Genomic DNA, 288358 nt, shown 5'->3' on the forward strand with positions numbered 1-288358 from the left:
TAATGACAGGGTAGCGCAAATGGAGGAATCAGGAGATTGGGCCAGTGATTACAGGCAGGGAGGATGAGGAAAGGTAGGGGGAGGAGTTTGGAGAGGATGAAGTTCTTAAAGAGGGTTTGTGAGAAAGAGAAAGATTCTAGGAAAACAGCAGCCTAATGGAACTTCAAGGAGATAAATAGGAAAGCACAACTTTTAGTATGTTTTCTTTGTGTCAATTTATTTCCACTGTCTGAAGTCTTCAGAAAAGATCCAGTCAAAACTGCCATTGGCCACTGGAACAGCAGGAGGTGGCCCAGTTTGATATGTGTACGATCACTTATTTCACGTTATACGAAGTGTTTCTGGCACTCATCTTTCAAGCTTCCAGATTAGTTACTGAAAAGTTTCTTGAAATTATTCCTTGGTCTTGCTCAGCTATTAGGCAGAAAGTGCTGTAGTTTAGTGAAGGTCCAAGAGTGAGCATGTGGTCTGGTAAATTAGACAAGACATAAAAGAACTCTGTTGAAGGATTCTGGAGGAGATGTTTCCCTGGTATAGGGAGAGGATGCTCACAAATAGAAGGTCTCTTTCTGTCCTGGGCACCTTTGATCTAGTTTTTTGATGGTTTTTTGATGACTCATGACCATGAAGTGACTTCCCAGGGGTAAAAGGACAGCCTAGGGATGGCAGGATGGAAGGATGGAAAGACTGGGGTCTTTTATGACTGTTGAACTATTGAACTAGTTTTGTATTGCCTGCCTTTGGGGTACTTGCTCAAGTCTTCTAAGCCAGCTTTCCCCAACCATTTTGGCACCAGGGACCGGTTTTGTGGAAGACAGTTTTTCTGTAGACAGGGGGAGGGGGGATGGTTCAGGCAGGAATGCAAGCTATGGAGGGGGATGGTTCAGGTGGTGATGGGAGCGATGGTTCAGGTGGTAATGCAAAGGAAGGTGAGCGATGAGAGCAGCAGATGAAGCGTCACTGGCTTGCCCACTGCTCACCTCCTGCTGTGCAGCCCGGTTCCTACTAGAGGGTTGCGGACCCCTGTTTTAAGCCACTATTTCTAACTGTATACTTCTCAATATTACTGACTTTTGTTAAAAGTAAATTTCCTTATGATTAAGCCTCTTTTCTTACATGTAACCAAAGGCATTACAAAGGCACATAACACACTTAAAACTTATGCCATTTGTAACCACTTCTTCATAAGGTGAAACCAGACAAAATAGAAACAGATTGGAAGCTGGAACATATAGAAAATTGCGATTAACATCCATACCATCTGATTTCAAATGTCTGTATGTATCAGAACTGTTTGGCCTCATTGATTGACTTTATCATAAGCAAATGTCATAATTGTACTCAAATGCAAATGTTCATGAATAAACGTTTGCAATGTGTCTGTTTTACATATTGGTATTTCAATTAAGACTTCTTTTGAAAGAAGCTAAAATAATTGAAAACTACAGCAAAAGCCAAAGGTAAGATGGTTAAATGTCTGTGTTTATGTGCTTGTACATGTATTAATCACTGCATTTATCTAATCATTTAAGTTTATTAAACCCCCACATGGGATCACTGCTCTGAGGGCTAGAGATACAAAACTGAATTTGATACAGATTCTGACATCTACAAGACTCCAATTCAGTCAATGGTGCCACAAGTTGACCACATGCTGGATGAAAGCCAAGTAGTCATCCTTGAAAGCCATTGCGCATCCTACATGTAACACGTCAGCAAATCATGTTTGCTCCGCCCCCTGGGTCCAAGCCCTTCTTATGCTCCTCATTTCTCCCCTTCGAGCTCAAGCCATCATCATCTCCCACTTGTCCTTCTCTCTGTGGGTTCTTTTCTACATGGTAGCAAGAGTGATTTTTAAAAAGCCTAAAGGAGACCACGATGTTCGCTTCTTTTCAGCTCTTCCATGGCTTTGCATTACTATTAAAAAAATAATCCAAAGTCCTGTTCCTCACATAGAGCTTTCTGATCTAACCCCAGTTACCTTGCCACATAAATTCTACCCTCATTCAATCCGATCCAAGTATTCTGTTCTCCTTGCTGTTGACACACAGCAAATTGTTCCCTTCTCGGTAACCTTGCCCTTATTTTTTCACTTCAATCAGGTCTCTGCTCCGAGTCACCCCAGGGTAGGGCTTCCCCAGACTCCTTTCTATTGTTCTTTACAATCTATTGTGTATCTATTCATTTGTCGTCTTCCTCACTTAAACATCAGCTCCATGAGGGCAGGGACCTGGCCGTTTTAATGAATCCAAATGAATGAAACAATGAATGAACCGTGGATGAGCAGCTCCTTTCTTTCCTGTCCTGATTCTGCCCCGACAGGCAACGTCTTCTGGGCCAGGTTTGTCTACTCTCCGTTTCTCTGTGTTTGCATTTGTGACATGAGGGGAAGTTTCAGGCCTGTTCAGGGTGGGAGATTTGCAAGGGCAGGATGGTTCGCTCCCTCCCCGCACTGCTGCGGCAGCTCCTTCCTCTGGTTATCGTCAGCCTAGCCCGTTGCCTGGAAGGGTAGGAAGCTGGGCTGTGCGAAGGTGCTGACGAATGCAGGCGTCTCTCTCCTAATCCTACAAAGAAGAAAAGCCAGCTCAGGCTGCCCCAGGCAAACAAACACAGGAAGTCAGCCACGCTCTCTTCTGAGTTGGCATCTTTTCTGCACCTTCCTCCCCGTTTCCGCTCCTCCTACCAGTAACTGAATAGGATCCTGATGCCCTGTTTCTCATTCCAAGAGAGTGAATTAGAAAATTTAACCCATCCACAGGTGTGCAGCATATTGTTATTCCTCCTCTATGTGTCTTTGCACTGAGTGGCAAGAAGGTTCTAGAACCATGCACACCTGTGTTCAATTCTGGCTCTTTTCTAGCTGTATGAGCTTGGGCAAGTGTCTCTACCTTTCTGAGCCTCAGTTATTTTGTTGACTACATGGGAACACTAAGACCCACCTCATGTTGTTGACACGACAGTTAATGTCTAGAAGTTACCTAACGTCACAGTAGAAAAGACTGCTGTGAGCAGGTGATGGATGATTCAGTGCTCTTTGGGCCCCCTCTGCCTTTCTAGCAGCCTTTAGATTCACTCTTGATGTCATTTCTGTTCAAATAAATGGCCAGTCTTGTTGACGGGCACGGAACTGGGAACTGTGGGAAACGAGGCTGAGACAAACGGAAAACCATAGTGAACACATGAGTACATTCATAAACTTGGACCCGTTTCAGCAGAAACTGTCGTCTGGACGCTGTTCACAGCATCAGCGCTCTGAGGCTGGAGACGCTGCTGAACTCCACGGTGAGGGTCCTCTCCCCCCACTACCCAATGTGACTTCCCTCCAGGGTGGGTCTGCAGGAGCTGGGTCTGGCCTGGACTGCAGTCTCTAACCTGCAGTCCCAGCCTGGCTCTGGGGGAGGTGGTGTCCTTCCTCCTCCTCCTCCTCACTGCTGACCCCCCACCACTCCCTCCCTGGAGGGTGATGGTGGGGATGGAGCGGGGTGGGTGGAGAGCCCAGCTCGCTCATCAGGCCTATGAGAAGGCGGCCCAATGAGCACCCACCAGCCTGTCTTCCACACAGCTCAGCTCTCCCTTACCCTTCATGTTTCCAGCTCCTTTGTGGGAGGGCAGGGTGTGGTGTGGGAAGCGGGTCTGCTCAGGAACAGGTGGGGTCTTGCCAATACCTCCACTTGATTATGGAGGTATTGGAAAGCCCATGTTGAGAGGCCAGGAGTTTGCAGGACAAAGGGGTTTTGTTTGCCTGGAAGAACTAATCTTAGGGCCCTGGCAATAAAAGTTTTGGGAGCAGGGCTACTCTGAGATGTCTAGTTCAGACTGAGGGCTGGGAAGGCCCTGGATCTATCAGACAGGGAGAGGCTGGCTTCTGGGATAGGATGAGGATTTGGGGTTCTAGCCAAGGGGAGAAAAAGGAGAGAAGTCAAAGGAGAGACATCAAGGAAGTCCTGCCTGACATGTTGAGCTCATTTCCACCTCGGGGCCTTTGCATGTGCTCTCCCTGGAAAATCTGCATGCCTTCTTCCTCACTTCATTCAGGGCTTGTCCAAAAGGCATATAATCTGTGAGGCCTTCCTGCAGCCCCTCTCTCCCAGTATCAAATCCCCCCTCCCCCTCACTATCCACATAGTGTCTGCAAGTGTTTTACTTGGTGTATTCAACACACCCATGAGGTTCTAAGTCAATGTTTGACAAATAGAAGAATGAATTTTATATCAGAAATTCTCCAATGGTTGAATGTATCTACTTTGTAATCAATTTCCAGGCAGAAGACAGCTGTCTGGATTCATAATAACCTATAATAACTAAGCAACTCATTGGCTGAAGATTTCATTTGGCCAAAAGGAATAATACTCAGATAGCCTGACAGGTGTGGCTGGGCTCCTCATGTGAGCGATGCTGTTTATCCTCAGATGTTTTAGGGTTCCCCCTCAAGGCGCATCTGTGGAGCTAAACATGGGCTGTTTTTGCAACATTATTATTAGTCTACTGTAAAAGGGGTCACAGTCATAACTGTCCTTTTACTTGAAACCTCCTTCTCCAAGCAAAATGATGAAGGCCATTATTAGTGGGACAAGATTCACTTTTTAAACCACAGCCATAGAGCAAGCTTAGGTAGAGTGAAAACATTTTGCTTTAACCATCCGTATGTATTTTTAATTAAAGAACTTAAAAAAAGAAATGCTGTAGAAATGTTAATTGCTGTGTCTGTGTGTCTTATCAGGCTTGGTCAATTCCTATCGAATTGGATTGATCACTGTGAAACTATTCCACTAAGTAGAGGAAAGGCAGGCAAACGGGTCACCTCTAGCTCTTTGTGGATCCCAATTATTAAGCTGTGATTGGCTCAACCACAGAGCCAAGCACACAGTAGTTTTCTTCATTTATTCACAGAATATTCACTGATCCTCTTCCATGTGCTGAGCATTTTTCTAGGGGCTGGGCATTCAGCAGTGACAAAAGAGACAAGCGTGTCTGCCCACAGGGAGCTGCCATTCTATTGGGGGAGACAGACAATATCAAAATAAAGTATACACTATGTCAGAAGGTGACCTGCAATGGAAAAAAGACAGAGGAGGGGGATGGAGGATGCGGTATAAAATAGGTTGTCAAGGAAGCGCTCAGGTGAATTTTGGCAAAGATCAAAGGCGGTCAGGGGCATAGCTGGTGGAAGGGTGTGCTGAGAGAGGGAATGGCTGGGGGAGGTTCTATGCATGTTTGAAGAGGAGCAAGAAAGCCAGTGCATCTGGACCACAGTGAGTGGAGTAGGGGAGGAGCCAGAGAGGATAGGGGGTCCTGGCCCTTAGCACCTGCGCCCAGTGGAAGGAGCCTTGTGCTTTATTCTGAGTGAAACACGAAGCCAATCCAGGGTTTTACAGTAGAGCCACGCGATAAGCTCACAGTATAAAAGGACTCCTGAACTGAATTCCTTGACAGCCTGTGTTATTTGGTCAAAACATTCAAATTCAAATAAAGGGCTTACAGGCAGTGTCATCCCTGGGTACAGTGGGGAGCCCTATCCATGCGGCTAATACCTGCCATTCTCTAAAGTCTCTGTGTTTTCCTCCCTGCGGTGCTAAAGGCCAAAGCTAGGGTCAAAAGGGCATGAGCCCTTGAACCATCTTGGCCCCACCCCTCTCCGCCTCTGTTTTGCACCCTTGATTGAAGCATGGAACTGGGAGTGCGACAGGGAAGCCCAGCCTGCGATATTCATGCTGATGTCCTGCTTGCAGATCCCTGGTCACAGCCAACCTCATGCTGGAGATCCTTAGGCTAAGGTTGCCCGAATCACTCTTCTCTTCTAAACTTTTGGTATTGATGCAATTCTCCATTTCATGGCTTGTAATCAGCGATTTCTGTAAAACCTGGGGCACCCTGTTTAATGGGATTTTTGAGCTATTTTAAAGTTTGAGAAGAGGCTGGGAGATGTGGTTTGGATGCAACATGTTAATGTTAGAATCTTTAGGGTTTCAAATTGTCATGGAGACAGTAAGGTAATGAGTCCTGGGCCAGACCTTCCTGACAAGGGAGATGGGGGAGGATGGGGCAGTGAGACAGAGGGACGTGTACAGAGTTTCGGGAGATGGAGAAGCTGGAGCAGATGTATCATACTCAGCTCACCTCCTAACTGTGTCCCCTCAGAGGGTCCAGAGGACACTCCCTTCACTAAGGCTGGTGGAGATGCATTTGTCGGGACGCCCCAGCATCCTTGAGTAGCTTTCTGCTGGCTCTTCTCTGTGGGCCAGAAGTGACGACGTGGACAGCTGCCGCTGATCAGGGCTCCCTGACTTCAGTGGGGATGATGAAACGCAGCAGCAAGAGGTGGTATTTAATTACTAAAGAAAGGTGAGTGTGTTTACTATAAGAGTTTGCAGAACCCAAGTAGTAATCAGAGTAGTATGGCCTGTAGAGCCATTGAATTGTCTAGTTGATGATGATGTTCCTTGAGCAGAAGTAGATGACAGGCTATTAAAGCCTTACTTGATCTGCATAAATGGGAAATCTCTAGATCTGGTGAAGAGAATCACCACAATAGAAAGTAATGATCCCTCAACCAATTCGCAGACTTCAGTCATTTCACAGATGCAGAGGCTCTTAAATGAAGGGGAGGACGAGTCTCCTTGGAAATCCTGCTGCACAGCCAACAGTTTACACTGTAAATCTTCCTTCTGACCATCGCTAAAAGGACCTGTGGCTGTATATTAGGGTGATTGTGCATCAGGGCAAGGGATTAACCAGACTGTTGGAGACGAGTGGACCCTGGAGGCCCAAAGTGCCACTGTAGTCCACCCATCAGGGGACCAATGGTTTCTGGCCTAGTCCATCTCACAGTGGACCCAGGGGGTCCCCAGACCCCCTCTGTGGTTGTTTCTCCAGTTACAAAACTCATAAGTGGAAAAAAAATATTCTAACCACATTGGTTAGAATACTTCAGCATCTCTTCTTTCAAGGCTCCTAAATGCCAAGTGCTCAGAGCACTTCCTGTGCACAGAGGACCACGCACAGATGTTGGTCTTGGGGTGTGTCCGCAGGGTGTGACCACTCTGGCTATTTGGCTGGTTGCTCTTGAGGCCAAGTATGATGTAGTGGACTGTAGCAGGCCGCGAAGGGCAAGGAAGGGAAAACTGGCCCCAGTTCTGCCATTAGCTCCCTGTGTGTTGCTGGACAGACCACACTTTCTGTGTCTCATTTTTCTCAGCTTTAAGAGGAAAGTTCGGATTAGAAGCCAGTGATTCTTAACCTTGGCCACATAGTAGAATCACTCAGGGTGATTTAACTTAAATACTACTTCAGTAATCCCTCAATATCTGTGGAGGATGTGTTCTAAGACCCCCAGTGGGTGCCTAAAACCAGGGAGAGTACCGAATGCCTTACATACAATGGTTTTTCCTATACATACATACCTATGATCAAGTTTAATTTAAAATTAGGCCCAGTAAAGGATTAACAATAGCTAATAATAAAATAGAACAATTATGACAATCTACTATAATAAAAGTTTGGGAATGTAGTCCCCCAGAATATCTTATGGTACTACTGAACTCAGCCTTCTCCTTGTGATGACGTGAGATGATAAAACATCTCTATGATGAGATGAAGTGAGGGGAATGACGTAGGCATTGTGACGTGGCATTAGGCTGTGGACCTTTGGACCACACGTCAGAAGCAGCTCACCTGGAGCAGGGGATCTTGGACCAAGCCATGACAGTGTCGATTGTTGGGGGTCCTGGGCTGTACGGTGCAAGATTTCATCACAGTACTCAGAACAGCGTACAATTTAAAGCCTATGAGTTGTTTATTTCTGGGACTTTCCATTTAATACTTTCCAACTGTAGTTAACTGTGTAACTGAAACTGCGGAAAGCTAAATCACGGATAAGAGGGGACTACCATACCTAGGCCCCACACTAGAGAATTTTATTTAATTGGTCTGGGGTGGAGACATAGAGCTGACATTCTTAACACCTTCTCCGGCAATTCCAAAGTGCATTTAGGATGAGCCCTACAGCATGAATCATCCTGAGGTCCCTTCTCGTTCTGACAGGCTGAGTCTCCACAATGTTCCTCCCCGAGAGAAAGCAACTGACCCATTTGAAGTCAAAGCTCCAAAGTGCCTTTAGCGGAGAAAAGTCTGAAAACCCCTTTTTCCTAAATTAAAATCTGCAATATTTCTCCTTGGAGGGAGACATGTGACTGACCAGACCACAGAGAAGTTGGCTTGGAAAATAGCCCAGACACTTGTTTCAGCCATTTCAGTGACACTTTGGAGGGCTGCTCAGTGGTTTGTCCATGGTGTCTGCCTGTGTCCTAGACACAGGCGAAAACCTGTCCTTGTGTTTACTGTGCACCTTGCCATCTCCCTGTTATCAGTATCTAGATTCAGAGAGAGACCCAGACTTTTGTTACTGATGGACGCTCTCAGTTCTGTGTTTTAGTCCCACCTTCACCTCTGCCCAGCCTTTAAAAAGGGCTCCCATTCTGTGAACAGCAGGATTGGTTCTAACTTTTGAGCCTGACTCAGCCATAAAGTAGCTGCATAACCTTGAAGAGGCACCTTTTCCTCTTTGGGCCTCCATCTTCTCATCTTTTACATGTGTAGCTCCAAAGTGTCTCATAGGTGAAATGCCCTATATTAATGAAATTTTGTGAAACCTTGCTCCTCCATCCAGAATATTAAGCTGAGCTGCTTTTCTGAGGCAAGATGGACTCCAGGCTGTCGCCCACTGATTGTGCTCATTGATAGCGGAGGTGGGTTTGGAGAGACCATCTTTCCAACTTGGTCAACCTCAAAAGAACCGTCAGGCTTTTCCACCCGCCCCGTCGACAGCACACCCAGCTTTGAAGCACTTAGCGCGAGGGCTGCTAGGTGGCGCTGTTCCCTCAGATTTCCAGGGTGTCTACGTTTCAGCAGATGGCTGCCGGAGGAGAATTAACAATTAATGTCCACTGTATCAGCCAGAGCCCGCAGAAAATATGTTAAACTCCAAGCAACTACAGAGAGCTGAGATTGCTCAAAGACGTGCTGCTGCCAGCCTGGTTCTCTGATGGCCAAGAATGTAATCATACACAGCCTGTCCCGCCCACAAATTGGTCCCACAAACAAGTGACATTAATAACAAGGGTAAATAAGGAATATTATAATAAATGATTTGTATGCTTGTTTTCGTAGCCTTATTACATTTTATTTTGGAACTTTTCCCTGTATATAATAGCTAGAAAATAATTGCCACTGGGCAGGAAGGTAAACCAATTCTTATGCGAGCTCACTTTCCAGCAGCTTAAAAACTGAAACCACCAAGTGAGATACATGGCTTTTTCCCTGGATCCATATGGACGCTTATAGGGTATCCCAAACGGGGGCGCAAGGGCTGTGATGGCAGGCCGAAGAGACCTCTTGTGTTTTCCTGACTTTTCCTTTTCTATAAAAAGGCCTTTTGAGTCAAGGACTGAAGCACTGCTGTTATCACTCTCTTGGTCAAAAGCAAAGATGTCCTTCGTCACACAAGGAGCCAGGGAAGGCAGGAAGAGGGAAGGGCAAAGAGGTCGTTTGGCCCACTTTTAGCTCTGTTTCTTGCATTTCTCCCCTTTAATGTTTGTCAACTTCATTATCATTATTTCCAGTGGTGCTTTTCCACTGAAAGGTGAACTCCTCCTGAATAGCAGACTTTGAGGGGATGAGGGTGCCAAAAGTTCTGCTTCCCTGCCTGTCTGTCCCCCGTGACCTTTTTTCTTGTAGAAATGGCCATAGTGAGGGGCAGTGAGAGGCGCAGTGTCCAGGAGGGTTAGGAGAACCACAAGGCAGTTCTGTCTTGCAGGCCAGGGGCATGCTTTGAAATATAAAATATCTGCACCTCCAGAGTGCCCTCCCCCTCCCTCACTGGCTCCTGACCTCTCCCTTTCCCAGAAACAGCAATTCGTCAAAATTAAATCATCGGTGGCCTCACCCTCCCTCTGTCACGCCCTTTGTAGCTCACGTTTGTAGGCTGGGGAGACAGAAAGAATGAAACCCAGGCATTTTCTACATGCTTGCCTTCTAGTTTAATTCTACCTTTCGTGAATTCATGGTGTGCATTGTTTAGATTTAGAAAAATGTTCCCAGTGCCAACTCCTCTGGTGTGCACCTAAAAAGAAAAAGTCATTTTCAATCAACAGCATCAACAACTCAGATTCCGGGCGGGTGGAGCGGATTCTTGGGGCAGGGGCTCCACCACTGGGAAACAGAGCATCTCCCCTCCTGGCAGGGAAAAGCGATGCTCCTTGACCCCAGGCACCAATTACTATTTTAACCATCCTCCCCCACAGCCCCAGAGGCAGCTGGAGAGGAAACCACACGCTGGGACTTCCCACCGCGCCTGGCGGGCTCCCTAAGGCTGCCAGGCATTCGTCCATCTGGTGAGGCCTCCGGAGCAGGGGGCCTAATTAGGCATCATCTGGCCACCTGAGAAGGCCCGGTGGGCCTCCCCTGGCTCCCCTTTCTCCAGGCAGGACTCCACTCTCCCAGCTGTGGATCTCTGGAGCTTGTTTGGTTGAGCAGCTGCCCCGGCTAATTATTGGATAGCAGGGTCCCCAGGTGGCTGCCTCAGATTGGAAGGGGTGGGCAGAGAGAGGGCCGAGGAACATAAAGGGACAGAGAGGGGACAATACGAGGGGTGGTCAGAGAGGGGTCAGAGGGAGAAGAAACAGAGAGCATTAGCTGAGCATCGCAGTTCAAATCTCTAGAGCTGGAAGATGAGCTGAGCTGAACTGCAGCAGGAGAGCGGCTCCCATGGGGGGCCCCACCCATGAGAGAAGCCCCCGTCCCCCTATTCCCACCCCCACCTCCCACCACACCATGATATTCTCTCTTGCTGCCCTTTGCTGCCCTCTTAGCACCGGGGTCTAACCTCTTAGTTCAGGGTCTAACCAATAGTTTTTCACTAGGAGAACATGGCCTTACAGCCCTACTTTGGGGATGAGGCTGTGGAAAGAGGATATTGTTAGGCTCAGAATTATTCTTTGCTCCTGTTGGACTTCTAGGCATGCGGGTGTGTCTATGTTTTAAGATGTTTTACACCCTGGGGTCCCTAAACCATTGCAGGAGTCCGGAGAGTTGGACAGTTGCTGATATGCAGGCCGGGCTCTGTTCATCACTTCTTAGGCATTTTCCCTTTGTCTTCTGGGCAATCATGCCCTCGGGGGAAGACCTATGACGGGTGTCAAGATGACAAAAATATTGGGACAAGCTTAGGGGAAGCAGATGGAAAGTAAAACCACCCATTGTTGTATTGGCAAAAGAGGCAACCTCCAGGTCTCTGACGGCCTGCTGTCAGTTTGAACCCCTGCTTGCTGGAAAGCTGGGCTGAGCCACCAAAACACTTAATTCTATAGTTTTTCTCTCTTGTAATGTAGGATCGTTTGAAGCAATAAGATTCTGTTGAGTTGGGGGAGTATCTGTGGACTAGGTCAAAATGAAGCTTAATTTCTGGTCCTAGTATATCTGGCGTTTTGACCGTGGGTTACTCATGGTGTTTCCTCACTCCCCCAATGTTCCCATTGGAAAATGTAAGAGAGCACTTCTTTTAGTGTGCTAGAAGTTACCATTCTCTGAGTGTATTAGAGGTTAGAACGTTATGTTCCTATATTTGGTTTAGCAGGACTCAAAGGGGAATGGCTTTCTCCCTATCTACCCACCCCTCCCCAAACTGCCACAGTGCGATTTTTTTTAAAAGGATGTCTAACCCATTTCAGAACATTAATTTATTAATTTATCACTTTTTTGGCTGCGTCGGGTCTTAATTGCAGCATGCAGGGTGGTGCATGGGCTCTTTGTTGCAGCTCGCAGGCTTCTCTCTAGTTATGGCACGGGCTTGGTTGCCCTGCAGCATGTGGGATCTTAATTCCCCAACCAGGGATTAAACCGACATCCCTTGCATTGTAGGAGGGACTCTTAACCACTGGACCCCCAGGGAAGTCCCTACAGGGTGATGGAAGGCAGTTTCCCTCTACGGAAGGAAAACTGGTGTATGGAGAACAGCTGTTTCGAGACTTGTGTGCCCCAAACAACAGAAGGGCGGGCTGTACAGATGCACACAAGTTGTTGACAGCTGTAGCAAGAATTGGAAGGGTGGTGGGACTTTCAAGGTGGCAGGAAAATAATCTCAGTAAGATTTTGAAGACTTGTCTGCGTCTCTCAGAAGCGTCTGCACATCCTTGTGAATCTAGGACTGACATGGGACGCCTAAGCCTCGGACATTCAGATCTACCAAAGGAGACTCACAAGGGCGACCAGCTCTTTCCAGAGCACTCAAATCCTTTGATTCCATTAGTTGTGGGCTGTGGTCACCTTTGGCTTCTCCAAAGGGCCTCTGGGCATAAATTGCAGGGACACAGAATGAAACAAGTAGAAGCAGAGAGGGGAGCAAATGAAGGGAATATTCCTACTAATAGGTGTCTGCTTTCAACTGGGTGTGCAATGGTGAGAAGTTGAATTTTTTTCAGTTTTAGACTACGGGTCATTATTTTAAAGTACAATGGAGCCAAGAGAAATCTTAGAGGATAATTGGTACTGTTTTCTGCAGGTCACCAAGTACCGCAGCCGCTTTGTCCTCGAGCTCCGATAGAAAATGACTGAATCTTTAATTAAAGCCTAAAGATTCTGCAGAAGGATTTTTGAGCCTCCAGGGCTGATCTGGCCCAGCATGTCACTGTAGTGGGCACCTCTCCAGTGTCCTGGAGGATGAAAACCAATCCTCTGCTTGACTAACCCCCAACAAAAGTTGCCCAGTGCACCCCATTGTGGGCAGTTCAAGGGCTTAGAGACCTGTTCCTTATTTTGAGCTGAAACCTGCTTTCTTGAAACTTCTGCTCACTAATCCTAGTTCTTCCCACTGGAACTACATGGGATAAATAGAATCCCTTTTTTAGATAAAAGCTCTTCAGATAGTTGAAGTTGGTGATCACATTGCCTAAGTCTTCCTTTGAACAAGATACACATTCCAAGTACCACATGGTATCACCTCCCTCACCCACTGTCCTACTGTGGACGTCATCTGGGCTTTAAGCATTTGTATCAGTCAGACTCCAGAAAGGAAGGTAGAAATACTCTCAATATTTCCAGGAGAGAGAAATTAACATAGCAGCTTTTCACATAGCTGCAGAAGGACAGAGAGGGCAAAAAGGTAAATGTGAGATAATCCAGACATTCGTAACTACAGGAAGAAGCTGCCATTCCTAGAGGTGGAGAATGAAAGAGAGGAAGTGTCCCAGAGCTAGAATCACAGAGGAGGGCCACCCAGGGGGCCATGGCGAAGGTCCCCGGGCCATGCCGGATCCTTTGGAGGGGTATCGTCTTACTGATGCTGGGACCGCCATGGCTGCCTTAGCACTCTTACTGTGCTTGCAGCCAACAAAACCCCTTATTTACATAAACCAGGTGAGGCCAAACCTGTATTTTTGAAAATGAGTGTTTGACTGAAGTCCAGGTCTTTAGTGGGTCTATTTTTTTCTTTCTTTTCCCACACACTGCCCCTTTCTTCTATAACCGTGCCTCTCCTTCTCCCTTGGGGACACTGCTCTCCTCCATCCACATGACCCCAATAGTCCCAGTCACAGGGCGGGGCACATGAGACAAGACTTGAAACTTGGACAGAGACACGAAGGGACAGATGGCCAGTGGAACTGAAGCTATTGATGGCCCTTCCTACAGAAGCTGTGTCTGGGTTTTTTACTGAGATCCCTGGAGCTACTCTGACCATGGGCCTTCCCAAGACCTGATTGTTTGCTTCTTCTGCTGTTGAAAGCAATACCCAGTAGCCTTCCTATAATGTCCTTTCTGGCTTAGTCAGCCAGGGTTTATTTTTATTACTTACAAAGAACCTGGAATGATATGCCGTCTTTACCTGTATTCCCAAAGGCGAGAAGACAACATCTGGCTTGGTGGAGATGTAGCAAATATTGACTCTAAAACCAGCCTCCATCTTTCTGTCCTCACAACATTAGAAGCACAGTGAATTATTGCCAACCTGGAAAGTAAACCTCTCATGGAGAACTGAAGAGATCCATCCTTATTGCTATAGAGTTCCAAAATCTGTGATGCAGATGAATGTATGGAAATCAGGCCTGGAAAAGGATTTTGATGTGACTGCTTTGATTTGGTCATATCAAAATGGGTGCATCAAAATATAAACACATCTTTTTTCATGCCCTAGTAACGTGAATAATGAATGTCGCAAAGCCTCATCTCACCCCTGAATCTGACCTTATTGCCCCTCTAAAATTCACTCAGAAGTGGGATGAAGATCAGGAAGTGAGTATGTATGTAATTATGTTAATTGGCACTTGAGAAAAATTCTTTAAAATTACATTGTTTTACCAGGCTGTCAAAATATCTTTAAAACAGTTGCATCAAATATTATGTAGCTGGTTTCTGTGTATCTATGAGTCATAGAAAATGTACCAAATATATGATTTTTGCAAGAAGAGCCTGCCTCCCACCCCTTACCACACAGTACGATTATTTGGGCAGAATTGAGTTCATCAACAGCATACACATTCAGTCATTCAACTAGTTAAACAGCTTCTTTACTTACCTGACATTCAGTCCATGTTTATCCACATTGTCCATAGGGATAGCTTGACAACGGCATCTTGAAATCTTGACCCAGGAAAGTGTTGACTTACCTTGATGACGTCTCAACCCAGAAACAAGACTTCTTTGGTAAAGCTTGTTTTATAAGAATGATATTGGCACATGTAATTATGTTTAATTATGATCTTTTAAACACTAAAAGATATTTACTCTTTTAAAAATTGGCCAGGTCTTGATTTCCATTAGGGAAGCCATAAAGGGAGGAGTCCCAGGAGGACCACTGACTGACTGCCCTTCTCAGCACCCGAAGCCCTGCCATGCTTGTCCTCCAAGGTAGCCCGACTAGGGCTCTGGCCACATGGTCACCCGCCCCTCAGTTCTGTTCATCTTTTGCTATGGGGGCCCCTGGCAATATGATGGAATGTTCTATGAATTTCATAGTTATTGCCTTAAACCCTCAAAGATAAATGAGTTTCCAGAAAATATTTAGAAAACCATTCATCTTTAGACAGCTCACTCTGATTTGGTTGGATTCTGGAGTGCAAAATCTGGAGGCAGAATGGATAAAGTGTTTCACGTTTGCAAATATGATAATGTTGCTCCTTGAGCTGAAGTTCAGAAAGGCTTGGCCAGGGGCTTCCCTGGTGGCGCATTGGCTAAGAATCTGCCTGCCAATGCAGGGAACACAAATTTGAGCCCTGGTCCAGGAAGATCCCACATGCCGTGGAGCAACTAAGCCCGTGAGCCGCAACTACTGAGCCTACACTCTACAGCCCTCGAGCCACAACTATTGAGCCCACGTGCCAAACTACCGAAGTCCGCATGCCTAGAGCCCGTGCTCCGCAGCAAGAGAAGCCACCACAATGAGAAGCCAGTGCACTGCAACAAAGAGTAGCCGCCGCTCTCCGCAACTAGAGAAAGCCCACATGCAGCAACGAAGACCCAACACAGCCAATAAATAAATAAATAAGTTTATCAAAAAAGAAAAAAAAAGAAAAGCTTGGCCAAAAATAAGGAATGCCAAAACAAGTTCTTACTCCAAATTTGGCTTTCATTGACAAGCAAGAGTTTGAGATTATTTACGGGCTACCATAGTGCAAAATAGAAAAAAAAAAAAAAAACCCAAAGGTGTCTACAAGCCAGTTATTTTCCAGATGAAACCTGGCAGACCAGCTCTGTGGGGTGACGTGTTTAAAATTGCAGTTGATGGACTTCCCTCATGGCACAGTGGTTAAGAATCTGTCTGCCAATGCAGGGGACACGGGTTCGATCCCTGGTCCAGGAAGAGCCCACATGCTGCAGAGCAACTAGGCCCATGCGCCACAACTACTGAGCCCATGTTCTGCAACTACTGAAGCCTGTGTGCCTAGATCCCATGCTCCACAACAAGCGAAGGCAGGGCAATAAGAAGCCCATGCACTGCAACGAAGAGTAGCCCCTGTTTGCAGCAGCTAGAGAAAGCCCACATGCAGCAACAAAGACCCAATGCAGCCAAAAAATAATAAAGTTCTCTTTAAAAAAAATTAAAAAATAAAATGGCGGTTGATGCCCATGTTGGTTTAGGCTACACAAAATTGGTTGGAGTTCTCCACCCAGAACACAGAGCACCCAGCAGAGTTCATGTTCTTTGGTGAAATGAGTGTGCAGATGTTCACGCAGCTGGAGAACACCAGCCTCATGAGGATCTCACACTTCTGGTGACTGGGAAAATGTTAACTACCAAGTGTCACAGCAAAGTATGCTTCTGATTCCTATGTCATTCTTACTGTTGAAATTGTTTTCTGCTGAAATGAGCATTTCATTAACTGCTCTAAGATGTGTCTGGTAAGGGGCTTAGATTCTCTCATAGAGTCTCGCTTTTATTTGAAGGAGGTTGTAAGTTAATTAGCTATGTCCCTTGCATTTCTGAAAGCCACCTCTGTCCTTTGTCACCACCACTTCAAGAGATACTTCTGTTAATTTTCCCCACGGCATTTCAGTATCTGTTATACATTAGAAACAGTTGCCACTACTTCATGATCTTCATTCTGCATGTGTTTCAAAATAGCTCTTATGTATTTTGACAACCCTTTGCTTTATAACATTTTTTATATTCAAATGGTGATACATTTCCATACCTGTGACAATATTTTAACAGTATTTATGCACTATGTCTATCTTTTCGTCATGTCTTTTTTTCTGAGATTTTTTAACAATTTTTTTGGTTCAGTAAAGTTTATTTTGTGATAGCAAATGTGATTCATAAAAATATTACATCAAATATATTTCTTGACTTTGGAAAAGCACAGTATCATGTGTCATCTGTATTAATTATGGTTTTCACATTAATTATTAGTTGCTCTAACTTGGAAAACAATGTGATTAGGTCTCAGTGTTAAAGAACTTCAGAAGACTTGGTTTATATGCTGAATGTGTTTATTTAGAATTAATTTTCCTAATTTGTACTTCATTTTTTTAAAAAATTTTATTTGAATTTAATTTTATTTATTTTTGGCTGCATTGGGTCTTAGTTGCAGCATGTGGGATCTTCACTGAGGCACACAGGCTTCTCTCTTGAGGCTCTCTAGTTGAGGCATGTGAACTCAGTAGTTGTGGCTCTCAGGCTTAGTTGTGCAGTTGCATGTGTGATCTTAGTTCCCTGACCAGGGATACAACCTGCGTCCCCTGAGTTGCAAGGCAGATTCTTTGCCCCTGGACCACTAGGAAGTCCCTTTACTTCATTTTTGATCACTGCTTAACAAAGCTACTTAGGCCATCTATTTGTTTTAAAGAGATATTTATGCCTGTGGAAATGCTTGCCCTAATAAAAGTCTACATATCTGTAAAAAATGTTGCCAGTCTTGATACTTTTTATCTTTCTGTAACCCATCTGTTTCTTGTTTTTAAAAATTGGAGCATGTATCTGTTCTCTAAATCCCCCCAAATCCCCCAGAACTCTCTGCAGCGGGACCTGTGGACTTGAACTCATTTGAGGGGCTTGGTGTTTTCTTATCATCTCCTTGCTTATCTCAGATTTTGATTTCCTATGAACCATATTTGTTCAAGCCTTCTTAGTTTGAAGATCTCTTTCCTTGATAGAGAAAGCAAGATAGAAGCTGAATTGTCCTGTTTTTCTCTGTTAGCTTTCAACATGACACCATCTGTCCCTAAGCATGGGGCCTTTCTATTCCTCATTCTTCTTCCTGCTCTGAACTCAGCCCAAAGCCCCCTTTTGCTGCCCTGACACTGTCATTTTAAGCCTCAGGGCAATTTCAACTCTGTTTTTCCTGGTATCATTAAGACTGGCTAGTATTGCTTGGTTGTAAGTGCTTCTTTTCATATTTCAGGCATTTCTTTTAAAATCTGAGATCATTAGAGAGCTCTCTGCATAGTTTTTGTTAGTTTGCTTTTTTTTTTTTAAGACAACTTTTCTTTTTTCTTCTTGATCAATGCCATTTTTTGTTATGGACTGAATATTTGTGTCCCCTAAAACTCATATAGTGAAATCTAATTCTCAATGTGATGGTATTTGGAGATGGAGCCTTTAAGGGGTGATTAAGTCCTAAGGGTGGAGCCCTCATGAATGGGATTAGTGCCCTTATAAGAAGAGATCAGGGAGGTAAATGACTTTCTTTGTGACATAAGGAGTCGGCAGTCAGCAACTCAAATGAGGGTTCTCACCAGAACCCGACCATGCTGGCACCCTGACCTCTGACTTCCAGCACCGTGAGAAATAAATTTCTGTCATTTATAAGCCTCCAGGTCTATTGTACTTTGTTACCACAGTGCAAACAAACTAAGACATTAGTGATTGTTCTGATAGAATTCTTTTATGTGAACCTTTCTTCTTTTAGCCATTTTAACTTTTCTAGTGTCATCAAGAAGTCATACCTACCTTTTCTCTGAACTTTTACAAATGATTTTTTTCCCGAAAGCCTAGAATTTATGTCTAATTATGGCCAATGCTTCCTTCCCCTCTTGGCTGTTAATAGTTCTCCTGTGATGACGGTCACTTTGTCCAATTGTTCATTTGACTCTGCTAGGCTGATTGTGCCTAGTGGTTGGTAAGAAGGCTGCGTGTCATAGTTGAAAGGGCAGGGCCTCTGAACTTGGCACATCTGGGTTCAAATGTCCACAGATCTGCTGATGATCTTGAACAACCTATTTAACTTGTCTGACTCAGAGGGTTAAAAAATAATGTTTTTGATCTTCTGGGCATCTTTCTTTCTCCAGCATAAGTGCTAATATATGCATGTGAGTTCAGAGTGTAGCGTAAATAAGTTAAAACTACAGTAGGTAACATTATGGTTGAAGTATAGACATGTTGGTGGCAAACAGCATCCTGGTTGAGCACATCGGTTCTGAAGCCAAACTGTATGACTCAGAGTCCTGCTGTGCCACGTGTTAGCTTTGTGATCTTGAGCAAATGGCTGGACCATTCTGCGTTCTCATATCTTTATCTACAGAACAGCCCTAATTCATGCAGTTATTAACAAAGATTTAAATGAGCAAATACACATAATTGCTTAGAACATCACCTGGCACATAGCCAGCACTTAATAATGTTAGCTCTTCTCATTATCATGCTGAGGAAGGCATTGGGTGAACACAGAGCCAGAAGCACCATCATTCTTATGTCAACCAGAGTGTCTGAAGCAAAACTGAGAAACTCTTGGAGATCAACAAGGTCACAGAAATGAACACAAGGAAGTTACTGAAAACTGTTGACAAGAATGCTGAGATTGATGTCATTCCATTGGCAAACATATGGATGCTTTTGGAGGAATGGTTTCAGAGTGATGAGGCTCTAAGAGATTAGCTTCTAAGGGAAGCTGAACCTTGACCATTAATTTTGGGGTGTATCTTTCTGAATCACTAGAGCCCTCATCTTAGTGGGCTCTATAAGTGCCCCTGCCCTCTTAGGAAATGGGAGGTGTGCACCATTCTCTGCGATGGGTTGTCAGTGGACAGGTTGGGTGGGCAGTTATACAGCTTTATAAATCCTTCTCTCCCTTTCTGTTTTTCTTTTTGGCAGTTAGTTCATCCAGCTTTTAAAATATGGGTCCTCATATTGTGAGATTACACTCAGGGAGAGTTGCAAAGAGGAGGGACACTTAAAACAAGGTCAGTGTCCTTCAGGACTATTTCCTAGATTCTAAGGGAACAAAACATTGCTCAGAGTTGGAATAAACATGTTTTCAAGTTTGAGAAACTCTCCTCAGGGAACGGGGTTGTTTGCCAGACAGAAAGAGACAGATAAACAGTTATCCCTCTTCCCTCAATCTCATACTCAGGAGGTTGACTCGAAACCGATAACATAATGCCATTTACTTTCAAAACATGATCACGTATGTACTCAAAGGAATACCAAGTCTTCTGTCACATATGGTCTTTCATCACATATGGTCTTTCCAACTTTTGTCTTCCAATAAAACGGACTCAGCAAATTCCCCAAACCTCCACCTAGGCCAGCTTATTAGTGCAGCTGATGGTTAGAGAGCTCACTGTCACTGATTGTCAGGGTCTAAATCTTGTCTCTACCATTTCCTACCTGGTCCATCTTGGCCAAGCTTATGTCACTTTAAAACTGGGAACAGTAATAATAATACCTCACCCAAAATATTTGGATAAGGATTAAATGAATTAATACCATGACTGGCAGTCGATAAGCACTCAGCAAATTTCGATTTCTCCTTTGAAGGCTATCGAGGAACTGGGCATTACAAACCAAGAAACTTATCTTTGTTCAGGAATTCCTCTTTCTGTCTCCCATAAATATTCTTGTTTATTAAAAGTAATATTTGAGGTGGATTTTGGGGAGATTCTGGTCTGTTTAAACCCAGGTTCTACATAAGGTGGAATGGATTCAAAACTCTATGGACTCTTTAGAGCTGATTCAAAACACTATTTCATTAGCAGCCTCTCCAGTGACTCTGAATTGTACAGTGAGTCCCATTTCTGGTTGCCCACTGCACGTGCAGCCCCAACTTTATATGTTGCCAATGAATTTACATCAGATTTTGTATTTCTCCCTCCTGTTTTATCTGAATAAGTCTTTTGTTCTGAAGTGTATTGCCCAATCACTGGTGGCAACATGTGCTCAGTATTTTTCTCTTGTGTACTCCAAGCTTGGCATATAAAAGGCAGACTGGTGTAATTTTTAAAAATGCACAAGCATTGAGTCAGGTTGCCTGTGTTAAGGCCTGGCTTCTGCTTTATTTTGCTCCATGATGCTATGCAAGTTCCCTCAACCCTCTGAACCTTGACTTCTTCCTTTATAATATGAGAATGATTGGGAGAAAAGAAATGGCGTAAACCACATGCTCAAGTGCCTGGACTGAAGTAGGTGCGGGACAAATGTTGGCTCATAATCAGCATTGGTGGACCCCCTGCTCTCTATCAGTCAGATGACCTTGATCTGCACCTACTCTCTTGGTCCTTAATCAATTGACAGTCAATTAGTGATCAGTTTCTGATTTTTTTTGTATCAGCCTTGGGTTTTGGTTGGACTCCTAAGACCTTTTTTAGGGCCATTCTCAGCTCTCAGGAGTTCTTAATCTATATAATGCATAAATACTACCTGAGTGCTTTTAAATATGTAAATTCCGAAACCCCATCGTGCACGTACCTGATTATTTAATTCTGAGAAGGGTCTTAGGAATCTGCACTTTTGGCAAGAACTAGGTGATGACACCAGGTGACTGTTATGTAAGTGCTGCAGGAACCATCCTTTGAGAAACTGCCAGCAAAGTTATTAAATCTAATAAATAAACTCCTCACCTGTTTCATCCAAAAATGCTTCCTAAGCAGGGGTTCTTGACCTTGGGGGCATACTGCTTCAGGGCCCCTATGAGCTCCCTGAACTTGAAGGCAAGTCATGTATATATGCATTTCTTTGGGGGAGAAGTTTGACCTATAGCTTTCATTTTACGTATGTTCTTGAACGCTCTCTCCCACTGCCCCCCCACCAAAACCAAACCAAAACAAAACAAAAAACTTAAGAACTATATCTCAAAGCTCCAGGCTACTTTCCACTCCAGTCTTCAGGTTCTTTCTCCAGTAACCAACCAGACAGAGCTGTGTCAACAGCTAGCTCTGCCCTCACAGACTGATCTCACCCCAGAATCTTATTGGTTTTTATCATCAACAGATGGTTCTTCCTTGTGGGGCACAGCTGTATTCCATAGACAGGAGCAGACCATGCAGGTGTGCTTATCAGCCTTCTCTTCAGCTGTTCTCCAATCAGCTTGTGCCCCTGCAGAGCACAGGTCTTGGAGAAACCTTGCTATTTTTCCTGTGTGGGCCCTAAAATGTTGCCCAAAGATGGTGGTATATCAAGTCTTCTCCAGGGTGGAAGTTGTTTGCCAAGGTCCACTGTTAGGAGTTCTGTTTTTCACAAGAAGTGCATAGAGTAACTCCACAGGGGCCTAAACCATCTACCCTGGGGAAGGGCAGAGCCCCTCTGTTGGCATGCTTAGTCTCTCTCTGGGAATCTAGCCACACTGCAGCTCCCTTGAGCACTGGGCTTAAATCAAGGTAAGATTTCCCTTTCTCTTTACCAGGGAACATAATGCAAACAAATCAGATTCTGGGGGATGGTGGAGAGCTTATTTGTTGCTTGTACCCTAAATTCCGCTTTCTCTGCTGTAAGCTTGTGGCACGAGACCCAACTGGACCCGTGATTATTTAAGTGCCGTATCTCCTAAGCTCTTCTTTTGATAGATAAATATCAATATCAAAATCACCCCTCTACTACCACCACTACCAACGCCTGATTCTTCACTTATGAGAGTCCTGTTTCGCCTCTAATGAACTTCTACACTGTCCCAGGCTTTGGGACATCTATAAATGGCTCAAGGGTGTTTGCTGACAATGCCTGCAGGCCTGTGTTCTTCCTCTGGGCAGATCTGATTTGTTCCGGTCTTTAGACCTGATTATATCTGGGTTTCATGTTGCAGGGTACTGGGTGGAGGGACATGGAGGGTGGCAATGGGATACTGGTGTGGCCAAGCAGCTCTGCCTGATGGCCCTGGTGCTCTCTGAGCCCATCTAAGTTGCCACCTCTTTAGTCCCTTTTTGTCCTTCATGATGAACGCTTTCCTGGAGAAGTCCAGCATTGATTCCTGTATTGCTAGTGTCTACCCTGCTGGTAAAAATGGTGCACTGAGTCTAGAGATGGGGAAGGGCCTTTTGTATTCACTCACATCCCTTCCATCACTCTGTTTTCTTGCCTAGTGTCTTATTCTGTATGAAGAGCTTAGCAGCAGTGGGCTCTGGAAGCGAGCAGGCAGATATGGTGATATAAAATGCTACAATAGCAGATGGCAGGAAGAGTTTCCTTGAAATTCACACAAGCAGTTGCTTCTCCTGGTGGGTTTTTATTATTAAATTCCTTTCCACCATTTGACTAGATAGGGTCTATCCTCGTGCTCACTTAGCATGTGCTAAAATCATCTTGCTTTTAATATCCGAAACAAGGAGCTGTTCATTATACCAATTCTGAATACAGCCAGATGGTCCCATGTGTCACTGTCAACTCAGTTATGTGGATGTAGCCTTTGTATTTAGGGGGAGGGAATGCTCACCTTCTCCTACAGAAAAGGGTATATTTCTGAGCTTTTAGGCTCCTGCAAATCATTTTCTTGAGGATAAGGTGAACCTTTTGGGGGGACCAAAATTATCAATCCTTTAATTGATTTCAAATACATTATCCTTAGGCCCAGAGGTCCTGGGTCTAATCCTTATTTTACAACTACTGAAACCCAGCACCTTTATGTGAAACCATCTCTGCTCCCTCCCTCTGTGAATTTGTGATTTTTTTTTCTTCATTTCCAACTTTCAATAAAAGGAATCAAAATCATCAAGTTCTTCGGAAATTGAACTCAGATGATTCTTATACCCTCTACTCCCCACCAAAGTAGAAGCTTTCACAGTCACTGTTAGCATCAGCAGGGTCCCCGTGATCACCATCATTGTCCTGCTGAAGGTTATCACCATCGATATTCATTTCATAGGTGGCAGAAATGGTATCATATTATATACTTTTGACTATTTCCAGTCCAGGAATCCTGGAATCATAGAATTCCAATGACACCAATGGATACAAGTCATCTACCCCATCCTCTGCTTTTCAGAAATGTTCAAACCATACAGAAGGACTTCATTTTCAAGTACAATATATATTTGTCTGATGAGATGGCTAGTGAAAGGAAAATGGACATCAACTGGAAGTTGAAATGTTTCCCCTTTTCTCATAGGATCTCTAGTTGGTAATAAAGGACCTTCAGTGCTGGGGGGAAGAACCATCACAGGTAGTATTGTGAATACAGTGATAATCTTTCCATTGATGAGAGATGTGCAGTGAACCTGATTATTTCTCAAAGAACTGTCATTTTCCAAAGAGCTGGCATTTGCAGCCTCTTGAAGAACACCAACGACTGTTATCACAGCTCTAACTTGAGCAATCAATCAGGGGTTTGAAACATTAAACTCGAATATATAATTTCAAAGGGGATAATTTTAGCAAAATTCACCCTGAACGGAAACAGCTTCAGTCAGCCCTTTTCCAACAAGAGGGTCACTGCTCTTCTTGGCATTGACAATTGCATCCCTGTACTCACTCTGTTCTCCTTCTTAGCCAGAGGAAATGAGGTGCCAGGCAATGAATTTATGAGATTCCCTGAAAAGAATACCCAGAAACCTCCCCAAAGAGGCAAATACAGGCTACTTGGGAGAACTCCCAAAAGGAAGAATCGACTGCCTCTTCTTGCATTGCTATGCAAGCTGCAATCCATTGTAGGGAGAATACAAGTGGAAAAGGTGGTCTGAAACTTATCTCTGACCCTATCAGAGATCATAAATGATACAACTTCTGCTTTGGAAACCCAACAAACCAGTTTAAATTTAAATTCATTAGCTACTTTGTCTTGGCTAATCACATAGCCCTTAATTTCTTTTTAGCTAGCCAAGGGGAAACTTATGTTGTAGCAAACACTTTTTGTTGCATCTAAATAGAAGTCTATAATTAGTCCCCATTTGGATCTCAAGAGAACACCATTTGGAACCTGGGACATGTTTTCATTGCTTGGGTTTGGTCATGTAGGTCCCTGTCTTCAGGGTCTATTATGTGAACTAACTACCTTTTTTGTCTCTGTTTCTGGTAATTGCCTGTGTTGCAGTTGGCTGATGTATCCTGTCCAGAGTTATAAATGCTACTGTGCAGTCATTGTCTTGTCAGATGTTAAGCAACTTGTCCTGCCACAAAGGGAAATGCAGTGACAAACCCTAGTCCCACTGTAGACAACATCCTGTTCAACCTCCTAATCAGTAAAAGCTCAGCAGTAATAACAATGGAAATATCCTAGAGGAATGTCCTGCAGCCCAACTTTATCTGTCCTTGACCAACAGGGGTGACTGAGAAAAGAAAGCAGCTCTGACAGCCAGGAACTCACCTGGCCCCATCTGGGTGGCTGTGGTATTGCTGGGAGCTTCCTGTCCTTTATAGCTAAGCTGTGGTTTTCTCCTGCTTGACATAAACAATTTCAAAGAACACCAGCATAGGGCTTCCCTGGTGGCACAGTAGTTAAGAATCCACCTGCCAATGCACAGGACACAGGTTTGACCCCTGAGCCAGGAAGATCCCACACGCCACGGAGCAACTAAGCCCATGTGCCACTATTACTGAACCTGAGCTCTAGAGCCTGTGAGCCACAACTACTGAGCCTATACACCACAACTACTGAAGCCTGCGTGCCTAGAGCCCGTGCTCCACAACAAGAGAAGCCACCTCAATGAGAAACTGGCGCATTGCAATGAAGTAGCCCCTGCTCATCACAACTAGAGAAAGCCTGTGCACAGCAACAAAGACCCAATGCAGCCAAAAATTAAAAAATTAAAAAAATAAATAAATAATAAAATTAAAAAAAAAAAAGAACACCAGCATAAGGTAAGGCCACTGAGACAAGACACAAACAAGATCATTCTGTAATCATGTCTGAACATAGACAAAAACACAATGTCCCTATCATAAAAATGACTAAACATCACCCATCCTGGATAATATAAGCCTGATTTTTCTTTATCAATCACAGGTTTAGCCTCACTCCATCCTGATGGCCTTCTAGGTAAGTATTATGAAGTTACCCAATCACAGAATCACACCTACTTCCTAACAGCACCCAAAGCAGAGCAAAGCCCCTTTGTATACTCCCCAAATCACCTAAGAGAAACCCCAATTCTGTAATATGTCCCTTCTAACACCCTCTCACTGGGGTGCTCTGCAGTTCCCTATTGTGTGTTCTCCCTTGTTAGCACAGCCAACTTTGTTTAATTGCAGGAATGTTTCTGGTGGCTGAAGAGCATGGACCTCCTCTTATACTATTTTACGTCTCAGTCAATGTCAACCTAGTCTCCTTCATTCTATTAAATGTACAGGAATCATGAAAACATACTTGACATCTCCCTCTCAACCTCATACTGCATCAATCACGAAACCTGATGATTTTGCCTCATAAACAGCTCTCTTAACCAGTTCCTCTCTACCTCTTCAAAGCAACTTCTGTAGTCCAAGGGACAAGCCTCTCTCACTTTGTCTGCGCAACAATCTCTCAACTAGTCTTCCTGCAGCTCCCTTGACTTTCTCCAGTGTTTTCCACACTGCAGCCGGAGTAATCCTTTCCAATTAGAAACCTTTAAAAGTCATTCTCATATTGAAAACATGTTAATGCTCTTAAGTGCTCTTAAAATAAAGCCACACTTACTTAGGATGGCTGACAAGGTCATGAGAAGTATGACTAATTCTTGCCTCTTCAGCCTCCTCTCATGTTACTCCCCTTCTCTTTCTGGTCCAGACAGATTGGCCTTCTCTGATTTCCTTGGTTATTACATGTTTCCTGCTACCACAGGGCCTTTGTACATGCCATCTCTCTGGATATTCCCTCCCCTCCTTCACTTAGTAAACTCTCCTTTGCCTTTCAGATCTCAGTCCAATCATGTCTCCAGGTAGGCTCCTTTGACCACCCTGATTAAGTCAGCTCATCTTATTTACATCTCATAGCACATATGTCTGTCTGTGGTCACATTATTATAGTCATAGTTTTATTTGCATTGGTGTGATTCTTTGACTAATACCTGACTCCTCCATAAGACTCCTTACACTTAGCAGGTGTTTGTTTGTTTGTTTGTTTGTTTTTGGGCCTGTGTCAGGTCTTAGTTGAGGTATGCGGGATATTTTGTAGTGGTGCACGGGCTTCTCTCTAGTTGTAGCATGTGGGCTCCAGAGCTCTTTGGCTCTGTAGTTTGTGGCACGTGAGCTCTCTAATTGAGACGTGGGAGCTCAGTAGTTGTGGTACATGGGTGTAGTTGCCCCACGCATGTGGGATCTTAGTTCCCCGACCAGGGATCAAACCTGCATCCCCTGCATTGGAAAGTGGATTCTTTACCACTGGACCACCAGTGAGGTCCCAGTAGGTGTTTAATAAAGAAATATTTGTGCAGTGAGTGATGGGTCCCTGCTCTGTCACTGGTGAGCTGCCTCATTTTGACCATGTCATCTAACTGTATTAACTGTCTTAGTCTCCTTGGGCTGCCATAACAAAGTACTACTGGCTGGGGGGCTTGAACAACAGATATTTATTTTCTAACAGTTCTGGAAGCTAGAAGTCTAAGATCAAGGTGCCATCAGGGTTGGTTTCTGATGAGGGCTCTCTTCCTGGCTTGCAGATGGCCACTTTCTTGCTGTGTCCTCATATGGCCTTCTCTGTGTGTGTGTGTGTGTGTGTGTGTGTGTGGAGAGAGAGAGAGAGGGAGGGAGATCACTGGTGTCTTTTCCTCTTCTAATAAGGATACCAGTCCTTTTGGGTTAGGACCCCATCCTTATGACCTCATTTAACCTTCATTACCTCCCTAAAGGCCCTATCTCCAAATACAATCACATTGGGGGTTAGGGCTTCAACATATGCATTTTGGGAGGACACAATTCAGTCCATAACCTCACCCTTAGATTCCTCACCTGTAACAGGCATAATTATGAGAGTCTGTTCCCTGGAAGATGTTATAAAGACAAAAATGGGACACCATATGTGAAAGCCCCTTGATATATACAAAGTGCTCACCCATTGGAAGTGGTAGGAGTCCCCTCTTTGGTCAAGAATGATTGTTGTTAATACCCTCTCAGTGTATAAATAGTTTATAGATAAGAAAGCTTACATCTTATCTATATAAGGTGGGTGGAGGTTGGAAATGTTTAGTTGAATATCAGAAACATAGTAGGTAGAGTTGAGGTGTTTGATGAAGGGCTCGGCTTTTTGGAAGTTGTGAGTGCTCACTCCCGGGTAGCTTCTACAGCACATTCTACAGAGTGAGAGGCAGGACCAGGAGTCTTCCAAATTCTCTTTGAACTTCAAGCTTGTGCCTTGTACTGTGTCACACATTGCCTTTACTTCCTAAGGGATGGACCCTGAACTAATCTCTGACAGTGTATATTAGAGGTTGACAAACTTCTGGAAAGTGATAGATAGCAAATAAATATTTTAGGCTTTGCAGGCTACGTGGTCTCTTTTGCAACTACTCAGCTCTGTCATTGTAGCAGGAAAGCAGCCATAGATACTGTGTACATGAATACTCATGACTGTATTCCAATAACACTTTACTTATGGGTACTGAAATTCACATTTCATATGATTTTCATGTGTCACGAAATGCTATTCTTTTGATTTTTTTCTCCCATCCATTTAAAAATATAAAGCCCATTCTTCTCTGGTGAGCCTACAAAAACAGGCAGTGGGCTAGATTTGGCCCGTGGGCCATAGTTTGCTGACCTCTGACATACGTCATTGACTCAGAACTTGAAATACCATTAACTTCCTGGCTATCTTTAAACCACCAAACTGCACTGGTTTTCAGCCCTGGTTGAAAACATCTCCTCTTCTCTAACCCACTGGCTAGGCAGAACATTTACTTTATTGTTTCCATAAGTTTCATTTTACTGCTGGCTGTGAAAAAATTATTTATCCATTTGCCAGTTTACAGCAGCTGATGCTAAAGTTCTTAAGCCAAACCTAGACTTTCCCACACTCCCTCTGCTTCCGGGCAGCCTTCGTCCTGCCATATTCTCCAAGCCCCTCAGCTGCTGCCAGTGCCAAGCCCTCAACCTGTAAACCAGCCTCTTCCAATAAGTATTTCCAATCTCTAGATTTTAAAAATGCCCCAATGCCATATTTAGATTCAATTAGAAAGCATACACATGCATGTACAAGAAGAGAAGGGTGAAAAAAGTGACATGTTCCACCAGCAGCTCTTAGGCCACTTGGCAAGAATGTTCCACCTGTGTAAGAACTGGTAAATGACATTGTCACATTTCCCTCAATATCCTCAAATGAGAGAATACAAAGGCTTCTTCAAATGCCCAACCAGACATAATTCTTCCATGGATGTTTTTAGTGTTGGCATATTATTTGGTGATCGAGAGATGTGTGGAATCTTTCTTTTCGATCTGTATTTTATTTTATTTATTTATTTTACAATTTGGTATGTTTTTTCTTGTTAGTAATGTATATATGGCAATCCCAATCTCCCAATTCATGCCACAAGATGTGTGGAATCTTAAGTTTTGAATTTCCTCTTGGCTACTACATGGTTTTACCTGTGCACCAAAGCCTTCCTCTGCTTAATAGATAATGAGGTCAGTTAGGGGGATGTCATAGGTGCCTAGCAGTGTGCACTATGGCTCATGATGTATGCTTTGTTATGGAAAAAAGTGTAGAATTGCTTGTGGCTGGCCAAGGGTGCGTGGATCATTCTGACTACAACTTAGCTTTATAGTTTTAGTCCTGGGGATCTTCTGCAAAAAGCTCATTTATTGATCAAAATTTGTTGATAATTTCCCATGTTCAATGTTCGGCAGAACTCCCAGTCAGATGACTTCACGCCCACATCCTGATTTTAAAGGTGCCAACTTGTTACAAATGTGTTTGTGTGCCCTTCTCGGGTATTACAGTTAACTCTTCCACTTGCGTTTCACGATTCATTCAGTCATGCGTTCCTTCCATCCAGCTTTAATTCTTGCACATTGTATTCATTCTTGCAAGAGATGTTTTGATCATATACTAAGTACGAGAGAAGCATTAGATAATGAACATAAAAAAGATGAACAGATGCAGGCCCTTTTAAAAACTAGTGTGGACATTTAGTTGTGGGGGAGTCAGACATTTTAACAAAATATGTCAATTCAGTGTGAAAGATGGCATAGCAGGGGTGTGGACCAAGTGCCTTAGGACTAGTGAGAAAAGAGCTGAAAGTTTGGAGGCAAGGCAGCTTACGGAAAACTTCAAAGGTGGTTTATGAGTGGGCTATGGAGGGTTAGTAGTGCCTCAAGGAGAAGATAGGAAAGAACATTCTAACAGAGTAGATAGCACAAGCCCCTTACTATCCCAGACTTGCTTTGTTTCTACACCCAATCTCAGTGGTATCACTCATACCCCCACCTCCCTCTGCTTGTTCCCCTTCCTTTGTAAGCCGTTCCTAGCCAGGCTGGTATACAATGAACTTGAGTAATTGGTGGAAGGCAGATGTTGTAATATAGGGAAGAGTTTGAAAGCCAAGCCAGCTGCTTTCACCTTGTGGTCATAGGATGGTTTCTGAGCAGAGAAGTAAGTTGAGGAATATTGTAGAATGCTTTGCATGGCCGTGGTATGTAACATGAATTGGAGGGAAGAGGCTGGGTGTTGGAATGTCACCAGGAAGACTTTGTTGGGGAGGAACTTTCTGCCTCCCGTGGCCCAGTACAGGCCCCAGATTGAGTGAGCGATGGGCCCAGTGATAGGCCGTCCGGGCCCTGGTGGAGAAAGTACATCTGCAGGCTCCACTGCAGCGCCTATAGTGTTTGAGAACAAGGCAGAGCCTTGGAGGAGAGGCTTAAGCTGCAGCTCACTCAGCCCTCTGGGGAAGAGCCTGGAAGCACTTAGCAATCAGGGAAATTTGGCCAACGTGGCAGATGGGCCGGAGCAACACTTGCGCTTGGCCTGAGGTTGAAAATGAGGTATGCTGCCATCGTGCTGAGCAGGGACGGGAAAGCAGAGGCCCACAGGAAGGAGGCGGTGAAAGCGGCCAAGGTGCGTGTCAAGCAAGACTCATAGAGTTCCAGAAGGCTGAGCCAAGAGGAGGAAGTGATAAGTAGATACAAGGTTCCCTGCAGAACCCTGGCAGGTAGAAGAGTGTTATCAGGAAATACCCTCTTCTCACCATAGAAGGGAATTTGTTACTTGCCAGGTCCAGCTATTTCGAAAGCCGCTTCCCTTTAAGGTATAATCAAAATGAAGATGTCAAGTGATGGAAACTGTGCAATACTGCCTTTGAACAGATAAATAGATGGTAAAATTATTTTTAGATCCCTGGGAGACAGTGTGGGGAAGTGGAGGTCAGCAGACCTGGCTCCAGCCCAGCTCAAACCCCCAAATGGCTGTGACCTTGGGCAGGCCATTGAACTGGCCAGACCTCAGTTTCCTAATGTATAAAAGAAGGGGGGGGGGCTTCCATCTCAAACACTGTTTTGCTATTACAATTCAAAACATGATGGTTGTGTGTGCGTAGAGATTTTCAATCATTTTAAGAGATTTTACTATCATTTTAAAGAGATTATCAAATTTAAAATGATGGTAAAATCCAAATCACTGTTGGTGGGTAAAAAAAAAATTAGCACAGCTCATTTGGAAAGCAGTTTGCAATCTATGTCAAGAGCCTTGAAAATGTTCATACCCGTTGACTCAATAATTTGTCTCCTAGAAAACTACTCTAAAAAGTGTTCTGAAATTCAGAAAGAAAAAAAAATGATGTTCGCTGTACTATTATTTTTAATAGTGAAAAATTATCTAGGATTGGGCAGAATGTTTAATTGATAGTCTGTACTCCATATGATAGATTTTTTTTTTAGTCATTAAAAAATGATTATTGAGCATATTAAATGATAATTTTAAGTCACTTAAATGGTAAATAGGGAAATTACTGAAATTACTGAAATAAGCAGAGAAATGTTTATATTACAATACCAAGTTAAAAAAACTAGAATCCCAAGTTATATAAAGACTGTAATCTAAATTATGTAAAAAGGCATAAACACATTGGAAGAAAATATTCATTTTACATGTTTTGAGATTATTGATTTAATTTCCTTTCTCTTTGTTCTTTTCTAACATTCTATAATAAGCTTGCTTTACTCTCATAATGAAACCTGAAATAACTCATTTATGATTATTAGTTGGTGGTATATATTAAGATGCTGTCAGAAAAAATGGAAATAATCACAATTATAGAACTTCAGCTGTTATATAATATGTAATGATGTCCATGGAGCTCAGTGGTACATGGGTTAGTGGAAGGGTCTCTGAACTCACAGTAAAGCTCTGATTCAAATTGTGGTTCTTAGATTTTCTGGCTGTATAGCCTCTAGTGAGAGAGTTCCATCTCTAAATCTCAGAGGTTTTCTTTGTGAAATAGAAATTTAACAAATATTTATCAAATATCTACCATGTGCTAGGTATTTGTGAAATGCAGTAGTGACACAGAACTAAAGAAAGTATGATTCACTCTAATAAAAGAGTCACAAATTAACAGGCATTGTTACTGAGTCTTTAAACTCAAACAATGAGTAACAGTCAAACAGGACATTATAGGTAGAAAGAACAGGAAACCCACTTTCAGGGATCTACCAAAGTGTTTCATGTGGGGAAGTGACCCGCCAGCATGGCAAAACAGAAAGACCACAGTCTTGGCGTCATAGGTCTGTGATCAGATCCTGACTTTGTCTCTTACTTGCTGTGTGGCGTTAGGTTAGTTTCTCAACCTCTCTGTGCCTCAGTTTTCTTCACCTTAAAATAGAGATAACAGTACTTACATCTCATGAGCGCTGTGATATTTGGAGACAACTTTTGTAATGTATGTGACAAAGCAGTGATCTGTCTCTACAAAATATATATTGAATGCCTGGTACATGCCACACATGGGGACAGATTCTGAGAATAAATAATGAGCCAGGCAGACCTTCCCTTGCTCTTTCATCTAGGATGAATGATATTATTATTGCTATTATTAGTATTAATAATATTGATATAATTGTTGGAGAGATGTTCTCAACCTTTTCTGTGTAGCCCCATCAGTTTTCATTACTGCAATGATTTTCAACCTACGGGCACATCAGATCATGCCATCAGACATCATGATATATACTGTTGATCTGTTGGTGGAAAATGTCCCTTCAGGTATTCTATGATGCCCTTCCATCCTTGCTGCCCAAATGAGTCTCCTGGGGGGAGAACAGATGTTGTATAGATGAACCATGATGGGAAGGATAGGATACTGCATCAGCCCCTGGAAATGGGATGCTCCCAACGCCTGGCTAGCCAGGCAGGGCCATCCCCCAGCCCAGAATGGGCGTGATGGAGGAAGCGAAAGAGCCAAGGGCACACTCCTTCCAGAGGGCTCCTTAGAGACACAGGGAGTAATTATGGCAAATGTCTCAGCAATCACAAGGGCAGGAGGAGGCCTGGAGGAGAAAGCCTGGTTAATTATGGAGCAGATGCCCTGTAGCACCTTGGGGTGAATGCATTAAGGCCAGGGAGTTGTCATCTCACTCACCCCCTCACATTTATACACAGACGCCCCCGGCACCCATCTGGGGCTGCTTTAGTGTGGATTTTGGCTCAGTTGGAGAGATCTGCAAGTTCAAAGCCTTCTCCTTCTTTCTAAATGGGATCTCCCTCCTGCATTCTCTCCCTTCCTTCCCACCCCACCTGCCTCCCCACCACGACACCCCACACAGTGTGCCTCCTCACCTGCAAACAACTTGAATTGTTTTGCCAGAACTGGTTTAGAAAGGAGAGCTTCAGACCTTCAGGCGAATGGGAAGAGGGGGTTTCCAGGACTCCTCTGGTACCCCAGCCCACTCCCCCTCCTCTTCTGGACCTGTCCATAGCTGGGCATCAGGTGTACTCAGCAGGCTTGCTGGCAGACAGTGCCCTGAGGGGGAGTCTTCAAAGCTCTGCTCTGGTCCTGCTGTTCCTGGAGAAATGGGATCAGATGGAAACTGACACAAAGACCAGAGGCCCTTAGTGCTGTGTGCCCAACACTGCCATATGCCAGACTCATATTGTGCAGTTGGCACTCTGGTCATGGTGGTTTGGGCCGGAGGCAAAAGGTGGCAGGGCCACGTGGGGATCGAAAAGAATGCAGGGACCCAGGTTGTCTTGGTTCATCTCTTGTATCCTTCATTGTTTTACTCACACACGTCCCAGGCTGCCAAACGGAGATAAAACCTGGAAATCTGAAGAGTGGGATTGAATTTTCACCCTCTGTCCTCCTGCCTGCATTTTCTAATATGACTCACTTCCCCAGGGGCCTGACGCCATCCACCTCTGCTACAAAAAAGGAGTCAAACTCTCCTGGTATCTCTCATCTCTCTTCCTGCTGAATTTGTCCCTAAATTAGCTCTTGCTTTTCTGCTAATATGCAATGATCCTTTCTCTCTCTGGCTAGATTGTCAGTTTCTGGAGAAACTATGCCCACTTCAGAGCCACCCTGAGTTAATCTGGTGAAACAGAGTAGAAACTGTGATCTTTTCATACATTCTATCTCATTCTGCACATGCTAGCCCTGGGGGTAACATTTATGGCCAGTAAAGCAAAATGCCACTAGTTATTAGGCATGTCTGTAACCTCCAGCACAAGCATCCAAAAAATGGATGGACAGATAAGCAGGTCTGGCTTATATTTTACCCACAGTGTGTAATTCAGTAATAATTTTTCCTACATAAATGAGATGATTGAATACTTTGAGTAATTTAAACCAGATAACACAGATGAACTCACTGGAAATGAAGTATTTAATGCACCATTGCCTACATCATTTTTATGCTGTTATTATTCTTATAATTTCAAGATGGGGGTTGTCAATTAGATTCTAAAGCAACCTTTGAAGTCACCTAGTCCAACGTCCTTCTCAAAAGATAGCTCTTCAGCTTAGCAAAAATGGAGGTAAAATGCTGTCAGTTTATAAGGCAGAAACATATGAGTAATGTGAAATTGCTCTGAGACATTTGCCATGCTGTAGAAGAAGCCCAGGGTCTGGATTAATGGGATCTGTCTGGCCCTGCACTCTGAGATCTATAACCTTCCATGACACCATTTAAGGCCGAGGCTGCAGATTGGCTCCTCAAGAGTTGAGTGCCACCTGCTAAGGTGTTTCGTTTGGCCTGTTTGGAATTTATTAGTTTTTTATATAAGTCAACATTAAAAAATCAGAAGAATTCACCTAAAACAAATCAGAATTGCTTACTTTAAATAGTGGAAACTTTGGAAACAATGGCCCTCAGTTACACTTGGAAGCAAATAGCTGGAGATCTGGGCAATCTCCTATAGATCTGGGCAATGTCCTGTAGATCTGGGCCATCTCCTATAGATCTGGGCAATCTCCTGTAGATCTGGGCCATCTCCTATAGATCTGGGTCATCTCCTATAGATCTGGGCAATGTCCTGTAGGTCTGGGCCATCTCCTATAGATCTGGGTCATCTCCTGTAGATCTGGGCGAGCTCTAGTTTACCACAGTCCTCACCACTCCCTATTGCCTCCCTGTTCCTAAGGCCAGGTCCCAGCTGCCAATTACCCTCATGCTTATTTCTATTTTCTCCCTCTTTTCTTTCTTGCTGCCTTTCCTTTTTCTTTCTTTTCTTCTTTCCTTCCTTCTCCCTTCCTTTCAACTCCCTTCTTTTATTCTTTTTCTTCTGGTAAAAACGGGACAACAAAAGATAGATTAATGTTATTTATCATTCAAAATGCTACCCATACATCTTGTGCTTTTCTTCCACAGCGCTTGTACTCATATGACTTATTTCATGCTTACCTTCCCCTCTGAACTCTGAATTCCAAGGAATCAGCAACTACCTGTCTTGCTCACGACTGACTATACTTAGCAGTGTGCCCGATGGTGTCCACATTCAATATATGTTATTGCACTGTTATTAAATTTCTCTTAGTCTTGTCTTACCTATGAGTAGCAAGATAACTCCGCAGCCAAAATTGACAAAAACCTCAGCCATAACAAGATACGTGGGCTGTAAAAGTTCAGTGACATAAAATGTGGGTGACACCATTGGGAGATAGTGAAAACAGCATTTTTCAGTTGGTCTGTACTGTCGCAAGGAGCTGAACAGGGGAAGACTAATGGTCATGAATCAATCACTCCCTCACTCTCTCTCCTGACCAGAACATAAGAAGCCAACCCACTCTCATTTGATAAGGGCTGGCATAGCGTGGGAGCCAACCATCACTCAAGATGTCCAAATACCCGTTATCATAGCAACACTTTCTCGGGACTAACCATTGGGGTTTTAGTGAGTACTGCAGCTCTTGCTGGTAGTCACGCAATAAAACTCTTGTGTCTTGACTGCTAACCAAGGTGTTCATACACATAGCCTAACTAAGACGGTGCAGCCCTCAGTGTCATTTTGTTGTTGTCCCCTTCACTTTTAAGCCTTAGGGGACAGTGCTTTGTCCCCAGCAGAGTGCTGGCTCACAGCATGTGACAGAAACATTCGCTTCCTGGTCCAGTGTGAGCTCTCCAGAGGATGGCTTCTCTCCCTGGCCCTGATCATCAGCTCTGAGCCCTGAGGAGTCTGCCTTTCTCCAAGGGCCTCAAAACACCTCCAGCAGGGAGCTCAAGTAGGGAAGAGAGCCGTCATCCTTCTCTTGGGGTCTGTGTCAAAACTCTGGTATATGTCAGGCAGTCTCGCTCCTCTGTTAGGGATTTGGGGGGGATGTGACTCCTGGGAGGCTTATGTTAGCATCTACTACCATCTACTGTTCCTTTCATCCGGCCCTCGTACTTGCTCACACTGTCCTCCCTTTGGGCTTTGCTGGACTCCTGGGCAGGAAATGTGGCTGGAACACGTGAGGATCCCCCCCAGCACCTGGTCTATCCCAGCACCTGGCTGAGGCTGCTTGCATACTTGCACACGTTTAGGGTCTGCTCGACACCCAGCCCTGTCTCCTTTGTCTGATCACATGTGGCTATTCACCATTGGATCCTCCAATACAGAAAACTGAAGGGAGAGTGACTTCATCTTCTTGGGCTCTCTGCTTTACTATCGTTTTAATTAATTTTTTTCCTTTTGCCTATTCTTTATGCTCTTCTTGACACAGCATCTGGGTGGCATTTAAGCAAGTCGGTGCTGAGGCAGAGGCAGCCATACCCTCGTGGGGGCTGGGGATGGGCTTGTGGGAAGCCACAGCAGTGACTGACAGGGCAAATGCATATAGTTAAGGGGTGATACATGGCTTTAGTGATTCTGATGATTTGACATACTTTTCTTGGGCCAGAAGCAGTGATTGTGCATACAGAGCGTAAATGGACCCATTTTGATCATTCGAGGGACCCAGCAGGCTTCATTGCTTCTACAAGCAGTCAGTAGAAATCCCACCGTGCTAGGCTGTTGGTGGGTTTTTCCTAGGATTCAGAAGTCACCTGGGGGTCATCTCTAACCCTTTCTGATATAGCAGATGCCTTTCACTCCCCCCCTTAGACTCCCCTCTCCCCTCTCCCCCAGATCCTGCCTTGTCTAGAACTGCCTACTTCAATTGTGGGCTTTATCAATGCTCACACTGGTGCATTTCGTACCCTATTCTTGTCAAAACCTCTCACAAAACCACTGCCTCAGCTACCTTGAGTCTGTTCCCACTGAGCACATCCCTTTATTAAAGCCCCATTTCTCTGATGAGATCCCCTGACCCTGCTTTCTTCATCCATTTAATTTGTTTGCTGTGCACTTTGAGTCCTTCCCTTGAAGACACGACATAACACCATCTCTTTCTATTTAAACTGTTATTCAGGACATGTTTGAAATGTGCATTATTCATGTGTTATTCATGGGCATTATTGGAGATCAGTGTGCAAATCAGCTTTATTGGGAACTCCAGAGACTGCAGCAGGATCCTGGGTATTTATATGTTGTATAGTATCAGTTCCTGAAAAGCAGGCTTGCACTGCCTTGTGTGGGGAAAATGACAGTTTCATGCAACTGTCAAGAACAATCAGGTCTTTGAAAGAGATCACGCGGCCATTTTATTTGCCATTTGATGCACGTACTTCAGCTAGGCTGGGGAAGTCCTCAGCCAGGTTTGACTCATATGGTTTTGAAGACTTATTCAGACCCAGACTTTGGCCAGGACCCTGCAGAAGTCATGGGAGAGTTGTGGCTATCAAAAAAATCTTCCATCCTTTTTGCTTAGCAGGGCATGTAAAGGCTATTGTAGAGAATGTCCCCAATCTAAGGACACCCACGAATAGCAAAAGGGACAGGCATGGTTGTGAAGGGAAGACAAGTGTAACTTGAGTGCTCTGCTTCCCTTTCTGAGTCTGTCCTCTCTGTTCAAAGCTCCCTTCATGCTCCCAGGACCTCTTGTCTTGGAGAAAGTGATCTCTGTGCCATGGGTTGTAGAAGCTGACCAAATACTACCCCTCCTAGGAATCCTTGGTGTTAGAAAAGCTAACATGGAATTGCGATTGGGATGTTTCTGTTGGTGAAGATCAAGGGTTGTGGCTTTTAAGTGGGAAGACACTTGGAGGATAAGACAGCTTTCCCAGAGTCTCTCTAAATCCTATTGCATATGTTATTTAGACCCCTTCTAAACTCTGAGAAGGCAGCTTCTTCTCTGGGTAGAACAGGCTCTGTGTCAAAGTGAACTAGACCCTGTGGTCCCATTTTCTCTGCAATAGTATTCCGTATGCTTCAATAGTCCCCAGGGGTAATTTAGGGTTTTTGGAAAACACTCACTCTGTGAGGCTTCTGTACAGGTATATACTAGACAAACTTCTTTACTTTTGAGTAGGGTGGATTCTAAAGACTATTGAAGTTGATTTATTCCTAGAGACCAAAGTGACATCATAAAAGCAGTCACTGATGCCATTGATTGGTGATGGGCAGAGTTCTCACATCTCTGCCATGGATCCTGGCTTTATTTTGTCTCTAGAAGTTCTCATGTGGAAAGTTTTAACTGAAGGACTTTTGTAGAGGGAAAAAAATGAATGACTCTCTTAAAGATGTAAAGGCAAAATTTATTTTTGTATGCATTTAGTTCCTCACAGTAACATCTCAAGTTGTCAGAGCCCACTAAACCTAAAACTTTTGGTTTGTTCATTCATTCATGGAATAAAAAATTGTGAGTGTTTACTCAGTGCCAGCACTATGCTAGGTGCAGGGATAAAGCAAAGTGTGTGTGTGTGTTTGTGTATCGCTCCCCCATCCACACACACGCAAATGAACACACGTGTTACAGGGCATTAGTCCAACAGATACATCTCAGTTAGGAGGATGACTAGGATGCAAGGAAGGTGAGTGTTTTGGGGTGAGAAGAATAAGTGCACCCAACTCAGTGCTGGTGGGCACAGCTGGGGAGACGGGCCGAAGGAACCGATGCTTGAGTTGGGTCATGAAGGATGATGGAGATCTCTGTAGGGAGATGAAAGAGGGTAGTCAAAGCAGGAGAAGCATTTGTAAAAAGGCACAGAAGCAAGAGGGAATGAGGCTGCTTAGGGAAACTGGGACAGGCTCTGCTGCTGGGAGTCTGAAGCATACAGGGATTCTGGCAGGAGAAAAGGTTAGAGAAGAAAATTGGATCACACTGGGAGTTCCAGGCATGCCATGTTGAGGAGTCCTAAAAATGGTGGGAAATTGTTGCAGATTTGAAGCAAGACAGTATGATTTTGTAAGACCACTGTGACGGTAGCAGAGGCTGGATTAGAGGACAGGAGATGAGAATCAGGGGACCATTTTTGATCCTGCGACAGCTGTCCAGGTGGGAAAGGCTCAGCAAAGGTGGTGACAAAGGGGAATGAACCAGAGGGTCACTGAGGAGGAAGAACTGGAAGAACTGGGGGATGATTGAGATACTCAGGGGACAGAGGATGGTTCTCAGTCTTCAGATGTGGTGACTGGATGGTTAGTGGACCATTCCCTGAGATGAGGATCTTGAGAAGGGTCCTCCTTTAGGAGAAAGAATATACATTCCTCAGGCAACTATTAAAAAACAGAATTAGCTTATATTAAGAAGAGGGAATTTTTAAAGATATAAACAGACAGCCCACAACAGTGAGTACAAATTCTAGGCTCAGTGGGGTAGCGCATTTCAGACAATGTCTTTCTCCACAGGGGACAGAGACCAGTGATATTGAGGGCGATGACCTTGAAGCATTGTGAGTCATTATCAAGGCTGAAAAAATCAATTATTTTCCTTAAAGCATGAGAGTGAACTCAAGTATTTGAATTTATTCCAACTCTGCATGCCACCCACCTTGAGACTGTTTACAGATTTAGACTGTTCAAGATAAGATGTTTCCGAGGAAAGCAGGGGGAGTTGGAGTTTCTTAAGCCCTGGAGTTGAGTGGACACCACCATTTGATGATAAAATATTACAAAACCAAGTTTGGAGCTCTTTCTACTGAGGCCCCCAAAAGTGAACTCATTCCTTTTCGATGATATAAAGTCTGTGCCTTCATCGGTTGTAAAAAATATTTCTGCAATAAAACTTAAACAAGACCCATTAATCATTATTTCTAGTATGGTAACAGCAGTCTTGAAGTTATCCAAGATTTTAACGGGGAATATTTGTCTTCATACCGAAGGCCAAAGAATCATCCTTTAAACAATCTCAAAGATTCTCTGTTCTTTTAACTCCATGCCCAGACATCCACCTCTGTGTGCCTGGACCACGGCTGGGCTTCCTCGGGGCCTTGCCCCCATCACTCCCTGTCCTCTTAGACCCTTATTATGTGTACCCCTGTTTGCACATCTATACACAAAAGACACCCTAACCTTGCCAGCCCCCAACCTCCCCAGTGATTCATGCATTTAACGCTCTAATGTTAGATCGACATCACCACAAGGGCATCGTCACCCTAAAGCATCCAAAACCAAACTGTTGGTTTTGTACCCGAAACTTGCTCTTCCTGCAATCTTTCCATCTCAAGGAATAACAATTGCATCCTTCTGGTAGCTTATTTCAGCAATTATGTTATCTCTACCTTCAAAATATGTCCAGATTCTGACTACCTGTCACCACCTCTACCCTACCATTTTGGCAGAAGTTATTGTCATTTATCACCTGGATTGTTCATAAAAGCCTCCTACTTGGTCCCCTGCTTCCATGCCTGACCTGACAGAATGCTCCATGTGGAAGAGCCAGCATGACCCTGTTAATATCTAAGTGTGACTGAGTCCCTCCTCTGCTCCTCTCCTGCAGTTCGCATCACATTCACAGTAAACCTAAAGTCCCTGGTGGCCCTCTTAATCTGGTGTCTGGTCACTTTCCTCGTTTCATTTAGTGCCAGTCTCCCCTTACTGATTGTGTTCTAGCCACACTGTCTACCTTCTTTCCTTAGATTCCAAATCCCATCTTGCTGCAAGCAAGTCCCTGCCCTACTCTCCAGTCTTGGCTCATACTCTTCACTTCTGAGTCCTTTTCCCTTGCCCAATTCTTCCTTACTTCAAAGCTCACCTCAAGCTCACTTCCTCCATGAAGACGCCCTTGACACTCCAGTGAGCTTCCTTTTTTCCAAACCCCAATGTGAGCTTTTTGACTATTGTGTCCATCTCCTCACTCATGGCAAACAGCCTGGCCTTCTTATTTGAGCGATACAGCTGGTTTGATGCTAGCCAGCCAACGGGATGGTAAGTTCCCTGAGGACCATTTCTTTTGTTTCTATCTCCTGAAGACCCTCGCCATGGCATGCCTGTAAATAAATCTCTTTTGGATTCTGTTAGACAGTTTGCATTACTATTGGGTTGGCAAAAAAGTTCATTCAGGTTTTTGTAGCATCTTACAGAAAAAAAACAGAACGAGCTTTTGGGCTATCCCAATATATCAAGCTAGGAAAGAAGGTGCAGGAGAACTGAAGGGTGTGTCCCTTAAAATAGTTCTGATGACTACTTAGCAGTGAAGGGAAATGAACTATTAATGCATGTAACAGCATGGGTGGAGTGTAAAGATTAAATGAAAGAAGTTATACCCCAAAGGATTCATAATATATGATTCTATTGATATGATATTCTGGAAAAGGCAAAACTGCAGTGATGGAGAATGGACCAGTGGTTGCCAAAGGGTCAAGAGTGAGGAAGGCATTACCACAAAGGGACGACAGGAAGGAATCTTGGTGGGGAGGGTGGATCTGTTCTGTATCCATTGTGATGGTGCATCCACAAACAGTGAATTCTGCTCGCCTGCTGAAAATAAATTTAGAAAATACATGAAAAACAGACCACTGATAAACACATTTAGTTGTGTAATAAATGTTTCTATTACTAAAGGTGAAAATAAGCCTGCTTTGTAGAAAATGCGGAACATATCAATGGCAAAACTGTATTTACATATGGAGTATTATCTGGACAAAACATAAAATTGGTTGCAAAAATATTTTTCAGTTTGTGAATATCCAATTGTATTTATGCTTTATAGAGATAACAGACTTTATTTTTCAAATAATGAAAGAAAAATTGTGAGAACATTGCAGGTATGCGCTAATCATTTCAAAGAATACAAATAAAGGTAATGTATTTTTTTAAAAAATGTTCCGATGTCCAAAGAAATACATTGTCATTGTTGTAATGAATGTGTGGGGAAAAGAAGTTTGGAAACACACGCATGCAAATAGCTGTCACCTCGTTTTCCAGATGATGTTTCCAGAGATAACAGCTGTCAAGGGGATTCAGATGGCGTCTCGCTGTGCTAGACACTGACATTTGTGAGTTCTTATAATAATCCCATGAGGAAAGCAATATTATCCCCATGTGATAGATGAAAACTCTGAGACCCAGAAATGTTAAAAGAACAAAGATTACAAGGCCGATTGGTGGCTGAGCCAGGATCCCACTCAGGTCTGTCAGACTCGGTTGCTGCACTTGACACAGAGACCCGCGCGTCTAGCTGAACAGATGGAGGGCAGCCGAGGGCGGCAGCTCACAGGAGCCTCCAGCTTGAACAACATGCCTCTGCTGAGACCTCTGTCTAGCCGAGGGACCTGGAACCCCAACACTCCTGCCCCGTCAGTGACCTCAGTTTGATCAGTATAGCAAAGGAAATCTGTCCCTTTGCAAAGTCACGGGGGCAGGGCCAGGCTCTAAGTCCTATCTCGCTCAGCTGTGGTACCAGCTCAGAAACACACAGCCTCTTAAGGGGCAGTTCTGTCAGGAAGATCAACGCTGCCTCCTCAACTCCCTCACCAAGGAGCTCGTCCGAAGCAGCAGCTGCTGAATGGAAACGCTGTGAAGATCAAACCCAGGAGTCCAGGGCCAGTCTTTCTTGATGTCTTGGCGAGCAAGGCAAACTCACGTGGCAAATTTAAGTCCCTGTCACAGGCTAGGATAGAAAGTAAAACGCGTGACTGATACAACTCTTCCAGAAAGTTGCCAGGACTGAGCACACTGGATTCTCCCTACCTTAGAATCACAGCCACTCATCCCAGGATTTACAAAGTTCATTTACAATGAACTGCAAGGACAAAGGGAAATCCTGAAGGCAATGAAATCATAAGAAGGGAGAGTCTAAAGTCTCCCCCTCTGCAGGCGATCGTGAAGGGTGTCCTGTAGGATCATATGTGTGTGTGTATGGATGTTTATACTGTCCAGCTAAAGGCATCACCCTATCCCTCTCACCAACACTCTCCCTCAGGTCACTGCCCTGCTCATAGCAAGACTCCTGAAAGAGTGGGGGGTATTGGGCAGCTTCCCCAGCTCCCCATGTGCTGGAGAAGTGGCATGAGATCTCAGATGAGATGGGGGTGGGGACAGGAGCAGATGGTCACCACCAGTCTGCATCCCACCTGGCCTCCCGCATTAGAGGAGCCTGTTGCAGTGGCAGATCTCTCCACTAGGTGGCACTCAGAGCTTAGCTTTATTTTTGTTTCTATCCCTGGAAAACTTTGCCCTACTGTGGAGGGGCACGTGACTGACACGTCCCAATTTGTGTACTAATTTCAAGTATTGTCATGTTTTGTCTTCTGTACAATTATAATTTATTCTTTCCCTCTGGGACCTTGGCAAATGTCACAGAAAGGGGATAGCTACTATAACCTGATGGGAAGGGTCATTTCATCATCATCACACACACACACACACACACACACACGCACACACGCACACATAACCCCACACCCCACAACTGTTCCAGGGATAAACCCCACCATGTTTTTCTTTTCCAGTTTTCCTTATCTTCTGCGTCTCTTCCCCTCCCTGTTCCTCTCCAAGGTCAGAATGGTGTGACCAGCTGGCACACTTTGGTTTCCTAGAACCTCTCCCAGGATTAGCTTTTCTATATACATGTCCATTACATGGTGGTCAAGGCCTGGATTAAGCAGCCCCCTCAAAAATGTTCACCCCGGAGCCTTAAAGATCAAAGGCCAGAGAGAAAGAGATGATGGTAGACTTGTCTTTGAGAAAGGACATCAAAATTGTATGTGTCTGAGATGTGACTGGGTTTCATCTGGCTGTTCTCTCTGGGGAAGCAGTACGTAGAGCTGTGCTGACTAAGGATCTTGGAAGCCTCTATTAATATTATTGGACATGATTTAGTTATTAGAGTTTAGGACAAAGGATATGGTCCCTGTCCTCAAAGAATTCAGTCTACCTAGGGAGATAAGAAATGTAGCCATTTGAATAGTATGACTGGAGTAAGGCAATCTCTGCTAAGAGCTTTATGTGAACAAAGTTGCTCTAAGAGTTCATAAAGTCTGTCCCTGAGTCCTGGGAGGCTGGGGGAGTTTGGGGGAAGGATTGGCCTAGGTGGGCCTTGACAGGATTAAGGTGACAGAGGGAGTGGGAGAGGGCATTACCTGGGAAACAGTAAGAATCTTGCAAGAGGCTCAGGTGTAGACCTGTAAAGCCACAGAGAGCTAGATCTCAATTAGCTGGCACCTTCAATGAGAAACGGTTCCTTTAAAAATTCTATTTTATGAGAAGACCAAACCACAGTAAATTCCCAGTCCCCTACCACATGGAATGATGGTGTCCCCACACTAGCAAAATTATTCATCTTTAAAGCAGTATTTATTCCCATTCTTATTAAGCATTGAGAGTGACCTCATTCATTCAACACATATTTATGGAGTATTTTTATTGTGCTGGATATTTTGTGGGAAACCAAGATATATCAGGCAGGATTGTTTTCTCTGGAGCCTTCCTGCTAGGAGAGAACACAAGAAATGTGCATATAATAACTATAAAGTCAGAAAGACAAAGTCTCAGTGGTAAGTATAGAAAAATACTATAGGAGTTGAAGATAAGATGAAAATGATTTTCAGCTCTGGGTTTAGTGGTGGGATAAGTTCATGTAAAGGCGAGAGGAGGGGAAGGGTATTTTCCATGAAGGAAATGACATGCACAAAATAAAGAGGTTGGAAAGAAAGAACTAAATGGAAACACACGTAGAGGAGCAGGGCAGTGAGAAAGGATGTTGAACATTTAGGCTAGGGCCCTGAGCCAGCCAGCCTTGCATGGCAGATTAAAGAATCTGAACTCAGCAGGAAGTTACTGTATATTTTTGAGCAAATGGATAAATTGATCTTTAAAAAGGCCTGTGTTTCAAAAGATTAGCGCCTGACACCAACATATAAGATGGACTGGCTAGGGGAGTGGAAAGAAATGAAGGGCTTCTCAGCTCTGGAAGGAATATGATTTCATAAGTTGACACTTACTCTTATCCTTCTGGAAATTATCAATATGATGAAAGCAAAATTAAAGAAACAAAGCCCTGGAGATTGTTTTTGGTAAAATTAGGAGACACGTATAATTCGCAGATCCCAAAATATGTGTTAAGGTCACCAAAGTGGCTGAGAACAGAGAGAAACGATGCAGGAAGTGAAGAGAAGAGGCGTGGGGAAGGGGAGGTGGTAGCTACCTCGGAAAGCACCAGCACTTCCTGAAGGAGATGGATATACCCTGAATGCAGAAATCACATCCTTTGTTTACAACAGTGGCTGTGGGAACTAGGTGAATCAGAGGTGTGAGCAGAGGCTCTCACAGAAAGGATTCTGCAGAGAATCAGAGGATGGGAGCTTCGTAAAGAACTGAACCAGGACTTCCCTGGCGGTCCAGTGGTGAGGACTTCATACTTCCAGGGCAGGGGGCGCAGGTTCCATCCCTGGCCCAGGAACTAGGATCCTGCATGGTGCAGGGTGCAGCCAAAACACAAAAACAAAAACAAAAACAAAAAAGACCTGAACCAGCAGCCATATTTGCAGGATGTGTCTTCTCTGTGTTGTCATAGATTGTATTGTGAATACCCACCAGCTCTTCCCGTTACCGTGAAAGACATTCCTTCCTCCAGTAAAGTCACTTCCTGCAAATAGCTGGTCCAGGGATTCAGTGATGAGTGAGTACTGGATCAATACAAAGGTACTGTAAGAATACACACACACAAAAGCAAAAGAGCATCAAAACTTACTAACAAATGAAAATCATTTACCAGAAAAATGTTTCCATAAAGTAGAAGAGAATTGTGACCAAATATCTTACTACAGTTGAAGAAAAGAAAAAGAAACCACACAAAGCGATCACCTCTACAAACAAAAATTCAACAAAAATATCAGAACTTGGGAAAGAGATGACCAGATAGTAAGAGAAGACGAAACATGAGGGGTCAGATCTCAGGGGAGAAGTAGGAAACAGACAAACAGTGATGACAGAAATGAAGACAACATTGTAAGAAGCACAACAAAGAACATGCTCACCGAGAATATGATAATGAACACAGAGGAAGAAAGGAGAAAAGTCACAAAAATGGATGCAACTCTAAAAAAGAGATGCGGGTTTAGGCACAGCATTGTAACTAGAGGGGAATGGCAGAAGGGATTGAACACTGGATACATAACTGGAGTCTCTGAAGATGAAAGTAAAAAATGGGAAAAATATTTAAAGCATGTAATTTAATAAAATTTTATTTAAATAAAAAAAGACAAATGCCTAAGTCAAAAGTATACAGCGTGCCATAAGACACATTGACCTAGAGTGGTCAATATTGAGACAGGGTCAAGTACATTTGTTAGATGTAAAGATTTTAAAACATTCTGTGAGTATCCAGGCAAAAAGATCAAAGCAATAAAAGGGAATAAAATTTAGGCAGGCCTCATATGCGGCTAGAGCAAAATGCCATGTCAAAGTATAATGATGCAACACTTAAAAATACCTCAAAGGAAGAATGTATAAGTCAGGAATTTTCTCTGCAGCCAAACTGTCCTTGAAGCATAAAGGTTGCGTACAAAATTATAAACATGCAAAAACTAAGGGAGCATAATTATTATAAGCCCTTTTTGAAGGAACTTCTCTAAGATTAACTTACCTTAGTTAAGAGATAAATAGGAAAATTACAGCAAAAAGCAGAACACATTGAATATATTTCACTGTAGAATTCACGCAAATACACATTTGGAGATGTGCAATGAATCATAATATGAGTCTCATGTTCTGACAACACAGAAGTGTTACAATTCAGAAATATTTAGAGGAAGTTTGAAAGAAGGTGGGCTGTGGAATAGTTTTGATGATTGTCTTACTAAATAATAGTCAATAGTTATTGTTAAAGCTGCCTGTTAGAGAATTGGAATAATCAAGTGTACAAAAGTAAACAAAGGTAAGAAAGATAACATTATTAACTAAAAACACATGGTCAGGGAAGAGGCAATGTGCTACTTTTATCATTTCTCAGAATAAGGAATTAATATGTACTGTAAAGAAACAAAGGACTAAAGGGATTATATACAATTGTAAATAAAATTTTTATATATCAGAATAAATATGACCAAGAATCAAGCAATGAAAATATAACACATAGAGAGAGAAAGAGAGAGAGAGAACGGAAAATACAATGCCAGATCTAAGATAAATGTAGTTCTCACAGTAATGTAAATGGGCTTAAATCACTTACCAAAAGAATTTTAGACTGGATCAGAAAAAAACAAATCAAGCTGTATGGTGTATAGGAAACATGAAAACAAAGTAATTCAGTAAAGATGAAAATGAGAGGTAAGCAGGGGTATAGTAAAGAAATCCCCCCTCACCATAACAAAAAACAAACCCTCCAAAACCAAACAAGAAAAGGAAGTAAACAAGCAAGAGTCATGATCTTAATATTAGAAACTAGAATTCAAGCAAAAACAAAGAACTGAATAAGATAAAGAAAGGCAGTCTTATCCTATACTGTGCAACTCATGAGTTTTTAGCAGTTATGCTTGTCGACACATCAAATGTCATGGCATCAAAATTTATAAAGCAGAAACTACAAGACATGAAAAGGAGAAACATGAATAGTAAGGGAACTTTGCTCACCTCTTTCCATCTTTGATAGAGCAAGTGAACAAAATCATTGAGAAAAACAAAATGATATGATTCACATGTTGATGAGATGGATATAGTTCAAACTCCATACCCTGAAAATAGAGAATACACATTTCTTTTCACTTGCCCTAAACTAAGTCTTAGAGAAAAATCTCTGTACTTTCAAGGAAGTAATAAAGACACATTCCTTCCATCTTGTTGATTTCTTACCTGCTAGACCCACCTGGTCATCTGCCCACTAACTTGCGAAAGGGAAAAGTTCATGGCCAAGACACAACTGTCCTAAATGGCTTGGCCTGGAAGTGACACAACAAATTGATTCACCTTCACATAACCACACCTAGGTATAAGGGTGGCTGGAAAATGTAGTCCTTAACCAGGCAACCACATTTCAGGAGCAACCTTGGAACTATTTTGGTGAACAGCTAGCCACCTTTGACACACTCATATCCTTCAATAGGCAGGCTATACATTTATAAAAACATCAATTCTCCCATGTTCGTTTTTAAATTTAACATAATCAACATTCCAAATGGTTTTTGAAACCGATGAGATGTTTTAAAGCTCATATGGGAAACTGAAAAATAAGTACAGCCAGAAGAACTGAAAAAAGAAGATAAATGGGGTGTAAATAGTTTTGCCATGTATTAAAGCATTTTAAAATCTCAATGATTAAAGTAATGGGATACCAATGCATGAACTGTTGAATCAGCCCGAGGAAAATAATTGAAAGCCCAGAAATAGCTTAAAATGAATAGGAGGAAATAGAGGATACAACATGTCAGGGAAATGATAAGAATACTAGGATAATCTCCAATGGGATCAAAAATGTAAGGATACGAGATGAAACTATAAAAATAAAAAATAAAATGTGGGAACGTTTAAAATCTTAGCTTGGGGAAGATTTTTCTAATTGTAATCCAATACTCGTGAAGTCCTAAAACAGTTTGGTTAATTGGACTACATAAAAATTAAATGAAAAAATTCTGCATGGCATTTTGGATCTCCTGCTGCAATGCCCTTTGTTTCAGACCTAAACAAATTATTCAATTTAATTGCAGTAATGATAGTAGAACATCTATGACCAAGTTCAGAAATGAATAGGCAATGGCAGCTACATTACCCCTTCCACCTGGTTGACAGTTCTACCATTAATTGGAAGAACAGAGATGTAAGTCATTTTTGAAATACGTGTCAATATCAGTGACATATGGTATAATATAAATACTTACATTATTGAAAGTAACACAAGCATCCTATCTACTAGCTCAAATACAAGATGAATAGCTACCTAGTAGTTGATCATTGACGACATACTTAATGGTCTCAAAATATTGCCGTAATGATTTGTGTATCATTCACTGAAAGATTAATTATATTAGTTATCCTGTCTAAAAAGATTATATCAGTAATAAACTTAGCTCTAGATTAAAATTTTCAGAACATTTGTCTTACTCATTTGCTAAACACTAGATGCTTTTATTTGGTGTTTAGTAAAAAAAGAATGAGTGGAGTTACATTTTATTGACTATTTACACTTACACACATACACACCCACACACCCACCCACGTGCATGTACACAACACTCTTTCTCAATTTGTTTCAGGCTGAAAAGGACTAATAATGTCCACAGCAGGGAGGGATAATAAGAGCATATTCATGAATCCGATTTCTGTTTTTAGTTCTATTGTGAAGGGTAATTGTTTGTTACCATAAATAACAGCATATGCCTTGGTTGCAGTTTTCGGTGTGGAGAAATATTAACTGTTTCTATCCCTTCTGTGAAAAACAAGGTCTCCTGATTTAATTCTGAATAAATCTAACACAGTATTACTTAATATCAAGCACTTATTATTTAAATGGACACAGAAGACTTCATTTCACCCAAATAAATAGCAAACACAGTGGCCCAGACCACTGGTTCTGTCACCTGGAATGTCATCTGGCACAATTACAAAAGATCAGCCTATTTGAAAAGTTCCTGTCACCATATCTTTTCAAGATGACTGACCCCTAAATCAAATTTCGGAGTTTTGTTATTGTTTTTTAATGCCCTTTAGGGTTACAAATTTGTCCAAATCTAACAATTCTTTCAAGATTTATTTCGGAATAAACAACTTGTCATGAACAGAATACCAAGCATTTCTGTTGAAACTGTTGCTTGGTCACTGAATAACTGTGTGAATGGTCCCTTTCTGCCATAGATTTTAGTTTGGCTGGAGCTGATAGCTGTAATATTCAGTCTATAGTATCTGATACTAATAACACAGGTCTTCTAGAAGTGGCTTCGAAATACTGATTTTAAAATGGAAACCATCAGAAAGCATACAAAAATCTTCTAAACACTATAGAAGCATTTTTTACAATTTGAGGACTCAAAGAAATCTACACTGAGGGTGGCTGACATCCTCATTGCCTTTGTTTGGGTGCTGGTGGCCTCCTGGTCTGTTGACATGGCCCGATGCTAAAGAGTTAAACCTGTTGGCAAGTTTGTCACAGCCCTGCCTAACGGTCCCTTCAGCAAGTCACAAATCTTCCTTGCTCTGGATGACAGTTAATGAACTGTAAAACTCTTGCACCAATATTTCTACTTCATCTGCAAGCTTGAAGAAGGCAAGTTTGTTTTTCACCCTTGAAAAGAACCAAATGTATTTCTTAGGCAGACAAGGATGATTTGCTTGTGTGGACCTCCTTTTAGTTGGGAGGATATCTTTTAAGCTTGGGAATTTGATTCAGAAAATCACAAGCTTTTAATTATTCTTAAGATGTTTTATGTGCCTGGATGTGTTTTATTAGCCTAACTATATTGCAAGCTGTTCTAGTTGACTCTCCGACCTTGAGTAAGTTACTTATGCTCTCTGAGCCTATTTCCTCTTATGTAAGATGAGAATCCTCATAAAATTTCCTTAAGAGAGTAAATGAGATAGTGATTGTTATGTTTTTTGAAGATCACTTAAAATTACCAGGTTAAACATTATATTAATCACCAAAATGTTTAAATTCTATCAAATTACCAATGGCATTTTTCACAGAACTAGAACAAGAAATTTCACGATTTGTATGGAAACACAAAAGACCCCGAATAGCCAAAGCAATCTTGAGAAGGAAAGACGGAGTTGGTGGAATCAGGTTTCCTGACTTCAGGCTATACTACAAGGCTACAGTGATCAAGACAGTATGATACTGGCACAAAAACAGAAATATAGATCAATGGAACAGGATAGAAAGCCCAGAGATACACTATGGTCAACTAATCTATGACAAAGGAGCCAAGGATATACAATGGAGAAAACGCAGTTTCTTCAATATGTGGTGCTGGGAAAACTGGACAGCTACATGGAAAAGAATGAAATTAGAACACTCCTTAACACCATACACAAAAATGAACTCCAAATGGATTAAAGACCTAAATGTAAGGCCAGACACTATAAAACTCCTAGAGGAAAACATAGGAAGAACATTCTTTGACATCAATCAAAGCAAGACCTTTTTTGACCCACCTCCTGGGGTAATGGAAATAAAAACAAAAATAAATAAGTGGGACCTAATGAAACTTCAAAGCTTCTGCACAGCAAAGGAAAGTATAAGCAAGATGAAAAGACAACCCGCAGGATGGGAGAAAATATTTGCAAACGAGTCAACAGACAAAGGATTAATCTCCAAAATATATAAACAGTTCATCCAGCTCAATATCACAAAAACAACGCAATCAAAAAATGGGCAGAAGACCTAAATAGGCACTTCTCCAAAGAAGACATATGGATGGCCAAGAGGCACATGAAAAGCTAATCAATATCACTAATTATTAGAGAAATGCAAATCAAAAGCACAATGAGGTATCACCTCACACTGGTGAGAACGGGCCTCATCAGAAAATCTACAAACAGTAAATGCTGGAGAGGGTGTGGGGAAAAGGGAACGCTCTTGCACTGTTGGTGGGAATGTAAATTGATATAGCCACTATGGAGAACAGTATGGAGGTTCCTTGAAAAACTGAAAACAGAGTTACCATATGACCCAGCAATCCCACTGCTGGGCATATACCCAGAAAACACCATAATTCAGAAAGACACATGCACTCCAATGTTCACTGCAGCACTTTTACAATAGCCAGGACATGGAAGCAACCTAAATGTCCATCAACAGATGAATGGATAAAAAGATGTGGTACATGTATACAATGGAATATTATTCAGCTGTAAAAAGCAATGAAACTGGGACCTTTGTAGAGACATGGATGGACCTAGAGACTGTCATACAGGGTGAAGTGAGTCAGAAAGAGAAAAACAAATATCGTATATTAACACATATATGCACAATACAGAAAAATGGCACAAATCAACCGGTTTACAAGGCAGAAATAGAGACCCAGATGTAGAGAACACACATATGGACCCCAAGTGGGGAAAGTGGGGAGGGTTGGAGGGGAATGGTTTGGGAGATTGGGATACCAAATTGTACACTCTAAATATATGCAGTTTATTGTCTGTTAACTGTATCTCAATAAAAGTTCTTTAAAAAAATTACCAGGTTAAACATTATATTAATCACCAAAATGTTTAAATCCTATTAGTCATGATGTGCATATATCTGTGCATATACATTTAGATATAAGTATATGTATACTTATATAAAAACATATTCCTCTACCCTTTGAGCAGGTTCTATAAGATATAGCTGTTTTTTAAGATTAAGAAAATGAAACATAGCTTGACATGAGAAAGCAACTGTTTAGAAGTAAAAGTAATAATACATTTTAAGAAGCATCTTTTGCATATTCTGGAATAATTGTTATATGCCTGTCCGTAGTGAAATTATATTTTGCCTTAAATTTTCACCGGAGTCATCTCACAAATTCTCATGTCCTTCTAAATTGTACTTTCAGTTGAGCTCTGTTTAATATTTACCAGAATGGTACCATTTGAAATGCTGGTGTTTATTCCATTTCTAATTTACCCTTTTGAGGCTTTAGAAAAAATTCTGGTCCTTTCAGTTGCTCCTCCGTTTCTCAGCTTGGCATCATCTCTTGTCTTACTCAACTGGGGTTGGGCTGTGCAGTAGTCTTAAATCAGGCGTTCAAGTTGGGTTTTGATGCATTTTCTTAGCTGCTAATCTTTCTCAGGGTCCTACTAATTTTATCAGAAATTTATCCTTGTAAATTCCTGAGTCTCCTTTAAAGCAGATTTAGCTCCACTGTTTTGCTGGAGAATTTGCTCAACACGGATTTTTCAGGTCTTATTGCCAGTCCATATCATATCTTTCAGCTGAGGTAGATCACGGTCCACAACCAAATGGATTTCTGTGCATCTGTTGCAGAGTCCAAAAGAGTTTCTTGTCTGGCAGGATTGCCCACTCCCCGTTGCTGAGTCTGTATCTTTAAAATGTTGATATCAATAAGGCTTTTGTCATTGTCTGTCTCCTCTTCCAAAATTTCTTCATCCACTTTTTAAAAAATTAACTGAAGTCTGTACTTTATTAAGATTTTCCTAGCTTTTTACCAATGTTCTTTTTCTGATCCAGGATCTTGTTTAGGATATCATATTATATTTAAGTGTCATGTCTCTTAGGTGTCTATAGACTAAGACAGCTACTCAGTCTTTCCTTGGTTTTGATGACCTTGATGCTTTTGAGGAGTACTGGTCAGATATTTTGTATAACATCCCTGAATTTGGATTTGTCCATTGTGTTTTTCTCATGATTAGAATGGGAGTATGGGTTTTCCGGAGGAAGACTACAGAGGAAACAGACACTCTCATCACATCATATCAGGGCTTCCACTATCAGTTTGACTTATCATTGTTGATGTTGACCTTGATCACCTGGCTGAGGTAGTACTTGTCAGGTTTTTCTGCTATGAAGTTACTCTCTCTCTTCTCCTCTTTCCGTAGAGTACTCTTTGGAAGGAAGTCCCGAAGCACAGCTCATACTTAAGGAATAGAGAGTTACATGTCATCTCCTTGAGGTGGAGTGTGTACATATATTATATGCAGTTATTTAACAAAGCAGATTTGTCCTTTCTCCCTTACTTATGCATTTATTCAATTTTTTTTATGTCAATCAGCATGGACTCATGGATATTTATTTTACACTTTGGATTATAATCCAAACTTTACTATTTATTTTTGTGTTCAAATTGTTCCAGCTTTGGCCATTGAGAGCTCTTGTAGTTGACTTTTGTGTCCTATTTTCATACATCATTGTTGTGGGTTTGTTGCTGCTGTTGTTGTTGTTGTTGTTTAAACACTTTCTTTCTGGCATTACAAGATGCTTCAGGCTCATCTTCTGTATTTTCCTCAGCAGTCCTAGAATCAACCATTTTCCCAAGGAATCCTGGTTCCTTTTACTGCAGAAGGGTATTAGATACCAAGTTCTGGGCACTAGGTGTACTGGTGGGGTATTGTTCCTTTTAGGCAATCTTAGCTAACAAAGCAAAGAAATATATATTTATATAATAACATGTATTCATACATCTATTTATAAATATTTCAATGTGTAACCCTTTGTATCTGTGTTAAGCTAAGCATGAATTCATACTGATATCTCCAAAACTAATAACCCATTACTGCATGGGTCATTCTAGCTTTTGCTTATTTGTAACTGTCCATTAAAACAGTAAGAAATTAAGCTCCCACCACCTGCCATTCATACTTAGTTGTTCAATCCCTGTACACCTGTGTAGCAGAATCAGAGTCATTAACCTATATTCCTGTGGGAAAAACTTTATCAATTAGAATTCATGCTTATATACAGTTTCTTTTGCCTTTAGTCTTATAGTCTCTGTTCATTTCCAAAGATCCTTTCCCCCACCCCGTTTAGTGGTTATTTCATATACTAGTAATACAGTTAGATTGTTTTTTTTTTTTTTAACACTCTGCATTTCCTCCTGTGATCCCCTGGCCCCCTTACTGATTTTTTGAATTGGTCTTTATTTAATTTTATACTTTAAATACTGTTTGACCTATCAAAATACTGCTAACTTCCTGCACATTTGTATCCTGAGTTTGTTGGCCTTTTCTGGCACAAGTTCATATACAGGTTAATACTGTGTATGAGAATCAAGTACAAGGTATATGCTCTCTGTATTAATCCATGTTCTTAGTTGCAGAGAAGAGAATCTACTCTAGTAGTTTGAGTTGTAATAATAGCAGTATTTAAGAGCAGCAATACCAGTAATACAATAACAAATATTAATATGTTTACTGTGGGTCAGGCTGCATTCTAAATGCTTTATCTATGTTCATTCATTTATACCTCACTACCTGTTTGCTCCATTTTTCAGATAAGGAAACGGATGCCTAAAGCAGTTGGACAACTTGCTTGAAGTCACACAGTAAGTGATAGAGCTGGGATTGGAGCCCAGGCTGCTTTCTCTAACTCCTAGAGTCATTGGAAGGGGTAATTCTTGGAAGCACCCTGCAGAAGTGGCCTGGTAAATGAGCTTCTGCTGCTGACTCAGGACCACACTCCCCCAGCCGCATTGGGAAAGTAGCCTCTGCTGCTACTGTCCCCACTTTCAATCACAGAAACATGTGGCTTCTGCCACCACTCCAGGCTGCAGAATGGAAGTTCCATTCCTGCCCGTTTCCTTGCTTCCAAATCAGAGACTCTGCAGGTGGGTCTGGTTGGAGGTACTTAGATCACATTTCTGAACCTCAGCATACCGGTACGTATATGAGATTCGCATTCATTGTGTTAGGGCCATCTTATTCTTAGTGCTGTTCAAAGGGGCTAATTATCTTTGCAATCAACCAAGCAACAAGAATATAAAACATAATGTGGTTTTAAAAATTAAGACTTTGTTTCTGTAGAGTGGTGTAAGGTTCACAGCAAAACTGAGGGGAAGGTACAGAGATTTCCCAGGTACTCCTGGGCCCCTGCGCATGGGTAGCCTCCCCCATTATTAACATCCCCACCAGAGCAGTACATTGGTTACAGGTGATGAACCTGCCTTGACACGTCATCATCACCCGAAGTCCTTAGTTTACATTGTACGTAACTCATGTATATTCTATGAGTTTGGATAAATACTTAATGTTTCTCTCATTGTGGTAACATACAGAGCATTTTACTGCCCTAAAAATGTTCTGTGTTCCACCTATTTAGCCCTCTCCCACCCAAGACCCTAGCAACCAGTGATCGTTTTACTACCTCCATGGTTTTACCTTTTATAGAGTGTCGTACAGATGGAATCTTGCAGTGTGTAGCCTTTTCAGACTGGCTTCATTCACTTAGCAATATGCATTTAGAGTTCCTCCACGTCTTTTCGTGGTTTGATAGCTCTTCTTTTAAGTGCTGAACAATATTCCACTTTCTAGATGTACCCCAGTTTTTCATCCACTCACCTACTAAAGGACATCTTGGTTGCTTCCAAGTTTTGGCAGTTATGACTAAGACTGCTATAAATATCTGTGCACTACCAAATGTAAAATAGATAGCTAGTGGGAAGCTGCTGCATAACACAGGGAGATCAACTCGATGATGGGTGATGACTTAAAGGATTGGGATAGGGAGGATGGGAGGGAGTCGAGGGAGGGAGGAGATATGGGGATATATGTATAAATACAGCTGACTCACTTTGTTGTACAGCAAAAACTGGCACAATAGTGTAAAGCAATTAAATTCCAATAGAGAGCTTAAAAAAATATCTGTGCAACTTTTTGTGAACCTAAGTTTTCAACTCCTTTAGGTAAATACCAAGGAGCATAATTGCTGGATTGTATGGTGAGAAGATGTTTAGTTTTGCAAGAGATCACCAAATTGTCTTTCAAAGTGTCTGTACCAATTTTCATCCCCACAAGCACTTTAGGAATGTTCCTATTGTACCACATCCTTGTCAGATTTGATGTTGTCGGTGTTCTGGATTTTGGCCTTTCTATACTACTTGCATAGTAGTATCTCATTGCTGTTTTAATTTGCATTTTCATGAGGACATATGATATGAAGCATCTTTTCATATGTTTATTTGCCATCTGTATATCTTCTTTGGTGAGGAATCTGTAGGTCTCTGGCCATTTTGTAATGGGATTGTTTTCATATTGTTGAGTTTTAAGAATTCTTTTAACATTTTGAGTAACAGTCCTTTATTAGATGTGTATTTGCAAAGATTTTCTCCCCATCTGTGCTTGTCCTTTCATTCTCTTGACATGCCTTTTGCAGAACAGACCAATTATTTCTTTCATGGACTATGACTTTGGTATATCTAAAAAGCCATCGCCATGTAAGGTTTTTCATCTAGGTTTTGTCCTTTGTTATCTTCTAGAAGTTTATTTTTTTTTAATTGGGGTAAAATTGCTTTACAATGTTGTGTTAGTTTCTGCTGTACAATGAAGTGAATCAGCTATATATATGCATATATCCCCTCCCTCTTGCACTAGGAGTTTTAAGGTTTTGCATTTAGGTCTATGACATGTTTCGAGTTAATTTTTGTGAAGGGTATAAAGTTTGTGTCAAGATTAATTTTTTGGTATGTGGATGTCCCTTTATTCAAAAAACTATCTTTGCTCCACTGTATTACCCTTGCTCCTTTGCCAAAGATTAGTTGACTCTATTTACGTGGGTCTATTTCTGGGCTCTCTATTCTGTTCAATTGATCTATCTTATCTGTCCATTCTTTCACCAATATTACTGTATCTTGATAACTATAGGTTTATAGTAAGCCTTGAAGTTGGGTAGTGTCAATCCTTCAACTTTGTTCTTCTCCTTCAATATTGTGTTGACCATTCTGGATCTTTTGCCTCTCCATATAAACTTTAGAATCAGTGTGTCAGTATTCACAAAATAGTTTGGGATTTTTACTGGGATTACATTGACTCTATAGATCAAGTTGGGAAAAACTGACATCTTGGCAACATCTAGTCTTCCTACCCATGTACATGGAATATCTCTCCATTTATCTTGTTCCTCTTTGATTTCATTCATCAGAGTTTTATAGTTTTCCTCATATTGAACTTATACCTATTTTGTTAAATTTATATCTAAATATTACATTTTGGGGTGTGCTAATATAAATTGTATTGTGTTTTTTTTAAAAAAACTGTTTTTAATTCTCTGACAACGCTAGTTCTAGGTGAGGAAACTGAGTCACAGAGGGAGGTAAGGTAACTTTTCTAATGTCACACAGCTACTAGTAGAGAAGCCAGGTTTTGAACCTACACAGTCTGTTGTAAGAATTTAAGCTCTTAACCACTCAGCAATCTTGCCTTTTTGAAACTATATGCTTGTATACTTTCTAGATAGTGGGTAATGCAAAATAATGTCTGGAGATGAGAATCAATGTTTTCCTCTTGTACTTATTCCCAATAGCTTAGCTACTTCAGCGAAATCCTGTCTCCCAAACTTGTAAGCCAGCACTAGCTCCCAGACTCAACACTGCCCGAGGCCTGGATGCTGTATCTTCTAAGCTCAAAAGAGTGACCAAGGTCCCTGAGGACAGACAGAAATCATGGAGGGGCACGTTCTTGGCCACAGTGGCTTCTGCTTCTATAGCTCTGGCTACCTTCTATGAAGTGTTTTAAAACTTTCAAAGGGCTTTACAATTGTAAAATGTTATCCCCACTAGCAATAATTTGGGTGGAGGGCAGAGATGGTGTCTCCTTATTACTTTTAGCTCCTGCCTGGTAGTATCTGCACATTTGCAACCAGTAGGTCCTCAATCAGTCCTTAATACATAAGTGAGTAAAACAAGTTGAATTCATAAACTGGGACTGTAATTCACCTGAGTCCTCTCTGGGTCAATCTTGAGTTTGCTTCCTGGGAGGCATAGATGAAGCTACTGCAGAATCACGCATGGAGAAGCAAGTGAATGGTCTCATGAGATTTGCTGTCCCTTAATCCCCGTGTGAGACTTAGAAGTCAGCTGGGAGTACGAGGTTACTCGATTGTCTATTGGCCCACAAATTCACTTAATTTAGCTGGTTTCTACCTAGTGGTCGTTTGCCTTACCTTCTTCCCATCAGCTGCTGTGTGCCTAGGGAACACTAACCGTTCTTCGTATTGATCTCAGTGAAGTGCATTCAGGAAGGAACTTTGCTGCTGGCTGTGAAACTCACAAAAGGCATGAAGCAGCCGAATAGAAATGAATTTTGGATTACCCTGTTTTGGACTATCTGTGCTACTGCACACCCCAATCCTCTCCCTTGCATGAATAACCTGCAAGATAGCTAAAACACTTTGAGGGGGTGACCTCTTTAGTGGACCCTGATGCAAAGCACATTTTATAAAGCCTGCCCTCCTCCATCTGACTCTCCTCTCTCCTCCCTTTGCACTCCTCCACTCCCTTCCAACTCCCAGGGAGGATTCTTCAGAATGTGGCAAAGGTGATATACTCTCACTTCGAGGATAGGGCTAGATTAAAACTTTTATTTTATTAAAATAAACTCCATGGTTGATTATGTTATTGTCCCCAAGTATTTGCTCCCTTCTTCGCTATAAAATAACATACATGCCCGCCCATGGCCACGTGACTTGTAGTTTTCCTGCGGGAGCAGTTTACTGCCCTCCTCTGCTTGGTCCTGTGACATGCTTTGGCCAATGGGATGTGGGTAGGGTGCCATACACCTGTGTTAAGGGAAGTTCTGGAAGAGGCTCTATAGATTTTACTAGTCCCCTTGATCTTTCCCTTCTTCCATAAGTATGGCATGTCCCAAGTAGGGGCTGCTTCTCCAGCCTGGGTCCCAGAAAGAGAAGACATGGGGAGCAGGGCTGGGTAGAACCAGAGCCAGTGACCTATAGCTGCCAACAACTAATATGAGCAAAAAATAAATGCTTGTCATTGTAACTCATTGGAATTTTAGGGTTCTTACTGCAGTAAGACTGAACTGATACTTCCATGTGTAACGCAAAATAAGAACTACACAAAGGGTCAGGGAGCGCCAACACATTGTGATTTCCCTCCTCTGTGATAATTACTTGGATGGTTTATTGGGAATCATCTAGATCAATTTCTTTCCAAAATTTGTTTCTTCATTTTATTATGGTCCTCCTGTGTGGGATACTGCAAGCATGAGCTCTTGAAATAATCGTGAAGAATCTGGAAGAAATCACATTTAAGTGGACAAAAGGAACCCTCCCCAGGAAGTCAGGATACTAAGTGGCTTGTATATTAATCAGCTCTGTGTGACTTGGGGCAAATAATAAAATTTATTACTTAGATGCTTCATCGTTAATAGAAGTAACTTAGACCAAATAACAAGATTTGATTCAGCTATAAAATGTATAAGGTTTGGGGGGAACCAGTAAATAATGCCCCATTTCCCTACCCATGTTTGGAACCTGTTTTAACAGAGCCACATTCTGAAATTCTAGATGATGGAGATCCTACTAGGTTATATTGTGATCAAAGTGCTGCTGGAAGGTCCCACTCTGTGTACAGCTAAGGGACCTGCTAACTCTCCTCTGAATTTGAATTTCCTCCCCACTACCCAAACTATGGACCTCCTCTTGCCACACGGCCAGAGCAGAAGAGAATATGGGCTGCCTGGAGACTCAGCAGATGCCCACAAGAAGCATGGAAGGAACCAAGCTCAGGACGGTCATCGTCTGTTCCTAAACTTTCCAATCTGTTCGATCACCTTCTTAGCCTCCGTTGGGGACAGTGAGTTACTGGTGACAGAGGCAGGGGTGCTACTGTGGTGGGAGATGTCTCCTCACATGGCAACATGCAACCCTGGGAAAGGGGTTTCCTCTCCAAAGAATTCTCTGAGTCTGTGATCCTAAAGCATGTACAGAGCAGTGGAAAGAACACATGGCAAGAAAACCTGTGCTTTCACTAACTTCTGTCATCCCAGGCAGATCTGTTCACCTCTTGGGCTCAGTTTCCCCGCCTTGAAAGATGTGCATAACCAAACCTGCACAAGTCAGTAGACAGAGTGGTTCTGTGAATCCAGTGAGACAACGTGCATGAAAATGTTTTGAAAATAATAAAGCACTATTGTTATAAAGTAAGATAAGGTGGAAGTGGAAAGCATATACTGCGGAATCATGGAAATTACAGATTGTACAGTATTTCTAGCTCCGGTTTAATTTTTACTAATAAGAAAACTGAATTCGAGAGTCCAGGCAGTTTTCAGAATGTCACACTCAGGTTTCTGGACCCTCAATCCGGGGCTATTTCTACTTCACGATCATGTACATGGTCTCCGAGTCATAACCATTCCCAGAAACTAACTCAAATTTCAACAAAATCTCTACCTTGTTTTGATCAACCTGAGTCTACTGTGATCCCACTGAGCTGTGGAGTCTTTTTTCCCCTGGAACAGGGACTTGAGTGTCCTTTTTGGGTGCTCTCTTCTTCCTCAGTGATGTGAGAGGGGGTGACTTTGGCTGGAGTCTCCCTCCAGGAAACGTCAGCAGCAGAACAGCCATCAAGCTCCCCTAGGCTCTGTCTTCACCCAGCACCCCCTGCTGCTCCTGGCATTGCTATCAATTTAGTGTTTTTAAAAGTGTATGGAATATTACTCAGCCATAAAGAGGAATGAAATTGAGCTATTTGTAGTGAGGTGGATGGACCTAGAGTGTCATACAGAGTGAAGTAAATCAGAAAGAGAAAAATAAATACTGTATGCTAATGCATATATATGGAATCTAGAAAAATGGTACTCATGAACCTAGCGGCAGGGCAGAAATAGAGATGCAGACATAGAGAAGAGACTTGAGGACACCAAGGGGAGGGCATAGGAAGGGGAAGCTGGGATGTAGTGAGAGAGTAGCATCAATATATATACACTACCAAATGTAAAATGGATAGCTAGTGGGAAGCTGCTACAGAGCACAAGGAGATCAGCTTGATGCTTTGTGAAGACCTAAAGGGGTGGGATAGGGAGGTTAGGAGGAAGACTCAAGAGGGAGGTTATGTGGGGATATATGTATACATATAGTTGATTTACTTTGTTTTACAGCAGAAACTAGCATAATACTGTAAAGCAATTATACTCCAATAAAGATAAAAAAAAAAGTGTATCCCTCAGGTTGTCAGTTTTTATTTCATTTTTTCTAATTTTTATTGGAGCATCGGTGATTTACAATGTTGTGTTAGTTTCTGCTGTGCAGCAAACTGAATCAGTTATACATATACATATATCACTCTTTTTTAGATTGTTTTCCTATATAGGTTATTACACAGTATTGAGTAGAGTTCCCTGTGCTATGCAGTAGTCCTTATTAGTTGTGTATTTTATATATTGTCAGTTTTTAAAGACAGTCCACACTCAAAAAGTGTCTGTGCTTATATTAGTTTGGAAAACACTGATGTGCCGCCCATGTCCATAAACACAGCCAAAGCCCTAAAACCCCATAGCAAACAAACGCTGTTTATTATTTACTGTTATTTCACCCAGGATTCTCAAAACCTATTTAGCATTGAAATACTTTTTTTTTTTTTTTCTTCAAGGAACAGCTACCAATCCTGGTTACTGGTGAATGAACCTCACCTTCAAACCTCACCCCCTCCTCACCCCCATACTGGAGGTCTGAGATACCTTCTTAATCCTGGCTCTGCATGGAATGCTTTTACTTCAGATACCTAAGCTGCCACCACACCAATTAAATCCACATCTTTGGGGGTGGGTTCCAGGCATCAATGCTTTGTAAAGCTTCCCACCCAAGTGGTCCAATGCAGGGCCAAGGCTGAGCTCTGCTAGGTTAGAGGAAATCACTTTGGCAATGACATTTATTGCCACAGCCTGCCAAGATCAGGTGAGTTAGCCTTTCACGTAATAAAGCCAGGCTTATGATTTCACAAGAAAGAGAAAGAATGTAAAATGTTCATGTTGACTGAGTGGAGACGTCTACAGAAGGAAACTGTTAGCTGCAAATGCTTCAATGGCACATAAGTGTGCATTCCAGACACTTTAAATGTTTAATTCTTGTTAACACTTATCACATTTAATTCTCTAGACAACTTTACGGTTAAACTTTTTTTTTTTTAATTTTTTATTTGTTATTGGCTGTGTTGGGTCTTCGTTGCTGCGCACGGGCTTTCTCTAGTTGTGGTGAGCTGAGACTACTCTTCGTTGCGGTGCATGGGCATTGCGGTGGCTTCTCTTGTTGCAGAGCACGGGCTCTAAGCATGTGGACGTCAATGGTTGCAGTGCTTGGGCTCAGTAGCTGTGGCTCATGGGTTCTAGAGCGCAGGCTCAGTAGTTGTGGTGCACGGGCTTAGTTGCTCAGCGACAAGTGGGATCTTTCCAGACCAGGGCTCGATCCCATGTCCCCTGCATTGGCAGGTGGGTTCTTAACCACTGTGCCACCAGGGAAGTCCCTGGTTAAACATTTTTAATCACCACTTTACAGATGAGGAAACTCAAGCATGGGGGTGGGGTTTAAGCTATTTCATGAAGAACCCACCTACCAATTAAGCGGGAAAGCTGGGATCGGAATTGGAGTGGTCTTACTCTCAAATCCTTAACTAAAGCCATGCTCTCCTCTGTGACTGTCTGGGCGGCAGGATGAGACTGGTCACAGAAACTTTAAGAAACTTTAGGAAAATAGCAGCAGCAGCTCAGATGGGGAGCCTCCACTTACGTCCCCACCCAACTGCCTGTCTTCATTTCCACCCACTGGGCAGAACTCAGGCTCTGTCCCCACACACGAAGCCGGCAAGCATGGAGACCAGAGCTCGGCCTTCTTCTCCCCAGGGGATCAGCAGAACGCCGGGCAGGACGGCAAAGCCCCGGATATTTGGCACCTGCCTGGGGTGAAGTATTTGCAAGATAACTGGAATCAGGGGGTGTGAGAGGACGCAATTAATTTGAGAAGGGGGGAAGGGAGTGGGCAGCGTATCTCATCTATAAGGACAGAGAGAAGACTCTGGGAGGAAGAGGGGGAGGGGAAGAATTGCAGGCCATGCAGGGGGACGTGTCAGAACAATGTGGCACAGTTGCCGAACTTTTCTATAGGAAAGGGTTCAACTCTGCCCTGGGGGAGAGGCAGACAAAGTATTATCGAGAACAGTGAGGGCGTCAGCGGGTTCCACAGTCTAGTGACTACAAAGAACCAAGTCTTGGGCTGTGAGGTGGAGCTCCCTGCAGATAAGTACCTGTCAGAGAAACGGTAAAGTCAACCCCCCAACTCCCCTCTGCCTAGAGAGATAACTAGAGCATCAAAATCCCCTGGAAGGCTCCTTACACAGCAGATCACAGCATCCCACCCCCAGAGTTTCTGATTCAGCAGGCCTGGGTAGGGCTAGAGATTCTGCATTTCCAATAAGCTCCCTGGTGATGCCCAGACTGGCAAGGGAACCATCAAGCTAGAGATGTCCCTGTAGGGTGGGGTGGAGATGAGGGGTCTGCCCTGCGATAAACTTTGCATAGTTCAATCTTGCTTCTACGCCTCTTCTGACTTTGTCTGGAAGGAGTCTCTCTCTTACTCTCCTGCCACCAGCCAACCCTCCTACTTGTTACCCCAACCCTCTAACCTCACAGGTCTCCAAGTCACGCTGTGCATTAGGAGTCTTTAAGATGCTTCCTTTATTTTACTTTGCATTCCCTAAAAAGTGCAGGAGGGCTCTGCATCACAGGGTCCTCGTCCCCCCTGAGAGCCACTGGACTGCCGGCTGTCCCCAGCTCAGAGGGTCAAGGCTCAGGAACCAGCACCTCTTTCCAAGGGGAATTTTATCCTGAATGTAGCGACTGGGGTTTAGTCACAGTCCCACCCCCTCAAGTTCAGAGGGATTATGCAAATGAGGCCCTCAGCCTGCCTTGAGCATCTGAGTTCCCCCAGGCAAATATGTAAATGAGACCGAAATAGTGACCCAGGCTTACAAAAATAAAGTCAAAGTCAACTTCATTTATTTTGTCCTGCTTTTCTCTGCCTGCCTTCTTACCTCCATCTCCCGGCCTGGAAAAGACATGTGCTTGATTTTCTGCGAGTATCTATAATGACGCTCACTCAGGCAGCTGCTAGTTAAGAATCATGCTACGTTATTGTTCCCTACACTGTATTATACACAAAAAAACATATGTCAGTGGGCTTTGAAAGCAGGCAGGAGGCCCGAAGGAGCTAGCTTCAAATGGGAGAGGCAGAATGGAAAATCTGCACCCTCGCTCATCATAAAATTCCTAATGTGTGGTTTATCATTCAGGACACTCCGCCTTTCAGATGGAATTCAAAGCAGACAACCTGAATTTAAAACAAAGAAATAAACGACTGAAGGGCATATCCTTTGCCTTTCCTGTTTGGAACTGGTGACTTGGACCAGTGTCATAAGCCTCCAAGATGAAAGAGAGGTAAGGAGGGGGTTGCTGCCAGCTGATTTTACATAGTTGCAGCCACGGTGCAAGTGCTGCACATGGAGGAGCAGGTGTCTGCTTCCATCAGTATTCTCGGTCCTCTGTACCTACAGGGACATAAATCAGTACATACAAATGGCCCAACTAGTCCTCAGGCACTCTGTGAGGCTTTGGGCATACACATCTTATTCAATCTTTGCATGGGTATCAGTGAGGAAAGTTTTATTAGCTCTATTTTCTAGTGGAAGGAGCAGAGGCGTAGAGAGCTTTTGGTAACTTATTCAAGGTCACTGCTAGTGAGCTGCAGAATCAGGAAGTGAGGTCCTATAGACCTCAGGCCATTTGCTGCTGCCCCTGTGCTAAGTTGCCTTGGGGTGTTGCCCAGTTCTGTGATGTCTTTTCATCTTCTCCATTGCCTCCTGTTTCCTTAAGCTGTCCTGGCCTCTCCCAGAATTCCTCAGATCCTGCTTTCCTGCCCACTGCCTCTTCTTCCTCCTCTCTTGGGGCTCTCCTTATGAACTGGAGTTTGGAGCGCTTGTGCCTGCCCCATAGGGGGGTCTCTTTACTGGGGACCAGTAGTAGCATAAAGAATGATTTGTAGAATAAGGCCTTGGGTCAAGAGAGGAAGGAATACAGAGCCTAGGATCCTCTGGGCCAAGAATAGTGTCCTCCTTTGAGAGGAGGGAGGAGAAAAGTTGGAACAAAAGCAGAAAATATTGCTGGGAAATGTGAAGAAAGAAGTTGGGGGACCTCACGGCATCTATTTTCTCCAGGTAACTAGAGGCACTGCTTCGTGTGGTATCTCCTTTTAGGCCTCATTTCATTTGAATGTCTGCTTTAGCCTGGACCAATGTTTTGAGCAAGACGGTCTTTTGAGAGCTCATTGCCACACTTCATGGAACCCTGGCTGCGAGTTCTGGGTTCTCAAGTTACACTCTCTGAGAGGAGGAGGCCAGTCAGCTTCCCTAAGGGAATCTATGAAGAGACTTAGAGAAGTCTTATTTTAAAAGATCCCACTAAACTCCAGCAAGTATACCTCACACTACCAGGAAGGGAGACAGTATGTCCTGATGAGTAATGATCATCTACTAAGAACCAACTTAAAAAAAAATCAACCATTTCGGTTAAAATATTTCTATATTAGAAACATCTCTAAACTAAGGCAGACAGAGAAAGGGAAATACTGTGTGATCTAATTTACATGGGGAATTAAAAAAAGACAAACAAAAAACCCCTTGAACTCATAGATGCAGAGAACAGATGGATGGTCACCAGAGGTGGGAGGGTGGGCAAAATGATTGAAGGGGGTCAAAGGGTACAAATTGCCAGTTATGAAATAAATGTCATGGGAATGTAAGGTACGGCATGGTGACTGCAGCTAATAATACTGTATTGTGTATTTGGAAGCTGCTAAGAGAGTAGATCCTAAAAGTTTTCATCACAAAAAAGTTTTTGTATCTATACATGATGATGAGTGTTAACTAGACTAGTGTGATTATTTCACAATATATACAAACATCTAATCATTACACTGTATAGCAGAAACCAACATCATGCTGTATGTTAATTATACTTAAATAAATTAATAAAAATAATATTCTCAAAGAATGTATATGAATACTAGGTAAAGTGGGACAAGCAGGCAACAAATCTATATGTATAATTTGATGCCAATTTGGTTTTTTAATAATTATAAAGGGAAAAACGTGAAGGTAATCTATATCACTAGAATGAGCAGATAAATGGGGATTAGTCATGAAATAGAAAAAATATTCCTCAGATGCATTGAACATTTTGCTTTCTCTTGAAAGGAGCACGTTAATGAACATTTTCTGGGTCCATTTCCAGGCCCAAATTCTCCTTATATCCATTGAAATCCCACTTTGCTGTGAGGTTAGAAGGATCTCTGGGGTATTAAATTTTCAGGGCTGTTGGGTCTTCCATTAAATGACTCAGGGATATGCAGTAATATTTGGCTCTGTGTTGGTTTTTTTGGAGTTTTTCTATCTCCTCCCCCGGTCATGCTCTGTGGGCTGTGTAAATATGTGCGTATGTGTACGCAGATAGAGAAATCTATATAATGCGTGTCGCTATGAATTTTAATGACAAATCATTATTATTATAATAAGTATTGTTTTTCTCAGAATTGTACAGGAACTTCTTGGCCTCCTTTTCTCACCTTCTTTGAGCAGATACAATCATAGATACAAAAATCTGAAAGATTGTTTATAGACTGCTTGGTGACTGCAACTTTTTAATTGCTTCTCTTTTGGTACCAACAAGTGAGGGCTGCCATTTTTTCTTTGAATAACACCAGGGCTTCATGCCAGTAATTGATTTGGTAATCAGTCCTTCCCGGTAGCACTTTAAATTAATGTTCTCACATATGGACTTAATTGGAATTTAATAAAACAGCACATGATAAGTAAAAAATCACATGATGCTAAGAACATATGTACTGAAGATTAACCACCATGGAGATACAAATCTATTATGTAGAAACCCCAATAAATATTTTTAGAATGTTAAATCATATGTAAACACTGTGTATTGCTTCAAGTAAGTCTATATCTTCAGCTTCACTTGTTATTCTCTCTTCTAAGTAAACATAGCTGTTGACTACAGTTAAATTGATTCTCATCTTCTACAATTGATTCAGCAAAATTCAGAATCAGGGAGAAAACATCCTCAACCTTAATGTAAAGCAGACTTTCTCGTTTGGTCATCTGAGGTAGGACCTGAGAATTTGCATTTCTAAGAAGTTTTTGGTGGTGATGCTGCTGGTCTGGGGACCACACACTGAGAAGCACGGATCTCAAGCACTGTCTTGTCTTATAATTAAAGGAAGACTTTGGATTCCCTCTGCCCTAATTTTTTTTAAGCTCTTTATTGGAATATAATTGCTTTACACTCTTGTACCAGCTTTTGAGGTACACCAAAGTGAATCAGCTGTATTTATACACATATCCCCATATCCCCTCCCGCCTGCCACTCCCTCTCCCCTCCCTGTCCTGGCCCTCTAAGGCATCACCCATCATGGAGTTGATCTCCCTTTGTTATACAGCAACTTCCCACTAGCTATCTATTTTACAGTTGGTAGTGTATATATGTCTATGCTACTCTCTCACCTCGTCCCAGCTTCCCCTTCATCCCCGGCCCCCCAACCCCATGTCCTCCAGTCCATTCTCTGCATCTGCATCCTTATTCTTGCTGCCCTAATTTAATGTTTGGTCCTAGCTAAAATCTGTAGTAACAGGTTAAAGATGCCCACACATTCTTTGTTACCGTCCCCATTGAGAAGTGGGTTATTTCTCCTTCCCTTTAATCTGGACTAGTTTTGTGATTGCTTAATCAATAGAATGCAGAGGAGGTGATGCTTTAACATGATGGGCAACTTCTGTTTCCTCCCTCCTGGGCCCCACTGCCTTATCTGTGAGTTAGCCCAAGCATTGATCTCCACATGGAAAAGAGTCGTGGCCACTCGCCAACAGCCTTGGCTGAGCTCCCAGGCAACAATAAGAACCAACTGACCAGCCATGAGAGTGAGCCATCCTGGAAGGGGAGCTGCCTCAGTCTATACAACATGGAGCAGTGGCAATCCATCCCTTCTGAGCCCTGCCTGAATTGTAACACCAGAGTAAATAAACTGTTGGTGGTGACAGCTTATTTTACAGCAGTAGATAACCAAAATTTACCTGCCTATAGGTTGATGGGTGCCCATCAGGCTTTCAACATAAGGTAGGCATCTATTTTGAGTATGTGTGGTAACATCTGAAGAACAATGTCAACCAAATGAATTGTGAATGGGTAAAGATTCATTTCAGAATTTCACTTTTCCATTTTGCCAGTCCTCTTAGAGTTTGACTTTATGTGGGGGCAAAATAAGTAATTGTCAATAAAGACATCATTTTCAGGTGTGGAGAAAGTCCTTCCATCACATAGCACATGACCCACGGTGTCACTGATGCCTGCATTTCCATAATTAGGACTCAGGTCCATTGCCTTGAACAAATCAGGCTTTGCTGTTAAAATGCAAAGGACGATGGATGATTTAACACCTTAGTGCTTAGTGGCCATTTACAACTTTTTTTTAAAAATCAGTGCTCTATTCCTCACGCTTAAGAGTGGCATATCCGGCTTCTTCACAGCGGGCAGGCATGGCCCCCATTACCACAATCAGGAGCCTTGTGAGTTTTTGTGTAAAAACTCTCCTTTTTTAGTACAGAAGCAAAGTCACCATTCTCATACTTGTAGCAGATTCCATTCTTGGAAAAAGCAATGAAGTTGAAAACAGATTTATTCATGGAATAAAGGTCATACTTGGAAGATTTACATTATTGATCAAGAAACTTATATCTAACTTTTAAAACGTATGCCCAGAAACACTATTCTTAGCAATGATTACTTTCGTAGGTACAGTTTATTCAATGTCCGTTATTTGTTCAAATAGACAATGGGGTATCACTTTCAATGTGATCTTAGACATCCAATTCAGGAAAATAATAAATTGTTCTTTGGAATATGTTCCAACTGTATTTTCATTTCAACCACCAAGAAAGCAAAGCAATATTCTTATAATAAGGGACTCAACTCAGTTCAACAAATTATTGCCCAGAATACCCATTGTGTGTTAGACACTCTGCTGTGCACTGCAAGGGATTGAATGATCTCAGTGATTTCAATGAAGTCTATTTGGTGTAATAAAAACAGAATAAAAATGGCTTCAATCCTAGCCAGACTACTGGCAGCATCAGAAAAGAAGTGAAAGTTTTTCAAAGGAAAAGCTGCTAAAATCCAGTTGGGGAGACAGAGAAGCCTTCTTAAAGGATTCAGGGTAAGTGTAACAATAAAAACAAGACTCCCTTCTACTAATATAGCAATTTATACCTTATAAAACAGTTTTATGAGTATATGTATTATCTTATTTGATTCTTGCAATATGTAGGGCAGTAATTCTCAAAGTATTAAGTTCTCCTAACAGCATTAATTTCTCCTGGGAGCTTGTTAGAAATGCAAATTCTCAGGTCCCACTTAAGACCTACTCAATCAGAAACTTTGAGAATGGGACCCACCCAGCAATCTGCGTTTTCACAGGCTCTCCTCCTGATTCTAATGCCTGCTAAAGTTTGAGAACCAGTGATGTAGGGTTCTTTTAATTTCACTAGGTCCTTTTGATTTCACATGTGATAAAATTAAGAATTACTGAAGTTGGATTTTGCCAAGTTTGTAGATCTATGCCAGGAAACCCAATTCCAAAGCTATTTCAGGTTGAATATTTAACTTTCTTTTGAATTGTATTTTGAAGAATGGGAGGGATTTTCACAGGTGAAGATGGTTGAATATTAGGGGTCTGGAGGAAGCTGGGGTTATTTTGACTGGATGGAAAATTATCTTTGAGATCTTGAAAGATGTATTTTAGGAAACTTTGACTTTTTAGGTTCTTTTCTCCAAGAAATATGTCTGTGGATGTTTATTTTGTTCTGAATTTCTTAGTATATAAATGCAGAGTTTAAAAAATCATATCATAATTTTTTCTATTGCATTTGGGTTGAAATTCATTTCCTCCAAATGTGTTTGTGTCTTTGCAGGCCTTATGCTCATGTGTCTTCTTCTTCTTTTTTTTTTTTCCATCTTACTTTGAGAATAATTCTTAAGAATCAGAGACTAACCCTATTTCTTCCTTTACTTCAGAGGAGGAAACATTTTTATTTGTAAATTACTCATAATAAGGGAATAGAAGCTTGCTTTTTTTTTTAAAGCTCTTTATTGGAATATGATTGCTTTACGCTGTTGTGCCAGTTTTTTGCTATACAACAAAGTGAATCAGCTATAATCAGAAGCTCTTGATAAGCTCCATCACATGCAGGAATTTTATGCCCTTGGTCTTCAATTAGTAGAAATTAGACTGTGTCAGTTCCAGGCAGATGGCAGTAGGCATTGCTAATACCCAGTGGAGATATGCCACTGTTCCTCATGGTATCTTAAACACTGAGGCTCTTCTGGGATGTCCTGAGGATTGACCCAACTTCTCAACCTGAGGTTTTGATAACTCAGACCAAGACTCTTTAAGGCAGAGCCTTAAAAAACAGAAATTAATCCTTGGTCACTTTATTGGAGCCAGGATAAATATAGGATAAAACATAGCCGGATTTAAGTTTTCAACCTGACAATTGCATGTTTATCTTGACTCTTTCCAATCATTTCAATAAATTTTTAAATTTTGCTTTATTTTATTCACTTTTTAAAAACATGTATTAAAATTAACTCCTTGTGATATACAGTTATATGAGTTTTGACAAATGTGTTTGGTTGTGTAACCACCTCCACGATCATGATATAGCACAGCTCCATCATCTCAAATCTTCCCTCACACTGTCCCTTTGTAATTAACCCCTTGCACCATTCCCAACCCCTAGGAACCAGGACTTTTTTTTTTTTCCTCAGAGGACTCTCTCTTTTATATAAATGGATTCTAGAATTTGGTATCAATGGTCCACAGCATTTGTATAGTACTTTTACTTTGTGTAGGTATAATTCAACATGTAATTGTCATGTTACAATGCTGTGGCCAATGTAGACTTGACTCAGTGTTGCAAACAAAGGAATACAGAGCCACAACCAAAAGTAGTTTCAAAATAACCCAAATTCTTAACCTGCAACTCTTGAACACCTGAAAGGAGACTAGATCCTAGAGAAACTTCTCTATGGTCTTTCTGCTCCACTCCTCACACACTATAGCTCTTCCAGCTGTTTTTAAACTGTTTTTGACTCACCACTGCATATGGACCTGGAACTTCTCATTCATCATGTCCTTTATCAGAAACAGGGCATTATACAGCAAACACTGAGTGGGGAGGTACCACATGCCTTAGGGTTTGGAGTCTTCCTATGTCTTTTTTAAAAAAAATTATTTATTTATTATTATGTACTATTTTTTTGACTAAGTGGGTTTTTTTTTTAATTGAAGTATAGTTAATTTACCTTATGTTTCTTTCAGGTATACAGCAAAGTGATTCAGTTGCATTTTCTGATTCTGTTACTTTATAGTTTATTATAGTATATGTACCACATCTTCTTTATCCATTCATCCGTCAATGGACACTTTTTGTTCCTGTAATTTTTCCTATTCCAGATGGTCTTACAAATGGAATCTTATAGAATGTAGCCTTTTGACTTTGGCTTCTTTCACTCAAATAATGCATTTGAAATTCATCCGTGTTGCTACGTGATCAATAGTTTATTTCTTTTTTTGTTGCTGAGTGATATTCTATTGTACAGATGTAGCACAGTTTGTTTATCTATTCATGAATTGTTGGATGTTTGGTCATTTCAGTTTTTGATAAGTATACAGTTGTTTTTTTGTTTGTTCGTTTGTTTTTGTTTTTTGGTGTGTACAGTTTTTGTGTGAACATAAATTTTCGTAAATACCTAGGAGTGAGATTACTGGGTCGTATGCTAAGTGTATACTTAACTCTATAAAAAACTGCCAGTTTTCCAAAGAGATGTACCATTTTGCATTCCAAAGAGATGGGAGTTCCTAACACCCTACATCCTTGCCAGCATTTGGTGTTGTCTTTAATATTTAAAAAATAGCTCTTCTAATGAGGGTATGGTGGTATTTTATTGTGTTCTTTTAAAAATTGAAGTATAGTTGATTTACAACATTGTGTTAGTTTCAGGTGTATATCATAGTGATTCAGTATTTTTACATATCTTATTTCAATATAGGTTATTACAAGATAATGGGTCTAATTCCCTGTGCTATATAGTAAATCTTTGTTGCTTATCTATTTCATCTGTAGTAGTTTATTGCTGTTAATCCCATACTCCTAGTTTGTCCCTCTCCCTTTTGGTAACCACAGATTTGTTTTCTATACCTATAAGTCTGTTTCTCTTTTGTATATAGATTCCACATATAAATGGTATCGTATAGTATTTGTATGTCTCTGACATTTCACTAAGCATAATATTCTCTAGGTCCATCCACATTGCTGCACAGTATTTTATTCTTTTTCATGGTGGAGTAATATTCCATTGTGTGTGTGTGTGTGTGTGTGTGTGTGTGTGTGTGTATGCACATCTTCTTAATCCAGTTGGCTGTTGATGGGCACTTGGGTTCCTTCCATGTCTTGGCTCTTGTAAATAGTGCTGCTATGAACACTGGGGTGCATGTATCTTTTTGAATTGGTGTTTTCATTTTTTTCTGGATATATACCCAGGAATGGAATTACTGGGTCATATGGTAGTTCCATTTTCAGTTTTTTAGGGAATCTCCATACTGTTTCCCATAGTGGCTACAGCAATGTACACTCCCACTAACAGTGTATGCAGTTGCCCTCTTCTCCACATCCTCTCCAACACTTGTTATTTGTAGACTTTGTGATGATATAGCCATTCTGACAGGTGCGATGTAACTTGCATTTCTCTAATAATTAGTGATGTTGAGCATCTTTTCATGTGCCTGTTGACCATCTGTATGTCTTCTTTGGAAAAATGTCTATTCAAGTCTTCTGTACAGTTTTTGATTGGATTTTTTGTTTTTTTGACATTGAGTTGTATGAACTTGTATATTTTGATATTAACTCCTTGTAGGTCACACCATTTGCAAATATTTTCTCTCATTCCATACGTTGTCTTTTCATTTTGTTGATGGTTTCCTTTGCTGTACAAAGGATTTTAAGTTTAATTAGGTCCTATTTTTAAATTTTTGCTTTCATTTCTTTTGTCTTGGAAGACTGATCCAAGAAAATGTTGCTACAATTTATGTCAAAGAGTGTTTTGCCTATGTTCTCATCTAGGAGTTTTATGGTTTCTGGCCATACCTTTAGGTCTTTAAGCCATTTTGAGTTTATTCATTGTGGTTTTGATTTGTATTTCTCTAATTACTAATGATGTTGAACATTTTTTCATGTACTTATTTGCCATTTGTATTTCTTCTTTGGTGATATATCTGTTCTAATCTTTTGTCCAATTTTATTTTTGTATTATTGAGTTTTCAGAGGTATTTATATATTCTGGACACATGCCCTTTTTTAGACATGTGTTTTGCAAATAATTTTGGCAGGTATTTGAAGACTTAATACTTTACTTTCTTTTTGCTCTGTGATATGGTACAAACCTCATTGTCTAGTTCTGAGCTGTGGTACTGCTGTGTCACCTGGTGTCTGCATCACAAGATGATCTCCAAGAAGCCAATTCTCTCCCTGTGATCCTATAGGGAGGAATTTGCATTCAGGTTGAAGCCAGGAATACAAGCCTCCAGAAATGTTATGCAAAGTGCTTGCAGTTATACTGGTGAAATAGAAAGGCTGGAACTAAGAGGATATAGCTGTAAACTCCTGAGCATATTTAAGAAGTGGTTTGGGGACTTCCTAGGTGGTGAGGTGGTTAAGAACCTGCCTGCCAATGCAGGGGACACAGGTTCAAGCCCTGTCCCAGGAAGATACCACATGCCACAGAGCAACTAAGCCCGTGCACCACAACTATTGAGCCTGCTCTCTAGAGCCCATGAGCCACAACTATGGAGTCCATGTGCTGCAACTACTGAAGCCTGTGCACTTAGAGCCTGTGCTGCACAACAAGATAAGCCACCACAATGAGAAAACTGCTCACCACAATGAAGAGCAGCCCCGGCTCGCAGCAACTAGAGAAAGCCTGTGTGCAGCAACAAAGACCCAATGCAGCCAATATATAAATAAATAAATAAATTAACTAGAAAAAAAGAAGTGGTTTGACCTTATGCATATGTTATTAATTGGTACAACTGGTAGAATTTCTAGAATTTCTCATTTGGGGTTATATACAAAGATACAACAACAATTACATGTGTATCTATACCAGTGACTATATTAACCTCCCCAAACTGTCATTGCATAGACAGTATTGGTCTATTGTCTTCAATCACTGATAATTTAGAATGTTAGATTCTAATAATCCTATGGCCTGAATCTCACCGTATGTATTCGTATGTAAAGATACTGGTGATGGTATGGAATAAGACTGAACAATGAACAATGGCTTCCTTGTGAACAGTAAATGCTTCATTTTTTTTAATAGGATCATTGGTATAACTACCTTCCTTGGCTATGCCACTACTTGAATAGTGTTCAATCAGATCTAGCCTTGGATATAACTGGAGTAAACCTGCAAAGTGTTGCTATTCATAGCTGCTGTAAGCAACAAGCCTCAATGCTTGAAAGGTCTTATCGATTCTTCCCCAGCTAATCCCAGTTGTACTGATGCTTTCAACCAAGTCCAATAGCCAACTCTCACCAAGGCTGGCACTAAAAGAGCAGTGAGTGAGGCTCCACTTGCTGGTCATTTCTGTGCTATGCCTGGGTGAGCTCCCTGGGCATCTTCATATTCCTTCAACTCAGTCTTTAACCCAATCTTTGTCATGTTTATGTGAGTGGACTTTTTGGTGTGTGTGTTTCTTGGACTAGCGTCTTGCCCTCAACTGAAGCCAGGGGGAGATTGAACATGCTGTGTAGCTCTTACCAGCCGCCTCTCCCATGGCTGGTTCTTGCACCGTAAGCCTTCTGTAACTGGCTTGGGTTCTGCCTTTCTGTCCCTGCCCTCAGGGCTGCAGAAAGGTCTTTATTCAGAGCAAAGGGCCCTCCCTCATCTAAGTTCTGCCACACTTGGAAGTTAGTATCTATACATTAGCGTTTGACCAATTTCTTCCTCCTCCATGGATCACAGGTATTGATATTTTCCTCTTTAAAGTGTTGCCAAGAGCAAATCACTTACCACTTAAATAAGAGGGTATTTATTACATTTAACCAAAGGATAAAATGTTTCTACAGGGATATTTTATGCACCAGCAAAAGTGCTGTCTCAACTGTGGCTGAGTCAGCTATCATTACCTCCCTGGCCATCCCTTCTTTACCACTGTACAGTGATGGGACAGGGCACTGGTGGGGAGGTGTCCAGAACATGACCACTCAAGGGCAGTCAGATGCCACATGCCTCTGCTGAGCTGACCTCTTGCAACTCCAGACAACTTTCTCATGCAGGACAGTTTAATGGTTTTTGCTGCCACTCAAACTGACTCTTGGTCATTTAGTGATTGGTCAGTCTGAGCATATGACCCACATGTTGCGCAAATCATTAGAAAGCAAAGGGGAGGAATAAGGTCAGATATTGGTTGTATTTCAGACACCAAGTAAAATCTGGGATCATTGTAGGCATGGAGTTCCAAAACAAGGATGATTATTGTTGCCATCCAAAGATCTGGGTATTTTATTCCTTTTTAAAAAATCTTTTATTGAAATTCCTCTGCAATATCTCCCTCTATGAGAGCCAGATTCATTTTTCTCCCTCTAAGAGAGCCAGATTTAATGGAGTCCCTGGACAAATTTAGAGATTCACCACTTTATCCAATAGGGCATTAATGGTAAGCAAAATGGCTCTGCTCTTTAGGTGCTAAAATGCTCATTTCTGGGCATATTTGTGAAATAGGATGACAGACACAGTCCTTCTACTTTTCATTCTCAAATTAGATGAAAGCCACGTAGGACAGTGAGGACTTGGGGTGGCTTGTTACTCATTATGGTTCTACAGCCATGTCACCTGAGTTTCTAGTTAAACATTGTTTCTCTGGCTTCTCTGAAGATCTGGGGCTGAAAATCAACCATCTGTATTTCATTAAACCAATGCCCCAAATGATTCCTCGGGTCTATCAAATTAGGGAGACACTGTCCTGAAGGAATTAAACCTGAATCCTCCAGAGCTGTGGTTTGTCGAGGTGGAAGGATCATCGGGGTCACCACTTCCCTCATTTTTCAGGCACAAATGCTGGGGTACAGGGAATACCTGGGCCTCACTCAGATCATCCTGCTTATTGGTAGAGAAGCTGTCTGGAGGATCCAGATTTTTAGACTCCTGGAGAGCTGTTGGGTATTGTTTCTGCCTGCCCACCTTTCCTACCTGAAGATCACATGGATGGGCCCACATGCTCTGTACCTTCGTGGAGTCTGGAAGAGGATTAACAGTGATGTTTTACTCTGAGATAACTTTCCTTTCCAGTAATATCCAACAGGCAGCTCGGGAATGTTCTGCACCCAACCAGTACGATTCCACCTTGAGGGCTACGCAAGCCTGCACACAGAGAGAGGTGGTGCTGGCAAAGTTCAGTCCTGTCCACATCTTTCTGTCGAGGGCCTCTCCCCTTTATGTTTGCATCAAAGCTATTAGTCCAATTTACATTGTGAGTCTATTGGGCAAAAACTATAGCTGATTTTATGCTCTGTTCACAGCCAAGGATGTGCTCTCAGGATATGGAGAAAATAATACATTAACTTTTTCTATTCTTTTGGTGTCTTAACAGTTGCTTTAACAGAGTTAAAACAAAAAAGTTAAGAGTTCACAGTATTAAGGTAAAAAGTGGTTTTTAACAGAGGCTCTGGTATCTGGAAATTATTGCAGGGATATCCAGTATCATTATTGAAGTAGCTCATTTACCTTAAGGATATGTATAAAAATAAGGGAAAAAAGAATTTACTGTTTGTGGAAAAAATCTGTTTTTTGACTACACAGAGGTATTACATACATGGCATAAGTATTAAGTAAATCCATTCATTTATTTTTTAACAAATGAACCTAAGTTTCCATCCCCTTCAAAGATGTATTCTTAGAAGGTAACTTGTAAGTCATATTTAAAAACACACAAACAAAGAACCTACCTCATTTAAAATTCCAGACTCTGTAATTCTGCATGGCCATTCATTTTGCTACTCAAAAGTGATATGACTTTTGAAAGGGTTCCAAGAATCAAATTTGCCTGAGAACATGTGAATTTAAAACACTAAAATACATATGTCACATGTATTGGGGAAATAACACTGTCTCAGTCAGCTCAAGCTTTCATAACAAGATTCCATAGACTGTGTGGCTTACACAACAGAAGTTTATTTCTCACAGTTCTGAAGGCTGAGTCGTTCAAGATTGAGGCATTGGCAAATTTGGTGTCTGGCGAGGGCACTCTTCCTGGTTTGCAGATGGCTGTCTTCTCGTATCCTTTTGTGGTGAAGAGAGAGATCATTTTTCTCATATCTTTTCTTGTAAGAGCACTAATCCCATTCATAAGGGCTCCACCCTCATGACCTAATCACCGCCCAAAAGCCGCACCTCCTCATACCATCACATTGGGCATTAGAGAGGGGACACAAATATTCAGTCCTCAGCAAATACAATCCTGCCAACAGAAGACCCCTCTGTAACAATGTAAGAGAGAAAACTATTCCTAGGTAAGCATCATCAGATTTCCATGTATGTAAGGTAGCACAGAAGTGACTATGAAGCCTGCACAGAAATGCTCACACATTTATACAGTAATTAGAAGAAAGAATCATGAAAACATCTCAACTCTATGAGAGGCAAACAAATGCACCTTGTGATTGTCTCCTATGCACCTCATGAGAGACCCTGTTAATTTTGGAGGTATGTGCTTACAGTTTGGAGAGTCAGAAGACTTGTAACCTTGCGTTGTAAAATCAAAAGTTCTGTGCCATCTTAGTATTTTTTTATATAAATTTATTTATTTATTTATTGGCTGTATTGGGTCTTCATTGCTACACACGGGCTTTCTCTAGTTGCTGAGAGTGGGGGCTACTCTTCATTGTGGTGCGCAGGTTCCTCATTGTAGTGGCTTCTCTTGTTGTGGAGCACGGGCCCTAGGCATGTGGGCTTCAATAGTTGCAACATATGGGTTCAGTAGTTGTGGCTCATGGGCTCTAGAGCACAGGCTCAATAGTTGTGGCATATGGGCTTAGTTACTTCGTGGCATGTGGAATCTTCACATAGCAGGGCTTGAACCCTTGTCCCCTGCATTGGCAGGCAGATTCTTTACCACTGCACCACCTAGGAAGTCCATCCATCTTAATTTTTAAGGAGAGAGTCTAAACAGGTGAGAGAGGGAAGATAGCTACATCCTTCCTCAAAGAAAATCCCATTTTATAGTCACACCTGCCCTAGCCAGTTCCCTAAGTAATGTTCTAGCTGTAATTTGAGCAATGATTATACAATTGGAAGAAGTGTGTTACCTGATAGGGTGATTATTTAGAAAAAAAACACATCACTATTTTGATGTAAAAGTCTTGGTTTGTTTACTTAAAAAAAAATCAGTGCCAGTCCCAGTTTGCATGTGGGTTGAATCGCCAACTGTGAAAGCTCATTTAAAAAGTCATTTTGCTGAGTCACTTATTCAGTGGAAACCTGAGGGAGGAGGTAATTAAGAAGTGGGAGGTGGAGATACTGAGAGCAGATGACTTGATTTGCTCACAGAAAGGAGACCCAAGCGAGGACTCGCTGGAGGAGCCACAGAGGCCCTGAGCTACAGAGCTGCCTGAGGGTCCCCTGTGTTGTCTTAGAGACAAGGAGGAGGGGGACACATCCCCAGCACTGAGGAAGTGCTCTTTCAATGTTTCAGTGCTGTGACTTTGATTACTTAACAGCTGAGTGTAAGCTGTGAGGTAAAGTACCAAAGCCAAGGAAAACAGAGGACGTAGAGAACTAGCCAATGGATAGCCAAATTAAATTTTTGTCCTAGGTAAAAAGTGAGGTGGGAGGCAGACTTGCATGACTTGTTCTTTAATCTATTCAGCTTTTTAGACCAGCTCTATCCAGTATAATTTTCTGCAAAGATGGAGATGTTTTCTATCCGTGCTGTCCAATACGGTGATTGCTAGCCACATGTGGTTCTTGAGTCCCCAAAATGTGTTGATGAGACTGAGGAACTGAAATTTTAATTTTATCTAATTTTAATTAGTTTTAATTTAAACTGCCACACAGGGACTACCAGATTGCATAGTACTTTAGTCAAAAACTCAGTACTTCTATAGTACTTGGAGAGTCCATGTGCTTTTTTCTTAAAAGTGAACTTTGCTACTTTGTTTTCTTCTTTTACACAGCTACATTTCTTTTCTCTTCTTTCTTCTTTTTTTTTTTTTTTTCAGGTGAAGTGTAATTAACCTATGACACTGTGTTAGTTCCAGGTATACACCATAGTGAGTCAATATTTCTATACATTACAAAGTGATCACCATGGTGAGTCTAGTGACCCTCTGTCACCAAAGTTATTACAATATTATTGACTATAGTCCCCATGCGGTACAGTTTTATCCCCAAGACTTATTTTATAGCTGGAAGTTTGGACCTCTTAATCTCCCACCCCTACTTCATTTATCATCCCACCTCCCTCCCTTCTGGCAACCCCCTGTTTGTTCCCTGTATCTACAAGTCTGTTTTTGTTTTGTTAGTTTGTTTGTTTTGTTTTTTAGATTCCAAGTATAAATGAAATCATACGGTATTTGTTTTTAACTGTATGACATTTCATTTAGCATAATACCCTCTAGGTCCATCTATGTTGTTGCAAATGGCAAGAGTTCATTTGTTTCATGGCTGAATAATATTCCATTTTATGTGTGTGTGTGTATACACACACACACAATACACACACACACATATATATCTCACATCTTCTTTATCCATTCATCTATTGATGGACACTTAGGTTGCTTCCATATCTTAGCTATTGTAAGCGATGCTGCAGTGAACATAGGGGTACATATATCTTTTCGATTATTTTCTTCATTAAAATACCCAGAAGTGGAATTGCTGCATCGTGTGGTAGTTCTATTTTTAATTTTTCAAGGAACCTCCATACTGTTTTCCACAGTGGCTGTACCAGTTTACATTCCCAGCAACAGTACACACAGCTATAGTTATTACTGAGAACATAGAAAGTATGAATGTTTTAACTTTTCTTTTTGTTTATTCCCTATGTTTGCAGCATTAACTACAGGTTATAAAGTAAGGCCCATCCTCCAGGAGGGTATTCAGCCCAACTGCCCAGTAGTCCCAGGACTCAATGGTCCCCACTCTGACCAAGAGCTGTGAGAGCAGATACATCATACCTGACAAAGAAATCAACAGGTCACCTTTGTGCCGGTCACTGCCTCCTGTATTCTCTCTGCTTTTTCTGGGAAGACACTGGGTGAGGGAGAAATCACGCTATTCCCTGTGGCATTCTGGTGCAGAAGTTTCATGGTTGAAACCAGCATATGTGCTATGGGAGCTGCCTTTCAAGGAACCACACCTGGGTCAAGGCTGGCAGCGGACTTACCTTTTCAGATACGATTTGTTACCCCACCACAAAAATTCTGGCTCTTTTCTCTTAATTTGTTTGTGAGATTTATCATCTCTGTCAACTCAGGGCCATGTGTTCAGCCTACACAGGTAGAATGCAGGAGCAAAATACAATTGCTTTCATTTCAAATCTTGCTGGATATTTGCTTATATTCCTTAAACTAACTCAAAGGACAATCAAGGATGCTGTAACACAACATCTTCATTTTCCAAATTATTGTGCCCAAGATCCATGGGGGAGGATTGCCTTGTTCAGGGTCAGGGTTGGATGGCTGGTCCCTGCAAAGCTTGGATTGAGTTAATTAATTCTCAAGATGGATTTGTATTTGATTATATTTTCTTAATCATTAAAGACGAAATATATTTGACTGAGGGATAGAATATTGATAGTAGTCATCCTAATCTCCTCCAGAAATTGGAAAAGACCTTTTCTTTAAATGTTCTCAGGTTGCCACTTGTAGTGAGCCCCTGCAGTAGGAACAGTTTGCTGGAGTTATAACCCCACTTTGTGCCATTGCTTTAATTGGCATCTGGGTCTTGGTCAGAATCTCCTCTGCCAGGACTTCTAGCCCAACGTTGGGACATAAAATCAGTAAATATGACTTCAGTCACCCAGAGAGTCCACACACTTCAAAGGTGACTTTGGCACTCGGTGAAACTCCTGAATCAGAGGGCAAGCCTCTGGCCGACTGGAAATCGGCCTCCTCTGATGACTGTTGCTTATTAGGACTGAGATGAGCTTCTCAGGGATTCCATGGCATTCTGCTAAAAAGAGGCATGAGTGGTGAGAACTACTTTGTGGGGGAATGAGCCTTCTGAATGCTGTCTCTGATCTCAGCAGAGCTGTGCTCTCCCCACTGCTTCTACGATGTTATGATCAACCTGAGCCTGACTTCTGTTAGTGGATTTATCTTCTATGTCTATTCCACCTAAGTTCCTATTTCCTTTCACTTTCCTGCCTTGTTCTTGGCCATGTCCCTTGGATCATGCCCCAGCCTAGCCCTGTGCTCCTAACTAGTCCATCTTACATCCTGACCCCATATAGGGTCACCTTGTTTCCAGGTCTTTTTCTGGTCTCCTGCCTTCCTCTCTGTGGCCACCCTGGCCAGACTGTCTCTGCCACAGAAAGCAGATTCTGAGAGCCTAGCCTCAATTCCAGTCCCCTTAAATATTTTTCTAATACTTTTCTGGATGAAGCAGAGAGATAATTGCTCTGTAATTTGATCCCCCCCCCCCCCCCATTTTCCCTGTCCCACTGCTGGTCTAGAGGAGAGAAGGCCGGGGCGGGGGGGGTAGTGGGGGACACTTTGGCACAGGCTCCTAGGGTCCTGGGATCATGACGTAATACACTTTTTGTTGAATAAACGGTAATGAGGATTCTTATTTGCATCTATTCTCATACATTTTCTCCCAAGCGCTTTCATATGGATCATTCTATTTGCCCCTCTCAACCTGGAGTAAAGAAGTCACTAGAGCACAACGCAAGATAGGAGACTAACAGAAACAACCCAAGTGTTTGCACTCACTGAGTTTAGAGGTTTCACACTGGGCTTTTTCATACTGTATTTCTGAAAACTTGTACTTCTACTGCTTTCCTTGTTTCAGTTAACATCATCACAATCTACTGCGTTTCCCAACTTAGAAACCTCTGACTCATCTTCTGTTCCTCCCTCTCTCTGCCCACCTGCACCCATCAGTTACCGAGTCTTATTGATTTTATCCTCTACCTGTTTTCCCAGTCTACTCTCCCTCTACTTCTCTGAGTAGTAGTAAGGCTGTAATTCTGGTCTTTTCTGTATATTTCTCAGACAATTAAAATTGTCTCCAAACTGGGTCTTTCCCCACCACACCTACCAAACAAATGTAATACTTGCATTTGCTACACTGCTTTCAGAGTAGCAAAGATTGTCTTCTAAAACATATATTTCAAAATTTCCCTTCCCTTTGCTATTGAGACTATGCATAAAATAGATAACTAATGAGAACATACTGTATAGCACAGGGAATTCTACTTAATGCACGATGGTGACCTAAATAGGAAGGAAATCCAAAAAAGAGGAGTATATATTATATGTATAGCTAATTCATTTTTCTATACAGTAGAAACTTACACAACATTGTAAAGCCACTATACTCCAATAAAAATTAATTTAGAAATATTCCCTTCCTTTGATAAAGCCTATATAGCCAACAGGGTAATGTTCCAACTCCTTGGCAAAGTTCTCTCAGACCTTATTTACAATAACTCTGTATCACACAGCCTAGACTCCATCAAAACATTAAAGGATCTTCTTAGAGACCTTCCAGGCTTTCCTGAGTTTTGTGTGAGCTTTTTTTTTTTTTTTTTTAAATAAACTAAAAGGCCCACCTTTTTGCCCAAGGGCCTCCTCTTAAGTCTTCATGATGCAACTATTTCCCCTCTGTGCGTTTGTCCTTATTCCCTGCACCAGGCACTGGTGCCTACCCTGGTGTTTAATAGTCCTTTGTCTATTCTGTGCCTTTTTCTCTTATCACCAGGTGCTCCATATACTTACTGTTCTGTTTGTCTAACTCCAAGCCAATGGATGGGGTGAGGAGGACTATTTCTTCATCTTGTAACTCTCATACTTCATTTGCCATTTTTCTTGCTATCACATCCATTTTCAGAAGTGTTGGCACAGTATCTAACAAATATACCATGTGCATTAAATATTAATTTTCTTGTCTACTCCAAAAAAATAAAAGTGACTATCATCTATGTAGGGATTTCTATGTGTTAATTACTGTGCTTTATGTACCTTATTGAGTTTTGGTATTATTACCTGCATATCCCTTATGAGGATACTGAGGCTTCTTCTCTATTTGCCTTTTCTTCCAGGATATTACAAAAAGGATGAAACAGTCAGTCATTTATGGTTCTTTTGGGTGATTGTGTTGCCATTTTTCAGGCATGATATATTCTCTTCATTAGGGACCTTCCAATTTTTGCCCACAAATAGTGACACTAATGATTTAGGTGGGCATGGGTCAGTGGTGTGCTGGAGTCAGATTGTATCGGTTCCTGAGAGTCAATTGTTAAATTTTCATGATTTTTATTAGCTGGTTGTTAAACTCAGCCTTTATTAAAAATTAAATTGTATAAATTTATAAAACATTTTATTTTATTTTTTAATTTTTAATTTTATATTGGAGTATAGTTGATTTACAATGTTGTGTTAGTTTTAGGTGTACAGCAAAGTGATTCAGTTATACATATACATATAGCTATTCTTTTTCAGATTCTTTTCCCATATAGGTTATTACAGAGTATTGAGTAGAGTTCCCTGTGCTATACAGTAGGTCCTTGCTGATTATTTTATATACAGTAGTGTGTATATGTTAATTCCAAACTCCTAATTTATAAAACAAATTGTATTTTAAAAAGTTGGTAAAAAATCATCATGTCCTAATTATTTTACTAGATTTTACTAGTATTCATACTCTTGAGGTTATACACTTAGTGCACCTGTGTGGTATAAATACTATAAAACCATATGTTACTGTGCATCTCTTCCCAACTCCATGTTTAGTGACATCACATTGCTAGCTTAAAATTGGCTGTAGTGAGAGTATTTACACCATAGGTACTGGCAAACCCTACAACTCGGGGTTTCTACTCCTGCCTCTCCCCTGGTTATTAAACACTGAGTTGGGAGCATATTCAAAGATGGAACGCCATCTTTGCTAGTACTCACCAATATGGCCATAATGATTGATAAGTTATAAGAACACTTCTGTACTGGTTGGCAATAAAACCTGCTGCTCCAAGATCCTCAAGGGTCCCCAGCTGCCTAGGATAACCCATCCCTCTATGGGACATCTGGGACCTGCCCGTGAGCTAGCCATTGAGGGATCATTGCCTAGCCCATTAGGGGCCTCCCAGACTCGGATCCTGTACCAGCCCTTCAACTTTCTAATATTTCAGGCACAGTGAAGGGACAGAGGAGAGCCCATTTTAGATGGAGGTATCCTTCATTGGTTGTCAAATTATACCAAGTAGGCAATCACTTATTCAACAAACACCTAACACCAGCCTGAAAGCATCAATCTTCATCCTTCTCTGTTGGAAAGCATCTCTAACGTCATGGAACAGCCTATTCTGCACATTACACATCAGTGGGTCATCATTTTCCTCTAACAGTTTGATTCCCAATCTTGGCTGTACATTTGAATTTACTGAGGAACCCTTAGAAAAAATGTTAAATCTCAGGCCTTAGTTAAACCAGAATCTATTGGGGAAGGAGTGGTGAGAGATGGGTGCCCTGACAACATTATTTTTTAAAGAAACTCACTGAGTAATTCCAATAAGCAGCCAGTGATCCAACATATAGGAGGAGGCCAGAGGTGAACAGTCCACACATCTTTGTTGGAGCTCTACCATTCAGTAGCTATGTAATGGGCAAGTCAGTTAAACTCTCTGAGCCTTGAATTCTATATCTGTGCAATGGGAATATTAATAACTTCCCTAACAAAATGCTCTAGAAATTATACAAAAGTATAAGGGAGAGCAATTTCTGAATGGAAAAGTGCTAAAGAATACAAATGACTTGGCTGCTACCACATCCTTGCTTTGCCCAACACATAATCTTGTAGCCAAGTTGATACTAGCCAGAAATCCTCTGCCCACGTCTGGGGAGATGGATAGTACTAATAATTATAAGCACACCTGGTATAATTGTGGGATCTGGTTTAAATGCATATCACCTTCCAACACTATTTTTGAAAGCTAGCTAAGATACTGGCCTCAGTAACATTCCAGGGCAGAGAGCTCCAAAGGTTAATTACAATTGGATGCTCCTATACCATTTCTAATGCCATGCTGTTATATGTCACCCGGTGTCACCTTGTTCTTTTCATGAAGCAGGAAAGCCAACCACCCTATGACCTTTGGTTCTCTTCCCTTTATTTTTGAAGCAAATGCACTTTGGCTTTCATGATTAGACAAGTAGAAAATTATGAAAACAATGTTGCAATCCCTTTGTTTGCAGAAGTGTGTCAGATCCCGGCAAGATGCTTATATGTCTGAGAGTAACAGATGAGAAGGCTCATTATTTAACTTCAAGACCAGCTAGAAACAGGGCCCTAAGCTTGCTTCTTTCAGGGTCTAAAGCTTCAGGAGGGTAGAAAAACGCAGTGGCCTGACTCAAAATCTGGAGAATATCGCAGCTGATATTCAAGAACAAGCTGTTGTGTGTGGGAGCACCAGATGTCCTGACATCAGAGAGCGGATGTCACAGATCTGAGAGGAGCTGTGCAGGAAAGAGCCAATTGACAAGATTTTTTTTTCTTTTTTCTAATTAATTCTGATTTCCTGATTATTGAATACTTATAGTAAAAAAATCAACATGGAAACTACCTAAACATCTGAAGTATCCATAATTATACCAAACAGATAATCATTTTACATTTTAGCGTATATTCTTTGAATATTTTTTTGCAGAATTTCTGCTTATCACATGATTTTCATGGTTTTTTTTCAAATAATAAAATATTATGAATAGCTTTATAATGTAAGACCAAAATATCAATATCATCCTTTCTCTCTCTTCGTACGCACGTGCACACACATGCAGTTTGCTAGGCACTGTGCTATGTGCTAATTTTTAATTACAGCCATTTTGAAAATGGGCATTTGTTCTCAGTATTATCACAGACTCCCTGGGCTGGCAGAGATAGCCAGAGTTCATCTAAAAGCTCTTCTGTGCCAGGTAAGTTTCAAGTTTACATCCATAACATAATACCGTATAATATACCTTATATAACATAATACCTTATAATAATAATCCCATAATATATACCTTGCAGTATTTGCATCACCCTCTGCTTCTTACCTTGGAAAACCAAACAAGGTTAAGAGTATCTTCACTCCAAATGATATTAGCTCGAAAGCAGATCTGCCAGTAGCTCTGCCTGCCCTGCGTGGTCCTAGCCAGCTGTGAAAGGGGCTAGTGATCAGGAGCTGGGATATGTGGCTGGAGACACTGATCTCCATCCATTAGTAGATGTTCATCAGCTGGTTGGAGGAAGGTCAACTGCCCCTGTTGCTACTTCTAGCAGCCTCAGGAAAGGGCCTACATAAACAGCCAGGCCCAGCCAGAAATAGAATCACCACACTGGAAGAGTCAAGGTAGCATATCAACTGAGTCAGCTTCTGCCTGTCTATATGGAATAGAGGACTCTTCAATTTGAGAAATTGTTAGGGTCCTGAAGTCCAATGATCCTTCCCTCAAGTCTGTATCAGCCTGCCCACATTCTCTAGTGTGGAATCCCATCTCTATCCCAATTGCAATCCTCACGAACTGCTCCCTATATGGCGACCTTGAGGGTACACGATGCTCCTGCCTTCCCAGATTCCTCTTATGGTTCCCATGCTGTAACACTGTGTCCTCAACAACCAATGGACATTTCTTAGGAGGATTGAAGGGTATTGATTTTCTTTTAGACTTAATACTTTATCCACATATAGTTCTTTACTAGCCCATGAATATATATCAATATTTATTTATCAACTATTTAATCTTTACCCATTAAAAGAGACTTACTGAGCATCCATTAAACACTTTGGGGATACAGAGAACTATATGACCTGGTCCTTACTCTAAAAGAAGCTTCTATACTGGAGGCACAAAACTGACACCTATGAAACATTTCAGAGTTTCTAAGGCAGAATACGATTCAAGATAGGTTTACATCGTATGTATGAAAGCAGGCCAGAACAGGGGAGAACTGATGAAAACCAAAGGGGTCTATAGGGCTTCCTCCCAGAAGTGGGGCTTTATCTCAGTCTTAATGAGTGGATGAAAAGGGTTTGGATGGACTGGGGTAGAGGGACAGGAGAGATGTATATTCCTCTTGCAGCAATGAGTAATGAACAGGCTGAATTCATGAGACAATGAAGAAAGTGGACAAATCGGTAGCCGAAAGTTATGTTGGTTCCTCACTATATAGAGTATAGACTGGATTCAAATTCTAAAGGTGGGGAAAGACACTCAGAGGAAACGGGAAGCTGCACTGAAAGGGGTTCAAAAGTACGTTAAGGCTGAATGCCTCCAGTTTCCCTTGGGTGTCATTAAGTTAGCAAATGCTACTCCGAAGTTAAATAGTTCTCTTCTGCATGGCTTGACCTTATTCCTCCTGAAATCTTTTTTCATTATAGGTCAGTGACTCCAAATCAGTGATGGAAATGGTGGCAACCAATGAAAACTCCTATAGCTATTTGGTACGGTTTGGAATAGTTTGTAGGGGGATGAGCACCCTGACTGTTAATTTAATTTTCGAATAATAGACCTGGTTTGCATGGAATCAGCCCAGTTTCTCTCCCTTTGACCAATTGTATGTATTTTAAACGTGGCTGGTCATGGGCTTAAATATGCTCCCCTGGATTTTTACCTTGAGTCTTTGCCCCATCAGTACTATGTGCCCACCAACACTTCTATGGACTAGCCCAGACACAGAATATTAGTGATTTAGTCCTCATGCAAATCGATCATTTAAAACATGCCATAGGCCCTGTGGTTCCCCACTTCCCTTCAGATCCTCTCTTCAGGCCATTGAGAGACAGAAAATAAACCTTCACGATATCTTTGCTATGAATCTTATGGCTTTTTTGCTGGTAGTTACAATTCGGGGGTTGAGTCTCTTTTGGTATTCAAATATCACAGTACTATTCTAAATCTCCTGGGCCTGAAGAAGGAATAGGCTTTGAGAATATCCAGTTAATCCCTTTCATGCTTCATATGAGGGAACTGAGGACCTGAGAAGGAAAGTGACTTTTTATGTTCCGTGAGGAATGACAGAGTTGGCTCAAGCCCCAGTTGCCTATTTCTGATTGACTGTGTGAAATCTGCCTTCAGCAGCCCCCATCTGGCTGCACATCTGAATCATGACTACGGATCATGTATGTGTGTAAAATAAAAATATTTAAATTATAAAATCAAATCGCCAATAGTCCCCCCGTAATAATATAACCATGGTTAAGATTTTGATTTAGATCTCTTCAAACACTGTCTTTGTGTATATGATTATTGGGTACATAAAATATACATTTTAATCAAATGGAACCACAGTTATATTTGTTCTGTAACCTATTTTTCTTACTTACATTTATCATGAGCATCTTTTCATGTCACCAAATATAGAATAGCATCTGTATTTTTAAAGACTGCATTGCATTCTATTTTATGGATGAACTATAATATTTGGATACAGTATCCTACTGCTATATGTTTAAATAATTATTGAATAATTTTAGCAGATATCTGCTTATCTCCTTATGACAAATTTCAACAAGTCGCTAGGTCAACTTGTACATGTTTCAGACTTTTCATACATATTACCAAATGCCCTCTAGTTGGGACAATTCACAATCTCACCCTCAGTACAGGAGAACATTCTTTCCCCTACCTTTGTAAACAGCAGACACTAACATTTTCAGTCTTCTTTTACAATCTGATAGGTAAACCATTTTATGCTCTTTCTGTTTTAAATTGTATTCTTTGATAACTGGTGAAGTTAAACTTTTTTTTTTTTTTGATGAGTTCATTGACCATTTGTAGATAGAAATATTTTCTTGAGGCTAATAGGCTCAGATTTTCCAAAAACACACTGACCTTCATGGATCTAATTAAAAGGATACTGAAAGCATGAACTAACTGGTTTATCAGACCCAATACACACGAGCTGGAGATTACATACTGCATTGCACTTCAAGATTCTCCAGGACAAAAACTAAGCAGAAACAAATGAACCTACATAACAAAGTGCCTTTATGTTCTTAAAGCTGCACAGACACTGATTTATACCCAGAAGTTAACAGCATACTAGCCTGATACTTTTTTGGTTGTTGTTTTACTATCGCTTGAACATTAACAACTGTTTTAAAACTTGACCAAGTCCTATGGAGCCCCTCTGACGCAGGGTTTTTTTTTTTTAATTTTTAATTTTTTTTTTTGTTTTTATCTGTAACAGTTGGGTTGGTGACTTTTTCTACTTACCCTACATCTACAGTCTACAGTCACTTCAGTGCCACCCACTTTGTCAACTATAGCCAATAGCAGCTGATCAATAGTTCCCTAAATTATATGCATGCAAAATAATTGCCACCCAACTTTGAAGTAGATTTTTTTTACTCAGCCTGGATATCATTCTCTATCAAATAGTCACTTTGGAGATGTGTATGTATAAATATACATGCGTATCTATCTATGCCTGCAGGCTTAGTCTAGTGTTACAAACTTCTCTCAAAAGCTTTTGTAGAGAATTCCCTGGTGGTTCAGTGGTTAGGACTCCATGCTTCTACTGCACAGAGTTCAATCCCTGGTTTGGAAACTAGGATCCCATAAGCCACACAGCACAGCCAAAAAAATAAAATTAAAAAAAAGGCAAAAAAAAAAACCCACCCCCAAAAAATACCACAACTTTTTGTTGGAACATGATTCCTTTTCACTCCAGAAACTAGGCCGCTCCTTTTGGATTCTAGCACCTTTCTCTCTAGGCTGGTAACTATCAATATTTATCTAGTACAATTCTAAGCTTGTCTATGCTTTATTTCAGAGGGGCCTGTCTCCCTCATTAAGTTATAGACAGGGACTTAATTTCTTCTTATAACACCTGGCACTTAGTAGCTAATTAATAAATATTACTTGAAAAATTCGATTGGATTCTCAATGGCAATTGCATAAGAGGTAAGGGCAGGTCTTCAGAGGAACTAGAGGCAAACCCAAAGTAGCTTGAAAGAGTAAGGTTTCTGGAAAGAAAGTGACATGGTCAAACTTCATCTATTCTACAATTTTGTCTTAAATTAGTCCTATGGGCTACTGGTCCCTAAGCTCTTAGATTTCACCTATTAGTAAAATTTCAAAAAGTGATACTTGACCAAATAACAAAAGCAACAAACTTTTATCATTATTTTCTTTTTGTTTTCTTTTTTCTTTTTTTTTTAAGAACTTTTGAGATACAGTTAACATACAATAAACTGCATATATTTAGAGTGTACAATTTAGTATCCCAATCTCCCAATCCATTCCCCTCCAACCCTCCCCACTTTCCCCACTTGGGGTCCATATGTGTGTTCTCTACATCTGGGTCTCTATTTCTGCCTTGTAAACCGGTTGATTTGTGCCATTTTTCTGTATTGTGCATATATGTGTTAATATACGATATTTGTTTTTCTCTTTCTGACTCACTTCACCCTGTATGACAGTCTCTACGCCCATCCATGTCTCTACAAAGGTCCCAGTTTCATTGCTTTTTACAGCTGAGTAATATTCCATTGTATATATGTACCATATCTTTTTTATCCATTCATCTGTTGATGAACATTTAGGTTGCTTCCATGTCCTGGCTATTGTAAAAGGGCTGCAGTGAACATTGGAGTGCATGTGTCTTTGAATTATGGTGTTTTCTGGGTATATGCCCAGCAGTGGGATTGCTGGGTCATATGGTAACTCTGTTTTCAGTTTTGCAAGGAACTTCCATACTGTTCTCCATAGTGGCTGTATCAGTTTACATTCCCATCAACAGTGCAAGAGTGTTCCCTTTTCTCCACACCCTCTCCAGCATTTACTGTTTGTCGATTTTCTGATGAGGCCCATTCTCACTGGTGTGAGCTGGTACCTCATTGTGGTTTTGATTTGAATTTCTCTAATAATTAGTGATGTTGAGCAGCTTTCCATGTGCCTCTTGGCCATCCATATGTCTTCTTTGGAGAAATGCCTATTTAGGTCTTCTGCCCCTTTTTTGATTGGGTTGTTTGTTTTTTAGATATTGAGCTGGATAAACTGTTTATATATTTTGGAGATTAATCCTTTGTTGATTCATTGGCAAATATTTTCTCCCATTCTGAGGGTTGTCTTTTCATCTTGCTTATACTTTCCTTTGCTGTGCAGAAGCTTTGACGTTTCATTAGGTCCCACTTATTTATTTTTGTTTTTATTTCCATTACCCCAGGAGGTGGGTCAAAAAAGGTCTTGCTTTGATTGATGTCAAAGAATGTTCTTCCTGTGTTTTCCTCTAGGAGTTTTATCGTGTCTGGCCTTACATTTAGGTCTTGAATCCATTTGGAGTTCATTTTTGTGTATGGTGTTAAGGAGTGTTCTAATTTCATTCTTTTCCATGTAGCTGTCCAGTTTTTCCAGCACCACATATTGAAGAGGCTGCGTTTTCTCCATTGTATATCCTTGGCTCCTTTGTCATAGATTAGTTGACCATAGTTTATCTCTGGGCTTTCTATCCTGTTCCATTGACCTATATTTCTGTTTTTGTGCCAGTACCATACTGTCTTGATCACTATAGGCTTGTAGTATAGCCTGAAGTTGGGAAGCCTGATTCCCCCAACTCCGTCTTTCCTTCTCAAGATTGCTTTGGCTATTCAGAGTCTTTTGTGTTTCCATACAAATCATAAAATTTCTTGTTCTAGTTCTGTGAAAAATGCCATTGGTAATTTGATGGGGATTGCATTGAATCTGTAAATTGCTTTGGGTAGTACAGTCATTTTCACAATGTTGATGCTTCCAATCCAAGAACATGGTATGTCCCTCCATCTGTTTGTGTGATCTTTGATTTCTTTCATTAGTGTCTTATAGTTTTCTGAGTACAGGTCTTTTACCTCCTTGGTTAGGTTTATTCCTAGGTATTTTATTCTTTTTGTGGCAATGGTGAATGGAATTGTTTCCTTAATTTCTCTTTCTGATCCTTCATTGTTAGTGTATAGAAATGCAAGAGATTTCTCTGTGTTAATTTTGTATCCTGCAACATTAGCAAATTCATTGATTAACTCGAGTAGTTTTCTGGTGGCATCTTTAGGATTTCTATGTATAGTGTCATGTCATCTGCGAACAGTGACTTTTACTTCTTCTTTTCCAATTTGGATTCCTTTTATTTCTTTTTCTTCTCTGATTGCTGTGGCAAGGACTTCCAAAACTATGTTGAATAGTAGTGGCGAGAGTGGACAACCTTGTCTTGTTCCTGATCTTACAGGGAATGCTTTCAGTTTTTCACCATTGAGAATGATGTTTGCTGTGGGTTTGTTGTATATGGCCTTTATTATGTTGAGGGAGATTCCCTCTATGCCCACCTTCTGGAGAGTTTTTATCATAAATGGCTGTTGAATTTTTTTCTGAATCTATTGAGATGATCATGTGGTTTTTATCCTTTAGTTTGTTAATGTGGTGTATCACATTGATTTATTTGCATATATTGAAGAATCCTCGCATTCCAGGGATAAACTCCACTTAATTATGGTGTATGATTCTTTTAATGTGTTATTGGATTCTGTTGACTAGTATGTTGTTGAGGATTTTTGCATCTAAATTCATCAGTTATATTGGTCTGTAGTTTTCTTTTTTTTGTAGTATCTTTGTCTGGTTTTCGTATCAGGGTGATGCGGCCTCATAAAATCAGTTTGGGGGTGTTCCTTCCTCTGCAATTGTTTGGAAGAGTTTGAGAAGGATGTATGTTAGTTCCTCTCTAAATGTTTGATAAAATTCACCTGTGAATCCATCTGGTCCTGGACTTTTGTTTGTTGGGAGGTTTTCATCACATTTTCAATTTCCTTACTTGTGATTGGTCTGTTCATATTTTCTATGTCTTCCTGATTCAATCTTGGAAGGTTATCCCTTTCTAAGAATCTGTCCATTTCATCCAGGTTGTCCATTTTATTGGCATATAGTTGCTTGTAGTAGTCTCTCACAGTGCTTGTTATTTCAGTGGTGTCCATTCTAACTTCTCCTGTTTCATTTCTAATTTTATTGATTTGAGTCCTCTCCCTCTTTTTCTTGTTGAGTCTTGCTAGAGGTTTGTCAATTTTATTTATCTTCTCAAAGAACCAGCTTTTAGTTTTATTGATTTTTGCTATTGTTTTCTTTGTTTCTATTTCATTTATTTCTGCTCTGATCTTTTTGATTTCTCTCTGTCTACTAACTTTGGGTTTTGTTTGCTCTTCTTTCTGTAGTTTCTTTGGGTGTAAGTTTAGATTGTTTATTTGCTATTTTTCTTGTTTCTTGAGGTGGGATTGTATTGCTATAAACTTCCCTCTTAGAACTGCCTTTGCTGCATCCCATAGGTTTTGGATCATTGTGTTTTCATTGTCATTTGTCTCTAGGTGTGTTTTCATTTCCTCTTTGATTTCTTCAGTGATCTCTTGGTTATTTAGTAGCATATCATTTAGTCTCCATGTGTTTGTGTTTTTTACAGTTTTTTTCCTGTAATTGATTTCTAATCTCATAGCATTGTGGGCGGAAAAGATGCTTGATACAATTTCAATTTTCTAAAATTTACCAAGGCTTGATTTATGCCCCAAAATGTGATCTATCCTGGAGAATGTTCCATGTGCACTGGAGAAGAATGTGTAATCTGCTGTTTTTGGATGTAACGTCCTATGGATATCTATTAAATCCAGCTGATTTATTGTGTGATTCAAAGCTTGTGTTTCCATATTAATTTTCTGTCTGGATGATCTGTCCATTGGTGTAAGTGGGGTGTTAAAGTCCCCCACTATGATTGTGTTACTGTCAATTTCCTCTTTAGTAATTGTTAGCATTTGCCTTGTGTATTGAGGTGCTCCTATGTTGGGTGCATATATATTTATAATTGTTATCTCTTCTTCTTGGGTTGATCCCTTGATCATTATGTAACGTCCTTTCTTGTCTCTTGTAACATTTTTTATTTTAAAGTCTATTTTATCTGATATGACTGTTGCTACTCCAGCTTTATTTTGATTTCCATTTGCATGGAATATCTTTTTCCATCCCCTCACTTTCAGTCTGTATGTGTCCCTAGGTCTGAAGTGGGTCTCTTGGAGACAGCATATATGTGGGTCTTGTTTTTGTATCCATTCAGCCAGTCTGTGTCTTTTGGTTGGTGCATTTAGTCCATTTACATTCAAGGTCATTATTGATATATATGTTCCTATTACCATTTTCTTAATTGTTTTGTGTTTGTTTCTGTAGGTCCTTTCCTTCTCTTATGTTTCCTGCTTAGAGAAGTTCCTTTAGCATTTGTTGTAGGGCTGGTTTGGTGGTGCTGAATTCTCTTAGCTGTTGCTTGTCTGTAAAGCTTTGGATTTCTCCATCGAATCTGAATGAGATCCTTGCTGGGTAGAGTATTCTTGGTTGTAGGTTCTTCCCTTTCATCACTTGAAATATATGGTGCCACTCCCTTCTGGCTTGCAGAGTTTCTGCTGAGAAATCAGCTGTTACCCTTATGGGAGTTCCCTTGTATGTTATTTGTCATTTTTCCCTTATTGCTTTTAATAACATTTCTCTGTCTTTAATGTTTGTCCATTTGACTACTATATGTCTTGGTGTGTTTCTCCTTGGGATTATCCTGCCTGGGACCCTCTGCTCTTCCTGGACTTGGGTAGCTATTTCCTTTCCCATGTTAGGGAAGTTTTCAACTATAATCTCTTCCAATATTTTCTTGGGTCCTTTCTCTCTCTCTTCTCCTTCTGGGACTCCTATAATCCAAATGTTGGTGCATTTATTGTTGTCCCAGAAGTCTCTTAGGCTGTCTTCAGTTCTTTTCATTCTTTTTTCTTTATTCTTTTCCGCATCAGTAATTATCACCATTTTGTCTTCCAGGTCACTTATTCGCCCTCTGCCTCAGTTAATCTGCTATTGGTTCCTTCTAGTGTATTTTTCATTTCAGTTATTGTGTTGCATATCTCTGTTTGTTTGTTCTTTAATTCTTCTAGGTCTTTGGCAAACTTTTCTTGCAACTTTTTGCAAATTTCTCCCAATAAGAAGAGAAATATGAGGATAAAGGATTTTTTAAAAGTTTAACACATTTAGCAGATGAAGAACTCTCTGTATTGCTTTTATTGTCCTGTTTTCCTGTCAGATTTGTGAAGACTGCATCACACAGTAGCACCAATGTGGAATCTAAAAAAAAAGTGATAGAAATAAAGTTATTTTCAAAACAGAAATAGAAAACAAACTTATGGTTACCACAGGGGAAAGGAAGGTGGGAGGAGGGATAAAGTAGGAGTTTGGGACTAAAATATATACACTACTATATATAAAATAGATAACCAATCTACTGTAGAGCACAGGGAATTCTACTCAATACCTTGTAGTAACCTGTAATGGAAAAGAATCTAAAAAAGATATATATACATATATATATATATATATATATATCTGTAGGTATATAGATATATTGGAATCACTTTGCTGTATACCTGAAACTAACACAACATTGTAAATCAACTATATTTTAATAAAAAGTTTTTAAAACAAAAAAACAGATTAATCAAAAAATAAAACTACTCATGTGGCCCAATATTTGGGATGAATGAAGGCATACTAATTCAATGTGGAGGGGTCTCTTCTGATAGGTGGGCAATAAACCCTCTTTCTGGCCACAGGAGTAAGTGCCAAGGAGAAGATGAGTCTGAAGAAGAGGATCACGGTCCTCTAATTTATGGAAGAAGAGTGAGGGCTGGTGTGACAGTTTTATTGTTGTTGTTTTGTTTTAAAGAGGAAGTAAAAGGGACCATTTGGGTTCCATGCTGGATGTGTCTGCAAACAATGAGCAATGCTCTCTAAGCTACTCAGCTGTGTCTAGACCCGAGGAATGCACTTGTGCAGAAGAGACCTGGAGGTGTTCCACGGTTACATTTGCTTTATAACCATTCTGAAGTCTCCACCCAGAGGGCAGACTCACATTCCACCAGGTACAATTCCAGCTGAGCTTCATACGAAGAAGTGTTGCAGCGTGGCAGACTGCGTGCACGCTCTGGCTGCCCCTGGAACTCTCCACCCTTTTCCTAGAGCCTTTTTTTTAATGGGTTTTTTGTTTTTGGGTTTTTTTTTGTTTTTTTTCCAGCTCTTTATTGGAGTATAATTGCTTTCCACTTTTGTGCCAGTTTCTACTGTGCAACAAAGTGAATTGGCTGTTTTTATATATGTATATCCCCATATCCCCTCCCTCCCATGACTCCTCCCACCCTCCCTATCCCAGCCCTCTAAGTCATCACCCATTATCAAGTTGATTTCCCTGTGTTATGCAGCAGCTTCCCACTAGCTATCTATTTTACATTTGGTAGTGTGTATATGTCAATGCTACTCTCTCACTTCATCCCAGCTTGCCCTTCATTCTGCCCCCTGCCCTGTGTCCTGAAGTACGTTCTATACATCTGCATCTTTATTTTTGCCCTGCCACTAGGTTCATCAGTACAATTTTTTTAGATTCTATATATATATGTGTTAGCATGCAGTATTTGTTTATCTCTTTCTGGCTTGCTTCACTCTGTATGATAGTCTCTAGGTCCATCCTCACTACAAATAACTCAATTTTATTTCAGGATTTTTTTGATGTGGACCATTTTAAAGTCTTTATTGAATTTGTTACAATATTGGTTCAGTTTCATGTTTTGGCTTTTTTGGCCATGAGGCACGTGGTGTCTTAGCTCCCCAACCAGGGATCGAATCCACACCACCTGGACTGGAAGGTGAAGACTTCACCACTGGAATACCAGAGAAGTCCCTCCTAAAGCCTTGATGACATGCCTGCTTCCTATCACTTAAAACTCCTTTACTCCCCTTCACTCAGGGAAAAGGTGTTTTTAGAGCAGGAGCTCTCCCTTCTCCATCCCTTCATCAATGTATGAAGTTTCATTTGATTGGCATTTGTGACTCTGGACAAAGAACCCATTGAGACAGGTCACTGGCCCATTGGGGATCAGTAACATTTTGTTAATAGCAACTCAAGCTTAGATGCATGTTTCCACATAAAACATCATATGTCTGTGAGTAGATATCATTATGCCCATTTTATGAATGAAAAAACAGACTCAGGAAGGTTAAGTACATAGCCCTGGTCAAAGAACAATTTCCAAATCTGAGTCAAATGCAGGCAGGTGTCTGATGCTAAGCCCAGAGCTTCCTTCACTATGACATGAATCTGATTGCTTTAACCAGGTGAATGTCATGATTTTATTTCTTACTCTTCATTAATTAGATAGTAGCCTGAAGTGAGTAATTGCTAACCTCTCAGTCACAGTTTGCTAATTTGTGAACAGGAATAATAGTATTTATAATTTATATTTTACATATGTGGAAGGGATTTATTTTCCATTCTGCATTTTTTCTCCTAGAGCCCAACACAAATCAAGCTAAGTTAAAAACACACAAACAAATAAATAAATACCCCCTCTCCACAAAACAGATACCCTTTAATCATGATATGGTATAGGAAACGCCCATAAGATTGTCCTTCTGGCTTCTGTGCAGGCCACTTCCTTGCACATTCCATACCCTGTGGAAGAGCCCAGGAAATGCCAGCTCCCCCCCCACCCCCCAATCAGGAGCCTCCATCCAGCAGCCACTGACATGCCTCCTGGTACATGAAGGAAAGATACCCTGGGAGTGGGGAGTAAAAGGCAGTGAGGAGATCCAGACACTGTTGGGGAGGGGGGTGGGGTGAGTACATAATCCCCAGGGAACAGTATTCTCACTGTGAAACCAAGCAGGACCCTGTGGGGATCCTGGGCACAAATAGCCTTTCTGTGTCCCCTATTTCTTGTTTGCAGGAAATAGGCTTCGTTCAGCCTCTGTGACCTTCCCTGAATTCCCAAGGGCACGTTCAAACAGTTGCTAACCAGGGAAGGGAGGGGATGTAGAGATAAGGGAGGAGCAGTCAAGAAATAACAGTATAACCTTGGGGCAAGGTCCTGGTTCCCTTTCAAGGGATACTCATAACAATATCTTTGAGCTGTTTTGCAGATACTGAAACCCCCACCAGGTGGGAGAAGTCAACTGCATTGAGGGCCCAGACCAGTTGGAACCAGAAGGTGGATGATGCTGACTCCCAGTCACCTCACCACCAGGCAATCAGGAGAATGTCCACGAGCTGATCACACTCTTTGAACCATGACTATAAAACTCCTCACTAACTCCTTCCCATCAGGACATGGAGTTTTGAGGGCATTAGCCTGCTGCAGCCCCCCTTTGCCTGGCAAAGCAACAAAGCTATTCTTGTCTACTTCACCCAAAACTCTGTCTCTGAGGTTCAATTTGGTCTGGATTTCAGCTACAACCGTGACATGGTAACTAAAGGAGCCTTCACCAGGAAGGATAACTCAGGACACACAGGTAAGGAGCTCAATGGGGCACTCGCCCCTCTCCTGACCCTGAAGTGACCCCAGACTCTGTGAGGAGCCCTTAACCTGTTAATGGTGAGGCTGTTTGGGGCGCATGGCTTATGCTGTCTCCACCTTCCGTGGCAGCAGGTCTATGGCCCTCAAGTTAGCCTTTCCTTCCTTTCAGCAAGAAGAGAGAAGCTTGATTCTGAAATGTACTAAAAATTCCCTGCGTCCCAGGTTGCGTAGCTTTGGAGGGTTTTGTCTCTAATTACTGCCCCTACCTCTTACCTCTTTTTGGTGAGGTTTGTTGATATATAACTTATATATGATAAAATTCACCCACAGTATCACTGTTTTATGAATTCTGACAGACGCATCCGGTCATGTGTACATGTGTACCCATGGCCACAATCAAGATAGGGAGAGTTCCATCACCCCAAAAGTTCCCTTGTGACCCTTTTGTATCTAACTCCTCCTCCTGCCCTTATCCCACGGCAAACGTGAACTGCTTTGTGTTTCGATGGTTTTGCATTTTCCAGAAAGTCATCAAATGGAATCATCTGGTATGTAGCCATTTGGGTCTGACTTCTCTCACTCAGCGTGATGCATGTGACATTCATCGAGGTTGTTGCCTCTATCTGTAGTTCATTCCTTTTTAAAACTTTTAAAAATAAATTTATTTACTCATTTATTCATTGGCTGCTTTGGGTCTTCATTGCTGCGCACGGGCTTTCTCTAATTGCCGCAAGCGGAGGCTATACTTCGTTGTGGTGCACAGGCTTCTCTTGTTGTGGAGCACGGGTTCTAGGCATGCAGGCTTCAGTAGTTGTGGCACGTGGCTCAGTAGTTGTGGCTCATGGGCTCTAGAATGCAGGCTTGGTAGTTGTGGCCCATGGGCTTAGATGTTCCACAGCATGTGGAATCTTCCTGGACCAGGGATCGAACACACGTTCCCTGCATTGGCAGGCAGATTCTTAACCACTGCACCACCAGGGAAGTCCCCATTCCTTTTTATTGCTGAGTGGTATTTTATTGTATGGATGTACACCGTTTGTTCATCCATTCAGGGTTGTTGGGGAGGAAGAGATTTTCCTCTTCTGTGTTCTTTTGGCTGGTCTAAGAATTAAATTGACATGAGACAGATTCACAGGAGAAAATCAAACAAAATTTTAATGACATGAGTACATGGAGAAATCCAGGAAAACCCAGCAACTCACCAAAATGGCTGAAACCCTCACATTAAATACCATCTTCAGCTAAAGACAAAAGAGGCTATTGAGGGTAGTGGTTTGGGACTTCAAGGGGGCAGGAAGGCAATACATGTGGAGCTAGAAAAGCAAATATTTGGTATAGAATGGGGTACAGTGGGGTACAGAATGGACTGTGACCTTTAAGAATTCCCCCACCACAACCATATTCTTTGCAGCGATCTCTGGTGATGGTTTTATTCTTGTAACAGGAACATTCCTCTAAATTATTCAGGCAGTTAGGGGGAAGGTCAAGATTTCTTCCTGAGTCTTCTGTTTCTTGATTGTTTTTCGCTTGAAAGAATCCACGTGCCAAAGAGACATTTTGGGATGCCAAATTTTGCTCTCCCTAGGGTTATACTTTTAAAATAGGAAATGATGGAGTTCAAAGCTTTGGAACTATTAAGTCTATACAAATTAAGGTGGGTAGCTTATCTGTTTATTTTGAGGGGGTGTCCCAGGTAAAGTACCAACCTTTCATATGAAACATTGTCTTTCTAGAAGATTCATTGTATTGGATGCTTAGGAAAAGAAAAGACCAGTGGCACCATAGGAGAATGTTTGACTTCAAATTGACCTGAAATCCTAAAGGCAACAATCCCATGAGGATTGCACATTGAGGGTGGTTGTGTCAGCTCCAAGTGTCTTTGATCTTCGTGTTGTCTACCTGGGTCAGTGTTTTCATCGGCTCCAACCCTACATTTTGCCTAGATTATGGGGGTACGATCAAGGGTTCCTTTTCATTGAGTTACACGCTTCAGGGCATCACTTTTGGCTCTGTTTCCCCCACACCTGGCCTCCCCATCTTGTCATCACCCACTGACGGCCGCCACATACACTTTAGATTCAGTTTTGCTTTGCTCCCACCTCCATGGGTTGATGGTTTTAGACTCGCTCCAGCTCCCAGAACGGCCTGGTTATATCAACCGTTTGTTTCTGCGTCCACTGCTATAAGTCAGCTCTGCTCACTCTTCTCACTGGGCTAGAACAAAATTCCCCTAGCACTTAGTAAACAAATATTTATTAATAGAAATTATGGGCCAGGTACTAGAGTAGTGTCTGAAGTCAAAATGGTAAAACAGCCCAGTGATAATGCAGTGTGATAAGGGCTACATCGCAGTAAGTTAGTGTGTGATGAGAACAGACCAGAGGAGGCCCTACATTGGTCTTAAAGGGGGTGGGAAAGGAAGGATTTCTAAGGGGAAGCTACATCAGAGCAGAGAGCTATAAGATCGGGCCCATAAACAGGCTTTCACCAGGTGAAAGGGATGGGGAAGGGAGAGGAGCCATCTGCTTAAGAGGCTGGTCAACTAAGGACCCAGAAGTGTGAGCCAACATGCGGAGCTCTGGGAGCTGAGCGGAGGGAGGTGATGCTGTAAATGTTAGCAGCGAACACATGACCGCACGTCTTATGTCAAGTTCATGACTTCGTCCTCTGGGCTGAGATTACTGGCACCTGTTGAATTATTTTGTGGAGATGGTGGACGAGCAGTGATATGAATAGACTTACATTTCTGGAAAGATTGGCTACTGTGTAGAGATTGAGGTGGAGTGAGCAGAGAATGGAGACAGAAGAGTGGTTTTTTTGCTCCGAGGTTTTTATTTTTGTTTTCCAAGCAGATGATGGTGGCCTAGAATAACATAATAGGAGGAAGAGTAGAAAGACATGCTCCAAATTCGAGATATATTTAGAAGAGACAGAAATATGATCGGTAAATTTCCTTACTGGTTACAGGAGTGAAACAGACTCACACACAGAGAGCTTTTGCTTCATTGAAGGAATCTGGAAGTTGAGAAAGAAAACACCTGTGATGTTTTGGCAATGCTATAGTGGACCAGGACTGGGGAAGAGCTTGCTCACTTGTCCTTTTGATATGTTTGCTCCTGATTTCGGTGTTCCCTTATCAGAGGCTGTGATTGTTTAACAACAGATACTTGGAACTTTGTGAAATGCCATACATTAGAAGCAATAAGTCACGGTCTAAGAACCTGAATATTTATGTTTTTAAGTCTTTCGTAGGCAACTGTGTTTGAGGCAGTTCGTGGTTAGAAGCAAGCTATAAAAAGATGGATTGATCAGGGTCAACAGAGGAATAATTCTCTTCACATTTCATTGTATGTTTCCATCATTAGAAAACAAAAATAATAAAGGGAGCAGAGCTTACATCATTACTCTGATGCCTTAGGGGTCAAAGATGATTGATATATGGAAATATGTTTACAATTTTGAAAATTTCTCTTTTTTGAAAAATATCCCATCTTCTTAATATTGGAGTATAATCTGAGTAGAGGCAAAATGCTATGTTGATATTTCTGGGTTCTCTATTCTTAATCATGAATTTAGGGATTTGCACACTGTAGCTAGTGTATAATAGATATTTTGCAAATGAATGAAATGATACCTCATTTGTTCTATAATTGTTTCTTCACATTTTATGGTATTTTCTAGTTCTAATATTCTACTCTTTCTTGAACCTATTGGACCATATAAGCCCAAGTTATAATTACTATTTTTTTTGGTCCTTGATATTAACCCTTTTTAATCTTGATTTTTCCCCCAAACTAAAAAATTCTGGCCCTGCTAGCATGTTAATTGCCTATCCCTGCTTAGGTCATATGTTTCTGGACGTGATATGATACGCCACGTCTTATTTGCAGGTAATAGGTGATGGTTATGATTAAGGGCACGGGAATAATCATTTCTATTCTGTTTCTACTTCATCTGAGGATACAGTGTGCTAGATTGAGTTACTATTCCCAGTTATTCTCTGCACTCACTATAATTTGTTGTCTAATATTAATTGCCTTCTAGTGGGAGGAGAATACTTCCTCACCCCATTGCCATCAGAGGTGGCCCTATGACTGATTTGGCTAGTAGCATGTGAGCAGACATGACGTAAGCTTGGTCCAATCGGAATCTCTGAAAGCCATCCCAGGGTTTACTCATCAGTGTTTTCCCGGATAACAGGATGGGGGCTACTCCTTCAGCTTAGATCATTCACTCTCAATGGGGGCGATAGCACCCTGCAGTTGGGTAAAATTGATTTTGGGGAGGCAAAAAAATCTTACTTTCTTTACATATGGGACACAGATATACAGCACATACAGCACATAAATAGATTTAGGAAAGGTTGAGAAACACTGGACTTGATCCTCAGGAAGGGGAAGGTGAATGGAGCAAAACCATGGTGCCATGGTCAACCCACAGCTGAGGTATAACCCAAGAGAGAAATAAACCCTTGCAGTTGTCACTCACTCAGGGTTTGGGGTGGTTACTTTGACACAGCCTAGTGAAAGCACTGCCACAAGCAACTGGTTGGCTTTGATGGAACTAACAGCACTCTGGGTAATTTTTATGGACTCTAACTCTTGGAAGTTTGGTTCCTGTCATGGTGCAGGGTCTGGTAATACCTATTTTTGGAAAGCTCTCCTGGTCATTCTGGTGAATATTTAGGTGTGGGGCCAGTGATGTTGGAAAGGTCAAAGTTCCGTGATTCATTGGTGGAATTCAGGCATCTAAGTAAATCTGTCTCAGATGTAACGCTTGGTGCCCTGAGCTATGGCAAAATTATCATCTGAGGGCTATAGCAACCACCAAGTGACGAAAAGTTATCACCAGCCAAGAAATACCATGGGAAACCCACTTGACACTGCTGTGCCATTTCTCCAGCCCCAAATACCTCAAGTCTATAGTTTTTTTGGTCCCTTTTTTTTTCTTTCTTTCTTTCTTTCTTTCTTTCTTTTTTTTTTTTTTTTGTGGTTGGGGGAGGTGTGGAGCTTGTTTGAGAGCTTAATTGCAGAGTCTTTGGTGCTTGATTTCTACCCCAGCCTCAGCCCTCCACTCTCTGGTTTGTATCCTGCCTACGAAGACCACAGACCACAGCCTGTGAACATGAGCCTTGCCTCAGTTCTTGGTTGCCTATTCTCTTGCTCTTTTTATTACTAATTGGGAGCCTGATTTGGTTCTGTTGCCTCTGGACCCATAACACTAGTCGCTCCATGTGCAACTCAATAGACCACAGCTGGCCGAAGCCTTTCACCGCAATCATGACTGCTATTCCCCTTGGCCAGTGGCTGGTTCAAGAGCTGAACGTAGAAGCAGTTCTGGCCAATGAGATGTGAAGGGACATCTGTTGGGGATTTCTGGGGATATTTTTCTCCTCATTTCTTAGAGGAAGAAGTTTCTTTTTCTCCCACTAACTTTTAGATGCCCCTGGATGGGAATGTGATGGTCAGAGCAGCAGCAGCTCCCTGGTGATCGTATATTCTATAATGTTGACATTCTGAAGAAGGAAGAGAGGAGAAGACAGAAAGCATTTTGGGTCCTTGATGACACCCTTAAGCTGCTGTTTCAGTGCTGGAATTTCCTAATTTCAAGCTTAATATGTGAAAGATTTAAATGTTTTTACTGTTGAAGCCACTATTAGTTAGGCATTCTGAGATTTCAGGGGGAAAAAAAAGTCTCTAACTGATAGAAACTTCCTTCTTCATAAAGATTTTTCCAGTGACTCCTGCCCACATTTTCTTCCTTTCAGGTTCCATATTGTCTCTACTACATGTCTGGTTCTTGTGTCTTGCCCACCATTTCACATACATACATCTTGTCTCTCTAAAGGTTTTCTAAGCTTCTTGTAGACAGGAACCAGATTGTCTATTTGTTATTTTAATTCCACACGATGACTTTCTCAGGATGGAATGATAAAATTCTTGTTGGTTACCTGAATGATGTTTATCCTACAAAGTTAAGCATCTTAAGCCCAAAGTATTAAAGTGTATCACTTGCCCATGTTGATGGTATCCAAAACCAGCTGACATCAGCCTTCTTTTTTTTTTTTTTAATTATTTTATATTGGAATATAGTTGATTTACAATGTTGTGTTAGTTTCAGGTGTACAGTAAAGTGATTCGGTCACGTTTCAGATTCTTTTCCCATATAGGTTATTACAGAATATTGAAGAGAGTTCCCTCTGCTACACAGTAGGTCCTTGTTGATTATCTTTTTTATATATAGTAGTGTGTATATGTTAATCACAAATTCCTCATTCATTGCCCCCACCCCCCCCACCACTTTTCCCTTTGGCAACCATAAATTTGTCTATGTGAGGCTGTTTTGTAAATAAGTTCATTTATCACACTTTTTTTTTTAGATCACACATAAAAGTGATATCATGTGATATTTGTCTTTCTCTGACTTAATGCACTTAGTATGATAATCTCTAGGTCCATCCATATTGCTGCAAATGGCATTATTTCATTCTTTTTAATGGCTGAGTAATATTCCATTGTATATATGTGCCACATCTTCTTTATCCATTCCTCTGTTGATGGACCTTTAGGTTGCTCACATGTCTTGGCTATTGTAAACAGTGCTGCAATGAACAGTGGGGTGCATGTATCCTTTTGGACTATGTTTTTCTCCAGATATATGGCCAGGAGTGGATTGTGGGATCACATGGTAGCTCTATTTTTAGTTTTTAAAGGAACCTCCATACTGTTCTCCATAGTGGCTCTACCAATTTACATTGCCACCAAGAGTGTAGGAGAGTTCCTTTTTCTCTACACCCTCTCCAGCATTTATTGTTTGTAGAAGATATCAGCCTTCTTTTCTTGCCATTTTGATGCTCTATGAATGAACAGAACTGGACACTGAGACACAAAACAAAGGTTCTATGAAGGGGAGAGTAATGCATCTTTGGGTAACAGTCCATTTCATGTGTTTGTCCCTTTTAAGCTCCTAGTTGTATGTTTTTAATGACTTCCTTGTTTTGTGGATATTTGAAACATTAACGTAATTATCTATGTTAACATATTGTATTTACCACCTGCTGGGGATGAACCACTGAAACTATCACTAGTAACTCATTAACAACAACACTAGTCACTCATTAACAGTGTTGACCCAATTACATGTTGTGTATCCTAGAGACAAATAACTGTAATTGCAACTCAAAAGTGATTTCATAAACACAAAGATTCTTTTTTTTGAAATGCTAAGTGGCATGCATTTGAATTTTCTACATAAATACAGGTTTCAATGAAAGAATCATTCAACCAAATAAAATAAAAATTCAATTTAAAGAGAGGCCATTTGGAATCAATTGGTACAGCGCACATTCTGCTTTGTAGGATCAAAACGCTTTCATTGCTGGCTGCAGAAATTAAACAAGTTAGCGACAATGAAAGCCAGACATCTGGTAAGTGACATCTACCCTGGCTATCAGCAGGTAGTGATTTTCTTTTGGAAACATTCAGGGTATTGTCTGTTGCCTGGACAATGGAAGTGTGATGAAGCATTGATATAATCTGCCTGGAGGTTTTAAATCTCCATTGAAGAGATAGAAAGCCAGGGAGATTTGTGTGGAAAAAAAAATCCATTATATATACATATATATATGTAGACATAAATAACTATGCCTCTACCCTTAATGTGGAAGAGAGCTGTATAAATAGAAGCAAATGTAGCGTGATATATTTGAAGAGCAAAGGGATGATCTTTTACCAAGACAATTACCAGGATACAAAATTAGGCAAAGATAGCCCAAAGAAACCTGCAAAAGACAGCTCTGAGAAAGAAAATCTATGCTAAAGTCGAGATGTTAAAAGCTAAGACATTTCTTTAACGTAAGCAGTCTCCTCCGTAGGCTTTTTCTTGTTAATGGAAAAATACTGCCCGAGGAATGGGGCAGAGGGATGGAGAGGAAGGAAAAAGAATGGAGGGGAAGGTGCATTTGAAACTTACTGCCCAGGACACCAACTTTCAAGATTTCTTAGAAAGTCTCAGTTCCAAAAATGCTTAGTGCAGTGGTGGTGGTGACTCCTTTTGTTCTTTAATTTAACAAGGCAATGTGGTTGATAAAATGCTGTATTTACCATTTAAAATGTTAAAATAACCAAACACATACTGAATGTGAGAAACCTCCCAGGCACTGTTATGATGAACACTGGAGGAGATCTCCAGAGGTAAACAGGATTACTTTTCAGGAAGTCATCTTTCTCGTGAGTTAATATGAAACACCGATAAGAAGATAGCCTTACACAATTTGTCAATTGTGCCTCAATAAAGTTCAAAATTAAAAATCAGATAGCTTTGGTAAATACAATACCCAAGGAATGAATAAAGTCCTAGGACTTCTCTTCTGGGCTAAAAGAACATGAGAAATACACTCAAAAATCTGAGTTCTGACTCTGACACTTACAAGCTGAATGATGTCAGGTAAAATACTTACTCGGAGTTTCCTTTTCCTGGTTTTCAGTCCTGTTACTCTCCCTACAAGCATCAAATGGTGCCAGATTGGTGAACAGTGTCTCCAGGATGGCAGTATGCACAAGGGAAGTGTTAATGCCATCCTGGGGAGAAGTGGAAAAGTGGAAATTGATTCTGAAGGAAGCCACACCCTGGGAGCCCCATGAAACACTGCGGCAGGGCTTGGGTATTTGACCATCTAGAATGTGCTGAGTTTGGGAGTTAATCTGACGCAGTGAATCAATTGTAATTGACTTATGTCACACGGATTTTGCCAATTCTGCAAGCGTCTTTGATGGAAAGTCGTTGGGATGTTATGTAGTTTCTTAACACATACAATCTTAAGGAAAATATTTCTTTGCTGACTTTCTAAAATGAGCATCCTTCAGCCTTTCTTCCACATTGCTGATGTACCTTTAATAATTTAGAAAAGCACGTCATTGACCTGCCTCACATCTTAGCCTCCTGCCATTTTGAACATGTGTCATTTATTAGCTTATTTCAGTTTTACAACAAACCTCAGGTACAGTGTTTTGGCCACTTCACAGAGGAAGTGAAGTTGCCAAGCGACTGTGAAGTTGCCAGACATAGCTGCCAAGCGACACAATGCTTAACCAGGGACAGAGGAAACAGAGCAATGCAAGTTTTTCTACTTTCCACTGTTTTCACAACACTGTTCTTTCTTCTCTGAACTCAGTATGAGTCTGGACATTTTCATACGGAGAAAGAAGTGCGGAGTCAGAAAAGTGTCATCTAACTAATGCCCTCTGGCATGCACACCATCACTACGTGCCTTACGCCTCCACCCTCCCCCCACCCCACCCTGCCCTGAAATAAGATTCATTTTAGCTTCTGATAAAAGAAATATTTACATGCTGAGGTAGGGAGGAGTCATCCTGGCTTACATAGGACTTTAATTTTATGCTAACTGAAACAGCCTGTTTGTGGCTATCAAACATGCATGGTACTTCTGCTTTAATTATTAAAGAAAAGGGCACATTGATCAGAAGTAAAGAATGTCCATGCTAAAAATAAAGATTAAGTGCCTCCCTTCCCGGGACACCAGTGCTGGTACTCCTTTGATGATAAGATTCTCCTCCCAGGGACCAAGGCCATCCTGATTGGCTGTGTATGTGCTGATGTGTCACCGCCTCCCCCCAAAACCTTGAAGGAATGCATCCCTGACTTGTTTGATGCTCTTTGTTCTGACAAGATATAAAACTGTACTGAAAACCTTGCTTCTCCGGAGCAGTTCCTCAGAGTTATCTAAGAGAACGTCTTCCAGTGTGTAGTCCTCACTTTGGTTCAAATAAAACTCTTCTCTGTTCCTATTATAGATTGTTTATTGATTATTTTTACCGCCACTGCCCAGAGTTGAAAATTTGGTTAGAGAGCTGTCTATGCTTTCTACAACATCAAGGTAAATGATAAGTCAGAGACATTATAAGGTTATTTACATACTCATTCTAATAGCATGACAATGGCGAGCATTTATTTCTTGATTTTCAGACTGGTTAAATTCTTTGTCTCTCTGTCTGTCTCGGTCTCTCTTGCTCTCTCACGTACACACACATATCACCCCTAAATAGGACACTCGCCTGCTGAGTGTGAAGTGATTCCTGCCTTCTTGACTTGACTATGAAGGTTTTTTTCCAGTGGTAAGGAGATCACAGCACCGACCTCGGGATTCTAATGGATCACAGCTCCCTATGTGTGAGATAAAAGGAGGTTTCTTGAGTTCAGGGTCAGGCTGTCTTGACTTCATGCCTTACAATTTTTTCAAAACAATACTGTATAGCAGGGGCTCTTCACTACAGGGACATGCAGTTTCACCTTTTCTGAATATACTGGAAGAGCACTTGAAAGAAAATTTAAGAAACAGAGTAATGTCAATGTAGAGTTCTAATCAATGCTTTTCCCTCCTCCCTCTTCCTCCTCACTCCTCCCCCACCCCTAGTTCTGCCCAAATCAACCTCAAGGTCAATTCACAGGGTCTTGTTTCAACTACGGAAAAAGTCTGACAACAGTTTAAAGCACAGAAACAAGTTTTGCAGGGTAAACAAAAACTCCCACAAATTTTAATTTACCAAATGAAGTTCTCTTGGCAGAGTTCTGATTATCTGCAGTGGAAGGAGAAGCTGGCCACACTACACCTCTGTAGAGCAAGAAATATTACACCAAACCAAAATACCAGAATGAAACAGCTTTTTACACCTGCAATGGTTAGAATCAAGATGATATGTGTATGTTGTACATGATGTGTATGTATGAAGTTTGAGGTGTCAACAATCTTTTGTATCTGTTTACAGCTCTGTGACCACACTATTTTTCAGGATCTATCATTTGATCTTCTCATTAACACTGCAAGGAAAACCCAGCCAGTAAAGTGGTATGCAAATATCAACTCAGATGATAATCTCCTTGATGATTATGGAAAGTATCTGCAAGTTTTGTTTACCCATCATCCCTAACCTCATCTTTGGAAACAGAATCCTGAGTGTCTCCTTTCTCCAGCTCTGAGTCTATGTGATTAAAGAGTTGCCAGGCAGGTAACATGACTCAGGTTAACCAATGAGAATGTATCAAGGGATTTTAAAAACACAATTATCTGGGAAAGGGTACATTCACCATTTTGGATCTCAGGCACCAAGAACAGAGCAAGCTTAGGGCTGTCCACCATCATCGTGATCCGTGTCACTACATAGACAGCCTTTCTGTACATGAAGCCATTAGAGAGGACAGCAAAATAGGAGATGGAGAGTGTCAGGCTGCATCCCACACTGTGGCCTTTGCCTGCCTAAATGGAGGTGTTTGGTAACTACAGAAAGTTTTCTCCTTTAGATAAGAGCTTCGCTTCGCAAATAAACCCTATTGGAGGAGGTCATGGGGAGAATGTGACCACTGGTTGACCCGTGAGTTGGACCAGGGTCGATAGGTCCATAGGTGGCTCCTTGCCCACTCCCATCCTTGGAATGTATGTTCTGCTCACAGTTCCCCCAGTGGGAGGCAGTTTCAAGGATGCAGCCTTGAGAGAGCTCTGTGTTGCTGGGACCATCTGGACTGAATATGTGACTGAACCCCATTAAGGCCTTTATATACAGTTTTAAGATTCTGGTGGGCACAGAGATGTACTCATTTTGCAGCCACCCAAGACAAGCCTCATATGTAAGTTCCCTTTCTTGTCAAAATTGGTACTTACCAATCCATAATGATGTGTCTCTTTCTTCCACCTTTCCTTGCCCTTTGTGTTTGGGGGCCAGTTTCAGATTTCACCCAGGGAATTCCGCCTTTGTGTAAAGGTAAACAGGCTTCTGTCTCTGGGTAGATGTAACTCATGCCAGAGTGCATGATTTTGAGAGTGGGGGCGGGGCTGACTACATACATGTAGTGCACACACTGAATAATTGCATGCAATGGCCCAATCTTTTGCTATTTCTTGCATTCCTGGATCCACCCATTCCTGCAGCCATCATATCCCTGGACTTGCCCATTACATGAGTCAATAATTTCCCTTTCTCCTCAAGGAAGTGAGAAGTCACTTGTAGTCAAATGAGTCTTGCATTGGCAAATGGACATGAAGAGCTGCAAGTGTCAACCCTCAGAATGTGAAATTGGTTGAGTCAGATAGGGTATGGGCTGGAAATTTATTTCTGCTAAGTTGTAGCTAAGTGAATGGTTAAAATATGGCTTCTTGAATCTCAGGACTCAGAGAATGGTTTCTATTAAGGCTCAAGTTTTAGAGTTTAGGTAAATTTATTCTGTGGTTTTAATTTCGCTTTGCTTTCTATCATTTATTATGCAAAGGTTATGTCTTGTTTGCAAAATGAATTGGGAAGAATTTCAGTTGAGATGGAATCATCTCACCTTTAAATATATGAGAAGACTTACTGAGACAACTATCTGGGGCTAATCTTTATTGAAATAATTCATTGGAAAAAATTTAGTTCTTCCACAGTTCTTGCTCTACTCAAGTACTCTACCTGTTTTTAAGTAAATTTTGCTTGCTTCTATGCTTCTAGAGAATTTTCACCATTCCTGATGTTATGTATTTAGACTGTCACTTATTTCTTGATTAATCCCTGGCAGAAATAAATATATATATATGTATATATTTCACACACAGAAGCAGTGATTTTACTCAGTGCCAGACAGGTACTTGTGAAACATCTAAATAACCTTTTAGATTTTTATGGTTTTGTGTTTTTCTGTGTGTGCTTTGTGCACTTCGTAAGTGAACACACATAATACTGACCACTTGGTAGAAAGTGAATAAAAACTATCTCTGCGTCTGTCTCGTTAGGCTGCATCATCCTGCCACTTCTTCGATAGCTTGGAATATCACTAGAAGTTGAAAACAGGAAAACCCCGTTACATTTCCGGTTTTTAAAAAAATAATTGAGGTGAAACTGATATGAACACTGTAAATTTCAAGTGTACAACATTATAATTTTAGATCTGTATACAGATTAGCCTATTCTGGACACTTCATGAAACTGCAGTCATATAACATGTGGTCTTTTGTGGTTTCTTTTACTAGCATGATGTTACCAAGAGTTATCTGTGTTGTAACACGTATCAGAGCATCATTCCTTTTTTGTAGTTGAGTAATATTCCATTGTATGGGTGTACATCCTGTTTATCCATTCATTAGTTGACAGAGATTTGTTTTTTTCCCACTTTTTGTTTATTGTGAATAATGCTGTCATGAACATTGGAGTCCAAGTTTTTGAATAAACATATGTGTTCATTTCTCTTGGCTATACACCTAGAAGTGAAACAGCTAGATCACATGGTAACTTTATGCTTGACATTTTGAATAATTGCCAGACTGTTTTCCAAAGCAGCTGCACCATTTAAAATTTCCAGTAGCTGTGTGTGAGTGCTCCAGTTTCTCCACGTTCTCACTAAAACTTGTTCCTTTTTGCTCATAGCCATGGTAGCGCACATCTCATTGTGGTTTTCATTAGCATTTCTAATGACTAACAATGTTGAGGACCTTTTCATGTGTTTATCGCCATTTGAAGAAATGTCTGTTCAAACATTTTGCCCATTTAAAAACTGGGCTATTGTCATTTTATTGTTTAATTGTACTAGTTCTTTACATATTCTTCATACTAGATTTTTACCAGATGGATGATAAGCCAATGTTTTCTCCCACTCTGTGAGTTGTCTCTTTACTTTCTTGATAGTGTCCTTTGAAGCCCAATGTTTTTAATATTGAATAAGTCCAATTTTTTTTTCTTGGATTGCTTGTACATTTGATGTCATATCTAAGAAATCATTGCCAAATTCAAAGGTATAAAGGTTAACACATATTTTCATCTAAAAGTTTTATAGTTTGGGGCTTCCCTGGCAGTCCAGTAGTTAAGAATTTGTGCTTTCAATGCAGGGGGCGTGGATTCAATCCCTGGTTGGGGAACTAAGTTCCCACATGCAGCACAGTGGGCCAAAAAAATAAAAAATAAAATGTTGGAAAAAAAGTTTTATAGTTTTAGTTCTTACATTTAGACAGGGATACATATTTATTTGAAGTAGACTCTGCCTTCTGGATGTAAATATTCACTGAATTCAGCTACTGCCATTATAGTACTCCTACCCTTAACTGTGCCTGACTCTCCCTGGTCTGAAAAATATCTGTTTTACTATTTTAGAGAACAAATCTTCCCTCTTCTGCCAGCATTGGAGAGGGAAAGGCATCTAGCTGCTAGATTAGGGGATGGAATTGAGGCACTAACAGTTGCTGGAAGAGACTTTTAACAAATGTTCCTCCCTGTAGCCGCGCCTCCACCGCTACTTCAGAGGCATCCGGTGCCACTGATAATTAAATGAGTGGGAATACTTATCAGGTGTTAACAACGGAGGTGTAAATCAGGCTGTTCCTGAGCTTTCCCCACAACTGCTTTGGGATCCAGCACGCTAAGGTCTGGTGAGTAAGTTGGCTCTTTTTAATTTACATTTCAGTTTAAAAAGATGTGCTGCAGTTTTATTCTTTTATCTTCTTTTCTCACTTTTGGTCTTATGTCTGAAATTAAAACGCGTCCAGTAGTTTTAGTGAAAATTCAGAAGGGAGCAAGAGTAAATGCCTATAAACGCTTATTTTCTCTCTGCCACCTTAATCCAGAAGTCAGAAATTTCTTTGATCAAATTCCCTCTTTCCTGAAGCAAAGTCAAGCTGTGCTACTGGGTTGGTTTTTCCTATTCTAGTTCTATTTACTTAATGATTAGTGTCAATTCCTCTCACATTCTGTTTTTATGTTTTCTGACAGTCTTGGTTTCCAAAATTGTGGTGAATCTTTTTTTAAAAATTATCTTTATGGATATCTTAGTGATAAGTTGATAGAAGGTGTATAAGAATCTTCTAGTCAGAGACCACTGAACCATGAACCATTGATTTTGTTTAGAAAATTGCGCGACTTGATTGAATGAAAAACTAAAACTGAGGATGCTGGGTTTGGATATTATATTTCTGAAGAGAAAAAGCCTTTTACCAGATTAAAAAAAGACTTGTCCCACCACCTGAGGCCTATTGAGTATATCCAGGTCATCACTCAACACAGGTGTTGAACGAGTGTGCTCAGGCAGCTACTTTTTTTGAAGAGCTTCTTTTATAGTGAAAATCCTCCAGAGATGTCTGTAGCTACTTTATCATTTTCACTCCTTGGGTAATAGCAGTCAATTCCAAGACCATAAAATGCTATCAATAAGATGATGGGTCCAAAACTTATAACTCGGTTTCTGACCTCTTCTTTAAGTATGGACTCATTTAACAAACTACTACTTGGATGCCTGGTATGTATCCCAAAAAAGAAGTCTTAATTATCTCCTTCTGCTCATTCCTTCCTAGGTTGTTTCTATCATGGTAAATGACTCTACCATTTACCCTGTTGTTCAGCCCAAATTCTAAGAATAATTTTTGTAGGATGACCAACCATCTTAGTCTGACTGGGTATTTTCTCAAGACATGGGCCTTTTGGTTCTAAAACCACAAAAGTCTCAGGCTAACTGGAATGAGTTGAATCCAAGGCATTATATAGGTGTTGAACAAATGAATGATAGTTTCTTGACAAGCTGGTATTCTAGAGAATCACAGTATGATAGAGGTGGCCAATTTAAAGTAGTGGTAAACCACAATCTGTCTCCCTGTCCCATTTGTAATTATAAAGCCTAAATTGAAGATGTTGAAAAAATTGGAACCTCATGTTGAGAAATAGCAATCACTTATATTGTTCAATTCCTTCAAAATTACTTGATATTTTGTTCTCTCTATGCATCAGTTTCCAATTTAATAGAATACTGTGTGTTTGGAATAGATTCCCTAGCACATCCCTGTATTATTAGAGTTATAATTGGGTTAGCTTTATCCCTTTTTCATGTGCTTAAGTAACAGCAATAACAACCACAAACAAACATTTCTTTTTTAAGTCAAATCTTTTGTTTTCTGATGACAGAAATTCAGTTCCAACTGGCTTAAACCAAAAAGGGAAATTCCTGAATTAAAAACTCATTTATTAAAAAATTCTGGGTGCCAGGTTCTTTGTTAGACACTGAGAATAAAACAGTGAATAAGAATAGCTTACAGGCTTCCTAGGTGGCGCAGTGGTTAAGAATCCGCCTTGCCAATGCAGGGGACACGGGTTCGATCCCTGCTCCAGAAAGATCCCACATGCCATGGAGCAACTAAGCCCGTGCGACTCAACAATTGAGCCTGTGCTTTAGAGCCCGTAAGCCCCCACTATTGAGCCCATGTGCTGCAACTACTGAAGCCCATGCGCCTAGAGGCCCTGCTCCACAGCAAGAGAAGCCACGGCAATGAGGAGCCCGCACACCACAACAATGAAGAGTAGCCCCCACTCACCACAACTAAAGAAATCCCGCACACAGCAAAAAAAGACCTAACACAGCCAATAAAATAAATAAATTAAAAATAAAAAAGTCTGTGAGTTCAAGGTCTGAGACTAAGTCCCTCATGTGTGGTTGTGGAAATGGCCTGCACCTCTCTGCAAGGCACACCTGTGAGGCCCTCCAAATCCTCAGCAAGCTCCAGTGGATTTTTAGGAGAGAATTGATGACATGATGAGGTAATGCGATGCTCTCTGAAATAAGATAAAGTGGCCTCATTCATTGTTTTGAAGCCTTTCAATGATAATAAAACCTACTATTTATTGAGTACTCCCTTATGTATCAAATATCAGTACTATATACTATTCCAGATACTGCCATTACCTTGTTTATTCTCACCAGCCATGTAAGGTAGGCAGGTATATATAAAAAAAAAGAATAGCTTACAATCCATTGGGAGAATCAGTATGAATCATAACAAATGAATAGGTAGTACAGTATTATGAGGAAAAGAAAGTCAAGATAATAGTGATAGGATAAAAGTAATTACAATTCTCCTTCAGTATCTATGAGGGGCTACTGGTTCCAGGAGCTCCCACGATACCAAAATTCGTGATACTCAAGTCCCATATTACAAAGGATACAGTCCTACCTCTGTATCCGTGAAATTTCCATGCTTGGTTGGTTGAATCCATAGATGTGAATCCTGCAGATACAGAGGACCACTGTAGTAGGAAGAGGTAAAAGGGTAAAGGCAGCTGCTACCTTAGATAACATTGGAAAGCCTCTCCAAGGAAGTAACAGTTGAGCAGAAAAGCAGGAGTGAACCACACAAAGGTTTCAGGAAGGAACATTCCACGCAGAGGAAAGAATGTGAGCAAAGGCCTGCTTAGGGAAGAGCAGGGTGGTCAAAGGGATTTGGGGGAAGGAAGTAGTGGATGAGGTCAGGCAGATGATGGAGGTAAAATCACTGAAGGCCTTAAGCTGTAGAAAGGGCTTTGGATGTACTTTATATATGATGCGAAGCCGGTGGAGGGTTTTGACGTCTCTGGCTGCTATATGGAGAACAGACATTAGGAAGGCAAGAGTGGAAGGAAAGCCTGTTGGAAAGCTCTTCTATGCACCCAGATGAGAGGTGATACTGGCTTAGTACTAGGATGGCAGAGGTGAAGACAAGTGGTCAGAGTCCACTTCTGACCGCAGGTAGAGCCAAAAGGATCTGATGATGAGTTAGTTGGGGGTTAAGAGAGAGAAATGACCAAATGTGACTGCACACTTTTGGCTTGAGCATCTTAGAATGAATGGATTTGTCATTTGCCTTGCACGAGACAAGGTAGTGGTGAGTGTGGCATATCTGGGCAGGGGAAGAGTTTAATTTTAAACATGAGTTGGAGGTTCCTATCAGATGTGCCAATGGAAATGTTGAGCAGGCAGTTGGGGAAACACCTGGAATCCCAGGGAAATGCTGGGGCCAGAGACATAAACTGGGAGATGTTAGGGAGGAGATGGCATTTAAGGACATGAGCTTGGGTGAGATAAGCTAGAAAGTTGAAAATGGGGATGAAGTCTGAAAATGGAGACTTGGGGCATTAGTGAGGAGATACTGCAAGACACAATGAATGTTATTTAGCAAGTATTAATAATCTTAAGTGCTTATTAAAGTAAATAAATAGTAACCCCAACACTTAGCGACTGGGTAGTGGAGGCTGAGAGTAGCCAGCAGGTAGAGGGAACTCTGGGAGAGCGTGGCATTATGAAAGCTGAAGGGGGAAACAGACTCAAGCAAGAAGTTGTGACTGGCTCTTGTGAAAAGCTGCAAGAGGTCAAGTCACAGGAGGCCAGAAAGTGAAAATGCTTCTGAAGCAATGAAACTGGATAGTCTGAGGGAGTGGGGGACGGAGACTTCAGGCTGAAGAAAGGAGCAGAACCACGTATTGAGGACTATGAGATGATGGGCTGGGGATGAAGGAGGACACCTTCCTGAGCTCTTGGAAGGCTATGCCTCGGAGGTGGGGCTGGCCACCAGCGTGGGTACCTGGATGAGTCATACCTTGAGGACAGATGCCTTGAGAGCCTAAGTGAGGGACCCCCCCCCCCCCCCCACACACACACACAAAGAAAGTCAAGCCACATGCAAGGCTGCTCAGTATCAAATGGACAGCAATGGCTTTGGAAGCAAGCTGGGCTAATGTGATTCTGCTTTAGACAAAACAACAGCGCCGGACAGATGGTCAAACCTGGTGCCAACGGTACATCTTGGGGCTACAGCAGCAGTAGCTGCCCCTGCAACTGTGAGCTGAAAGACCTCTTTTGGAGAATTGGGTGAATAATGCTGGGGACTGTCGTTTGATATCAGGCAGGCTGAGGGTTGAGCGGGATTGGATTTTCTCAAATGGAGGCCTGTGTGTCGCTGACGCCTTAAATATATGGTGGAGCAATTTGCACCTGGTTCACTGACATCCCTGCCTGTGACTGTGTGCTCTTGTGAGGGTGCCAGCATTGCTTCCATCTGTCTGGGAAGGAGCAATATAGTTAATGCCCTTCATGCTGCAGTGACCTTAGTTTCAGGGGCTGCTTTTCCTTTAAGATGACTGAGAATGATCAGGGGGTGAGGGTGTAACTGGCAGAGCTCTTGGTTACAGGTGTGTGTGATGCAGATCTACCTTTAGCGATTCTCTTGTCTGCCAACAGAACCTTTCTATAGCATGGTGGAAATAATGTTTGCAAGCTGTCTCCTATGGTCTGTTTTCTCTGGTACTGGGTAAGGCCTCATGCACAACTGAGCGTTGTCAGTCCCCCAGGAAGCTACTGGAGGTGTTTCCATCACTAGGGGTAACTGCGTATCAAAGGATTGTATATGTTATGTTACCTTGGATAGCCCCAGGATTTAATCACAGTTTCCCTGAAGTCTGGTAGCATAGGATTTCTGACCTTCAAAGTGCTGGGAATGACAGCGAAACCTTTGACATCACAATAGTCATTTGTCTGAGGAACTCGAATGCAGTTATAATACATGGTGTGAAAATAATCACATTTTAAGCTTGCAGTTAATTTCTACTGTATTTATATATGTGCATGTGATTTATATGCAATATATACTATCACTGTAATTACTTTATATTAGTTCTAGGTGTTTTGGTGCTTGCTTTTTAGTTTGGTACCAACCATGGGGGAAGTTCTTAACAGCAGCCTTGATCACATCTGTTGACGACCAGCCTGCCAGGTAGAGGTACTGGTGGTGGCTGAGTTAGAATGGTAGGTAAGGTCTGGATGGACACAGAGCTGGATCTGAGATGTGGCCCCAAACCAGTGGCTGAGCTGCAGTTGCACTGGATGAGTATCTGTACCTGAAGCAGGGGCCTGTCTAGATCAGAGTAAGTCAGCAGGTGCACATGTGTCTGGCAAGGGCACATCGGGGGCAAATGGAGGTCTGGAGAAATCCGAAGGAGCTGCAGACAAGCTCAGCATGGTGTGCTGGGGTTAAAGGCCAGAGATCAACACAGATAACTAAGGTAGCCGAGTTAAGAATTCCGGCAAAGACACCAGGCATTTGTTCAGAGTACCAGCAGCAGGCAAGGTTTTCTTCTTGAGCCATTTAGCCTGGACCAGGGGGGTCTTCATATCTTCCTTATTGGTGCAGAGGGCAATCTACCTGTGTGTCCAGCCAGGTGGACAGTCATTAATTTTTATTCAACTAATGTTTGAGATTCAGCACTTGACACAGTAGACATTGGCCTAGCTCTCACAAAGCTTGCAGTCTGCTGGGTAAGGGTGACTCTTTTAACATTGAGCAGTGAGGGATATTGTAAGAGCAAATTCCAGGTGGGTAAGGGAAGTGAGAGAGAGAAAAAGGAAGGCTGCTGTAGTTTCGGCCATCAATGGCCCTCAAATGTGGCTTAAAGTTGAATTGCTGCGTGGTTCAATGGCTGCCCTGCACCTGGAGTCCCTGAACACTTCTAGCCGAGGTCACTTGAGCCAGAAAAAGTCAGTTCTACCCCAGTCCCGCCTGCAAGTGGCTGAGGTTGAAGGGGACAGGAACTGGCTTGGTCCTGCCTTGCCACTTATCATGCTGTGCTAGTGACATTATGGTCCCACAGGAATGGGGCTCTGGCCTCTCTCCTCTGTCACAGCCTCTCGTCTTCCCCTAGTTCTTCAGGACTTGGTACTTTATTCCCAGCAAAGAGTTCCCTTCCTTGAGTGTCTGTTCCCCCAGGATAGCACCTCCTGCCTCTGGATCAGACTCTAGGAACAGGTCCCCAGCATCTGCTGCTGACCTTCAGACCTGCCTTCAGCGTGGCGCCCTGCGTGCATCTCCACTCCTGCTCCTTCCCTGCCTGGATGGACATGTCCATCATGGGCCTGGTAGAATCATTCTGCAAATCCTTCATTCCTGCTGCTTCTTTTCAGATGGATTTCCAGGCCTTGGAATAAATCTGCCCTTTTTCTTCATGTATCTGAAATTGTAATCTTTAGCACAGAATCCACTTTTGGTCTTTTAGCCAGATCTAAACATTTCTTTGGACGTACCCTCTTCTGGTAGGGGCTGTCTATCTACCTCCCTGGGCCCTAGCTCTGGGAGTGACACTTTCACCTCAAATCATTTGTAAAAGAAATGCATATGGATGAGATTTCCAGCTTGTCACATTCAGTTGTACAGTTCCTCAGGGCAGGACTTTGCTCTTCTACTTTGGATAGGATGACTAGCATTTGTTTATTTTGTTTCATTTTAAGCATCTCCAGGGGGCAATACGCTTTAGAAAATGCACTGCAATAGCAAAGGCTTATGAAATAAAAGAATTAGTGTTTTTCCCTGACTGAATTTTATTCTTAATAATATAATTTTTACGTTTTAGCTTTTCTAGTTTAAAAATGTGCACATACTGGAAAAACAAGGGAAAAACCCTAGAAGTTGTATGAGAACAATGGAGGCTCTTTGTTTATTTCCACGTGATTTTTCTTTCTTTGCCTTGGACTTAAGTGCTAAATTTCTCAGATTTTACTTGATGAGGACATTGATTGCTTTCAACATCCCTATTAATCATCATCACTACCATAAATAAACACTCAGTACTTGTTTATTAGAATAGATCTTCTTAGACAGCACATATGTACATTAAGGATAATAAACGGGTTCTTGTCTAGAAAACAATCTATTTTTTTAGCTGCCAGATTTTGAAATAATATTTAGTATCAAGGAGAAATTACTGCAGTGTCACTCAATAATATATATTTGAAATCAAATGAGGACTTTCAAATATTATAAGTAAACATAACAGCATGAACTATCCCTTTGAGGACATGCTCTGTACACAGAGATATATATTTAATATTATAAAAACAACTTTACACATAATATGTGTGCTTTGAATAGGCTTGTCAGACTGCTGATGGGTAGAAAGCCATGCTTTGGAGAGCCAAGGTGGAGGGAAACTGAGGAGCTTTTATCAACGCAATAGGCCGCAGGCAATTAGGACTCATTGACCAAAGATGGATGCAAAATGTCTGAACTGAAGGTTGTTTTCTAGAAATAATCTCAGAAATATTTATTTAGTTCAGGACCCTCATTGGAGGAAACTGGGACCCAGTTGGGGGGATGAGATTTATATACGTAGTGGTATGTATCATATACCGTTGTAAATAACAATGTAAGATAATTGAACATAAAATGAGTGGTGGCCAGTGCAGCTCAACAAATATCTGTTGAGACCTGCTTGGTGTCACATAGGATACCAAGAGCTAAATGGCACAAGTGTCTGCACTGCTACACAGAAGAGAATATTTGAAGAAACAAGGCATTATGGTGGCTGAAAGAGCAGAGCTGCCTGAGTTCAACTTCTGTTTCTAGCATTTACTGGTTCATGAATCAGAACAAGTTACTTAATATCTCTCTGCCTCAGCCTTCCCATTGGAGTAATACTATTACCTCCCTCATAGAACTGTCATTTAAGGAATAATATGTAAAGAATTTGGAAGGATGCCCAACACTTTGTGAGCAATGAGAGTTCGCTATAATTATTACCGTATGATTTTAGAGTAGTGGGGTCTAAAGTGGATGTTGCGTTGAGCTTGTATGAAACAATATTGAGGTGTAGGAAGAAAATATTGATTTCTATTACATTTTAACTCAAGAAATTGTTTCATGGATGTTAGTGTAGAGGTTGACACTGGTGTCCTCATTCAACAGGGTGGCTGGTGTGTGTCACAAGAGTGTAAGGGAGGAACTCAGAGAGACGGAGGGATGTCCTTACTCATTTTTTTTTTTTTTTAATGGGGTTTTTTATTTTTTGGCTGCGTTGAGTTTTTGTTGCTCATGGGCTTTCTCTAGTTGCGGTGAGTGGAGGCTACTCTTCATTGGGGTGGCTTCTCTTGCTGCAGAGCATGGGCTCTAGGCCCTCAGGCTTTAGTAGTTGCAGCATGCAGGCTCGGTAGTAATGGCACGAGGGCTCTAGAGCGCAGGCTCAGTAGTTGTGGCTCACGGGCTTAGTTGATCCATGGCATGTGGGATCTTCCTGGACCAGGGCTAGAACCTGTGTCCCCTGCACTGGCAGGCGGATTCTTAACCACTGCACCACCAGGGAAGTCCCTGTCCTTATTCATTTATTTGCTTTTAGTGTATTGAAATATAATGCATTTGACATACACTTGGGTAAGTGGATTAAGATATTATTATTTAGTTTTTGACTCCTTTTATTGGTAAATTTTTATTTTGATATTCAAACTGAAAGAAAATTTACAAGAACAGTATAAGGACTTTCTGTATACGTTTTACTCAGAGTCACAAACTGCTTACATTTTTCTCACTTTGCTTTATTGTTCTTTGTGTGTGCGTGTGCATTTTTTCTGACCCACTTGAAAAAAGTTGGAGACATTGTGTCCTATTATCCCTAAACATGTTACTATGTATCATGGAAGAACAAGGAAATGCTCTTAGATAACAATGGTCAAAATTGTGAACATTGAACATTGCTGTAATTGCTACTCCCTGCTCCAATTCCCTGGATCCAGTTCAGGAGCACACATTACATTTAATTGTCACGTCTCTTTGGTTTCCTGTAATCTGAAATAATTCTTCAGCTTTACTTGGTTTTTCTTGACCTTGACATTTTTCCTGAGTACAGGCCAGTTGCGCAGTAGAATATACCTCAATTTGGATTTGTCTGTTTCCTCCTGATTGGATTTCTGTATGCATTTTGGGCAGGAATATCACAGAAAGGATAATATGACCATTTCTGTACAGCATATCCAGAGGCATTTGATGTTGGTTTGTCCTATTACTGGTGATGTTAAATTTGACCCTTGGTTAAGATGGTGTCTATCTAGCTTATCCACTATAAAGTTACTATTTTGTCCTTTGTATTGAAGTAGTAATTTTTGGAGAGATACTTTGAGACTAAGTAAATACCCTGGTCCTCAAATTTCACCAACTTGCTTCAGCATTGATTGACGATTTTCTAACTGAATAATTCTTCTTATGCTTATTATTGACATTCTATAAGAAAAAAAGAACTTCTTTCTCTTATTACAACAATATGAACTCATGGGTTTTTATTTTGTGGATTATAGCCAATTAGTATCATTTTGAAGCTCAAACTGTCCCCTATTTGTCCAGTATGAGGCCTTAAAACTGGCTATGTCTTTTTTTTTTTTTTTTTTTAACCTATCCCCATTATTTTTTGAGCACTTTCTTTCTTGTGCAGTAAGATATTCCAGGCTCATCCTACACCTACCTTGCTCTGGCCCTGGAACTGGCCTTTTCTCTAAGGAGTACCAGTTGATTTTATTACAAAATGATAGCAGACTAGGAAAAATTCTCTGCCCAAGGGAAATGTCAAGTAATTTTGCCTATATTTCTAGGGTCTTGATAAAAGTATATGTCCCTTAAGAGTTTTTGGATATAGAAATGCTATCATTCAGGTTTGAGGTTCAAATTTATATATCCTATGTGATCTAGGAACTCTCAAATGTATGTTTTAAAGAAGATATTAATCTTAAAAAGTCCCTTGCTGGAAAGCCACCTGAATAACTGGCAGAGAAAGTACAAAACCTCTTTGGAGGGAGAAAACCTCATTCTAGGCTTCATAATATTCCCACAGACAAATCCTCACTGAATATGAGCTCACAATTCAGAATTATGAGCCACATAGGGAAATAAGAGCCCTTCATGAGCTAGAGTCAGTAAAAGAAATAGTTAGATGTGACTCGGCCTCATCTCCTCCCCCAATAAAATAGTTCATTTAATAATTATCAGAGAGATTATTAAACTTGCTGAAACTTAATAGACATAAAATAGGGCATCAAAAACATGAAGGACAGGATGCTATATTGTTGGAAAAAAATGAAGATTTAAAAAAGAACCAGATTAGATTTTAGAAATGAAAAAAATTATCATTGAAATTTATCGGTTTTTGAGTTCATCCATTGACTTAAAATACAAATAAGAGGGATTGGTGAACTAAAAGATATATCTGAAGAATTTACATAGCATATCATAGGAAGGTAAGAAGATAACAATATGAAAGATTAAGAGGCATGGATAAAAGAAGTTTTAACATCTGTTAATAAGAGTTCCAAAAGGAGAGAATGAGGGGGAGGTAGTACACCAGTGATATTCCAGAATTAATGCAAGACATTAATCTATACATTCCACAGGGAAATTGCAGAACATCAAAAACAATGAAAATCTTAGAAGCAATCAGAGAAAAGAGATGTTGGTTAATTAGAGTATGTAGCCATAACAGCTAACATGTCCTTTGAAAATTAAATACCCAGAAAACAAAAGGCACACTTCTATAATTTTGTTCAGTAAACTTTAAAGTCATATATGACACTTGGTATTTTACAAAACTTTACCAAACTGAAGCACACACAGGGGAAGCCCCATTTGAAAATGCTTACTGAGTAAAAAAGGCGAAAAGCCATATGCCAATGCAGAAATACTTATTCTTTTGGTTATGGCAAGAATGTCTGGTTAAATTAAAAAAAATCACAAACTAAACTCACTTACCATTGTATATTTGGATGATACATTAGAAAACGTTGCTGATGGTTTGAAGAGGCAAATTTTTAAATATAGACTATGGGAGGTTTGCTGTATAGTGGAAAGGAAGTATATATGTTTTTTAGCAAGTTTGTATTCATGGTATTTGCTAGATTAACTTTAAATATTGAAACAGATGGACTAATTTGTGATTCAAAAAAGAAAGAATATGCTAGAGGAGATATGGTCTCCACAGTAAGAATATGTTTAATATCAAGTAGTATTTTATCAGAAAATCAAGTGTGTCCACTGATAGAACAGCTGCTTTGAGTGGAATAAAAATGGGTTAAGTACTAGGTCCAGAGGACCCTACACGTGAAATCTATTAGCTGCACAACTTATAGGCAGAACATTTCAGTAAACAGATTGAAGCCTGAAGTGCACAATGTAGTAGGATGTCATCAATATAGTTTTTTTTATTTTTTTTGTATTGTTTTATTTTAATTTAATTAATTAATTTATTTATTATTTTTCTGGGGGTACACCAAGTTCAATCAACTCTTTTTATACACATATCCCTGTATTCCCTCCCTTCCTTGACTCCCCCCACCCCAGTCCCCCCCACCCTCCCCGCTCCAGTCCTCTAAGGCATCTTCCATCCTCGAGTTGAACTCCCTTTGTTATACAACAACTTCCCACTGGCTATCTATTTTACAGTTGGTAGTATATATATGTCTGTGCTACTCTCTCGCTTTGTCTCAGTTTCCCCTTCACCCCCCACCCCCTCCCATACCTCGAGTTCTCCAGTCCATTCTCTGTATCTGCGTCCTTGTTCTTGTCACTGAGTTCATCAGTACCATTTTTAGATTCCGTATATGTGAGTTAGCATACAATATTTGTCCTTCTCTTTCTGACTTACTTCACTATGTATGACAGATTGTAGTTCTATCCACCTCATGACATATAGCTCCATCTCATCCCTTTTTATAGCTGAGTAATATTCCATTGTATATATATGCCACATCTTCTGTATCCATTCATTTGTTGATGGGCATTTAGGTTGCTTCCATGTCCTGGCTATTGTAAAGAGTGCTGCAATAAACATTATGGTACAAGTTTCTTTTGGGATGATGGTTTTCTTTGGGTATATGCCCAGGAGTGGGATGACTGGATCATATGGTAGTTCTATTTGTAGTTTTTTAAGGAACCTCCAAATTGTTTTCCATAGTGGCTGTACCAACTTACAGTCCCACCAACAGTGCAGGAGAGTTCCCTTTTCTCCACACCCTCTCCAACATTTGTGGTTTCCAGACTTTGTGATGATGGCCATTCTGATTGGTGTGAGGTGATACCTCATTGTGGCTTTGACTTGCATTTCTCTGATGATGAGTGATGTTAAGCATCTTTTCATGTGTTTGTTGGCCATCTGGATGTCTTCTTTGGAGAAATGTCTATTTAGGTCTTCTGCCCATTTGTGGATTGGGTTATTTGCTTTTTTGGTATTAAGCTTCGTGAGCTGCTTGTATATTTTGGAGGTTAATCCTTTGTCCGTTGTTTCATAGGCAATTATTTTTTCCCATTCTGAGGGTTGCCTTTTAGTCTTGTTTATGGTTTCTTTCACCGTGCAAAAGCTTTTAAGTTTTATGAGGTCCCATTTGTTTATTCTTGATTTTATTTCCATGATTCTAGGAGGTGGGTCAAAAAGGATGTTGCTTTGATGTATGTCATAGAGTGTTCTGCCTATGTTTTCCTCTAGGAGTTTTATAGTGTCTGGCCTTACATGTGTGTCTTTAATCCATTTGGAGTTTATTTTTGTGTATGGTGTTAGGAAGTGTTCTAATTTCATTCTTTTACATGTTGCTGTCCAATTTTCCCAGCACCACTTATTGAAGAGGCTGTCTTTTTTCCATTGTATACTCGTGCCTCCTTTGTCAAAGATAAGGTGCCCATATGTGTTTGGGCTTACTTCTGAGTTCTCTATTCTATTCCATTGGTCTTCCTTTCTATTCTTGTGCCAGAACCATACAGTCTTGATCACTATGGCCTTGTAGTATAGTTTGAAGTCAGGAAGCCTGATTCCACCAACTCCATTTTTCCTTCTCAAGATTGCTTTGGCTATTTGGGGTTTTTTGCATTTCCATACAAATCGTAAGATTTCTTGCTCTAGTTCTGTGAAAAATGCCATTGGTAATTTGATCGGGATTGCATTGAATCTGTAAATTGCTTTGGGTAGTACAGTCCTTTTCACGATGTTGATTCTTCCAATCCAGGAACATGGTATGTCCCTCCATCTGTTTGTGTCTTCTTTGATTTCTTTCATCAAGGTCTTAAAGTTTTCTGCATACAGATCTTTTGCCTCCTTAGGCAGGTTTATTCCTAGATATTTTATTCTTTTTGTTGCAATGGTAAATGGGAGAGTTTCCTTAATTTCTCTTTCTGCTCTTCCATTGTTAGTGTATAGGAATGCAAGAGATTTCTGTGCATTAATTTTGTATCCTGCTACTTTACTAAACTCTTCAATTAGTGCTAGCAGTTTTCTGGTAGAGTCTTTAGGGTTTTCTATATATGATATGTCATCTGCAAAGAGTGACAATTGTACTTCTTCTTTTCCAATTTGGATTCCTTTGATTTCTTTTTCTTCTCTGATTGCTGTGCCTAAAACTTCCAAAACTATGTTGAATAATAATGGTGAGAGTGGACACCCTTGTCTTCTTCCTGTTCTTAGAGGGAATTCTTTCAGTTTTTCCCCATTGAAACGATGTTGGCTTTTGGTTTTTCATATATGGCTTTTATTATGTTGAAGTAATTTCCTTCTATGCCCATTTTTTGGAGAGCTTTTATCATAAATGGATGTTGAACTTTGTCAAAAGCTTTTTCTGCATCTATTGAGATGATCATATGGTTTTTATCCTTCAAGTTGTTGATATGATGTATCACGTTGATTGATTTGCGTAGATTGAAGAATCCTTGCATCCCAGGGATAAACCCCACTTGATCATGGTGGATGATTTTTTTAATGTGCTGTTGCAGTCTGTTAGCTAGTATTTTGTTGAGGATTTTTGCATCTATATTCATCAGTGATATTGGTCTGTAGTTTTCTTTTTTTGTGACATCTTTGCCTGGTTTTGGTATCAGGGTGATGGTAGCCTCATAGAATGAGTTTGGGAGTGTTCCGCCTTCTGCAATATTTTGGAAGAGTTTGAGAAGGATAGGTGTTAGCTCTTCTCTAAATATCAGATAGAATTCGCCCATGAACCCATCTGGTCCTGGGCTTTTGTTTGTTGGGAGATTTTTAATCACTGCCTCAATTTCCATACTTGTGATTGGTCTGTTCATAGTTTCTATTTCTTCCTGGTTCAGTCTTGGAAGATTGTATTTTTCTAAGAATGTATCCATTTCTTCCAGGTTATCCAATTGATTGGCATAGAGTTGCTTGTAGTAGTCTCTCATGATGTTTTGTATTTCTGAGGTGTCCGTTGTTACTTCTCCTTTTTCATTTCTAATTCTGTTGATTTGCATCTTCTCCCTTTTTTTCTTGAGGAGTCTGGCTAATGGTTTATCAATTGTGTTAATCTTCTCAAAGAACCAGCTTTTAGTTTTATTTATTTTTCTTATGGTTTCCTTCCTTTCTTTTTCATTTATTTCTGCTCTGATCTTTACGATTTCTTTCCTTCTGCTCACTTTGGGGTTTCTTTGTTCTTCTTTCTCTAGTTGTTTGAGGTGTAAGGTTAGGTTGTTTATTCGATCATTTTCTTGTTTCTTAAGGAAGGACTGTATTGCTATAAACTTCCCTCTTAGAACTGCTTTTGCTGCATCCCATAGGTTTTGGGTTGTTGTGTTTTTGTTGTCATTTGTTTCTAGATATTTTTTGATTTCCTCTTTGATTTCTGTAGTGATTCCTTGGTTGTTTAGGAGTGAATTGTTTAGCCTCCATGTGTTTGTATTTTTTGCAGTTTTTTTTCCCTGTAATTGGTATCTAGTCTCATGGCATTGTGGTCTGAGAAGATGCTTGATATGATTTCAATTTTCTTGAATTTGCTGAGGTTTGATTGTGACCCAAGATGTGATGTATCCTGGAGAATGTTCCGTGTGCACTTGAGAAGAAAGTGTAGTCTATAGTTTTTGGATGGAATGTCCTATAAATATCAATGAAGTCGAGATGGTCTAATGTGTCATTTAAAGCTTGTGTGTCTTTATTGATTTTCTGTTTGGATGATCTGTCCATTGATGTAAGTGGGGTGTTCAAGTCTCCCACTATTATTGTGTTACTGTCGATGTCCCCTTTTAGAGCTGTTAGCATTTGCCTTGTGTATTGAGGTGCTCCTTTGTTGGGGGCATAGATATTTACCATTGTGATATGTTCTTCTTGAATGGATCCCTTGATCATTATGTAGTGTCCTTCCTTGTCTCTTGTAATCGTCTTTACTTTCAAGTCTAATGTGTCTGATATGAGTATTGCTACTCCAGCTTTCTTTTGACTTCCATTTGCATGGAATATCTTTTTCCATCCCTTTACTTTCAGTCTATATGTATCCCTTAGTCTGAAGTGGGTTTCTTGTAGGCAGCATATAGGAGGGTCTTGTATTTGTATCCATTCAGCCAGTCTGTGTCTTTTGGTTGGAACATTTAATCCATTTACATTTAAAGTGATTATTGACTTCTGTGTTCCAGTTACCATTTTCTGAATTGTTTTGGGTTTATATTTGTAGGTGTTTTCCTTTTCTTGTGTTTCCTACTTAGAGAAGTTCCTTTAGCACTTGTTGTAAGGCTGGTTTGGTGGTGCTGAATTCTCTTAACTTTTGCTTGTCTGGAAAGCTTTTGATTTCTCCCTCAAATCTGAATGAGATTCTTGCTGGGTAGAGTATTCTTGGCTGTAGGTTTCTCTCTTTCAGGACTTTCAGTATATCCTGCCATTCCCTTCTGGCCTGCAGAGTTTCTGTGGAAAGGTCAGCTGTTATCCTTATGGGTTTTCCCTTAGGTGTTGTTTGTTGCTTTTCTCTTGCTGCTTTTAATATTTTTTCTTTGTGTTTAATTGTCCTTAGTTTGATTAGTATGTGTCTTGGTGTATTTCTCCTTGGGTTTATTCTGTATGGGACTCTCTGTGCTTCTTGGACTTGGTTAATTATTTCCTTTCCTATGTTGGGGAAGTTTTCCACTATAACCTCTTCAAATATTTTCTCAGACCCTTTCTTGTTTTCTTCTTCTTCTGGGATGCCTATAATTCGAATGTTGGTATGCTTAATGTTATCACTGAGGTCTCTGAGACTGTCTTCTATTCTTTGTATTCTTTTTTCTTTTTCCTGCTCTGTGGTGTTTATTTCCCCCATTCTATCTTCCAACTCACTTATTCGTTCTTCTGCCTCAGTTAGTCTGCTGGTTATAGCATCTAGAGTATTTTTAATTTCAGTTATTTTGTTATCCATTGCTGTTTGTTTTTCTGAGTTCTTATGAACTGTTTCTTGTACTTTCTCTATTTTGTTATCGAGATTTTGTATCATTTTTACTATCATTACTCTAAATTCTTTTTCAGGCATTTTTCCTATTTCCTCCTCATTTATTTGGTCTTGTGGGTTTTTTTCCTGCTCCTTTGCCTGCATGGTGTTTCTTTGTTTCCTCATGGTTGTCCAGACTTTTGGGTTGCTTGTCCTGGCGATAGAGGTGTTTATAGAAGACTGTCCAAGCCTCAGACTAATGTCCAAGTATTGGATTAAACGAATATTAAGTCTAGGAAACACATACATGTATAAGATACACAATTATTGAATCCGTTAGGACATAAGGCTCTAGAAAGACCTGACAGAACCCCAGTGTGCTATCAGATATTCAAAGAGAAACCCAACAGAAATTGACAACTGAAACAGAACAAATCAGAGACAAAAGCAGAAGCAAACAAACAAACAAATAATACTTTACACATACAAACACTAATCCAGGGAGATTTTGTAAGCTAGGATCAAATATAGAAAAGAGTCAGATTACCAGCAGACAGAATGGAGATTCTCAGAATGAAATTAGACAACTGTACTGAGAACTAAGATAAAGACAAGAACCTAATATTAAATACCAAGGCGGTGCATCATCTGGAGAATAGAGCAAGGAGTCTGAGCAGACCGATAGTGTTGCTTATAAGTATGTTAAGATAAAATAAACTTAAAAAGGCTGGAAGAAAGGGGAACAGAAGAGCGTAGTGTGGTTGTAAATATGCAAATAAAAAGAAAGGAATAGAAATGTATAAAAGATAGGGATGAAAGGAAAGTATGAGAGCTATATTGTCCGTACTACCAAAAACTTAGCTAGATATAGAAGTATATAAAAAGGCAAAAAAAAAAAAAAGAAAAAAAAATATCATTAAAAAATTATGTTATAAGACTTGTAGATCCCTTCAGGCTAAGATCGTATTTAATAAAGAAAAAAAAAGAGAGAGAGAGAAAAAAAGAAAAAACAAAAATAAATCCAGAACTGATCCCAGAACGGACCAGTTCAGTAGGAATTGATACTAATATTTCTATTTCCTTAGAGTCTCAGCTGTAAGTGTCCTTCTTCCCTCCTTGGGTTTTTTTGCATTATTCTGTGACCAGTAGAGGTTCCTTTATTGTTCGTTTGTAAGCGTTGGTGTGTGGGGAGGGAGAGGGTACAATAGTGGCTCCTTCCCCTGGGAGTGAGTGAGCAGTGGCGCACTGTTGTTTCTGTCGGGCTTGGAGGTGCCTGTTTCAGAGGGACGCTGGTGGCTCAGGAGTAAACAGAAAGTCTTAGAGTTGGGCCTCTCTCGGGTTTTTATTTGTTTGTTTGTTTGTTTGTTTGTTTTTTCTCTGTAGCCTCCCTGCTGCCTGAGTTCCAAGGGGTTTTACTCTAGCCCCGCCCGAGTGCCTGAGGGTGCTTGTTATCCCTGAGCGTGCTTGTTATCCCTGAGCGCCTTAGGTGGCCCATGGGCGTCTCTCCACTGCCTGTTGCAGAGGCGCTGAAAGAGAGAGAGAGAGGCTATGCGCGCGGCTCCTCGCCCCCCACCCGGGAGCCTGCAGCCTCCAGCCGTCATCATGGCCGGGCAGCTCTCAGGGGCAGGCACTCCTCGCCGTGGGCCTCCTCCCTCCTGTCCTCTCGGTCCGTCACCTTACTGGCAACAATGTTTCTCACCCTGAACCGGCTCTCCGGTTCCCACGCTCCTGCTCCCGGACCCTCTGTTCAGCTGTGGATCGACGTTTCGGTCGGGGAACGCTAAGCTGCGCTGCAGACCCTCCGTGTGTTTCTCACTCCCTCCCGTCTGCCATAGCTCCGTCGCTTCACCCTCTTTGAGCCATTGTAGATGCCTCCCTACCAGTTATGTCGGGCTCCTTGCGGTCCTTTCTGGTGTCCGAGGCTGTCTGCTGGTGTTCAGCTGGTTCTCTGTGGGAATTATTGCGTCCTTTGGTGCATTCCCAATGCATCTGTGGAGAGGGATGCATTCCACGTCCCTCTACTTTGCCGCCATCTTTTTCCTCTCCAATATAGTTAGTTTTAAATAGCAAGTCCTTTAAAAATTGTTTGTAATAGGATGTAATATGTGTGCTTACTATGAAAATATTTTGTATGACACAGTTATTCTTGAGTTACCTTACGGCAAAGTACTTAGGCTTATCCCTCTGATAAACACAATGTGTGTGTATGTATTCTTAGACATGTTCTAGATGGTTGGCACTTTCTGTGGGGCCATGCTGTTTTCGTGGTATTGAACGGTCTGCTACTAAGCAGACAAAATGAAAAACTTTACTATTGGTGACTTTTTTTTAAAACAATGAATAAGAAAGTAACTACCCTCTCCCCCCACCAAAAAAAACATATACAAAACCAAAACAATCACCACCAGTAACATCACCAATTCGTGGAAGAGGGAGTTAAAAAAAAAAAAGGCTGTTTCAAACTGCTTTTATCATTGAGAGTTTTTCCTGTAAATCATATCATAATTAAACATATCTAGGGGCTTCCCTGGTGGTGTAGTTGTTAAGAATCTGCCTGCCAAGGCAGGGGATACGGGTTCGATCTCTGGTCTGGGAAGATCCCACATGCCGAGGAACAACTAAGCCCTTGTGCCACAACTACTAAGCCTGTGCTCTAGAACCCATGAGCCACAACTATTGAGCCTATGTGCCACAACTACTGAAGCCCACGTGCCTAGAGCCTGTGCTCTGCAAGAAGAGAAGCCACCATAATAAGAAGCTCACGCACAGCAGCACAGCAACAAAGAGTAACCCCTGCTCACCACAACTAGAGAAAGCCCACATGCAGCAATGAAGACCCAATGCAGCCAATAAGTAAATAGATTTAAAAAACTACCCCTCCCCCCAAAAAACCCATACCCGTATTCCTAAGCATAGAAACAGTTTTCTAATACACGACCCAATTGAGTGTTTCAGAGTATCTTGAACACATTTATCTAAATATAGAAAAACGCAAAACAACAATTGGGTTGTAAGAGCAACCGAATGACATCAGAAGAAATAGAAACCTATTAACTAAATAGTTGGTGGATAGCATGGGTGCAGGGGAAAGAAGAATATTTACTCAGTGCAGCCAATGATGTGTTTCTTCCAACTAAACTTATAGAATCTTGAGGTTATGTCACTTTTCAGCTTTGGATCCATTGAAATGGGTATTGAAATAAACTGAACTTAGACCTAGACTTTTAAATCACTGTATTACAAAGTATTTAACTGAGATCTTAAAAATATAATGAAGCCTATTCAATCACATTGCTTTCTCTTTGGAGTAAAATGGCTTGATTCTTTTATAATATTAATTTTAAATATTGTAATTCTTTCAGTTTATTTTTGAATGTTTTCTAAGTAAATGTATTAAAACAACTATATGTATACATGATTTAGAATTGTTAAACATTTTTTTTTGACTGACATGGGCTCATCTTCAGGTAAGAGTCCATGTGACTAGAGCAAGGAGAAACTGGCTAAGATGTGGTTGCCAGTGAAGACTTCAGAAGGATGTGACAGTGAGAAAGGGAGTGAGATTCTTCCCATCAGGGTTAAAATAACTGCAAATAGATCAGTTTTCCCAGAGTAAAGGGGGGAAATCAATCAATCAATCAGCAGACTTTTTGTATTCATCATGTGTTTGACTCTGTCTTGTAACATCAGACCATAGAAAGCCCTGCCCCTAAGGAACTAGAATCTTTCAATTACTTCTTGAGTACATTTTATGGGCTTTTTTTGCTGGTGAGTACTAGGATACAGTCTCTCACCAAACTTCCTATGTAAGGAAGGAAATAAGATTAAAAACAAATGATAATTATAGACAATTTATGCTAAAGAACCTAATGGATGGTACAGATGGTAAGAGAAATTCAGATTAAAGGTAAACTTTTGCCAGCTGGAAAGCTTGTGAGATTTCCTACCTCACTTCCTGCCACTCTTAACCTAGTTCCAAGCCCTTCATGATCCAAAGTTTTACACACCCTGTTATCCTGACCAGGATGCTCTTGGGACATCTGGTTCTTTCTCATATCTTAAGTCTCATCTCAAATGGCTACTCTTCAGAGAGGTCTCTGACCACCACTGTAGGGAAAAACCACTCCACTGAAATCAATTGTTTTATTTCATAAGTGGCTCCCTTCATAGCAATTTTTGTAGCTGGCTGTTTCGTACTAACTTTTCCTGTTCCTTCTTTCTTCTTCCTCCACCCTCAATTAGGATGTGAGCTTAAAGCACCACTGTATACCTAGTTACACTTAGTACATAGTGTAGGACTTGACACAAAAGTAGCAACTGTTGAATAAATGAAAGAAATAAGAATTAGAATTGGATCTTGGAGGGTAGAATCTGGATAAATGATGAGAAAGAGACATCTGAGGATGGGGAAAAAATGGCTTCAGCAAAAATGTGGATGTGGAGTAGTGTAAGATATGCTTGGAAGGCAGATTAAGGCCAATTTAGCTTGAGTAGAAGGCTTAGAAAATGTAGTGGCTGGGCAGAACATGAAACAGGAAATTCAAGCCAGGATTTGGGAGATTTTGAATGCCAGCCTAAACATATCACAAGGCAATTTGGACTTTATCCTGTCTGTGGTCAGCAGGGAGTCACTAAACCTTGATGGAAATTATAAATTAGCTCAATCTGACATGTCCCTTGGCACCAATTAACTGAACATATTACAACTCCTGGTGGTTTAAGAGTTACTGAGGAGATTTCTGCCCAGACTATGCTGGGGAGAGTGTTGGCCAAAGGCATGTAGTAGCAGGGAAGACACATGACCACTTGCAGACAGAACTCCAAGTTCGGTGAACCCCTGGATAGAGACGAGGTGGGTGGCATGCTTGGAAATTCAGGATGTAGGTATCCATTTCCTTTTCTCCCAAGTCTATCCTACATTAGAAGACTTAATAAGAGACTGGACTCTAGCCCACTAAGTTATAGACTACCTTCTAATCTCTGAAAATGCAGGTTCTGCCACCTATCTGGGATGTAGGGCAAGTTGGAGTAATTTTCTCAGCCTCAACTTCTTTATTTTTTAAAATAAAATATTGGAATATAATTGCTTTACAATGTTGTGTTAATTTCTGTTGTACAACAAGGTGAATCACCTGTATGTATACATATATCCCTTCCCTCTTGGACCTCCCTGCCCCCCCATCCCACCCATCTAGGTCATCACAGAGCACTGAGCTGAGCTCTCTGTGCTATACAACATGTTCCCAGCGGTTACCTATTTTACACATGGTAGTGTATTTAATAGTCTCCTTGTGAGGACAAGAGATAATGTATCTTTACCATGGACGTGTTCTCATATTTTATCCCTAATACTTGGCTCTACTCCACCCCAAATGCAGTTAAACAAAGGATAGGAAATGTTCCCTATTTGGCACTTATGCAGCCTGACTGGGAAACCTAGTCACAGTTTTGTCTACAATTAGGATAGTGCTGTTAATACTCTCCAGGCCTTCAGTTAGACTCTTCCTATCATTTGCATACCTCAACCTGTCAAAAGCTAGGGAAGTTTTCCTAGGAGCAGGATATTTGGTTACCAAAGTGTTTGAATGCATTTTTTAAGTTGGAATTCCATATTTTTTTTTTTACAACCGTCTATTCCCCAACAGCATTTTCCTAATAATAAAAGAACCACCTGTAAATTTTTTTGGTTTGTTTTTTACTTCATTTTTTTTAAGATCTTAAATTGAGGCAGTATAGTTGGAATCCAAATGGTTTGGTTTCTGGCTCCACCTCTGGAGATTAGTGGTTGATGGCCCTGAATGTGTCACCCGGAGACTTTGGGCCTTACATTTCTTACCTGTAAATTGCAGGGTTGGATTAGATGAGGTCTAGGATCTTCTTCTTGTGAGACTGTAGGGTTTTTGCAAAAACTGTATCCTCTTAAACTCTCTGACAATTACTGCAAAAAGCAGCTTCTATGTGGTAAGGGAGGTGAAACCACATGACCGCTAAAGTCCTTTTAATTTCCAGATTCTGTGACTAAATGGATTCTGTAGATTCTCACAGATAACAGCTACTTAAAGACATTGACATCATCCACTTATCCGTGTTAGTAAAACTCTTCATTTCAGAGCTTATAAATATTTCAGAAAACATGCCAGAATCCCATCTCTCCATCCCTGCTTAGATCATCCTTAGGTAATTGTCCCTTTAAGGTCCCCATGACCTCTGTGTAAAGAAAGTTATCCAGGGTGCACTGAACACTGTCCTGCAAACTCAAGTTACACAATCTTTATTCAAATCTTGAGTGGCTTTATGTCCTTGGACAAACTGACTTAACCTTTGGAACTCTAATATCTCCATCTACATTACAAAATATAACATAAACCATGAAATGATATTGACCTGTTAAATGGTAGGAGGACATACCTGGCCTGGGACTCTGAACATGAGCACTCTTTCCACAAGGATGACAGCACCCGAAGGACCAGACTTGCTCCCCAAATTGCACGCAAGTTGGAAAAAGTGGGGTCCTATCAAGCTTTACAGAAATACTGTCCGTGGTTAAGCTGGGATGTGGGCACTATTTAGTACCTGGTGGGATATTTGTTGTAATTTTATTGGTCCATTACAAAACTTGTCCTTCAATGTTTGTGCTGTTCTCCCCCCTAGTTTCCTCCAAATAATGACTACCTTCAGTTCAAGATGTGCAAGCTCCTTGAAGGGTATTTGTATAAGTTTATCTTTCATCACCATTCCATTGCCTGACTCAGTACCAGTACATAGTATCTTGATATATGTATAGTTGTTGAATTAAACTTTAATTTTAATGTCATGTGGTTAAGTATAAAAATAATAACATGAGCTATCATTTAAAGAGCATTTATGACATGGCAATTATAGTCCCAAGTATTACCATACCACACCTCATTCCATGCCATAAGGTAAGAACTCTTGTCATCTACCTCTTAATGTTTCTGTTCCAGTTTCCTCATTTTTAGGTAGGTTTTTCAAAGACCAAAGCTGCTAAGTATGAATGGGACTGGGTAACTTACTAGAGCCCTGTCCTTTTTACCACCACAATACAACTATATCCACTCCTTTAATCCCAAGTATTCTACATTATTTCTTCTCCTAATAGACTGCTACTCTCCTTTCAAGACCCAACTCAAAAGGCTGTTCCTGTAAATCTGTCTTTGACCACTTTTGCTTGTGAATCTCATTTTACAATCCATCTTAATTTCTTATTGACTTCCTAATCCATCCAACAGTTATCTTAATGCTTACTATACATTAAGCACTATGCTGGCCTGGTCAAAAGGAAAACTGTTAATCAAATAATCACATAAATGAATGTAAAATCTTGCCCATTGTGAGACAGTGGTTTAAAAAATTGTAATATTTGATCAGCCTCTGAAGGATGAGTAAGAGTTAGCAAGATGAAGGGAAAGGGGTGCGGGTGGAAGGACTGGCATCTTTATTTTAAAGCTCTGTGACAGGGAGCATGGCCCTTCAAGGGGTTGTGTGATGGAGGGGAGGAGGGATTCCTGGCCTATGGTGAGACTTGAGGAGGGGTGACATCATTGGATTTGTGTTTTGGATGGATTGCTCCGGCTCCAGTCCACAGGGCAGATGAGAGGGGTGCCAGAGTGCATGTGGGCAGAGCAGTTAGAAGCTATTCTAGTCACCCAGACAATGATCTAGATTAGAGAGCTGGGGAGTGGTGATGTGGCTGCCCCAGACAAATAGACAGGCTTAAAAATACTGTAAGGAGGTCGCATCCACAGACATGGTGAGAAATGAGGTTTTGGGGGAGGTGTTGATGACCATTAGAACTCTGGTTTGTGTAACTAGGTTGATGGTGTAATAAAGAATACTAGAAGCAGACCCTCTTGTTTGTAATTCTCTTTTAGAGGTGGTGGTGATATGTAAAGTGGACGAATCTTATTAGTTTACCTACTGCATTCATTAGGGCAAGTAATATAATCCTGCCATTAGCTTGTGAGTATTTGGGGTCCAGGAAACACTTTTTATTTTTACTTAGAACCCCAGAGCTTAGCTCATAGGTTGACTTATTCGTCTAATAGCATGGCTTTCCTTAAACCACACACACACACACACACACACACACACACAGCTTTTAAATAAAGTTAAGCACAGAAATATTTTAAAACATGAAACGTTCAATATCAATAAGAACATGTGTTTGAAAGAAATATACACAGAGGTATTATCTTTTCTTGCTCATTTGAACCACGAAAGTTTAATCCAACCTTGATCTTACTTTTCAACTTGATAATAAGCTGTTTTTTAAAAAATGTTCAGAATCCTTATTCTGGAGTCAGAACTAATTCCTAGGGTTAGAGGTTGTCCTCAGCTCTCTTCCTCTACCACTTTTCAGCTTTTGGTTCAGGTCCTCTGGGCATGAAGACAACAAAAGATGGCATTTTCCAGTCCTGTAGCTTCTATGAGTAAAGCTCATTTCTTGATTCTTTTAGACTCTGTGGCAGGGAAAGGGTTCTGTCTGCTGTTGTGGTCTTTCTCCACCAGCTGTGAATGCACTGCATACTGCATTCTTTCTAACTCCCTTCTGTGAGTTGTCCTTTCCATCCTTCCCTGGGGAAGAAAGGAGCAAGAAAGCTACAGTGATGGGTAGATGGAGCACGAACCTCTGACTTTTTTCCAGTCACAATGTCTTTTAGTTACTTTACTTCCTTTTGTGAAGATATTACTTCTGCTTCCTCTCATCAGAAATTACACTGGTCTCCCCATCCTAGATCTTCTCTTCCTAATGTGTGCATCTTCTCATTAAGTGCTGAATAAATGTGATCAGTATCCCATTCTAATCTTTATAGTCTATTTACTAATTCACCCTGGCCAGGGGAGGACGGTCACATACAGCCCTTCCTCCTGGGCATGTGTTCATTCAAAGCACCTGTCAATATTGATGGGGAGAGAGGTTCTTTGAGAAGAATAGAACCGATTTTGAAAACCATTGAGGGTAATCAGCGGGACAGCGTGGTGGTTAGAAATGGCTTTTTATGCCTAAAGGAAATGAGAGAATCTTCCCGAGAGCTGTCAGATGATGGATAATTTGAAACCCCTTGAAATTATTTATTGGAAACAGCGCCAAAAAACTCAGCCACAGTTCTCAGCTTGACAAGATGGGGTTGTTTCATATTTTAAGCATTCAAAGGAAACAGCAGGAAAGCTGTCATTAAGAGATCAGTGAATCAAGCCAATGAGTGAGATAATTGTTCACTAAGAAGAGGCAGTTGAATTTTTAATGCCTCCTCAGTGATGGAGGGATGAGAAGGGGATGTATTGTTGGCTCATTCCTAAGTAAGCTGCCTGATGAAAGCCGGGCTTGGGTGATAGAAAGCAGAGGACAAATATCTTTGGGAATCTGGAAAAATCCCGGATCCCTCTTCTGATGGTTGTGCCAGATTCAGCTGTGATAATCTGTTGGTGTTTATTTTCCTGTCCCAATCAAAATAAAGAGCTATTTGGGAGAGATTCCGTTTAAGTGGCGGCCTTGGAGAGGCAGCCCGTTTTGAGCACTGCTAATTGAAGGAGCTATGGTCTTTTGAGTGGAACCAGAGGGAACTCAGAGTGGCAAAATAATGAAAGAAACCATCAGTAGCAAAAACCAGGAGGAGAAATAATAGCAGGAGGAGAAGTAATAGCAAGAGATTCTGGGGCAGTTGATCCAAAGCTAGTAGACTTACTAGAGCAAAATCTTCTATCCTTGTACCTGGTGAAGTTTTTATGGTAGTGGAGTAGCACTGGGGCTTGAAAGTACTCTCAAAGTATCAATCCTGTTTTCCCCCATTGCAGTTCAGAACCAGTTAAGAAAGGAGTCAGGAGACACATGTTTTCTGTTTTCTTTTTTTAATTGAAGTATAGTTGATGTACACCTGTAACGTAATATTGTACAATATAGTGATTCACAGTTTTTAAAATTTATACTCCATTTTTACTTATGATAAGATACTGGCTTTATTCCCTGTGTTTGTACAATATACCCTTGTAGCTTATTTTATACAAAGTAGTTTGTACCTCTTAATCCCCTACTGCTATCTTGTCCCTCCCCTCTACCCACTGGTAACCACTAACTTATTCACTATATCTGTGAGTCTGTTTCTTTTTCAATAAAATTCACTAATTGTTTTTTTAGATTCGACATGTAAGTGGTAACATACACTATTTTGTCTTTTTCTGTCTGACATTTCACTTAGCATGATACGCTCCAAGTCCATCCACTTTGTTGAAAATGCAAAACTTTATTCTTTTTTATGGCTGAATAATATTCCATTGTTTATATATACCACATCTTCTTAATTCATCTGTTGATGGACTCTTAATTTGATTCCACATCTTGGTAATCGCAAGTGATGCTGCTATGAACATTGGGAGTGCATGTATCTTTTTGACTTAGTGTTTGTTGAGTTTTTTGGATATGTACCCAGGGGTCATATTTTATCTTTAATCTGGGTAAATCTCTTTGGGAAAACATGCCTCATCCGGATAACACAGGGCTGGCTTATACTGTATTCAAGAAGGAAACATATCTATCTGGTGTCAGGAAGAGTTGGCAAATTGTCAATCTAGTTTCCAGGGGCTGAACCTTTAATGCTAAGCTTACTGCAGGTCAGTGCTGACCAAGATCCCCAAAGAGAAGGCAGATTTCAGTAAAAGATATAGGAGGTTTTGCTGAGTTCTGCCACTTCTGCAATGTTATCAGCTTAGTCACACCATAAAGAATCACCGAGAGGCCAGAAGTGTTCCTGTAAGGGAGGTCACTATATCCAGAAATAAAGGGGAAGGGGAGATAGTCTCACCCCCACCCCCAACAAAGTAATTCTGGCCATTAGGTCATAACATGCAGTGTGCCATTTAGTGAAATTTTATGTTCTGTTTTTAGTCCACGAGTGGGTTAAAGAGAATCCATCACACAGTACTCAGGAAATCACTGTGGACTGATTTCTTATGTACTTGTTACTTGGTTGTTTTGCTTTCAAGGTTTTATCTATCCCACATCTTTGGAACTCAGCAAAGTACATCACAGTTTGGGGGCAAGGTGGCCTCTCTGGAAACGCTAATTTGGGTATGGGTCAGGGGTTCGGACTGTGCAGTTGGGTAGCTTCTTACAACCAGTTCTGTTGGTGTTTAGAACATAAACATCACTGCCAGGTAAGTGAAGAGCCTGCGAAAGTGCCCTTCTCTTCATTTCCATTTGGAGTCACAAATTTAACCAAGTGTCCCAGGGGAGGCTCCTGAGAGAACAAACGACTGGGTCTGAAGGCTTTTTTGATGTTCAAAATTAATATGTTTGATTGGGGTGGCAGTAGCGTCCTGGGAACAGTGGTCCTGGAGAGAACGTTAAGGAAAGGGAAAGTCCAGATGGCGTGGTGGCTTCAATAGTAGAATTTTGGTCATGGACAGAGCATGTAGGGGATCAAAATTTGCCACCCCAGATGTCTCTTTGGCCCGTGGGTTATTTTGATCTGAAAGCAATCAAGGCCCAAAAGACTCAGGAAGAAACTTTGATCCGTCCCCAGCTGCCTAAAGAATGTAGATAGAAGACCTGTTCCAAGAGGGGAGCTATCACCATAGATTAGATGAGTATGGTATGAACTAGGTGTGTAGACAGGGAGGAACCTCGCAAAGTCTGTTTGTTAGAATTCCTCTCTGTGTTCCATTATCGCTGTCTGGTCCAGCAGACATTTGTTTATCAAATCCTCTGCTTTTCCAGCCCCTTGTAAATTGCCTTCCTCCCCTTTGGAGTCCCAAACCAGTACCCCCAACATCCTCTTTTGTCTTTAGCAGAAGATTGTATTCGAGGTGACGGTTTCAGCCATTTTGTCAAGGTACTCAATTTTCCTGAGTCTCTTCCATGTATACATGTTATTAAACTTTGATGTGATTTTTTTTCCCATTAATCTGTCTGATGTCAATTTAATTCTCAGACCAGCCAGAAGAACCTAGAAGGATAGAGGAAAATTTCTTCCTCCCCAACAAGTGTAAGAGGTGCACCTAGAGTTAAGCTCTAATGTCAAGTTTTGGCTGTGCCTTGAAAAAAATGTGTGTAAAATGTCCTGGAAATGAGTATTAATCTTGAGATGCAAGCACATTTGGTCCCTAACTGAGCATAGAGATGGAGAGCATCCCTCCTGCTTTGGAAAGCTTTGGGACCCAAGTTAGGAGGGTCCTTCAGGACTGGAATAGCTATGAGTAGGTAAGTGGGGGCACATCTCTGAGGGCTGCGGGGCACCAGCAAGTGACACGATGAGAGGAAACAAAGCTGTACACTGCTCCTCTCCTCTTTAGGAAACTGCATGATGCAACAGTTAAACATACAGGATCTGAAGCCAGGTTACCCTGTGGGGTTAATTCCTCGTTCGCTTGCTCTCTGTGGCCAGGTCTGTGACCTCTCCTTGCAGCTTCTGCCTATGCCAACGATGGTGATGATGAAATAATAGTACCTATCTCATGGGACTTGTCAGGAGTATTAAGTAAGCCTGTCTGCCTGCCTGTCTCAACATTTCCTGGCATGTAGGCAGCACTATATTAGTGTTGGGTGGTGTTGTAATTCTATCCATATTGGTACTTCTCAGGGTGTAACTTAAACTCTTTCCATGAAGAGATGTTTCCTGTCACTAGCGGTACCTGCAAAGGCTGAGATACACATATATGGGGGAGGCTTGTGCACTGGGTACGTGTGCATTGTTTTAGTGCCTGGAGCACATGTTATTGCAGCAGAGTGTCAAGGGTCCTTCTGTTCACCAAGGATGACCCTGGATCCCACTCAACCAGTTGTTGCCCTCATCACTCAGGATGGAAAGTCATGGCCTGACCCTCACTTTCTTTCTAGACTAGAGGGATAAAAAAGGGGGGAAGTCATGCAGGGGAACAAGTTTCTGTGCCACTGTCCCCACATTGCTGGCAGGTTAAATTTGGGTTAGGGGTAGTGTGTTAGGGGCATTCCAAAGTGATCTGAGTGTCGAGAGGGCTCAGGAAGGGTGGGGTCAGGAGGTCGGCATGTTTCCTAGAGCAGTGGGCGTTCAAGTATCAGACATGTGAATGGTGAAGATTGAGGATTTAGGGTTTTCTGGGAACTTGGGGAAAATCCCAAATGGGAAGTTGTCCATCACCTACTGCCTCTGGTCTACTTGGTTCTGCACATTTCCCAAGTATTACTGGGAAGCCACTCATAAATGACCTCATTTGAATAGGTGCAGAAGTTTTCACTAGTGGTTCTTTTCCTCTTTTTAAGAAATACTGAATAAAATAAATGTAAAATACAATCAGAAAAAGGTACAGACCTTACCTGTGCAATGTGAAATTTTATAAAGTGAACCACTCATGAAACCACAGTAAGAATGAAGAAATAGAGCATGGCCAGCACTTAAGGAACCTCCCCCATGGCCCCTTCCACCCCAACAAAAATAACCACTCTTCTCATTCTATCATCATAGATTAGTCTTGTCTGCTTTTGAACTTGTTATAAACGGAATCGTATCATTTGTTTACTCTGGTGTCTGGCCTTTTTTGGTTCATAATCACATTCATCTGTATTGTCACATGTAGCAGTATTCTGGTCACTTCATTGCTGTCTTGTAACAAATTGTATGACTACCTTACCATTTATCAATTCTGCTGATTCCAACTTGGGGCTACTAAGAAAAATATTGTTCTGATCATCCTTGTGCATACATTTTGATGCACATATATGTGCATTCCTGTTGGATATATGTTGGAAGTGTGAATCTTAGGACAGGTGTGTAGAACCTACCAGTTTTCTAAAGTGGCTGTGTATATACTCCTCCAAATGGTATATGAATGTCTCAGATACTCCACGTGCTGGCCATCACTTGGTCCTGGTAGTCTCTCTTCTGTTTTGTTTAAAACTTTAGCCATTCTAACACCAGTGGTTCTTACCCAAGTCCTAGGTCTCTAGATGGCTGGCTATTCACATGTGTAAAACAGTGAGATATTATAGTTGCAGTTACTCTTGTCAGAGGAGAACTCTAGACATCTTGATCAAGTATTTCACATGAAGTTACCTAAGTAGAACTGAGGAAATACTCTCATCTAGCAGAGCTCTTAACCCTGACTCATTTTTTTAGTGTGCAAGTATAAATTAGGGTTGTAAGCCAGAAGCCTGGATCAGATGGCTTGGAGGGCTTTTGTAAAAAGAACCACGCTGTGGAATTACCCTAAAATCATTGAGCCAGAATCTCTAGTTGTGCTTTTAAAATTCTTATGTTTGAATTCAATGCTACTGTCATTATTGAATTTGAAAATAATATCATACCTATTTTCTTGGGAAATTGGGTCTTTTATAAGAATTTGGGGGGTAAAACACCTGTTACAAACACATATAGTACTCAAGCATTGGGAGAGACTCAGTGAGGAAGGGGAGCACTGATGTAGGGCTGGGAAATTGACTTCCCTAAGGGTGGTGGTTGAATAAGCTTTAGCTGTGTGATTTTGGGGAGTCTTATAGGGCTTACTATGTCTCCTCATAGGATAGTACCCTGTCTCCCCTTCCCCCATCCAGCAGTGCAGTGAGTAGTCTAAAAAGGGAGATGGAGCCTCTTGGAGTTGTATCCCAGGGGAGGAAATTAGTTTCTTGCAAAACATCCTGATGTCTTTACTATTTTGGTCTTTGAGTATGACACTTCTGCCAAGGCAGGATGTCTTAAATGCTTCTTTATCTATAAAAGGAAGTATTACCCTATGAGTGTAATTGTATAGTTAGGCTATTCAAGATGGCTGTGGTCTTGCTCTCTGTACATGCCCTGCTCGACCAGGCCCTGCTTCACTCACATGACTATCCAGTCCTCTTAATATAAGGCTTAATTAGCCCCTGGCAACTGATGAACCCAGCTGACATCAATTCCTCTTATAAATGGTAGCCTCCTTCTCCCCTGAGTAGCAAAGACTTGCTGGTATGTCCTGCCTGCCGTCTGCCACACATGGAGGGGTGTTGCTCCAGGACTCTTTGTATAAGATCCCCTGTCCAATAAGCCATGGATGTCCCTGTCACTGTCTCTGGGCTCTTTCTTTGGTCTCAAGGCTGGACAACTACAAGGCTTGTAGGCCTGTGGGATGCAGCCCAACTATCATATTTGGTTGGAATCAGCTATTCCAAGTTCCCTCTAATCTTTTATCATCCCAACATTCTAGGGATTGAAACCAGAAAGAATGTTTTAGATTCACTAAGGAAGAAACCAAATGGCCACTTAGGAGGAGATAGTTTTTTATTTTACATTTGCATCTTCCTAATCAGAACGTGCAGCTCAAGATGCTCACATTCACATGGTTCCCCTTCTGTTCTAAGTAGTTGAATCTGAGTTGTGAAAGTGATTGCTTCTGGGTGAAGACTTTTTCCTTTTGTATTTTCCAGTTACCCAGTTGCCATTTGTGTAGTAAAGAATTCAACCTCACCCAGACCTTTGCCTTGGGCTTCTGGAAGACAATCTCTAAACCCTTGGAAAGTCTTTGTTTGCCTAAAGGATTTGGGTCACACTAGATAATCTAAAAGTGTGATACAAGTTGGGGGCTGGCCTCATCATATAGTCTAACAATGTGATTTAGAATTGGGACTTTGGGTCATACAATATTAGCTTGACTTCCAGAGGGGCTAGAAACTGAGATCAGGCACTTGGGTAGTCAACTATGCCTACATGTTGGAGCCCCAATAATAACTCTGGACAGCAAGGCTCAGGTGAACTTCCCTGACTGGTAATACTCCAGGAATATTGTCACTCATCACTGTTGGAAAAAGTAGTGCTGTCCATGACTCCACTGGAAGATGACAATTGGTAGCTTTGTGCTTGGAACTTTCCTGGACTTTGCTCCATATGTCTCTTCCTCTGGCTAATGTAATCTGTAACCTTACATTGCTATAAATCATAACTGCAACTACAAAGCTTTCAGTGAATTTATGAGTCTTTGTGGCATGTTTTAAATCCCAGTATGGTCTCAGAGACCCCTCAGCTTGTAATTGGTATCAATAGTGAAGGTGGTTTTGTGGACTCTAACTTTGCATCATTACGATTTTGGTCAAAGGAAGTCTCATTTTTATTTAGGGGCCCATCTGCTTCTGCTGGAGTCACTTTATAGTCATTTAATTAAAATGTTTTCCAAATTGTGGAGAAGGATGAGCCCTCCTTGATCTCTGACGCATTATGGGATATGCCCAAAGGGGATATTCTATCCAGTTAATTTAAATAGATCACTTATTAGTTTGAAGGTCCTTTTCTACCAGAGAGATTAGCAAAGTTCCTGGCTTCAAAACACTTCTGTTTTGTCCCAAGATAGAAGGTGAAAACTGCCATGAGATTAATAAATTCTAGCTAGTCTGTGGAGTTAAATGAAGAGAGATTATTTCACCTCAGAATGTTCAGCACAGGGGACATTGTATTTTAATATAGTATATGTATTGAAAGTATAGGAATTACAAAGAGTCTTGTATTTTGGAGGTTATGTGTGTGAATCATAGAATGTAAAACCAAAAGAAATCATAAAATTTTTTTTTAAAAAGTGTTTTTCAAAATATGGTTCTTAGACATAACTCAGGTTTTCCCTGAAGTGTTCATGGAGGTGCGGAGGCCCCCAGTGGAAGTCTGATCAGGAAGTGTTTGTTGTGTTATTCTTCCTGGCTTCATTAGGCGCCCTCTGATACTTTTATAATCTATTTTACATACAAATTTGTTTTTATAAAATAGTTTACTGTTAAGACACACATATCCAGATTCATAGATCTAGAAATCCCTTTCTAACAGACTTTTGTAAGGAACATGGAACCAGGGAAGAACTTTGAAAGAAGAATGACATTTTCAAGGCTGTACAAAAAGATCTATTAGTGATGACCACAACCCGTCATAAAGGGAAAGACATGGCAACATATTTGAAGTCATTGAACTCTGAGTTAGGGCAGTGAATGGAGAGGTAGGGGTAGATGTCTTTCACATCTTGGGAGGAAGGTGGACATGTTGGGTGCGGGAAGCTAGAAAACAGAAAGCAGAGCCAAAGATGACTTTGAGGTTGTTAGATAGCTCTATCCAGACATTGAGAGGGAAAGAGGCTGTTCTCCATGAGAAATGACAAGGTTAGTTTTATACAGGATGAGGGTAAGAAGTCAAGAGCACCAGCAGGTAGCTGGAAGTGTAGGATCAGAAGTTATCTACTCAAGCATACTCCAGAATTCATTAGGAAGACCAATGTCATTAAAGAAATGAGAAATTCCACCCAGGTGATGGACCCTTTAAATTACCCCAATAAACGCTTGAAAGATGTTTTAAATGCATTTGAGTTGTAGTACCTGTGAAAGATGACTTATTGACACAGATACATTTTAAAATCTCATGTTTTAATAGGAATGTTAACACTTCTGGCTTCTTCTTACCTAGGAGAAATGAATCTTCATAAAATACTGTTTTGATCACGCCAATTCCCTGATCTAAATGTTTAGTAGCTGTTTCCAGATCTGCCAAAATTAGGGAAGCTTCCATTCCTGTATGAGGTTTTATTTCAATTCTTTGAAATGCAGTGGGTGTAAATCACAGGAAACCAAGGCAAAAACTGGTCAGAATGGTTCCAGGTTCCCCTACTTTGTATCAGAAGGAATGTGAAACAGTGTCAAGATGTTACCTACTCTGCTTCCAGCTTTCCAATGGAGGTATACATCTTTAATTGGAATGGTCCTAAGCCCTCCTCATCTTTCCCACTCTTCCCCTCTCCCCAGCTAAAAATACTTGTTTCCTTATTGGGGACAAGGAGCAGCACTAATAGAGGTGGTTCTCCACAGCTTATGTGAGAATACTGGAAAGCTACACCAGAAGGGTCATTAGTTTCCCTGAGGCAAATGGGAAAAAAAAAAAAAAAAAAAAAGGACTGCAGCCTGTACCCAAAGTAAAAACTTATTAAACCCCCTTTTTTTGTGAGGGGGATCCAAAAGCTACAAAACACACACCAAAGGACGGTCTTTGCCAGTGTTACTCATCATCTATTAGTGTATTTATGCTAATGCTGCATGGGAAAGGAACGGTGAGTGAGGATTTAAACACAGTGTGTTCTAATCTGTTCTCTGTTAACTTTAAGAAACTCTAGACTCCCCATTTTGTTGTGAGAGACAAATAATGTGTTAAAATCTTAACCAATGTGTCCTGTCATCACAGCCTCTTTCAGTGTACTTGCAGCTCTGGAGCCCTCTCATGGATTTAGAGCAAGGATGCTGAAACAGGAACAAAAGTATCAGTGCTCAGCTTCAGTGCATCAAAACATGTTCCTTAAATGTGCTATAAAGACGATAGACATGGAGTTGGGATTTTTGATTAAAAGAGCCAGATTTCTGAGTACGAAAAGCTACACTGTGATCTCTGAGCATAAAATATTATTAATACCTATCTGGGACATTTTGGTGAATTGCCTAGCTAACTTAATCAGTTCTAGATGCAAATGGAAGGACATGGATGTTAAGATAAGGAGGCATTGCAAGGAAATCCAAAACAGGAGTCATAGGAGGGCCAGGATTAATGGATTCATTTTTGGGTGTTAGTTCTATATGAAGGAGAGTTCTAGGGCTCACAGTGGCAGAAGTTCATGGACTTCATTCCCATGTCTTCTTGTTGTTAGTATAGAGGCTGCAAGAACAGTTAAAAAGTAAAGGAAGTCACATTATTGACCAACAACCCTCATCAAGAACTATCACATAGTATATCTTGTTAGAAGGAAAAACCTCATGTGATTGTAGGCATATGGGAACTTGGAAGGAAGCCTAGATTTCCAAGCTCCATTGGGAGCTGGGTGTCAGGTAACTAAGTTGTGGTCAGTGAAGTTAAGAGGCAGGGGTGACCACACTTCTGGGAAGAGTCCCTTAAGGAAGAAGATAATTCCACTTCTTCCCTCTTACTATGTTGTATGTGGAGCCCACATTAGTAAGTATGGTGGGGTAATGAGAAGGCATCCTGTCTCCAATGCTCAGCCCTGGACTGCCAACATTTACATGAGAGGAAAAGAAATTTCTACCTATTTAAGCTACTGTTATTTTGGATTTCCTGTTGGAATTAAGTTTAAAGAATCAAATTGGGTCTTCTACATGATAAACTCAGTTTTTTTTTATAAGCGCTAGCTTTTAGTGCTGTAGTAAAGTATGATTTAAAAGAAAATTCCCATCCAGTACTGCTAAGAAGTACTGGTAAGAGTTTGATTAATCCCTGAAACAGTAGACACTAAAAATATTTGTGGAAAGAATGTTTGAATGAAATAATGGACCCAACTGACAATTATTTATTTGAAGCCTAGTTTAAAGATGAATTGCCTGTAAAGGACATTTTAAATCCATATTCACTGATTGTACCATTCATCACCTTTCTAGGTCACTGGGCTAGTCATGTTTGTATATTTCTCTATTTTGTACTTGCAGCTCTAGGAACTTTCATAACAAAAGATGACAATAAATTGGTTGAGGATACTAGACTGAGATTAAGTCCTAACTCTCCTACCATGGAGTCCTTGTCCAATCATTTATCCTCTTCAGAACTGCTTCTTCCTCTGGAAAAAAAGTCATTGGTTTGAAAGTTTATAAGTTGTCTAAGTCAGTGCTTCTCAAATTTTAATGTACATGTGAATCTTATGAATGCAGAGTCTGATTTAGTAAATTTTCACAATGAGGGCTGAAGTTGTGCATTTCTAACAAACCCCCAGGAGTTGTTTGCTGCTGGTCCACATAATACACTTTGAGTTGCAAGGTTCCAAGAAGGTACAATTCCCCAGCTGTGTGACTGAGATCTCTTAGACTATCTCTGAGAATGTTTTGCCTTGAGCTGCCTGATTTTTAACACACTCCTCTCTCTTGGGACACCAAGGTTGTAAACAGGGAGAAAAGTGCAATCAGAGGCCCTGGGCCCTTCAGTGGTCAAGAGAGGGCCCAGGCTTTTCACTTCTGTGAATGCTAGTCTATTTTAATATGAAAAAATGCTAAAGAAGGGTTATTTAAAATAAATAATAACTGTGGTGAACTTGAACATTCACCAGATTGAAACTTCTATCACTTAAAAAATGGTACAAAATCTTGTTCTACTTTCAAGATGATCAAAAGATTTACAATTCATTGTACACTCTAGGTGGTATGATTGAACATTAATGTGAAGAAAGACAAATCTCTTTTCATCTCTATGTCTATGTTGAAATAACGTCATTTGAAAATAACAAGTCATTTATGAATCTGAGGCCAGCACCATATGCCTCTTCTTTTTCTGCCCTGATGGACTTTGCTCACTCAACTTTGAGACTTCATAAGCAGCTCCACCTCTCATTTTATACCTCTGTCATTTAGGGATGTTTTTTATGACAAATAACAGAGCCAGTGGCCTCGTTGCTTTCATTGAGGAGGGAATTTCTAGAGGTCCTTACTCTCCCATTCTAGAAGTTCCATCCTCTGACAATGTGATCTTGGAGGGAAGACTCTTCCCATTACAGGTATTAGTGGACATACAACTAAATTATGGCAAGTAACACAAAAAGAAGTTTGCTGGAAGGTCCTGAAAAAAATTTCCCTTCCTGGAAAAAAAAATAAGGAAAAAAGAAGTCTTCCGCCCTGCCTCCCATCTCACCCCACCTTGCCTGTGTCACTTCCTACTTTCTGAGTTTTGAATGCAGTTATGTATGGATACAATGCTTAAAACTGTTATAAACGCTCTTGAACTATCTGAGATCAATTCAGACCCGACCCAGTTTTCTGATATCCCTGAGTCCTAGATCCAGCAGTAGAAATTACTGGACTCTACTGGAAGTTTTCATTGAGAGCTGTCAATAAGAAGACCTTATTTAATGAAAAGATGACTTAATAGAGCTAGGCAATCTCCCTTCTTGTAAGTGCTGTCAAGGGTAACTTTAAGAGAGGTGGGGAAAACTACCAAAAATCAGATCTTCCCTTATGTAGACTGAGATGATACTTAGAGATCACTATGAGACCATGTTGTATAGTATAAGAAACAAGAACTAGAGCCAGTTCTTGTTGTACCAAGACTGAATTCCATACTTCAAATAAATCAATTTTTCTGAGATTTATTTTTTTCTTGCTAGTTTAGAAGCTTAGAGTAGACATGCTCTAGGTTGCTTTTAACTCCAAGAGTCATCTCATCCTAGTCTTCTTGATTGTCTGTTATCCTTTAAATCATCAGGTAAAATGTTACTTAGATTTTAAGATACAATTACCCAGAATTATTGAAATAATTGCTTTTCCTTCATTAATCCATTCAGCCATTCATTTTTAAAATTGAGATATAGTTGGCATAACATTCTACTAGTTGAAGGTGTAAAACACAATGGTTTGGTAGATGTATAAATTGCAAAACAGTTACTGCAATAATTCTGTGAAAAATACTGTAAGAATTTTGATAGGGAAAAAGAGAAAAGATGGCGGTGAAGTAGAGAGATGTGGAGTGCATCCCTCTCCACAGATGCATTGGGAATGCACGGAAGGACACAGTCATTCCCACAGAGAATCAGCTGAACACCAGCAGACGGCCTCGCACACCAGAAAGGACTGCGGGGAGCCCAACATAGCCGGTAGGGAGGCATCTACGACGGCTCAAAGAGGGTGAAGCGGCGGAGCTGTGGCAGACGGGAGGGAGTGAGAAACATACGGAGGGTCCGCAGAGCAGCTCAGCATTCCCCGACCGAGACATTGATCCGCGGCTGAACGGAGGGTCCAGGAGCGGGAGCGTGGGAACCGGAGAGCTGGTTCAGGGTGAGAAACATTGTTGCCGGTAGGGTGACGGACCGAGAGGACAGGAGGGAGGAGGTCCGCGGAGAGGAGTGCCCGTCCCAGAGAGCTGCCTGGCCTTGATGGCGGCTGGAGGCTGCAGGCTCCCGGGCGGGGGGGGGGGGGGGGGGGGGGGGGAGGAGCCGCGCGCATAGCCTCTCTCTCTCTTTCGGCACCTCTGCAACAGGCAGTGGAGAGACGCCCCTGGGCCACCTAAGGCACTCAGGGATAACAACCACCCTCAGGCGCTCGGGCGGGGCTAGATTAAAACCCCTTGCAAAGCAGGCAGCAGGGAGGCTGCTGAGAGAAAAAAAAAAACAACAGCAACCAAAAAAAAAAACCCGAGAGAGGCCCAACTCTAAGACTTTCTGTTTACGCCTGAGCCACCAGCGTCCCTCTGAAACAGGCACCTCCAAGCCCGACTGAAACAACAGTGCGCCACTGCTCACTCACTCCCAGGGGAAGGAGCCACTATTGTACCCTCTCCCTCCCCACACACCAACGCTTACAGACGAACAATAAAGGAACCTCTACTGGTCACAGAATAATGCAAAAAAACCCAAGGCAAGGAGAAGGACACTTAGAGCTGAGACGCTAAGGAAACAGAAATAGTAGTATCAATACCTATTGAACTGGTCCATTCTGGGATCAGTTCTGGATTTTTTTTTTTCTTTTTCTTTTTCTCTCTCTCTTTTTTTTTTTTTTCCCTTTATTAAATACAATCTTAGACCTCAGGGATCTACAAGTTTTATAACATAATTTTTTAATGATATTTTTTTTCTTTTCTTTTTTTTTTTTTTCCTTTTTATATACTTCTATATCTAGCTAAGTTTTTGGTAGTACGGACAATATATCTCTCATACTTTCCTTTCATCCCTATCTTTTATACATTTCTATTCCTTTCTTTTTATTTGAATATTTCCAACCACATTACGCTCTTCGGTTCCCCTTTCTTCCAGCCATTTTAAGTTTATTTTATCTTAACATACTTATAGGCAACACTATCGGTCTGCTCAGACTCCTTGCTCTATTCTCCAGATGACGCACTGCCTTGGTATTTAATATTAGGCTTTTGTCTTTATCTTAGTTCTTAGTACAGTTGTCTAATTACATTCTGAGACTCTCCATTCTCTCTGGTGGTACTCTGGCTCTTTTCTATATTTGATCCTAGCTTACAAAATCTCCCTGGATTACTGTTTGTATGTGTAAGGTGTTATTTGTTTGTTTGTTTGCTTTTGCTTTTGTCTCTGATTTGTTCTGTTTCAGTGGTCAATTTCTGTTGGGTTTCTCTTTGAATATCTGATAGCACACTGGGGTTCTGTCAGGTCTTTCTAGAGCCTTATGTCCTAACAGATTCAGTAATTGTGTGTCTTACACATATATGTGTTTCCTAGACTTAATATTCGTTTAATCCAATACTTGGACATTAGTCTGAGGCTTGGACAGTCTTCTATAAACACCTCTATCGCCAGGACAAGCAACCCCAAAAGTTTGGACAACCATGAGGAAACAAAGAAACACCATGCAGGCAAAGGAGCAGGAAAAAAACCCACAAGACCAAATAAATGAGAAGGAAATAGGAAAAATACTTGAAAAAGAATTTAGAGTAATGATAGTAAAAATGATACAAAATCTCGATAACAAAATAGAGAAAGTACAAGCAACAGTTCATAAGAACTCAGAAAAACAAACAACAATGGATAACAAAATAACTGAAATTAAAAATACTCTAGATGCTATAACCAGCAGAATGACTGAGGCAGAAGAACGAATAAGTGAGTTGGAAGACAGAATGGGGGAAATAAACGCCACAGAGCAGGAAAAAGAAAAAAGAATAAAAAGACTAGAAGACAGTCTCAGAGACCTCAGTGATACCATTAAGCGTACCAACATTCGAAGTATCGGCATCCCAGAAGAAGAAGAAAACAAGAAAGGGTCTGAGAAAATATTTGAAGAGGTTATAGTGGAAAACTTCCCCAACATGGGAAAGGAAATAATTAACCAATTCCGAGAAGCACAGAGAGTCCCATACAGAATAAACCCAAGGAGAAATACACCAAGACACATACTAATCAAACTAAGGACAATTAAACACAAAGAAAAAATATTAAAAGCAGCAAGAGAAAAGCAACAAACAACATCTCAGGGAAAACCCATAAGGATAACAGCTGACCTTTCCACAGAAACTCTGCAGGCCAGAAGGGAATGGCAGGATATACTGAAAGTCCTGAAAGAGAGAAACCTACAGCCAAGAATACTCTACCCAGCAAGAATCTCATTCAGATTTGAGGGAGAAATTAAAAGCTTTCCAGACAAGCAAAAGTTAAGAGAATTCAGCACCACCAAACCAGCCTTACAACAAGTGCTAAAGGAACTCCTCTAAGTAGGAAACACAAGAAAAGGAAAACACCTACAAATACAAACCCAAAACAATTAAGAAAATGGTAACTGGAACACACAAGTCAATAATCACTTTAAATGTAAATGGATTAAATGTTCCAACCAAAAGACACAGACTGGCTGAATGGATACAAAAACAAGACCCTCCTATATGCTGCCTACAAGAAACCCACTTCAGACTAAGGGATACATATAGACTGAAAGTAAAGGGATGGAAAAAGATATTCCATGCAAATGGAAGTCAAAAGAAAGCTGGAGTAGCAATACTCATATCAGACAAATTAGACTTGAAAGTAAAGACTATTAAAAGAGACAAGGAAGGACACTACATAATGATCAAGGGATCCATTCAAGAAGAACATATCACAATGGTAAATATCTATGCCCCCAATATAGGAGCATCTCAATACATAAGGCAAATGCTAACAGCTATAAAAGGGGACATCGACAGTAACACAATAATAGTGGGAGACTTGAACACCCCACTTACATCAATGGACAGATCATCGAAACAGAAAATAAATAAAGACACACAAGCTCTAAATGACACATTAAACCATCTCGACTTCATTGATATTTATAGGACATTCCATCCAAAAACGACAGACTGCACTTTCTTCTCAAGTGCACACGGAACATTCTCCAGGATACATCACATCTTGGGTCACAAATCAAACCTCAGCAAATTCAAGAAAATTGAAATCATATCAAGCATCTTCTCAGACCACAACGCCATGAGACTAGATATCAATTACAGGAAAAAAACTGCAAACAATACAAACACATGGAGGCTAAACAATTCACTCTTAAACAACCAAGGAATCACTACAGAAATCAAAGAGGAAATCAAAAAATATCTAGAAATAAATGAAAACGAAAACACAACAACCCAAAACCTATGGGATGCAGCAAAAGCAGTTCTAAGAGGGAATTTTATAGCAATACAGTCCTACCTCAAGAAACAAGAAAATTAGCGAATAAACAACCTAACCTTACACCTAAAACAACTTTGGGGTTTTAGTGAGCAGAAGGAAAGAAATCATAAAGATCAGAGCAGAAATAAATGAAAAAGAAAGGAAGGAAACCATAGCACAAATTAATAAAACTAAAAGCTGGTTCTTTGAGAAGATTAACAAAATTGATAAACCATTAGCCAGACTCATCAAGAAAAAAAGGGAGAAGATGCAAATCAACAGAATTAGAAATGAAAAAGGAGAAGTAACAACGGACACCTCAGAAATACAAAACATCATGAGAGACAGCTACAAGCAACTCTATGCCAATCAATTGGATAACCTGGAAGAAATGGATACATTCTTGGAAAAATACAATCTTCCAAGACTGAACCAGGAAGAAATAGAAACCATGAACAGACCAATCACAAGTACGGAAATTGAGGCAGTGATTAAAAATCTCCCAACACACAAAAGCCCAGGACCAGAAGGGTTCACGGGCGAATTCTATCAAACATTTCGAGAAGAGTTAACACATATCCTTCTCAAACTCTTCCAAAATATTGCAGAAGGCAGAACACTCCCAAACTCATTCTATGAGGCTACCATCACCCTGATACCAAAACCAGGCAAAGATGTCACAAAAAAGAAAACTACAGACCAATATCACTGATGAATATAGATGCAAAAATCCTCAACAAAATACTAGCTAACAGACTGCAACAGCACATTAAAAAAATCATCCACCATGATCAAGTGGGGTTTATCCCTGGGATGCAAGGATTCTTCAATATACGCAAATCAATCAACGTGATACATCATATCAACAACTTGAAGGAATAAAACCATATGATCATTTCAATAAATGCAGAAAAAGCTTTTGACAAAGTTCAACATCCATTTATGATAAAAGCTCTCCAGAAAATGGGCATAGAAGGAAATTACCTCAACATAATAAAAGCCATATATGAAAAACCAAAAGCCAACATCGTTCTCAATGGGGAAAAGCTGAAAGAATTCCCTCTAAGAACAGGAACAAGACAAGGGTGTCCACTCTCACCACTATTATTCAACATAGTTTTGGAAGTTTTAGCCACAGCAATCAGAGAAGAAAAAGAAATCAAAGGAATCCAAATTGGAAAAGAAGAAGTACAATTGTCACTCTTTGCAGATGACATGATATTATACATAGAAATCCCTAAAGACTCTACCAGAAAACTGCTACCACTAATTGATGAATTTAGTAAAGTAGCAGGATACAAAATTAATGCACAGAAATCTCTTGCATTCCTATACACTAACAACAGAAGAGCAGAAAGAGAAATGAAGGAAACTCTCCCATTCACCATTGCAACAAAAAGAATAAAATACCTAGGAATAAACCTGCCTAAGGAGGCAAAAGATCTGTATGCAGAAAACTTTAAGACATTGATGAAAGAAATCAAAGAAGACACAAACAGATGGAGGGACATACCATGTTCCTGGATTGGAAGAATCAACATCGTGAAAATGTCTGTACTACCCAAAGCAATTTACAGATTCAGTGCAATCCCGATCAAATTGCCAATGGCGTTTTTCACAGAACTAGAGCAAGAAATCTTACGATTTGTATGGAAACTCAAAAGACCCCAAATAGCCAAAGCAATCTTGAGAAGGGAAGATGGAGTTGGTGGAATCAGGCTTCCTGACTTCAATCTATACTACAAGGCCATAGTGATCAAGACAGTATGGTACTGGCACAAAAGTAGAAAGGAAGATCAATGGAATAGAATAGAGAACTCAGAAGTAAGCCCAAACACATATGGGCACCTTATCTTTGACAAAGGAGGCACGAGTATACAGTGGAAAAAAGACAGCCTCTTCAATAAGTGGTGCTGGGAAAATTGGACAGCAACATGTAAAAGAATGAAATTAGAAAACTTCCTAACACTATACACAAAAATAAACTCCAAATGGATTAAAGACCTACTTGTAAGGCCAGACACTATCAAACTCCTAGAGGAAAACATAGGCAGAACACTCTATGACATCCATCAAAGCAAGATCCTTTTGGACCCACCTCCTAGAATCATGGAAATAAAATCAAGAATAAACAAATGGGACCTCATAAAACTTAAAAGCTTTTGCACAGCGAAAGAAACCATAAACAAGACTAAAAGGCAACCCTCAGAATGGGAAAAAAATAATTGCCTATGAAACAACAGACAAAGGATTAACCTCCAAAATATATACAAGCAGCTCATGAAGCTTAATACCAAAAAAGCAAAGAACCCAATCCACAAATGGGCAGAAGACCTAAATAGACATTTCTCCAAAGAAGACATCCAGATGGCCAACAAACACATGAAAAGATGCTCAACATCACTCGTCATCAGAGAAATGCAAGTCAAAGCCACAATGAGGTATCACCTCACACCAATCAGAATGGCCATCATCACAAAATCTGGAAACAACAAATGTTGGAGAGGGTGTGGAGAAAAGGGAACTCTCCTGCACTGTTGGTGGGACTGTAAGTTGGTACAGCCACTATGGAAAACAATTTGGAGGTTCCTTAAAAACTACACATAGAACTACCATATGATCCAGTCATCCCACTGCTGGGCATATACCCAAAGAAAACCATAATCCCAAAAGAAACTTGTACCATAATGTTTATTGCAGCACTCTTTACAATAGCCAGGACATGGAAGCAACCTAAATGCCCATCAACAAATGAATGGATACAGAAGATGTGGCATATATATACAATGGAATATTACTCAGCTATAAAAAGGGATGAGATGGAGCTATATGTAATGAGGTGGATAGAACTACAATCTGTCATACATAGTGAAGTAAGTCAGAAAGAGAAGGACAAATATTGTATGCTAACTCACATATACGGAATCTAAAAATGGTACTGATGAACTGAGTGACAAGAACAAGGACGCAGATACAGAGAATGGACTGGAGAACTCGAGGTATGGGAGGGGGTGGGGGGTGAAGGGGAAGTTGAGACGGAGCCAGAGAGTAGCACAGACATATATATACTACCAACTGTAAAATAGTCAGTGGGAAGTTGTTGTATAACAAAGGGAGTCCAACTCGAGGGTGGAAGATGCCTTAGAGGACTGGGGCAGGGAGGGTGGGGGGGACTCGAGGGGGGGGGAGTCAAGGAAGGGAGGGAATATGGGGATATGTGTATAAAAACAGATGATTGAACCTGGTGTACCCCCCCAAAAATAATAATAATAAAAAATAAAAATAAAAAATAATAAAAAAAAGAATTTTGATAGAGATTGCATTGAACCTGTAGATTGCTTTGGGTGATATGGATATTTTAACAATATTCTTCCAATCCATGAAGGCTTTCCACTTATTTCTCTTTCATCCTTGTCTTAAAATTTTCAGTGTGCAAGTGCATGTATGTGCAAATAGTGACAATTTTACTTCCTTTCCGTTTTGGGTGCCTTTATTTTTGCCTACGTGCTCTGGCTAGAGTTTCCAGTACTATACTAAATAAAAGTGGTAAGAGCGGGCATCCTTGTGTTGTTCCTAAACTTAAAGAAAAAGCTTTCAGTTTTTCACCATTGAGTATTATGTTAGCTATGAGCTTGTCATATATGCCTTTATTACACTGAGGTATATTTCCTCTATACCCACTGCGAGAGTTTTCATTGTGAATGGATGTTAAATTTTGTCAGATTTTTTTCTGTACCTATTGAGATGATCACATTATTCTTATACTCTCTTTTAATATGATAAATCACATTGATTTGAAGATGCTGAACCATTCTTGCTTCCCTGGAATAAGTCTTACTTGATCATGGTGTATGACCCTTTAATGTATTGTTGAAATTCAGTTTGTTAACATTTTTTGTTGAGGATTTTTATATCTATATTCATCAGAGATATTGGCCTATAAATTTGTCGTTTTGTTTTTGGTATCAGGGAAATGCTGGCCTCATAAAATGAGCTTGAGAGTTTTCCCATCTCTTGTATTTTTTGGGGGAGAGAGTTTGAGAAGGATTGATGTGAATTCTAGCAAACATTTAAAGAATTTATCACTGGAGTCATCTGGTCCTGGAATTTTGTTTGTTGAGAGGTTTTTGATTACTTATTCAATCTTCTTACTATGAATTGGTCAATTCAGATGTCCTATTTCTTCCTGATTCAATCTTGTTAGGTCTTACGTTTCTAGGAATTTATCCATTTCTTCTAGGTTGTCCAACTTATAAGCATAGTATTTGCTTATGATCCTTTGTATTTCTGTGGTATCAGTTGTAATGTCTCCTTTAATTTCTAATTTTAAGTCCTTATTTTTTTCTTAGTGACTTTAGCTAGAGACTTGTCAATTTTGTTTATATTTTAAAAAACAGCTCTTAGTTTTATTGATCACTTCTATTGTCTTTTTAGTCTCTATTTCAGTTATTTTTGCTCTGCTCTTTATTTCCTTTCTTCTAATAAATTTGGGCTTATTTTTTCTTTTGTAGTTCCTTGAAGTGCAAAGTTAGATTATTTGACATCTTTCTTGTTTCTTAATGTAGACATTTATCACTATGAAATTCCCTCTTAGAACTGCTTTTGCTGCACCCCACAAGTTTTAGTATCTTATATTTCCATTTTCATTTGTCACAAGATACTCATTCATTCATTTTTTAATTCTGTGTGAGCCCTAAAGAAAGATGGTTAGTTTTTAGATTTTTATTGTAATTCTTTAATTACTTAGTGCTATCCCATATAAATATTCTTGTGCTTGGCTTTCAGAGTAACTAAACATTATTTTCCCCCAATATCTTACGTGAAATGTTTGATAGTGATAGAATTACTTTTAAGTATATGGTATGGAATAGAGTCAGGAAAATTATTTGAGAAATGCAGTGGAAATGTAGGGAAATACTGAATGAGGCATGATAGTGACAGAGAAGAGTAACTTTCTTGGCATTGGTCTGAGAAGTATTATTTTTGGGATATGACACCAAAACTATAAGCAGCAAAATCAAAAAGTAGACAGGTGGGATTGCATTAAACTAAAAATCTTCTGCACAGCAAAGAAAACCATCAACAGAGTGAAAAGACAACCTATGGAATGGGATAAAAGTATTTGCAAATCAGATATCTGATAAGCAGTTAATATCCAAAATACATGAGGAACTCATGAACTGAAGAGCAAAAAAACAACCCAATTAAAAAATGGGTAAAGGAGCTGAATAGACATTTCTCAAAAGAAGACTTGCATATGGTTCACAGGTATATTAAAAGGTGCTGAACTTCAGTCAGGGAAATGGAAATCAAAACCAAGATGAGATAACCTTACACCTGTTAGAATACTATTAGCAGAATACTATATTATATAAAATACCACACACAGACACACACACACACACACACACACCAGAATGCTATTCAGTCATAAAAAGTAGGAAATCCTGTCTTTTTGGTGATGTGGATGAACTTGGAAGACATTATTCTAAGTGGAATAAGTCAGACACAGAAAGAGATTTAGTATGATCTCATATGTGGAATGTAAAATAGTAAAACTAACAGAAGTAGAGAGAAGAATGGTGGATGCCAGGGGCTGAGGGGAGGGGGAAATTGGGATACAAAGGTACAAAGTTTTAGTTAAGCAAAATAAATAAGTTCTGGAGATCTAATGTATAACACTGTGGCTATAGTTAACAATGTTGTACTTGAAATTTGCTAAGAAGGTCCATCTTAAGTGTTCTCACAACACCTGGGAAAAGATGATAACTGTCAGAGCTGATGAATATGTTAATCAACTTGATTGTGATGATTACACAATGGCTACATATATCCAACTATCAAGTCGTATGCCTTAAATATATTTAATTTTTAGTTGTCAACTATACCTCAATAAAGCTAAAAGAGAAAATGGTAGCTATAGATATTTTTGAGTCTCACTGCTGTGTACACCAGAAATAATCATGTTTAAAAAGTAAGCATTTGTAGTGTTCACTATTTTCATAAACGTTGCTGCTAATATTATACTGTGTATGTGAGACAGAGAGATGGGGTGGTGGGGGGATTATGAGTGGCCTTGTGAACAGGTGACAGCCATTTCTGAGATCTTCACCTGTTGGGCAGTTCTTCCACTGAGAGATAATGTTGGCTTTTGGAGGAGTCTAAGCTGTTGCCTCTTACTTATGACTTCCTCCATAAGGAGAAACAGGATAAAAATTTTCATTCTAATAATGATTTTTTAGCTATCTATTCTAGGACACATTCAGCAGTTCTTCAAATTAGCTGTCATAATAAAAATATTTTACTTTCGGTACAATTAGCACCATCATGTCAAAACAGATTTCTCCTCGCAACTTCCTTACATGGATGCTGAGAGGTCACAGAACAAGAGCGAGAAGTATGTTTTGAAGAGCAATGCTCTGGAGCCTGACAGGATGAGGCCCTGCTCCTTCCAGCCTTGATGATGGGTCGCCAGAGGCTGTGGGGGCCCTTTAAGAGCTACTTTGGTTGACAGGTGTTGTTTATTGGAGTTCTGGAGGAAGTGGCATCATTTATGCTGTAATATGTTGCGTGGGAGCTAAAAGACGGATTATGTGTGGACATTGTTTGGTGGGAGCTATTCTTAGGTCTTTGGACAGCCTCAGGATTTAAGGCCTGAGTCCTTGGCAAAATGAATAATACTCTTGCAATGTAATATGATCAGAGGCTCTCTGTATATACCGTATTTTCTCATCTCTTACTAATGTAGAAGGTGCATGCCAAGCTTTTGACAGGGAAAAGCTAGGGAGAAATCAACAACAGACTAATAATTCCCCTGTGTCTGTCAAGGCTGTTTAATGTTGTTGTTTACTTAAATTTCATTTCCTGAAGTCAATAGTTTTAATTTAATTCATGGAAATGTCCTCGAGGACCCAGAGAGCACCATATTGGATGGGGTATTTCATAAATTTGGGGTCTCCTATGAGAATGGCTTTTTTGCACAGCCTTATGCTTCTGATATTTCAATCTCAGTATGAATAAGAAAATTCAGTTCCTCCACAAAAATGAAAAGTTCCAACGCTGACTGTTGCTGTTAAATGTGAGAAGGTAAAATTTTGAAAGACACATTTTCAAATATCTAGCTGCATTTTTAACTTTTTTTGTTGTCCCTTAATTTAAAACCCAAAGACTATTCGAAGCTCACCGTTCAGCCATTAGGGAGAAGTTATTTATATCTTGATGTAATTTCTTGTGCCATTTTGAACTTAGTCATTTTAACAGTACCTTTATTTATTGGCTCAGAGGCGCTATTTTCTTTAACTTCCTCTTGGAGGATCTGCAAAACTCAACAAGCCATTATTTATGACCTTCATTTGAATACGATCTCCTTTAACATTCTGGTACTTGAAACCTAGAATTTGGCTGTGTTTGCATGGGCATGATAAAAATAGATAGCTGGGCAGCATATTGAGGTATTTAAAGGAGAAAGCGACTACTTAATGAACGTTCTATAAGATGTTTAGATATCATGAATCACTGGACTCTTGGTCTTCCCCTCACCGTCTTAGTCCTCAAAACCTCTCTTCCAGTTATAGTTAAATATGCTCAAACATAAATATGATCAAGCACAAAGATATATCTTTATGCCTTCTTTGAATCTTACTAAAAAATGATAAGGATAAAAAATAAAAACAATTGCAACCTTGAAGGACAAAGAGAGATGGAGAACGACAGAAGTATCAGAATATCAAAAGGAGAGTAGTCTATGGACATGTGGTAAATGACTTAGCAGGTCTCGGCAGGATGTAAGCCAGCAATGGAGGGAACTGAGCCAAGTTTGATTTCTATTTGAAATCCTAAAAAAACACAGCAATTAGCACCATCAGGTACTCCTGAAAGTGAGATTGAAAATAGGAGGATTGGCTAAAAGCCTGAAGAAGCAGTTTAGATTCCACATCATTACTCTTCCCATCTGAAAGTCTTCCCTCCGCAACCCCAGGTACAAGGGTGGAGGTTTATCCTCAGGAGAGTGGATGCCTAGACTCTGCTGGGAACACATCACCTAAGGGTAGGGGTAGCATGTTGATAAATACCAGAAAATGTAGAAGTATTGTTAGGAATCTTGAAATTCCCGAATCCCTTCCCTCACTAGGCTCCCTCACTGCAGCTAGGCTAATCACCTTCATGCAGAGGTTGAAATGTTCCCAGATCTGATTAATATAAGAAAAAATAATGAAAGGTCTAATTATTTAGTTTCCAAGTGACCAACTCTTTCATACAAAAGGCTAGCTAGGAATCATCACTCATGTTTCCAGCAAAGCCAGCATCACATGACAGATGGCAGATGCACACATAAACAAGCACATAGAGAAACACAATCTTATTAGCATTTTCAAAGAGCTAGAAGATACATCATATACGACCCCAAACAAGAAGCCATTAAAACAATTCAGAGGGAAAAATATTTTGAAAATTAAAAATAGCAGGAAGGAAAAAAGAAATCAATAGAAGTTGAGAATCTCTTAGGAAGCAGAGCATAAACAATGACACTAACAAAGATCCTTAAAAGGAGAGAAATGGTGAGAAAAGTAGGATCATTCAAACAGGCCCACCATCTGGCTAATAGGACTCAGACAGGGAGAAGAGGGAAACTGATGGAAGCAAATTATCAGAAATAATTAAATTTTCCAGGACTGAGGAACATGAGTTTCCATATTTAAAGAGCTCGCCAAGTACCCAGCAAAACTATATGAGAACAGATAACAAGGCACATCATAGTGTAATTTCAGAACATGAAAGATTATGCTAAAATCCTCAAGTCTTCAAGAGATGAGAAACAAGTTCAAGTACAAAAACTCAACAAAAGCTATTGCCTGCAAAAGATCAGAGATTAGAATCAAATTGAGTTTACCCATCACGACAATTCAGGCCAGAAGACTTAGATTTCTATATTCCCAGATCTTCCAAGTGGGTAGACATAGACATTTTTCAAACATGCAAGGTCTTGAAACATTGTCTACCATGTTGTCTTAATGAGGAAGCTACTAGTGTAATCAATCTCAATGATACAGTGCACAAAATAAAATATACTATGAAACAGAATAAATGCACAATAAATGAATGAAATCCAAGCTAGATCTTTAATTCTAGGTGAATTAGAACATAGATGAATATAGGTCGTTGCCTCAGGTGCAACCAAAGACTTGTGGAGGTGGCTATTCAGTGCATTGAAATAAGATTTTTAACCTTCAGATTCACCTCTGGAGCTTCAAGAGAGGTGGTGTTTTATGTTGAGGAGCACTTTTGCACACCCTTCTTAGAGGGACACTAACAGCTGAGGACCAAAGATCATAGGCTGTTCAAATCTGGGAAGTCACATGGCCGGTCAGCCAGCTGAGAGCACCAGGATTGATCTACAACCCATCAGAGCCTTTACTGGGCTCTTCTCCAGTCTCCTTCATTTGCGATGTTATCAGCACCACAGGCAAGCAGTCTTCCCTTGCTTGGTGTGTTCTGTGTATCCACTTTTTATGAAAATACTTAGAATGCATCTCTCTGTGCCATTTAAATGAGGTTGTTTAGTAAAAGCAACACATAACTGGAGAAGAAAGCTAACCAATGACAGTACAGTTGACTCTTGAACAACACAGGTTTGAATTGCATGGGTCCACTTCTATGTGGACTTTTTCAATAAATATGCACTACAATAGTACACCATCTGTGTATGGCTGAATCCACAGGTATGAAGGAATCAAGGATATGGGGGGCTGACTGTAAGTTATAGACGGATTTTCAACTGCATGGCGGGGCAGTGCCCCTAACCCTACCCCTTTGTTCAAGGGTCAACTGTATCTTATATTTGAGTAATGCTTGGATTTCATAAAGCGCTTGAACAAACTATTTTTATCTGACCCTCATAACAGGACTTTAAAGTAGCAATGTTGGCTCTTTTTCCAGTTAAGTGGCTAAGGAAACTCTAATGATAATTGGGAGCTGAGAAAGAGCTGGGATTCTGGATTCTTATTCCAGTGCTCTTTGCTCTTCATCATGTGGATTCTAAAGAAGAAAAGCAGAAGTGGAGCTTCCTAATGGCCTCAGTCCCCATCATCTTTATTCCTACTTCCCAATGAGCACTTCCTTTGGTCTCCTGAGGTTAATTTCTTCTTACCTGGTGACAATTATTTCAGAACTAATGCATGGTGCACATAGGGGATATGCATTTCTTTTCATTTGTCCTTACTTCCCCATAAATAAGTCTTCTCTGTTTTCCAGAATATTCTTCAAAACTCTTAAACATTCCCCCCAAACACTAACAGGATATTTCATTGGTGCACGGTTTTGTTCTACCCAGCCTTCAAAAGCTGAGTCCTTCAAGTCACTTCTCCCCCCCCCCAGGGAATTGTGTTAACCATCCTATTCATCTGTCTTTTAATAGGACAAAAAGAGTTGAACCAGCCATTCTCTAAGATTCCTCTAGTGCTAGTATGCTCTATTCCATAATTCTACTCATTTCCCAGATTTAATGGGGTTACATTGCTTAGATAAGAGAAATGAGGATATTTTATGGTTTTGCTAAATGGTCACCTAAGAAAGATAATAGTAAAGAAGGCAGAGAGAGGAAAAAGAGCTGGAATGTTTCTTTTTCATAAAATTATATATTAATAAAAGCCCCTTTTTTTTTTAACATTTACAATATATCCAGAAATGTTCTGCATATATTACCTATACTATCACTAATATTCACAAAATCTCTTTAAAGTAGGTGCTATTGTCTTCATTAACCATTTTTTAAAACAGCAGGTCACATTTTGTACATAACATACACACACACAAATAAGAAACAATCAAATGATAAAGAGCTTACTAAGTTTGCAAAGTATTTAAATTGAAGAGTAAATTGAAAAGCCCCAACTACTCTCACTCCCCAAACCAACTGATAAGAGCCACAGTGGTTTCCTATGTGTCCTTTCTAATGTGTCCAGAGAGTAAATGGATAGAAGTAGAATTGCTGGCATGAAGAACATCCTTATTTTGATGTTGATAAATAGGGCCTGTTTGTCTCAGGGCCCAGCAGGAAGGGGACTGGAATCATGGGATTGGAGGTATATGAAACAGTAGCTCATACTCAGTTTACAAATCCCTTGGTTTATTGCACACAGTTGGCAACACAACACAGGTTAGTCAAAGTAAGGAAAGGCAGGTAACAAACCACTCCAAGGAGAAGCTTGGGAAGGAGGTGTCTCAGCAGGAGCTGTGGTCTCTGGTCTAGAGTGTTAACTAAAGTAAGAGTTTATCCCTCTAAGACACATGCAGTCCTACAGTTGAAGTTTCACAACAACTAATATGAAAGTTCACAATGGCCAGTGTGACTCCATTTTGATTACCATGTCTTAAGATAGCTTAAATCTTAAGTTTCGCACAAGATGAGTAGGAATCGTAATGAGAAAGAAATCATGTCATAAAAGGCTAGATTATTCTCCTACAATGTTGTACTAATTTATAATTCCACCAACATAGAAAAAATATTTTCTGACAATTTTGTTTCCTTCTACAGTTATGACTCACAATATAGTCAATGCTGAATATCATTAAACCTTTAGAATCTACAGCAAGGGAATAGAAAATGGATCTCAGTTTTTAAATTTTTGATGGTGAACAAGTTTCTTATTCATGGGTCAATTGCATTTCTTTTTGTGAAAGATCTCCTTGTATACTTTTTTTTTATTGAGTTCTTTGTTTTCTTGATTTATGAAAGCTCTTTATACATTAAAACCTTAGGCCCTTTTCTGTCATATGCATTAGAAATTGTTCTCCAACTTGTTGCGTACACTTTCCATGCATTTTCCCCCCAGTACTTTAAACACATTTCATGGCATCTGTCTAAATGATAAAAGGTTTTCCTCTTATCAAAATGAAAAAAAATTTCAATCGAGCTTTTGTATATTTGTTTTTATGTTTGCATATGATTTATTTGAAGAAAGTTTCAGATGTTTCTATATGAGGAATGAGGTTGAGATAGAATCCTGAAGTTCTATCTCCCATTGATAACTGGACAAGTGTTCGAATATAATTTCTTAAGTCATTTTCTCACTGACTTATTTAAAAATCATGCATACAATATTTTAAGTTCCTATCTACATTTTGAATAATTTCTAGACTATTCATATTTTAATACTCATTACCATTCTGTTCAATTATTTGTTTATTTGTTTTCTTGAGTCAGCACTAAATTCTTTTAAATTATTTTGACTTTGAAAAGGTTTTATTTTTATTTTTGGATAAAAGATTCCAACTCATTTTTTTCCTTATTTTTCTGGCTTATATCACATTTACTTTACCAAATGAATATGGTCATTGTGTTTTATGCTTCAAATGTACTATAGATTTGATTTTCTTAATTTCTTGTTCATTTAAATCAATATTCATATGTAAAAATGGTGAGGTATATTTTTGTTTTTTGGGTTTTTTTTTACTGAAAGTGCAAGCAGTTGTATTTATTCAGTTTTGGTATCAATCTGACTCTACCTTTACAAGAAGAATTTGAAACTTTTTCCCATGGTGGGAATAACTAAGTCCCATTTTAAAGATGGCAAAACTGAAACTACAAGAAGTAACTTGCACAAGTTTATACATCTGTTAAAGAACAGAGCTATGATTTTTGTCCACTGAATTGGGAAATATTTATCCTGATTGGATAAGTAGAGACTGGAGCATTTACTCCAAAATAAGACACTAGATATTAATAATATTCCTTAAATTTATAAAACTTGCCTCATGTATAACATATATAAATGATTAGAATAAATTTATTAGATCATATCATGTTTTTCAAAGAATGCTCATGCCCATTACACTATTTTTTTCCCCCAATACCCCTTCTAATATAGGGAAGAAACTAAAGATCACATGGCATCTGGGTCAGACCAGAGCTGGAAACCAAAAATGATAATGACCCAAGTGCATCCTCTCTGTGACTCAAATAGTCTTTCCCTAAGAATTAGCTGTAGTTTTTCCTCACTCAGAAGAATATGACAAGTTTTTCCACAAAGAAAGTCAACATATTTTGGTTGAAATTTCACCCTGTCAGAGAGGCTGCTCTGTTACCATTAGAGCTTTTAAGCAAGGATGAGATAATCACAATAATTATCTTCCATTAGCAAAATGATCTGGCACCAGAATCTTCCTCCAGTTCTCACAGCCTCCCTTCTGGAGCAAAGAGCATCTAAAATGGGCTTCCAGAACATTTGTAGTGGAGAATAATCAGAAGTATAAAAATGAGCAGGAGGTGGGTGAAGTAATCAAAGGATCGGGAGGGATGCAGGGCCCCAAATCAGAAACATCTGCTAATTTGGGCTAATATAATTTAGTTTTTCTCTTTCCAGAAAATTCATTTAAAGCACCCTTCCAGTTAGTATGCTTGCATCATAGCATCAATAAGGCACAAAACATTTGGATGTATCAATTCAGCGTTTATCCAATTCATTTCCCCTTAAGTGAATAAGGCTTATAAAATTATACGCATTGCTTTCATTCAAGGGTCAGTGTAAACACAAAGAATCTCCTTCTATGGGGAATTCAAAAGGAGTTCATAACCTTTGGCTAGGTCTTTTCTCTCTTTTACTCAGATATAATTAGACACTGAAACTTAAAGAATTTTTCTATTTGGTGGCTCTTATTTTTTTAAGTCACCACTTCTATCAACACCACAACCATAATCAGCAGCATCCTCATCCTCCTCTTCTTTATCATCACTATTTTCTACTGTGTGAGTAATGCTATCCTGTGTTGTTTGAAGGAAGTTGCAAAGAAAATTGAAGCCCATGCTTGCCCAGAGTGCGTTTATAACAAAAGGGGAAAGTATATTATCACTCTGATAAAACTGTCAGCAAATGCAGATAACACACATCCTAAAATAGTCATCTACGACATTGACACACTGAAGGAGCGCTAGTGAAAGACAGGGCTACAGATTTATTAGACTCACCAGATTGTCTGTTCCACGAACGCAGAGGCCATGTCTGCTTTGTTTACCACTGTATACCCACAACCAAATGCAACGTCTAGCACTTGGCTGGGGTTCTGTAACTATTCATTGAAATGAAAGTTGGGGCACAGTAAATGGAGGGCTAGCTCCCGTCATTGAAGTTAATATACTTGTTTCTAGACTTTACTGGGCACTGAAATCACCTGGGAGCTTTAAAAATACTTATGTCTGGCTCCCACTCTCAGACTTTCAGATTTAATTGGCGTAGGGTGCAACCTTCTGTGCAACCTTCTCAGCTTAATTTTTTGAAGTTCCTAGGTCATTTTGACATTCAACATCTTTTGGAAATCACTGTTAATACAATTGAAAGTCCAACCTTGCACACAGAAGTCCTAGATTATCATCTTATTAAGCAATCAGTCTAGTTTGCAACCATGTATTTAGGACCTGTGAGGTACGAGGCATTCTACATGGCTGTAGGGAATATGGAAGACATATAGCATGACTTCTGGAATTTCCCATTGATCTGGGAGACAAAAGAAACATGAAAAAAAGGTGCATGTTAATTAATAATATAAGGTGACAATGTAAAAAATATTGCAGAATATGGTAATTGGTATACGATTTACAAGTGAACCAACAAATAATTAAGAAGCTCATAGGAAGAAGAGAGCTTTCCTTATGAAGTTGTCAGGGAAGGCTCCACAGAGGAGGGTACTCATTTTTTTATACAATGTTTTTAATTTTTATTTTTACTTGTTTATTTTTTATTTATTTTTGGCTGCCTTAGCTCTTTGTTGCTGCACACGGGCTTCCTCTAGTTGCAGAGAGCAGGGGCTATCCTTCATTGCAGTGAGTGGGCTTCTCATTGCAGTGGCTTCTCTTGTGGTGGAGCACAGGCTGTAGGTGTGCGGGTTTCAGTAGTTGCAACATGTGGACTCAGTAGTTGTGGCTCGCAGGCTCTAGAGCACAGGCTCAGTAGTTGTGGCACACGGGCTTAGTTGCTCTGCGGCATGTGGGATCTTACTGGACCAGGAATCAAACCTGTGTCCACTGCATTGGCAGGTGGATTTGTAACCACTGTGCCACGAGGGAAGTTCAGAAGGGACTTTTAAGCTGGATCTTGAACTAAGCATATGAGAATAAAACACATTCTGGAATAGAGGACAACTCAAAGTAAGGGCACCCAAAGAATCCAAGAAGTGATAGTCTCAGGAGTGATAGTTTTTAAACACTGCTAGGTATATAATTCAAAGGTCTCATTCTTCATAGGGTGCATGGGTCATTGGAAGGTTTCCAGAGCTATGCCAGTGTTGTCAACAATCAATGTTGTGGGTGTCTCATAATTGGAAACTATCACTCAGACCCAGTCTGGAAAGTCTTAGTCGAGTATTAATAAGGCAGCTGAAGAAAGGAAAGCTTCAATAGAGTGAAAGAAATAGGCCATTTCTAGCAGAGGTAAAGGTGTGAACAAAGAGAGAATGGTTGGGATGGAAACAGATTTTCTTAATGGTAAAGAAATGGGGTGGGGAGGCTCCAACTGAGATATCTTAATAACTTAGGCCTTGTCTTGTACCCTGTGCTTTTCCAGATGGCTATTAGCTGTCAGGCAAAATTTAACCGAAGGGTCAATAGGGCTTAATTATAGCCTTTGTTAAAGTCTTGATGACTTGCTATTTATTTTTAATAAGCTTGTCATTCATTATGTCTCTTACTTAAATGTCAAGTTGGTGAGGAAATGAGGGGAATCTTGCTTAGATCTCGCTGCTGTCATTACTGTCAACCAATTGTTACTGGAACCCTGTTCCTTGTCCACTGCTTTTGACAATCTATTTCTGGTGAAATAAAAGGACACTAATTCCAGTAGTTTAAAACCCCAGCTTAATAGAGAATAAATGGAAAAGAATTAGAAAATTGGAGGCAGAGCTATCTCTAGGGTCTGCTAATTTAGGTACTTGCCTTCAGGGGACCCTGAGTTTATAAACAGATAGGAAGAAAGGGGGTAAATTAACTAATTAGGACTAAAAAATATCCAGCCTTTATATATAAAAAACTTAGTAAAAAAAAAAAATCTTCAGTTATTCTCCCTGCAAGAAGATGGACTGCCTCTCTTTTGCTTTACCCTTTACTTAGGCAGCCCTTTAGAAACTTTGGTCTTCCGTATTTGGGGGCTACATTAGCATGGTAGAATGCCAGTGGGGAGAGAAGGGGATTGGGAAGTGGGGACATGATAGAGTTCCAGCCTCCCCTTCGTTTCCCTTAGGATGAGCTGAGCTGGGAGGCCGGGATAAGGATGTCCACAACAGAGCAGGACCAACAAACTTTTTCTGTAAAGAGCCATAGGATAAATATTTTAGGTTTTGTGGGATACATATGGTCTCCATTATACAGCCTTTTCTATGTTACTGGTTTGTTTTTTTTATAGCCCTTGAGAAATGTAAAAAATTCTTCTTCTTTCTCTTTTCTCTTTGTGGGCTCTACCAAAGCAGGCCACATGCATCCATCAGGGGCTGTACCCTCTGCATGGTTTCCTTTGGTGTGGAGAAGGGCTCTGCATTAGCAGCACTCCACAGTGCTGAGAGAAGAGAGAACAATCCTTGTCAAGATGAAGGAACACCTTCTCTTTTGCTTTCTGAACAGCTGAGTCCCTTTCCTTTTCCAGCAGAGATAGGAAGACTTCCTTTCTCATTTTTGATGGAGGACATCATGTGAGAGTTATCTCCTTAGACATTTTGGTTGACCTGCTATGATAACTGGAATTGAAATGCATTCAGTATGGACTAAATAGCAGCAAACATTCATTCAGTGCTTCCATATGCCTTGTTCTAAATGCTGTACATGTGTTCCCCTTAAGCCCCGATGAAGCAATACTTCTATTCCCATTTGGCAGATGAGGAACCTGAGGCATGAAGAGATCAAATTACTTGCCAAGGTTCATAAAGCTTAGGAAGAGCAGGACTTGGATTTGAATCCATGTACTTTAGCTCCACCTTCCAACACTCTTAATTACAATACCCTCTTATCTCCTTCCCCACATATTGAATGTTGACATATACTAAATGTATGGCATTTCTGTCAGTAAGGATAAGCCTAATGGATGCTACAATAACAAATCACTCCCAAATCTTTGGCTTAAAACAACAAAGATTTATTTCTAAACTCATGCCGTATTTCACATAGTAGAAAGTTCTGCTCCATGCTGTCCCTCAGGATCCAGGCTGATGGATTGTCTGCCATCTTACATCTGCACCTCCTGGACCATGCAGCCTCCTCAGTCTCTGCAGCAAGAGAGACTAAAAATCTCACATGCAATTTTTTGCAGCTTCTGTCCAGACAGGGTGCATGTTACTCCTCATGTTTATTGTCCACAACTACTTACTTTTTCCCACCTGACTGAATAGGGACTGGAAGATGTAGAGAGGCATAGGGGCTGTTTGATGTGCATTAGTTCCTGTGCAATAGCACTTTATAGTAACTCAATGTATCTTCAAATATAGTAGCTTGTCCAGCCTTTGTAACTCTTTCAAATAAAACAAAGCAGGCATTCTTGTCTCTATTTCACAGATGAGGAGGCTAAGGTTAGAAGTGCAGTGATCTACCCAAGAAGAATGACTGAACAATGTTGTGTTTAAAACAAATTTTTGTTTAAAATTGGCTTCTGTTGCTAACTTGTGGAAAACTTCTTAACTTCTTTTGGACCTCACTTTAGTAATCTCTGCAGCAGGAAGACTTATCTCTACCTTAGATTTGCCAAAAAGATTAAGTAAGAGGCCCATAAAGGGCCTATTGCTTGAACCTATGCTTATGACTGACCCATAGCATAGGTTCAGTAGAGTGATAGCCTACTTTGGTATTATTCTCAAGGTTGTGTATCTTATTGGGGCAGAATTGGGAGAGGCATTCAAGGCTCCAGGCTCTGAGTTGAGTGTTTTCCCCACTGTCGCTCACTGTGCTATACATAAAAGACCATTTATAGGAAGTGTAAGAACAGAGGTGATGTTTCCATATGTGACCCAATGGGAGGATAATATATGATCTCATGAAATAAGGTAAAGATGGTCACTAATATGTAAATTTAGAAAGGTTGGTTTAATAAAGGAAGAATTGCAGGGGAATTAGGTTGACCTCATCTTCTCTGTCATAGGTTCTGCTATTTGTCCTCTAAAGCCTCGTGTGATCCAGGGTCCATCCTCCATTCTTGGCTCCTTTGATTCCATTGATATATGCAGTCTCACAATCATCATAACCAAATCTCCATCGTTGATAACTTTCTATACAATGGTTCCACAGCCTACGTCTTTTCCCTTAGATCCTGGTCTGCATATGTCTACTTGGCATTTCTGCCAAATTGCTCCACAGATGTATTGAAGTTATCATCTTCACACCTGTGCTCCTACTCTTCCTCACTCACAGCCACTCATTCTATCCTATTAGTTTCAGTGATTTGTACAACCATCTTTTCTGAGGTCAAGCCAGAACTATTAGAGCCATTTTAGGGCTCTCCCCTATGTCTATTCAATATGTCACCGAATTCTGCCAATCTTACCTCTTTATTTAATGTTTCCCCCCTATTTATCTACTGCTCTCTATGCCCCGCTTGGCTAAGCCATTCACTTGGACAGTATTTATCCTCTAACTAGACTCCCTCCTTCCCTTCTGGCCACGCTTCTGTCCACTCTCACATTCCAGCCAGAAGGAACTTTCTAAAATATAAATCGGATTGTGGCACCCCTTCATTTAAAGTCCTTCAATAGCTCCCCACAGGTTTGGGGATAAAATAACAGGCCCCTTATCACCAGGCTGGCTGTCAGCCCCTGACGCCCCCAACCTCATCCCTGGGCATGCCCACAAGTTAGCTGTCACTCCAGCCAGATCAAGACCCTGGCGTTTCCTGAACGAATAGACTGCAGACTTCATGCTGCAGCTCCTATGGACCCAGTGATCTTTGCCTCAAGTGTCCTTTCTCCATGTCTCCAGTTCCTATCAGACTTTCAACACTCAGCCCAAGAAAGAATTCCTCTCTGGTTTGAGGCCCTCTCTATGCTCCTGTTAACACCAACTTATAACCTGTACTATAATATTTGGTATATTTGTGTTTCCCTCCATTGCCTGCTAAGATAGGTTCTATGTACTCCTTAAGAGCAGAAGAGACACATTCAGATGTCCATAGGGTTATAAGAATACCAGCGGAATAATGGGAGACAAAGAAAATACTCCATGGTTGTGGATGCCATCCTATGGGGGGACTCACATGTTGTTTATCACTTAGGTTACAATAACTCTGGATGTTCAGTAGCAGCTCTCATGAATTAATAATGCTTTTCTAGACCACTCTTTCTGTGACTCAGCAGTATTCTCATCCTTGCTTCTCTTTCTCACCTGCCTCTTTTCCTTGTCTCTGCTAGAAACTCGATGTTACAGCTTCTGCTTAGTCAAGGTTTCTGTTAGGTTATGGCTTCTAATGTCTTGTGGCTTCTGATTACCATCTTCTCTAGATGTGGCTCCCCAGTTTCATTTCTACTTTTTGCATACATATCTGTGTCTCTAACACTAAAAATCCCTTTTGCTGAGTTTGCATCTCACTCTCCAGTTTTGAGTATCCCTGGCTGTTACCAGACAGTCGTAGAGATCTCTGTTTCCATCAGTCGTGGGCAGGGTGGCAGGTGAGGTGCTATGGTGTGAAGCACAACCATTTGTACATAAAGAGATCCTTCGGCATGAGGCTGCAGGCATAGCAAGGACCCTAAAACACAGCAGAAGGAGGCGTTTTGAGCTAACAGTACCGTGTCCTAGCTGATGATAAATATGCCTGGTACATGATATATGTTAAATATCAGATGGATGAATCAATTCGTGCTGAAGAATAACAGGACTTGGGTGAAGGGGAGGAAGAGGAGACGGCATTGCTAACTGGTGGGAAGGGGGAGCAGACGTAAGCCAAACTACTCATCTAAGGCCATTGTTCAGAAGGATTTCAAAGTTACTGATTTTACATAGCCCTGTGCTAGTAGGCATCTTTGAAATGATTTTGAATAGTCGATAGAGCATTTTGAGAGCTTCTGGACAAAAGACTGTAATTTTTGTGGTCCCTGATGCTATTAATTTAGAAAACTTGTCTCAAAACCTATGTGGCCTACAATGTACATATGCCTTGTTTTAGATTGGCTCTATATCTGAGGATTATGGCGTTAGCAATAATAATGTTAATCTATTTCATTGTCATTGCCCAGGTCCCCCACTTGTTGGCTGAGCAGCCTGAACCCCTTAGTCATTGGATACAGAGTGTCAATCTGAGGAAAGAAAAGGGCAGCTGGTTCACAGGAGTCAGGGCTGGAGACTGCTGCTGCAGATGTGAAAAGGCTGCGTGACCCAGTCATTGCTAATGGGCAGCCTGTTGGGGGTTGTCCCATCTTTTAAAACAGATTGCTATAATTGGACAATGGAGGCAATTATCTGAGGCTTGAGGTTAAAAATAACTTCCCTGCCTCAAATTTCTAGACATTTCAGATGAAAACAATATATTGTTTTAATATATATTATATATATTATATTTAATATATATTATTATATTAACTGTATATTTCTCATATATTGTTAACAATATATATTGTTTTAATGTATTTATATTTAATATATATACATTGTATATACATGTATATATAAACACACACATGCACACGTGCTCACTCGTATATGTGATTGGATACAGCTAATTGAGAGGCAAAGGTTGTTGCCTACACAATGATGGGTTAGCTGGCTTCTGATTGGAAACCTTCCGAGCCACTGTTGTTTGCCTTAGGATGTATGCCGCAATTTTTGTCTATCTCATCCAGATACCTGGAACCTATGGGTATATGGTTAGGGATTCCTTTCATTTCCCTGAAGCCCTGAGCTCATTGAGGTATTTTGTGAGAGGGTTGTGTTGATGGGAAATCTCTTCAGAAACATCACACCCTGAATTCTTCCTGAGAGGGCTCCGAGGACTGCAAGGAGAGCAGAGGGGTCCCTGGCATTTTTCTGTGAACACATGCTCCCAGCATCTTATAGAAAGGAACTATGTGTGGTGGGGGAAAAGCAGAGCATTAGGAATTGGGAGAGTCATATTTATCACTGTTTAGCTCTGTGATCTTGAGAAAATCTCCTAATCAATCTGGGCTTCCTTGTCCATAAAAGGAGTCTGTGATAGATAATCTGGCAGGGAGACTTCATCTTCAAAGGCTGATATCTAATTTAAGTCAACATAAGAGTTCATTCTTGGCTGATGCAGACAATTTCCCTGTCTCCAGCACACACCTACACCAAAATCTACTTTTCTACATTCACTTTCAAGGGAATTTCACTTTATAGTAGAGTTGTGTTTCAATGAAAGAAGGGAAGGGAAAGGCTTGGGGACTTTGTCCCCCAAACCAGGTCCCTCAAATAGGCTTTGGACTCCTCTGGGATGAAGCATTAAAGAAGCTGATGCTATCTGTTGTGGGCTGAATGGTGTCCTACACCTTGGCCTCCAATTCACATGTTACTGTTCTAATCCCTAGTATCTCAGAATGTAACTGTATTTGGAGATAAGGCTTTTAAAGGAATAATTAGGTTAAAATGAGACCATTAAAGTCAAAGCCACAATGAGGTATCACCTCACACCAATCAGAATGGCCATCATCACAAAATCTGGAAACAACAAATGTTGGAGAGGGTGTGGAGAAAAGGGAACGCTCCTGCACTGTTGGTGGGAATGTAAGTTTGTACAGGCACTATGGAAAACAATTTGGAGGTTCCTTAAAAAACTACAAATAGAACTACCATATGATCCAGTAATCCCACTACTGGGCATATACCCAAAGAAAACCATAACCCAAAAGAAACCTGTACCGTAATGTTTATTGCAGCACTATTTACAATAGCCAGGACATGGAAGCAACCTAAATGCCCATCAACAAATGAATGGATAAAGAAGATGTGGCATATATATACAATGGAATATTACTCAGCTATGAAAAGGGATGAGATGGAGCTATATGTAATGAGGTGGATAGACCTAGAGTCTGTCATACAGAGTGAAGTAAGTCAGAAAGAGAAAGACAAATACTGTACGCTAACTCAAATATATGGAATCTAAAAATGGTACTGATGAACTCAGTGACAAGAACAAGGACGCAGATACAGAGAATGGACTGGAGAACTCGAGGTTTGTGGGGGCGGTGGGTGAAGGGGAAGATGAGACGAAGTGAGAGAGTAGCACAGACATATATATACTACCAACTGTAAAATAGATAGCCAGTGGGAAGTTGTTGTATAACAAAAGGAGTCCAACTCGAGGATGGAAGATGCCTTAGAGGACTGGGACGGGGAGGGTGGGGGGGACTTGAGGGAGGGTGGGGGGGAGTCGAGGGAGGGAGGGAATACGGGGATATGTGTATAAAAACAGATGATTGAACTTGGTGTACCCCCCAAAGAAAATAATAAATAAATAAATTTTTTAAAAAATGAGACCATTAGTGTGAGGGCCTAAATATGATTGGTGTCCTTATAAGAAAAGGAAGAGATAGCAGGGGTACATGTACAGGGAGAAAAGACCACGTGAGCATCAGCTGCACCAAGGAGAGAAGCCTCAGAAGAAACCAAATCTGCCAACACTGATCTTAGACTTGTAGCCTCCAGGACTGTGAGGGGAAAAAACTGTCTATTATTTAAACTCCCCTGGTCTCTGGTATCTTGTTAGGGCAGCCTGAGCAAACGAATAAGCTCTTGTTCAAGAGCTGCCATGATACTCTTGGCTCAGCACAGTAGAAGCAGAGTGGGGCACAGAGTGGAGAAGAAAGCCCTGATGCCTGATGCCCGAGCACTTGGAGCCCCAAAGTCTGGGGTTTGGGGGCTTCCAGAGGCAACAGTACTTATATGGACACTGGAAATCTTTTTATTATGGCCAGTGACTGTAGCTCATCATCTAAAAGGAGTTTTGCAGGAAGCAGCTAAGATGGAAAGTGGGAGCTACCGATGGAGTGGGAAAATGGAGCAAGAGACTAGTAAAGATGTCCACACTTTGGGGGACTCTGGAAACATCTGGCAGCCCTTTATGTGTAGTCATGTTCTACTCTTAATAGGTTGTTAAAATAATAAACATTTTGGGGCACATAAGTATTACAAAGAATCCATGTTGCATCATTTGTTTAATACACTTTTTGAACCCGCAGCCAATTTTTGGAAAAGTATGCATAATCCCTTAGAATGTGTCACCTCTTCTTTGGTTACTAAATTCTCCCCAAGTCCAAATAAAAAGAAATTTCCAAATGATTGATCTGCAAACTATCATAATCTCTTCACATAGCATAATTGTTCTGCACTTAAACCAAATCTCATATGCTTTAATGATTAGATCTTTTCACCCCCTTTAATTTATAAGCAAAATTGATTCTTCAGATCAATATTCCCCAGGGGCACAAGAATCTGGGCTGCTGGTGGAGTCTGAGTGGGCCTGTCTGAATGTTAATTGTAGCTTCCGGTGGCTCTTGGAGCAGAGATGCTGCTCTCATTTTCAGAGCCAAACTCTGGCTATACGTCAAAATCTATAGCAAAACACAGGAGTCATTTTTCTCCGGATCCCCAAATTAAGAGATTAATCACATTTGTCTCCCTCACTACCTTTTCCAGAGAGGCTTTTAAAAAAAGCTGTTTGTTGACTTAAGTTTTGAAGGCCATAGAGCCCAGTAAATGATGAAGGAAAGGTTTGAAGAGGCTTGTGAGAATACTGTTCTTAGGACTGTCTCTACTTAGGATCAGTCCTCCCCTACTCAGACCTGTATCAGCAACTCAAATTGGGAAACAGAGACAATCTAGAGCAGTGCTTCTCCAAATGTGGTTTCCAGACCAGCAGCAGCCGCAGCACCTGAGAACTTGTTAGAAATTTGAGATCTACTGATTGAGTCACAGGGCGGGGCTGGGTGATCTGAGCTTTAATGAGCCACCTAGGTGATTCTGACTTAGTTCAAGAACCACTGCCCTGAACAACTCAGCTGTGAAAATTATTTAATTCCTAAGGAAAAGTTTCCATGGTTCTTTCTTTTCCTAAACCCGACACACAAAAGATTCAGATGATCACAGGACACATCCTTCTTACAGGATCTCTCCAAGAAACAGCTTCATACCAATGGATTTGTAACATGTGTATATCACTCCAGTTCTTCCGTCTATCTCCCTGCCTTCTAATGTTAAAAAAAAAAAAAACCCATACCCTCAGAATGTATACCACATAAGTTCAGCAATTGTCTCTATTTTCAGGCATGTGTGTAATTTTTATTTATATTTGAACAATGCTCACCAATAGGGTTGAACATACAACATAAAGACTTTTCATATAAATGATAATAGTTATATTAAGGTACTTGAATTGCTAAGACCAATGTCAAAGAGCATACTGCCTGTGTTTCCGTCCAGCAGTTTTATGGTTTCAAGTCTAACATTCAAGTCTTTAATCCATTTTGAGTTGATTTTTACGTATGGCATAAGATAGAGGTGTAGTTTCACTTTTTTTACGTGTGGCAGCCCAGTTTTCCCAACATCGTTTATTGAAGAGACTATCCTTTCTTTATTGTATATTCATTGCTCCTTTGTTGTAAATTTCTTGTCTATATATGTGTGGTTTTATTTCTGGTCTCTCAATTCTGGATATGTCTCCTCAAATAAGGGAAACAAAAGCAGAAATAAACAAATGAGACTAATCAAACTAAAAAGCTTCTGCACATAAGAGAAAATAATCAAAACAAAAAGACAACCTACTAAATGGGAGGAGAAATTTGCAAATCATATATTCAATAAAGGGCTAATATCCCAAACATAAAGAACTCATACAACTCAACAACAAAAAAAACAAACAACCTGATTGAAAAATGGGCAGAGTATTGGACATTTTTCCAAAGACGACATACAGATGGCCAACAGGCACATGAAAAGATGTTTAACATCCCTAATTATTAGGAAAATGCAAACCAAACCCACAATTAGACCACCTCACACTTGTTAGAATGGTTATCATCAAAAAAGGCAAGAAATAACAAGTGCTGTCAAGGGTGTGGAAGAAAGGAAATCCCTCATGCACTGTTGGTGGGAACGTAAATTGGTGCAACCACTTTGGAAAACAGTGTGGAGGTTCTTCAACAAATTGAAGATAGAATTATCAGGTAGTCCAGCTATTCTACTCCTGGGTATTTAGCCAAAGAAAACAAAAACATTAATGAAAAAAGATACATGCACTTCTATGTTCATGGCAGCATTATTTATAATAGCCAAGATATGGAAACAACCTAAGTGTCCATCAATGGATGAATGGATAAAGATGTGATGTGCACACACACACACACACACACACACACACACAGGAATACTACTCAGTCATAAAGATGACCTCTTACCATTTGCCACAGCATGGATGGAACTTGAGGGTGTTATATTAAGTGAAATAAGTCAGCTAGAGAAATACAAATACCATGTGATTTCACTCAAATGTAGAATTTAAAAAACAAACCAAGAAGTCCCAAAATAGATGAATAAATCAAACAAAAACAAACACATAGATACAGAGAACAGCAGAGTTGTTAGCAGAGGGGAAGGAATTGGGGGAACAAAGATGGGTAGAGGGGGTCAACTGATTCAAATGGAAACTAAATTTTTGGTGAACATGCTGTAGTTTATACAGAAGTAGAAATATGATGTTGTTAACAGGAAACATGTAATGTTATAAACCAATGTTACCTCAATAATAAAGTGCTTGTATATGCCAGATACTAGGCTAACCACTTTATGAACTGGTTCTTTTGGAGCCAGAAAGCAACCTATTTTATGATGAGGAAGATGAGGAGAAAAGTCTTAAAGGAGTTAAATAATTTTTAAGGTTTGTAGTCCATGTGTAAACCCTATCCAGTACCACTACTTGGAATCATGAGTTGATAATTGTTGATGGAGTTAGGGGGAAGCTGCTCAGTTTGGACGACATGTGTGTTAGCCTCACATCACTATTGTGTAACTTGTAATGGAAACATGATGTCTTTGACATGCCATAGTTACACTTTCCACCTACTTTGTTCCTCTGAAAGAGATACTGTACTGGCAACAAGAGATCCATAGTCTCTTTCCTGATATTTTTGGTTAAGAAGGCACATAGTCAGATAATCAAGTTTGAAATTTTAGTCTCTTGCAGGAAAACTTACAGGCCTTGAATTTGTGACAAGGCTTCATTAATATTCGTTATGTAAACCAGCTAACTCACGTCAACTGGGTCTGTTTCTTTATGAAGGATGAGAGAGTAACTTTACATACTTTTTAAAAAAATTTTATTTTATATTGGAGTATAGTTGATTACAATGTTAAGTTTTAGGTGTACAGCAAAGGGGTTCAGTCATACATACACATATCTCCATTCTTTTTCAGATTCTTTTCCCATATAGGAACTTTACTTATTTTGACTTGAGCATTTCATTTCTCATGTAGGAATAGTAGACAATTGTTTGATGTGTGAAAAGTATCGACTCTGAGTTAGAGAAGTAATTGGCTTTGGGATTGGGGCCTGAGCCTTTGAGCAAAAGTTCACATGTAAGTGTACCTGGTAGGTATGTAAAGGTTTGGTGGCGACCTGACTTGATGTGTCAATGGGCAGAGCTCCTGGAGATTCTATGACCCACTGTGTCTGCTACAAAAATTCTTAATAAGATGACACAGTTCTCTAAACAAGAAAATGCCTCCATCTATGAGGGCAAGGTCTTTGCATTCCTTTTATTTCCATTTCTTTCTTCCATGCTGGTCCTGTCCTGAAAGAACTCTTCCAAATCCTGGATGGCAGGGACCTTGTCAAATAATAGGGGACAGGGCTGAGTGTTGGAGGAAACCCTGCAGAAGGGAGTAGCTTCTAGGTCCATTTCTGCTCTGTTAAGTTCTGTCACTAGGAAACATTACTTAAAACCTCCTTGGACCTTAATTTCCTCAACTGTCAAATGAGAAGACTGGACCAGATACTGTCTAGGACTAAGTTCTGTGTTATAAGGGGTAGACCCAATATTTGAAATTGTCACAATGGGTCTTGATAGTGACAGAGCCTTCGATTTGCTTTTTCTCATGTCAAAGTGGATTTTTGTGTTATCTAAGGTAACCTTCCTCATTTATTAAGTAGAGCCATTCTCTCTGTTTCTGTGATTACTGTGTCACCTTACTGGGGAAAGGTAACAGAACTAATAGTAGAAGTTTTCTTTTTTTTTTAACTTTGTTGTTTAAATTTAGATTTCATGTTAATTTTATTTACATAAAATTAAACATAAATTTATTCATATTGTGTTTTTCAAATTGTTACCTTTATATTTACACTTTGTTCCTTTGATTTTCTCCCCCCAGTCTGCACACAAATATCAATATCTCCTTCCTTTTCCAATAATTCACAACACAATCTGATGTGTCCTCTCATGTTTTCCCTCTACTCATATAAAGAGCCTATACTCACATATGTACATACTGGTTTTTTCCTTGAGTTTTGTTTGGAATTAAGTGACATAAGGAATGTATTCTTCCATCTCTTTGTACTCTATTTCATCAACATTTCTCATCTGGTGGCTTTAATTTTTTTAAATGACTACATCATATTCACTAGTGTGACAGTACCATACATTATTCAGCCACTTCTCTCTTAGTAGGCAAATAACTTATTTCCAGTTTCCATCCATTCCTAACAATTCTGCAGAAGGTTTCCAGGAAGAGGCTTTATTACAATTTAACAAGTATTATTAGATTGTTTTCCAAAAGAGCCTCAGTACTTTAAGTTCTACAAAAAATTTAAGAATCCCCTTTCCCCATAACCCTACCAGCATTAGGTGCCATAGTCCCTTATAGTTTGTATCAGTCTGATATAAAATGATAATCTATTATTTATTTTGTACTCAATTTTTATCATTATGAGAATCTTTTCACCTATTTGTCCAATTTGGTTATTTGTTCATAAAATTTTCATTTGTGTCCTTTACCCATAACTATTTTCCTCCTGAATAGTCTTTCTTAGTAATTTATAAGAGTTCTAGATATATTGAGGAAATTTTTCTTCTGTCTCACATCTCTTACATTTTACCTCCACATAGATGATATTGATTTTATTTGTGGTGTCTTTCTACATGCACCCTTCTTTAACTTTTAGTTTTCCAAAAATGTTGTAAATTTTTTATCTTCTGAATTTTTAGTTTCCCTGAACCCCACATTGTACCATAGACTTCTTGATTTTTTTTTCCTTCATGATGTTATTAAATACTTAGTTTTAAAATTTAAGCCTTAAATCCACATAACATTTTTAATTTAAAATGGGGGCTCATTTTTGTTTTCTTCTGGATGGATAAACAAGTGTGCCAGCTCATTTATGAAACAGTTGATCCCTTTCTCACTAACTTTTGAGGAACCTTCATGCAGTTTTCCATAGTGGCTGCATCAGTTTACATTCCCACCAACAGGGCACAAAGTTTCCTTTCTCTCTACATCTTTGGCAGCGTTTGTTACTTCTTGTCTTTTTGATAATATATATTCTAACAGGTGTGAGGTGATATCTCATGTAGTTTTGATTTGCATTTCCCTGATGGTTAGTGATGCTGAGCCTCTTTTCATGTACCTGTTTGCCACCTGGATGTCATCTTTGGAAAAATGTCAATTCGGATCTTCCACCCATTTCTTAATTGGATTGTTTTGTTTGTTTGTTTGTTATTGACTCATCTGAGTTTTTTAATATTTGGGATATTAACCCCTTATCTGATATAATTTTCAAATATTTTCTCCCACTCAGTAGGTTGCCCTTTCATTTTGTTGATGCTTTTCTTTGCTATGCAGAACGTTTTTAGTTTGATGTAGTCCTACTTGAATGTTTTTGTTGCCTTCACTTTTGGTGTCAAAGTCTCCACTCCCCCACCCCCAAAATTATCATTAAGACTTATGTCAAAGAGCTTAGCTCCTATGTTTTATTCTAGGAGTCTTATGGTTTCAGGTCTTACACTCAAGTCTTGAATCCATTTTGAGTTAATTTTTGTGTATGGTGTAAGACAGAGGTCTTTCTTAGCAGTTTTTGAGGAAAATTTTTTCCCCGTTATATATTCTTGTCTCCTTTGTTGTAAATTAAAATTTTTTTCATCTTTATTGAGGTACAGTTGCTTTACAATATTGTGTTAGTTTCTGCTGTACAACAAAGTGAATCAGCTGTATTTATACATATATCTCCATATCCCCTATCTCTTGAGCCTCCTTCCCATCATCTGTATCCCACCCCTCTAGGTCGTCACAAAGCATTGAGCTGATCTTGCTGTGCTCTGTAGCAGCTTCCCACTAGCCATCTATTTTACATTAGGTAGGTATATATGTCAATCCTACTCTCTCACTTCATCCCAACTTCTCCTCCCCGCCCCATGTCCTCAAGTCCGTTCTCTATATCTCTATTCCTGCCCTGCCACTAAGTTCATCAATACCGTTTTTCTAGATTCCATATATATGCATTAGCATACAGTATTTGTTTTTCCCTTTCTGATTTACTTCATTCTGTACGACAGACTCTAGGTCCATCCGCCTCACTACAAATAACTCAATTTCATTCCTTTTTATGGCTGAATAATATTCCATTGCATATGTGTTACATCTTCTTTATCCATTCATCTGTTGATGGACATGTAGGTTGCTTCCATGTCCTGGCTATTGTAAATAATGCTGCAGTGAACATTGTGGTGCATGTATATTTTTGAATTACGGTTTTCTCTGGGTATATGCCCAGTAGTGGGATTGCTGGATCATATGGTAGTTCTATTTTTAGTTTTTTAAGGAATGTCCACATTGTTCTCCATAGTGGCTGTACCAATTTACATTCCCACCAACAGTACAAGAGGGTTCCCTTTCCTCCACACCCTGTCCAGCATTTATTGTTTCTAGATTTTTTGATGATGGCCATTCTGACTGGTGTGAGGTGATACCTCATTGTGGTTTTGATTTACATTTCTCTAATGATTTGTGATGTTGAGCATCTTTTCATGTGTTTATTGGCAATCTGTATGTCTTCGCTGGAGAAATGTCTATTTAGGTCTTCTGCCCATTTTTGGATTGGGTTCTTTGTTTTTTTGATATTAAGTTGCATGAGCTACTTGTGTAGTTTGGAAATTAATCTTTTGTCAGTTGCTTCATTTATAAGTATTTTCTCCCATTGTGAGGGTTGTCTTTTTGTCATGTTTATGGTTTCCTTTGCTGTGCGAAAGCTTTTAAGTTTCATTAGGTCCCATTTGTTTATTTTTTGTTTTTATTTCCATTATTCTGGGAGGTGGGTCAAAATGGATCTTGCTATGATTTATGTCATAGAGTGTTCCGCCTATATTTTCCTCTAAGAGTTTTATAGTGTCCGGTCTTACATTTAGCCCTTTAATCCATTTTGAGTTTATTTTTGTGTATGGTGTTAGGTAGTGTTCTAATTTCATTCTTTTATGTGTAGCTCTCCAGTTTTCCCAGCACCACTTATTGAAGAGGCTGTCTTTTCCAATTTGTATTCTTTTATTTCTTTTTCTTCTCTGATTGCCATGGCTAGAACTTCCAAAACTATGTTGAATAAGAGCGGTGAGAGCAGACATCCTTGTCTTGTTCCTGATCTAGTGGAAATGCTTTCAGTTTTTTGCCATTGAGAATAATGTTTACCATGGGTTTGTCATACATGGCCTTTATTATGTTGAGGTAGGTTCCCTCTGTGCCTGTTTTCTGGAGATTTTTTTTTATCATAAATGGGTGTTGAGTTTTGCCAAAACCTTTCTGCATCTATTGAGATGATCGTATGGTTTTTATTCCTTAATTTGTTAATGTGATGTATCACATTGATTGATTTGCATATATTGAAGAATCCTTGCATTCCTGGGATAAATCCACGTTAATCATGGTGTATAATCCTTTTAATGTGTTATTGGATCCTGTTTGCTAGTATTTTGTTGAGGATTTTTGCATCTATGTTCATGAGTGATATTGGTCTGTAATTTTCTTTTTTTTTTGATATCTTTGTCCACTTTTGGTATCAGATTGATGGTGGCCTCGTTGTCATAAATTTATTGACCACATATGTGAGTTTACTTCTAGGTGCTCTATTCCATTCCATTCATCTGTTTTATGTTTATACATTCTTTCTGCATCTCTCCATTTTACAAAACTCTTCTTAGCACGATGAGGTCTTAATTTTTTTTACTAGCATCTCATGAGTTTCTGTGTATAAAATTATACAGATTTTATTTCAATATTTATATGTTATTTAATTTTCTCACTTTATTGAATTTATTGAAACTGCAAAGTCAATTTTAAATAGTAGTAGTGATCATGGATTTCTGTTTCTAGTCTTGATTTTTAACTGAAATATTTTTTGTTGCATATGCTATTTGTGGTTTTTGATAAACAAAATTAAATATAAGTCATTTATAATCTTTTGTTTGGCATATCTGATTAATTTTATGAAATGCTTTTTTCAGAACCCAAAGGTATAATTATTTTTCTATTTTTCTATTTTGATGTTGTGGGTTATGCTAATATGTTTTCCGGTCTCAAAGCACCATTGCCTCCCTGGAATAAACTCAGCTTCTTCATAGTGTACTCTGTTTCGTATCTTGTCAGACTTTGTTTTATAAATTGGTACTTAGAATTTTCATTATATTCATAAATGAAGTTGGCCCACAGTTTTCTTTTTTATATTATCTTTTTGACTTTTGATAATAAAGTTATGCTGATTTCAAAACTGAATTAGAGACTTCCATCTTTTGCTTAGAACAGTTTTTTTTTTCTTAATTTTCTAAAGGTTAGCCAGGTAGCTAATGACTTTCCTAATTTTTTCTATAATTATTGATATAATCTTACTTTTGATCGTTCTTAATAAATTTTAGTAGTTTATGTTAGATCAATAAACAGTCCATTTTCTCTAGCACCCCAAAATTTGCTGCCCCAGAGTTACATATACATTTCCTTTCCTATCTCTGCTTTTAACTACAGTCTCAGATCGAGACATTTTTACTTTTGCTCTTTTTACATGATCAGGATTACAAAAGGCTTTTTATAATGTATTAATCCTTCAAAGATCTAGGTTTCGATATCTCTATTTTTTCTACTTTTTCGTTTCACATTTCAGAAATTTCAGCTTTTATTTCCTTCTTTCTGGAGACAATGTTCCCCTCTCTCCCCAAATTTCTTAAAATAAGTTCTTAGTTCTAGTTTTGTTTTCCTTCTTTAATTATAAAGTTTTCTTTAAGGCTATCCATTTTCTCCTAAATACTGTTTTCATTGTGTACTGTAAGTTTTGGTATAATGTATTTTCTTTCTAAGTAATTGCTTTATAGATAAATATAATTTCCATTTTAATTTTAACCAGAACTGTGTGGATAGTCTTGAAAAAAATTTTTGAAGCAACTAACATTTTTTTGTCACGAATTTTTTTCTCTAATTTTATTACCTTATCAGAGAACATGGCCTACAAATGTCTGCTATAAGTTTTAAGGTTTTCTTTGTGTTCACATATTTAATTTTTTAATATATAATAAGAACTTACAAAAAGATGTTCTCCGAAAGATTTAAGGTTCTTTTGTAGTACTTAATTCCTCTGTATTTTTACTTTCATTTGTATTTTTTGGCATTGATCTAGAATTGACTAATCTGGAGAGAGTTTTGTTTCCCAGTAGAATTATATGGTTATCAAATTATTCCTGCTTTTCTAATAATTTTTAGTTTATGTATTTAACTGATACGTTATTTGGTTTACATAGCTCAAGTTTAGGACCATTGATGTCTTTTTTTAAAAAGTTGTTTGTTTACTATTTAAATTGACAGTTTTTATCTTGTTCATTGTTTTTAATCTTCAGAACCATGTTGTTTGCTATTAATTTTGCCTCCTTTGCTTTCATATTGTTTGCACTGGACTGGTATCCCTTTGTTCACCTCTTTATAGCATACTTCTTTATCAATTTATTGTATGGGTGTTTCCTCCCAATAGCCTATAGTCAGGATTTGCTTTTGATCCAATCTGACAGTTTGTCTTTTAATGGGGCAATTGAGTATATTTTGGTTTAATATTAGAAATTTTATGCTTGATTTTGTTTTTTTGTATCAAAGGTTTTCAACTTGGGCACTACTGATATTTTGGGCCAGATAATTCTTTGTTGTGAAGACTATTGTGTACAATGTAGCCTGTTACCAGTATTACCTGGGTTCCACCCACTAGATGCCATTCGCATCCCCCTCCAGTTGTGACAACCAAAAATAACTCCAGGTGTTACCAAATGTATGTGGAGGGGAAAAAATCCCCACGCTTCCCCAACCCCAATTAATACTTTTTATACCTTTTAACAACCTCAGTTGTCTTATTCCAGGCCTGGAAGTTCCACAAGTAGGTTACCCTGGATATTTGTTGAGGGCAACTTCGTCTGGGTTACATGCATCTAAGGTGACCAGCCATCTCCTTTGTTTGGACTGAGCAGATTTCTCAGACATGGCACTTTCAGTACTAAAATCAGGAAAGTCTTGGGAAAACCAGAGTGAGTTGGTCACCTTGGATGTATCTCTTCAGTCCTGGTCTTGTACAGTATAGACTTGACCAAAGAGAGCAGCACAGTAAAGTCCATTCAGCCACTAACGCAGTTTTCATTTTTCACTGTTTCCCCAGTCGACACATCCTTGTCCAAGTACACTCTGAAATCAGAGTTGTGAAATTGTATTAAAAGTCCTTAGACGTTTTTCTCTGAGAGTCATATCAACATGCTTCTACACAATAATATTATATTATTTATTCTTTACCATAGGTTTCCCTACTCTTAAGTTTTCCTCAACCTTAAAAGTCCCTCAGGATCATTTGTTGTTTCATTAATCTTCCCCCCACCATCTCCCAAGTATTTTCCTCAGGATACTTGGGTAAAATACTTGCCGAGTACTTGTTTATCCTTGTATAACTTAATTTTACTCTGATAGGTGGATTGCATATGAGCAGAATGATGCCAGTTTGAGTCCTTGAGATTTGTGGATTTTGTTTGTTTCCTTGTTTGGTTGGGGTTTTTTTTGTTTGTTTTGTTTTTTAACCTCACTGCACAGCTTGAGGGATCTTAGTTCCCTGACCAGGGATTGAACCCAGGGCCATGGTGAGAAAGCGCCAAGTCCTAACTACTGGACTGCCAGGAAATTCCCTAGATTTGTGCTTATATGATTTTTCTCTTAACCTTGCTTTATTTTTTAAAACAATAAACACAAATTACTCTTTTATGTCTATCTCCTTACTGCTACTAACAGATTGCATCTTGTGATGGTGGAGAACCAGAGTGTCAGGGGAGGAAAAGAACTGCCTTTCACCTTCTTTAGCTTAAGAGCAAGTATCTATTTTCCAACGAATATTTTGTCTGGTTTTAAGGAATTCTCTATTTGTTCATGGGAAAAAAATCCATTTGGTATTTATCTGGGAGCTCTCAGCCTCTGCTCTGCATTTCTGCTGCCCTAGAGACCCTCCCAGAGGAAACAGGCATAAGAGGGGTGTAGGAGAGGAGGAGGGTGTCTGCCTGTTGCCCAGATTCTGACAGTTGTGAAGAGCATAAAGAGCTCTGCTTGTGGTCCAGAACCTCTTGTGGGTCAGAATGCCATCTGGATCATCTTTTCAAGAGAACGTGACAACTCAGAGAATTATTCAGGAAATTCACATTCTGGGTCTGGTGTCTGAGGCTTGTTGATGTATATGCACAAAATGCAGGAAAGATCCCTCCTCCCTGAACTGAGCTCTCTTCCTTTCTATCAAAGCAGTTTTTCAAAGCACATTTTATAACAATCCCATCTTCTGAAGAAACTAGAGAGGGTGGTAGGTAGTTGAAACCTCCGTGACCTCACAGCTGGAAATGGAAGGGAAGCAAGTCAATTACGATGCTCTCAGAATACCAGGAGCCATCAAGAATGCACAGAAGGCTTTTACTCCATGCTCTGGGGGCTCCTATTTTTGGATGAGTAGCTTTGGAAGTGAACTCAACCTGTTAAGGTTCCATTCCAATGCTACCTTCACCATGAAGTTATTAGCAGGAAATGGTTTCTTGCTGCTTCAAATCCCAAGAACACTTTAGGTCAGTCGTGACACTCACCCTGTCTTAGGTCTTGAGCTATTTTTGTTCACATCTTTTTTTTCCCTTCTAGGAGGTAGTTGTTACAGGAAGGGGCTATCTGATCCATGGCTGTATTCTCCTTAGTCTTTAGCCCAGTGTCTGAAGCATAATAGGTGTTCAATGCTGGCAGAGAGGCAGATGAATGGACGAGTAAAAGAAAGAAACTTGAATCTTCCTATCTGACATTTTCCCCCTGGGATGAATTTCCTTCATCTATCTGGGTAATGTTAGTTTTTAGGTCTATATTCCATTCCAATGCTACATGCCTTCCAGCCGTCCATGGTTTTTCTTCTGCTAATTTAGTTTGGTGTATATTTAAATCCAGCTCAGAAAGATCTTGCATTAAATAAGCCTTCAGGGTGTCAATAAACATCAGGTAGCTATAAAGTATCTTTTCACCATTAATTTGCATTTCAAAAGTTTTCCAGTTTTTCTTTCTCTTCACTTCCTCTTAGACTTCCTATCTTTGCATTGTCTTTACTACCCTTGGTCATCCCTCTTACCTACCCCCGTATACAAATACATCATACACCAAACTGCTTTGTTATTTTGTTTGCGGTTTAATACTGATACTGTGTTCCATTTCTGTGGTGAATTTCTTTAGGTTTTTTGTTGTTGTTAAGATTAAAGATACCCTTCCCTCAATAAGGAAAACATCTTAATAGGATATGGATTTTTAACATGGGCACAGAGGCTAGGAGAGAATTGGGATTGTATAAGATTCCAGTATATCACAGGGCTTTGAATATGCGTCTGTGAGTTACAACAGAAAACATTGACTGGAGTATTAGTCTTTAACCCCTTCTTATTTTCAAACTATTTCTAAAAATCCTTTATTTTGATCTACACTTTAAAAACAAATAAAAAGTGTTTTGCAAGTTCTAATGATTTCCAAGAATATTCTCTTAGCTACAGGACTTAGTTACTGAGCTAACATTATGATTGAATTTACGTATTGACAGGGTTTTCTCCATCAGTCTTCAGAAAAGATGACCAAATACATAACACTTGGGGGAATTATGAGTCTGTGTACAACAGGACTTCAGTTACTAGAAATTCGATACTCTCTGTTGGTTAGTATAACTCTTCTTGTTTGAAAGGAAGAACAGCCTTCTCAAAGTAGGATGCAGAAAGGAACCTACTGGATTTTCTGTACCTAACCACAGTGTTAGAAGGACAAATGTGTAGTCATGCCTCAGTGCAACTGAATATAGGGTGAGTACCACCAGCTCTTCTTTCTTCTCTGCTTCGCTCTGCATGTTGGCTTCATTGATGCAAACTACCTTCTGTCACAGGGCTGGAATCCTGGCTACCAATAGCTCCGATGGGCTGTATCTCTCACCTTTGCTTCTACAGAGAGACGGAAAGTCATACTCTTAATCCAAATTTTAAAAGTATTGAGCAATTCCTTAAGTTGACTCATCTTGGATGAGGAATCAGACCTAGACACAGTCAGTAAATCCACGGTGTATCCAAGTATTCAAACCCATGTTTAAGATAGGAGTGGGACTGTTCCCAAAAGCTTGGAGCTGCTGTTTTGGGTAGACTGAATATTAGATGTCTATTTTTTTTTAAATGAAGGATAAGGGGCAGATTTTAAGAAAAGAAACTTATTGAGGAAGCATTTGTAAGGGATGAAGATTACTTCTTGCTTCTTGATGAGGAGGTCTCCTGAGGGTGAAAATTTTAGGAATGAGTAGCAAGTAATCTAATTTTTTTTTCTGAAGGTGGATTCCACTATCTCTCTTCCTTTGAACTCTCAAATTACAATCCCAGGTATAAAGTATGTTCTCAGTAAACCCTTGTAAACGTGACTTAGAGCACTCAGCATCTGAACTCCACCGTCCCACATATCATTATGCAGGGGGGCTTCAATATTCATGGGGCATGATTGTGGCTTCTCATGTCTGTCAGGTCATTCTGTGTATAAGATTTGTGACAGGAGGAAATGGGAGGTAAGAATGAAGGGGATGTCAGGCTCAGAATCTCCAAGACCTTAAATGTCCCGACCAAAAAGACTCTGTCTTGGTTAGGGTGAGACTGATCCTCTCAGCGTATTTAACCAGGTGCTTCTCCAAAGGTCTATAAAATTTGGTTTTCCCCAGGTGTTTTTGTTTGTCGGTTTGTTTTGTATATTTCTGCTTTAGACTTGCATTTCAAGGTCCAAGAAAGCAAATCAGCGTTTGCCAATAATGGTGATACTCAGTGTTTTTTGTTTGGAATGAGGCCCGGAGTGTGTTCATGTAAGGAGTGTCTCAGTTTGTCACAATCCCTGGAAATCGTGTCAAGGGAACTGGCATTGGAGAAAGTAGACTGTTCCGTGGAACGAAGCACTCCTTCATTAAAAGTTAGACTATCACACCGTCAAAGCTTGCAGATGTCTATTAATGCAAAATATGTTTCTTTCCCTGGATTGAGTTAATCATTGTGGGGAAACTGAGACTCCTATCCTACTGTCTTTCTCCTAGCCTCTTGGCATCAGAAAGACTTTGATGTTGCTCTAGTTCTTTGTTTCTAAAACTCTAATGTGCATCAGAGTAATCTGAGGAGTTGGCTGAAAATGTAGATTCCTGGTGCCATGCCAGACATTCTGGTGTAGGAGTTTGTTGAGGGAGGGCAGCAAGGAATCTGCATTTTTTCTGACACTCAGATCACATAATCTGAGGCAGAGAGCCTGCAGCCATGCTCTGACAAATACAAGTCTGTGTCCATCTTCCTCCCCAAGGTTTGCCTTTTCTGTCAGTGGACATGTATCCTTATCAGCTGAGTGACCACCTGGCAGGGTATGTGCGGATAGGATTCCAGCATAAGAAGTAAAGCTGAACCACAATGAACTTTTTTGAGTCCTAAAACCTGCATTTTGAGCTTTTTTACAACATCAGTAATTGATCGTTACCCACACTCTCTTGGAATACTTCTAGCTAGATGATGCCCACTACATTACAAAATTGTCTTATTTTATTACTAGATAAATCTAGTTAATCATACTTGATTGAATGAAAGTCATCACACTGACCCCCATTCTACTCTCTATGCTAGCAGAGCAAATCTCCTGCTTTGTCTGCAACGCAGTCTGTCAGATATTTAAAGACATTCATCCCACCCCACTAAGGGTTTTCTTTTCCAAGATGAACTTTGCTAATTGCTTTCATAATTCTATGACATGGTTTCCAGGTTTTGATCCCCTAGGTTAAGCTTCCTGACTTGTTCTAATCATCCAAACATGCATGTAACTCAACACAATGATCTAGATAGAACTTAACTACTGGGGAAAACTAGGGGCTGGGTTTTGAGGAATGGGCTGGGGGGGATGGGGAAAGATTTCAACCATTGCCCCCTCAAACTGGGAGACCATACTTCTACTGATTCTCTATAAAATGACATTTGCCTTACAGAAAAAAGTCAAATTTTTATTTTATTTTACTTTTTTGGCTCATAGAGCCCCTGGTAAACAAAACTCAGATTGTTTTTCTTTCTGGGAACTTCTGTCAAGCTGGTTTTCCTCCATCTGACTTGAGTACTTGTTTTTCTGAACTTACATGAAGTCATGTAAATGAAAGAATGGATTTATTTTGGTCAGTAAGGCATTCTTTAGACCATTCATTTTATCCCCAACAATAATTTTCTTGGTGTGACCTCGACGTAGAATAACTGTGAGTCCATTTAATATTTTGAAAATTTCTAACATGTAATATAGCACTCCTTTAAAGTTGCTCTTTTGCCCCCCCCCCCCGCCCCCCACTAATGGTAACTATGTGAGATGGATGTATTCACTTGATTGTGATAATTATTTCACATTATATATATGTATAAATATATATATATATATATATATATATAGTCACACTGTACACCTCACATTTATAGAATTTATTTGTGAATTTTACCTCATTAAAGCTGGGAAAAAAATCCAAAATTCTGAGGACTGAGAACTAGCTTGCTGCTAATGTTTTCAGATAAGCAGACGCACAGACCAGCCGAATCTCGCTGGCTGCGTGAAGGTCTTTCTTCCCTTGACTGTCAGAGTAAATCTGTTCAGAAGTGGGACAGGGAGTACCTGACACTCTGCGAACACATACATCAGGGGAGACAATTAAACCAGCACCCAGAGTGCCCCAACTTTTGACTGCTAAGATACAACGCATCTCATAGGCACCTCATCTAAGAAAAAAAAAAAAGAATTATTTGTATTTTTGAAAAGAAAAAAAAATGACATTGATCTTCTAGGATCTAGAAATCCTTTTTCTTAATTTTCTAATTTTTTGAACCCTGACAAGCTAGGGAACACTTAAATCCTTCATTCTCCAAGCCCCCCCTTTCCTAGTTCAGGTCATCACAGGACTTTTTATAGTTTCTTTATGGTAGCTCAAACAAAACTTGTGTTTTCCTCCTCATCCCTAAGTCCCAAGAGCCTTACTGTGCATACAGTGAGGGATGCAAATGCCATGTGATGAGTGTTATTATTCCACACAGTGGCAGATCAGTCATAGTTAAATATGAAGATACAATTAATATAAAATTTTTTATGCATTTTTCTGTTTACGCTACTCAATATATTTGTTTCAAATTGTCATGATTATTTTAATGTCTATGTAACATATCTGGAAGTTACACCATGTTCCCCTATTTGTATCTCTATATACATTGTATATCATATATGTAGCTCACATATGTAACATATAGCTTATATGTGTATATCTCTTTGTCTATCCTCTCTCTCACTCTCATGTGTAGGTATGTATGCATAAAAATTTGACTTATGTCAATTATACCTGCTTTAGTTTTGTGAGGTCATTGGTGTTAATTTCAGCAGTGCTTAGAGCTAGGTAATGCATTCTAAATTAAACATCTAAAAGTTGTGTAACAGATTGAGGCTCCTCTGAAATAAGAGAGTGACCAAGTATCTTTTCCTCAAATTCGCAATCTAGGTCCTTGAATTTCTCTAAGAGACTCAAAGCCCTGTTTAGAATGCCATGTACCTCAAATATATATTTTTCCATTTTAAGAATATGACCATTAGGGTGTCAAGAATTCATTTTCAGTTTTGGGTTAATATCCATGTAAGTATTTTAGCAGGGACAGGGCATTTTGATAATACAAATGCGTTTTTGAATTCCTCACAGCACCATTCTGAACTTTTTATAATCAAGAAAGGAGAAAATAATTTCTCTTTTCCATTAAATATTCAGTGGGCAAATACTAATCTGAAAGAAAATTGAAATTCTCTCTGTGGCACACTCAACAAATGACAGTTTAGATTATATTAGAAATACTGTAATTCTCTTCAGGTCAGTTAACTGAGTAAAAAATGGAAATTTAAAATGAAGCTAAAACATCATATTAAGTATTACAATGTGTGTCTCCATCCCTCAGCTGCATGGGATGGTAGAGGGCTAAAGGCTTTGGAGGCAGAACAGACACAAGGGAGAACCTGGCCTCTGACACACAGAGCTGAGTGGCCCTAGATGACATTCTTTATAAGTCAGTGTTTTTCACCTGAACCCACCAGGTCTCTGGACCCTCAACCAAGTGAAGGCTCTGATGAGACATATGCAAGTCCAGATCTAAATCCTACTTCTGGGTAGGATGCTCACCTGTGATGCTGGAAGCCTTAGCCCCTCTGTAGTCCTTCATGGGCTCTATTGCTCTGGACCACTTTGGGGGCTGGAATACTCTCTCCAAAAAGGGCTGAGATGATTCTCTGAGCAGCTGTCTGTTCTCAAATAATTTTTTTGTTTGTTTATCTATCCCAGTAAGACATCCTTTAGGGCTCTTTAGTATCTGAAAGAGGTATTTGTTCTGTTTTTTTCTTAACTGTTGTTTGCTTTAAGTGCCTGTGTTGAATTGAAGTGCTCTGAGAGCACTAATTGTTTTGCTTTAAGCTAGCTTTTCTCCTGCTGCCCTGGTGGCCACATGATTGAGTTCTCTTATCCACAGTGACTCCTCCTTCCCATCACCTGGGGCTGCACACTGTGCCAGGGTTAGTGGCAGCTTGTCCCATTTGATTTGTACCTAAATGGACCTGATACAGAACCCACAGCTTCACAACTACCTAGCCTCCTATGTGGGTGTGAGCTGAAGGGTACTGGAATTAAAGTCAGTGGGAGAAGGACTCTTTCTTATAGACCCTCCTATCCTTCTCCATACTCCTCTCCCTGAGGGACTCTGTTCTTATCCTTAAAAGTTTATTGGTGGCCCAAGGATCACATCCATTTCCAGGGACCCATTTAAGTCTCTCCTATCTAAAAAAGGATTCAGGCCCTTCTGTATCTTCCTTAAGGCCCCTGAGTGTGATCAAGTTAATCCAGGGTTTGGCAAACTATGGTCTGGCAGCCTAAAGCTTTATTGGAGTACAGCTGAATCTATTCCTTTGCCCAATGTCCATGGCTGTTTTTGTTCTGCAAAGACAGACTGCAGTAGTTGCAACAGAGACTGTATATGTTCCATGGAGCCAAAAATATTTACTCTTTGACCCTTTAAGAAAAAGTTTGCTGATCCCTGAGCTAATATAAAGGGAAAACACCTAAGATAAAATGGCAATGGTGATGATGGCTAGTGGAGCTGTTCATCACAGATAGCTCATTTTCACTTTAGTGGGACATTTGCTGTTTAAACCCAAAGGAGTGATTCAGCCAGAGAACACAAATAATATGTGGGGAGCGGTCGTGCCATTCACGGCCTCTCGCAATTGCTGGTAGGGAGTTGGCCGCTTCACTATAATATACATCAGGGGTTCTCAAAGTGTGGTCTCCAGCTCATCAGTGTCTCCTGGAATCCTGTTAGAAATGCAGACTCTCAGACCCCTCCCCAAGCCAACTAAATCAGAAACTTCGGGGGTGAGGCCATCCGTCTGTGCTTTAATAAGTACACAGATGTATGTAAAAGGGTTTTGTAAACTTTAAGGAGTTAGATACATAAAACATTGCACATTCTGTCCCATGTGTACCCAGCCTTGATGATATAGAAGGAAGGAGGAGAAAGAAAAGTATTGAGGTAGAATTCTTGTTCTTTTCTGGTGTTGAAGTAGCTAAATAAAAAGTGATGTCCAACATGCTATAGCGATGAGCACATAGAACTAGTTTCCTGGGGTCTAGATTGCATCTGGAGAGAGAAATAAAACGGTGAAGTTAACCACTGGAGAAATGGTTCAAGCCAAGAAGATTCCTGTACATAAACTGTCCTTCATGATCTTTCGGGCTCTCTACTTGATATTAATAGTGATCCGCAAATGGTCTTTGAGCAGTGGGTTCAGCTGTAGATATGATGATGATTCCCATTTTATAAAGAAATCATAAGATGGAAATGAAACTTAGACATTAATTTATCCAAACAAACCCAGACAGTCAAGTGACAGAACCAGGATGCAACCCCGGGACTGTCTGTCAACAGAGGTGGTGCTCTTCTATAGCACATGGTTTTCCAGGATGGGACCAATGGAAGGTTCTTTAAGATCTTAGCAATGACACCTGTTATGACTGCTTCTGCTGATCTGTCCTGCATTTGTCTAGCTGGGTTTGGACTTTGTGGATCTCTGACTGAATAGGAAGTGATCAGAAAGCTCAGTGTCTGGCAATAAGGATGATGGGTTTCAGAAGCACAATGTGTTCTATGTAACCTCAGACATGGCGGGGGGCGGGGGTGCCCTGCTAGATTCTCTGTGCTTTGGAGACTCCTGAGCCTGTGGTAACCTGGGGGAAATTTCCTCATTGCATCATAGCTTGAATGAGCTCATGTGGATCACCGATGTGCCCAGAACAAGCCCAGGTCACCCAAAGGAGCCTTCTGGGGAGGGTGAAGCTTGGCAAAGCACTTTTTAAAAAGTCAGTTTTCCTACTGTTTTTGTAACACAAATTGCTGAAATTATCCCTTGACATAATGTTCGTGGGGCTATACACATAGCCTACAATGATAGCACGTAGCAGGAATGCATTTCAGAATAAAAACTGAGGAAGAATCTCAATGAATTGTGAACTCCAAGAGGAGTCGCCATATCCCAGTGTGTGCTGCAGGGCCTTGCACACAGAAGGGGCTCTGAACATGTTCAGAGAATGATAAATCTCTCCAGAAGCATTAATTATTATAGTGATGCTAGAAAGAGATTCCTAAGCACAGGAGTCTATTGTCAAGACTATTTTTTAACACATGTCAAGGTCCTATGCTATTATGAAGGACGGTAATAAATGTGTACGCTACAGATGTTGACAGGGTCTTAGTCTCTTGCCTATAATCCATCACCTTGTAAACAAGACTTTTTTCCCCCTCTTACTGCTTCCCTGTGGCCAGGTCACAGTAACCTTAGAAATGCAGGTTGCTTTTGCCATTTGATGCCACCTGCCCTTTGATAGTACTGTCTTCTGCCCTTGCCCTCCAGTCCAGATGCCCTAATAGTGCAGCAGAGGGAAGACAGTGGTGGGGTGGGGGTGGGGTAGGGGCCAGAGTGATACTGCACCAGCCTCTAGCCTGGACTTGGCCACCTCCAGTCTAGGACCAAAGCCAAGACATGAGAACACACTGTATTAGGCTTTTCTTGGTGCTGTGCTGCCGCTGTGTGTGAGAAAGTGAAGGAGAGTGATGAAGAGGCTTAAAGGGAAAAGAGAGATGCAATCTTAAACTCTGCTGGACACGGAGAACTTTGGAAAGAGTCCAAGTCAGTTTTGGTGTAGATTGGGTTGCCGCTGCTGCTAAAATATTTTGGTGAAAATCCAGATCTGTAGAAAACAGATATAAGTAAAACTGAATCCAAATGAGGTATTGATCTTACTTCCTGCTCACCTCTCTTCTGGTGATGAATCACCCTTGTCTCAAATTGCAGCTCCCCTATGATGAGGAGAACTTTATTTCTTGACCACAAAAGCTAACACTGTGGTCTTATTCATTGTGTGAAAGGGACGGGCATTTCAGTGATTGGGATGGAGTTGCTGAGGGCAGGGCAGTGACATCTTGTAGAGCCCCATGTGGTGGCAATTGTGGGGGCCTCTGTGAGAACAGCCAAGCTTCCGTGAGCGGTCATGGTCCCAGCTTTACCACAATGACATGACTATGGGGGGCAGGGCAAAGGGGTGGGGGCAGGTGCTGGGCCCCAAGGGGGAGACACAGTTGGTTGCCTACCAGTACCTGTTAGACCTGCCTCCCTTGTTCCCAGAGTCTTGTCTTGACCAGGTAACGATGCGCTCAGCAAACAGTGGCCCCCTCTGGGCTAGAGAGGTTGCAATTGATTTAAGCTAATTGTGGTTAGTTTGTTTTCCTTTATTTGGGATTGATTTAGCTGCAGTCACATGACATCATTCTGGCCATACAGACCTAAGGAGAAATTTGCTGGAGGCTCCTGGGAAAGATTTTCCTGTGTAGTTTTATCTTTTTAAGGAAGGGGATATCAATGCAGGAGAAGAGGCTTTCTCTCTCAGAATCTGTTGTATGAGGAGGTGATACCTGGATCGGAGACCATCGTTTTGTGACTGTTTTAGTTTCCTGTGGCTGCTGTAACAAATTGCCACAAACTTGGAGGCTGAAAACAACAGAATTTCTTCTCTCAAAGTTAAGGAGATCAGAAGTCCAAAATCAGTACCAGTGGACTGAAGTCGAGCCCCTGGATGTTCCAGGGTGAGTCCTTGCCTCTTCCAGAATCTGGTGGCTGCCAGCATTCCCGTGCTAAAGGCTGTATCCCTCCAAGCTCCATGGCTATTATTTGAAAATCTTTCTCTGCTGCATCTTCACATCTTCTCTTCTGTGTGTTGCCAAATCTCCCTTTGCTACCTCTTATAAGGATACGTGTCAGTCTGTTTAGGGTCCACCTGGATAGTCAAGGATAATCTCCCCATGTCAAGACACTTAATTTAGTCGTATCTATAAAGACCATTTTGTAACACATAGAGTAATAGTCCCAGGTTTCAAGGATTAGGATGTGAATTTGGTGGGAGGGAGCATTTTTCAGTTTGCCACAGTGAATATGAGGTAGAGCCAAAAAAAAATAAAATCACTTAGAAGCCTCTCTGGAAACCTAATGCCACTGAGTTTTTGAGCTAAGCAACCTTGGATATATCTACAGTGGGCTTCAGGGGTCACACGGCTGAGGAACCATCTGATATGAAAGATGACCCCAAGGGTCTTGGGGACATCTGGGTCATCTGTACAGGCCTGAGCTCCACCCAGTGGCAAGGGCATGACCTCCGTGAGCTCAGCCTCCTCTGTCAGGCATCCCACCCCACCCCATGCCATCCCCTCAAGCCACCACCCTGGGCGTCTGTCACTTCTGCTTAGAATGCGGTCTGGCGGGAGTGATCAGCCCCACGCTGGACTTGTAAGTGGTGACCTGGTGCCAATTGGCTCAGAGGGGGCGAGGTGGTAGTTGTGTTCCTCCCAAGTCTCCTTGTCGGCCCCTTCCTCCAGCGAGAACCCGGGCTGGTCCACGCGGCTGGCGCACATCTTGGATGTCACCCAGGCCAGGGAGGGCCACCTGCAGCTCCAGGGTCTGTGCTGGTCCTCGGCTGCCAGGGACCCCAGGAAGTGGCGCCCCACCTCACCTGCCTAACAGCCGGCTGGACCTGCTTCAACAGCACCGGGCTCCCCTGAGGAGAGTTGGACACGAGAGTGGTCACACTGTTATCTCTTGATGAGGTCCTGTGCTGCAGCGCGTCACTCTGGCTGCAGTGCAGCATGAGCGGCCGCAGGTAGGGGCAGCGTGGTGGGGTGGGGGGGGGGTCAGCACGGCCTGGGGCAGACGTGGGCAGGGTCTGCCCTGGACTCCAGCCCTTTGCAGCTTCCTTTTTATGTATGATAATTTACTCTTGTTTTAAAAACCATGGTTTATGAGATATCTTCCTACTTGGACTTGAAAATCCTTGGCTTGGAAAAAAAAGATTGAGATATCTTCTTGGCAGTTTCTTAAAACATCCAGGGGAGAGCAAAGGGAGGAAGTTACTTTTTTTCAGGCTGGTTGATTTTTAGCATATAAACTGGTAAGAATTGAGCAGAGTTTCTCAACGCTGGCACCGCTGATATTTTGAACCAGATGATTCTTTGTTGTGAGGGGCCGTCCTGTGTGTTATGTTAGCAGCATCCCTGGTTAGTAGCATCCCTTTCCCCAGTTGTGACAACCAAAAATGTCCCCAGACCTTCCTAAATGTCTTGTGGGAGGAGCGGAGAGGGGCAGGCTTCTTCCCAGTTGAGAACCACCAGGCTAATGCAATAATATTGGGGATACTTAACTGAAATATGAATATATTTTGTAATGAGATGCCTGACATCAAAACATTCAGACTGCATTTGGAGAATGCAACTTCTTGTTGAGGGACTAAAATTGACTTATGTGGAGGTGTGAATGCCGCAAGATTACTGCATATAGGTAAAAATTAGCTGATTGTGTTTAGGTATACACAACTAAAAGTAATTGTATTTGCATACGGTATTTGTTTTTCTCTTTCTGGCTTACTTCACTCTGTATGACAGACTCTAGGTCCATCCACCTCACTACAAATAGCTCAATTTCATTCCTTTTTATGGCTGAGTAATATTCCATTGTATATATGTGCCACATCTTCTTTATCCATTCATCTATACGGAATCTAGAAAAAGGGTACTGATGAACCTAATGGCGGGGTAGGAATACAGATGCAGACATAGAGAACGAACCTAAGGACACCAGGGAGAGAGTAAGCTGGGATGTAGTGAGAGAGTAGCATTGATATATACACACTACCAAATGTAAAATAAATGGCTAGTGGGAAGCTACTATAGAGCACAGGGAGATCAGCTTGATGCTTTGTGAAGACCTAAAGGGGTGGGATAGGGAGATTGTGAGGGAGGGGATTTGGGGATATATGTATACATGAGGCTTTTTCATTTTGTTGTACAGCAGACACTGACACAATACTATAAAGCAATTATGTTCCAATAAAGATTAAAAAAAAAGTAATTGTATCTGGTTATATAGAATGTATTCATTCAGTGTTTTTTGACTCCAGCTATAGTTATACCTCATGCATCCCTGGAAGATGGGAAAACTATCCGAGGACAATTGTGCTCTTATGACATTTGTTCTTTAGACTTTACTCCAGAGCCTTGCCAACTCCTCTGGCCAGGATGATAAAGATTCTTCTGGCTGTGGAATAATTTTCATGTCAGTTTTTAATACCTCCATACTTGTTTTGCTTATGGTAACACATGTGCAAACTGGATTATCTATGTATATCTACCAAACTCCATCTGTAAATGTCTGTCCAGTGTTCCCATCTCTGTAATTTGTTTCCTTTGAGCTGTCCTTCTGTGTAAGTGAATTCTGTGCATCCTTCAGGAGCTGGCTATGCCCATGTCTATCATAGAGTGTTTCCTGATAACTCCAGTCAATACTACATGCACACTATTTACTGCTTGGCCTTTGCACAACTTCACATTTGATTGGAGATTTGAGATGGATGTAAATCTTAGATTTTTCTTTATTTCCTGTGTCCAAGCCTTATTTTCTCTGCCAAAGCATCAGCTTCCTGTCTTTACTATAATAATCTGTAACCCTCACTCCTAAGCAGCTCTGATTTAAAAAGAGTGCTGAGCACATGGAAGGTGCTTGCTGAGCGAAGACTGTCTTGTAGGGTAGCAGCCTGGATTTGTATTTCACCCAGAAAAGACTGCTTCCCATGGTGACTGTCCTGCATGGTTCTCAGCGAGGAGTCCTGTTGGAAGTAAGCTGAGGTGAAGGGGTTTTATTCCAACCCGGGATAGGATCAGGTGAAAAGTTTGACACATAAATATGATATGGCATATATAAAAATAAGTCTCATACCTTCAAAAGGCTGGGTTTGCTGATCCTTATGTGCTTCCAAAGCAGTTGACTAGAATCATCTCTGGCAGTGATTACTCCTGAGGCAGCATCAAGATGAGCAGCTCAGGATTTCGAGGTGTGGTTTTCTTCTCTCTCAAGGAGTTTCCTTCAAATGAAGACTCCAAAAAAATTTTTTTTAAAAAGGTTTTTAATCTCATAAGAGGGCTGTGTTACATTCAGAAAGGGTACCCTTCTATAAACAAAAGTGTGGTTGTCCTTAAACTCAGGGGCATTGCTTTCCTGTGAACTCTCAGCAATAGCAAATGAAATTTCCATATTTCATCAACTCTGAGACACATTTAAGAAGTACTTTTACATGTATGAGTTGGGTACATCTTGCAACCATAATAGGCCAGTGGTCATTTTGAGGCATTTGTGGATATCAAAACTTATAGAGTGAATCAATGTTAGGGACCTGGCAGAATATCCTAGAGATAACAGTTCGTTAATTTAAAAACAAATTTTGATGGACTGAGTCATGACATGGAATAGAAAAGGACACGTCTAATGAAAGAGGCAGGAAGTGACTGTTAAGAATCAGATGCGGAATGTGAAGCAGTGATAGGATTAGCTTATTTTTCCTCTCGATGGATGCTCAGAGTGATATACGGAAACTGGTGAGGTCTAAGAAAGCTTAAAAGAGCTCCTATAAAATTCTGCTTTTAGATGATACAAAAGCATTGGGCCATATTTTTTTATTGGCAGAATTATTTCTGAGTGATACATCCTGTAACAGTACATCTAACAGGCAATGCTTTCTTAAATTCAGTGAAATCAGCATCAAGGGGGTTTAATGAAATGAAAAAATGAGCCAAATAAAATTATTCTCATACAATAAAAAAGATACCTTAAAATTTGGGCATCGAATTTAAGAACTGGGAAGGAATCCCAATTTCCAGGATCCTTAGTTATTATTTAGCAAAGATGTTCATCCACTGAATGATTTTTTCTTTTCTCCTTGCTTAAGATTCTTGTGCTTTAATTACTTCTGATAATTGGGATTCCATTGCTATCATTAATAAGGGAACCAGTAATATTGGTGGGTCTTCTCTGTTTAAAAGGTCTAATCTTAGTACTGAAGCCTCAGCTATCCTGCCTGCTGTAGTTCTATAACAGAACTTCCCAACCATGCACCATGAATCAGTTCAAGTAGGAGAAATTATTCATCCCTTTAGCTGTAGAGCTTGGGGTGTCCAGAACAGGTTGACAGGCTGCTTCTGGCCACGTAGAGCCTATATTTTTATTACAAGTGCTATACAAACATTAACCTTTTCTAGGTACATCCTAACATGGAAAAGGTTGGGAAGCAGTGCTCTGACAGGTTGCTGGTGGCTGCTCTGAAAGACTATGGAATAGACAAAATGAAGGATTCCTTTGTCTCCAAAGTCCTGCCACTGATGGCACAGGTTACGGCCAAAAGTTTCCCAGTAAGAATCCATACCATTACTACACTGGTCCAGGAGTATTTGTTTCTACATTTGCAATCCCAGGGAAGTCAGATAAGAATTTATACGCCTTTTTGCCACCAGATTGGAAAGAGGGACTTTGGTATTAAGTGTGAAAGTATTGAAACCAGCATTAATTCTACAAAAGGGGGTCCTCAAAATGGGGTCTTTGGACCAGCAGAATCGGCACCACTGGAAACTTGTTAGGTAAAATCTCGGGCCCCAATTCAGATCCCTGATTCAGACACTCTAGGGTAAGGCCCCTTCTTCTATCCTTTAAGAAGCCATCCAGATGATTCTGATGTTTGCTTAGGTTTGAGAACCACTGATCTATAGTTTCCAAAACATAAAAGATAATGGAAAAAATACAACTCTTGGTCTCTTGCCCAAAAGACACTGGAATATGGGCCATAGAATAGGGGTCATATTTCTCGTCTTTTTGTGTGACTTTCGGCAAATTACCTAGCTTTATTGGGTCTCAATTTTTTTCCAATGTAAAATGAAGACATGGGATTAGATCTTTTTGTTCCTTGTAAGTTTTTTCATCATGCTGTATTTTTAAATCACACCAAGTGCTCTGTAGCACCTTTTGCAGAATCGTGGAGGTGGGGGTATGAGTGGGAGTTGCCCGGGGTTTTCAGGATCCTTTCATGATGCTGAGGAAGGGAGGGAACATCTTTTTTCCACATCCTATAGCAGGAGTTCACCCAAACAGGACTTTTCCTGCTTGATGAGTAAGAGATGACTGTGAAAAGAATGTGGGCTCAACACTTCATACCAGCTTCTGGTTTCTAATTCTGATATTAGCTCTCACTTTGATATCAGGCAAGTCTTAATAACTATTTGGATCTCAGTTCTTTTACCTGTAATACAAAAAAATCAACTAAGGAAAGAGAGTTTTATGTATCTAGAACAATGATCAGAGAGCAGGTATCCAATAAATGCTCCATTTTCTTTCCTTTTCAATTCAAAAATTCCATTCTTCACAATTATTTAGTATTAAAGATTGCTCTGCAGACATTGAGTCTTGATTGCCACATTATTATTCAGGTTCCTAATGTTATCTCCCAAAGGAAACACTTGTTGACAGTGGTCAGTGTTCTTGCTGGCTTGTGTAGTTGCTTTATCCAAGGAAGCCTGCCTACCCACCTTCAATCCACTGTTTATTGAGATCTGTAGGCACTTTGACATGGATGTGTGGATATCAGTAGTATGTCTTACTTTAATTAAAATTGTTTTACCAATGAGAGATTAGAAGCAATTTCTTTTTGGTATTTACATATTATTTATTCATGCCATGATATTTTTCATAGAATCTGACAATTTTTAACATCAGTGACGTGCCACACACTTTCCAAAAGATTATTCTATTTAATTTTTTTTTTTTTTTTTTTTTAATTTATTTAATATTTACTTATTGGCTGTGTTGGGTCTTCGTTGCTGCACACAGGCTTTCTCTAGTTGCTGCAAGCAGGGGCTACTCTTCATTGTGGTGTGCAGGCTCCTCATTGTAGTGGCTTCTCTTGTTGTGGAGCATGGGCTCTAGGCACGTGGGCTTCAATAGTTGTGGCTCATGGGCTCTAGAGCATGGGCTCAATAGTTATGGCACACAGGCTTAGTTGCTCCGTGGCATGTGGAATCTTCCCAGAGCAGGGCTTGAACCCACATCCCCTGCATTGGCAGGCAGATTCTTAGCCACTGCGCCACCTAGGAAGTCCTATTCTATTTAATTTTTACAACAGTTGGTGAAATAGGTGCTATTGCCTCCATTTAAGATGAAGAAACTAAGACTCAGTTTGAGTAACTTTCCAAAGGTCACTCAGTATGTACCAAAACCAGAATGTGAACCCAAGTGCTTTCCTTTCCAGAGTTAATGCTCTTTGTACAGAAGCAAATTTCTCCTAAAAACACGTTTGCTGGGTAAATGGCTTCAGTGTTTGCATAAGGTTTCTCTGATTGAGGAAGGTGCTGACATGGTGTTAAAATTCAAGTTTAATCAATCAGCCAATTACTATTTATTGAATGCCTGCTGGGTGCAAGGATTGTGCTTGGTGCTATGGGAAATAACAACAACAAAGAAGATCAAACTGATCACAATGTAGTGGAAAAAGAGAAACACACACACATGAAGCAATGCTTGACCTGAGAGTTCCCAGAGAGTGTTGGTGAAGAAAGACGTGAAGAGTGGCAAGACACCAGGGCTACGCAGCTCCCTTGCAACTGGGCTGGTCAGGAAATTTTTTTTTTTTTTCTGATTTGGCATATATATCAGGTTTTACTGTGCTTCTGGCATTATCTGACTTAATTTCTACAGCAGCCCTGTCCCCATTTTAAAGTTGGGTAAACCAAGTCCCAAAGTGAAGAACTGAGCCTCGCCCATATATACAATTGACAAGAAGTAGGAATAGGAATCATACCTGGGTTTTTCAGAATCTAAGTCTGAAGCTCCTTCTATGACACCATTTATTAGAACAAACTTTAGAAAAGACTTGTTAACATTTACGCTCTCCCCAAAGTAGACTTGTAATCATCTAAATGCCAAGAAACAGGGGTTTAAAGACCAGAAAATTTCATTTACTCATTCAGAGTTTCAAGGAGTCACATAAGGAAAGAGCAGTGTTCCTTTGAAGGAGAGGTCTTTGGTTTTGTTTTGTTTTGTTTTTAAAGTGGTTCTGCCAGCGTTTGTTCAGATCTGTGCTAAGGACTCAAATATTAAAAAGAACAGTTTAGAACCTTGAGCAGCTCTTTAGAGAGCCTCCCACTCCCCACTCCCCACATAGTTATCTATGCACTAAATTGCCTTCTTGATTGGGAGGGGAGGTTGCAGCCTTGGCTGGTGGAGGCCGCTGAGAGCCCTGGGCAGCCTTGAACAGTAAAGCTGGGCTGACAAGGGGTTAAACCTGATTGGGGGTGGGGGGAGGCCTTCCAAGGATAATGGTCACCACAGAACTCAGAGAAATACCTTCTACTTTGGGAGTCGCCAGTGAGGCCAGGCAGAGGAGCAATTTTTAAACATTTCCGAAAGTTCAGGCAGCAGCTAAGTAGCCTGTCCCTGGGGTGGTGCCAGGAGCCTGGGAAGAGGCATCCATTCCATCTAATTACTTAACTGCGGTTGTAACTTTCATGGGCGTCAGCCTGCAGGGTTTTGATGGGAGGCAGCAAAACCAGACAGTTAGCAAGTGAGACTTTCCCACCACGTGAAAAGCAAATGTCAGTGAAGATGCCCCAGAGGTAAGCACAGGCACAAACTGTTTGCTCAAGGAGAAGGTGTCCAAGGGGAAATTCAAAGTACCTGTTTTTATTTTGTTTTGTTGATAAAGAATATTTTTAAATATGAAGGCTTTTTGGAAAGAAGAATGCAAGTTTTTTCTATATTTTTATTATAATCATCTAAAAATTGTATATGTTTATAGGGAAAAAAGGAAACAGGAATAGAAATTGAATTGCTAAGGTTTAAAAAAGCTTCTTTTGAAGCAGGAACTTAGTATTTTTGATAAGAATGTCTAATAGGTTATCAAAGAGTAATCTAAGTGTAAGGGGATCCTTACTGCTCGTGGTACTTCTTGATAATGGAGATTTTACCTCCCACAGTAGGCGTGGGAATGGTCCCAATCCAAAAAGTCAAAATCCATTAAAATGTCCTTTCGAGATCAAGCAAATTAAAAACTTGAAACCCTGTAATACCTACCACCAAGATATATGTGTATTTAACACTCAATACATATTTATTGATAAACCAATCTTTTTTTCAGAAGGCTTTTGTCAGAATCCTAATCTTTTGGATTCCCATTGTACCTCTATGCTTAGTCTGGTGTTAATTTTATTCCAATTCACAGGGAACTGTTGTACATACTGTTGTTCAATTACTAGAAATACTCCATCACAGTGTCCCATGCCTACAACATTATTGTTAAATGGACGTAATATAACATGCAGAGTTAACAAATATGAATATCACAAAATGGGCCAGCGAAGAACCAGTTTTTCTTAACGAATCACTGATCATGCGAAGTTCTGTTGGCTGTTCTCGTTGTAAAATATGCATAGGTCACTACTTCCTACTTTTTGATTCCACCCTGGCTCATTAGCTTAGATATCATGAAAGTTTCCCAACCCACACCCCTAAGCTATTTTGGCATTAGGGGTGGAAATTTACATCTCCTCTGTTTCAGTCACCTTAAGGGTGGAGATATGAAAACCCACAAGAAGGCAAGCAACTAAAAATAATTCAAGTAATTAAATTTTAGATCCAGAAAAATAAAACTAGTTACCAAAACCAGCCAAGCCTCTTCCTAGTGGATGTGGAATCTGAGGCCAGAGAAAGTCAGTGACGTGTTCAAGCTCAGCCAGCCAGTGACAGACTTGTGGCGACCGCCCAGGACTCCTCAGCGTTATCAGATCAGTGCTTTACCCACCAGGAAACATTTCACAGCAGTTTTTCTGACCACGGACGTGTGTCGCATGTGCCTTGGTAGCCATGTTGTTTTCTCTCAGAGACAAAGGGATGAACTGGATGGTTGATCAAGTCCCCTTCTGGCACAGGGGGCTGCAGCCAGCTGCAAAATTACTGCAAAGCCTGTCACTTTCCTCACCAGTAAATGAGCAGTGCCCCACTTGCAAGCAGGCACCACAAGGTTATAAAAGAAATAGAACCAACAGTAAACTTTAATCAACATAGAGATACTTAGACGACTTCCAGGTTTTAGTGGAGTATTATGTTAGCACTTTTACAGCCACCAGGCAAAGGCATGACTGTGACCCATTAGCACCATCCTCTTGGCCCTGTGCTGCAGCTCTCTAAGGACCTTTGGTCTCTTCTTATTGGATCATTCTTCTACCTTCTCCCAGTTGGAGTAATTTCTATCTCCACTTGGATATGAGCAGCACTTTTTTATCATATGCCCTCCACTTCTCAGTGCTTCTGTGTTCTCTTCAATCAAAAAAATCAAGGGGGGGAAAATATCTACCAACATTCAGGGAAATGATGAAGAATGCTTTTAACAGAGCACTTTTCCTTTGTTTACAATTATTTCCATTTCCTTATTCTACATTCACTACCCAACCTGTTCAGTATAGCTTGGGCACTTTATGATAGGTGGTCTCCCACAGTCTCCACTTGCCATTTTGCTTTAGCACCAAGCCTTTCTTTAACCCAGTCTTCTTACCTGGACTCCAGACCATATCTGCCTGCCTAAAAGAAACCTTCATCTGAGCACACCTCACACTGAGAGCCTCCAACATGAATTTCTCAATCCCTCATTCCCTTTTATACCTCTAGAATCTATGAAGTTACTCGAGCCATACACATAAGCTTTCATCATCTCTCTTTCACTATCATCTCTTGACTGTACTTCCCAAGTAATGCTATAAAAATCCCTTTCGTTCTCTTCCTATTGCAACAACCTTTGTTCATTGTTTCTTTCTGGAATCATGTAACAGCATCGTAACTGCCCGCCTTGCATGTAGTGTTGCCCCCTGAAGGCCAGCATCCATACTGTTTGAAGTGTCATCTTTCCTAAAACACAAATCTTTTTTTGCCATCCCCATGTTTATAAGCCTTCCATGGTCATCGTTGTTTTTCTGGAGTAAGTCAAAATTTCTCTCTCTGATGTCTCAGTTTGTTCTGTAGCTGATAGAACAGGTAAATTCTCAACATTACTTCCAAATTCAGGGCTTTATTAACAGACATTTGGTCAGAGGGATGGTGTAAGTCCAGGAACATAACCCTCCCACCCCAATTTTTTCCTGCCCCTCCTGGTAGAGAAATGTGCTAAGCAGAGTTAGGTTTTTAGGCCTGCATACAGGGATAGGATGCCATGCAGATGGGTTGAGTTGAGGCTCTTTTGTGTCTGGCTCTGTTGTAACTTGTGTGATGAAGTTAATTCTGAATAAGTACTTTTGGTTTTTGGTAGCCTGACTTTCATTTTAACAGTTGGGCTCATTGGAACATCAACCCTTTCATTTTAGGCGATGTCAAACTGTCCATATATAATGTTCTTTTAAAGATGAAAGCATTTGAATCTTACCTAAAATAAGCAATTCTCCTATTAGTAAACTTATTAGAATAGTATAATACATAATTTATACTATTGACCTCCTGGAAATTTCTCCAGGGCTGCCCACTAGGGCAGTATGCATTGGGAACCAGATCAAAGGAACATTTTCTATCTGCTGCCAGCTTCTCTGTCGCTCTGTCCCTTTATTTTTTAAAGTCAGGTTTATTGTGGTATAATTTATACACAGTAAAATTCACCCTTTAGTTACATAGTTCCGTGTGTTTTGAAGGATGTGTACATTTGTTTAACTACCCACCATAATCAAGATAGAGAACATTCCTGTTACTCAGAAAAGTTCCCTGATGCCCTTCTGTAGTCAATCCCCTCCCCACACCTTGAGCCCCTGGCAACCCTTGATCTTTTTGTCTATCCTTATAGTATTGCCTTTTCCATAACATTGTATAAATGGGATAATTCAGCAGGGAATCTTTTGACTTTGGCTGTTCTCATTTGGCGTGATGCATTTGAGAGCTGTCCATGTCGTGCAAGCTTTAGTTTATTCCTTTTTGTTACTGAGTAGTATATTTCACTGTGTGCATCTCACACTTCATTAGTACACTTGTGCATATACCACAGCGTGCTAATCCATTCTCTAGCTGATGGACACATGGTGTGGTGGTTAAACTCTAAGGCGGTCCCCACAGTCCCTGCCCCCTGAGTTTACACCTTTGATTCATCTCCTCCCAATAAGTGCAGGTGGGACCTGTGACTTCTTTTTAACCAATAGAATATGGCAAAAGTAGTGTAATGTCACTGTAGTGATTTCGTTACCTTATGTAAGACTGTCTTAGTCGAAAACTCATTTTAGAAAGTCTCTTTGCTGGCTTGAGAAAGTAAGCATTATACTGAGGAAGTCCACATTATAAAGAGTTGAGGGTGGCCTCTAGGAGCTACAGAAAGCCTCCAGCTAAGAGTCAGGAAAAATCTAGGGCACTCTGTCATACAGAGCCACAGTGTAAGTGATCTTGGAAGCAAATTCTTCCCCAGTCCAGCCTTGAAATGAGATTGCCGCCTTGTGAGAAACTTAGCAGCTAACCATACCCGGACTCCTGACCCGCAGAAGCTGAGATAACAAATGTGCATTTTTAAAGGCCATTAAATTTGTGTGAACCAGTCATATTTGTTGCAGCAGCAATGGAAAACTAATATAGGCTGGTTGTTTCCATTTTTTGATGATTACAAACAAAGTAGGGGTAGTGACCTATATTTTTATTTCTTTTGGGTAAATACCTAAGAGTGGGATTGCTGAGTCATATGGTTCGTTTGTTTAACTTCTTAAGTAACTGACAAACTGTTTTCCAAAGTGGCTGTGACATTTAATATCCCCACCAGCAGCGTATGAAGTTCTAGTTACTCCATACCCACATCAGCAATTGGAATTATCTGACATTTAAACTCCAAGCAATCCTAATAGGTGAATAATGGTATCTCATTGTGGTTTTAATTTGCATTTCTTTAATGAGTAGTGATGTTGAGCATTTTTATGTACTTATTTTTCTATCCATTATCTCTTCTTTGATGTATCTATTCAAATTGTTCACCCATTTAAAAGAATAACATGTTTTGTCATTGAGTTGTGAGAGTTCTTTACGTATATTTTATATAATCTTTTAACAGATATGTGTTTTACAAATATTGTCTCCCAGTCTGTAGGTTGACTTTTCTTTCTCCTAACAGTGTCTCTCAAATATCAGAAATTTTTAGCTTTGATGAAATCAAACTTAATATTTTTCTCTTTTGGATAATGCTTTTGATGTTATATCTAGGAAGCCTTTGCCCAATCCAAAGGAACAAATATTTTCTCCTGTATTTTATTCTAGCAATTTTATAGTTTTAGGTTTTACTTTTAGATGGCTGATCCATTTTGAGTTAATATTTTTACAAGGTAAAATCCATGTATTAAGTTTTCCTTTTTGTCTACAAATTTCAATATTCCAGCAAAATTTGTTGAAGAGACTATGCTTTTCCATCAAATTGTCTTGAGCCGTTGTAAAAGATCAGTTTCACACATATATAGCTCTATTTCTAGACTCTCTATCCTGTTCCATTCATCCAGGTATTTTTCCTTTCACCAATATTACACTCTCTTGTTTATGGTAGTTTGAAAAAAGTCTTCACAATCAGGCAGTTGATGTTTTTCAACTTTCTTTCTTTCTTCCTTTCTTTTGGAAGTAGTTTTGGCTATTCTATTTCTTTGCTTCTTCATATAAATTTTGGAATCTGTCAATTTCTACAACTCTGCCTACTGGAATTTTGATTTGGATTGCTTTTAATGTATAGACCAATTTGAGAAGAATTCTCATATTAACAATAGAAGGTATTCTAATCTACAAACGTAGTATTTAGATCTTTGATTTTTCTCAATAACGTTTTGGAGTTTTCAGAATACAAACATTATACATATTTTTGTTATATTTATACCTAAGAATTGCATATTTTTGATGCTTTAGTAAATGATATTGTATTCTTAAATTTTCACTTTCTAATTAGTTATTGCCGATAGAAATACAATTGAATTTTATATGCTGATATTGTGCAACTTTGTGAATTCACTTTTAGTCATAGTTTTTGGCAGATTTTTATGACTTTTCCTTATTGATAATCATGTTATCTATTAATAGAGATTGTTTTATTTCTTTTCTAATACATATGTTTTTTATTTCTTTTTCTTACCTCTTGTTGCACTGACTACAGCCTCCAATGTGATACTGAATAGGAGTGGTAAGGAAGACGTTCTTGCTTTGTTTCCCATTTCAGGGGGAAAGCATTAAGGCTTTCACTATTAAACATAATGTTAGCTGCAGTTTTTTTGTATATTACTTATATAAATTTGATTATTTCCCTTAATCCCTAGTGAGAGATTTTTTTGTTAATCATGAATGTGTATTGAGTTTTGTCAAAACAATTTTCTCCATCTACTGAGATGATCACATGGTTTTCTTTAGTATGATAATATGATGAATTACATTTACTGATTTTTAAAAAAATTTTTTGAATCAGTCTTACATTACCAGGATAAAACCCACTTGGTCATGATGTATTATCCTTGCTGTTCCCAGCTTTGAGTTTTGTCTTCCACTGTACAATCCATCCTCTGGTCTTTCTACAGTGCTTTTAGTTTCCTAATCTGGACTTACTGCCTCACATCTTTGTCAGATAACTTTTGGGGTATTTGCTTAGCCCACCAAATGCCTTACTCATTAAGAATTGTATCCTCATCTCTCCCAAGAGGGTTAAGGCCTTGACATGTATTATATGTATTTTGTACTATATAACCCTGGCTATAGCTGACTGGACCGGCAGTAGGCACCTGACCTAAGCTGGACCAGTCATTACCACTTTCTCAGGAACTTGGACCTGGGAGATTCAAATATACCAGCTGGTTTGTGCTGATTGCTAGAAGTGAGAACATATCAAGTCAGGAGCAAACTACCATTTTGGGTTAGCCAAGTTCAGCCAATGCGAGAATAATAGAGAAAATACTTTGGTTTGGACAAATAGAGACAGGAAACTATTGAAGTTCTTTTCTTTGGGTTTCATGATCCGATCCTATATTCTTCCGTCCCCATATATTTCTTATCTTTCTTAAGCTACTTTTGAATCAGGTTTTCTATTTGGAACCAAAACTGCCTTGGCCAAGTTATGCTTCAATGACTTTGCACACTCAGTTCCTATAGCTTAGAGTGCCATACTCTAACTGGTTTGCTCCTGATCCTTCTAGAGATCTAGGCATCTTACACTTGGATTAAACTTATCCTGACTCCCCTCTAAGGTAGAGGCAGTATTTCATTATAATACCTATCATTTGCTCCTTCTATAACACTTATTATACATTATTATAATACTTGAGTTAGATTCTGAACTCCAGGAATTTGGTCTTTTGTATCCCCTGGGACTAGTGTTTGGCCCATACTTATATCCTGGTAAATTCTTGGAATGAAATTAATAATCCAAGGAGTTAAGTCAAACATTTTGCTTTTGTAGCCACTTCAAGGGCTTTCTATCCCTCATCTTCAGAAGCAAGTTAGAGAAGTAACACTTCCAACTTTTGTCTCTCTCTTCCATAGGAGTGGTTCTGAAAAGTGGCTGTATGTTAGAATCATCCGGGGGAGCTTTTAGAAAATCTTGATCCTTAGGCTGCTCCCTATGCCTGTTAAAGAAAAATCTCTAGGGAAAAGACCCAGAATTAGATTTTTAAAACCATAATCACTTGGCAGATGAGACTTAAATAATATAAACAATGCAATACTGATGCATGGGTCATGCTCCCATAAATGCTGAAGTTTTTGACCTTGGGTATGACTGGGAGGTAGGGGTTTTAAAAGCTCCCCAGTAATTCTAATTTGGAGCCAACTTTGATACCCACAGTCCTAGCAACATCTTCATTCTCTGGTTCATAGAACAGTTCTTTAGGAACTGAAAATGCATGGCAGTAATGGGAAGTTACACCTTCAGTGCTGCGTGGGAAGCAGGTGGGGAAATCTGCAATTCAGATCGTATGACCTCATTTGGCAGACCGGGGAACATGGTACTAATTACATTTGTCTGATGCAAAAATATCAGTTATACACCTGCCCCAAGTTCTTTCCTCTCACAAACGGTATCATAACCCTAGCTGTAGTTCACAAAGATCCATAGCTTGGTAAATACAAAGTAGGCCACAGATGCTCAAGGGTGGTAACTAGTAAGTTGCTGACAGAAGCAGCGCATACACGGCTTCATTGCACTGTCCTTGGTGCTGACTTTGGTAAGGAGAGCAGTGCCTCTACATCTCGTTGCTACCTCTGTTTTGACTTTAGGAATTAATGGTGTTTCTTTGCTTAACTTACAGAAATTAATGGTGTTTACACTGGTGGGGGAAAAATAATGCTGTTGCATTGTTATGAAACACAAAGTAAGGGTAAGAAATATTTACATTAGTAATCAAGAACATATCTTCTGATGAGTTTGACTTGCCCCCTTTTAGCTAGTTTTATGCATGGCTGCTTCCTAAGACTGCTTAGTGGGTCACAGCTGACAGAAAGGAACCAAAAATTATGATCAGTTTCCTGAGATATGGCAAAGAAAACCAGGCAGAATGGAACAGTGAAACCCATGATGGGATTTCTTTGTTCTCAGCATTTACTCTGGGCCTCCTTCTGTAATTTGCCTCTTGAGCATCTTAGAATCAGTTCTTTTGCATCTAAATTTATTCTCAGCTCTTATGGTTTTACTATTGGGTGTCTCCCTAATTGTCATCCTTTCTGGACTCAACCCTGTTCTGTCTCAGGTACCTGATTTTGCAATATCCAAAGCCTTCATTCTTGTTACTGTTAGGGAAACACTTACAAAGCAATATTATAACATAATCCCTTAATAATATAGTACTCTGTTTCAAATAATTAGAACACACATTTCTTGCCTAGTCCTTACTCCACTCCTCTACCAGCCCACCTAAATAATAGTCTTTTTGAAGTGGAGTTCTGTTTGTCAAATCTCAGTGGTTCAACCAGACAAGTATTTACTTCACACTCACGGTCCATGTTGATGGTTGGTTGACTGGGCTCTGCTCTGCTTTGTCTACTCCCAAACTCAGGGCATTAGAGCAGCCACTGTCAACAACATTGTCAGTTTCTGTGGCAGAGGGGAAAATACTGTAGAAAGTTACGGACCAGCTGTGTCACCACTTGTCACATTTCATTGGCTAAAGCATGTTGTAAGATCATGCCTATTTCAAGGAGGCAGAGACATGTAATCTTACCTCTGCCCAGAAGGAGAAATGGGAGTATTTGAAGAACACACAGAAAATTGTGTTTTGGGTATTAGGATAACAATTTACCCAGAAAAACACTAAGAATTACACATAAAAATAGCTAAAAGAAGAAGAATACATTTCTGAAAGCAGCACTCTAAAATGAGAGACCACCAAGCATCCCCAAAAAGATGACATGTGGGTTAATTAGGTGAATGTGCATGTGACCTTGGGATAGAGACCTAAATATTTAGGGCCCACATTAGAAGTTTGTCTATGTAATTAATACTTAAATTGAGATCCAAAGGATAATACTGCTGGATGCAATAAAAAGACAAGTTTGAAACCCCCACCAATAGATGAAGTAATTGGGGCCCAGAGAGGGGAAGTGTTTTTCCCCCTAGTATCCCAAAATGAGTAAGACGCAGAACTAAACATAGAACCCAGTATTTGTCTTAATTTACTGATTTTAAGGGAAGTTTGAAAAAGTAAGTTCTGTTTTCCAACTATAACAGCTGTGGACTCAGACTACATGAATTTGAAACAGATTTGCTTCCAAGTTTTCTTTCTGACTCTGCTCTTTGGCTGAGGACACCATCCAATTTCTAACAGGACTTAGAATTTCTTGCTTATGGCTTCTAAGTGTTCATTTGCAGTGTAGATTTTCCCCTTCATTTTGTTTAATGGATGAATTAGGTTTGATCAACATTTTAGCAATGTCTTGTAAAAATATAGGTTTAGAGTACATAATCCTGCAGCTTGTGAGAAAATCATTTTCAGGGGAAATAAATTCACCCCAATCAGAAGATAGGATTAGTCAGGCTTGACCTGCCAAATTGAATCAGACAGTTCTATAGTATCAAATGTTCCCGGCATTGACCTTTTTAATGAGAAATGGGTCTGTGAGATCTGTTTTACTCCTCTGTAAAATATTTTATGAATTTGAACAAAGCTTTCCATCATTTAGATACTATCAGGAGCTGAAGATGGGTTGGGCTGAGACCAAGTAAAATTAGCTTTTGATGGCCTGGCCGTGTGGAACATGTCTAATTTGTTAACTTGCTGACCCTCTTTCTTCCTTAAGCCAAAAGGCTCGAAAGAACAGATACTAGTAAATACCTTTTACAAAGAGAAGAAAAAGATGAAGGCAACCCAGCAGAAGCTCTTTGGAAAAAAATCTCATAAAGTATGCAGTCTCTCCTGCTGGCGGGAAGGTGGTGGGGGTGGCAGGGGACAAAGCATCTGGGCCTCTTGGCTTTCATGTCACATTCACAACTCCTATCCTTAAATGCAGCTTCAGGGCTTGACAACTGGAGTTGACTAGTTAAGTGGGTCGTAAGTTGCATCTTTAAAATCACCCAGCTGTTCTCTTTTCTCAAAAATAAAACCAACCCAGCTGGTAGGTGGGAGTTTCCCACTGTGACCCAGGAAGCCAAGGTCTGGAGACAGGTGTGGAGGGGAAAAGTGGAGGGGAAGAGGGAACAGGGAGGGGGAGGAAGGCAGGCCTAAGCCTTCTCCTGGTCTACTGGAGCTCGGTGGTGGGGCTGCCCACGGACAGGGTTGGGGGGTGTCCCACATAGTTATTTGGAAAGGAAGCTTATCTCCTGCTGTGCTCTGCATTTGGGTAGGAATGGAGGGACAGGACGTAATAGGATCACTGAATGTTAGAGCTGGAAGAGGTATGAACTGAGTCTAATCATTTTGGAGCTGACAAAGCTGAGGTCCACAGGGGGACATGGACACAATTGGAGTGTGCTTATTCCAACTCCACTGAGATCTCTTCTTTGTCAAATAACTCTCAAAGCAGTATGGGACAAATGCATATGATTTAGACTCTGGAATTGAAAATCCTGCAATATCACTGGGGAGAGAGTATAATGATATAAACCGCTTACAGTAAATAATGTTCCTAAGCACAGAAGTCCTTATTGCTATACCACCGAAAGTGCTGAATGCACCTGAACAAGGTACTTAACCTCTCTGTTCCTTGGATGCTACCTCTGTAAGATATTAAATATTTACATACACACCAATATAGGTAGCAAACAATATAATTAAATATAAAAATTTCATATTTAGAGAACTTATGCTTATGGCTCTGGGAATGGGGAGATATGGTTTACAATTTACTTTGGAACTTTCCCCAACAGGGCTGCTCACAGATCAGAGAGAACACTCAAGTTCTACTGTGGTATTTACCCTTTCCTGTCCCTCCCTCAAAACAGGGTCCTTCTCTGACATCCGTCTCTGCAGCCTTACCTTTGAGGTAGCCTCAATGTATTCCCTTTCAATAGACCTCCATACTGCCTTTACTCAAGACCTTGATAAAGGAGTGTGTTTCTCTCACTCTTTAAAGTACCCAAGGTGACACATAACTAGTCTAACAGAGAGTGATCGGTGTTAGGAGGTGAGGGCCAAAGATGAAGTGGCTACTCTGCCTTGTCCTCCCCTTTCCAAGGTGACAAATGATTTAGTAGGTACTGTTGTGGTCTAAGCCAAAACATGAGACAAATGATAGTAACCAAGGACTATGTCTTGAGCACTCTGATAATCCTTTAAGGATTCCTTCATTGATTCAGTGAGTTCCCTTGTCTATATATAAACATCATGCAGACAGGTCTAGTATGGAGCCAGGAAACCTGGGTTTTATTCTTCCCTTTACCACAGCTGTGTGATCTTGGGTCAGAACTTATATCTCTGATTCCCAGTTTCTTCCTCTTTAAAAGGAGACAATTTTTCTTCTCTGTGCGATCTATACGCGTGTTAAGGGAGTGTAATGAAATAATGTATGTGAAGGCACTGACTATAAAGAATAACATATCCAGGAGAAAAGGAACCCTCCTGCCCTGTGGTGGGGATGTAAACTGGTGCAGCCACTATGGAAAACAGTATGGAGGTTTCCAAAAAAACTAAGAATAGAACTACTATATGACCTACCAATTCCACTCCTGGGTGTATATCTGAAAAAAAGAGAAAAACAGTAATTTGAAAAGATACAATGTTCATAGCAGCATTATTTACAATTGCCAAAATATGGAAGCAACCTAAGTATCCACTGACAGATGAATGAATAAAGAAGATGTGGCAAACGCGTGTGGGTGTGCGCACACACACACACACACACACACACACAAACACAGTGGAATACTACTCAGCCATAAGAAGACCAAAATTTTGCCATTTGCAGCAACCTGGATGAATTTGGAAGACATTATGCCGAATGAAATAAGTCAGACAGAGAGAGACAAATACTGTATGATATCACCTACATGTGGAATCTAAAAAAAAATAGAATAAACTGGTGAATACAACAAAAAAGGAGCAGACTCACAGATACAGAGAACAAATAGTGGGGAGAGAGAAGGTGGGAGGGGCCATATAGGATTAGGGGATTACAAGGTAAAAACTATTATGTACATAATGAGCTACAAGGATATATTGCACAACATGGGGAATAACTATAGAGTATAACCATTAAAAATTGTGAATACACCTGTAACATATAGCGTACCGCAACGATGCGTCATTAAAAAATGAAAATGACTGACACATCTAAAGTATCTGTTATCATGAATGTTGGTGAGAGGGAACCAGGCTCACCCAGGGGTTTAACTGTGGATGCTGAATGGGAGAGTTCACAGAGGACTCCTGACTGTAACTCGGAACAGTAGTGACTTTTCCTGGGTCCATTTTCAGGTGGGGTGTGCCCCTAGAGCCTGCAGCATGGGTGGGAGAAGAAACCAGATAAGAAGGTTGATCGATATGGAGAACTCCTTTTTGTTTTCTCTCTACTCCTCATTCTGTCACCTTCCCTCCTCTACTCACTCATCCCAACCTCTCTCTCTCTCTCACATTTTCCTCTCTTTCCCTCCCTACGAAGGCTGTATTTTCCATCAACATCAATCATTGCCCATATTAGGTTGTCCAGCTGGCCTGGAAATTAAATCTCAGATGGATGTACCTCTGTCTCCCTGCACATGTGCTAGGAGAGAGCTGTGCACCACGGGGCAGGGGGCCGAATGTGACTAACCTGCTGCCCCGTGCTCAGGAGTCCAATCTCCTCTTTGTGTCTCTTATGAACTGCCCTCTGATCTCAGCATGTGAACTGGGCCACCAGCCAGCTGTGCGTTTGGAGGAACAGCCGGCCCAAGCTTGCACTTGTCTGGATGCCATGACAGTGAAAGTGTGTCTGAACTTCCCTTTCCAATGGAGGGCTTGATCCAGGTGTGGTTTCTCTGGACAGAGCATCTTCTGACCAAAGCAATCAAAATCGCAGTTTTGCGAAAAGTCTAAAAAGGTTACTTTGAGGACTTGACCAGTAACTCCTGGCCTCCAGCCACAGAAGTGGTAGCAGAGAACCGCTGAGGTTGAAGTTAGAGGAATAGACTGCCTGACAGTTGAATACAGGACAGAGAAACAATGCTTCCCAGGGAGACACATGACAGCTAGTCATGGTGTTTTGATGAAGAACAGCTGCAGGGGCATCTGAGGCTCTGTGGGACCCTTGCAGAGTGACTATTTTTAGGTGTGTTCTCAGGCAGAAGGAAGCAAAGGAGAACATCTTTGACATCTGCTTCTGGCAGGCAAACTGTGGCTGTAGTCAGGAGGGCCTCAGTACTGCAACTTTCTTCCCTCCTAAACTTGAACTTCCATTTTAGTACTGTTATGCCTGGGGGTCACTTATTGAAACCAAAACAAACTTATAAACAAAACCAAAACAGACAAAAACCAAACAGCTGCCAAAACCGAACTTGGTATTTCAATCTAGAGTTATGAGGCTATTGCTTTATTTGCCAGTGCATTTGTACTTTGTCTATCTGTCACATATTTGAGTTTTAAGATGTGCTGGGTATAATACCTCTTGTCCCCAGTGTCACAAAGAGTACAGCATGGGGGTCAGTGCATGCATAGCTCCGTGGACACTCAAGTGAGAATCCATACCTCAACACCTTGGGGGAAGTCACTCTGATTTGGGGCAGAGATTAGTTGCAGGAAGCACATGTGAAATATGCAGTGTATTACACTCAAATCTTTGGACTAAAATGTTGCCCCCTACAAGGAGAATCTTTGAATCTGCTTTAAGAAATGGATAAACTGTTTGTAACTAGTTCATCTAGGTATAGTGCATGTTACAGGAATGAAAGTCCCTGAGCCTTAACAAGCCACCCTCATGTTTCTGGGTTTGGGTTTAGTACCTTTCAATGGAAGGCGTGGGGTTTGAGTGGCAGGGGCTGCTTTCAGGGGAAGTGCTTTGGGAGAAGGGGAGGAGTGTGGCATTGGCCTCAGCTATAGCAAAGCAGCAGGCAAATGTGTGTATCTGGGTTTGCACATTAAGGAGGAAGCAGATGGCCCTGAGGAGTCCTGCCTAGTGATTCTCTGAGCTGGTTACAAACCTGACTGTAGCGAGTAAACCACTCTGTTTCTGAGGACGGCTCCCGCAGCTTCGGTGCCCCCAGCCCCGGTATTGGTCTGGACAGAAGTGCCAATGAATCCTCTCTCACTCGGGGAAAGTTTGCTTGAGTCATCTGCCTCGTGGGTAGATCTGATCACATACATTTCCCTGAACTCGAAGGGTCTCAGCAATCTGGAGGCAAATCAAGCTGTTAACAGCTTTAGAACAAACAAGAAGAGCTGAGCTAAAGAAGTTACTGAAGCCTTTGGGACAGTGGCCATCACCCTCTCTCCACCAAGGAAGAGATTTTTCTTTCGCTTGCTCGTGTTCTAGCCCTGGAGCAGCGTGTGTGTGCTCTGCGTGGGGGTGGTCCATGGGGAGAATCAGCTTCCAGGCCCTGCCCTGTGCCAGACTGAAGCTGTGTGAGGCCCTGATGGCAGCCAACTTCCTATAGCTTCTCAACTCCTGATGGCTGCAAGTGCCTCTATAGTGGCCCGTTGGTGGATGAGAGGCTTCCTACCATGTTTTTCTTGGCCCAGCATTTTACACAGTGAAATCAGACTCAAGGGATGATCACTGAAGCTTTGCACATGAACAACAGTTGCAGGACATGGAAGAGAGGAGAAACGCTTCTCTTTCAGGTTGGAAAGCAGAGAGAAGCTGCTTACCTGTACGAGCATGGGCTTCACGTATTGAACTCTGAGTAAAATACTATCCGTGCTACCAGGCCCAGGGCAATCCCCCAGCTGGTTGACTCCTAGGGATGGAGATTTTTGCTGGCTACAGACCTCCCATCTGGCCTCTGGAGCAATTTCAACAGAATCACTTACAAGCTATGCTTACTAGGATATGGCAAGAAAGGATTTCTGCTAGGCTGAGCCGTGGCTGCAGCCAAGAGTCACACCTAAGGCCATGCCTCTCACTATACACAGCTCTGCAGAGCTCCTGCTCTGAGAAAGAACAGCAGGAACCCAGACAGCTGCTCAGTGTGATCTCAGAAGTGAGAACTGGAAGAGAAGATTGCTTTAAAGATGTGTGAACAAGTGGTATGTCTGCAGTCATCCTGCTACAAAAACTCCAACGACAGCCCACCTAGCCTCACTCCAGAATCAGGGGGCATGGGATGTTCTTTGTGAGCAGAGTGGTGAGGCATTGGGTTAGAGCCCACGTCTTCAGGTGCCGTGTCCCATGCCTGACTTTGCTGTCTACTCTCGAAGGTACTCATTTCAATTCAAGAAACATTATTTAGGACCAACTATGTCTTAAGAACTGTGCTGGCTGATGAACAGAACATCCTCCCTGACCACAGGAGCCAACAGCCCATCACTTCATTGCTTCTACCTCAAAAAGGCCATATTCAGAGATTGATTTTTGTCCTAGAAAGATGTTCGTGACAATTTCTTACTGGGAAATCTAAGGTGGTCTCAGCACTAATGCAAGTTCTTCTGTCTCTTGCCTATTCTTTTCTGCCCAGGTGGTATATGTGCTTATTATTTTTTATTATTTGTGATTTTTTCTGCCTAATCAGTTTCTGTGATCTAAAAAAAATATTTATCTGTTTATTTATTTTACTGTCCAACTGGAAATTTGACCACAAAATTTCTCTCGACTCTTAGTATTTATATCCTGATTTATGTTGGTTCACTTGTCTTCATGGCAGTTCTTAAAATTTTACTTAGGTCATTATTTCAAATAGTAAAGGTAAAACAAATATTCCTGACAGACAGGAGCAGAGAAAGGACACGCATGCCATCAGATAATAATGTTGACTGCATTTGCTTCAGATGTTTTTTTTTTTAAAGAGATGAAATGTTAGAGTCGAGCCTCTCTGCCTCCACTTAAACTGTGAACTCCTGCTTGCCTTGAAGACTGACCTATAACTTATAAAATGAGGAATAACAGAATGGTCCTTTGCCTCCTCAATAGGGAAGGCAAGAAGCTTTATCCAGCTAATCTGAGGGTTCTCAATTCTGCTCTCAGGGAATTTCCCTCTTGTTGGTCTATGATAGTTGTCCTTTGAGAAGAACAAAGACAAGGACTCCAGTTCTTTAAGAAAAAAGAATATATTTTTATAATAATGCTTCACTCCAAATAAAGTGACTCCAGAGAGCAAACTAGTATTTGAAAGGTTACTGCCTAATCTCTCTTTAAATTAAATTAATTGATTTGATTAATTAATTGAATTTAATTTTTTAAATTAATTTTTTATAGCTGATTACAACATTGTATTAGTTTCAGGTGTACAGCATAGTGATTTAGTGACACACACACACACACACATATATATATTCTTTTTCCATTATAGTTTAGTACAAGATATTGAATATAGTTCCCTGTGCTATACATTTATTTCATTTATTTTATACATATATTTAGCCCATTTATATATAGTGGTGTGTATCTGTTAATCCCAAACTCCTAATTTATCCCTCCCCCTCCTTTCTGCTTTAGTAACCATAAATTTGTTTTCTCTGTCTGTGAGTCTGTTTCTGTTTTGTAAATAAGTTCACTTGTATCATTTTTTTTTTTAGATTCCACATACAAGCAATAATCATATGAAATTTGTCTTTTTCTGTCTGACTCACTTAATATGATAATCTCTAGGCCCATCTATGTTGCTGCAAATGGCATTATTTCATTCCTTTTTGTGGCTGAGTAATGTACCATTGTGTGTGTGTGTGTATATATATATACACCACATCTTTTTTATCTATTTATCTGTTGATGGACAATGTCTTGGCTGTTGTAAATAGTGCTGCAGTGAACATTGGGGTGCATGTATCTTTTTTTTAAGAAATTTTATTGAGATATAAATGACATACAATAAACTGCGTATATTTAAAATGTACAATTTGATGGGGTTTTTTTCTTATTAGTAATGTATATACGGCAATCCCAATCTCCCAATTCTATCTTTTTGATTTAGAGTTTTCTCTGGATATATGCCAATGGATAGGACTGCTGGATCATATGGTAGCTCTATTTTTAGTTCTTTAAGGAAACGCTGTACTGTTCTCTATAGTGGCTAGTGTCTAGCCTCTTTTAATAAAAATTATCTGACATTTTTGAGCCCTTAGTATGCGTTAGTCCTGTTCTGAGAGTTTAACAAGCAATCTTACTTCATCTTCACAATGACTTTTTGAGAAAGGTGTAGTATTAACCCCCACTTTACAGATGAAGAAACTAGGGAGTACAGATGTTATTTGCCCAGAGCCCCACACTTAGGGAGTGGTGGGCTGGGGTTCAATCTGGGCAGTCAGCCAACAGAAATTATACTATCAACTAGAGATTTCTGTGAATCCTTGAATGTAGGCATATGGGTACTTCTGTATACCATGATGTGACTTGATGGGCTGCGTGAAGGCCACCTGCCTATAACTTTCTCCCTTTGCAAGTTTTGTGATGGTTCAAGTCCACTGTACTAGTCTCCTAGGGCTCCCATAACAAATTACCACAATCTTGGCAGCTTAAAACACATTTATTCTTTCATAGTTCTGGAGAATGGAAGTTGGGAATCAAGATGTCAGCAAGGCCATACTTCCTCTAAAGGCTCCAGGGGACTTCTTTGTCTCTTGCACCTTCTGATGGTCCCTGGTGTTCTTTGACTTACAGTGGCATCACTCAGTCTCTGCCTCCATCTTCACATGACCTTCTTCTCTGTCTTCTCCACTTCCTATAAGGTATCAGTCATTGGATTTAGGGTCCACCTTAAATCAAGGATGATTTTGTCTGAAGATCCTTAACTAACTGTGTCTGCAAGGACCTTATTTCCAAATAAGGTCACAGGATATTACACTCACCACTTAAGATGTATTCTTTTGGTTTTACAATTGCTCTGTCCAGAGTCCAATTTTAACAGTCAAAAAGTAGGAAAGACTTTTTGTGGATGTGTGTTGGGGTCATTGATTCTGGGGCTACAGCAACACAGGAGTCTTGAAAGAAGACAGGAAGTGAAGATGAGACACAACAAGGGCAGATGAGAGAGAAGGAATTGAACACAAATTCCAGTTTATTTGTAGTTTGGATAAAGGTTTTGCTAAGAGTATATTCTCCTGAGAACCCTTCACAAGGGGGTGGAAGGGGCAGTCAACCACCAAGTGAAACCCTCTGTCTACCAGTTTGCTAACATGAGCTCTAAATTGTACTGGGGCCTGCATAATTTTTTGAAACTGTTCAGAAGTACAGATTGTAAGTCTCATTTGCAACAACAAAAACAATTTCTAATTGCATAGAAAGCAAACTGCCACCAGCAAAGCAAGTCTACTGCCCCCTCATTTCATGGAACGTGTAAATTGTCTCTGTTACTCTTAAACCCTCAAAATGTCAATTTGCAGAATCCATCTGGCCCTCTCCATGAATATTTTTTGGAGCATTTTAGGAAAAGCACTGCTCAACGACTAGGAAAGGATAGTACTGAACATGAGACCAAAACCATATCCCACCAAGATCTCAGTGACTAAAGGCCAGCTTTTACGTCTCATTACCTTGGTCTCTCCATTAATCAGTTTACCTCCCAGGGTTTCTGTGAGTACTACAGCCACACATTTAGACAAAAGCAGGCAACCTTAATGCCAAGAATGTGTAGGGAGCTCTGTGTGTAATTGTGTGACTAACTGCATATGTGTGCCGTGGTGGGAGATGTTACTGTCTTTCTAAACAGGCAGGGGTTTGTACCTGTCTAAGACGTAGGCCTTGTGTATCAAAATATCCCCAATGCCCTCATCCCCATATAATACAAGAAGAGCCTCTAGAGCTAGTACTTAAAAGTGTTAAACTGGAAAGACTACTGTACTGAGTTTGCAAGTGTTAAGAGCGTTTCCATCTTAAACGCTGTTGAAGATGACACTGGGTTAAATGACTTGCCCAAGGTCAATGGTTGCATTGTGCAATTTAGATTAGAATGGAAAGACTTGTATTATAACATTCATTCATCCAACTTCATTCTAGTATTCTACCTTCAAAATAAATCCCAAATCCAATCACTTCCTGCCTTCTGTACCACTACTGGCCTTTTGCAAGACATCATTCTCCTTGCCTGAGTTTTTGCAAGAGCCTTCAAAAGTTCTCACTTTTTCTATCAGTCTTCATCCTCCAGCCTCTAATCTGCATAGCAATCTGAGTTACCCCTTTAAACTATTAGGTTATGGGTTTCTATGCTCAGAACCTTCAATGGCTTTTCACCTTACCCAGAACAAAAGCCAAAGTTTATTAAATGGTCTGCAAATACCTTGCACAATCTGATCTAGTCGCCTGCCTTTCTCTGCTTTGTTCACTTTAGTCCAGCCATACTCACTTCCTTTCTATTCTTTGAAGGTGCCCCAAGTGCCCTTATTTTAATACCTATAATGCTCTCTTTTTTAAAAGGCAACCTCAAGTCTTGCTCCATCATCTCCTAAAAGTCTCAGGTCTTTCCTCACAGCCCTTTATAAAATAGCACCTCTCATATCGTTAATCCTCACCCCTCCTTACATCACCCCTGAATCATCGGTATCTATAGCATTTATAGCTTCAGGATGTAATATATACTGATTTACCTTTCATTGCCTGTGTCTCTCTAAAAAATGTGAGCTTCATGAGACAGAATCTAGGACTGTTTTTCCACCTCTGTGTCTCCAGTGCCTAGGATGGTGCCTACCATGTGGTGGAAATGTTATAACCCATTAAGTAATTGGATGACCCCTGTTTCCTTGGATCTAATGGGAAATGACAGTAATGCCTTTGCTTTGTTTTCCTTAGGGTTCTCTCTGTGTGTTATGTGTGGGGTCATATGAAGTCCTGGAAATGAAAGAGCTTCATAAACTATTTAAGTGCTATACACAAATGTGAGATGAGTTAATATTTCTAGCCTATGGTCTCAGGCAATTCCAGAGCAGAACTTTGCCTTGAATTCAAGAGAGTGGGGTGGCATTCCACAGATAACTTTGGGATACACTGCATATTATGAGCTAATTTAAAATATTAGAATCTGTGGATTTGCAAAGAATTTGCAAATAATTTAAATTAAGTCTAACTTATTTGATGTTTAAATTTGTTTCAGCGTGTTCCTGACATCTAACCTCTGCTTGAATGCTCCAAGTGGCTGGGGATTATTCTGCTCTTTAAGGAAATCCTTTCTGGTGATGGATATTTTAATTGCTAGAACATTCTTATCTGTGGTAAATGGATATCTGCTTATCTGTGACATCCATGCAGTAGTTCCCTTTCCCTCAACCCCCGCTGCTGAATCCATGTGGAAATCTTCTATTCTGACCCTCCAAGGTTTCTCTGTTAGCCATCTTTATCAGTTCAACTTAGAACATATCTTTTCCCCTACTAGAAATCTGAGGACTGCTGCTTTCTGAATACACTAGACCATTCTGACAAGGATGGCAATGATCATTTAAGCTACAGTTCAGGAAAAATGTATGCCAGCTGCCTCCTACCAGGGTTCCCATTAGCTTGTCATTTCCTTGTGCTACTTTACTGCTTCCATGACAGGGACATACCAACTATCAAACATTTCCTCCGGGTCCCCATTTTGTCTCTCCAGGTGCTCCCAGTTGTAACCACTTATTTTCTTGCTTACTTCTTTGCCCTGATGCTCTCCCAACCCTCCTCTCACTCTCTGCAGAAGGAGAAATTGTCGTTTGCCTCCTGCCAAAGTATCCTGATCCCTCATTGATTTTCCAGGCTCTGACACTAACTGGCTCTGTGACCTTAAGCAAGTCATGTCTTCTTTCTGTAACTGGCTATTCTCTCAGGTCTTCCCCAGATATGAAATGTTGAATTTAAGATTTTGAGCAAAACCTTGTCCTAAAAATTAGAATGAAAAAATACTTAGACTTGGGACTTCCCTGGTGTTGCAGTGGTTAAGAATCTGTCTCCCAGTGCAGGGGGCACAGATTTGATCCCTGGCCCAGGAAGATCCCACATGCTGTGGAGCAGTTAAGCCTGTGCGCCACAACTACTGAGCCTGTACTCTAGAGCCCACAGATCACAACTAGTGAGCCCATATGCCACAACTACTGAAGCCTGCCCGCCTAGAGCCTGAGCTCCGCAACAAGAGAAGCCATCGCACAGAGAAGCCTGCACACTGCAAGGAAGAGTTGACCTAGGTTGCGTCAACTAGAGAAAGCCTGCACGCAGCAATGAAGACCCAGTGCAGCCAAAAATAAATAATAAATTTTCAAAAATACTTAGACTCAAAGCTGGTTAAGAATTTAATTGTATCAATATTTGAGCACCCATCAGGAGCCATATAGGTATGGTTCTAAACACTAATGTGCGTACAGAACAATTCTGACCTGCTTTCAAACCAATTAGTCTTTCTAGAGAAATAGATAAGATGTGTGAAACAAGAAACATTAATTTTGGAATTAAATTCTACTTGGATAAATCAAAAAGGAAAAAGTCATAGAAAACTGTTGGCTATCTATCTTGGAAACTTGAATTTCATATTGATTCATTATGGCAAGGCTTACTGGTGAAAGGCACAGAATTTAGAATCAGAGTGCCTGGCTCTAAAACTTAGTCCCCCTTTCACTAGAGAAGTGACAAAAGGGCATATTATTTGATTTCTCTATTCCTCAGTTTCTTTATTTGAAGATAAGTATGATAAGACTACTTTGCAGACTTGGTATGAGGGTACATGCAATAATGTATACAGCGTCCTGGCAAAAGCCTGTATGTAGTATGTGTTCACTGAGTGGTTGCTCTTTCTACTCTTATTGGTGTCATTAATCCCTTTATTTCTTACAGAGTCTGTGTTGTATTTCCTTTGGTATTTGTTCTCCTCCTCTACTAGTGTCTCTAGTGTTTCAAACAATCCTTACAATCTCAATGCCTGAAGTTCTAAGATACTTTCAGAGTATGAAAAAGCTCAGCACATAATTTGCAATTTTGGAAGAACTGTGGTAAAGTTGGTAGAGCCATAAGCTTGGGTATGGAGGTGTAAGCCCCAGGATATGATGGTAGCTTAGGGTGAATTAAATGATGTAAGTAGAAAAAAATCAGGTCCCCATAAAATATGTGATATGATTTCTTTTTTGTTTAAACTATTTTGTATTAAACAACAACAGCAAGAACTTCTTTTATATTTCAGGCAGAGGAATTGAGTTGGCTAAATAGGGTCATGACTCTTTTGTGAGGACTCAGAGATTTTTCTCCATTTACAGTTGAAGACACATTACCAAAGAACATAAGAAGAATGCCTTAGTGCTAGATGCATGTTTCTCAAGGCCCTGAGTATGGCATCATAGTACTTTTGTTGAAGAAAGGAAAGGGTAACCATAAAATTCAAATTTAGGCGCACATAATTGTCTTCTAGTCAATGGTGTGTACACTAGAAATGAAACATTCTGTTTCTGGATGTTGGTCTTTCTTGCTTGAAGATTATACTGCTTTTACTCAGTTTCTAGCCTATCTTTGTCTTTGGGTGTCTTTGTCTCATTGTTTAGTCAGTCTCCCTCTCTTACGCATCAGCAGTTGCCTTAGGTGGGTGGATTAACAACAGTGTAAAACCTCTCTACAATAAGAATTCTACAGTTCCCCTCATGTTTGGTGGCTGGGATCTCTTGCATGTACCCCTAAGCACCTACTAATAATGATAATTATCAGTACTGCCAGCAAGATGTAGTTTTCAGCACCAAGGAGAGCTCCTACTGAGCGAATTATGCTAAAACAAAGCATTATTCTCATCTTGGCTGGTGAACGTCTATCCTACTGGAATCTACTTCCTGGGTCTATGTATTAACTTGTTTATTCACCAAAAATATTACCTAACTGCCTACTAACTGCCAGGAATAATGCTAAACCCTAGGGATACAATGGTTAACATGGTGTGTGCCATCTTGTCCTATGATGCTCTAGACCTCAAAGGACAAGCTCTCTCAAACTAGTCTATAATCTTTTAAGGAGAGGTGGCAAACAGTCCTTTTGAAGTGGAGTCATTTCAATACTTAACAGCTACTTATATGAAGTCTCGCAGAAAGGATTTTTATATCTTTTGGCTACTTATCAATATAACCATTAAGTCTCTTATATGGTCAAACAGTTATGATGGTGAATATGAAGAATAGTGAAGTAATAAAAACCCAGGCAGAGGCTACTGTACAGTGTCACTTCCACCATATTCTATTAGCCTAAGCAGCTCTCAACTCTGCACAGAATCAAGAGGAGGGGACAAAGGCCTTACATACTGATGATGTGATCTGGAGTAGAAAGATGACATTATAGAGGAGCAAGTAGCATGGGGTATACTGTGGCCATATTTTGAAGATATGTGCTCTTCTAATTCATTTGATCTTTCTATAATTGGTCCTAATGTATTTAATTTTACATACGATAAAACTGAGGCTAAGGCTACTTAAGTATTTAACTGTCATATATGGAATTTCTCAGGGAAAAGAAAAAAATCCTGTATCTATCACAGATTTTCTCATGATCGACAGAGATTCTATATTGGTTACCAATGCAATTATATTGGGATCCTAAGACTCATTAAGTAGTCTTTAAGTGACAGAATGAATGAAAGATTGAATAAATATAGATTGAGGTGCCTGGGTCTTCCTGGGTGTTGTAGACATACTTAAAATATGGTTTTGATAGTTAATGACAATATTCTAAATTTTACGGTTTGATTGTGTACTGATAAAATCATATGAGAAGTAGGGTCAGGACCAGTTGGTTCCTAAAGCTGTCTTGTACCATCTTGGGAAAGGCAGTCATTAAATATTCAGGAATTTTGCATTCTGGTGGTTAAACAGTTGTACTGGAAAGTATGTGCACCACAAACTCAACAAATGCTATCTATAAATACAAGCTTATTTTTTGTTTTGTTTGGTACTAGTTTACCAGAATACCACTGAACCATGGTGGGTAAGATTCTTTGCCTCATTGGGGTAACTTGACTCCCACTCTATAGAAGTATAGGTGGTATAGTATAAATATAAATGGTAAAGTATAACTGCATATATAGAGAACTACAGCAGGGTAGCCATAAATTGGCTTTTAAGATGTTTGAAGACCTTATTCTTTAGGTCAATGATGTGCTGGATTATATACAAGTTAGTTACAAGTGTGGTGAATTTGGAAAAATATAAAACAAAGCAATAGTTATGTCCTGAAAAATTTCAGGAAGGATTGAATGTCCCTAGAGGGGAAGAGAGGGATGTCAACTGAAGATGGTATTGACATTTTGTGAGTTCATCTAGAAATCTTGACAGAAGATGAAGTGTCTCAGTATTCTATCTGGATTAGATCAAATATACATCTCTCAAGCTTGCTGCACAGTCAGCATTCTTGGGGACAGACCAATACCAAGCAAAGATGAGCAATATTTTGTTCAGGGTCTCAGGATATATCAAAATGTCTCTAGATATACAATTATGTAGTAGTCTAAAAGGTCAAAGAATACATCATTCATGAAATGCTGAAATACCTATATTGTATCATTGAAACTGAACATACTGTAATATATCTAAGAAGACTATATTATACACAAATCTCTGTCTTCCTGTAAGTTACCTCCCTTTTCTGAAACAGATTATATATTTTAAAGGAATCTATTTGGGGATAAATGACAGCTATTAAAACTTTTTAAAATAAGTCGGGTATTAGGCTATGTTGAATAGACTGAACATCCAGAAGTTTTTAGAAAAGATGAAGTTCTGCACCATTTTAACAAATAAATTTAGATCTGTATAAAAAGATCAAGTCCATATTTAACATTTTTGCCTATGACGTCTCAACATGCCCTGGTCCAGATTTTTAGCAGTAAATACATATCTTTCTATAGGATACACATTTGGGGTACAAGGTCAATTGTGTGTGCTGTGCAGAATGTGGGTGGTAGGTTCCTAGCCTAATGGGGCAGAACATAATCTTGAAGTCATAATACTTCTAGAGAACGATTAGTGCAGTTTTTCATAATTGTTATCTTGAATTGTTGAAAATACCACTAGAGTATTTTCAACAATTGTTAATATCAATAATTAACATTTTGTTTCTCTCTCTCCTCCTCCTCCTCCCTTTCCTCCATCTCTCCCTCTTCCCCACCCACCTACCATTTATTCTTTTGCTGAATCATTTAAAAATATATTAAAGACATTACAATACTTTATTGCTAAATATGTCTGATACAAGTCCTAAAAATAGGGACATTACCCCAACTAATTATGTTACCATTATTACATCTTAAGGAAATTAACAATAATTTCTCAGCACCATCTAATATCCAGTCCATATTCAAATTTCTCCAATCCGCCTCCCCCCAAAAAAAGTCTTAGATTTTTTTTTAGAAAACAAAATCTAGTCAAGGCTCATAGATTTGGTGCCCTTGTTGAATACCCAGTTGAGAAAATAGGCTAAAAAATTAAGGTCATGCAATCAATCACATGTTATGGGTTGGATTTAACCTGACTGCCTCCCAGGCTCTTATTCACTTCATGCTGTTGGAGGAAACTCCCAATGATTAAGAGAGAGACAGAGACAGACAGAGAAAGACAGGCCAGCTATATCTGGAGGTTACATCTTATTGGGTTATATTTTAGGTAAACGTTGGGTAAGAGAAAATTAGGTGGCAATGATTCTCGACTGATTCAGACAGAATATAGGCTAGAGGTTTAGCCATGTTGAAAAAAGACAAGAAGAGAGGTGTGTGTGTGTGTGTGTTTAAACCAGCATGAGTGAGAATACCCAGTTAGCTTAAGTCTTTTGGAGACCTGAAGAAAATGCAAATGTTTGCTTTGGGTACTTCAGGACTTTTTCAGTCCTCTCTGCCCTAGAATGACTCCTTCTTAGACCTTAAATGGCCAGTGTGAGTCATTGCCATGTAATCCTGAAGGAGGAATGTCAGTGTTTTCTGTCTGGGAGGCCCCTGTTGTGTGTCTGACTCACCAGTGAGGTCCCGTTGGATAATTTGGTGCTTTCACCAGCTTTGCAGTGGTGAATTTCTCTAATATTAGAGTCCTAGTTGTTGATGTCTATTTCTCCATAATTTGAGAGCCCTTAGGAGTACTTTCCAAATTTCCAATAATTAAGCTATTTTTTAGAGTTCTCTCATCTCTTAGTATACTCTTGTGTTTCTTTTGCTTAAATAAAAGATATGTGATCTTCTCAGTGATGTGGACTTGGTCCATCATTTGTGCCAAGGCAGTTACTTGCTTATATACAACAAGTGAAGATGCCTTAGGGGGTGAGATCCATTTTAGAGCAGCTTAAACCCCCTGGTGAGGCCATGCTTCTACCTACAGCTTTTCAAAGCATGTGAGTTCATTTCTGGTGTAATTAAGCCTGCTACCAAGTCCCAAAGTCATGTTGTCTCAATATTCATCTCTCAGTGTATAATCTCAAACTTTCTTTAAAAGGCAATCTTCATTCCTGAAACTGTGCGTGAGAAATTATGGTATTTCACAATTATTTGTACTTAAAGAATGTGAACTTGTTAATAAGGACTACTTAAGAGACAGCGCATTCAGCAGAGGTCTGTGATATTTAACATTCTGATTTTTAAGCTCTGGCACCTCCTCTATGATTGGATGAAGACGCAGAAATCCCTTGGTCTGGAAATCCCTGTTTCTCCTTTGTGAAGTGAGAATTTATTCTCTTCATTGTGATGGTGACACTGGTAGCCTGCTATACTTAATATTACAGACTCAAGTGAGAGAAATGTTTATTAGTAGTTCTCTTGCAAAGATGAATAGTATTTCACTTAGTCCTTCTTAAACCAATATATCAATCTCCCAAGATAATGCAGAAGTAAAATCGTGTCACAATTACTAAATAACAGATATCGAATTGAGTATCTTCTTATACTAGATGCAGAAATATTAGGATTTCTATTATTTGGTTTAATGGAGCTCCATGATAATTTTGACCCCTCTAAGGGCATATATGTCCCTAACTATTTGATAATCGCATTGGTTTGTGTTGAAAAGAGATGTCAGCACTTAGATAATTGCAGTGACAAAGGAGTTAACAGAACCGGAAGCCGACAAAGTGAGATCCTGGCAGCAGATGGTGTTGTCAAATAGAGGTATAATTGCATTTAAAAGAATCCCTTCAAAATAGTTTCTCAAGCCTACTTAGATGACATTTAGCAGGCTCTGGAAATCACTTAAAGGGGTACAGAAATAAAAGAATTACAGAGGAAAATGTCACCATCTGAATTTGTCTTGAGTCTTATTGAGTCAAGACATCTGAGGCTCTTGTTAATACTTCACAACTATTTACAGCCCATACAATACAATGTGTCATTGTTGCATTAAGTTTAGCTCATTTTGTGGCAGTCTAGAGAAGGTAATGGAGTTAGTGCACTAAAATATGAAGTCTATGGAAAAAGAAGTATAAATTATCTTAAATTCAAATACAGAAAAACTCACTGGAGCTGTTAGAGAAGGGTAATTAATGCAATTGAAAACTACAGGAAAAATAGCCTCCTTTTTTTGTTCATTTTGTACTTTGTCACTTATTGAATATGGCACAGCAAGAATGAAATGCAAAGTGCTTTTATAACATTTAGAGGGGAATATAAATTTTTTTTTGGTTGGGTGAGGGTATAGAATATATGAAAGACCTGAGAAGTATACTCACAAAAATTTAGAACTAGGATACACATGCAATTAATAAATTTGACTTCTTATTTTACAAGTAAGGAAAGTGAAGCCCAACCATGAACCTGAGCCAAAACTCTCATCTGGCTTCAAGGATATAAACCCTTTGCAATTATTCAAAGTTTAAAAGATCTTATGGTCAAATATATCTATATGAACCAGTTATCTTACTACAATCATAAGTATAAGCCAACCCCAGCATGCAAAATCCTAGTGGGGGCAGGAGATGGTACTGATGAGGGCACAGGTTTGATATCAAGCCCTGACTCTATTTCTTATTAACGTAAATGAAGTTACTTAACTCATCTGACCTTGTTTCTTTTGGTTAAGTACAGAGTTATTACCATGGGCCAAGAGCTTTCTTGCAATGGCAGAACTATGGTAAATGCTGAAGAGAACATGGTTTTGCCTCCAAACTCTTGGAACCACCTTTTTGATTCTCCAGTTGTGGCTTGCGACAGGTTATATTCAGCATTGTAAGATGTCACAAAATTTGTTTAAATATCACTGGATCTGTTAGATCATAAGTAGCAAAGATACTTACCTTAGAGCCTGAACAAAATGAAGAACTTTTTCTTCTTTTTATGACATTAATTCCCAAACTCTGATCCCTGGACCAGCAGCATCAATAACACATGAAAACTTGTAGAAATGCAAATTATTGAGCCACACTCCAGACCTACTGAATCAGAAACCCTACAAGTAAGGAGCATCAGAAATTTTAAAGCAGAAATCTGTTTAAACAAACTCTCCAAGTGATTCTGATGCATGTTAAAGTTTGAAAATCATTGTTCTGGAGCACAAAGTTAACTTTTTTATCATCTGGTATATGGGTCAGAAAAACACATCCAGATGTGCTAAATTTTGCCACCATAATACAAGTAGATGCATTACAATTGTAGAGTGGGCAGGGAGCTACTTGTCCTTCTTTTTAGAGTGTATTTCTTGACATCAACCAGATCATTCCCCCAGAGAGTATGCTGAAATGTCAGGCCACTGTATTTTTATTGAATCATCTCCTACCTATTGGCATGTAGGTATTGTACCAAGTCACTTAGGGACTGTTAGCCCCAGTTTACTTAGCATCTCTCAGCATAAACTTATCACTTTATTTGGACAAACCTGATATCCTGTAGAGATGGAAAAAATGATCAGGACCCCCACAGACTATAGTGCAGCCAGAACCAGATAGCTTACATAACCCTGAAGGATAGTGAAGTGTAGTATGCCTTCTGTCTTTTCCACGGGAAATCACCTATGCTTACTTCTCAGGATCTGCCACCCATTACATTATTCAACCTATCTTGCCTTTAGAAGAAAAATGATGGTACTTGGCTATCACCACACAGAGATCCTAGCATTTCCTTTGTGGTTTTTACAGGTTTTCTTTTCCCCTGTAACTGATTTCTAATCTCAGAACGTTGTGGTCAGAAAAGATGCTTGATATGATTTCAATATTTTTAAGTTTACCAAGGTTTGAATTGTAATCCAAGATGTGATCTATCCTGGAGAATGTGCCATGTGCACTTGAGAAGAAAGTGTATTCTGCTGCTTTCAGATGGAATGTCCTATAAATATCAATTATGTCTGTCTGATCTAATATGTCATTTAAGGCTTGCGTTTCCTTATTAATTTTCTGTCTGGATGATCTGTCCATTAGTGTAAGTGGGGTGTTAAAGTCTCCCTCTATCATTGTGTTATTGTCCCTTTGTGGCTGTTAGTATTTGCCTTATATGTTGAGGTGCTCTTATGTTGAGTGCTAGCATTTCTTCTGAAATAAGGAAGCCAACATTAATTCTGATGACTTTTCCCAACGTTTCTGACATATAGGAAATAATTCCCAAGATCTTTGTGGTTTCTGCAATAAAGTATTTTTCAATGCATTGTTGAAAAAAAAGTCTTCTGTGTCCTCTTAGGGAATGTAAGAGAAAGATGAATGGCTTACATAGGATAAATTCACTCCAACATTTCTATGTCTGATTCTACATTCTATTTTTATGTTGTATATTAAGGAATGTAGGGCATCTCAACTTCATTTACCCTGGGATACTATTGAATCCAGGTTTTGGTCAAGCAACTGAGCAAATAATTAGAGCCACTCCCAGTTACTTATGCTAACACATTGAATCCAGTGTCTGATAACTGTACCGATATTGATGCATTCACCCCAATTTCAAATCAAATTTCAACTTCCTTATCTAGTGTCCTCACAAGTTTTTCCCATGCATGTTCTCCAGGTTTTAAATATCAATATTCTACAAGTTCCTTTGACTAAACCTTTCCTCCAGGGTCTGATTTTTGTCTTATCCCTATGTCATCCTAGTTGTTTGGAGCTATTACGATGCATTTGAGTAGAGCATGATGAGAATTTCATCACTTCTGTAAGACAGATGCTACAACCTGGGTCATTACAGGGTCTTCAAGCAAGGAAGAAACCACTGAAATGACAGGGGAGAAGGTCTCCTGCCAGGGGAGTCATGGTAGGTGTGGAATGTCAGAGTATCTTGCCAGTCATCTATGTCCTCCCATATTCCACATCCCAATTCCTTATATTCCCTTCTTTCCTGCCAATATTTTAACTTCCCTAAAGAGAGCTGATGATTTCATCTGACATTCTTCACTAACCTGCAGGATCAAACACTGAGTGATTTTTCAATTGTCTTAACCCTGCAGCTATAAGAGATTATTTTAGTACATCCATAGAGAGTCCCTGATTTTTCTGGCCTGTGCCTTAAGCCAAGAATTTAGTATTTCGCACTTGTCATGCTATTTCTTTAAGTTTTCCAATACTGTTAGAAGCATATCCCCCAATTCTACAATCCTGCAATTTCTGAAATTCTTCATTTAAAAAAAGCTGAGGCCAGGTGGTTCTCCCTAAGCCTTGCCTTCAGTGGACACATCATTCCAAGTGAGCACAGGAGAGAACTTCTATTTCTCCACTGCGTATCATGCTGCCAGATTTACAGATCATCATTTCCCTGAGGTCCTATTTTCCCTTTTCCCTGAGGCCTTATTGCCTGTATTGATCAGGTTTCTTAACTGTAAGTACCATAAATCAATATGTTATCTTAAGCCCAAAAAGAATTAACTAAAATATACTAGGCAATCCATAGAATCTCTGAAAGGTTTAGGGAACCATGCTTGGTGACCACAGTTAAGAGCAGTGTAAAAATTATGTTATTGCTCTTGATGTGCCACTTGCCCTATAGTATATAATATGAATGACAGTTGTACTGTGAAAATCATGTAACAGATAAGGATGCTAACTGTTGTCTTTATAAAAGCTTTCAACATGACTACTTTGTGTCTTGGGAGTTTAATTAAGATTGCCCCCTTGGGTTCATGAAGGCTGAATTTGCTGCATTTCATTGCACTGTGCTATTTATTCATTCATCAAACATGTTTGCTATTTCTTATCTGTTTCTTCTTTAGACTATCATAAGGAATTGAGGGAAAACACACAGGGGAGTACTCACTACTTGCCCTCAGACTCTGTATAATCCAAAGAGAAGAAAAAGAGGGACACAGGCTTTTATTGAGTATGCATTGTGAACTTTGGGGGCATAATACACATTCTCTTTTTCGCTCCTTTCAATAGCTCTATTGGATCTCCATTCGATAGCAAATGGAGTCTCAAAAGGTGTATAATTAACTTGTCCAATGTCATGCAAATAGGAAAGGGAAAAGTCAAGTTCATGCCAAACCTGGGTCATGGTTTGAGGTTTAGATCTTGAGTTAGAAGATCCAGTGTAGAGGAAACAATGTGGGATTCGAGAATTTGGCCCCAAATTAAAAGATTCTGACTTTAGCAAGGTGTGGAAACTTTAAAGAGAATAATGGCGGATAAACTGAGTAGGTTGTCTTCAAATTGTCAAGACTAGAGTGAGTCTGTGCCTGAAATACTGGCTGCCCCTCATCACTGAACTGCCTAAAAGATGAAGAGAACCCACAGCTTAGGAAAAAGTCCAGGCAGACAGCCTGGACACATCATCTTGTGAAATGAGTCAGCCACAGAATCATGTCCTCACCAGTATTATCCACAGGACCTTTCAGCACAGAATGGCTCATAATAGCTAACCACCTCCTTGACTTTTTCTAGATCCAGCTTACTAGTGTGTTGGTTGGTCTGGGTTATGTTGATTGCCTCAGGACTCAAGGATTGAGCCTGCACGTGATTGAAAGCCCAGTAGCCCACTGGGATTTGTCCTGAAAAAGCCAAGAACTGATAGAGGGCAGCAATAGCCACTTCTCATCAAAGAAACACAGGTGCTCTGGTGAGAAGTAGCTAGTGGCACTAGATGGATTGGAGTAATTTACGGGTTAAGCATTGTGGAGTGGTTGTTATGGTGGTGGTTAGTGGTCACGATTGTGTTGGCAGTCATGGTAGGGGCAGGGGTGGCATGTGGGAAGTGTGTATGAGAGGTCTTACCAGTGTGATGACTTTGATGCTCTTACAAAATCCCTAGAGAAAACTTCCTTAAGTACCAGCAGCAGAGTGACTCAGCATTTGCTAGGTAGAAATACCTCTTTGGGATTTCACAGCTAGTTATGAAGCCATACTTCTTTCCAGGACAATTATGAGTGAGAAAAGCCTTGCTGTCTATCCATAATAAATCAACCAAACAGTTTTTAAATTCTTATATTTTGCTAGCCAATATGTATCTTTCACAAACTTTTGTACATTATAGGAGATAAAGAAAAACTCTTTATTGCCTTATATTCCTGAAGTTTGACTATACATGCCTATAAATTTATTTTACATACATACATGCCTGTATGTTTATATTACTATTGATACATACATATTTAGCAATGGGAACAACTTTACACCTAGATTCTGGATTCTTGGTCTAGGGTGCTATTGCACTTGCATTCCAATTTGCATGTGAAACATTGTACAGTATTTGGTGCAGTGTGCACATCTTCTCAGAGGCATTATTTATATTTTGCGCCTAGGTGACAGGCATATGGAATTTTAAAGAGAATATTCTTAGCCTCCAATATCCCTCTGGGGATCTAGTGCCACTGTCTGTTTCCTGATTGGAAGGGAATTGGGAAGCATTGTGGTTTAGTGCTTGAATCTTGCCTCTGCCATTTACTACTTGTGTAAGCTTGGGTAAGAAATGCAACCACTTGGCTCAGTCTCTACATCAGGGAGATGGGGTTAATGATTCTTCCTCCTTCAGGTTGTTGAGAAGAATAAATGAGCATAGATATTGCCTAGCATGGTATCTGGCATGTAGTGAACATTATAATAAAATGTCTGAACTGGAAGGAATCTTAGAATTAATTATATAGACCAACCTCATCCTCCAGATGAAGAGTATGAGGCCCAGGGGGATAAAAAACCTTAGCTAGAGTTTTCACCTAACTAGTGAAAGAGTTTGAACTGAACTACAAGTAACTAGATTCCCATGCAATTCCAAGGAAAAGTCAATGTCTTATTGTCAGGGAGCAGGTGAATCACGCAGTAGGGCAAAATGGAAGATACTTCTTTTTCCATTTCCAGAATTGGAAGAAGGTTCTGTAATACTAGCAAAACTTTCCAAATCAGAAACCCCCTTTTGGATATTGGTGTATATATTTATTACTTGATACCTGAGCTCTTTCTCTAGAATTTCCAGTTAGCAATCAACTTAGGCATTTTAGAAAGCCTGAGTTGCTTTTTTAAAAGTCATATTTATGGAGGTTTAATTTACATACCATAAAATTCACCTCTTTTAAGTGTATGATTTAAATATTTTTAGTAGATATATTAAGTTGTGCTACTATCATCATAATCCAGTTTTAGAACATTTTCATTAACCCATTAAGATCCCTTGTACGTGTTTGTGGTTTACATTTCTCACCCCCAGTCTCGGATAAGCACTAATCTGAACTGGAAGGAATCTTAGAATTAATAATGTAGACCAACTTTCTGTCTCTATAGATTTGCTTTTCTGGACATTTCATCTAAATGGATTTATATGATATGTGGCCTTTTGTGTCTGACTTCTCTCATTTAGCATAATGTTTTTGGGATCATCCATGTTATAACATGTACTGTGTTTTGCTTCTCTTTATTGCTGAATCTGTGCTGACTTTAAATATATGTTCTATTGATAAAATAGGGAAGTTGTGTGTGGGGGGGGGCAGGGGACAAGAAATCATTTCAGCCTCTCCAAATTTGTCACCGGATAAGCCCAATTATACAGAGTTACCCAAAGAGCAGCTTTCCACAGGGAATTCACCAAGGTTGAGACCTCTGGCCCTCTTCCCAGGCCGCAGGGAGGAAATGTTTACATCCTTGTCTATGATGATTATGCCACTAAATGGTTGGAAAATTGCCCAAGTAGGAGGCGGCAGCTCAGATTCCAGCAGGTTAATAACAGCCTTGAAGTACACATTAGTGAGCAGACAGTGATGCACCTGCCATTGAACTTGGGAATTTGGGGAAAGGCATGAATCCTCACAGGGAGGCCATGAAATGGGTTGTGTAAGTGCCACAGCTGGGGGTGACCCTGGCAGGGGGCAGGTGTGTTTCCTGGATTTTCTGGTTGTGACAGCAAAGAAGAATTGGGTAGCAGTTCAGCACACAGGTTCAGAAGTCAGACAGAATGGGTTGACCATGTGAGTTTGGGCAGATGGTGAAGCCTCTTGGAGACTTTGTTTTCCTTATTTACAATGGAATATATAGTTCATACCATATAGAGCTGTGAAAATTAAATGAGATGGTGCAGGCAAAATGCTGAGTAGGATTTAAGCCCCTAGAAATTATTCAGTAGACAGTTTTAATTTTTATCTCCTTGACACTAAAAAGTCAAATATAATCTAGTGGTTTTTTGGCTCCCTTTCCAAATGTGTTGAAACTAAAATTAATTATCTGGAATTAAGAAAGTCATAAACTTCTAAAATAATAAAAATATTCAAGGGTTTAGCAGAAACAGTTGTACCTTAGAACTGATAAATTAGTTGGCTTTCTTTATTCCCCTCCTTTTCCTGCCCTCACTCATCTTCCCTCCTTCCCTTCTCCTCCTTTCCTGATAATATAACTGAAATCATAAGTGCAATTCCAACCGCATAATATTTATAGTATGCGTTTTTAGATTATAAAGCATTTTTTAATAACTTCACCACATTTGGTGCTCACAGCAGTTCTGGAGAGAGCCATCATTATCATCCCTGTTTTAGCGCTGGGGATGATGTGATCTGCCCCAAGTAACACTGCTCATAAATGGTGGATCCCACCAGCATTATTAGATATTAGGGATTAGATATTGTATTCATTTCCTAGGGCTACTGTAACAAAATATTACAAACTAGGTGGCTTAAAACAACAAAAATATTCTCTTGCATTTCTTGGAAGCTGGAGGTCTGCAATCCAGGTGTTGGCAGGGTTGATTCCTCCTAGAGGCTCTGAGGGAGACTCTGTTCCATGTCTTTCTCCAGCTTCTGGCAGTTGCTGGCCATCCTTGGTGGTCCTTGGCTATAGCTCTGTCACTCCAGTCTCTGCCTCTGTCTTCACAAGGAGTTCTTCCCTCTGTGTGTATGTCTTGTGTGTTTCTGTGTCCAGGTCGACCTCCTCTTCCTCTTGTTAAAAACACCATTCCTTAGATTTGGGATCCACCTAATCCAGGATGCCTCATCTTAACTAATTATATCTGCAAAAACTTTATTTCCAAAGAAGGATACATTCTGAGATTCCAGGTGGAAGGAATATTGGTGGGGTGGGGACACTATTCGACTCCCTACCGATCTGGAAACACAATTCTTAGTCTAACATGAGAGATAAGCATTTATGTAACTATCATTTATGTAAAGTTTAATCAGTAGGTTAGAGAATGAGAACAGCAAGGAGGGGATTCTCGGCAGGGGTCATGGCCAGAGCACTGGATTTGTTGAGTAGCTGCCTCCTTCAGGCCTCGCAGAGAAACTGACAGGGAAGGTGCAAACACCAGATGTGTTTCAAGAAATAAAGGACCTTACATATTTCCCAGAGGAGTAGAAAATAGTGGAAGCTCTCAGTGACTTGCTTATAAACCACTGAGAGATGACCTTCTTTGATTTTTGTTCATTTACTCAGGAGCTGGGTGGAATCAGGAAGAAAGGAGATTAAGTGAGCTTGGCTGATCTACCCATGGTGGGGAGGGGAGGGGGAAGGAGGAATGGATAGGGAGGGCAGGGAAGGACATGTTGTCCCCTGAGACACTCGGGTTTGTACTTAGCCTCCTTGAAGGAGGACAAAATTTGACCTTCCAAAACTTCAAACAGAGAAGGTGGAGCTGTCTGACGGAGTGAAGGGCATATGATGAAGTCCCCAACAGGTATCTTATATAAAGGTTAAACTCTAATAAAATATCATCTAAATAAGAGTATTTGAAAGTGATAAGCCAAGAATAAAAACTGTTGCATTTTACAGGATTGGATAGCAGGAAAACCTTAAAGAGCGAAGGGGCTGAGTTCATGGAGACGGAACTGGGGAATTAGATTCCTGCTCCATCGTTGGATGGGAAACTCGGGGAAGAATAGGATGGATATAGGCAGCTCTATGGAGGAATGTAATGCCAGGTAAATGCTTTAGGTCTGTGAGAAGAGCACCAAGGGCCCATGGATCCTGAGGAAACTGAGAGATCAGAGACTGTATCCTCCCATGGTCATTGCTGTATCCCCAGTGAAAGAGAGTATCAGAATTTAGCAAGTGCTCAGTGAAGGTTTTAAGCACAGGAGTTGAGGGGCAATTCAGAGGTTCCAGCATAGTCTGTGGCAGGACAGGAAAAAGCAGAGTGTGTTAGTGTGCAGATGGCCCTCTACCACAGGCAGATTTAAAGATGCTACTCATCTGGGTCTAAATTCCTAATCAGCATCCTCCGATCTGCTAGGTGTGCTCTGAACAGCGGCTAGCCTGGCTCATCCTTGCTGGTCGTGGAAAAATTCTAGAACTGCTTTATTTGACTTGTTCTTAGCATATAGCTCTGTCTGCACTTGACACTCTCAGATGCCAACTCTCTCCTCTTTTTTCTCTGTCTACATGTTGCCTTTGAACTAGACTCAATATTTTTTTCCCAGCTGGAACTTTGTCTCCCTCTGCTTTGTTCCAGCCATGGGTACCTGGAGCCTTGAACCCACTTACCGTGGGTACCATGCTGGGTAGTGTCTTTACCTGACTATCCCTGTACTCAGCAGTGGGACCTGGGCAGATAAGGTCTGAAGAACAATGAGATGCACATATAGCCCCATATAATAGAGGACTAGACTAAGGAGCCTATCCTTAAAGGAAGAGGGGAGAGGAAGCTATTGAGTTTTGGGGAAATTCATCTGTATGTTCAAACACAGTATTGACAGCAGGGTTTTTTATCCACTGTTTTCTTCATGTTGAAATTATGAGGTGTCAACATTCTCCAAAATGGAACCCTTGAAAGTACCACAAGACTTGAGTTTTATGAAAAATAGGACAGATACATGGCAGTTCATTCATTCAATAATCGATGATTCAATGTCTACCATGTGCCATGTGCTAGGCTTCACACAGAGAAAGAGAGAAGAGGACACGGAATTTGTACTTCTTCTCCCCCACAAATTCAATAGATAGTAGGGGCTCATGAACCATGTATACTTAACTAAAATATACAACAACAACAACAACAACAAAAAAAAAGGAGGGGCAGAAAGATGACCTTGAGCAGGGGATTGCAAAGCTGAGGTTGAATCCAGCTGTAATGTGGCTTCCCCAGTCAGTTGACCCAAAGGGTGGCTGGGCAGGGAGCCTGATCTGTTCAGAATTCTAGATCAAAGGCTGCCTTCTGCCTGGCCTGGGAGTGTGGCTCACAGTGGGATTGCCCCCCTGCACCTTCAGACAACTGCTCTCCAAACTTGCCCAGGTGATTAGCGGAAGCAGGCAGTTGGCTGATCTATAATTAACTCTGCCCACGGCTCCCCAAGTCATCCTCCTGGCAAGTGGCTTCATCACCAGCTGCTCAGCAGGATAACCCCCCTACACCGCTCTTTTTCATTACGGGTGGTCTTATTTATAACCTGGCATATCCCTGAAGAGATTTCTTCCATCCAAAAGCAAGGAGGGGTATAAGGGCCTTTTGCAGATTTTCAACCACTGAAACCACAAAATGAGAGTGGAGAGAGACTCATTAACCTACATAATTTGTCCCCAGGGGCCCAGCGGGGGGTGTTTTCTTCTGTATGTTTGTCCATTCTTTGCTTACTGAGCCCCAAGACATCAAGTCCCAGAGCATTTCCTGCCTCTAGTGTTTCCTCCTGCCCATTTACTCTTTCCTTTGGTCCTTTGGGCATTTAATTCATTTCTACAGCACACGCGGATATCTTGTTTGCTCCCCACTTAAGGAGGTGAACTAAGATGCAGTGCCTGGTCCCAGATTGTTCATGTTATTTACCATGAGGCAGACATGGCTTTCTCTTTCCTAAATCCCACAATACTCACACAAAGATTTTTATTACAGTATTTGCATATATGTCCTTTTTTATCTTTTAATAAACCAGCAACATGATGTTATAAAAATAACCTTTGAGTCAGAAATCTCAAGTCCAGCCATAGACTTGGTATTTATTAGCTGTGGGACCTTGACCTCTTTGATTCCCATTTCCCTTCAGTATAAGATGATAGGGCTGCTCTGAAGATTAAACTAAAACAGTACAATGCAACAGCAAAATAGATGTTCAGGAAGTGTCTGTTCCCCATTCTTTCCTCTTTGTCCTCTCTAGATAGAGAAACGACATTTTGCCCACGTTCTTTCCCTTTCAATACCTTCATCTGAGCCTTCCAAATGAAAGGCACAGGGTAAAAAAGTCCATGTTGTCTAAAACAAGTAAATTGAATGAATGAATGAATGGAAGTATGTCTCCCTTTTTCAGAGGCAGGGCAAAAGGAGAAGCATAGTCAGACTTAGGAAAAAGGACAGAAAGCAGAGCCAAAGAGGGCTTTCCATTGTGGAGTCTTTTTTTTTTTTAATTGAAATATATTTGGTTTATTAATACAATGGTGTATACTTGAAACTAACACAACAAAGTGATTCAGATATATATATATACACACACACACATATATATAATTTTTCAGATTCATTTCCATTGTAGATTATGACAAGATATCAAATATAGTTCCCCTGACTTTGTTGTTTATTTTACATATGGTAGTGTGTATCTGTTAATCCCAAACTCCTAATTTATCCCTCCCCGCTTTCCCCTTTGGTAACCATAAGTTTGTTTTTGAAGTAAGTCTGTGAGTCTTTTTCTGTTTTGTAAATGAGTTCACTTGTATCATTTTTTTAGATTCCACATATAAGCGATTTCATATGATATTTGTCTTTCTCTGACTTACTTCACTTAGTATGATAATCTCTACATGTATCTATGTTGCTGCAAATGGCATTATTTCATTTCATTCTTTTTTATGGCTGAGTAATATTCCATTGTGTACATAGTATACATATACCACATCATCTTTATCTTTTCATCTATGGACACAGGTTGCTTCCATGTCTTGGCTATTGTAAATAGTGCTGCTATGCACATTGGGGTGCATGTTAGAGTTTTCATTTTTTTCTGGGTAAATGCCCAGGAGTGGGATTGCTGGATCCTATGGTAATTCTACTTTTAGTTTCTTAAAGGACCTCCATACTGTTCTTCACACTGGCTGCACCAATTTACATTCCACTGTGGAGTCTTGAAGGACACCACTGCATGTGAGTGCATGAACCCAAGAGAGAACTAGGTCTAGAATGGTGAATGAGTGCTGTCCATCTGGCTACAAGAGAGCCATTTTCAGAGCCCTCTGGGACAAGTTCTATTGAACAGTGAAATTGGCAGTTTGTCTGACTCTGAGTCCTTGTCGAGGGGTCCAGCTCCTTCTGGCTACTTGGTGGGTGCCCAGCCTTTCCTGCTGGTGAGCTTCACTGTTCCCTACTCATACTACACCCTTCTTCCAATACAGTCCTTAAACTCAGGCAAAAGGGGCACCTGCCCAGGGCCCTGCCCTTAAGAGAGCTCCCACAAATAACCACAAAAATACGAAATTTAAAAAATACTTTCTACTGTAACTCAAAAAGATACATATACCACAATGTTCATTGCAGCACTATTTACAATAGCCAGGACATGGAAGAAAGCTAAATGCCCATCGACAGATAAATGGATAAAGAAGATGTGGCACATATATACAATGGAATATTACTCAGCTATAAAAAGGAATGAAATTGAGTTATTTGCAGTGAGGTGGATGGACCTAGCGTCTGTCATACAGAATCAAGTCAGAAAGAGAAAAGCAAATACCATATGCTAATGCATATATATGGAATCTAGAAAAATGGTACTGATAAACCTAGCAACAGGGCAGGAATAAAGACGCAGATGTAGAGAATGGACTTGAGGACACAGTGGGGGAAGGGGAGGCTAGGACTAGTGAGAGAGTAGCATTGACATTTATACACTACCGAATGCAAAATAGCTAGTGGGAAGCTGCTGCTTGACATGGGGAGACTAGCTTGGCGCTCTGTGATGAACTACAGGGGTGGGACGGGGAGGGTGGGAGGGAGGCTCAAGAGAGAGGACATATGGGGATATATGTATACATATAGCTGGTTCACTTTGTTGTACAACAGACACTAACACAACATTGTAAAGCAATTATACTCCAAAAAAGATGTATAAAAATAAAATTAAATAAAAATAAAATAAAATAAAAAATACTTTCTTACTGCTGTCATTCAAGATCTAGCATAACCCATAATTCTAAACATCCATTTACTGACTATCACTGTTCCATTTTCTCCACATCTCTTGCACCATATCTTCAAAACAAAAGGTGACTATGAAGGAATAGTTGAGGGTTTGTTGGTTGTGATGTGGCGGGTATCATAGATTCTGTTTGGGCATACAGGAATGATTTTGAGCAGAGGCAGGTAAGTAATAGACAAATTAATTTGTCAAATCTTTCCTCTCAGCATGAATGCAATAAAATCTTGAATAATGAACCATCACTTTCCAAGAGTTCCAAGTGTCCACTTTCTTCTCTTCATGTTCTAATCTGTGGATTTAGAAGTGGTCAAAGATTAACACAATATTCTTGACAGTTAAACATGATGGGAAAAGGAACACTTTACAGTATTGGATAATTCCTACTTTCAAGTTGTTATAAAGTAGCTTAGATATAATGTGCATGAAGCATAATACTGATTTTTACATTCCTTGATGCGCTCAGATATTGCTTTAAGTCAGTGAAAATCATGGTACCAGTCATAGTGAATTGCATACTGAAATTAAAATATAATATGTTTGCCATATGATTTATTCTTATGATGTATACAGTATTTAAACATGGTATGTACAATTTATTATTCATTTCTGAATCTAAGTATTGCTTTGAAGTGGACAATCCCGTTACCAAGTACAAGAGCAGAGTTAGTGCATGCGTGACTCTGACAGTGAGCACCTCCTTAAATTTGCACCCTAAGTGCCTCTCCCTAATCCTTTCTCTGCTGTGAAGGGCTGGCTAGTAAACATTGCCTGTTTTGTGGACCATACAGTCCCGTCAAAACTATTCAACTCTGCCAATGTAGCATGGAAGCACTCATACACAAGATATAAATGAATGGACATGGCTATGTCCCAACAAAATTTTATTTACAAAAGCATGCAACTGACCTGACTTGGCCCATGGATTATAGTTTTCTGATTCCTGGTTTAAACAACAAAACATTTATTTTTCATGCCACTTACCCATTTTGGGTCACTGATTTCTTCCCCACATTGCTTTCTGAGACCCAGGTGGATGGAGCTGTAATCATCTTGAATATTGGTTATTGCTGTGCCAGAGGAAAGGAAAGGGCTTTTCACTTTCCTTTGCAACTGAGTGCTCAGAGCCAGAAGGGACACACACCTTATTTCAGCTCACAATTCATTGGCTAGACTTAGTTCTAGATTCTCATCCTGCTACAAAGGGGCTGGGAGAGCTATGACAAAGTTTACAACTGGGTATTGTGAGAGGACAGACAATGGAGAGAGAAAAACTAATTACTGAGTATAGGGAAGAATTCACAGAAATTACATTTGTTCTTCTTTGGTCTTCCAAGCATAAGGTACGTTTCATAAATCTACTTTCAAATTAATACAGACAGTAGAATTTAGTTGTTACATGTGTTTCACTTAGAGTTAACATGGTGTACACTCTTATGTATGCGTATGTGTGTGTACGTGTATTTCTATGTTTTTATTCACAAACTATACATGTCTTTATATCTTACATCTTTTTTTTTTTTTAATTATTTTATTTTATTTTTTTGGGGGTACACCAGGTTCAATCAACTGTTTTTATACACATATCCCCATATTCCCTCCCTTCCTTGACGCCCCCCCCTCGATTCCCCCCCACCCTCCCTGCCCCAGTCCTCTAAGGCATCTTCCATCCTCGAGTTGGACTCCCTTTGTTATACAGCAACTTCCCACTGACTATTTTACACTTGGTAGTATATATATGTCTGTGCTACTCTCCCGCTTCTTCTCAGTTTCCCCTTCACCCCCCGCCCCCTCCCATACCTCGAGTTCTCCAGTCCATTCTCTGTATCTGCTTCCCTGTTCTTGTCACTGAGTTCATCAGTACCATTTTTAGATTCCGTATATGTGAGTTAGCATACAATATTTGTCTTTCTCTTTCTGACTTACTTCACTCTGTATGACAGATTGTAGTTCTATCCACCTCATTACATATAGCTCCATCTCATCCCTTTTTATAGCTGAGTAATATTCCATTGTATATATATGCCACATCTTCTGTATCCATTCATTTGTTGATGGGCATTTAGGTTGCTTCCATGTCCTGGCTATTGTAAAGAGTGCTGCAATAAACATTATGGTACAAGTTTCTTTTGGGATTATGGTTTTCTTTGGGTATATGCCCAGCAGTGGGATGACTGGATCATATGGTAGTTCTATGTGTAGTTTTTTAAGGAACCTCCAAATTGTTTTCCATAGTGGCTGTACCAACTTACAGTCCCACCAACAGTGCAGGAGAGTTCCCTTTTCTCCACACCCTCTCCAACATTTGTGGTTTCCAGACTTTGTGATGATGGCCATTCTGATTGGTGTGAGGTGATACCTCATTGTGGCTTTGACTTGCATTTCTCTGATGATTAGTGATGTTGAGCATCTTTTCATGTGTTTGTTGGCCATCTGTATGTCTTCTTTGGAGAAATGTCTATTTAGGTCTTCTGCCCATTTGTGGATTGGGTTATTTGCTTTTTTGGTATGAAGCTGCATGAGCTGCTTGTATATTTTGGAGGTTAATCCTTTGTCTGTTGTTTCATAGGCAATTATTTTTTCCCATTCTGAGGGTTGCCTTCTAGTCTTGTTTATGGTTTCTTTTGCTGTGCAAAAGCTTTTAAGTTTCATGAGGTCCCAATCGTTTATTCTTGATTTTATTTCCATGATTCTAGGAGGTGGGTCAAAAAGGATGTTGCTTTGATGGATGTCAAAGAGTGTTCTGCCTATGTTTTCCTCTAGGAGTTTGATAGTGTCTGGCCTTACATGTAGGTCTTTAATCCATTTGGAGTTTATTTTTGTGTATGGTGTTAGGAAGTGTTCTAATTTCATTCTTTTACATGTTGCTGTCCAATTTTCCCAGCACCACTTATTGAAGAGGCTGTCTTTTTTCCATTGTCTACTCGTGCCTCCTTTGTCAAAGATAAGGTGCCCATATGTGTTTGGGCTTACTTCTGAGTTCTCTATTCTGTTCCATTGATCTTCCTTTCTATTTTTGTGCCAGTACCATACTGTCTTGATCACTATGGCCTTGTAGTATAGTTTGAAGTCAGGAAGCCTGATTCCACCAACTCCATTTTTCCTTCTCAAGATTGCTTTGGCTATTCGGGGTCTTTTGCGTTTCCATACAAATCGTAAGATTTCTTGCTCTAGTTCTGTGAAAAATGCCATTGGTAATTTGATCGGGATTGCATTAAATCTGTAAACTGCTTTGGGTAGTACAGTCATTTTCACGATGTTGATTCTTCCAATCCAGGAACATGGTATGTCCCTCCATCTGTTTATGTCATCTTTGATTTCTTTCATCAGTGTCTTAAAGTTTTCTGCATACAGATCTTTTGCCTCCTTAGGCAGATTTATTCCTAGGTATTTTATTCTTTTGGTTGCAATGGTGAATGGGAGAGTTTCCTTAATTTCTCTTTCTGCTCTTCCGTTGTTAGTGTATAGGAATGCAAGAGATTTCTGTGCATTAATTTTGTATCCTGCTACTTTACTAAACTCATCAATGAGTGCTAGCAGTTTTCTGGTAGAGTCTTTAGGGTTTTCTATATATAACATCATGTCATCTGCAAAGAGTGATAATTTTACTTCTTCTTTTCCAATTTGGATTCCTTTAATTTCTTTTTCTTCTCTGATTGCTGTGGCTAACACTTCCAAAACTATGTTGAATAACAGTGGTGAGAGTGGACACCCTTGTCTTGTTCCTGTTCTTAGAGGGAATTCTTCCAGTTTTTCTCCATTGAGAACAATGTTGGCTTTTGGTTTGTCATATATGGCTTTTATGATGTTGAGGTAATTTCCTTCTATGCCCATTTTCTGGAGAGCTTTTATCATAAATGGATGTTGAACTTTGTCAAAAGCTTTTTCTGCATCTATTGAAATGATCATATGGTTTTTATCCTTCAATTTGTTGATATGATGTATCACGTTGATTGATTTGCGTATATTGAAGAATCCTTGCATCCCAGGGATAAACCCCACTTGATCGTGGTGTATGATTTTTTTAATGTGCTGTTGCAGTCTGTTAGCTAGTATTTTGTTGAGGATTTTTGCATCTATATTCATCAGTGATATTGGTCTGTAGTTTTCTTTTTTTGTGACATCTTTGCCTGGTTTTGGTATCAGGGTGATGGTAGCCTCATAGAATGAGTTTGGGAGTGCTCCGCCTTCTGCAATATTTTGGAAGAGTTTGAGAAGGATAGGTGTTAACTCTTCTCGAAATGTTTGATAGAATTCGCCTGTGAATCCATCTGGTCCTGGGCTTTTGTGTGTTGGGAGATTTTTAATCACTGCCTCAATTTCTGTACTTGTGATTGGTCTGTTCATGGTTTCTATTTCTTCCTGGTTCAGTCTTGGAAGATTGTATTTTTCTAAGAATGTATCCATTTCTTCCAGGTTATCCAATTGATTGGCATATAGTTGCTTGTAGTAGTCTCTCATGATCTTTTGTATTTCTGAGGTGTCCGTTGTGACTTCTCCTTTTTCATTTCTAATTCTGTTGATTTGCATCTTCTCCCTTTTTTTCTTGATGAGTCTGGCTAATGGTTTATCAATTTTGTTAATCTTCTCAAAGAACCAGCTTTTAGTTTTATTTATTTTTCTTATGGTTTCTTTCCTTTCTTTTTCATTTATTTCTGCTCTGATCTTTACGATTTCTTTCCTTCTGCTCACTTTGGGGTTTCTTTGTTCTTCTTTCTCTAGTTGTTTGAGGTGTAAGGTTAGGTTGTTTATTCGATCATTTTCTTGTTTCTTAAGGTAGGACTGTATTGCTATAAACTTCCCTCTTAGAACTGCTTTTGCTGCGTCCCATAGGTTTTGGGTTGTTGTGTTTTCGTTGTCATTTGTTTCTAGATACTTTTTGATTTCCTCTTTGATTTCTGTAGTGATTCCTTGGTTGTTTAAGAGTGAATTGCTTAGCCTCCATGTGTTTGTATTTTTTGCAGTTTTTTTCCTGTAATTGTTATCTAGTCTCATGGCGTTGTGGTCTGAGAAGATGCTTGATATGATTTCAATTTTCTTGAATTTGCTGAGGTTTGATTTGTGACCCAAGATGTGATCTATCCTGGAAAATGTTCCGTGTGCACTTGAGAAGAAAGTGTAGTCTGTCGTTTTTGGATGGAATGTCCTATAAATATCAATTAAGTCGAGATGGTCTAATGTGTCATTTAAAGCTTGTGTGTCTTTATTGATTTTCTGTTTGGATGATCTGTCCATTGATGTAAGTGGGGTATTCAAGTCTCCCACTATAATTGTGTTACTGTCGATGTCCCCTTTTATAGCTGTTAGCATTTGCCTTATGTATTGAGGTGCTCCTATATTGGGGGCATAGATATTTACCATTGTGATATGTTCTTCTTGGATGGATCCCTTGATCATTATGTAGTGCCCTTCCTTGTCTCTTGTAATAGTCTTTACTTTCAAGTCTAATTTGTCTGATATGAGTATTGCTACTCCAGCTTTCTTTTGACTTCCATTTGCATGGAATATCTTTTTCCATCCCTTCACTTTCAGTCTATATGTATCCCTTGGTCTGAAGTGGGTTTCTTGTAGGCAGCATATAGAAGGGTCTTGTTTTTGTATCCATTCAGCCAGTCTGTGTCTTTTGGTTGGAGCATTTAATCCATTTACATTTAAAGTGATTATTGACATGTGTGTTCCAATTACCATTTTCTTAATTGTTTTGGGTTTGTATTTGTAGGTGTTTTCCTTTTCTTGTGTTTCCTACTTAGAGAAGTTCCTTTAGCACTTGTTGTAAGGCTGGTTTGGTGGTGCTGAATTCTCTTAACTTTTGCTTGTCTGGAAAGCTTTTGATTTCTCCCTCAAATCTGAATGAGATTCTTGCTGGGTAGAGTATTCTTGGCTGTAGGTTTCTCTCTTTCAGGACTTTCAGTATATCCTGCCATTCCCTTCTGGCCTGCAGAGTTTCTGTAGAAAGGTCAGCTGTTATCCTTATGGGTTTTCCCTTATATGTTGTTTGTTGCTTTTCTCTTGCTGCTTTTAATATTTTTTCTTTGTGTTGAATTGTCGTTAGTTTGATTAATATGTGTCTTGGTGTATTTCTCCTTGGGTTTATTCTGTATGGGACTCTCTGTGCTTCTTGGACTTGGTTCATTATTTCCTTTCCCATGTTGGGGAAGTTTTCCACTAGAACCTCTTCAAATATTTTCTCAGACCCTTTCTTGTTTTCTTCTTCTTCTGGGATGCCTATAATTCGAATGTTGGTACGTTTAAGGTTATCACTGAGGTCTCTGAGGTTGTCTTCTAGTCTTTTTATTTTTTTATCTTTTTCCTGCTCTGTGGCGTTTATTTCTCCCATTCTATCTTCCAACTCACTTATTCGTTCTTCTGCCTCAGTCATTCTGCTGGTTAGAGCATCTAGAGTATTTTTAATTTCAGTTATTTTGTTATCCATTGCTGTTTGTTTTTCTGAGTTCTTATGAACTGTTTCTTGTACTTTCTCTAATTTGTTACCGAGATTTTGTATCATTTTTACTGTCATTACTCTAAATTCTTTTTCAGGCATTTTTCCTATTTCCTCCTCATTTATTTGGTCTTGTGGGTTTTTTTCCTGCTCCTTTGCCTGCATGGTGTTTCTTTGTTTCCTCATGGTTGTCCAAGCTTTTGGGGTTGCTTGTCCTGGTGATAGAGGTGTTTATAGAAGACTGTCCAAGCCTCAGACTAATGTCCAAGTATTGGATTAGACGAATATTCAGTCTTTGCGGTTCCTTTGTGAATAAGGACATTCCAAACCTAAAAGATTACTATTTTCCGTCGGGTTCCGTCTCCGTCGGGTTCCGTCTCCTGCCTTATTTTTTATAGCATTCCCTCTTCTTTTCAAAACAGTTTGGAGAGATTTACATCCAGGAGCTCAACCAGGTTTCCACTGGACGTGGGAGAAAATGCTCTCATACTTCTGAAGGGAAGGGGAAAGGGACTGTTCTGAAACACGCCAGAGCACCCTGTTCTTTATCTATCTTACATCTTTTTGTTATTTGTAGACAGTGCATAGTTGGGGCCAGCCTTTTTTTTTCCCATTCTGAAAAAAATCTGTCTTTTAACTATGTTTCAGCATTTAAAGTTATTGATATCAATGGTAGATCATCTTACAATTTGTTTTCTATTTGTTCCATCTGATTTTTCTGTTCCCTTTTCTCTTTTTCGGCCTAATTATGGATTCAGTAATTATTCTTTTATAATTCTCTTATCTTTGATACTACCCCATTGCTTGAAGCTGTTGGAAAATTTGTAGTGATTTTCCTGAGATATACAGCATATGTTTTTATTATTTATAGCCTATCTTCCAATAATATTATATCCCTTCACATGTAGTATGTTATTTTACTTCCAATTGCTCACTTTCTTAATTTTTGCTTTACTTGTCATACATTTCATTTTTAATATACTCCATATACCCAAAATATATTATTTTTTGCCATAGTTAATTATCTTTAGAATGATTAAAAATGAGAAAAATGGGTCTTTTATATTTATCTGCGTTTGAGATATTTACAATAATTTCATTATTTTTTAATAGAGCCCTGTCATTTTTAATAGTGCAGGTCTCCAGGTAACAGATTCTCTAAAATTTTTTTCTGTCTAAAAAGAGTTTATTCATTTTTTAAAGATATTTCACTGAGTTTGGAATTCTTCTTGCACTATAAAGAAGTTATGTCACTGTCTTGTAGACTGTATAATTTTTGACAAGTCTGCTATATTATAATTTTTGTATTTCTTTTCTGCTTGAAATCCTCTGGCTGCCTCCAAAAATTTGACCTTTCATTTTTAGTAGTTGGAATAGGAAGCATTTTAAATTTTTTTCTGTTTGATATTTGTGCTTCTCTGAGATTCCAGAAAATGTTTAGCTATGTTTCCTTCAAACATTTCTTCATATTCTTTCTTCTCTCTTGGAATTACACTTTTGTTTGGTATTGCCCCTCAACACTTAGGCACTGTGTTCTGGTTTTCTTCCCCTACTCTGTTTTCTCTTTTTCAGTTTGTGGTTTCTATTTGCCTGTCTTCAAGTTCACTGATTCTCTCCTTGGTTTTGTTGAGTCCACTGATGAGCCTGTGGCAATCTTCTTAATATTTATTACCATGGTAATAAATGTTAAAGTATCCCATTTCCTCATGCATGATACTCACCCTTTCCCCTAACATATTAATTATATTTAACTACAGTAATCATTTGTTTTTCAATTTCATGTCTAATAGTTCAACATATGATCATCTGTGATTCTAATTCTTTTTATTTCACTTCCTCTGATAGTGGGCTGTTTGCCCTTGCCTTTTGTACTTCTTGTTATTTTTGAGCAAATGTTAGATATTGTGTATAACAGTAGAGATGGAGGTAAGAATATGTATGCCCTCTATTGGGCATATTTCTTTTTCTGCTAGGCTGCTATTGTGAGGTATTGATTAAATTTAGTCAGTAGTTGAGCTGGATTTGGATTTTGTTGTTGCTATGCTCACCTTCCACACACATCGACTTCAAGTTTCTCAATACTTTTTGCTTAGGATAGAGTGTGGTTTGCTGGAGTATTTTCCACAGCGTTCCTGACTGATCATCAAATTTGGCCTCCCCTATACTTTTTCTCCTCAAAAAAAATCTCTCTCTCTATGCTCCTGACCTTCTGCCTGTTGGTTGTCACTTTGAGCTTGGTAGTTAGGGAAAGGCGCCATCTTGGTAATCTTGGTCCAGGCTCAGCACCAATCAAGCCCAATGTGTGTCTTAGGAGTGTGTTCTTCTCAGTGACCCTGCTTCTCCCCAAGAAGTAGGCCACCGATGATACGAACCCATGATGGTTTCTCACTTGTCTCCCATATATTCTCCTATTCTTTTTTTTTTAAAGCTCTTTATTGGAATATAATTGCTTTACACTCTTGTACCAGCTTATGAGGTACACCAAAGTGAATCAGCTGTATTTATACACATATCCCCATATCCCCTCCCTCCTGCGACTCCCCACCACCCTCCCAGTTCCGGTCGTCTAAGGCATCACCCAACATCGAGTTGATCTCCCTTTGTTATACAGCAACTTCCCACTAGATCTCTATTTTACAGTTGGTAGTGTATATATGTCTATGCTACTCTCTCACTTCATCCCAGCTTCCCCTTCGCCCCCCGCCCCCCAAACCTCGAGTTCCCCAGTCCATTCTTCGCATCTGCATCCTTATTTTTGTCCTGTCACTGGGTTCATCAGTACCATTTTTTTTTTTTTTTTTTTTTTTTTAGATTCCGTGTATATGAGTTAGCATACAATATTTGCTTTTCTCTTTCTGGCTTACTTCACTCTGTATGACAGACTAGGTCTATCCACCTCATTACATATAGCTCCATCTCATTCTTTTTTATAGCTGAATAATATTCCATTGTATATATGTGCCACATCTTCTTTATCCATTCATCTGTTGATGGGCATTTAGGTTCCTTCCATGCCCTGGCTATTGTAAATAGTGCTGCAATAAACATTACGGTACATGTTTCTTTTTGGATTATGGTTTTCTCTGGGTATATGCCCAGAAGTAACCGTATGGTAGTTCTATTTTTAGTTTTTTAAGGAACCCCCAAACTGTTTTCCATAGTGGCTGTACCAACTTACATTCCCACCAACAGTGCAGGAGAGTTCCCTTTTCTCCACACTCTCTCCAACATTTGTTGTTTCTAGATTTTTTGATGATGGCCATTCTGACCGGTGCGAGGTGATACCTCACTGTGATTTTGACTTGTGTTTCTCTAAAAATTAGTGATGTTGAGTATCTTTATCTGTATGTCTTCTTTGGAGAAATATCTATTTAGGTCTTCCACCCATTTGTGGATTGGGTTATTTGCTTTTTTGGTATTAAGCTGCACGAGCTGCTTGTATATTTTGGAGATTAATCCTTTGTCCATTGCTTCATTGGCAAGTATTTTCTCCCACTCTGAGGGTTGCCTTCTTGTCTAGTTTATGGTTTTTTTCACTGTGCAAAAGCTTTTAAGTTTCATTCTCCTATTCTTTACCTGCAGCTGCAAGGGGTCTTCAACTGTGTCCTGGGGCCATAGTGTTTGGTGCCTTTCCTCAGCAGCTGAAGGCTTTTGTTTCTGAAAAGTGTACAAGCAGGGCTTTTCTGACTTTCACCTCCCTGAGGCTCACACCAAGGCTAAGATTTTCCTACATTGCATTCAGTCTTTTTCATGAGCCTCTCATGGAGGCCTGTGGAGAAAAGCCTGAGAGTGACAATTCACATTGTGTTTGTGGCTCCACACAACTAGGGTTTCTATACTCTCACACTAATCCACATTCAGTATCTAGCAATTCATTAAAAAATTTTAGCCAAATTCTTTGTATCCACTTGTATGGTGGCCTCATCTTCCTCCTATGCTCTGCCACAGATCAACTAGTGCCTGACTTTACTAGTATTTAGGCTAATTGCCTGCCCTATAACCCAGGCTCCCAGATGGACTCACAAAATTTTTATAATTTTATAGATTAAATGGATCTTTCTATTTGTTTTGGTAGGAATAATGTTCTTCCTGACTTTCTGTATCCTAGTCAGAAATCTGTTTTGTAATGACATCTGCTTTCTACGATGGCTGTGTTCTGTCTGTTTGGACAATATTGGTTGAGAATGAGATCATTTTCTCTGGCTTCACTACAATATCTAGTTTATAACACACTGAGTTATAATTATTCTGTGAATTTGTATGAAATTACTTTGTCAAATTATTTCTAAGCACATTTGATTGAGTACTCTTATGTGGTTAAAACAAAAACCTCTCTCTTAGATATCTAACAACTTAGGTCATGATCCTGTCTCTGTCATTTTCTAGCTTAGTGATCTTTGAGCAAGTCACTGGACCTCTTTGTTTCTCAACTGTTTCTCTGTAAAAGGACAATGCTGAGCTAGTGACTTCTGTGGTCCACAGTCTACTCTAAGGTCACTGATGCTATATTAATCTCCCTTTATCCACATAATTGTTGTACAGGTGTTCTGATTTAATAAAGAAATGATTCGAGAAGAAGCCAATGTTTTATACTTTGGTGCTGAATTCTAAGTACTGCTGTACTTAGTACTGAATAGTGGAGCTTGAACTTGTTCTTGAAAGAGAGTGATGGTAGGCCAAAACAAGGAATAGGTGGTATATTTTCAGCATATAGAATTCAAATCCAAAATTGCATTTTCTGTCTCTTGCATTGTCTCTGTCTCTTTAACAGGCTGGATAAGTCACACGCTATTGAGTATATAACTCAAATTATTTTAATAATCATTGTGTGTATGAGTATGAGAAAAGGGAGAGGAAGACAGAGAGAAGCAGGCAGACACATACACGTGCACACACGCGCACTATTAAAGAGCTGTGGATTGGGTACATCTGAGCCCCTAAAGAGTTGGAATAAGATCTGAGGTCTCTCAACTTTAACATCAGTGTCTTTTACTGGGTCATGCTCCCTAAGTAGGAGTTGCTACTCCCATCACTGAGTTGCTTTAAAGAATCAGTGCCCTTTGGCTTAAGAACTTTTTAAATGTTAGAGTTCGTGTTCTCTAAAGCTATCTTTGATGTAGGGCAGGAAATTCAGCACAAAATTTGGAATCACATTTCAGAGAACAAAGACCTTGGAACTATAGTCACCTCTCTCTTTTTTTTTTTTTTCCAATGGTTCTGAATAAAAGAAGTCATCTCACTAGCTACATGAGAAGTTCAAGACGGGATTCTTGACCAATGTTAGTCCCATTTCGGAACTCCTGTAATGCTTACACATTACTCAAGTGGCTTAATTTGATAAATTAGTATAAATTGGCTTAAGGTATCAATACATTTTTCAAATTTCTACCTTTTACCTCCTCAGAAAATGAATGTTAGGAACATAAGCACTCAGTAAATATATTTTAAAGCTTAATTTTGTTGAGATTTTTAACCTTCTTGAAGATTAGAGAAGTATCTTCTTTACTTCGTTTTAAAATAAATATCTGTTGACCAGTGATTGTTCCAAGCATTTTTCTAGACACTGGGGATCTAAATGAAATAGACAAATTCCTTGTCCTCAAGGAGCTGAAAACGTGTAATAAACCAATAAGAACATTCAAATGGTGAGATATTCTATGAAGAAAAAAATGAAACAGGATGAGGGGATGTAGACAGTGACTAGAGAGTAGTATGTCTTATTTTTATATGAGGAAGGCTTCTCTAAATAAGTAACATTTGAACAGAGAGCTGATGAAAATAAAGGAGAGAGCCATGAAGATCTCTGCAAGATCGTTCCCGTGGTAATATTGTACAATTATCCTTACAATATAACAATACTGCATTATATTGAATTTATGGATATTAATAGGCTAGAAAAGGTTGAAGTTAGTGTGCTATCTCTGTTTGTTCTTGATTAGGAATTTGAGATAATTTGTGAAGAAACCCACTTTTCCTGTTTCCAGGATCCAGAGACAATAGACGTTGAGAATTTCTTAGGAGACTGATTTACTAATACAACTCCCAGTGAGCAAGCCTTTTCCTTCAGGAGGAGGAGGTTATCTGAGAGGTAAAAAATAGCTCCCGATACACTGAACTCAAGTGGAAAAAGTAGTGGAATGAAAAAAGAGGGCACAGTCCCAGATAGTGTTTGAGGTGGGTAGTGTCAAGTGGAAAGTGAAGTAAGCAGAAGACTTACTTTAAAGATCCCAAACAAGAAAACAGATTCAAGCAGAGACAGTGGGTTCAAAGTTGTGACAGCTAATTTATCAGGAAAACAAAGATTCAGAGTTATGGGAGTTATAGTTTAAAGCAGTTGAAGAGTTAATCTGTGGGAAAGGGGTAGTAAAATCAAAGGTGTAGACAGACCTAGCTCTCCTTGGCCCATAGAATGTCAGTTGCTGTGCCAGTGCCCTGTGAGGAGGGGTTTTGCCTAGTTTAATTATAGATACAGTAACACAGGCTCTTTTAGTTAAGAATGTTTTATTTATGTTCATACTACATTAATTGTCATTTCATTAAGGAAATAGAGAGTAGCTTCATGGTTAGGAGCACTGACTCTGGCGTCAGAGTGCTTGGGCTAGAAGCCTGATTCTGCCGCATCTAGTTATGTGACCTCAGCTTAAGTTTCTCTCTCTCTCTGTGCCTCAGTCTCCCTATCTGTAAAATAGGATCATAATAGCACACATCTCCTTGGGGTATAATGAGGATTAAATTGATTAAAATACCTAATGCATTTAGATAATACTGGTGGTGTTTATATTTAATCCCTTTTGATTATGCTTCAATTTAGGAAGCTAAGCATAGTATTGGTTAGCGCAATACTTGTGTGCATGCACCTTGCTGTCCTTGTTCATTACTTTGACATCTAGGCTGAGAATGACAACTTACTTGAATCTACCTGTATGTAATGACTGGGTACAAAGGAGATGAGGTATAACTATTATATTTTTTAAACTTAAAGAGGGATGACGACAATTGCACAGTTACAATTTCACCATTAATCACTAACGTATGTCGACAGTCTCAGACTACCTGAAGCTTGCAATGAAAATAGATGTTGCTTAAAATAATAGAAGCTCTATCAGGAAACGCACTGTTTCTGTCTTGATTGCTGTTGTAGCTCAGCAACAAGTTCAGTGTAGAAGCTCAGCAAAGATTTGCTAAAAGAATAAATATATGTGTATTTTCACCAGTATACCAAAACTTAGAAACCCAAGAGTCACCTTTAACAGAAGCTATTCATGGCCACACTGATGTCAGAATGACCTTCAGATCCAGGCTTCAAAACATAAGACAGAACCAGTCACATTTAGAACAAGAAAAGCTCTAATGCTGGAGTGCTGTCACCTGGCTTTCATCATTAACCTTATTGAACACACTTGGAGTATTATAATTAAATAGACATTTTTTAAAAAGTAAATTGCCCTCAAATATAAGAATTGGTCCACTGATGGGTTATTTAATGTGTTTGGGATGGTGAAGGGCCTCTTTCTGAACTAAGTCTTAGCTGGAATTTAAACATTGGGGACAGATTTCCAAAGGAGTCATTTGAAAGGGTGAATGTGAGGACACTCCTTTGGATGTGCAGTTTCTAGAATGTTTGTTAGGAGGTCAGTCATGTTATTGCTATAACTTACATTGAATCTGTGTAAGACTTTCAGTCTAAAATAGAACTGGAGGATATGAAATGGAAAATTTCATGCGTGTATCCTCAGGAGAACAAAACTTAAGGACTGAGAGGTTGATTTACAGAAAATGGATAATATTGGAATTTTCTTAGACAATAGGGAGCTGATCAGAGGTTGCCTCATTTCAACCTTGGGACATTTTGCTTATGGTTTCCAGAGGCACAGACAAGAAACATCCAGGTTGGATTGGTCCCACAAAATAAGCTGAATTGAACTTTGTTTGTAGCCGACTGGTTTTGTCTGCTCAGGGAATTTTCAAAGCTGGTCTCTGTTTGTTTTGATGTTAACAGACTAACTAAACTCTCTACTGTCAACTGCCCTACCCATAAATACAGCCTACTCCAAAACCTCAATAGACCTGCCCATAGCTTGCTACAGTTTGCATGTCCCGAATTGCAATTCCTTTGCTATTCCCATATAAACTCATATTTCTGACAGTTTTGAGCTTGCCTCATTTTACCTTTTTGCTGGATTGATATGCCTCTGAGAATACAAATTTTTTAAAAATGTGTGAATTTAGAGTGAATGAGTGAATCACTGCAAAGCTCTGAAAAACTCAGACTCTTGAGAGAGTATGTGTGACATTGGTAAATTGAACTTTTTTTCAGTGGGTACGTTATCTAGCTGGAATTATCTTTTAAAATGTGTCCTATGCATTCTGTGAGAAAGAATAATTTTGCTTCTTCAGTTTCCTGTTTCACGATTTAAATGATTTACTAATGAAGGGTCTCTACGTTCAGATATACCGGCCCTTGGCATGTTGGTGGTCTGATACATTCTCAGGAATTAAATGATCGAATCAATTTTGTAGATCTGATGACCAGATTGATTAGACAATAAATCATCAGGCCAAATAGAAATTACCATTTGGCATCAACTAACATGGCCATTTAAAAATGGAGTTGACCTCAAAATGCTTAATATATTGTTCAATATAGAAAAAGATACAATAGTTATTCTCTAGAGCAATGGTCCTTAAACTCTGAAAGCGTCAGACTCACCTGGATGTCTGACTGAGTAGGTCTAGGTGGGGCTGGAGAATTAGTATTTCTATCAAGTTCCCAGATGCTGCTACTGGTTCAGAGATTACACATCGAGGAGCATTGATCTTTAGGAAAAGAAAAAAAAAAAGCTATATTTTAGTTGTTTAACATATCAAACAGATATAAATTATAACAATATTTTCCAGGCAGGAGAAATTTGAACTGGAGTTATCTTTAGATATAGACTGAGGAGTATGGAATATGTGATATTCACACCCCAAATCTTGAGTATCAGGCAACAAAATTAGCAGTTATACCCCCAAACTCTTGTTTAATACTCAGAAATTCCTGTTGATTGAACACAGAGAGTACATTTCAAATGAGGCCTTCTAGACATTGCAAATGTTTGATGAAGAGGAGTTTGCTTTTTTAAAATATTTATTTTATTTATTTATTTTTGGCTGCATTGAGTCTTAGTTGTGGCACGTAGGATCTTCGTTGTGGCATGCGGGAACTTTTGCTGTAGCACAAAGCTTCTCTCTAGTTGCATGTGGGTTTTCTCTCTCTAGTTGTGTTGTGCAAGCACCAGGGAGCATGGGCCCTGTAATTTGCAGCACGTGGGCTCTCTAGTTGAGGCGCGCCAGCTCAGTAGTTGTGGTATGTGAGCTTAGTTGCCCTCCAGCATGTGGGATCTTAGTTACCTGGCCAGAGATTGAACCCGCATCCCCTGCATTGGAAGGCGGATTCTTTACCACTGGACCACCAGAGAGGTCCCAGAGTTCACTTTTTAAAAAAATAAATGAGCAATAGTAAATATAAGCAATGAAATCATGCTTAAATCGTGATAATTTGCCTGTGCACTGAGAGGATTTAAAAGACTTGTAGGCTAGTTCTTGTCTAGAAATCCACAAACTAACGAAAGGAACATGTTCTAAACATGTGGAACAAACAGCAACACTAGAATCAATGCATTATTGGGGCTATAATGGGTCGTACCAAGAGTCTGTTTTACAGAATATAGAGGGAGGCAGATACTGGGGTCTCAAGTGACCAGACTTCGTGGAGGAAATGACCTTGGCTTTCACTCAGTACCATTCACAGGTGATGCCAAGTAAAACCAAGTATTGACGAGACTCTGCTGGTGCAATTTCTGCTGCCTCACATTTCTCGTGAGGAATGTTCCCAGAGCAGTGAAGCAGGTTAATTAAGATGCCAACTGCTGCCACAATTTCTGAGCAGACTAACACCACACAAGATTTTGGTGTAACTAACTGGTGTTTGTTCCTGCTTGCAAAAGCTGTGTTTGTACAACTGGGGCAGAGTCCAAAAGGACTGTAAGAAGTTAATTAGATCAGTTTGCCAAGGCCTTGTCACCTGGGCCCAGCACCAGGGGACAGGATAAACCCAGTGAATACAAATCTGTACACAAGTGTAAAAGATGGCGGTTATGATTATGATTAATATAATTATCCATTTTCTCTTTATCAAAGCTGTGATTAATAAAGTATTAGCTACAAATGGAACTCAGGTCAGGACTTTTATGATGGAAAGGGAGAGATGGGAAGTGTTTATCCAGATATCAGTGTTTCTCTAGCCATAGCTCAGTGTCTCAATAATCACCTGTGATGTTTAAAAACAATAGCGATTCCGGGCTCTCATCCCAGAGTCTGATTCAGGGTATATGGAATGTGTCCTGGAAATCTGTGTCTTTTAACTAGTTCACGTAGTGATTTGGTTTCACAGCCATGTTTGGAAAATATTGGTCAAAATACACACACAGGATGTGTACACAACACTATGCTTTTCACTAAAAGGATTGAAAAGACTTGCAGGCTAGTCTTTGTCTAGAAGCCCACAGTCTGGTGAAATGAACGTGATCCAGACATATGGGGATGGTCAGCAACACTGAAGCAATACGTTATTGGGGCCATATTGTGTGCTACTGAGTCTGTTTCAGGGCAGGGAGAGAGGGAGATACACTCTCTGAGGAACAGATCATTAAGTGTAGGTCACCAATTCACTTCCTAGATATCACAGTCAATGGATAGTTGGTTGGGATCTTTCACCTTTGCTGCAGCATGGCATAGTGGAAGAGTTACTAGGCTTAGTCTTCTGGGTAGGAATATTTTTTGTACTCAGAGCGCCTAGGGGAGTGTCTGACACAGAGAGGAAGCTCAGTACAGATGTAAACAATAATTTGCAAAGCCAACCTCGTTAGTCATCCAGTGTTGCCAGGAGACCCGATGACATCAGCTCATGCAAGTGATGTACACAGTTCAAATGCTTTATCTAAACACAGATGGGATTGTCACTGATGTTATCATCATTTATATTTTACTTCTCAGCTAACTAGTTCTCTCTGGCCACTACAAATGGCATACTCAATTGGCTTCATTGTACTATAAGCTGATATAAGGAGAGCCTCATACATTATCAGTTTAATATAAAATTCTATATCCCGGGTGACCAGACAGTGAGAAGTTCCCCATGGAAATGTAGTGAATCAAATGCCTCTTATCAGTACCTTAGCCACTGGCTGTGGACTGAGAGCCAAAGAGGTGAGAGCACATCATCATGAAGCCACTCTGTCCTCTCTGCTCACACCTCTTTACTGCCTCTTCCTCACCAGATACTTGTAATGAAGTTACAGCTGTATTCTGTACCTTCCTTCATGTAATCTGTGGCTCCCTGTTGGAGGCATACCCTGAGTCTGTGGGTGGGAGGCACCGTGAGGGCACAGCACATCTATTACCCTGGAGAATGCAGCACAGGGAAACAAACGATAATGGCAAAATGCTAATACCGCAAATGAGCTGAAAATGAGGCTGTAGCACTTGGAGCATTCCAGTTCTTCTTGTGACGAGGCCCGGCCTATCGTTAGTATGATATACAAATGTGCCTTAAAGAAGTCTTGCAGGGATGTTTGTCTCTCAGTGATAAAGAGAACTCATTAGCATACGGAGCCTTCTCCAGTGACAATTACCTGAGGATGCATGTGGACCGCCTTTGCGCAGATATTGCAATGTAATTGTGCTTAAGGGGGCATTTTGACAAACAAGGCAAACCCATTATTTTTATCCACCTACAATAGCAAATTAATTGAACAATTAGTAGTAATAGCTGGAATGTACATAACAAGGCATCTTGCATCCCAAACTACTATACTGACAAAAGAAGAGCAGTAACCTCTGCTAGAGATGGAGCCACCCTCATCACTATTTACAGGCAATAGAAAGAGAATGGCATAACCAGATGAAAGGGAAAAATTCACCAGTGGAGACTGAGCTGGAAGCTATAACTGGCCCCATATGCGGCTGCTGGATTGCTACCAAGAAAGTAAAGCCCATGTTCCTTTTGTTGGTCACAGAAAGATCGACATCACCAGATAGATTCGACATAACTTTAATTATAGAAAGATAATAGAGCTGAGGCTAATATCAGAGTCAATTTCTGTGCCTCTATATTTAAAACGGAATATTTATGGATTTAGGGGGCTGGATAGGAAGGAGACAGGGAGGATCAGAGAAAGAGAAATTGGGCCTTCATTTTCATATTAAAGCATCTCTCTCCTCACAAGGAAGCCTAATCAGACATCTTGATTGCAAGTCACCACATGATTGTCAGCACTCCCATGCTGTGACTGGAATAGCTCTTCAGGTCCCCATATTCTTTAGCAGGTCCTGTGTCATGCCTGCTTCCATCCTACTGAAGCACATAAATACAGAACTGTTAACAAAGGCAATTAGTATACATCCCCATTCTGGACAGACACTCCTAAGTGGTAGTGTTGAAATACATAAACTCATATCACTCTGGACTTTGATGAGTTTCAAAAATATAATTTGCAAATGATTGAATAACATTATAAATCTTCTTTTGCTATAGATTTATCCATGTGAAATATCTGAGTTTTATAAACAGTTGGCTATTTTTCCCTAAGGGGAGCAGGGAGTACTATCATTACCACCCTCTTGATAACATAGGAATAAATTCCTTTATACTCATACTGTGCCAGAGGGTATGGGAGAAGCAGAGCTGGACTTCTGAAAATCCTTATTTTAGGCAAAGACTCTTCTTTGATAGACTCTTTTCTAGAGTATCTCTAGGAAATAATGACTATCCTCAACTTTAGGCATAAATTGTGTTGTATGACTTCCTTATTCTGGCTAAATGTTATCTAACTCTGGTTGATGTAATGTTTTCTAAACTAACCATTTGGTGCTTTTTTTTTTTTTTTTTTTTTTTTTTTTTTTTTTTTTTTTTTGGCTCATCTAAAAATTATAAATTTCCTCCCTGCTTTAAAAAAATCTACTCCATATATATTCACTTTTGCAGGTTTATTGAAATAATCTTTCTAAAATATTGTTTCTATAATATCAGCTACCCATTATAAAACTCTCGTGATTTTCTCTTGCCTCCCAAATAGACTCCAAATGTGCCTTCCTGGATTCCAAAGCCTTCTACAGGCTGGTGCCAATTCATCTTTCTGGAATTTTCTTGCTAGTATCTGAGGACACACACTTTATTCTAATTAGACTGCTTAATTTTCATCCCCAGAAACCTCCACTTGCATTCCAATCTCCGTACCTTTAGCTCCTCTTGCTCCCCACCATTTAGAATACCCACCTCCTTTGAGTACAGTTCTTGTATATAAATCTCATATAGCTTTTAAGAGTCCACTTAGCACATTTCCACTGCTATGCAGGAGGTAGGGTTATACTTGTTCAGGGTATGAGGCTCAGGAGCCAGGGAGCAAAAGGTCCAAACTAGTGTGGAGGTTTTTAGCATTCTCATGGTGCTTGGGAGATAAAAATTGGAGTTCAGAACCCATCATAAATGGAAATTCTAGGAGACTATAAAGATTCTCATATGAGTATGTGCTTGAAGTAGGGACAATACAGAAGCAGACTAAGTTTTGCAAGGTGCAGATCAGCCTCAAGTTAGCTCAATACCAGATTCAACTGAGGTCATGCTGCCAGAAGAGAGAATGAGTCCTATTTGGAGGAAAACAAACTTATTGAGAGCTTCTATAAATTTTCATACATAACAGGATTTAATCAATAATTACCAGGCATATAAAAAATGACTACAAGAGAAGACATAGATAGTAGAAACAGACCCACAAGTGACCTAGCTATTGGAGTTATCAGACACAGCCTTTAAAATTATTATAAGTGATGTATTCAATAAAATAGATGGAAAGATCTTGATTTTACCCAACTTTATATAAAAAGAATCAAAATTGAAATGCCAGAAGAGAAAAGCTTAATAGCAGACATTAGGATTCCAATAGATTGGTTTAACTGCAGGTTGGGTACAGTTAAGAGATTAGTAAATAGGAAGATAGGTCAATAAAATATGCCCAGAGAGGAAAAAGGGATGGGGAATATAGAAAAAAAAAGTAAAAGAAACAGGGATCTGTTGAAAATATATAGAGAATTAGGTTTTCAGAAGGAAAGGAAAAAGACAATGAGAAAAAGCAACATTTGAAGAAATACTATTTGAGAAAATCCACCCCTAAGGAAAAATACCAAGCCACATATTCCAGAATCTCTATGAACCCCAAGCAAGATAAATTTTAAAAGGACACATAGATGCACTGTCATCTAGTTGCTAATAACCAAAATAAAATATAAAATCCTAAAAACAGCCAGAGGGAAAAAAAGTACCTAACTTTTAAATGAACAATGACAAGTTTGACAGCTAAATTCTCAATAGAAATGAAAACTGTATAATGACACGTTTAAGTAATTTTTTTTTTTTTGGCCATGCCATGTGGCTTGCAGGACCTTAGTTCCCTGACCAGGGATTGAACCTGGATCACGGCAGTGAAAGCACCAAGTCCTAACCACTGGACTGCCAGGGAATTCCCTAAAATAAATTTTAAAGTGTTGAAGGAAAATGACCAATAATAATAATGATTTTTAAGGATTAAAGAGTATGTAGAATTAAAATACAGGACCATAAAAACACAAGACTAGAATATGGTAAATAGAGTTAAAGTGTTTTTAAGGATTTTGCATTGTCTTTTTAATGACAATTCAGACAATGTGGACTATTACCGTTATTATAACTACTTAGTAGAATTTCCTACAAGTTAGGAGGCTCTAATAAGTCAAGGGGATATGTTGTCATCTTCTGTGTAGCCACTAAGAGATTAGTTAAGAAATGTTTGACTAAGAAGAAAATAGAGGAAAAATTATAACAATGAAAATACTTGTTAATGTAAAAGAAAACAAAAGGAAAAGCTAACAAAGAACAGATGAGACAAATTTTTAAAAATAGATATATAGATTTAAGCTCAAATATGTCAGTAATTTCATTAAATGTAAATAGACTACTCTAAGAAAAGTGAAATTACTGACATATTTGAGTTTAAATATGTCAGTAATTAAGAAAACCCCTCTAAGTTGCTTAAAAAAGACACATATTGAATAAAAGAACCCAAAAGTAATAGTAAAAGGATGATAAAAAATACATATACTATATAAACATCAACTGAGTGAAAGCTGAGTATAGTTATGTTTATATGGGGAAAAGTAAATTTTGAGCATTGTTAGATATAGAGTGACATTTCATAATAAAATTCTTAATCGAAGAGGAAAACATAACAATCCTAAATTTGTATGCTTCTAATAACTCAAAAATATGAAGTAAAAAAATGAAACTGAACTACACTGTCAATTGTGAAGATAAAATAAAAACATTTTAAACCATAAGAATTCAGAACATTTATCTCTTATGGACCTTTGCTTTGTAAGACAGTATGTACTAAACAGACGAGGAATTTATCCAAGCAAGAAGATGGCCTCGAATTTAGAAAAAAAGCATCCAATGATATCTTCAGTGAGCAGGCCTAGAGATGAACCACCCAGATTAGAGTAAAAGGACAATGGCTCTGGGAGAGACATCTTCCTGACAAATGGGGACACTGATAGAATACCTTGATAGAATAACTGTCAGGGAGCTAAAAACATTATTTGAAAGACGTTGGAAAAAAGATAAAAAGACAACAAGGAACTTCCAGTTACAAAAGAAAACATCATATAAGAAAGGAAATATATTCATAATATCTTATTTGACTGCAATAAATAAAAATGACAGTTATGCTAATAAAAACACTTTTTTAATATTAACTGAAACTGATATAATTACATTATGAGGATGGAGCAATATGAGGTACATTGCATGAGAGATGTAACTTGACAACTATTTTAATAAGGCAAAGAGAATATTTACAATTCAGTAAACAATAAATAGTATGATGTGAGTATTATTTGGTGATATAGAAGTAAGGAAAAAAACCTAAACAAGGCATAGTGATTGCTTCCAGGGAGCAGGACTGGGTAAGCACGGGTTAATTCGGGAGACAGTTATTTTTCATTTATTTGTTACTATGTTTAATTATTACTTTGAGATAAAAATTAAAATATTTTAAGTGGAAAAAGTAACATGCTGTTAGAGGAAATCTGAGGAAAAAATGATAAAATAAAAATTACCCTAATTCTACCTCCCAGATTGTTCAGTTTTTGGTATATTCCCTCACGTCATTTATAAAACACACACAAAACTTTTTTAAACAAAATTGAAATGTTACATTGCAATTTTTTGTGCCCCCAATTTTATTATGGACATTTCCCTTTTCTAGCTTATAAATCAAAAACATACATTTTAACATCTTCCCAGTTTTCTAGCATCTAACTGTTGCGATTTTATTTAAACATTAGCCAATGGTTGAATATCTCAGGTATTTCTAAATTCAGAAGTATTATAAATAATGTTGCAATAAATATCCTTTTACATAAACATTACATATTCCTTTCCCATAATCAGAGGTTATATAAATAATGTAGCAATAATTGTCCTTTCCTCATAAAAATACTGATTATTTCCTTATGATAAATACTTAAAAATAGAACTACTTACCCAAGTACATGAATCATTTTAAATTTCTTGATACATACCCTTGCAAATTTGCTTCCTATGAAGGTTGAATGAATAATGATACTATTAGAGGACAAAGTTGAGTGGTACAGAGAATATATGATACAAAGGAAAGCACAGGTCAGGGTGAGCTGGAGTAGGCAGGAAAGGCCCTGTGCATGAACCTTGGCCCCCTCATCTTTGGGGACTATATACTGTACTGCTTACCGGTGATGCAAAGTAGAACCAAGAAATGGGGAAGAAGTACATTTCCCTGCCATTCCTCCCTCATGTTTCTTATGAAGAATGCTTCCCAAGAACTGAAGCAGGTTAATTAAGATGCTACAAAGGCCGGCACAACCTGTGTGCAGGTCACCATCACTCAAGACATCAGTGTGACAACAGGTCTGCCTGCAAAGGCCGTGTCTTTGCAACCAGCACTGAATCCAGCAGGACAGAAGGGGAAAGACAGGGATCTGTTCAGTTTGTGGCAGTCTTGTCACCTGGTGCAGCCCAAAGGCTGTATGAGTATGATTGTTATTAATATAACTCTTCATCTGTTTATCATAGCTTTGATTTTTAAAAGTCTATTAACTGCAAATAGGATACAAATTCGGAAAATTTATGATGGAGCATAAAAGATGGACCCCAAACAATGGTTCATACACTAGAGCCTCAGAATTACCTGGGGAGCTTTTAAAACTCTTGCATCCCAGGCCCATTCAAAGAGATTCTGATACTATTGGTGTGGAGTGGGGCCTGGAAGTGTGTGATTTTAACAAGCTCTCCAGGGCATTCATTTAGATGCACAACCAGGTTTGAAATGACAGATCTTGATCATGGAGGGAGTATACCAGAGTGCCTATTTTACTGTATTTTTACTGATCCTGAACTATATATATATATATATATATATATACACACACACACACACAAATATATAGTGTGTGTGTGTGTGCTGGATTTCATAGAGCAAATGCAGCCATCTTGACACAGACATAGTTGAAATTTGCATTTCTCTTGGTCCTAGAGAGAATGTATATTTTTAAGTAAATTTTGGGGTATGTGTTTAAGTTGCCACCTTGCATTGCCTTTTATCATTTTTTTTCCTATCAGGATATTTTAAATATTCTTTATTGGTTTTTAAGAGCTCTTGAAATATTAAGATTTATTTTCCATTTCCTGAGAATTTGGAAATGGCAAAAATAAAATTATTCTCTGACAGTTCAATTTAGGAATTAACACATAGTGGAGTGGAGCAGAAATGTGAAAACTTTGCTTTAAGAGAGAATAGCTTCCTGACTGTCAAGAATTGAATTATTGAATTTACTACCATATCTTAAAAAAGATTATGGCATTTGTAAGGTAACTATGGAAGTGAATAAAAGTGTGGATTCAAGTGTCAAATGTTAGGTAGGCCAGCCAACATTATGGTCTTGAGAGAAGACTTGGTCCTAGCAACACATTATTTTAGGTCACTGTTATTAAGCATTCAAATCATGCTGCTAACTATTATTGATGTGATTTCATTCTCCCCAAGAAAATCCTTCCTTTTCTCCCTATATGCCTACAGGGAGAACACGTGCTAGGCAGAGGGCCTGAGAGTTTGATGTCTCAGCAGTTTGGTTCCCATTAAGAATTAATAAACCAGCACCTTGACTATACTTTGCATACTGGGCAAGAGTGTGCTGGGTGGCATTTAAAATGGACTAGTTCCTTCTGAGGTTATAGTTCTTATTAATGAAAAAAATTGCCATTCTGATTTTATACATCAGTCTCATGAGCTTGGTAAATATGAGTCCAGCCCTGACAGAGAGATTCACTCAAGGTCATTAAAGATCACTCTGAACACATGAAGGACAGACTCAGGACTCTAGCATTGTCACCTTGGGGTTCTTTGGTGACAGTTCCCTGCAGTTCCTTATCCTAAATGGGCCTTTTTGAAGTTCAAAAAAAAAGATTCACCTTGTAAATCTAGAAAGAATTTTTATAGTTTTTGCTTATAGTGTTTAAGGATACTCAAAAATGTCAAACATATATTACAATGATGTATTCATAGTTATATGCATATGCTCTTATTGTGTACTTAACTTGGTGGTCTGTGGATGATGTATAAACGCTTGATAATGCCAAGGAGTCTATGATGTCTGCATTTTTAAAGTCTTTCCAGTGAAAGACAGATCTTCTCTAAGCAAGATAGGAAATGAAAACATAAATGTTAGCCCAGAGGCTAGCCCTTGCATCTACATGAAATTTGTCCATTCTTCCTGATAGTGTGGTACTTAATTTCTATGAGTTCAGTTGCTCTGGTAGATTCAAGATGTGGCATGATGTGTGCAGGAAACTACAAGGAGTTTGGTGCCATTACAGAGTCAAGTGTGAGGCAACTAGTGAAGAAGCTAGAGGGATCAGGAGCAGCTAGAAGAGAAAGTCATCGTGAAATAGGTTAAGACATTCAGAATTGATGCTGTAGGCAATTGGAAGGCATTGAAGGACTTTGGAGCAGAGGAAAGGCAAAATGAAATTTGCATTTTTCAGCTCAAGGCAGCAGAATTGGAGGGATGAAGAGAGGCTAGTCAGGAGGCAGTGGTGATAGGTCAGGCGACAGAAGATGAGGGCTGGCACGGGGCCAGAGTGGGGAGGAATGCGGAAGCAGGAGTGGCTTTGAAAAAGGTATCTGGAATGGATTAGAAATTAAACGTGTTGGAACATCACTTTGTTGTTATTTTAATTTGAGGGTGTTGTTTGAGAGGAAGTACCATCATCCCAGATCAGTTCTAAGCATATGAGAACATTTTTAACATCCTTTAAAATTTTCCACCAAACCCTGAGGTATGATCCTCTCAAAGTCATTAGGAACATCATGGAAGAGCCTAGGCTGGCTTTTAGGCCCCTGTACCTCTCTTTGTCTTTTCCTCCATTTTTTTCCTTAATTAACACTTAGTGAGCAATTTTGAATTTTTAGATAAACTCAAGCGCCTTTCTTGTTACTTCTGTCCATCTTTTACTCCCTTTCAAAACTGCTTCCTTAAAACCCCTAGTTTCTATTCTCTCCTATTGCCAGGTCCCTGATATTGGAGGGGGGGTAAAAAAAACCTCCAATAATTCAATACCATGCAAGTTAATTTGTATTCCTAGAAATGTCTTTGGAATAAGATCCCAGGAAAAGAATTCTGAAGGAGTGAAACCCTAATGGTGGAAGTGCAGATGCTGGCAGCTTACTTAAGAAGATGCATTTGGGGTTAGAGGGATATTCCTCTTAAATATCACCACATTAGATGTCAAATAGTACCACCTGGTCATCCTCACCTCTCGGAAGGGGGCCCACGATCCAGGCTTTGGCACACACTTTCTTTGCACACCTATGGAAACAGAATATTTGAGTAACTGACTTAAACCTTTTATTTAGTTTGAGTCCACTGGGGCAAAGGGAGTAATGGGCAGAACCATTATTAACTGGGTAGACCAAAAACTGGTTAATTCAGAATCCCAAGTGACTCTCTGTCAAAGAATGAGATTAAATTTTACAGTTGAGACAAAATCCAGCCCTTATTTATTAAGGGTCTACTTCTGCTTTCTGCAGCTCCATTCATCTGCACAATCTATGCTTTCATCCCTCCAGCTCTGTCCCACCAAGTTCCTTTGCTAATTTTGATCAAATCACATGCGAGATCCGAGGGGACTTCACCTAGGTCTTGTGCCAGTTTAAGTCTGGCTTCCCTGCAGTGAGCAGCTGTCTGTTCATCCAGTCTTAGCCTGCTGTGTGGGACAGTCTCTGTGAAGGGTTTCATCCCTTTATTTCTGCTTAGTATTCAATACTTTGGTCCCCCTGCTGGATTTGGAGACTTGCCTTGAACGCCAGCCCAATTGACTAGGATCTTGTCAACATGCCTAGAGCTTGACATTCCCTGTAATTTGGCAGCTAGATGCTGTCTCCCTTAGTGCCAGCCACTGACAGAGGTCTCATTCCAAATTAAATGGACCACCCAAAACTCAGAGGCTGCCACCCACCTGACTTTGTGCATCAACTTTGCCCGGTGACTCCTGGAGTCCAGCAGATGGGATCCTTGTTAACATCAGGGAAGCTTGGAGCTAACACCACCCCTTTGAAACATGAGGTGAATTGTCTTCTATTCCTGGGGATGAGGCAACTCTAAAGCCATCCAGTGGTCTTCCCTGTCCCCACCCCTGTTCTACACCTGTCAAGATTTATGTGCCTTGCTACCACAATATGAAACTAATGCAGTTAGTTTCTGGTTTGTCTAAACTAGCTTTATTGACATCAAATTAAACCTTAGTATGATTTAATATTTCTGCAGGGTCTATATTATGTTCAGGAGAGCACATAAACTTATCGAATAAAGAATTGGGGGTTTATAGATCAATGCAATATATCTGGAAGGCAGAGGGTGACAAACTCATATTATACTGCAGTCCCTTCTTAAAGTTCATGTTAGAAATGCAGTCAAGATTGATGAACATTGAAAAGATATGTTGAAGGAGAGGATACATACCTGCTCTTGGTACAAGGGTAAAAATGAAGAAAAGAGATGCTCAATGTTTGATTTTCTTTTCAGGCTTCTAAGGAGAAAAAACTCTTAGGGGACTTTTCTTGTGGAGTCACTTGTGTGAAAAATAATGGTACATGGAAACTTGTTGAAAAGAGTGAAGAGAGAAGAGAGGAAATAAGTGGCTATTGCAAAGCTCACTGTTGATCAGAGAAAGCATCCCTGCAGGTTTAACCCAGAACCATCCATTAGCATGGGCTCTCAGGAGTCACAGCACCTGGTTAACCCAATATTATGCTGAATTGAGAGCTACATTATTTTCCACACCTGAGTTTCTAATTTGAAACAAAAAGATGCATTTGATGCAAAAAAATAAAAAAATTAAGAGTATCTAATCCCTCCTTAATGAATTGTTTTTGTAGTTCCTTAAAGTGAGTCAACAATCGACTATAGAATTTGCCAAGTTTATCTTCAAGTCATGTTCTTCCTATGTCAGTTTTTAATTAGGTCCACTCCTCCCCCCCACTCCACTGTCTCCACTTTCTTCTGCCCCATCTCAGATCCCAATGTCCGTAGGCTTTACCTCTTTATCCCCATTTACTTACTCATTTGATTAATACTCTCAGAACATTCTTGTCTATCACCATCTGAGAACCAGGCACTACCCTCTCTTGGATGATGCCGCTCCTGGCTGGGACCCTACTGCGAAGAACTACTTAAATCTCAAACAAAAGCCACAAACTCAAGAGAGAGTTGTCATTGAGATAAAGCAATTAAACCCTAATGCTTGAATTGTAAGTGTCAAACAGCAAATCAGACTTTGGTAGTCAGAAAAGCTCTACTGATCCCATCAAGTCACTTCATGTAGTGGGTAGCTAATTCTTCTTGCCATGAAGATCTGCGGAGCTGTGGACTTAGGACTCTGGTAAATGGGATACTGGCCAGTCAGCTCCCACTATCCTGTATAACTCTGTGGTAAAGTGTGGTAGACCTGGACCCAGGCCACCACATGGACATGATACAGTCAGGCCAAAGTGTCGGATTAATAGATTTAGGCAGTGAATGGTGGACAAGTCATTTGGATAGTATCTTGATTATGAAGTAACTGCTGACTGATGTGGATGCTGGCATTGGCTCTCTGATGGGCAAATAGTTGACTGATCAAGCTGAGTATTACAACATTAGGTTTTCTAACCACAGTATTTGTTTCCACCTCAGCACAACAACTCAGAGAAAGGAATTCTTAATTATTTAAAAAATTCTGAGGCATAAAGTGTATAAAAGGAGGTGGAAAGAAAAGTTGGGTAATTGAAGTTACATAGGCTTTCATTGATGTCTTGGGAGAAAGTATCTGGAGTCCAAACTCTAATGCTTAGGATTTTTAAAATGATTAAAAGAATAATTTGCTAACAAATAACAATGAAGATAATATCTAGGCATACTTTTATTTTCTTTCTCTTGACGGCATACTTTTTGCTGTCACTCATACTGCTTTATCTCTTTTCAAATGTTGGTCTGTCAAGTGGGAGGAAAGTAAACTTCTCAATTAGGCAGCATCCAAAGTTAATACTTTGCGAAATTTGCTGAGTCTGAATAAGATGAGACAGTGATTTGAGGAAAACACAGATAATATTGTTGAGGAAAAATATTTTCAGAGGAAAATTACACTTGGCTAAAATGCAAGCTTTGATGTTGCAGAAGGAAAGAGAATAGCTGTAAAGGAAAAAGGTCAAATGTCAATGATATGTCTTTTTAAATTTGCATACACTTATTTGAAAAATTCACTCTTTTTGGTTTTGATAAATGCATAGAGATGTAACTGCCTCAAAATTAAGATAAAAAACATCCCATATCCCCTCCAAATTCCTTCCTAGCTGCCCTTTTGTAGTAAAAAATATTCCCCACTGTCTGACCCTTGGTAACCGCTTCTGTTTTCCAACACTCTCAACTATATACTGATCGTAACATAATCCATGAAATAACCATTAACAGTTAAAGTCTTACACTTAGAAGACATTTAAAAAAATTGAATTGGACTTTAGATGAATATTTTTTTGCAGAGACATGTTGTAGGGTAAGAAATGAAAAGAAGTTTCAAGCATAAAACACCTGAAATTCTAAGGAAGAGGCTGAATAAGAAAAATGTGAATTTATGGAAAAAAAATCATTTGAGTGTTAAAGCTTGTTCATGTCGACTTACAATGTAAAACTTCAGATGTCAGCTTAAAAATGGGACTGAGTGCATAGCAATTCAAAATTATTTTCGAGGGAAAGTGAATAAAACGCTAAAAACGAGTCAACCAAAAGATCAGTCCTTCTGTGGAGAAGTATTTTCTCATAACAATCATTTCTGTCCACTACCCTTTGCTTCCTCAATCTCCCCTCCAAACTAGACAAATCCTTCTGTATTCCTTCCATATCCCCCAGTTCTCCTTCTCATTACTGTAATCACTTGTAATTATATATTTAATAATTAATGTCTCTCTTCCATAGATGTTCAAATATATTCCTTTACTGATTCAATCTCTGTAATCTATTTAGGACTAACCTTGAGGCCCTTGGGGAAAGGACCACATCTTTATATTTCCAGGGCTTGGTACTGTGCCTGGCATATAATAATTTCCAAAAAAATATTTCACTAAATGATGAATGAAATTTTGTAAGGAGAATGTTATGAATCAGTTAAGAAGTTGAGGAGATCCTTTTGGGCACCATGATAAAATTAGCTAACTGTTCACTGAAATGTCATGCTTGCCCTTCCATCATTTGGAATTTTTATGAAGAGGTAGTGATGCCTCCTGGGACTGCATTTCCCAGTTCCATTGCCACAGGGATGTGGGCAGGAGGATGGCTATAATTTCTGGGCCTGGTTTTGTTTTTAATGAAGACATTGTGCCTCCTCTAGTCTCTTTCCCTTTCCACTGACTAGATGCAGAGTGGTCTCTGAGACCCCACAGGATGCTATATTCCCAAGACAGAAACAGCGTGGGTCTCTGAATTACTACCTGGAAGAATAGTAATGCTGACCTGTCTTATACTGACATATGCATCAAATGAATCTTGGCTGTGTTAAGCCATTGAAAAGTGGGGGCTAGTTGTTATAGCAGTCAACCCGATCACAAAAGCCCAGTGTTTTTCCTGCCTAAGGGAAGACCAGATCCATGTCTCTTTAAAAAACAAAAAAACCATAGCAACAACAATAATAAAAACAATAAAGGTGGATTGGTGTTGCCAAGTTCCCAGTCACCATAACTTCTTTCAGTTGCCGCTATCTCTTCTTTTGAATTTAAGCTCTGGAGTTAACAGCTCTATGGCTTGTGGGAGGGGTTTAGCAGTTTTAGGGGTTTTCTTTTTTGTTTCTTTTCTTTTCTTTTTTTTTTTTTTTTTTTTTTTGCTTTGTGTTAGGATGTTTTAATCAGACTTTTGATATGAACACAAAGTTCTAGATGGTCTTGTTGGCTTCCAGCAAATGGGATGGGGGACATACAGCAATTCTTGATAAAATTCTTTATAATAATGTTTTGATTTTTTTATTTTGAAAGAATCTTCTTTTCCAATGTATGCTTTTTTCCTTTTTGCCCAGTTTCCTTATCCCTTGCTATAGATGGCTTATTTTCCTTCATGTAGACTACGTTGCAAGTCTGTTTCATCTAGTAAACTGAAAATTATTGCTTTAAAAATATTTAATTGATTAAATGTATAAGATTTAATAGCTTAGAAACTTAACAGCCCAACCAGTAGGTTCTATCAAAAGAGTAAAGCACAACAAAACCAAAAACAAGAACACAACAAAAGAGCCAGCCTAGTCTAAAAAGTGGGACTCCAAACCATAGTGTTTCTGAGTGAAAATAAGAAGCATTGAGATAGCCTTTAAATCTGTTTAAAGGAAGTAGACAGAACTTTGTGGTACAAAGTTGAAAGCCTGAATGAGCGTTTCTCATCTATTGATTAAATACTCTGAAGGTCACATCCTAGGCACAGGAGCATGGTTTGGGGGAGCATGGCTTGGGAGAGCATGGCTAAGAGCAGCTTTGAAAGCCTGCCTGCCAGCCTGCCTGCCTGCCTGCCATCCATCCATCCATCCATCCATCCATCCATCCATCCATCCATCCATCCTAGTTGGAACTGAGTAAAGAAAAAAGTGCAACTGGAACATTTAAAAGCTCAGATCATCTTTCTGGCTTAGAAGAATGACCTATTCCACATACTTTGAAAAACTAGCAGGGAAATGAAATGATTTCCACACTGTCCCATATTTCATCATGTTGGTTAAGAAACAACCGTCTACAACGGGCAGAGTGCTGTGGGGAGTGACAGATTATCCTTAGCAAGCTTGTAGTACACATGTGCTGAGGGGGGTGCGGGGTAGAGGGGAAGACAGGCCAGAGCACAGAGTGCTAAGTGATGCAGCCATATAAGATTGTTTTGTGACTTTATGAAAAACAGTCTCAGGAGGACTGTTTGCTCTGGGAAAATAGGGTCAGAATGAAATGGCTTCAAGGCAATTCACAAATGCCCCTGGGAAGCTGATATCTTGGCCATGTGGGATTGTAAGAGGCAATGAAATGAATTTTCACAGCTGATTCTGAGGATACGGGCAATAGCAAACCCAGATCCATAGGAACTTTCTAAGCACAGATGAAGTTAACAGCTTCACTCCATGCCCCTGGAGAACTTGAGTTAAGGACTGAATGTCACTGCTGAGCTCTGGGAGATGGCTTAGCTGGTTTTCACAAACCTTGTCCCTGTAAATATTTTGAAGGTACAACCTTGGGTCAGTAGGGACATGCTTCATTTGATAAGTGGCTGTGCTCATTGCTTTCCAGTATCTGCAAACATACACCATATTGCAGCCTATTCCACCCCCTGAACAAAACAAGACAAAAAAAAGGCATTGCAAAGTTGGATAAGGGGCAAGTGGGAGGAAGAGGAATTTGACTTTCAGCAGAAGGAGCTGGTAAGCATGATTGTCCATGTGCCATTGTTAGGTTGAAGGGTCAGCCAAAACCTAAATTTGAACTGTCACTATGCTGTTCAATATTCATCCTTGGTTTGCTTCATTTTAAAAACATCTTTCTTTTTAATTATCTAACCCATGTCATGTGTAATCATCACGCCTAAAATTCAAGGCATGTTAATTAAATGTATTGAGAGAAAAATCAGACCCATAGGAAACTGGAAGAAAGGGGAACACTAATTCTGAATGGGAGAGATCAGCTGAGACATTAAAGAAAAGATAATAATTGATCTTGACTTTGAAAAATAAATAGGAATCAAAATCTTTACATGTTATATAACATACATACAGAAACATGCACAGACCTTAAGCATACAGGTGGATGAGTTATTTCAAAGTAGAAGTCAAACATTTCAAGCACCCAGCAGCCACCATGCCTTCTCTCAATCACTATTCCTCCTTCCTCCCCAGAAGTAAGCACTGTCCTGACATTTAACACCACAGACCAGTTTTATCTGTACTTGAACTTTATATAAACAGAACTACACAGCATGTATTCTTTCATGTTGCTTCTTTTGCTTGACATTTTATTTCTCAGCGCAGTTTGGTTATATATTGTAGATTTTCATTTTCCTTGCTCTATGGTATTTCATGCAATTTTATATATATATATATATATATATATATATATCACAATTTATCCACTCTACTGTTAATGAAAGTTGATTGTTTCTGCCAACATTTGGCGCTTATAAATAATGATGCTATGAATACTTTTTACATAGTTTTTGGTTTACAAGTGTATGTGTTTTTTTGAGTACATACCTGAGAATGAAATTGTTGGGTCGTAGGGTATGCACATGATTAACTTTACCTAGTGATGTCAAACTGTTCTCCAAAGTGATGATTGGATAGGATTTAACAAAAGAAACTGTGGGGAAGAGAGTTGGAAACAGAAAAAAAAATTCATGGTGAAGAGAAGGAGATAGGAAAATGTGTTCTAGGAATGGCTAGAGTTTTGAATTTCTGAAGGATGCACTAAGTAGATAAGTGTAGGTAGGGACAAGAATATGGAAGACTTTCATACCTTTCTTGGAAATTGGAACTGTATAGGTGATGGGAAATCGTCAAAGAAGCTGAGAGGGGGGACCAAGATGATCAGCTCTGTGCTTTAGGAAGAGGAGTCAGTATGAAGTGTCTGCAGGGTAAGGTAGAGGGTGAGATTCTGAATCAGGGTATTGAGAATGGAAATCCAAAGCCCTGTAGAAGATAGAATAGCTGAGGTTCCTATAGGAAAGTGCAGTCTCTTTTGCAACTTAGGGCCCTTTTTCTTCTGAGTTCTGGAACTCTAAAATGGCTTGGTTTCATTCTACCTGTCCCTTTCTTCTCTCCTTAACAACCATGGCTAGAGACTTCTTTTAGAATTCCTTAATTTTTTCCCTCTGGTAAGATTTTTATTCTAATAATAAGAGCTTCTGTGTGGTTTAGAGACTGGGAGGAAAAATAAAAAAAACAGCTCAGAACTGACAATTTTATATTTGTAATGAATGTTAGATAAAAGCAAGGGGTTACCCAGGAGGCTTTAAGTTTAAATAGTGCTCTGTAAAAAAAATGCTGTCTGTCAAAAAGATGCCAAATGACTTTACGATTTCCAGTCCCCACACTCAAATTTTGGGAAAAGCCCTGTCAATATCTAGTGCTCTGTTTATAGTTTTAATAGGAATGGCTTCCCAGTCTATGAATAATTTGTATGAAACCATATTAACCGTTGATCAACAGACGACCAATTTAATCTGGTTGTTTTATGATGATATTAGCACATGGTTAAGGGGACCAGATGCGTCAGCAAAGAAGTAGATAATTATGTGGCGAAGAATGAATTCTGTCAATCAGGTTTTTCTTGCGGCACAGAAAAATACATTAACAACCCCGCCACCCCCCAGTGTCAAAGGCTTGACATTACCCCTGTTTTTCAACATGAATCACCATCATTTAATAGCTTTGGGGTTTGGGCTCAATTAGTTTCCATCTTTGTGGGATGAGCCTGAAACCTCAGCTGAGGCAATCACAATAAATATTTGGTAGACTCCTGAAGACTAATTGTATTCCCCAGCTACAAGCAATTAAGCACTAGATATATTCATTGTAAACCTTTGCAAACACAATGAAAATCATGTTTTAAAAGACAAATAATGAAATGGTGTCTTTCCTTTGGTGGCATTTAGGTAAAGCAAATGAAAGCTTGTTGTCGTACCTAGCAGGGAAAGATATTTTCTGCTATAAAAATTAGAATGGTTTGTATATAAGCTACTGATAATCTTTCAGAAATCATGGAGAATGGGATAGATGCCAGGAAACAGATAGGCAAAGGTCCCAAATTTCAGAAAGAGAAAAAGAATGGTTTTACAAACTGCCTGGGGAAAGCTTAATATCAATTCTCCCTTATCTTCTGAAGGCATTAATAAGAATGTTAGATTTAGAAGTATTCTCCAATCTTCTCCCAACACAATAACCTCTTCTACCACATCCAAAAAATACCCATTATCCACATAGAAAAAAAAAATGACAACAAATATATTTGAAGTTGTGTGAAGTTATTAGGGCCTTATAAAATAGGAAGGCTTGGGCATTTATCTAATGAAAGAGAAGTTTTGTCACACTGTGTTGAAGTTTTTATATATGGATTAAAAGTAGGAGAGGAAAAGAACATCTAAAGAACTCTTTTAGTGCCCTTTTAATCTTTACAATAGTCCTGTGTAATGAATACTTTATAGCGTAAAGTGAAAAACCTGAGACTTCAAGAGATTATGTAATTCATCCAAGGTCACTGAGATAGTATGTGGTGAAAAATAGAGCCTTTTGATTTCATTTTTTCTCTCCTGTATCTCTATACTGATATTTTCCCTCATTGCACTGTACTCAGCCCTGTGCCTAATACCACAACTGTACAATAATGACACATCTGCACGAATAATTCCTATAATAGGGTGCTCATTATGTATGATTTTACAGTTTTGCATTTTTCTTTTACTTCTCTGGTTACTCTTTCCAGTCTCCTCTCGTGGCCTTTTGTCTTCAACCTGTTCCACAGGTGTGTCTTCCTTCCTTAGTACTCCATCTTTCAATCGACATACACTCCCTGAAGTATCTTGGTACCTGTACGGCTTCACCTAACACCTCTGTATTTTTAAATCTGGAGCCCAGATCTCTCTCCTTAGACTCATGTATCAAATAATACAGAATCACTTGGGCATCATATTGGATCATGAAACTCAATCATCCAGCCAACATCCTTGCTACAAACAACTTCCCCAACTCCAAATCTATTGCTTTTTCTGTAGCGCCCCCCCACCCCCGTCCTGCATCTCTGCTCACCTGTGCACTCAAGTCAGAAACAGTGGTTGTCACTCCTGCCTGCTTTTGCTCCCCACATCCACTTAATCATTCATTCCCGTCTCTTCTTGCTGAAGATGTTCACATCTCTTCCCTTCTCTCCACTTGCGCTGCCCCTTAATTCAAACCCACCACACAGCTTGCCATAACTACTGCTAAGCCTGAGAAATGATCTCTAATTCTGGAAGGGCATCATCCCAAAGGTAGCAGAATGGTTTATGTAAAACATTTATCTTACCATATCACTTCCCTTCCTCAACATTCTCAGTCTTTCTATGTCGTAGGAACAAAAGAAAACATCTCAGCATGGGATAAAAGAACACTCATTCTTTCCTCTAATTGAGCCACTTCTGTTCCTCCCCTCTGTACTAGCCATTGGCTGTAGATCAGGGAGAGGATGTCCTACTGGCTGAGTATCAGAGGTTCCTCAAAGTGAATGTGTAGCTGAACTCATTGGAAAATTAAAAAAAAAAAAAATTAGACCTCTGAGTCTTATCTTAGACTGAAAGAATTAAACACCTGGTCTTTGAGTCTTTGATTTTAATGTGTCCTGGGTGTTTCTGGCACAAGTTTGCATTTGGGAACCACAGTTGCAGTGGATAAGGAAGTAGGGTCATGTGTCCCTCTGTTAATGACCTTAAGCTGTGTTAGAGAACATGCTTGTGACAGGACATAAGACAAGGCAGATATTAGGAGAGCTGAGATTATGAAGAGTAGATTAAAATTTTGCCGTTGGAAATCAAAGGTGTTTGGAGAGTACCAGGAGCCACTCCTTTTCAAGGGAGTCTTTCTGAAAATAAGGTCTTGGCTTAGCTTCTTTTGGCTGCATTCTCTGCTCTGAGTAGGAGAATGTGTATTATACCAGTTTGTCCTTTTACTATGGTACTTACAGTTTGCAAAATTGTCCTCAGCTTCTCAAGCAACAAACCTATTAAGATACTCAAAAATAACTTGTTAGCAGAGAAGTGAGACTTGATGGCCACAAGGAATAGCTGGCAGGAGGATACCGGGGTGATGTATGTGTGGGAGCCATCTATTTCCTGCAATGCTGGCTTTCAGAGATGGCATGAGAATAAAGAAGCCTTCCAACTCCATCAGTTCTCCTGTGGTCCTCTGCACACACTATGTTTTTCTCAGATCCACGTTCTCAACCAAGCCTGTGTGTATTCCCCTATACATGGTCCTCAATCTTACCTATCATTCAAACTGTACCTTGAAAACCTCTGTCTATTCCAGCTCAGGCTAATCTTTTCAGAATCTGAATAAGCGACCACCGCCATTCAGAGTCCTTGTCATCATGCTCTCTTCCTCTTAACATTCACCAAGCACTTACTTTGTAATGAGCATTGGGCTAATAAACAAAATATCTAATTTAATTCTCATTAATTCCATGAATTCAGTAGTGTTTTTATTTTTTATTACTTCTTTTCACACATGAAGGCTTAGAGAAATATGATAAATTGTCCACAATCACACAGCCGGTAAGTGGCACAATAAGGATTGAAACACAAGTCTTGATGATTATTCCAAGACAGAATACTGCTACCTTCATCTCCTTTATAATTATTGCACATATGTCAGCTTGTTCAGCCTCCCCCAGGTCACAGTAAAGTCCTTGGAGAAAATCCTTGAATAGGAGTCAGCATGATGATGACTGTTTTCTCAGGTTCGTTCTCTGTATTTCTGTCTACCTTTGTGTCCCAGGAGGCTGGCTTCTGTGAACTGCTTCATACAGAACTTCCTTGACCCTGGCCTTCCTTCTGGTTGGGCTTGGCCAATGGGAGTCTGGAAAATGGAAGTAAGAGAATGGAGGAGAGCCCAGGGTATTTCTTCCATGCTTCGTCTCTGCTTTGGGTCAACTTTGTCATCATTGCATCATCCCCCAGCTACTGAAATTTTGAGCTGGTGCCCCTCCTCCATGGTTTCATTTCTTACTGGTGCCTAGTACTTTCTTTCTTCTCCTTTCTCCCTGGGCCTGCCAAGCAGTAGCAGCTCCCCACTGTGGCTATTTTCTGGATGAAGCAGTCACCTAGTTTGTTCCCCTCTTCCAGACTCCCTATTATTAATCCTTCTGCTTTTGAATCATCTGGGGCTTATTCTGATTCCTGCAGGGACACTACCCGATCGGGTTAGCATACTTGATTCTACACTCAGCTCTGCCACTAACAAGCCCAGCTTTTTGTTGCAGCTGTGGGTATATAAATCCAATTCCGTAACTAGATGGGTTTTGCCTGGTTATCACTCAGATGACTTAAACATTTCCAAACCTGAAGGTATACGTTTCCACAAATTGTTTTTCACCCTATGTGTTCTATGCCAGTGACTGAGTCACTCCAGCTGGAAACCTGAAAGTCATTTTAATGTCCTCTTGCTCCTTCATTTCCCTGCTGCCAATGTCACCACACTCCTTTGTCTAGATCCTTAATATTGCTCAAAGCCACCTTGTCCTCCCACTTCCCCTGATGCCACTGCTTCCATTTAGACTCTCATTGTCTATCATTTGGACAATTAAATTGCAACAGCTTCTTAATTGATTTCTTGAATGCTGATCAACACTGCTGCCAGAGTAAGCTTTCTTTTTAATTTAAAAAGTAAGGAGATGCCTGTTTGGAAAATCTAAATATATAAAGTTTTTAAAACTTTATAAAATATATAAGCTTATATATTAAACTTTATATAAACTTATATATATATAAGTTTAAATATATACGTTTATAAAGTTCAGTCGGCCCTTATCACCCCAAAACCACTTCCTGGTGGTAACTACTGAGTCCATTTTGAATATGCTAATTTTTCCATGCAAATAAACCATATACCAAAACACACATAGAGGTTTGTTTATAACAATGATATTATCATATACGTGCCATTTAGCAATTTAGAATACTATACGTGATAATAATATCTCCTCTCTCCCTGAAAACTCTTCTGTGGGTTCATTATCACTTTTAAGATCAAGTCCAGGTGTTTTTATGTGGCAGCCTGAGACCCTCTGTGATGAACCCCTTGTCACATTCTCCACCCTCATCTCTTCCATACTCTCCTTTTCATCCTGTGGTCCAGCCATGTCGAAGTGCTAACTGCTCCCTAAAACACCTGAGTGCTTCATGCCTTTATTGCCTTTGTACATATGTCTCCATTTATACAAAGTTCAGAATGCGTTTTTCTTTGCCTAGTAGATTTTAAGTCCCTCAAGGAAAGAGCCATGGCATGGAGGCCAGTGAACAATTCCTGGCCTTGGAGATCTCCAGAAAGTATAAAGACTCTCTGAATAGCAAATTAATTTTTATTGGCATCATATATTTCTTATATTTCCCAGTTTTGAGCCATAAACTAGTTAGTGGTATCAAGCTAAACAGTCTTTAAATTTGGAAAGATGTGTCTCTGAATGTCATGCCCCATTCGTTTCCACTACTATGGATTTGTTTTAAAATATCCACTCACAACAGATCTTAGACAGTAATTTTCTATAACCTAGGTTCCAAAAAGTAAAACAAATTAGGATATTATACTTCACGTATTACTTAAAATTCTATGATATAAAATAGGTTTTTAGGCTGAGAAATCTTGATATTGACCTCTGTTGTATCTTGAAAATAAACGTGTACGATAAAAAAACAAGCAAAAAAGATAGGTATCCTCAAGTCCATTCTCTACATCTGCATCTTTATTCTTGCCCTGACAAGGGGAAGGGGTTGAAGGGGAAGCTGGGAATAAGTGAGAGAGTAGTGTTGACATATATACACTACCAAATGTAAAACAGATAGCTAGTGGGAGACTTCTGCATAACACAGGGAGATCAACTGGATGATTGGTGATGACCTAGAGGGGTAGGATAGGGAGGGTGGGAGGGAAGCTCAAGAGGGAGGGGATTTGGGGATATATGTATACATACAGCTGATTCACTTTGTTGTACAGTAGAAACTGGCACAACAGTGTAAAACAATCATACTCCAATAAAGAGCTGGGGGAAAAAAAGAATTTTAAGGAATTAATCCAAAAAAAAAAAAGAATTTTAAGAAATTAATCCAAAAAAAGAATTTTAAGGAATTTAAAAAATTAAAAAAATTTTAAAAATATAGATAAACAAATTATTTGTGTGTTTATACATGCTGTAAATACTATAAACTCAGGTGGCAAAAAGAAGAGTAGACACATATAAAGTGCTTCTCTTAACACAGAAAATTAACTTGGAAGAAGGTGTATATTTTTGCCTTCTTTTGAAAAATAACATACCAGGGAGGAATAATTAAGTGGCTGATCTATTAAGTCTGAATCTTGCTTTTTATATAGAAAGTGCTGGAAAACTAGTTTGGTTAAACTGTCTAGCATTCACAGCTTACTAATTGTAAGAGTACCTGTTGGGGTGCTAGGAAGATGTTTTGAATTATTATTTTTTAAAA

The 288358-nt window shown here is 39.9% G+C and overlaps 2 pseudogenes; one reads left to right on the forward strand and one right to left on the reverse strand.

Annotated features, from left to right (window-relative positions):
- Positions 1-14879: 14879 nt before the first annotated feature.
- Positions 14880-16390, forward strand: LOC130830929 (protein NipSnap homolog 3A-like; annotated as a pseudogene).
- A 47079-nt stretch (positions 16391-63469) lies between these two features.
- Positions 63470-200927, reverse strand: LOC130830930 (uridine diphosphate glucose pyrophosphatase NUDT14-like; annotated as a pseudogene).
- Positions 200928-288358: the final 87431 nt, after the last annotated feature.

Source organism: Hippopotamus amphibius, chromosome 11 (assembly GCF_030028045.1).
Source record: "Hippopotamus amphibius kiboko isolate mHipAmp2 chromosome 11, mHipAmp2.hap2, whole genome shotgun sequence".
In the NCBI taxonomy this organism is placed as follows: Eukaryota; Metazoa; Chordata; class Mammalia; order Artiodactyla; family Hippopotamidae; genus Hippopotamus; species Hippopotamus amphibius.